The 246,265-nt window shown below is 41.5% G+C and overlaps 6 protein-coding genes across 6 annotated transcripts; 3 read left to right on the top strand and 3 right to left on the bottom strand.

Annotated features, from left to right (window-relative positions):
• The first annotated feature begins 8,568 nt into the window (after nucleotides 1-8,568).
• On the top strand, nucleotides 8,569-48,549 carry oca2 (oculocutaneous albinism II). Its single transcript, XM_070832508.1, has 23 exons — nucleotides 8,569-8,810; nucleotides 11,913-12,008; nucleotides 13,138-13,335; nucleotides 13,677-13,734; nucleotides 14,516-14,588; nucleotides 15,176-15,333; nucleotides 15,434-15,516; nucleotides 16,031-16,184; nucleotides 18,773-18,844; nucleotides 19,614-19,679; nucleotides 20,580-20,636; nucleotides 21,558-21,682; nucleotides 22,551-22,689; nucleotides 27,190-27,322; nucleotides 29,022-29,169; nucleotides 29,673-29,730; nucleotides 29,889-29,997; nucleotides 34,915-35,042; nucleotides 35,703-35,762; nucleotides 36,554-36,658; nucleotides 38,342-38,435; nucleotides 39,203-39,296; nucleotides 48,289-48,549. Exons 1-23 carry the CDS (start codon nucleotides 8,569-8,571, stop codon nucleotides 48,374-48,376), a joined length of 2,538 nt encoding a protein of 845 aa, XP_070688609.1. The 3' UTR covers nucleotides 48,377-48,549.
• Nucleotides 48,550-67,159: 18,610 nt separating this feature from the next.
• Nucleotides 67,160-110,322, bottom strand: LOC139202796 (gamma-aminobutyric acid receptor subunit gamma-3). The gene is made up of 9 exons (XM_070832374.1): nucleotides 110,270-110,322; nucleotides 109,914-110,059; nucleotides 95,013-95,080; nucleotides 81,488-81,708; nucleotides 77,574-77,656; nucleotides 73,526-73,663; nucleotides 71,390-71,542; nucleotides 68,581-68,780; nucleotides 67,160-67,438 (listed from the first exon to the last, which is right to left on the bottom strand). Exons 1-9 carry the CDS (start codon nucleotides 110,320-110,322, stop codon nucleotides 67,160-67,162), a joined length of 1,341 nt encoding a protein of 446 aa, XP_070688475.1.
• An 8,372-nt stretch (nucleotides 110,323-118,694) lies between these two features.
• Nucleotides 118,695-136,924, bottom strand: gabra5 (gamma-aminobutyric acid type A receptor subunit alpha5). Its single transcript, XM_070831733.1, has 9 exons — nucleotides 136,839-136,924; nucleotides 136,483-136,607; nucleotides 134,860-134,927; nucleotides 134,375-134,595; nucleotides 131,340-131,422; nucleotides 124,516-124,659; nucleotides 121,320-121,472; nucleotides 120,839-121,050; nucleotides 118,695-118,985 (listed from the first exon to the last, which is right to left on the bottom strand). The coding sequence occupies exons 1-9, from the start codon at nucleotides 136,919-136,921 to the stop codon at nucleotides 118,695-118,697; spliced, it is 1,380 nt and encodes a 459-aa protein (XP_070687834.1). The 5' UTR covers nucleotides 136,922-136,924.
• Nucleotides 123,348-166,602, top strand: gabrb3 (gamma-aminobutyric acid type A receptor subunit beta3). Its single transcript, XM_070832914.1, has 11 exons — nucleotides 123,348-123,442; nucleotides 139,730-139,777; nucleotides 141,600-141,691; nucleotides 141,775-141,842; nucleotides 153,152-153,372; nucleotides 154,782-154,864; nucleotides 155,485-155,622; nucleotides 157,900-158,052; nucleotides 162,899-163,143; nucleotides 164,512-164,592; nucleotides 166,042-166,602. Exons 1-11 carry the CDS (start codon nucleotides 123,348-123,350, stop codon nucleotides 166,387-166,389), a joined length of 1,572 nt encoding a protein of 523 aa, XP_070689015.1. The 3' UTR covers nucleotides 166,390-166,602.
• Nucleotides 166,603-173,918: 7,316 nt separating this feature from the next.
• Nucleotides 173,919-180,064, bottom strand: LOC139202468 (stonustoxin subunit beta-like). Its single transcript, XM_070831963.1, has 3 exons — nucleotides 179,969-180,064; nucleotides 176,090-177,583; nucleotides 173,919-175,456 (listed from the first exon to the last, which is right to left on the bottom strand). Exons 1-3 carry the CDS (start codon nucleotides 180,057-180,059, stop codon nucleotides 174,903-174,905), a joined length of 2,139 nt encoding a protein of 712 aa, XP_070688064.1. The 5' UTR covers nucleotides 180,060-180,064; the 3' UTR covers nucleotides 173,919-174,902.
• Nucleotides 180,065-203,547: 23,483 nt separating this feature from the next.
• atp10a (ATPase phospholipid transporting 10A) lies at nucleotides 203,548-234,431 on the top strand. Its single transcript, XM_070831558.1, has 21 exons — nucleotides 203,548-204,143; nucleotides 207,048-207,252; nucleotides 208,013-208,098; nucleotides 210,414-210,520; nucleotides 210,608-210,739; nucleotides 210,950-211,080; nucleotides 212,366-212,618; nucleotides 212,756-212,973; nucleotides 213,054-213,248; nucleotides 215,731-216,289; nucleotides 220,832-220,935; nucleotides 221,350-221,476; nucleotides 221,604-221,788; nucleotides 222,376-222,730; nucleotides 226,417-226,493; nucleotides 227,702-227,827; nucleotides 228,012-228,212; nucleotides 229,560-229,640; nucleotides 229,756-229,860; nucleotides 232,400-232,587; nucleotides 232,768-234,431. Exons 1-21 carry the CDS (start codon nucleotides 203,719-203,721, stop codon nucleotides 233,405-233,407), a joined length of 4,500 nt encoding a protein of 1,499 aa, XP_070687659.1. The 5' UTR covers nucleotides 203,548-203,718; the 3' UTR covers nucleotides 233,408-234,431.
• Nucleotides 234,432-246,265: the final 11,834 nt, after the last annotated feature.

Here is a 246,265-nt window from a genome sequence, read left to right as displayed (position 1 = left end):
CGTGTTTAAACCTGTAGCTCTGTGGGATTAAAGAAATCTGCAGTGCTCAAGCATCATGAGAGGCTGTGCCTCCTTCACGTGCTGGGAAAAAAGGTGATGTATGAGATCTTAAGACCCCCACTCATGGCGGCGGAGGGCTTCACTACGCATTCCTCGTAGTGTCTCTGGCTGTAGTAAGCCCTCCTCACGTGTATGAGTGTGTGATGTCTACGTCCACTTCTCCTTCCTGTAAATTCATGTGTAGTTCAAAGGCATGAGGGAAAAAAAACCCTCACTGTATTACGATGGCTTGATTTGGCTTAAAAATCATTAGCATTCTTTATCGACTTAGTACTCTTTTTCAGTAACAATCACAAAGTACATTATGCTGGTGGGAGTCAGGTGCTTTTCAATACAGGGTGGGGGGAATGAACGGTTTCTTTCATCTATGGTTATGTAAATGTATGTGTTACATACAGTAGTCAGCCACCACCATGCAATGCACCCTTAGAATGGACACATAAGGATTCATTGGAATTCCTACTATGATCATAAGACAAAAACTTGGTAATATTCAGGGCCCTTCCTTGATTGCAGAGTTAAGATTAAATGAGTGACTGATAGAAAGGTGGGATCAACATGCAAACAAGCTCCTCCACTGGACTCAGACTGGGGGTGTTACCATCACATGGTCAGTGTCTGAGCGCCCTTCAGTCACCAGGATGTTGCACGATGAAGCTGTTCTTTAAGAAAGTGGAGCATGAGGATGATCCTATGGCATTGTCAGGCAGGTAAAAAAAGCAACAAAACTGGTGCGGCAGGTGAGAGATATCGTTGTTGTTCCTGGTCAAAACCTGGCACCTACATTACCCACAATGCAACCTGACCAATTACATTGGCTGTACATATTCAGGTGTGTTACGCTAAATTGCGGCTGATGTGGCCTCAGCGGTCTGGTGAGCTCACTTCTTTCTAACTCCACAACCCCAGATGTTTTTCATTCTCAAAGCTGTAGTCTTTCATCAAGTAATGATGCAGAGAGAAGTAGAAGGAAAAGGAAAAAGGTACAATTCATAAAATCAAGAAAACAGTAAATAATGAACACTTGCTCTGTGTCTCTGTGGAAGTGTGTAGAAGTTGTTAGTGTGTGTGTGTATGAGATAATGTTATATATATATATATATATATATATATATATACATATACTCGATGTGTTAGTTTATCATAATTTCAAATTGTCAATAGGCCACTGCATTCAGAACATATCAGGGTGAAGGATGCTGCTCAGCTTGGGATGGTTTAGACAGACGGAGAGAGAGAGAGAGAGAGACAGACAGAGAGACAGACAGAGAGGGCAGCTCTCACATGCTGCAGCAGCATGTGACTGTATGAGGGAGGTGGACAGAAGAACGTGATGGTCCTGTGTCTGCAACAAGATTTTCCTTGTCTTTGTATTCATACAGGTCCTGTTTTATCTGCACAGCACATCAGATTGTAGCTCCTGACTGTGGCTGAGACACTTCTATTTTACAGAGTTAAGTAGGGCTGTGGCTGGTGTACAGTACGCAGATCTACTGTCAGGAGCCCTGGACTCTTTCTGACCACTGAAATTATAAATGTTGTGACTTGTGGCTCAGTATTTCCCTTATTTATAGACTGAAGCTCGGTTTTAGGAGTCCCGTGATTCAGTCTAAATGTTGGACTTGGACTGAGTGGATCAGTCATGAGTGCAGTATAACTTACACGATCAAAGTATGCATGATTGTGGCCAGACTAACAAGGACCAGTGAACCATGTGTAACTGGTATTAATTCCTGGAAAGGCAGAGTGACTGAATGGTGGGATGGGGAACGAGACAGCAGGAGCCAAAGCTGAGGATATTTAAGAAGGTATTTGGATCAGGAGGATTTGGGGGGTGTTTACACTCATATACAACGTCTAAAGCCCCCAAATCATATACATTTCTCTGGAACTAAACTGACCACAATCCCATCAGCCTCAGCTTTAGTTATTGTTTAGTGCTAACAAGTGCCCTAAAGGGGTTCAGTGACCTAAACAGGCAACTACTGCCTTAAATACAGAAGAACCACGGAGCTCCTTCCACCCCTAAAGAGTCAGAGGACCTTGGGAGCAAGACCTTATGCCCTGGGTCTATTAAAAAAAAACCATGCACCTAAAAGCCTACAGCAAAGCTCAAAGCACTGACCCCAGGTCACTGTTGAAAGGATAAGCAGTTCAGTTGGTCTTGGAAAGATTCAGTGGGATCAGACTATATCATGCAAATTCCATCACGTCCCCCCAAAAACCACAGAACAGCTTCCCCTCTGAGGAAACCTCAGTAATCCCCCACATACGTGGAAACATAGAAACATGAGACAGGAATCCTTCTCACAAATGGAGGATATGTGCCAAGCTGGAGCTGCTACCGAAGGACTGATGATCCAGATTATCTTTATTTTCATGCCGATCTGGAGGGTTGTACTGGGTTGCTGTATGTGAACACGGGGGGATTAAAGTGTAGTTGACATGAAGAGGCATGAAGGGTTTCCCAAGTGATGCAAAGTGCAGCACTGTAGTCTCTGATGGACGGCAGCAGAACAAAGGTGGGAGTCACAACCAAATATAGCAGTTCCTCTTCTTTTTCCTCTGTTTTTCTGACGGAAGATCAGCAGCATAAGCCCACGAGAGCTCCAGAGGTTCCTTAATTGGACTTGATCGTCATCATCTGCTCTCCTCTGAGCCCTCAGGGCCGTTTTGGCTTTTGATTAAAGATGGCTTCCCTCATGCAGTGGCTCGGGCTGAATGTGCGCTCCACACCTCGCTTGGCTGTGAGCCATTTGTACCAGAGCCCTAATGAAGTGGCAGCGGTGGCGTAGGTCTGGCCCATTGTTGCTCTCAAAACGGTTGGTTAGCTGTCTGCTGAGCCAGAGAGCTCAGCGGCTTGGTGGCACATGATCCTGCTCGTCTGCAGTCCGCTGAGACGGGTGAACGCAGCCCAGGGCCCCGACGCTCTGTGGAGTGGGGGCAACATCTGATTCTCACCCATCTGATGAGAAGTGTGCTGATGAATGGATATGAAACAGCCGAGGCTCACTGTTGATTCTTGACCTTAGAGACACCATTTAGCACAGTAGATCTTCTCGAGCTTTCCATCACTTCACATGGTCTTCAGCATGAAAGATGAAATTTGCCCAGTTGTCATGGGAGTTGTGGATGTTTGCACGTCACATCTCCGAATTATTCTCCAGACCTGTCATCATTTTCTTGTAATGATAAGAAATCCAATATATCTGAGAGGCATGTGTTATTATCTCTTAGTCTATCCTTTTCACCCGTGGAATAAATCGGTGTTGAACCTACATAACTGCCTCGCAAACCTGCTTATGATCCACTCTGTCACTGTGAGATCGTATTCTATCACGGTCCTTTTCATTCCCAATAAAATGTCCCTGTTTCCATTATTGCCAGTGAATGATATTAGACAGCGTACACATTGACGTGGGCCATCATCTTCCATCTTAACACACCTCCATCATTGGGCTACAGTAACATATAACAAATGGAAAATCACCACTTAAGAAAATGTGAAATATGCCTTTAAAACGTGAGTTTTGTTTCTTTAGAGATCCATGATTGTATTTTATTTTACTAGTGGATGGATTGCCATGAAATTCAGATTTCTCCCCATACAAAGGAAATGCAGATTTCATCTTCCTTGTAGGGGAAAAAGTTAATTTCCATGAAGCCGGAACACAATAGTTATAATAACATCCCAGTAATTAATCACTCCAAATATGAAGTCTGTGTTGTTTACAAAATAGCTCTGTTTGTTCTATTCATGTTAATTTAATGATTTTCTAATGCACAACAAAATAAACGGCTGGTACAAAAGCAATACATAATCCACATAGAAGACGTCTATTTGTCTCCATTCCAGATCAGAAATGTACTTTACCCTCCTCCATATCTCGAATTGTGGAATTGTTCTCCCCTAAAATCAGTGTCACATTGGCCACAAGAAAAAAAAAAGCCTCAGTGCAATTTTCCTTTCTGGAGGAAACCATTGATCTAATGTTACTGAAGTGGTCTGAACAATGAATGGATTTCCTGGAAACACGTCAAATCTGTGGTGTGTTTGAGGAACAAAGTGCCTGAACATGCCACGTTTTGAATGGTTATGAATGGCAGTGTGGTAATATCCTGGTGGGAATTGGTTAATATGACGGCTCCTTTGACCCTGCCCCCTAAAAACACCTTCAGGGAGCATTCCAGGGAGGTTTGCTGCTTTCTGGGATGTGGGGCTGTGACTACGGCTGTGGATCACCGTCAGGCTTCACATGCATTTTCTACTTACCCGTGAAGGCTAATAAATGTACCTCAGGATGATGTTAATATGTCAGCCTGCGTCACATGACTTTGTTGGTATGAGTGTAACAGCATTCCTCCAGGACTCCCAGAGTCCATGGTGACACCAGTTACCATCGCTCAGAGCCCCTGGCTCACTCTCCTCCCTTGTTGTACATGTGATTGCTCTGTTCTCTCTACTATGTCTTACGACAGCCCACAAGACCAGTGTGCCGTCTCCCCCGAGGCCATCTTCTCTGCATCGCTTTCATCTTTTGGTTTCATAGGCAACAGAGAGTTGAGACCAGGTGACGCCATCCGCTCAATGAGAAACATTGTCTCCCCTGATTTCTGGGAATGGAGGAGGCAGATGCTGGAATTCCACAGGCTGTAATCACTCTGCTCTGCTGCAAAGAGCATTTTATGAAGGGAGAGTTAATGGAAATATATTTTAGTCCCTGATTTTGTTCAGTTCACTGGAAAGATCATTTTCATTGGGGGAAGGTTTTAGTGGTGGGAGTTTCTAATTACTTAGGCCCTGTTAGTCTGGTTCACTGGCTTCTACTCACGGATGGCAGGATGTTAAAATCCTAATCTGCTCAGTTGTGTTGGGTCAAAGGGAAACGTATCAAAAGATTAAATTAAAGATACACTCCCTGATCATGTTATAGCGCCGCCCCCAAATCCACACATAAAACAATTGCATTTACCTGCGATTAAAAAGTGATTTTTTCCCGGGGGATGTACGACCAAACAAGAAAGAAAAAGATACATTTTTGAATCACTTAGTACATTTGTGGCCTTAAATCTGTTGTTTCCTGATTATTTTGTATCATCAAAACATTTTTGGTGCTGATGCATCATGTTGATGGTTGGATTTGGAAAGTGTCATGCTTACACTCTCATGCTTTTTCGCCTCAAGGGGTATGAACTTGAACATTAGCTTTGCGTGCTGATCACAGAGAGGGTCATTTAAGAGCTGTTTGACCTGTTTCCGTTCAACGCGTACATCATCGGAACAGGCAGATTATTTTCTCGAGAACTGCTCATCCAAATCAACTTTTAACTTAACCTTTCATCTAACAGCTAACAGCTAACTATTTGGGACCAGGCTATTTCTGGGAGCAAGATTATTCTTAACAAAAGTTTAATCACCGATGCTTGAAATGTTTGAGTTTGCTACAGTGAAACGTCTCCGCTCTCCCTTTTCTTCATTTGTCATTGAAAGCACCTTAGAGGGCGACGGAGAGCAAGCTGTACCCAGCATGCAATTGGGGTCTCTCGCTGCACTACTCATTGTGTACTTCTGTCTACTAATGAATCTCAAGAGCTGGCACTCAACACTGCACTGCAATGCACCCGCCAAGTGGGACATCAATCAGATGAATAGTGTCGAGAAAATCAAAGGACAGACAGGCAGACAGGCAGGCAGGCAGGCAGACAGGCAGGCAGGCAGACAGGCAGGCAGACAGTCAGAGACTCCATCTACTTAAGTTAGAAGATACAAGTGACTTCTACCACCAGAGACCCTTTTTTGGACAGTGCACCTAATTTGTCAGTGAGGATATAAGAATATTAAGTTTCCCTCTGATCCTCTGACCTTTTCTTTACTGAGTCTGGCTTAACCTTCTCTCCCACTCGCCTGCCCCACAGACGCACTCACAATGACCCCACCCTGAACCTGCATTTGCACAAGGATTGCAAACAATTTCATCATAATTTAGGCACAAACAAATAAACCAGGAGCTCAAACAAAGATTCGGATTTGCACGACTTGTGGAATGACATTTAGACAATGTAATAGAGCCGTGACAACGAACAAAATGGCCATGCTTTTTGTATAAGCATGATGTGGATCATATTACATGCATGATATAGGAGGAGATAATAGTGATACATTAATTATGATTCATTCAGAGATAGTAGTGATTAAAAGAGTTATAAATTCATTGAGAACATTCTTTTCTGAAAATGCAGCGCAGGGGTTTAAGTCTTCCTCGCAGCCTGTCTCTGACCTGTCTGACCTTTCTACACCTTAAATCTGTGGAGTTGACTCACGCTGTTCTGGTGAGTTAGGCTCAGTGGTTTCTGTCAGACCGCTCTTCCACGCAGAAAAATCGCAGAAAAATGCTCCTCATTTATTATCATTATTCATTAAGTCGTAACCTTTGAGCGTTAATTAATTTTTGATTTAATTAAATTCTCTTAAAATTCAAATCACATTCTTTCTTTTTTTTAAATGTGAAATTTCACTGCAATTCAGGACAAAAATTGAATTTATTTAGTACAACAAACTGTTGTTGAACACTTTATTTTCACCACTGCTGGTGGGGGGTGGCTAAGCGGTGTGGGAAGTTAAGTTGTAAAAAGGGGAGAGAGTGATTGAATGGGAGAGTTTTCTGCTATTACTGGAGAGAAAATTGTGCCACTCCCCCCCTCCCCACCACCATCTCCTTCTTCTCCTCCTCTTCCTCTTCCTCCTCCTCCTCCTCCTCCCTTCCAGACGTTCGCCGCTCAGCAAAATCTCCCTCCACTGCTGGGGGAGCACAGGAGAGGAGAAGAAACACCTCGGCCTCTCTTGTTGACAACCACGTCACTGCGCTCAAAAACAACAGAAAAGAAAAAGCTAACAACAGAGACACAGTCCCAGCAGCAGCACACACCAGCATTTCTACAGGACCGCCAGCCTGAAGTATTTGTGAATATTCTGCTGGATGTCTCACATCCCAAACTTTCACCACTATCACCACTACTGTAATTATCATCATTATCATCATCCGTGTCTTCCTCATCCTTATCATCATCATCATCATCATCATCATCATCATCATCTAGGACATCCTTAAAGGTGAGTCCGATAACTTTCATTTCTGTCTCCCTCCTTCTGTCGCCGAAATCAAAGTTTGAATTTGCTTCAGCTCCTTTGTGTTCCGTGAGTGGTGGATTTACACCACTGTGTTACACAAGTGGGCTTTGTTTTGGGGGGTTTAAGCATTATGTCCAGTCCCACAAAAGCTCTAAAAATCCCCTTTATTCTAATGTAAACGGATGTGTGGAGAATGGAAGAAACACGGCAGTTTGCATTATGTTATGTGTTTGATACCTGATTAGAATACAGAACAAATGCTCACATATAATCCTTCTGTTACAGTCTTGTGCATTGTGGTTGCAGTGATTAACCTCCTCTAAGTGCGCCCCTGTCTTACTCCTAATACACTTGTTGAAAGATATTTATCTGAAATGTTTAATTGCTGTGAATGAGGGTGGAAAAATTAAGAAAGCAGTTTGTCTTCGCACAGCCCACAGACGGGGCGTCATATAAAGAGGATCATTCTTCTCTCTGATGAGGCATGTCACAGGCATTGGACAAGGATATTATGTGAGGCGTAACAAATCCCCTGGATGGTGCATGTGGATTGGAGAATTAATGGTGTCTCATTGAATCACTTAAATGGGTTATAATTTATGTGGAATCAATGGTGCAACTTTTAACTTTAAAGCTGCCATAATCAATATTTCCATATTAAAAATGGATCAAGTCAATGTGCGTAATTTGAATGGTTCGTAGTAGTATTTCTTTTTTACTGTATTCCCGCAAATTGTTAGAAGGATCAGTTTAACTCTTTAGTGCCTCCTGACAGGATTGTCGTCTTATTCCCTAGAGAGCTATTATGGGCCAGGGCTGAAATGTCACACGTGAGTTCCTGTTGCTTTCATGTGAGCAATAATCCCATCGAATTCATGCTGCCTTTGTGTTGGTGAGCACCACACGTCTGCTGTAGCTGACCTTATCCACTGACCCCATGCTCTATGGGCCTCAATCAGCTGTTACAGTGCACGATGGCTTCCCCCAGTGTTATTGTGGCATGAAAAGGGTTGCACTGACATTACTTTACATGCACATACAGCGTATATACTGCAGCAGACAGTTTAATGTGAACAGTTTATAGCCTCTTAGCTTTATTGAGCTCTTGTTTTGGTTTTCCAGCCTGAAGATCTAGTATTTGTGGAGAGCAAAAACAGAGCTAATAGAGGGTGAATATTGGACTTAGATTTGTTGCTCAGCATCTGCTGGGTGTGTCAATAAACCACTGTTTGCTAACAGCTTAGCCATATCAACTGAAAAGGTGATAATATGTTAGTGTTATGGTTTTTACTGCTGCCACCGTGTGGCCAAAAAAACCACTTATTGCATTGCATTTTCTTCCCTTTATTTCTTTCCTTCTGCCCTCCAGCACTCTCACCATGTATTTGGAGAACAAAAGCAACCTGGAGATTGAGATGTCTCAGACGTCAGCCCAAGGCCATCAGGGCAGGAGCGGCCTGAGGTCACCAGAGGCCGTCGCCGGGAACTTTGGGGAGCTGCGTCTGCTGCAGGGCATCTCAGAGAGGAGAGACACCCAGAAGCTGCAGCAGTCTGCAGGCCTGCCCTCGGGACAGTGTGTCATCCACACCGAGGGCTTTGTCCCCGTCCGGCAGGAAGATGGGTATGATGACTGAAAGTGTCTTTGCCCTGTCATGGTGGTTCATTGACAAGATATCTCATTAACTGGTGTTTTATTGATTGCTTACATGCATTATTGGAGGGGAAGCTTTAACTGGTTGAGCCCTTTGAGTCAAAAGACTAAATGAGTGGCAGAAAGAAGAGAAAGAAATGTGGCTACGAACTAAATAAACAACTGTTTTAAAGCTTGGGCACAAATGGACATTTTTATGTTTAAAAAAGTTTAATAATTCTTCAGATAGCTGGAGCCCTAGGAGTCCTATGTGAATAACTGGTTAACAGTCTGAGCTACACTTCACGTTTTTCTTGTGATCTAGTTTAGAAAGAGATTAGCACTGATTCTCTCTTCTCTCTGGGCTTTCTGGAGTACAGACAAAACAACAGTTGAAAGAACTTGAGCACACGTGCAGAATCACATTACACACGCCCTGTCGGTTAAATCTTCCAGGAGACGTATGCACATACGTGGAAAATGCTGCTATTTTCTCACAAAGTATGACCATCCAGACTTAAGTGTGTGTGGCTGTGGGTGTGTATCTCAGTCACCCAGGGGGGCGCTAATCTCAAGCCCGTGGCTGTGACGTTATTGGGATTAAACTGGAGAATTTTTTGCTTCATGAACTTGCACATGACAAAGAGTGTACTACAGCTGATACTCGTGTAAGCCCTGTGGGAGGTCAGATTAGCTGCTTTATATACGATTTTTTGCAGTGATGGTGATGGTAACTTTTTATTATCTAGAGTGACAATAAGTCTTGACTTCCTGTAGATGAAACATGACACTTTGACACACAGACATATAAAAAATGATTAAATGAAATAAAAAAGGTAGATGAGGTTGCAGGGCACACACATTATGTAAGACAAGAAAGAAAAGAGCAACTACAAAAAATGGTACAACTAGAAAACTGAAAAAAAAAAAACCTGGTTATAAAGTGAACAGATGATGGTTAATTTACCAGACAGGGAGCTCACGTTTCCTCTAAGAGCAGAACCTGTTCACCTGCTGCATGCACTTTACAATAATAACAGCTTGAGCATGATTGTATCTGACACACTGACACAAGCTCATAACTCAATTGAAACAATACTTCAGTGGTGATAGCTGTCAGGCTGTCTGGCACAAAATAATAAAATGATAAATATGGAATGTAGTGGTATAGACGGCTAGGGACAATTTAGTGGACTTAACTTAAAAGCATGATTTATATTTTTATGATTTGGTTGTTAAGGCCTTTTTTAAAAAAAAAAAAAAAAAAAAATTAGAAAATGACATATTGCAACTTTAAAGCTGCTATAATCAATATTTCGATTTCAACAATGGATTATGTGACGTAATGTGTGTAATGTGTAGTTCCCCTCAGACCTACAGAGCATTTGAGCATCTTTAAGCATATCATTTCGCTCTCGTCAGCATGATTTGTGGAAAACCTCTTTCTGACAAACCCAATGCACACTTCCTGTCCAACACCAAACGCCGAACAGACAAAGTTAGCCACTAGTCGGTGAAGCATTTAGTTAGTTAGTTAGTTAGTTAGGAGTTAGTGGAGACCAAAACAGAGCTGAAAGGAGAGTGAATAATGGACTCACATCCATCAAGTGAATGATAATGTTGTTCCTTATCAGTTTATAAGGCGATAGATAATATGTCAGTGTTTACTGCTTGTTGCAATGTTGACAGTGTTTACAGCCCCACCCCTATTTCTGCCCCCAAAGTGGCCAAAAATTCAGTTAAGTCAGGTAAAGTCACTTGGCTAATCAATGCAGTGTTACCACAGATAGGTAACCAAAGATAAAATATTTCTGCAGGACATAAGATAGCAAATTGGTGTATAAATACACTGAATAATAAATCAACAGGAATGAAGAATAACTCCTGCAAAATATGACCTAGTTTGCTTTGGTTAGTATTACTCATATTGACAGGCTCTTGTTGGTGTCCTAAAAAGGCTGCTGGATAACTGCCTCTAATTTCAGTCTCTGTCTGTGTTCTGTCTGGGCTCAATATCCTTTAACGACTCCTCTGCAAAGAGCGATGTACAATCTCCCCACCAAGTCACATCTAGGGGACAGGATCAGAGTCATGTCAGGGAGAGAAGAGGGGAAAAACATTTGTAGACATGTAGTAAATCTCTTTATAGTTGTATAAGAGCATAAAAGAGGATTAATGCGGCAGACTTCCCTAACGTAATCTACTCCTTTATCCAACACCCTTGCCACATTCGTAGATTCAAAGCACCCGACTGTCTGGAGTGTGTTTGGCAACGCCTGCCAGACTTGTTAGACAATAACAACAGCACAAATAAGGCATTATGTATTACTGAATTACCCCCCAAATACAACAGAAAGTTATTTTAAAAACTATTGCAGAACTAAACTCCTAGCACCATTTCCTAACACATGAATTAACCCACAGTAGTTTTGAAAAAAAAAAAATACAGAGTAGGCTACAAAACAAAAATGCTTGCTGCAGTCTTAATGAAGTGGTCGACTCGAGTGCTCGACTCCTTTGCCGGGCAGAGGGTAAAAACCCTTCAAGATTATAAGATTAGCCGAGGGGGACCTTTCATTTTCAAAGATTTCCATCTAACAGTTTTGGCTCAGTGTGTTGGTCCTCCATTACATAACCATTCTCATGACGTCTCTACTGGGTATTTGCTGAGCTGACTGTGAGCTTGATGAAATAGTGGATTGGTGTGAAAAAAATGACCATTTGTGTGGCAGAAAAATGCAGGAGCAGCTTTAAATCTGCATGTGTGTATGTGTGAGTGGGTTTTGCCTTGAAAGACAGCTATAGTGTGTGTGTGGATGTGATTGTTGGTTGAGACCCAGCTGTGATGCTCCCGAAGGTGACAGCCTGCAGGAGCCTCAGGGATGCAGTACAGCAGCAGGGTGACAAAAGACACTTTTAATGATCCCTTCAGGCGTTGACTCACCAGCTGCTCACCCACCTACCTCTCACCCGTGCATGACAAAGTGTCTGAGACCCAGTGACTGACAGCTGAGTGCACCTCTATTGGGGTCAAAGGTCACAGAACCTTTTTTTATTTGAACTCATTGTAATCTGTTGCTTTTTTTTTTCCAGGCACAATTTCAGCGTGGTTAATATTCTCAGAGGAAAAACAAATTCAGCCAATATTACAGAGAGGTCGCCTCTGCTGAGATTCTCTCAAGATGAAAGGTGAGCAATTCTTCACGGTTCAGATTACACATCAAGTAGGGAACCCCAAAGTGTCCAATAATAAAGACGTAGTGAGATTAAATATGAAAGCAAATGTGCAAAATATGTAAATGAGCAAACGGATTGTGTAATAATTAAGTAAATGATCAAAAATTAACTCGATATAAGGAAATACATCTTGTTATTATTTTCATATTAACAAAATAGTTTATTTTTATTTAATTCTTTCAAAATTCCCTGTTTTTTTTAATCATATTTTCTATATTTTTATTCACAATGTCACTTTTCATCACACTGGTGTCCTCACCGCGCCCTCAGCTCTCAGCAGACAACATGTCCGCAGCCCCAACTAATCAGCTGCTAACAAACTTCACTTCTGTTATCTAGAGCAACACTGTTGTTGTAATGTTAGTATTATAATGAACTCAACCAACCAGAGTCTGACAGCAGTGCACAGACAAACTAACTGTTGTTGAATCTCGACAAGGCTGAGTTACCTAGCCACACTAGCTAAATGCTACTGAGCTAACTGAGCTAACACTGCATCATCTTCATCATCATCACTTGGGCTCTAACTCCAATAAAACATATTTTATGTGAAAATAAGCAAGGAGACATAATCTTAAATGTATCTGGCACATTTACATATTTTACACAGTTCATTAATGTGATCATTGATTTCATAGTGCATCTCTGAATCATGTAATTCTCTTGGAGCTCTATAATCGGTATTTCTGATGCTTATTGAAGCAGATTTACAGGTTATCTCTGCCCCTTGAGTGGAATATCAGAAAAAAAAAATCAGAACAAACAAAATCAAAATTAGATTATGTATTTTTGCTTTTAATACTTCATGTCAGGCAGAATTAGGATTGCATGCTGGCAGTGTCATTTAATGAAATGTCTGTACAGCCCTTCTTACATTGATTCAGTTGACAGCAGTGTACAATACATGTAATGAATTGTGATTATAGGATGCCGGTCTTTCACAGAAATGTTTTTATTGCTCAGTATTAGAAACATTTTTCAATTTAGGAGCTTACATCCACAGCTAGTGTCCTTAATACCAATGTGGTGGTTATTTCTGGCACTGAAGATGTAACGGTCAATGCCGGTGATTCTTTTCCAGTATAACCTACATGACCCTCCATGACCCCAGCTTTGTTGGGGGGGAAGAGCCCTGGGACAACAGCTCCTTGGACCTGGAGAGGAGATACCGGCTGGGCAGCGAGGTCAACGGTCTGTCCCTGTCCCGCTCCAGCTCCTCGGAGAAGCACGACCCCCTGGACAACCTCAACCTCAACTTCAAACTCACCAGCAGCATGAGGTGAGACGGCGTTCATGATGCCAACTGTGACTGGACTGGAACATTTTATATACTGATGGTTACCCACCTTTTTTCCTTTCAATCATATGTCTTTTTCCTAACAGTGTTTCATTTGATTAATTCTTAGTGACCTGAAGGTAAAGCTATACACAGAAGACTAGAGAAAAGCACAAAAGTAGATATTTTGTGGAGAGGAATTTAGTTTTTTATTATTTACTAAACTAGTAAGTTGTCGTCATTTGTGGACACCATATTCATCTTCATCTTGTGACCCCTTTCGGGGGGGTACACTGTCATACTAAACACTGTTACATTTCACTCTGCCTTCCTTGTCTTTTCAGATGCTGCTTCAAAAGCTCCAAAGTTGCCGCCATGTTTACCGTTGTTGTTCTGTGCAGTGTAAGTGGATGTGCCCCTCTGTAATATCTGATGCTACTCCTACAATAAGACAAGGGAATCAAATTGGAAACAAGCAACCTAAGAATTCACTTTGCTTTGTGTGTAAAAACATCTCCAAATAAATGTTTTATTCTCTTATTTTCTAATTACTTATGTATTCCTATACATTTCCACATTTGGAGAAATACGCCTACTTCCTCTCTTCCAAAGAGTGAGATGAGAAGATTGGTATCACTCTCATGTCTGTGTGTAAATCGTGGAGCTGGATGTAGCTTAGTTTAGTTTAGCTGAGTGTAGCTTAGCACAGAGATTGAGGAAACAGCTAGCCTGGCTCTGTCCAAAGTTCACAAATACCCCTAAATCTCACAAATGAGAAATAAAAAAAACAAAACACTAATTTGTAGTTTTTAGTTTTTTGGGATTTAGATGCTGGAACTATTTCTTGGTGAGCAATAGTTGATTCATCTGCCCACTTCAGACTTCAGAAATGCTGGTGGGCATCATTTTAAATCTGAAAGATAGCCGAGCAAACTATTTAGGTGAATGATATGAATTCTCTCATTTTAAGAATAAGTGTAGATCCCAGTGCTCTTACAGCACTGAATTTAGACAAAATGACACACCACACAATAAACTGTGTTTACTGAATCTATATTGAAGCACACAGCGGATTTCCCATATTTTCTTTTTTCTCAGCACCTCAATATCTCTTATAGGAACTGTGTGGACTGAGTGAATAATATGTATATATATATAATGTGTGTGTGTATTCTGGTTTCAGCTCTTCTTCAGCATGTATCCAGATCGAGACAACCCCTGGAGGATGTTGGCAGTCTCCTCAACAGAAAGTTTCTGTATCCTTTCCTTCTTGCACTGCTGATGTTATTTTATGCTCTGAAATCAGAAACCAAAAAGTGGTCCGCCGAAGGTCCAGTAGCCCTTTAATCAACGTAGAAAGGGGTGGAACATGAAGCTTTTGTCTTTTACTTAGAATATGAGGGCAGGCAGAGACACGGGAGAATGAAAAAAAAAAGGTTTTTAAAAAATGTGTTCAATCCACAAGGGTCTTCTTTGGGCTTTAATCAGAGTGAATGCTGCAGGAGGAGATAAGAGGGAGGTAAGAGGGACTGGTAGCAGCTCTGACAGGTGAATAAATGGGTCGTACTGCTGCCTTTCAATGTGTACCTAAATCTATTACTCATATTCAAGGAAGGAGGGTCCTATTATCTTTATTATACTATGAAAAAGACTGAAAAGGAGCATTGCACAGATTTCTTATTGTTATGGAGCATTTAATGGGTTCCAACATGTCATTTCCAAAAGAAGACAAAAACTGTGTAATGATATGATCTTCATTCTATTCAAACCAAAATATTAGAACAATATTAGAACAATATTATAACATATCCAAATTTTTCACTTGACGTTCCGCGCCCCCCAGCAATGAACCTGACAGATTTTCGAGACAACGCTTTGCTGAAGCTCCAGGTGGGGGGGCCTTTCACAGGAGGGATGATCGACCTCACCAACCAGGAGTACATCCTGATCCAGGTGGAGCAGACCGAGCAGCCGGGACAGCGGAGGAGGAGGGCCCAGCAGGTGCAGACGTCTGTGTGATACATTTTGCCTCTTTGCTGTATCATCTGTGAAGTGCTGATCAGCGAAAAGTGAACTCATTTATCTTCTGCTGGTTCTACAGGTCATTCACAACTGGACCATTCCTGTACACGGGGAACGAAGTGACCAGATACTGTTAACGAAAACGTTTGAAATGCTCAGCAGGTACTCAGAATATCATATGGGACTGTGTTAATTTGAACAGGCTGACAGCCTCCACTCTTAGCTTCTCTCCCCGTTCACTGAACATTTTTAATAACATGGTTCTGTGATTAAATGCCTTGTAATAGGTGCATTTATGTCACATCATTCATTTCATGTTCCTTTATTTTTGAGTATGTGGTGTTATTTTCTTGGACAGCCTTATATAATGTTGTGAGGTGTTCATGCCATTTTGTCTCTGCTGCTAGACAACATTACACACATTAACCCTCCAGAGTCTTGGGGTAAAATGGCCGTTTTTCACTACTTTTCATTTTACCTTTGTGTTTCCCATTAAAACTGTTTAGCTTGCTTTCTTTGTGTTTGTGTCTTTGACGCCGACGGGCGGTCCGAGACTCTGAAGAGTTAAATGACAGATTTCACAGACAACATTTTCTAGATTAGGCATTGATGATGTTCAATGAAAGAAAGGCATGCACATCATTCTTGCTGCTGTGCTGTTTCCTTTCCCACACAGTGACCCCATCGTCATCACCATTCAGGCCTTCCTGCAGGATAACGAGGTGGTGCCGTTATCCATGACGCACCAGTCGCTCTACGTCAGTGTGGAGACACAGGTGGCCATAGCTGGAATCATCCTCGCAGGGGTCTATGTTCTCATCATCTTTGAGGTAAATGGCCTGTGATTCTCACGCTCCTCTACGCTGAATGAGTTCATTTCCAATACTTTATCTGCTGCCTTGTCGGAAATGTGCAACATGACAGGAGCAGAGGAAGCTCTGATTTGACCTGTATCTAATATATTGAACAGTATTAAAGGTGCTGCACGCTCAAGGTACATCCACACAGGTTTTCATTTTGGCTGATTGCTTCCTGACACTAAACAAAAGAGAAAATGCCTGGGAAACTAAATCCTTTTCTGATGTATATCTGATATATCCAACTTGGGGTTCAAAAGGCCACTCCAGTGATTTAGCATTGCACTTCCAAGAAGTTGGGGGAGTTTTGAGAGACAAATGAATCAAAGAATGATCAAAATCAATGCAGCAGAAGATGAGATATCCTGAATTTTATACTGCCTTCACACACACAGATACAAAGTAGTAGGCAAGATTCTACATTTCCCATAATGCAACTTGATAGCATCTTTTCCCCCTGCCTATTGAATGTCCACTCCTTTCAAATGCCACAATTCAAGGCAGTTAAATCTAAATTTGAATAAGTGCTACGTTGTCAATGCACAGATTCTTTTAACCCTAATAGGACCAAACTTGTAATCATACGACCACCTTGTGTTGTTTAATGATGTCAATGCTTATATGTCAAAAACACAGGATTTTTTCCCATCTCTTTTTTTCTCTGCCACAAACATTCATTGCTCTTGCATAAATTTTATCCTACAAATCACAAATTAGAAACGCGCATGCTAACATGTTTGCTACAGTTACTACGCTGAATATGGTGCAAAGCACATTCACATACCTGTATCAAATATGTGACGTCATGGACCAAATTTGCACATCTGCAAACCAGTATGGATACAATACAAGCGTCACAGGTGGTCAGTTGTTTTGCTCCAATAATTACCTCATACTAATCAGCCACATTAGTAGATGTGCACGACCTTTAGAGTGTCACACTAATTCAAAATACTAAACAGTAATAATTAGTAGATGTATCATGCTTTCCATTGAATTAAGTCATTATCATTTAATGTAAAGTTTTCTACTTGACAGGTTTCTAAGTAAAATTCATCGTATTTAAATGCTCACTAGCTTCTCACTTTCCACGCGCCTGTTCAGATTTGAGCTCTCTGATTTTCATTTCGTTCATTTCCAGTCAGTGTTTGGCTTTAATTAGACAGTCTAATCTCCGTGAGCGCGACATGGTGTGAACTCACTAAGCAATGCTGTGAAGCGAAAGTCAACGGCGGACTGTGGGAGATGGCAGCACAGTTACGCTCAACGCGTTCTCACATGTGTCGCCTCCGTTACTGACAGGCCCGTTTGCAGAGGCTGTAATTGAAAGTGCGAGGGCTTGTCTCTAAAGTAGGAGTGTACAGTGCGTGGAGATTCAGACATAAGCAAGATGTCATCTGACTTCAGCTCTGTTGGGTCTCCATTTGTGAAGGAGATTTGTTTTTCTCCATTAAACCTGAGTTCAGTGATTGAGTTCAGACAAAGGGATCTCTTGGTGCGTTGGTAATTGGACACCAATTTTCTTATTTTTAATGGCCACTTCAGTGAGATGTCCTCACAGAGTTTTAAAGTCAAGAATCACAGCACAGTTTTCTGTCAGTCACTCTGGACAGAGGCTGAGGAAGAAAAAGAGGAACCCTTTGTTCCCATTTATCCATTATCCAAACAGATTCAAACAAGGAGAAGTCTCTGGAAGTCTGTAGACTCTGAGTTATTATTCACGTTGAGTGACAGGTCCCAGGTCAGTATGCATCGAAGACGCTGACTGTTCTCCTCAAACATAGTTCTTTTACAACGGACAGGAATACATCTTTTTTTCCCCTCAGATCAACTCAACAATAAAACTGTCTCACATAATGCAAATGAACTGATAATTTTTTAATTAACTAGACTTCCATTTGGGTCAAGACAAAGGCCACAGATCTCAGTTTCTTCATTAGAAATGGCCTCTGCATTTCCCAATATACATACAGCACTGTGACCTACTTTCCTGCAATTTATTGCGATGGCATGCAGAGCACCTCTGATGTCTGATAACACACGCATGCTTATCACAAGCCTCAGTTTGTAATAATGGGCTGCATCATACATGAGAGTAATGATGGAGCTGGTGAACGAGAGAGTTTGTCTGTAATATCTCCTTGAAAGTTCTGCATTTCTCGATATTTTACACAGATGGAAATGACTCAACAAGATTTTTTTGACTCATCTTTTCCCGTTGCTGCCTCAGTACATCAGGCATCTTTCTGAGAATAATTGGTGTTGTTTCTTTTGAGAATCTCTCTTAAATGACAGTACGGTGTCCAGTATCATCAGGCTTATTTAATAACGGACACAAAACAGTAAAAACTCTACTACCATGAGAAAGATATAAGGTAATAATGCAACATAAAATTGCCGTAAAAAGTCACTCCACTCACACGACCTAATCAAAGGTAATTAGGACATTGACTTGACACAGTCATAAATGGAGAATATTTGAGAGTTAAAGAGTTGAGCACATGTTCAAAATGATGACCTGTTTAAATGAAGTGTTTCTGGTGAATCTTTTGAATTTTCAGATCGTGCACCGTACTCTGGCTGCTATGCTGGGGTCTTTGGCGGCGTTAGCTGCTCTGGCTATCATTGGTGATGTAAGTCTCTTTTACCCCTCGGTTTTAGTGAACTGTGCAAACAACTACAAAGTGATGCAGTTTTTTGTTTCTGATACATATTTTCCAATAGTGAAAGATACCAGAGCTGGTCTATAGCCTAGTTCCTCCTGGCACAGTTTCCAAATAGAGGAATTCAAAATGGCTGCCATGTCAGAGAGGCCAGTTAGATTATACCTTTTTTATTACTAGAGGAATTTAGTATTTATGTTTGGTGAGGTGTTTATCATGTTCCTGGGTTTGCATACTCATCAAAAGCTTCTGTTTCCCTATAATCAATGAAGTTCATAGTTATTGTTATTTCAACAGTTGCAACAAAATACTACTAATGAGGTGCAGGAACATTTGTCAGATTCAAGAGTTCAAAAGTCAGTAAAACTTGGAGGTTTGTTTTCCAACACAGGTGTAATTAATAACATTGACTATAGCTTCCAGTTTCAGGGTATTGGGCCTGTGTGGCTCTATGGGACACCTGAGGGGAACGGAGCCATCATTAGTTATGAGTATGCTATGAGCTCCACCTGTGCTTGGGGCAGGGGGAGGTTTTACCAGCGCCCAGACACAGTCACAACAAATACATTTATTAAACTCAGCAAGAAGTGTACTGAAAATAACGGTTTGCCTGATGTCAACCAAGGATTAATGTATCTGACACTAATTTGCTTTTGCTTGTCTTCACAGATCTGATAATTCTTACGTAATATTAATAAATCCCTGTCAAATCTAATTATTTTCTTTATCTCTCCCACAGCGGCCCAGTCTGGTGACTGTGGTAGAGTGGATCGACTATGAGACGCTGGCTCTTCTGTTTGGCATGGTTAGACGATTTTACAAAGAAACATTTATTTAGTATTCCTGGACAGTTTTACATCATCATCTGACACCTTTCAATTGTTTTCCCAACTACTCAGAGTGAAATCTGAAAACTGACAGTACACATAAAATCTTGTCACCGTGGAAACAAACACGTCCTGCCAAGTGTGGTATAAAACTGAAGAGCATTATATGAATTTTATTTTAAACCATTCTTTTCAGGCACATTAAGATTTAATAGCAAATCACATCTATAACAGAATATTCGACTCACATTAAAGAAAATTCTGCTCGATCAGTGCTATCTAAATTTCATACTAGTGCATGACCACAGATGGTAGCTTCCTTTGGACGACTTCCACTGTCAACAGCTGCCACTAAAATTTTCATCTGATTCTGCGAAATACAGCAGAGGGGGTTTCTGAAAATATTCCAAACCTTAAGGCAATGCATTTCAAAGATACCCTGTATTTATATGTGCTACAGCACACTTTAATCAAAGTCTAAATGTTGATGTATGATACAAACTCTGGTTTGTATCGTTCATAAACGGTTTGGAAAAACTGTTCTTTAGGACTATTTGAGGCCTTTGGAGTCATTTTGCTGAGAATATGATAATAAAGTATCAGTGCAAAGGAAGAAGAAGAAGAAGAAGAAGAAGAAGAAGCAGCCATACTTTTTTAGTCCTGCTAGAGGAAATTCAATTTTTTCACTCTGTTGTTATTATTATACATGCATACATGGTCCTGAACTTTGAGCGCAAAGGAAACATCTTCCTAAGTGACCACCATCTCTTGTGTGGGAACCATCTTGTTGTCTGTGGTGACTATTTTTGAAATATCAATGTGACATGATCCTGTTACGTAATGGAAAATGGTTGTTGTGTGTGTCCTGTTTCTTCCAGATGGTCCTGGTGGCCATTTTTTCAGAGACTGGCTTCTTCGATTATTGTGCTGTGAAGGTGAGTTGGCTGTGCGATGATAATCAGTACTAACACAGAAAATAACAAAGCTTATCTTCACGTCCTGACTCTACAGCACTCAGCACCATAATATGCTGACAAGAATGACATTTTTGTTTTGTGGGAAAATTCAGAAAAGTAGGTCAGTGCAGTCTGTTGAAATTAATATTTCTTATTTAGAGAAGAAGATTTTTTTACTGCCGCTGCTGCTTTCGGTATGACCTGAGAAAAATCATCTTTAAACGGTTTCTTTCCTAATGTGTAGTGTGTTCTAATGTGTTCATACAGTATGCTGCTGAACTGTAGATCTACAGGTATCTTAATAATGATAAAGAAGGAATACATCGAATCAGTCTTTTCAATAGGAGATAAGACCTCCATCCTCTCTGATCAAGGTCAAGGTTTCCCACCATCAGAAAAGCAGCAGTTTTAATCCTGAATATTCTCTGTAGAGGGTGAAGGAGGGCAGATGCCTTTGTCCTTCAGGTACAGCAGCACTCATACCTGCAGAACAGAGGGATCATGCAGGCTCATGAATTTTAAGTGTGAGCCGGACAAGGGCGGGCACTCAAAATTAAAATACCTTCCCTGAGAACAGCTTAGCATCTCTGACACGTACAATTACATGCAAAAGGTGGCCATCCTGAACCACTGCCATGGGCTTAAATCTGCTATATTAGCATTAAACTGAATCTGTGTCTAATGCTGTATAGTACGTGCCTACATTTGAAATCTGAGTACACTACCCCTCTGGCCTCGTCTCGTCTCTACTCTGGCTCATTTATAATCTTTCACTATGACATTCTTGATGTGTTGAACATCTCAGATGTGTCAGAACACTCATACTGGGAATGAATGGAGACCTATTAGGTTGCTAAGTGCATTTATGCTGCCTCATTGTCATATTACTTCTCTCTGCAGGCGTACCAATTATCCAGAGGAAGAGTTTGGCCAATGATCATCATCCTCTGTCTCATTGCCGCCATTCTCTCTGCTTTTCTGGACAATGTGACCACTATGATGCTTTTCACCCCCGTCACCATAAGGTACCTGTACATATATATACTATATATCTATATCTGCATCTATATCAATAATTAGCCTGCATGTTTTTGGACCCCACACTAATGTGGCGTATTACAGAAACAGATAAAATGGTCTTCCACCATGCCATGATGTGATCAGCTCCACCACCTTGCTGAGTAGTTTATCTATCTAGCACTGGACAACCAGGTGCTGTGTTGTTATTAAAGGTATTAGAAAATCAGCACTCCGGGTTTGTGAATTTTCTCTCTTGAAGGAACATTTGATATTTTGGAAAATACACCCACTTTCACACATAGTGATTTCTCATCAAATACAGGAAATTGTAATGTTTATTTATTCAACATGAGTATTCATATATAACAATGTCAAGCCACTTTTCTTTGAAGTTTTAACTTAAAGTTCTTGTATCTAATCAGTTATTAGTATCCAGTGACCCTACGGTATTTTACGGTAATAGTCACATCAGTTGATAGATCTCAACCTCCTTTCCCAGGCAAACACACATTATAGTCCTAAAAACAGAACTACTACACAGAAGCTGCAATTTACTGTAATGCAGTGTCCTACAAATCAGCTGTGTGTGTGCCGCCTATTTCTGCCTCCCTCACTGTTTGTTTCTCTACTTTCTGCCCAATGAAAGGACAGAATACAGATGATATTTGACTCGACTAAAATTAGACACATGATAACAGACCCGGACAAAACTGTGCTGTCTAATTTGTTTCTAGGATATCCTGTACAGCCACAATGTTAAAGGACCAATGCTTTTTATCTTCCAATATCCCTTTTTTATTCCTGTTTATTTCTCCCACCCGTCGCAATCTAATCAGGGCTAAAGGGCTTTTCTGTCTCTATCTGATTTTGCAGGTTGTGTGAGGTGCTTAATCTAGACCCCAGACATGTCCTGATTGCAGAAGTAATCTTCACCAACATTGGAGGGGCTGCCACAGCTGTCGGAGATCCACCCAATGTGATTATAGTATCAAATCAGGACCTGCGCAAAGAAGTAGGCACTTTCACAGCTCCCTGCCTAAACTTGCTCTGATATACTGTAACAGATCCGTGTACTGACACATGAACCAGACGCTCAGCAAAGCAAACGTAATGCTCTCCATGACTTGTGTGTAACAGAGAATAATAAGATGAAGGGGAAATTGCTGTTTGAGCTGTACAGATGGTACAGTACTGACAGGTGAATAACAAAGTGGCGAACGCGTCACCTGAAATGGATTCTAGCCCTTTGTTTATCTTTTTTGTGTTGATAATCAATTGCTCTGGAGGGCGAGAGTTTTTGAATTGAAGAAGCAATATTAGTTAGATTCATGGGCTTTGTAGCTTTGTGCCTTTGTTGTCTTTGGTTTCTGAAAGCGTAATTAAGTCACTACTGTCACTGCCACAAATTATTGTTTTTACACTGATTCATTGCTCTCGAGCCAGTGAAGGATTTTGTGACAGAAAAAATAATCAAATGCATAATAAAGCCACCGCCATAGACTGGAAACCTGAAGTTTGACCCTGTATACATATGTAGATGTATATGCATATGTATATAGCATTATACAGAGAAACACCTGCCTCTACAACACAGTTCAGTTCAGAAACACCACAACCACATCCTCCGAAATGATCTTACCGTCGGATCTACACCTCTCTAGCTTTACAGCTTTAACAAAAACTAAACAGTGTAACCATCACAGAGAGAGAATCTATTGCAGGTCTGTTGAATTAGATTGCATTGGTTTTAGCTAGATGTACCTCATAAACACATGAACAGTTTTGGGCGGCACCTTTTACTTCTCAGTCTATAAAAAGTGCAGCTAGCTAATCTCATCATATGACAAGGTGTTTGGGTAGTTATGAAAGGAGCTTCACTGCAGTGGCAGTAATACATGCACACCGAGAAAAAGGCCTGACAGTTACTGCTCCAAACAGATAGGTAGGGACTCCATTAAGCAGTATTTCAATATTAACAGTACATCACGTTATTTCCCTGTTATGTGAAAGGGATTCTGATGCTGCCAGTCCAACACAACACCCAACTCTGCATCTTCTCACAGCTTTTTTTATGCCGCCCTTAGCTCACTGATTTGGCTTGTTAGTGTGGATTTACATTCGACAGGTGGTAATGAAGAGAACTCCATGTTACTATATCTCCACTACATGTATAAGTAGGCAGTTGTATGACAACATGTTAGTCCTAACTTGGCAGTCAGAGCTAAGAGCTCAGCAGGTGCTTCAAATACGACACCTCAGGCTGTTTACTTTGTTCACATCTGCTGTTTATCTAAAATGGACTTGGAGCAGTTCAAATATCACTGTTGTCTGAGAAAATCTCTTCAAGGGCTAAGATGTTTTTTGGGGGGGGAAAGAAGTTATACATTCAGTGGTGACATTAACAGGATGGTACTTGCGTTAGATTACTCTCTCAATAGGTTATGTTTTTTAAATACTCAGTCTCCTTTGTTGGGGTTATTTTCCTCGGATTAAAACACCAGTGAAGATAAGTGCCATAACATTGGGTACCCAATACATGTATTGATAATAATAAAAAACAAAGTTTTATACAAGACACTCAAACATCTTTTACTCAACAAGTTAAACAAAAAAATGATCCTGGAAAACTAAATGTGTGATGCACTTACCTTATGATGAGAGTTTACTGGCAGTGTTGCTGCAGACAGTTTTTCTACAGCCTTCATATTTCTCATTTCAGCTCTGATATTCATGACCTAATACAACCACATTCATAGTGTACATGCAGACAATACAAGTATTTTATGGATGTGCGCTGTGGGTACATTTAATCATCTGTGTTTGCTGGCTTGTACATGTGTTATCTCTGTTCAGCACAATCTCTCTGTGTATTTATACAATCGTGAGTCATGACCCTTATTTATGTTGATGGTGATGAATGGAGATGTAGTGGCAGTGAAACCAATTTATATTTTTGCTGCTGCCATCATAAATCACGGGAATTAAAAATGTCATAACAGTGGAGGAAGAAACTGTAACACCTGCCCAGTGTTACATACAGTCGCTGTAGCTGTCGTCCTATAGGGAATAATCTAGTTCTTCAGGCTGCAGTTCGCTGTAAGTGGCATGCTGGGCCACGTTAGAAACCCTTTCTATGGGATTAGTGTCTGATTGAACTTGAGACTTGAGATAGTGTCAGTCCTGATGCAATAATGTGTGAAACCATGTAACTGAATGCTCGGCTCTGTTCCTGTGGCGGGGAACGTACATCACACCTGATTGAGACCTTCCTGACAATCTTTGTGTCACCAGGCCAGGGGTGATATAAATGTGTTATATATATATTGTGTGTGTCTATATTGATTGTGAAAGGTCTGCTTGACAGTGTCATAGGAACTGCAAAAAGTGATCAACATGTAATCATATTGATTGAAAAAATTGATTAAAAGTTAGGTCCTAACCTATAAAAATACACAATCAAGTCACATTGCTGTGGCACATCATACCTGCATTTAAATATTTGATATCATTCATGATATTTTGGAGGCAAGTTTCATCTGCTGTACTGATTGTGGCCAAAGTGATGTCAGTAAACAACAGTGAGAACATTTTAATCAGAGCAGCCTGTCGCTGTCTGAAAAGGGCAATGACTTGTAGACTTCCTCTCATATCCTCCACTCCTCTTATACTCAGAGGGACATAATGCTACATCACTAGAAGACATGACATTTTCCTAGCTGCTTGATGTGGCAGCTGTTAACTGTGCGTGACATTTTAGCCTTTGTGGATGCAGCAGTATGTGGTCTCCTGCGGTGTACAGTAGCTCCTACCATGCCAGGCTCCCGCGGCCCGCTGTCCAGTTTGTCTTGGCTCGATTTCCCAGGTGACAGAGCAGCAAGGACACAGCGGCAGCGCGCTCATTCAGTCATGTCTGGCCTCCGATAAGGACAGATTGTCTGTGCATGCATGGTTTGCTCGCCTGTTTGTTTGCATGCTTGCTTGTTTGTGTCGCGGGGGTTTTTCGGGAGGAATCCAGAGATAGAGAGAATGGCACAGCTGTGAAGTGTGTGTTTTAGGTGATTCTGCCCCTCATCCTTGTATTGGATTTGTTACAGAGAAAGGTGGCGTGGCACATACAGATTCTCTGCCTCCTTTTGGTATTTTATTGAGGGACACTGAGGACTCCCCTTTGCCAAATGTGTCTTCTCCAACCTGTCAGAAGAGTCATTGATACTGGCTGAGAAATATGGACACACCAGGGTCACAGAATGTGGCTGCAAACAGCGATACATCACAGCAGCAAACACACAGATAAAACTTAGGCTCTTTAGTGGCCTGCTGCTAAACTATTTCAGTGACTGAGATACTTGAGGATACCGTTAGAATTGTTTTACTTTTTAATTTTGGTCTCTGGTTTCTAGTAAGAGCTTTCATTTACACCACGCTCACACGAGCAGCTATCCTCAGCCCATGAGGCTGCCCTGAGGGTCACAGCAGACTTAGAGAACAGGTCTCTTTGGAGGCAGCAATAAAGGAGTAGTCAGTGTTGCACAGTATGAGTGAGGCAATGAGGTGACATAGTGATGAAATTAGACTGTGGGACATGAAGGGGACCTTCGCATCTAACCCACTGCACAAAGTGTTCATCCTCAAACTTGATCTGATACTTGATATCTGATATTTCAGATCTTTCAGGTCAAGTGTGAGATCGTTTTTTATTTCCCTCATGTGCAGACTGATGCTGCTACATGGTTCATCGACCAATCCTCCCTCCCTTTTTTTATCTTAGACTTTTGTTGCAACTTGAAATTGCAAATCCTGTAGAGGTCACTATTAACCAGTTTTATCACTGAATATCTGTGGTTTTATTCTTCACACTTGTGGAAGTGGAAGGTACAGAGGCAGTATAAATCACAGTATATGTCTGAGGCTCTATCATTTAGAGATGGTGTGCTATATACGATATATGATGTCGTACAAGGACACATTTCCACGGATGTATCTAATAATCTGGTGCTCTTTGTGAAATATTTGCTCCAGTTTTGAGGACAACCTCAGATGTCTGCTGCTGTTTCTCAGTCATGCAGCAAGTGGGCTGTGCTCCATGTCAGACTACAGCTTTGTGGACATGAAAAAAACACATAAAGATCCAGTTATTGCAGCTCTTTAGTGAGCAATAATTATTTGCTTTTTTGTGTCATTTCCTCAGGCTGCTCTCAAATGTAAACTTTTCTCGCTCACAATGCCAATTAATGTAATTCCACTGTGTACATCTCAACTCCTCTAATTTGTGCCAAATGTACAGAACTGAAATTAATTGAATGACTGAGATTTTCTTTGTCCCAGACGATGAGCTGTACAGCAACAATGTGTTTCCTGCTGTACAGATCTTCACTGTATACACTTGTCCCTCTTTTTCTCATCAAAACTGGTGTCTAGACACTAACGCTTTTTTATATCCAACTAACATCTTGGAGTGCTCTATTTCTTAAAAGAAGTGCTGTCTAACACTTCATTACTCTTTGTCTTGCAGGGGATTGATTTTGCCAGTTTCACAGGCTACATGTTCCTGGGAATATGCCTCGTTCTTTTCACCTCATTCCCCTTCCTACGGATGCTCTACTGGAACAAAAAACTCTACAACAAAGAGTCCATTGAAATAGTTGGTAAGTTAAGATATTTTTTCAAATTCACGTGGCCTTTGTGAAGACAACATGAGGATCTATTATATCATGCCGCTAAAATGTAAATTGTAGGATTGCTGAGGATGTGGCGCAATCTAAAATCAATTTTGATTCTCATTATGGTGTGTATTAACCCCCTGACGACATCTGAGCACATACCACCCCTACATTACAGCCACTCACCTTCTCAGTGGATGCAGTGACCTCCTCCTGTAGAAACCTAATTAACTGTGCATTAAGGCCTCAGCCCTCTAACTCTCACATGTCATATAAGGTGCTCTATGAATTTGAAGACGTTCTCCCCTCCGTCTCAGGTGATTCACACAGTATTGCATTCACATTGTTCCCATCAGATGATTCTGTCATCTCTAATAAAACATGTATGGATTATGGTGTGCTAGTTAATAAAAGAGAAGATCCTCCTGTGGTCATGATGTAAAGGATAAGATATTCAGGTTACTGCGACTCATGGTGAACTTCAACATCATTTACTGGGGTGCACTTTCAACCATTGCCTCTTTTAGCAGCTCGGCTCCCTCATGTGGTGTCTGGTACACGGCTCACTCAGTGTCCCAGACACCACATGATCATGTCAGAAAACCCTTTTACTCTGATGTAGAGCTGTTGGCTTTGACTAGATGGCAGAAAACTTAATTTGTCCAGAAAGCAGCACAGGCAGACGGTTTTGTTGCACTGCACTGCTCTGCAGTTCTTTTATATATCTCCTTAATTATCCATTAACAAAAGAGGAAATTACTTGACCATCCCTCGAGACTTTACACTGTGCAGAGGTAGCGTTAGATCATTTGATAAGAATAAAAACCAGAGTGTGTTTAGTTTGGATAGTAAGCGTGTCCTAGGATCCCTTTGCTGCTACTGTAGATCTATGAATACGAGACCCTGGGGGTGCAGATAATGGGCAAAATTATAAAACAGGGATATTTGTGTGAAATTGTTAGCAATTATTCCAGAAACACAGCCACCCCTCATGAGTATTTCCCAACAATATCACAGGGCCATTAAAATAGAAACCACCAAGCTCCCCAGTCGCCACATCACTTCTGAATGAGGAAGGCCGACTGTTAGAAACTGTATTGTCACACTGAGCCTCAGGCAGATTGAAGGAAGTTGCTGCCGATCTCTGCGGCGACCGTTCAATGCAGGTCCTGACAGCCCATCTGTAAATCCCACCCTGTGGAGTTTCCGCTTCTCCCGCCAATCTGGCGTACCTAGAAGAACATGCAGCTAAATCAGCTCAAAAGCCCCTGCTATGACTGGTAATTGTGCAGATTCGCTTACAGGAATGTTTTTTTCCTGCGCCGGTCAGATCCTATTATGGTCACCTAGCAACCTTCCTGAAAAAAGAATGGCACCTACTGATATCTACACAGGCGTTCAGCTCCCTCAGGCTGAATCTCTGCTTCGACAGTGGCTGTTCCTGAGTTGGACAGTGTGCCCATTGCCTGCATTAGTCCCTCTATGGGGGCTCACAGCGTATTGACCAAAACATCCTCATATCCTCTCAGTCAGCCTCAGCTGTAGGAGCTTTTAACATTCAAATCCGCCACTATAGACACGCTGCGACTAAGCTTCACCTCTGTAATGACTGTGTGACAACATGTGTTTAACATGCACTCAACAGGTGGCTTTCTCTCCTGCTCTGTTTGTCCTGTTCCTTCAGAACTCAAGCATGAGATCCTGGTCTGGAGGCAGACGGCTCAGCGCATCAACCCCGCCAGCAGAGAGGAGACAGCTGTGAAATGCCTCCTGATGCAAAAAGTCCTTAATCTGGAAAGTCTGCTCCGCAAGATGATGAAAACCTTCCAGAGGTTAAAACAAAGCACCCAAAACAGCAAATATATGTCATTGTTAAAGATGCTTTAACCACCCCTCAAAGACATGTTTTCCGTAGTCCTACACACAATACATGTAATGTGTGTTCATTAAATGCCCACATTTAGTTGAGTTTATTTCAGATTCTTTCATTGTTTAAGACACAATATTGCACGGAGCATTTTTGGCATTGAGGAAGGAAGAACATAAGGAGGTCCAAGAATAGTTTCTTTTTTTGTCCCCTTGTCCAAGATGTTTTCCACAAAGGCATAGCGACATGCATATAATTTAACACCACTGGGAAATACAGAAGTACCACAATCAACAAAGACCTAAAAACAACACAACATTCAATATGTATTTATAAGCAGCTATTAGAGGCATGCTTTAAAACTCTTAGGAGAGTGATTGTCTATAATTCTAATTGTGTTTTTTTTTGTTCATCAGCACTCAGAAAAATGATTTTAATTTGAGATAATAATGTTTCTGTGTCTGACAGACAAATTTCTCAGGAGGATAAGAACTGGGAGCAAAACATTCAAGAATTGCAAAAGAAGGTAAGCTTTCATACTTCACCTGAGAGGGATTGTTCACCCACCGTGACTGTCGTGCATTGATGCTATCTCAAAAATGAAGTTGGCCTAGTCTGTGAAACTTCACTTGAGACAAATGGCATCACTTGTATGATAAAGGTAGAAGTTTTTCTCCTCCACAGCACAGAATAACTGACAAGGTTCTCTTGGTGAAGTGTGTGTCCGTCCTTGGCGTGGTGATCTTCATGTTCTTTGTCAACTCCTTCGTTCCCAGCATTCATCTGGATCTCGGTAAGCGCAGCACCATCTCATTATTGCACTGTTTTTACAGGCCACACTGGGTGGTTATAGCTTCTGTCATGTAATTATGAAACACAGCTTCCTCTGTTCCTGCATTTGCTAGTCAGCCCAAATAATGGGCTGACTAGCAACTGCAACCAACAAATTACATGGATACTGAGCTGCATTTAGACCCGTCACATTACTACTATCTATTCATGCTCCCAAACCTGTGTTGATGAATAACGTTCCAGTAAAAAATATATGCTTTGATATAATTATGTGAGCGTGAGTACTGAGTTACACACAAAGAAGGGCATGTAGCCCATAGCCCACTCTCTTCTTTGTGTGATTAACAATACAGAACTCAGGATTGCAAAATCACCAGGAAGAATCAGCAACAATCTGTACAACCATCAGACAGTAGATTCATAGTCTATGACACTCAGGTCCTAAGAAAGCCCTTAACACTGGTGTCCAGATGAGAATACAAATTCATGATAACAATGGAACAAATGATCATGTGCTCAGATGATAATCCCACAGAAAAATAATATATCAACTGCCTCTGCAGTTCCTACGAAGCTCTTTAGAGTGTTTGAGCTTATTGTTTTGGCTCTCTGGTAACTTTACTTTGGAATGGATCGATCAATTGGCTTAATTATTAGTGTCAATTTTTTTCAATGGAAAAGCTTTAAAAAACCCACTGTAGTGACTAACTGGTGAGATTAGTGGCTAAAGAGTTTAATATTAATCTCAGATGTTGGTAGAGAACAAAAGCAGAGCTAAAAGAGGTGTCAATAGTGGACTTGGCCTGAAATATGACTCCAAATGAATGATAATCTCATGCTGTAACTGCTGGATGTGTAAAGAAGGTGCTGCTTGCTAACAAGTGCTAATATCAATTCAAATGGGATTATATATCAATGTTGTGTTCACAACTTGTTTCCACCACCCAGAACTGACCCAGAAATCAGTTGCTGCAGGTTTAGAGGGATCAGTGTTTTTAACTCAAAGTCTTATTGCAGAATATTCCATGTAAAAGAAACCGAGCCTTGGATAGTGTTAATAAGCACTCAATAGAAACTCAACCATGGCTCTATAATGGCTTTTCTAAATCTAAATGGTGCATCAGAATCAAACAAACGTTTCAAAGGAGATTGTTGTGAGCTGCAGCAGCATGTTGTGTCAGCACGAGAGTATCCCTGACAGGTTAGCAGGTTATGAGAGGACACCTGTATGAACATGACGGGATGCCAGCAGTCAGCTGACAGCTTATCAGCTGATGTAAACATGACGTGTGGGTGCGGTTGAGGGTTATATCGTGCCTGTCTGACACTTCTGACTGTGACGTCTCTGATGTGTGCTCCGTAGATGACCTCAACAGCATCTCATTAATGCCAACACTATCCCTAAATGAAGATGGCTGTCTTCATACACACCCTGTCATCTCTACCCTCGCTGCTGAGGCCACTCAGTCATCAAACATGCTCAGTTAATTACAGGCGCTGCTCGGGTTACCTCTCTGTGACATTTATTAAATGGGAATGACCCCACAGCGGCGTGTTTTCTGTCCCTGTGGAGGGACAGGCGCCTGTCCAAACACAGCTCTCATTAATGCATGCAGGTCACACTCAGGGTTGACGACTGCAGCAGCACCCAGTCTGTTCATTCGCATGTGTTTCAAAAAGCCTCATTAAAATTTTATTAACTCCACACGCTAAGATTTAATTTCAGTGTGATTATTGCCTGGTCATTTGATCCCTCTAATGTGAGTTACAAATGAGGTTTGGATTAGACTTTATTGATCCCTATTCAGAAATGAGTGAAAAGCAGCTGTCAAAACCATTGAAAAATTATTCATTTTTAGGAATTCTTCCTTTGGTTGAATTCCAACATTTAAATTGCTTTGAATCTTCAGTCAAATCTTTGGCAAGCCTAAAGGACACCGCTTCTTATCTAACCATATGCTTATGAGCGTACAAGATGCTCGAGCCAGAGCACAAATCTCTTTATCTTTTGGCTTTGGCCTCGTGTTCATTTACTTTGTTTTGTATATCTTATGGAAAACTGTGATCGGACATTTTTCACTGCACATTTCCTGTCTCAGACACTGCTGTCTTGCATAATGATAGATGAGTCTATCACAAACTGCTCAGACTTGCCTAAAAGCTCTTTTTAATTGGGGGGCTCTTTAGGTTTGTTATCTGCTGCTTGCTGCTGGCCCTGCTCAGGATGCATCCTCAGGAAATATCAATGCAGTGAGCCAATCAAAAGTGTCGTATTTCTCTTTATATTTGTCGTTTGAAGAGCGTTGCAGTGGTAATTAGATTACTTCTTCTGTGTTATCTTCTATCTGTGTCACAGTGAAGTTTGAAATGAGTTTTTAGTTTTGGACAAAAGGATATATGGACTTTTTTATTACTATTCGCTGGGAGAGCTAAAAATCAATATATTCGCTGGCTGACACACACATCAGAGGAAAGTAAATTTAAATGAAAAATTTAATTTATTTGTGTTACGTTGACATTGCCTTTCATTATCACACTAAACCTCACTGCCATAACTCTAACTGAACTGACTGTAATGGGTGTATTAGCTAAGACCTGGAGAGAAAACATGACATTTTATCCACAAAGACCTTCAACAAACATCACCTACATAAGACAGAAATGTCACTTTTCCTCTAATGAAGATCAACTGTTGGTGGGGAGAGAGTAGCAGTAGAAGTGGAGTTTTCTAACCCATCTGACCTCCTCTTTGTTGCAGCACTTCTACTTGTTTGAGTTCTCCTCTAAACTTGGCTGACAAATGTTATCAGACTCTTTTCAGTACAACCTGACATGTCGGCTTACAGAGTTCCCTCAGAAAACAGAAAAACATGGATGAATTGTAATTATACCTTCTCAGTTTCTATCAATAAGCAGAACTATTTCAGCTTCTATAGATTTGTTAACATAGAATCATCCTTTTATTGACGCTCAGTTCGATTATTAACGTACTGTATGCGAAGGAGAGATTTGGAGGCTCCACACTAACGCTGTGGTGATGATACCAATGAAATTGTACACAGGCGTTTTTCTCAGACAGATTCAAAGCTGGACTCATCAATTCTTTCCCGATTTGTTTATCTTTAAATTCATAATTTTTTGTTTTCCAGCTCAGTGTTTCGGTTTTACAGTGTTTCGTTTTATTGTTCCTCTTTAAGAGGCTCTAGTGGGCTCAGTTTCAAAGCCAGAGTAATGATTTGGGTGTCAGATGAAACTAGACGACCTGGAGCATCCAATGGCACCATATCACCCTACCAAGGGGGCTAAATACTGTTCCAAATTCAGGCCAAATCTTGGCGATTGAAAAACTGGCATAGCCATTTTCAAATGGGTCTGTTGACCTCCGTATAGTGTAAAAACAGTAAGTGTAGGTCTACAGTGTGAGAGCACTCATTAATTGGTGTGTTAATGTGTAGTGGAGGCCACAATAAGCAGAAATACAAGTGTACTTGTTGTACTTTCTGTTTCTGTTCTAACACATTCCCGTCCCACTCACTTGCTCAAAAACGAAAACATGGAAATAGTTTAAATAACTTCTGGAGTTATAACAGATATTTATACATAGCATCTTTATATATATTAATATTTTGTCTTTATGTGAATTTGATTTGAATGATTTTTGTTTTTTTACTCGATTTCAATTCCTTTATCAATTATTGTAGTTTATTGACTTATCAAACCTTTTAGCTGAGGTTGTACAGATTTTGAACACCAGTGTAGGCACAGGCAGACCATTTAAATTATAGAGTTCAAAGGGTCAACAAAACAAACCCCATATTAAAACATCAGCATTGATTACTCGTCTATTTCCACCTCATCAGCTGCTCTTTACATGCCTAGTTGTCCTTCTCACTGGTCATTTCCAGCAATCTTTGGCCTACATTTACTCAAACAATGTGCCTGTATCATTAATTAGAGATAAAAGTCAGTTCTGGAGAGCCAAATTGCCTTTTAAAAACCCAAATTTCCAACCCAGCTCTTGCTGAACTGTGGCCAAGACCACCAGGAACCCCTCAGTTGGCTCTCAACATGTAAACATCTGCACAAATCTTGAGTGTCTCTTTCTGTCTTAATCTTTCCAATCTTTCTTCTGTCACTCTCCTCTTTGTGTCCTTCTGTTGCTCTTCTTTCTTCACTAATTCCCCGTCAGTAGTGAAAGTATTTCCCCAAAGGCTTTGGCCAAAGCAATTACTTGTGCTCACCTGTTTAATCAAATTTTCTCCAAGTGGATGCACACTCTTCCCTCTTTCCAAAACATTCCATAATTGTAAGATTCAACTGGTGCCAACTTTTGTCTCCTAGACCAGAATATGTTGAAATGATATTTTTGTGATAATGAACGCTTCATCGGACCCACAAAGGGTCGGACCCACAAAGACAGACCCAATGCTCTATTAACTGTCTCCAAAAAGTACCACTTTATGGTACAGTCTGTTAATTGAACTCCCTTTAGCAGATTGAGTTGTCATAAATTAATTTTGTGGTATTTTCATTGTTCACACATACATTTGTTTTAGATATTTGTCGATCATTGACAGCAAAGCTAACAGAAAATGGAAATGAAGACAATGTAAAGTAGCATCTGCAACATTTAATAAAGGTTTTTTTGAGATTGTGATTAAAGATAAATCCAGTTGAACAGAGAGCAGATGGAACTCCATTTTGCTTAATTAAATAACTTTTTAATCAATCAAAAAGTCTCCTAAGCATCCCCACGTGTCGGGTGCGATCTGTCCTCTTGTTATAAATCTGTGTAAATCTGCCACATTGAGCTCAGTGTCTTTGGGATAAGTCCATGAAAGAATTTTCTTATGTATGAGAGAGTATTTCCTCGCTATAAAGGGAGAAGTCAGGTGATGTTTCTTGTTCTCTCTCTCAGGTTGGATCGCTATCCTGGGTGCACTGTGGCTTTTGGTTCTGGCCGACATCCAGGATTTCGAGATCATCTTGCACCGGGTGGAGTGGGCCACATTACTGTTCTTTGCTGGCCTCTTCGTTCTGATGGAGGTATTTAATGTACAGACAATATTAAGTGTTTTTAAGAGATTTTGGACTTTTGGAAACTGCGGGACAACTAATGCTGGACAACAACTTTTGCTTCTCTCTTTGCTGCATGAGATAATTACTACAAATAAGAAGTGAGCCAGAACTTGGATGAAAGTGGGTTTAGCTGGGCTCAATTGTGATCAGCATATACCAAAGAAAAACAGGATCAGTGCTTACAGTAGATCTATTGACAATACACTTGGCAGTGACAGCAATTCAGTCAGTCAATGAGCTTACCATCTGAAAAGTAATTATCTATTTCTTTACCCATGAGCCTCCCAGTGGAAAAACTGTGGAAAACAAAATGTCAGCACAATACCTCCTTTTTGTTTACCTCCGCTGAGGCTTTGATAGAGACATGGGTCCTGGCCAAACTATGTGTTAATGCATTTAACTTTGAATATTGTCAGAAAATAGTCCCATAAGAAATGGCCACCAGTATGTAAATATTTTTTGCTCTCTGTGTCAATAATGATAACAAGAATAGATTTCTCTCTGTCTACTTAATGGATGCTTAATAAAAACCAAATTGCTTTTCTTCTCTTGGTTTAATCCCACCTATAACTAATACTCCTCAGATTTTTTTTGCCCCATATTAATCTTCTCCTCTTCATTTTTCAGGCTTTAGCCCAGCTGCAGCTTATCGACTATATTGGAGAACAGACAGCACTGCTTATAAAAGTGAGTTTTCCCTCTGATTCTCAACCTCAACAATCATCTCTCAGGGCTCCATGCAACTGGCATAATTGATAAGTGGGCACAGGTGACCTGATATTTCATTTCATGCATATTGATCCCACAGCTCTGCACAGCTCTGAATTCAATTATTTTGTTTACATCTGATTCCTGTCAGGGTCTCAGGTAATTTTCACCCATATTCTAGCCTGTGTGCATCATGCAAGCGAGGTGTCTCTTTGCACAGAATTGCACCAGTAATAGGTACGTCAGCTTGTGTTTAGACTGTGGGCCTCTAAAAGTCTAATAATCACACATGACAGGTGGTGTGCTGTTCACGGTTTCTGACCTCCTCAGCCTCCCCAAACAATGGACAGCATGCTGAGTACAACTGCTTGGCCTTTCTCTCTCGATGCAAGCAGAGGACGGGCTAAAGGAGAAGATATTGCCTCCTTTAACCTTGCAGCACATACCTAAGAGACTAGACTACCACAAGGGTTCAAACAACATCATGCTTGTCACTTGTGGAGAATTGGCCCTCGCTGTGTGTGTGTGTGTGTGTGTGTGTACGGCAGAGCTCTGGGATGAAACTCAAACACACCACCACCACCACCACCTGTGGTCGTGTCAGACAGCTTCCTCCCATCCTCTGCTGCCTGATGAGAGGTTCACTGTCAAAGAATGAACATAATTGGTGTGTTTGATTTAAATCAGTGACGGGCCGTATGGGGGTTGTGCGCATCTGAGTGGCAATGAAAGTAGCAGTTATCTGTCGCTCTTATTATCTCCACTCTCAGGCCGTGCCAGAGGACCAGCGCCTGGCTATAGCCATTATCTTGGTGATGTGGGTCTCGGCCTTGGCCTCTTCTCTCATTGACAACATTCCCTTCACTGCTACCATGGTAAGAGGCTTCAGACTCCACTATATGCTTGTGAAATCACACACATGCTCAATTTCAGCAGGTCTTACATGAAGTACAAAAGAGCAAATCCCCCAAAGGAATTTATGCCCAGATCATTGAAATAAATCATTGCATCCTCTAATAGCCATTATTTCCATATCTGACATGTAGGATCACTGTTCAACAAGTCTTAGATAACATGCTCATTCATTTTTACTCAAAGTTAGTTTGTGAGTGTACTGATACATACAAAATGATGAACAACTGTCATCTTAAGATATGTGAGGACACAGAAAGATCCTCTCAGACACTCATGAATTATGCAGCTACTTTCTGTTACAACCATCAGAACAACTGCCACCTCACCACTTTTGTTGTCAGCTGCCTGTTTTGCTGAAAATTAATAGATTGTACAGAGATCAATGTTTCAGAGAGGCGGCAGTGTGCTCAATTAAAATGACAGTAAGAAAAGGAAAAGATGTTATCCCACTGACAGAATGAGATGTCACTTGCTGGAATTAAACAGGGAAATCTTTCACTAGTCCATCAGTGTATCCAGGAGTTTTAAAGTGTTTTTTTTCTCAGACTTTTTTTTGTTGCATGTTTTCAGGCCCCTGCAAGTGTCCTACCTTTACATTTTCAGTTCAGCACGCAGCTGATAAGAAAGCATGTCATGATTGTCACAATGGGCTGAAGCTGAGAAAACATTCAGGCCAGAAAAATGAATTTAAATGTAATTTTCAAAGGAATAGTTCAATCGCTGTCTTGTTTATTTTTTTCTAGGTAACTCGCTTTCTTGCTCAGTGTGAGATGAGAAGATTGACACCACTTTCATGTCTTTAAAGAAAATATGAAGCTACATCTAGCAGCACTTAGCTTAGATAAGCAAGACTAGAAATAGGGAGACACAGCTCTGTCCAAAGGTAAAAATGTCCACCTACCAGCATGTCTAAAGCTCACTGATCAACATGTCATATCTGTGCTATCTATTCTATGTTATATATGTGTGATGAATCCATAAATGAATCAAAGTGGATTTTGTTACCTGTGGACAGAGCCAGGCTAAGTTAGCCATTCCCAGTCTCTATACTAAGCTACGTTATCTGGCAGCTGGAGGTAGCATCTACTGTAATCATCAGCAAGAGTGTGAATGCGTATGTTTCTCAAAATGTCTGTTAACCACAAAAATACTGTACGACAGTCAACCAAATGCAAATCATTTTGTCGTTAGGATTCAGTATTTAATAATTTTTTCCTAGTTCCTGTTTTCCCAACCAGGGGAAGGCGTTTTGATGATATAAGGCTCTATGCAGTGTATGCATGCTCCGTTAGTATGGTTTGTAAAAGTGAAATGTACACCAGTATTCAGTCATGCAACATCTGGCTACACCAGCAGGAGCCAATGGAAATATTCTCAACTAAACTGCACATGAAAGCTTTAATGTTCCATTTATAGTGTCATATTCAGAGGAGACGCAGGAAGTTTGGTACATTTCTCAAAAAATGACCAAGCAACCTTCAGGTTATTCTAAAACAGTTGGGGCATGCACTGTTCTGTTCTGCTGCCATGGTGGAGCTGATCTGGCTCATCACCTACTGTATGTTGCATGTATGTGGGGGTCAGACACTAAAAGCAGTTTATATTCTCAATCATTTTCTGTCATTTTATCTCTGTACTCACAGATTCCAGTTCTCATCAACCTAAGTCAGGATGCAGATGTGAACCTGCCAGTTAAACCTCTCATCTTTGCCTTGGCCATGGGAGCCTGTCTTGGAGGTAAGCCTCTATATTCATCCTCTTCATGTAATAAAGTATAAACTAGAGTAAAAAAAAAGGTTTGTTTCAGGGCTAAAAACACACCTTGCTTACAGTCACCAGGGACTTTATAGTTAATCCTGGTTTGAGCGGTGTAGATCTTTATTGATGACCTTTGCCAGAAGGAGACATCAGGCACTCTAGGTGACAACCACACTTTGTATGGCTCGGTCACTCCCCAGGAGGGTCAGGGTGTGCTTTTTGTGAAAGCAGCCCAAGGCCCTCAAAGTTTGCCTTATTCAGGCTCTACCACACCCCAGCGGCCGGCCCTTGATCACAGTGTGGCTCTGTTTGGGTGGGAAGGACACAAAGAGAGAGAGAGTTAGAGAGCTGTCATAGGGTTTCAGTTTAATCAACTGCACTGTGACAGGTCCATATCGATTGGCAGGATGATGGTGCTGCCGCCCAGCTCCATCCCCACACTGACACCTTTTGAGATGTGAGCACTATTGAACGGCAGGATGGATACGCACCCTGACTGTCAAAATGTTGCCCACAGATTAGAAAACAGTAAAACTTTCTAATAGATTAACGCTTAAAATACGGAGAGAAAGCTGAAAGATAATGATTGTAAATATAATTATTAGTATAGCAGTGCATAAACAGTGAATACTTGTCCTTTGTAATTGTGCTGCATAACTGTATTTTATGTTAGATTGAATTCAGACCTGAATAATATATAGATAAAAAGGTTAGATTGACAGTTTTCCTAAATGTTGTTTGTTTAGGAAATGGCACATTGATAGGAGCATCAGCCAATGTTGTGTGCGCTGGAATTGCTGAACAACATGGCTACGGCTTTTCCTTCATGGAGTTCTTCAGGTAAGCCCTCTGTCCATTAACACCACTAAACATAACATATCAAGCAATCAGAAAAGTCATTGACACCATGTCTTAAAATCTTCCTCGCAGCGTTGCTTTATTTTTAGTTTGGGGCAATGTCAGACTTGTGCATCTCTGTGAATCCTCTACCATAGGCTTTACTGCCTAAAGGGGTAGTTACATGTTAATGTCGATCATATGCTACCACAGGAGATGCCAGCAATCTGTACTGAATTGCTTGAGAACATTTAGAAGCCAAAAGTCTCACAATTCGCAATCCTGAATTGCAAATGGCTGAGTTTCCCTGGAGTCCTGTATCATGTGGCAGAAGCTGCTCTCCTCTTTGAGGGGGAATTCTGCATACTAGAACATGTGGTGGATCTCTCTACCAAACCGAGCTTGGGTTATATACAGCAGGTGTATCCTTCTGTCAGTAAAATAACTCCAGGAAACAACTTGGCAGACGTGACTTAATGTCGTCAGATCTGGGCCATGATTTCAGTTTGTGTCCTCTGCAGTGATGTTGTGAGCGCGCTAAGAACAGTGGAGGGTGGAGAAATGTGCTTAGTCGCCTGCAGGACACTGGCTCCCTGAATAGCACAAACAATCAAACATGTGTGTGACTGATTGAATTGATACCGAGTGAGAACTCAACAATGTCATTATATCTCAGAATGGCACGTAGGCTGCCTCTCATGTTGCCACCTGGTCACTAATAATTTCCAGCCTGGTGACGTAACAGCCAGACATACTCTGCTGTTTCCGTGTTGGAGCAGTGAAAGTGGTCAGAAGGACGGATGAATATGAGTCTGATTAGGCTTAATATGCAGCCGCTTTGAAACAGCATGTCATTTGAATGGAACTACAAAGTGTACTGTATGTACTGATGAAAAGAGGTTGAGCGGGAACATTCCTCGTGGGATTTTGTTCTCTAACAGATTATATTTGAATTGGTGACTTGCATGTCTGCAGGTGGGATTCACATGAAATGCTGCTCTGTGCACAGACGTTCTTTCACAGCAGTAAACACTGTCTGTGTAGACTTTTGTCACCAATGACCATCAAAGAATGATGAACAATGAACAATCATTTGTCTGCAATTCTGCTCTCCTTTACATATTTCTGTTTTTTGTGAGTTACCGCACTAGCAGTGTGGCTCTAGGGACGACAGTGTCGGTTGCTTGGTCCACCACTTTTGTCCAGACTGAATAATTTCAGCACCTATCGGATGGATTGCCATGAAATTCGTAATGAATGATAGTAACTTTGATGACCCCTTCATTCTTCATCTAGCACCATCATCAAGTCAATATCTTTATTTGTCAAATACTTTGGTTTATGACCAAATACTTGCAAAACCAGTGACATTCCCATCAGCCTTAGCTGTACTTAGTCGCATGTTAGCATGCTGGCATTAGCATTTAGCTACCTGAGATAAGCACGTTTAAAATCTGCTGCACTGTTTTATCTGATACATAGGGATGGAAGATGAAGTCACGAAGTTATGAAGTCGCTTTACTGAAGCTCTGCAAGGCACCACAACACAAGTCTTTATTTATTCTTTTACATAAAAGTTATACCAAATGTCCTAATTCAACCTCTGTTGAGCTGACAACAACCTATAGTCCTTCTCCTTCAGGGTAAATGCACACTTAAATGTCTGCTCTTCAAGATATGCTTCAAGTTCAGCAGCAGAAGACATTTTCCCTTGCACTCCATTACTTTCCTGACATGTGCTTTAACAACAAGTGTCGAAACAGCTCAACATCTGATCCGATTGGGCAGAACTTTATGCAGAAAATCAGATGAACTGTGGCTGGGATCATTTAAATGTGTAGTCCTAGAAAATACCTTGCTGTGACAGACTTCAATATCCCCCTTTGTCTTGCTCCCACATAACTGGTGAATGTAATCATCAGCAGTTGGAAATTATGAACTAGTTGATCAGCAGAAAACTGTTCTAATAATTAATGATTAAGATAAAGATAATAATTAATTGATTATGAATATAACTGTTTGATGCAAACCAACTTGATTTTAGTTGTGTGATTTCAACTGACCAGAGGATGATACAGTCTCCGTGTATCTTACACAGATGGAACCGTCCATCAGTCAATCAGTAGCCAATAAAAGACGCATAAGTGTATCTTCAGTGCTCTGCATTGTATACAACACATGACATGACTTAATTTTTTTTGTGGCTGGCTGCTCAGAATTTTCCTCTGGCTCCGTTAGGATTTTGTCCATCTGTCTCGGTGTCCTAAGGCATGAGGAGCAGAGCACAGCTAGTGAGATTGTGACTCGTGTTGCTGAGAGCAAAGAATAACAACTGGTGAAGACACAAAATTGCACAATTGTCAGTATCTTGTTTCCTTGTTGCTCTGTTTCAAAGTTCCAGTAAAAATGGAAAATGTCGTGACAGTGATAGTACTGCATGTTGACACATTTGTTATTGCTGAGGACTGGTGACTGAGGATTGTCCGTCTGCATGGGATTTCATTGAAATTGATACGAACAGTTGCAGCCTGTCAGCTCCACTTCTCACACACTGTAGCTATGTTTACAATTATTGGATAGAAGCATTGCTCTCGGCTGAGGCAGTGCCTGTAATTGGCTGTCTGTGGCAAGGGTCACAGCTGTTCAGAGAGACAGGTAAGGGGGAGAGAAGTGTGTCTGTGACTCCAGGCAGCTGGGACTGACTGGTGCTGTATCAGGTGGTTAAATTCCGGGTCCAGATGAGCCCACGGGGACATGGATGCCTTTTTGACGGAGCATCAGAGAGGAAACTGAGTGGCTCTGAACAGCTCAGCAGTTAGTTGGTATGTTGCTTCCTTCATGCAACCAGAGCCTGACCGTCTGCCTCCCCGCAAACCATTAACCTGGGAAGAAGCACCTACTTTATATGGAACGCATGGTACATAGTCTGTTAGTGCTCAGTGTGAAAAGTAGGTGCTGTTACAGTTTAGTACCTTGGTAGGCAATGTTGCATCAGTTGCATAATAATAATAGAGGCATAGAGAATGAAATAGAATATAAAGAAACTTAAATACAACAAAATAAGATAAAAAACTGTGAAATAAAACCCATACAGCATATTGGCTTCTGATCAAAACCCACACTCTCAAATCATTTTTTTGAGATTTATTTTTGAGATTTTTTTGTAGAGTTCCTGGTCTAACATTCTTTGTGGATTGACAACCAGTTACAGTAAACCAGCAGACTTCAAACGTAGCGACAATAAGCAACGGGAGTTGGGTTGGTAGGAAATGAACATTAGTCAGTTTCTTCACAATTTCTGCTGCTGCCTTGTCAGATTCATACACCATCTGCAAAAGAGGCCCCCTGCACTAGAGACTGCAGGTGTGCCAACTTCATTTCCAAGAAATTTAACATGCATTGTAATCAGAGGGAAAAGATTGCATAACGACAGAAAAAAAACCCTTTTGGAGGTACGGAGAATAATTTCTGTGCCACCGTACAGCCCACACACTGCACACTGAGCAATTTGCAAGTCATAATGCTCACTGAATAGCACCGGTCAAACAGTGTCACAGGGAGCAGTGTTGTCCTGTGTCAACCATACAGCCTCCACAGTCAGACAGGTCGCAGTGTTTATCTAAAGAAAGTCTTTGAGATTGCATCGGGACTTTCAAAGAGCTCCCATCATATGCAATTAAATCAAACTGTGAGCTCACAAGGTACGCTGGGGATTTTTAGACAAGGTGAACATTGTGCCTCTCTTTGCTGTATTTTGGCAACTTTTTCATCTGTCATCTGTCATCTGTCCTCTCACGCTGTGCCCGTGATGGGGAAATAGGTATTGCTCAGCAGAAAGAGACACACTTGTCTAGAGGTGACCTCAGCTTGTCTGATTATGATAACAGTTTGAAGATTCCTCTCTCCATCCATCTTAAGTGGACATTCATTCCACAAGAGATAAAAATCACAATGGTCTCATGTTAATGTGCTATTTAAGGGCCGTGACCTTGTGAAACCATATTTCCCACTTTCCCATATGTACTCTATCTATACAAGTATATATTCCAGTAGTAGAAACAAGGAGCCTAGGCTCAGCAGCACAGTATGGAGTGAACTGATCACACCGCTGAGCTCTACTGACCCTCAGTCTACACTGCTGGATGCTACATTAGCATTAGCATTAGCATTAGCCCACTCTGTGTTGAGTGTTTTACAGCATAGAGTCTTAACAACAACAGCAGTTGCAGGCTTTGTTTAAAAAAAAAAGTCTGATTTATGACGAGCACGTCCGCTGTGTAGCTGTTGGAGTTTATGCTAACATTAGCATTTTTGGCCTGTTCCATTGGAGATAGGTTTGCACTTCAGGCAAAACCTAAAAAGTAAAAAGATATTTGGAAAAATTAAGCATAAACCTAACCAGGGATATTTTAGAATGACACCAGAGTCTGATGTTTCATTTTTCCACTTTTTTTATTTTTAGATTTATATTCCACTTTTATAAAATTGGCCTTTCAATCCTCTTGGCTTTTACTTTGACTTTGTTGCACTTCACCTCTGCTTCACCACCGCTGTCTGTCCACCGGTCTACTGTCTCTCTGCGAAATGATAACAAGAATTTCCAAAACTGGACTGTTTATTTTGGCTTGAAGACAAAAATAAAAACCACATGATTTCTGTTTTTCGCTTCAGCCGAAAAGGAATAATGATGAAAGGCATTGCTGAGAATGAAAAACATATTATTGTTGGTCAGTTTTGTTTTTTTTTTCATTTTGGATTTGAATTTATTATTATATTATACAATAATTATACAATGACACCCAGACCCTTAGAGATAGATAGGGATAGATTTAGAAAGATTGAAGCTGTTAGCCTTAGTCTTTTCGCACGATATTATGTATACAGTCATCAGTTGCATGTTTAAGGCTCCTTTTACAGGGTTCTTTAAAACGAGCCAGTCGGACACTGTGTTCTCTAACACCTCATCATGCTATCATTAGCTTGATTAACTAACTAGCTGCAGCTGATAAAATCCCTCAGTGACAGCTGTGACAAATTCTTCAGACCTTTTCAAATGATCACTAACCACTGCAAAACCCCATGTGAACATTCAGAAAGATTTTATTTCAGTGATAACTAGTACAAGTACAAAAGGAGGTTTCAGGCTGTGGGAAGGAGTGTGGGGGTGGGCATCAGGGAGGGAGAAGGGGGCCGTTTGCGAAGGGCTTTGAGAGTGAAGAGGAGGAGGTTTAAATCGAATCCATTGTGGTACAGCGAGTCACTGGAGGTGTTTTAGGAGCAGGGCTGAGTGTTCAAATGAAAGGCTTCTGTTGAAGATCACTCAGAGATTACGAGCGCGAGATGAGGGAGGTAGAGTGGCGGAGGGTTTAGTGGATGTGTAGAGCTGGACGTCATTGGTGCAGTGAGGGCCATGACGACGAATGAGACTGCCGAGGGGGGAGTGTGTAGAGAAACAGGGAAATATGGGACAGAGATTCAAATTAATCAGCAACATCACTGTTAATCTTAATTGCATTTGAACTGTTTATTACTCTTGCTACTTATTAATGGTCCATTACTGTCAATTGTTGCTGCCATTTTTTCTTACACATTTCAATATGTCCTTAGAGGAGGTTTTGTTGAGACAAACCTCTGAAATCACAGGAAGTGAATCAGCTTATTAGAGATGTATTTTAAAAGGCAGCACATGGTGAAGCTTTGTTTAGTGGGCCGACATGTCTGCAGATCCATATGATTTTTGTTGAACATTTTTCTCAGAGAAACTCTCATGAGTTTTCCTCATTATTCTCCCCCTATTAAACCTTTGATGTGGAATAAAAATGATAATTGCCCTGACCTTTGTAACTCAGCTCAGCTGGCCACTCACAAAGTTTGACTCAATTTAAATGGACCACCTCGCCGTGTTGAAATCATTATATAATGATTATATAATGCATATTAATGGAATCTGCCTAATTGTAATTATCCAAATGAAGAACTAGTTGTAGCAATAAAGAGGAAATACGCTAGAATGGCAAAACACAGAATTTTCAGATCAGCACACACACATTCAACATTTACCCTTTAATTTAAGGTCCTCTGGACTTGTTGCCTGCTTTTCTCTCCCTCTTCAGAAGATTCAATAGATGGGACATACTGAGAGGTCAACTTAAAATGGGGCTTTGAAATGGCTCCTGGTTCAAAGATCCTCACATAAAAGAGAGAAGGAGAACAGATACATAAGGCCAATAGCTGCTAACTCATGAAACATGAAATGCACACGAATAACTTTTCAGATAAATTCAATCCTTACTGACTTTTGATATAGACCATTTTCTCTATCATTTATTCAATGAGAATTTGCACATCATTTTGTGTCTGTGGAAAAGCACTTACTAAACCCTTTGTTATTGTTTTCCATTTATGGTGCTGATGTTTATTTAATAAATTAATCTCCAGCATATTTTGATGCAACAAAACAAAAGATAACAGTGATTATTAGTTAACAAAGGCACTGTATTAAATGCTTAAAGTCACTTTTTCCTCAGAGATATGAAGTCGTCCAAACATTTAATTTTACTCAGCTGTTAAAAACATCTTAAATAAGCAGCTCATGTAATACAGCTTTAATTGGCCACATGGGGGCACTTTAATCAATGGGGTGCTCTATTATTTTTGACAATTGTATAAAGATTTTTTACTTCCTGTTTTGTTTATAGACCAGAGTGAGTTAGATTCTAGTCCACACCTCTGGTGGCGGTGCATTATATATTGGATATAACCTCCTCCTAAACCAGACCTAAAGCAACCATGCAGATACATATTTTACAATCTCAGCTTCACTTAAGTTTACATATTTCCATAACAGGCAAGTTCATTTGGAAAAAGTAGGCCCACATGACTCAGTGCTCATCAAATACTGAACATCAGCTGAAACAGAACAGTCATCTCAGGCCAAACAAGCAGCCCATTACCCTTCACTTATCATGCTTCATCATCATCAGAACTGGCCGTGCATTAGAAATAACTCTCCGATATCACTTTGCCATTAATCTCAATAGGAGGAGCGGCCCGGTGGATGTGAACCAGGTATTGCAGCTGCAGGTTTGCGGTTATTTTCCTGACTTCTTTTGTCATTGACTCAGCCTCACGTCTCACGCTGCACCGTTGCACTAGTAAGCAACATCTGCTCTAAATTATATTTTAATGTTCTCTTAATTTTTCAGCAGCGGTTCTATAGTTTTAATTACTTCTGTGCTGTTAAGACAGAGATAAATTGCTGAAAAAATACATGTAAGTTTATTTTCTGTTTTTGCCCTCCAAAACTGATCCGTGTCAGAGACTGGGGGCGAACAGATCTCTGGCCCTCGGAGCAGCCATGTGCTTATATAGGACATGGTAGACATCCAAATGACAAACCATCTGCAGATCTGCAGTCATCTAAGGGCAGATTTTAAATCTATGATACTATTTAAAGGAATGAATGACCTTTTGATTTAATACGGTTTTACATCATCACTGCTACTTTCATGGCAGTGATCATTGCTGTTGCCTCGTGAAGATGATCAAATTTCCTTACCTCAAACTTTAGTCTGTCACAGGTGGCCAAACTTTGGACTAGTCAGTTGTTTGTGTGCACTCAAAGGCTTTTTAGATTCCTTTGTCAAGCATGATGTGATTTTATTTGGCAAATAATATGCAGGCTCGCTTTAACAATCTCTCCGGGCCTGTCTTGGAGCAGCAGATTGTGAACAGGAAGATAAAGCCTCACCTGCAGGCAAAGGCGTCCTTGAGCAAGACACTGAATTTGTACGAGCTCCATCGGGGCCGTGCAGCTCTGACCTCCCTGTGCAGTGGGCTGAGTGAAAAGAGGGATACCCCACCGGGCGTAAAGTGTCACACATCAGAATGAGAAACAGTACAATACAGAAAAACAGTTTGATAGTAGAAGAAAAAGAGGGAAAATATAACAGCAAAGACAAAAAATTAAATAATGAGGCAGTGGGTCTCTTCAAGATGCAGCATATAAAGACCCATGTTCTCTAAAATGACCATTTATTTCCCACTCACTGTAATCACTCTCTGTAATCATTGTAATCTCTTGTTGCTGGACCTCACACTCGAAAACCAGAGTCTGAAAAAGGCAACCTGTGTATAAATGTCAGGTCAGCTTCATGCAGATGGCTAATTGAATGCTGCTCCACTTGTTTATTCTGGAGTATGATTGACAGGTTGTCCATTGAAAGAAATGACAGAGAACAACAGGAAATATTCACATATATTACAGTGTATCCTACTGTTTTGCGTGGACTATTTGGGCTCCTAAATGATATTAACCTCTTACATGGAGGGGGGCAAAATATCTGTGGAGGAAATCTGCAACATCAGGTGACAATATGAAGCACCCACCACCTAATCAAGCATTTATTCATGAACAAGCTGCTTCAGGCAGTGAGCTCCATGTGTCCGATGAAGAGAAATGTATCTAAATGTGTCTGCAATTATCATTTTTGGACTTTTGGATACTCTGGCGGTGTTAAGACTTGTTAGGCTCAGTCATGCTCCCTATAGCTGTGTTGTAATCATATGAGTCTGTGAAAGTGAGTCTGAGCTGCTGCCTCACAGAACGAGCGAGAATGAACAAGAGACTTAAGCTGCATAACCGCGGCTGCACCGGCGGTGGGTGGGGGAGGGCCACATTTGTTTTGGTCAGAGATGCTGAAATATCATACAGAGAACCTTTAAGCTCAAAGTCCAGCCGAGGCTGTTGGGAGTTTGGTTATATTTAGTGAAGTTTGACCTGTGGTGGTAATTGATGAAAACTCTGGAGACCATCAAGGTCCTAATGATTCATCCTCTGGGGACCATGAACCTCTGTATGACTCCAGACCACATAATCTTATCACCAGCCATGCCTCTGTATTCATCTTTATATATTTTATGAGGACCTGCATTATATTACATGTGTCTTTGAGTAACAATTAAATGTTACTTCATGTCTTCTCTCTTCTCACAGGTTAGGATTCCCCATGATGATCATGACGTGTATGATCGGCATGTGCTACCTGCTGGCCACCCACATCGGACTAGGATGGAACATGTGATGCACAACTGCCAAAGAGACTGAGTGTGCATGTGAGCACTCCTTCAAGCGTTCAGCTCACTGTGATGTGACAAGTAACCTGAGTGACTGATCAGATTACAGGCACTGTGAGAAGCACAGCAGCCATATTTTGGAAAATGTCTTTGACTAAAGTGCAGACCAGCAGGGACCAGAATCACAGGAGCTCTGACCAAAATGATGTATGATGCATTAGTTCTTGGTGACTGGTCCACTGTCACCCTTGTTGAGTTTTACCAACTTTGTCAAAAACTTGAACTTTTTTGTCCTCAGCAAAGAGTCAATCCAAGGGAAGGAAATGTGTCTTTACTGGAAAAACCGGTCCCACTCCATAATGCCGTACATGGTGCTACTGCCTCAATGGGTGTAACTGGTGTGTGTGATTCCAGCTATGGCCTTTGACGTCAGGCTTCTATGTGGTCTGTTTACAAAAAGCAACAACTAACTTTTCTAAACACGTATCACACTAATTTTAGAGACATTTAGGACACTGATCAAGTTGTTTCAGGCCAACATTTCACCCACGGTTTACCAAACTTATGTTGATATTCTAAAGGAACCACGATACCCAGTGAAAGGGATTTTATAACGGTCTGTGAATTAACCTGAATAAAAAATAATACAGCATCAGTTAAATTGGAGATGATTAACTAACACAGATGTAGACTGTTATCTAAACGTTTCATACTATCTATTGTACTGTGTATACAATGATCTCATGTAAACTCAATGATTTAGTTCAGTTAACAATTTTTAATGTAGAAAATCACTTAAATGCTCCTAATATGGAATCTTCTCACCTTATCCAGCTAAAATTATCACCAGTATTTATTGTACAGCCCGACAACCATTTATGTTCAGTGGTTGCAACTTTCAGGTCACCCAGACAGAGATCATCATAAACAATAAAGGTTGTGATGTTTCTGGTTTTCATCTGGCTGAGTTTGGATTTATTGTTCTTTACAATCATTTGGTGCCAGTTTCCAATAAGGTACTTTCTTAAGGTCTTTATTAACCGTTTATAAGTTCTAACCAATATCTTTAATACTGGTTTATAGATCATTTACTAATTCTTAATAGATGCATTTTAAGTTGTTATCATGAACAACATTTGGATTGTGAGGTTGGTAAAGAACGTCTCTGGCTGCTGAGTTGTTAAATGATAAGTCCACATTTTTAAAGTCTAAATCATGTACTGTATAGAAGAAGTGGACGTAGCTTTTGGTCCATCCTGAGGAGCTTTAAACCTACATTCTCTCTACTGAAGAGTTTCAGCTCGTTGTTTAGTTGTCCAACCCCAAACTTCACTGATTTGGTTCTCACTCACCGCTCTCGTAGTGTTGTTTAACCTGATCAGCACCAAACGGCAGACAGATAGCTGGTGACAAACTGGTGAACACATTGGAGCATTTAGCAGTTTCAGGGCCAAATATTTCAAGAGAGTCAAAATGTATTCAACCAAGTTCAACCAAAGCCAATGTGAGTATTATGGGAGACTCGCAAAAAGGTGACCGTATCCTTATAATATTCATCTAATTAATAAAGACATCAATGAATAGTCAATCAATAAAATGACTTTCTAATAAGCCATCAAGTCTGTGGTTTCTCACTGTCTTATAAGACATCAGCAAAAGTGAATAAGTTATAAATGTAATAGTAATTTCTATTGGTTTTCTTTCTTTGATCATAAATAAGATTTACATTTACATTTTTGTCCAAAGCCTTGTAAAATAAGATACAATCCAAGTCACAGTGGATTAAGGAGAAACCCGTGAGAATCAGTGCCTCAACACTGTTCCACGTTCCACCTGACAGAAGGAACAAGAGGACTGCAGGTGTAAGAAGGAATGTATTTAGTACGTGTCTGGCTCTTTATCTGGGGAAGAGCTAGAGGCAGATCTAAAGAGAGAGAGAGAGACGGAGAGAAAGAGTGCATTAGGTGATTTAGTACTCTTGGAAGGTCTTCTAGCGAAGACAGAAATTAAGTTTGCCGACCAAATCAATTGTGTGTTCTTCATCCTTCTGACACATGCAACATTTTTTGTAGACTTTGTTGAAGATTCTAATGTGATGAATGGCTGGGACGACCAGGAGTTCAGTGGTAAGGTTGAGATCTGCCCTGAGAGCAACAGGACAGGACCAGAGATGGTAACCACCAATGTCTGGAATATCATATCATTCAAAACGGTGTGCTTGAAAACAGGGTTTTGTATCTGTAACCTTAACTTTGTTGAACTTTTACGATTTGCTTTCTGTCTGCTCACTCTGTTTTGCAAATCTGCGCGTTCAGTCTGCGGTCACAGAATATTTTTTTTGGAGATCACGCCTTTTCTCCGTTGTGGCTAGCCTCTTTGCTCTATGCCACTCTTTCTGTTTCTGAAATGATGTCATCCATATCAGACCCGACACTTAAAAATGATCAGCCTCACATGTGACTGAATGGAAGACAACAGAAAATGACAGACTCTCTCTGACTTTTATTGCATCCATAATAAAGGTTAATAGGGCAAATAACAGATCATGAAAAGAAACATCTTTCTAGTAAATGTATTGTTTGTGGTCCTTTTGTTGTTCAGACCATTATTTACACTTTTTAAACAATGTTAGATAGACTGGGGTACCAACATTTTACATAGCCATTTTTTGGCAGGGTCTAATTTTGGCTTCTACCCCTTGTGATAAGAGCAAAAATCTGCTGTTATCTTGCCTGCACTTTGCTGACAGTATCATAATTGGTCTGTCCACCTACACTTTCCCACTCGAGCTTTGGGAGATCTCAACATCTCAAAAAAGTTGAAAATCAGTGAATGTAAAGTAGAGGACACAGAGGTCAGTGGGTGCTCAACACAAATGAATTCTAACAGTGCATGCTCTCATGGATGGTACAGTACCTACAGCAACACAGTGGATCCCTCCTTTCTTCTACTTCACAGTGTTTCCTCTGAAGTTACACTGTTGTTCTCCTGACTCGTCCACAGCTCTGCTCTTACTGTGTTTATTGGCAGCGACCGAGAGCAGAGCTGACTTTCATGTTCCTTTTAATGAGTCAGGCTCCAGGCCAGCCCAAGCCCAACCACAAGGATCGATGTATGTAGCTCCTGTAGGACTGCTGTTTCACATTAGAAGTCCCCAGGGATCACGACAGCTTGGAGTTGGGAACAGCCCTGTTTGTTACAGTCATTGGGAATCTGTTTGTGTTGTCCACTTTGTCACCATTACAGAGCCGTGCTCTGGATCGCAGCGTTAATTAGCAGCTAATTAATTAAAAACACTTCCACCCTCAGAGAGCCCTACATGGTTATACATCATTGATGTGTTTAATGTGTTCCAGGAGTTAGAGTAATTTATGGCTCCAGGCTCAAACTCTACTTTTTGTTCTTCTGCACTAAATGAGCTGCAACTCAGATACCTTATGTTATGAAACTCCCAAATTTGGTGTAAAGTTTTGAAATCTTTCTCACTACGCAGACAATTTAAATTACACTTCACATTTTGATGTAAATTGTGGATACTTTTTAGATAACTTTTCCATCACCCAAGACTGTTTGGCCAGACAGCACATTGGTCATTAACAGAAAAGACATTTGATGCATGATCCAACTCTGACGAATTGTGTTCTTAAGGGGCCACAAAGTGTGTCAGGCCACGAAATAATAAACTGTAAAGTAGATTCAGCAAGTAATGGAAAATATCTAATACTTCATACTTAATCTTTGACCCTAACCCTAACCCTTCCCAGACAGTCCAATTTTCATTGTAAATGCATCTCAGGGATTTGGACTGTGGCATCCACTGTTCCTCATTTTACTTGGGCAACTTCTGCTCACTATATTACCCAGAGTTCAGTCCATATAACGGTCCATTTTGATCACGAAACAAAAATCTGGACATGCCAGGGAAGATGGAGTCAAACATACCCTGTAATAACAGAGCAGGTACCCAGAAGTTAAAGAATAATTACAGAGCCTGAACTATTACCCCCTTATTCCATAACTTACTTGTCATCATTAATACAGAAGAATTACACCGTAACCCTGGAGTAATTATGCTGTATGTTGCAGGCTGCAATCTAAACCTTTCTGTTTCACCCTCTTGTATGAGGGATTGTTGAACTTTTGCTTTGTACGCTAAGATCATCATTTTCCTTCAGTTCTTATGAACTGAGACCACCATGTGATTTTTACTGTTGATGTTTCAGTTCCTCGAGAATGTTTTTTTTCTGTTAAACTCACACATCACACGGCTGCAGAGGCTTGTTATATTGGCTGTCTCTGTCCTCGAGCCTGTAAGAAAACAAAGCGAGATGGCTCCTGCTGTCCAACAGTTTTTGTCTGGTTTGCTTTGCTCTTTTGCATAACTGCTGACATTTTGTTAGAGCTGGAGATAATCCAGCAGCTCTGTGAGCCACTTATCTGCTGTTTGGCTTGGCCATCCTCGGGGAGAGTTACGAGCATATTTATTGTGGCCACTGACCCAGACGCCTCCTCGAAGACAGCCCACTGAATATTCAGTCTTTGTTACCAGGAATTATAAAAGACTCAAGTCAATGACAATGGACAGGTGTCATGACCACTGGGAACTTTTTGAAAGGATGTGATTTGCATTATTAGTGAGTGTGAGATGAGCTCAGCATTGTTTAACATTCAGACCTGAAAGTAATTACACACTCTGATTTGAATCTGGGATGTCACCATGACATTTACAACGATATAAAAACTGACAGAACTTTTTTGCAATATCAATCAATTAAAAGATAAATCCAGTATTTTTAAACCTGGATCCTATTTTTTAAAACATATTTTAGTTTTCAAAATGACTGGTAGGTACAAAAAGATTTGGCATTGGTCCAGTAGATCGCCTCAGGTGGTAGACAAACAAGCTACAAACAAGCTACAATGACTGCAATGAATGCAATTGTTGTTGTTGCCCCTGACAAACTCAGATTGTTATTCGATGTGTCTGGCAAGACTGCAGAAAGGATGCTTACAGAGACCATAAATATAAGAAATATAAAACCAGAAACATCCATATTATAGCCTCCATTGACAAATATATAATTTTGCCTCACAGAACACAGGACAGGCTAATGTAGGAGCTGTCACTTTGGCGTTTTAACACATTAGCTTGGATCCCAACTAACTCCTTAAAACACTAAAGTGATATGATAGCGCAAAACAAATGAACAAACTGAGGCAGGGGTAGACCAGCAGCTCTGTTTACTGCCTGGAAAATTACTGTATTTGTCAAGGAGTCTGGTTGCTTTGAACCAAGCAAAATAAGGACTGGACAAAATTGAGAGCCTGTCACTGGCAAAAATTAGCACTTTTGATGGACGTGTTTTCACACAGGTGTGTTCGCTCAGAGGAATTACATGACAGCCAAAGTAACCAGTTTGCAGCCCGTTTTTGGCTGCTGGCTGGTGCAACATACTGAACCAATAACAAAACTTTTGTTCCTAGCAGTTATTCCGAACCCAGAGTCTTTAAAACTAAGCTCCAGGTTTAAAAATATCAGAGTTATCCTTCAAGTCATGACAGGAGAAGTGCAAAAAGATGACAGACTTAAAAGAGCACCAGTCAAATAATGGAAAATCTTGAAAAATCTATGATCTATGAAAAACATGACGAAAACATGCTACTGATGTTTATGTCATGTCTAAATTTTAGGAAGATCGCAGTCTCCTCACACACAGATCTGATGTTTTTATCTGCTCCATTTTTCGTCTCTTCAGTGGATGTTTAAGTCCTATGCTTCATGCACATCATGATTTATTCATTAAATGTGTTTCATTTGCACTTTTTTGCATTTTGTTTTTATCAATACACCAACTTGTCCACCTCAGCCAACTGTAAAAACAAACTGTCCTGATGTATTTAAAAGAATAATTAGTATTCCAAAAAGTGCTATGATACATTAAACACAGAACTAAGACCTGATGTTTTTAAAAGTCTGTTTAAATCAGTAAAGTTTGTAAATGTAACATACATTTATAATACATCTAACATTTTGTGGAATGCTATTATGAGCTAATATCACAATCACAGGTGAAGTTCATAACACGAATGCTACACCAGCTCCAGGGCTCTGCTGTTCCTGCTCACTCACTCACTGACTGTGGCACAAGACCTGCTGCCTGCTCTCCATTCGGAGCTTTTCCTGGCCTCCTCTGCCGCAGTGGAACATACAGCCTGCTGGTTAAGGACAAATCAGGAGCCTTGACCCACAGCTCAAAGTGACGACTGTCTGTTGTGTGACAAAGTTCACGCTGAGGTAAACTTGGAGCTATATGGAAGCCACAACTGAGGGGACCTCAAACTGCAGCTGAAGGAGGAGGTCATACCTCCTGAAGTACCTTCTGAAGTACCTGACAGTGACGTGACACAGAAACAACAATAACATTATGCCTAACACTAATGAGTTTGCAGAGTCACATGCTGTCAGTCCAGAAACGTCTCACAGGCAGTCGTTTAGTCAGAATAACGCTGGTGTGGATTTACAGGGTTTGCTTATCTTTTCATGTGACGGGTACTTAAAGTGGTAGACCAGCGACTTGTGTATTCTGCAAGTCAAATTACTGTTTTAGTCAATAGAGTCTGGTGGCTTCGAACCGAACAAAGAGAAAGTGTGAACAGCTTCAGCTCCCCATCGGAAAGCGCTCTCTGATGGCAATGCAAAGCTGTGAGGATATTCTGAATATAGCCTACACTACTCTGTGGCCCTACAGCAGCTCATTGCTTAATGTTGGACTTCTGTCTGCTCCTCCAATCATCTACTGTAGGTAATACACTAACTGTGGATAGGTACCTCAGACATTTCAACATTCACTACATGCAGAAACAAGATGTCAACACAGTCATTATATCACCTTTTATCACCCTCGCTTCCTTACACGTCCACCAGCATTTGGAGTCGTGTTTCTGGCCACCTGACGAATGTAAGTCTAATATTCACTCTCCTTTTAGCTCTGAGGTAAATATCTGGCTCTTCAGCTGCTAAATGCTCCTCTATTTTCACCAGCTAGTTGCCAACAAGGGCTCTGTCTGTTGCATCACCACCACACTGAGTCAGCCAGCACACTCATATGGACGTAAACATCCAAATAATTTCTCATATGTCTTTTGGTACTTGTAATACTCTTAGATTAGATTTGAGAAGCATTAACTAGATGCAATAATGAATAGAAACGATATAGATAATGATGCGAGAACTCATTAAGTAGGTCAGACAAGAGTGTCTGTTTACTGCAGAACATGTAGTATTATGGCTACTCGTGATACTAGGGTTCCTCTGACCATATGAACTAATTCATTACACCTTTTCAATGAGAAGGTATTCGATTTCCTTTAAGAAGTCTCCTCTACCCACGGCTAATGCTCTTATTCATCAAGACGGGATTAAATGTGTTCTACCCTCTGTAATTAAGAACTGGAGTAAGGGGGCTTAAGAGGATTCACTTTAAAGGCTATTTTAAAAAAGCCTGATCCTCCCGTTACAAGACAAAGTAATAATGACCGAAACAAACATTTCCCTCTTTGATCACCGCAAAACATCGAGAACTGACCTCATAGAAGGCCTCTCTTTTTAATTAGTCCGAGTGGAATAATTACACAGTGCATTATTAAATACCATATGGAAGAAGCCTTTTATGTGCAATGTTGTTGTTAGATCAACATTTACAGATTATTGGAGGGTTGTAATTGTTAACAGCTGTGAAAAAAATATTTTTACTTTATTTTACTGTATCGAAAAACAGAAGAAAAACAACTCTGGAGTTGAAACAAAGTATGACTGCACACAGAGTTCTGCAGTGCATGGATAATAGTGAACTTAAAGCTATTCTTAGAAGCCAGAGCTTTCACACATGCATCATGTTGTGCTGAACAAGCTGCACAGTGATTCATGATGATGCTGTAAGCAGGGTTCAACTTAACATAACCCCCACTGGTCCTCTTGGCCAGGGCATCACACATCTTCCCTATTAAAATAATTCTTTTTTTTCCCCATAATTTTGGTGATTTATTGTAGATAATATATTGTTTTCCTTTAGCTATTTATGTGTTATGTGGATATAACAAACACAAATATGCAAAATGTCACATAAGGCCCATATTGGATCAGTGATTAAATGCTGTGTATGAATGCAGGTTTCTCCATATTTTGTGAGTTTATATTATTTGTCATTTTATTTTATTATATTTTGTGTCAGTCTCTTTAAAAAGCCTTTTAGTTAACCAAATCTTAGTTAAGCATTTTACTGAAGATTTGACCTGATGATAGCACTAGATGAAAACAGGGATGACTAAAGTTATTACATTTGATCCTGAGGGTAACATGAATGCACAAGATGTCACGACCATCCATTCGATAGTTTGTGAGACATTTTGCAGAAACTACATATGCCACTCATGGTAGCACTTTTAGAAAAGCCAAGGGATAAAGAGTCAGTAGGATTCTTCCTCTGGGGACCAATGTCACAGCAGTCTACCCTGTAGTTGTCGATGTATTCCAGTCAGGACCAAAGTGGTGGACTGACACCCAGCTGATAGACGTTGCCATCCATCTGCCGACTGTAAAACCAAAGCCATGAACTGAAAGACTCTAAAAAAGCTCAGCAAAACTGAAAGGAATTCAGGTGATAATCTCTGTGGGTTAATCACTGCCTTTCCTAAAACATTAGCACTGTGGCATTTTGTCTGTGTTTCTTTAGTTACTCACGTCTTTACATTCCTGGCAGACTGCTCTGAAAGGAAACAAGATGATGACTTTCACAATGACAGTCCCACGCTGTGTAGCTTTCCCATTGTGCTTGGAGGATTTAATCCCGCAGGTTGCTGTGAGAAGGCATTCAGTCTCCCTGACAAAGCCTATAGAGATTGTAAGTTTGTTCCAAAACACTTTCAAATGCAGATTGCAGATTGATGGTGTGCAACAAGCTCATCTCTAAATGTGGTTTAATGTGGCTGAATTACATTACAAGTTTTATTGATTATTTCCCAATAGAGAAAAGTGAGAGTCATTTGTTTGATGGTGCAGAAGTGAATACTAGATTAGTGATCCATTGATAGGATTGTTTTCTATTACTTGATAAGACAGTGTAATTGGAACACTGCGTTCATCCTCATAGTAAGAATATAACTTGATGCTAAACATCAATGGACTAATCAATAGCTGTAATTGACCAGCATCAAATTCAAACTTCCTTGGTTGAACAGCACAGCTCGTGGGCTTTGGCAGGTGATAGAGAACCTCTCAGTGAGCTATTTTACATGGAACTTACATGGAATTTGTTGTTCCTGGAATAAAACCTCTAGAACCACTGCCATGGCCTTTGAAGAGTCAAGCTTTGGATCATTTTCCTCCTCATTTATCAAAAGTGATTTAATGACACAACAGTTTGACATTTGACTAGTAAACTTGTTTGCTGTCTCATTCAGAATCAAATGAAAAGGTTGACTGAACATTTATCATTATGTCTACCCTGTACACTGTAGTCTAGGTCCATCTAAAATAATATTTTCTGCCTTTATTTATTGCATATGTAATGTGGTTAGACATAAAAATGTTAAAACTAGGCAGCAGGAGCAGTTACACATTAAGGAATTTTGGACGACTGCTGGGTGCAGTGATTGAGCCCAGCGTGAAGCTGCCTGCAATGGAGGGTCAAGACACTGCAGGTATTCTTTCCATTCAGATGTTAAAAGCAGCTACTTTCACTGATTCAGCTCTGATAGTTTATCCAGACAGGAGGAAGTAATCAGACAGATCACCTGGTGAATCGAGTAGCTGGAGTCCAGATCTACAAGCTGTCTGACCTCACGAGACCTCACACTCCTGATTCAGACCGAACAGCGCTCCGCTCTCCGCCATGTTCAAGTTACTTATGATAAATATCTGTCACAACACAACAGGAGTCATCAGAGCTCTATTATTTTCTTTTCAGCCCGACAGACAAGAGGTTCCAGAGTAAAAGCTGCAGTGTCTCTTCCTGGTTGAACCACAGTTTTGATCACAGCTGATCAAAACCCACTCCCCTTGTTGCACTTCCATCCCTTAATAATAGAGCATTTGCATATCTATGACCAAAATGTATTACACTTTCAAAGGCTTATTGTTTATAGACATGTACGAGATGATTGGAGAAATGGGAAGTAAGACTGCGTAGCATGGACTTAATTGGATTTCTTATCTAGGCATTGTGTGCATGATGAAATAGACTGAGTGTGAGTGTTGAAGTCATGATCCGTGCAGGGTTTAAATTTAAACAACTGCTTCGGCCAAACTTTGTTGTGTCTAGTTATTCCAGCAGTATGATGGAGACACTGATATATCTACAGGTGTGACACCTACAAAAACATCACAGTGAGGTCTGGTTCGTTTACACACACATATACACACCATATATTGAATTATAATTTATTTTTCTCTTTAGCCAAATATTGATATGCTGAGTTGAAAACTATGACTTTTAAGCAACATCTTACTAATCATCATCAGGCATCAATGACAGATGGTTCGCCTAGCTTAGCATAGAGAAAGGTGCAAACAGCTAGCTTAGCTCTGTCCAAAGGTACAACAAAAATGTTACATGTTACATAACATACATTAAGAAAAAGTATGGCAAGAAATATTTCAGCACATAATCCCACATAAAACTGAAACTTGACTAAACAGGCAGATTTAGTTCGTCCACGATCGCCACGGTCATGTCATCCCATTGAGACTGGGGCTTATTACCTTCTCAGGTTTCTCACAAAAACCTGCACTGCTCTGGCCCTCCATGACTGGACCTGGACAGCCCTCATTTAGACCATACATTGAGCTATTGAAAACCTCTTTCTTGTGAAAATAAGTCAGAAATACCTGGAACCTCAGCTAATCTGAAGAGGAGCTATAGACAGTTTGTGTCTGGTTTTACTTAAACTGCTAAAAACATGTAACACAACAAAAGTAGCTAATTTAGGCTAGTTTACTGATGTCACAAGGCTTACAGTATCAGAGTATCAGCACTACGCTTTAGAGTGGCTGGTTGGTGGGTTTTGTTCCCTTTGGAAAGGGCCAGGCTCGCTGTTTCCTGCTGCAAATACACGCATTTCCATAATGGTTAAAGTTTTCCTATAAAACCAATGTCTTCTTGTTAGAGGACTCCTGCAGCATGAAAGGATACTGCTGAGCAGGCAGATTTGTCTCCTGATGATCTGACATCTCAGTGGGACAGAGGGTCGGCCATTTGGCCTCTACACCAGTCCCAGCCTTCTGCTGTTTAGCCTCAGAAAATGGGAGCTCAGCGATTTACTTGCACAACCCCTCATTTGTACACTCAAATTCAGGACACTGAGAAAGAACGGTGTGCTCCAAGCGGCTGGAACCCACAGCCAGTTAGCGCTCTAATAGTACGTGTGAATACCTCTCAACAAATACCATCATGTTCTCTCATTTCTGGGAGCCAGTTTCTCTGAAGTGCTGCCTGGCAACTTCCATACAGAAGCACAGTGCACTTCTCAGTCCAACACGGAGTGATTAGTCTGTCTGTGAGAAACGGTACGAGGCAAGAAAGCGATTATTCCAGCAGCTAACTGTCTACATCCGTCAGGCTTTCCCTCCTCCTCCACACCTGCTCCCAGCTGGCTGCACCCAAGGATACGATGTGCAGTCGCCCTGGTTAACTACACGGCCTCCTCCTCCTCCTCCCTCAGTGCAACAGCTGATGATCGTTTTGAAGGGTTGCTGTGACAGTTACTGGTTACTTTATTATGCTGTGTATTATTCTAGAGCTGAGAAAACCAAAGAGTGTGTTGGGAATGGACACAAAAACCTTTTACTGTAGACAAAGATTGATAATAAGTTTTAATTTGCAGGCTTATGCAATTTAATCAATGTAGAGCACACGAGCAGCGAGCAGTGATGTTTGATTTCATTAAAATTACTAATTGAACATGCTACTAAATACCCAAATATTATGATTCTGTTACTGGTGAAATACTGATGAAATATTATCATAACAAGAGGATAAATGACAAATCCAAAACCAGTAATTGTCAGTGTTTACCTACCAGAGACATTTAAAGGGATGGAATAAACCTAACCTGTTTTTTCCTCACAAAATTGAATATTTGTTGTCTGATGTCTCTCCTGCTGTTGCTGAAGCTCTAGCTCTAGTTTCTACCACAGGAGTTAAGCCGCTGAGGACACCACTAAAGGAGGAAGAACCCTATTAGGCTCCAGATCAGTCAAATCAAAAGTATTAGTTTATGACATGAGAGTTTAGACCAATGTCTGCGCTCCAAACATGAGAAAATAAATGCTTGGCTAACATCCACCCCTTAGATTATGAAAATGATTAATTTTAGAAAATGAAAAACAAAAGAAGAACGACAACAGCTTAACTTTAGTTCTGTTAAGTTAGGAGCTGGAATATGAAATATTTGATGTATCCAGGCCTCCGTTGAGCGTGCTGAGGCTCTGCAGAGTGTGTGACTTACTACTGGACCAATGAGGGGAAACTTTGAAAGTTCCTTTAAAAGCACAAAACGTCGAGGCCAGTTGACAAAGTCCCGTCGCTGCCTGCAACCACAACTTAAGTTACACTTCATGATGTCAGAAAAAAAACCAAGTTACCATGGCAACTGGCAATGGCGATTTGTAGCCCCGAGAAGGCAGGACAACCAACACAGTGCTGGTCTGTGAATGAGATGGATTACTTTTGTTTTAGTTCATCTTGGTCCAACATCACACAGCTACTACTGCATCATCACTCTGCTGCTCACACACACACAGACTTTTAATGAGTTCACAGCCACTAAAGCTAATTCGGTCAGTGTGGATAGATGACGACATGATTGCTGCGCCTTGGCTGCTCTGATCAGCTCATTTGTTGCCGGACTTTCACACCCTTCTGTCATGTGCTGGACCGTCTCAGAGGCAGCTTTGCAGTCTGCAAATGAAGCGGCCCCTGACATGGGAGGCCCCCGCGTCTTCTCCGCTGAACCTCTAACTCTTCAACCTGCCTTAGAGGGGTGTCCTGCCCTGGCACCTCCTCTTTTTTTTCGCCCTCTCTGACCTATCTGTTGCTATCTGAGATCTCCAGTTGAAGCTGCACTAACCAAGATTTTTATATCAACAATGGATCAGATGACTGGGCGTAATGTGAACAGGGTCATTCATAGTGATGAGCCCACAGAGAATTATCACCTTGTGTATCCATCACTAAAGTTATCCTGGAGCATGAACAATCCAATAGTTATTGAGATATATCTAACCAACTCACCAGCTGACTGACCTGTCTAACGATAATAAGTTAAAAAAAACCACCACAGCATTAACACAATGAAAAAATAAAGCAGTTGCAGGTTTAAAGTTTCATCTCACATGAAATAGAAAAAACATGTGTGTGTATGTACCCTTAGTGCCATCCTGCCATGCAGATTGTTTCCAGCTCTGATGAATACTAGCAGCATTTCAGCAGCATTAAAAATTTTTTGATATTGTCAGACCAACACATTTAAGCTTGTGGCCTTCACCAGCGACAACGTTAAAAAACATCAAAAAGAACATTTAGAAGTACTAAAACTTTTTTGCAAGCTGGTGAAGTTATGCCAGAAAGCTATTCTTCTTCTACTGTGAGTAACCGACAGCTTTCACTGTGGACATTCATTTATTTATCTGTGGGAGCAAACCGTTTTCCCATTGACACCCAACTGTGTCACCTCCCTCCTCCTTTAGGAAAAGCTTTATTGGATTTCAGACATGGACAATTGAATTTGAAGACAGACTCACTCAGTAAAGCAAATAAAAAAAAAACGTTTAAATGTATCCTTTCTTACAGGGTGACTGGACTGGTCTGGAGCAAATAACTGGTGGCCATGTTGTCTTTTTGTTGCAGTATGAATGTAGCAGATCCCCAAAAGGTCACATTGAGCTTCCCGCTTTTATAGGAGGCACATTTCCAAATAAAACCATCAAGTCCTCCTGCTGAAATAGCTTCAGTTTAAATGCATGCAAACAAAAGCAATTTGAAGTGCAAAATTGACAGCACTGATGTACATTTCTGAAAAGAAAAAACTTTATTCCATGTTTTCTGGTCCTTGGTAGTAATGCACATTTCAAATAGAAAACGAGCCATTGGCATGAAATTAGCATGGGCATCAGAAATGGATGGTAGATGCTGGAGCCAAAGGAGAAATATCAAAACAACCCCACTCACAGGACACCACGCTGCTGAGGATACAGTCTCAACACTTGCACTTGACTTGTACCATTGAGTAATGAGATATCTATGTCACACTGAAGCCACAAATATGAAAACACAAAGCAAGTGTACAAGAAGTGTACAGTTTTTGTGTATACAGTAAGTTAGATACGAGATAATACATGTCAACAGAAATATGATTCACCACTGTTGAAACACACCGCAGAGAGCACGAGTTTGGCTACAGAGTGAGAGCTCGTGGGAGAAACACACTTTGTGTACAATGGCAGAGACGCTCGTCAACATCCTCCTGAGCACGCACAGCGGCTGTTAGCGAGAGTTCTGCCACAAATAATACAACAATGGGTGAATTGGCAAATGACATCAATCATCTTGGAGCACTTCTAGGCTAATTATTTCTGCTACGCTCATAGTTTCCAATCAAATGACACGTCACAGTACTGCACTGAATACACGGAAACTGAAGCCGTACTCTTTTTTTTTTTTTTTTTTAAATAAAAAAAAACCCAAACACAACAACTTCCTCCAACATGATTCAAATAATCTGAGAATAAACTGAAGCAAAAATGTCTTTGGCTTATTCGTAACAATAATACTTAGTGAATGTGGCTTAAAATCTTTTTTTTGTACTTCAGGCCACCAAAACTGCACTAATACGATGTCCTTTTAAGTGACAAGATTTCCAAATCACAAAAGTACACAACTTTCTTCACTAGGGATTTACAGAGCACATTAGTGACAGACAGATAAGTTTCATGTCTAAATGTCTGCTCCCCACATGCCCCATCTGCATAATCCTGCTGATCCTCGCCACAGATGACACGGCGCCCAGAGCCGCTCCACTGGTTCAGTCTGGAGCCACACACATGCCCACACTGGCCTGGGATCAAATCCCAGCCTGAATCCGTGCCTGTTTTTACCCCCTTTGCCTTCCCAGAGTCTGGAAGGATCATAGCGACAAATTTGAACTGTCCAGTTGGAAAAACATGATGCAAAATAGAAAGCAAATTTGACAGGGAGGCTGGGAATCAGGATTTTCAAACTTCAAATGGCATGTAGGGAGCAGTGGGGAAAATCTGTTGCACGACTTTAAAGGTACATTCCATTAATTTTGTCCGTCATCATGCTAAATGAAACATATTCACAGAGATTCATGAATGTTCTATGTAAACCCCCGAAAGTCAAAAGTAACACCTGCACACCGACTAGAATCTACAGTTTTTATTTGAGCTGGATCTCTGATGTGCTAAAGATTTTTACTTAGTCTCAGAAAGATTCTACAGAAAATGTGATAATAATGAACTTTCAAAGACCATCAGGAACCACATTCACAATAACTCTTGACCTTGAATGTCTGGGTCTTAACTCAAGAAAAGAGTTGCATGAATAAAAAACTCTCTCATGTCTGCTGTGTGTTTTAAACACTATTGACCGATAATACAGAGTGAGACAACAATGAGTTTAGCAGACAGTTTAACACTCAGGGCCCCATTGTAAGTTTCTATTTGCTGAATACAAGCTTACAAAAGGGTGCGTCCTGGCGGCTCAGCTGGAGAAGGTGAACCAGTCTGGGATCTCTGCCGCATGTACCCCCCCCCCTCCTCGCTCAGATGACAGCTGGGGCAAAAATCTTTCCAATAAAAGTATGTGCTCTTTGAACTTTAATTACTGTCTATCCGAACATGGTAATGCAAGAGTTATTTTAAAGAATAGCACCACTCAGAAGACTTTATTGCGTCGCCCTTCAGAAGGGAGTCAGAACACTGTAACGTCTGGGCTCCACGGAGCGAAGAATCAATTAACACAGCAACACAAACACTCATAAGAAATGGGATATTTGTGGCCAATGAAATACCACGTGGGGCAGGTTAAAGTTTGTTATTATTACTATTGTCATTATTATTGTTATTATTATTATTACTATTATTAATGTGATTACTTGTATAAATGGCTACATTGCTAACAAAAAGAGCCAAAGAAAGACAGTCGGAGGAACAACTGTCAGTGCTTTGTTTGTTTGAGGAGACAAAGAGAACAGGTGCACTAACATATGTGGCTTTATCCATTTTCATTCAGCATCTTGTTTGTCTGCAGGCACGGTAGGCGGCACTTTGCACCGGTGCCTGCTGAGTTTACTGCTCTTTTCCTGTTGGAAATAATGACCGTTCAGTTCAGTTTCGCGTCCACTGCACAGCGCCACAATGTGAACGTAGCAACAACCCATCGCTGAACACTCCACAGCTCCCTACAAAAATTACTGAGTATATGAGTGACTATTTTAATGTCGTTCAAACTTGCCTGAAAACATAAATGACTGGGCACATATGTGAATATTTGGCACAAACATAGCAAATATAATAAAAAGAAAACACCTCAAGAAAGGGATATAAAAAGTTCCACTTATGTTTACTGCCCAAGGCAAAGAAGTATTCTCCGCTGAAGCGAGGTCTACACCATGCTGAGGTTATTATCAGAGGTAAATATGGATTTCTGGTGTTCATCTCAGCTCTGGGCGGGCTACACTAAGGCAATTCAACGGTCGCTAATGCCAAATCTAAACACAGGGAAATCAAGTTAAGATACAAACAGTCCATATTAAAACTATAATTCTACCTCCGAACGTATTACAGCTTCTTCAGGGTGATCTTTAATTGTCTGTTGCATGCAAACAAGAATCCACGGCCAAATAGAGATGAGTTGTCCTAATGAGTGGGATTATCATATTTGTGCCTACAGTAATGTACAAATGACACCCATTATATTTAATTTGGCCATCCTGCTCACCAACTGTGTTAGGAGAAGAACTGAAGGGTTGCTGTTAGTTTAATAACACAATTCTTTGCCTATTCACTTCATCAATAAGAGCTCTGGCGAGAAGTGGCTGGTGTGCAACACCAATTTGTTGTGTGAATATGTGTAACAAAAAAACCCCAAAAAAAACACTTGAATTACACGCATGACTGCCTTTGTTCCCTGGGTGTTTCATCTGAGAGAGCCCCCATCTGTGACAATGCAGCTGCCAGACAAATAACACCTTTGTTATGTCTGTCTCTAGAATTATATTTAACCCAAAAATTTGTTATCTTTATAACCTCTAAAACTCCACAGCATAATGCAGATAGATGTAGATAGAAAAATACGAGCCCATACGCAGCTCAGATCAATCAATGATTGATCAATTGGTATTTCTTTTAAAAAATACTTCGACCTTCGAAATTCACTTTTTTTGTTGACAGATGAGAGCGTTGTACCACTCTTCTGTCTGTATGATGACGGGGCTAAAGCCTTATGCTAAGCTAAGCCGGTTAGCTTAGCTTAGCATAAAAAATGGAGACAGAGGGAAAGATCTAGCCTGACTCTGTCCAACGATTAAAAAAAACAAACATCTCAGTAATCGACATATTATATCTTGTTTGTTTAATCTGTACAAAAGCTGAAGTGCTGGTAGGCAAATGTTGTTACCGTTGGACAGTTAGTTAGTAAGTCCCTGTTTTCAGTCTTAATGCTAAGCTAAGCTAGCTGGTTACTGGCTGTAGCTCCATGTTAACTCTTGGCAAGAAACTGAATAAATGTATTTCCCAAAAGATCCCTTAAAGGAGAGGTATTCTTTTTAAATATGTCATTGAACGTGTACATGGGGCTTTCGCTCTGTAGCAGACTGCCTTTTGTACCCACAGCTCTCCAATAATCATTTTATCTTCTAATGAGCCCCTGGATGCAACACCATAATGGGAGCCTGTATGAATACAAGCAGAAATAGAATATGAAGAAAAAATTCAAATTATTGACATCACATCCTGTAACACAATAAAAGTTGCCGATAAAGCACATGGTGTTCTTTCTGTTGTAAGGTTACTTCAAATCACTCTCTTCTCTGGGAAACAATTTGTTTATTATACCATACACGGATACTAATAGTGTTGCAAGCAGGAGGAATGAGTCATGCCTAATGGCTGAAAGTCAGTATGAAGAGATAAAAACCAAATGATTTTCTGTGTGGTTGTTACGACAAATGGCTGTTTTATAAATGTAACTCAAAGCTCTGAATGAGAACAGCCATAATCAGTCAAAGCCAGACTCAGACTCTTTATTTTTTTTTTATAAATCATTATTCCCTGATTATTGTAGCAGATAGTATCTACCCCTCCAGAGGAAGGCACTATGAACGGTTTGAATGTCCTTGGATTTCATCAACTGGGTTTGACTGATGGCTGGATAATAACGTGCCGGTACATTTCCTACAACTCAAGTCAGCCTCCTGATGGAGAAGCTTAGGGTAGCATTGCAGAGCACATTGCCCTCTTTGTCTTCACATCGTCATTAGCACACAGTCCATCCTGTCCTCCCTCTGTGTACAGCATATTGAAGGGAATCAGTATTGTGTCGTATTCTCATACCTGAAGTCACAGAGGCAGAAAGCTCTGCTGGGCACAGGCCTGCACACGCACACTGTTTTTATCTCCAGGTAGCTGCTTCAGGTACCACAGGAAAGAGTTTATTTGGTGTTACTTCTCTATTCATCCATCCTTCTTTTGTGACCCAACAGGCTCCCGCAATGTGCTAAAGGTAGAGGTAGCCTACCCAGTAGACGATGTTGAACAGCAAGAAGGAGGTGGGGAAAAAGACGCGCGAGTATGCGTCCAGTTCAAGTAAATCGATGTGGACGCGTCCTTTTCTCCACGCGCCTCCTTTACACTCCTCGAAGCAGCAGAAGAAGCTCTGGCAGTCTTTCCCATCCAGACACTCGTAGACACAAGTGTCCTCAAAGTCCTGCCAGTACATGGAGTTGTTCAAAGCGATGATGGTGTGTGGGGGTCTCACATCCAGGACTGAATAGTTCTGAGAAGAGGAAGGAGACGGAGTCGGATTTCGCTCACTCATCACATTAGTAGTAAAGTGTTGTTTTTTTTACCTAGTACAGACTAGTTGTTTCACAGGGTTTTTTGGCTGAACTTGGATCAGTTTTCTGATTTACAATCATGTATTGTCAGAGAACATCCATGTGTTTGTAGCCAGGGTCTCTCCTGCCTCTGGCTTATTTAGTCTAGTGATTGATTTTTAGCCTGTCACCTGTCACAATAGTGTCACACCTATTAATATTACACTTCCTTCCTGCATGTTCAATATCACCCATTTACTCTTATTAAATCTTCCATGATGGACAGATTGAAGCCCCAGCGGACTTATGCAGTTAAGAGATCACCTTCATTCCACACTGACGCCCCATGTTTATAGATAAAAGTTATTCTAGTGTGTTTAACAGACTTGTTTAATACAATATTACAGATTTACACACACAGGCTTTTAAAATTAATGTTCAAAGCTCAGCATATATTATTACCCACAACAGAGCCATGACCTTTAGTCCCTAGTCTGGGTCCAGCTGGATGTTTGATGTGTCAGCAACATATAAATCCTGCACTGGACTCACCTGATACAAATGGGACACCAACTCTGAAACACTGTTCTATTATGTAGTTTGATGGAGATGTAGGCGAATTCTAATTTTAGAAACATTAGAAATAAGCTCATTTGGAGGACAAAGCTCACACTAGTATCCATATCCACTTATATATTGTGTCTGTCTAACATTATGGAGTAGAGCTTTGGTTTTCTGCAGAGAACAAAAGGTGACTGTCTGTCTGCAGTCTCTTCCCTCAGTTGTTGACAGGCTAGAAAAGGCCCGTCTGTCTTGGAAGCCTGTTCAGACTGATGCGGTGTCCCTTAAAATAGTAACAGTCTTATCAGAAGAGCTTATAAAGGGCAGCGTCACATCATCTCAGCCCTGAAAGGTTTTCTCACTTCTCACACAAAACGGTTCTATAAGAGAAAAGCTACTTTTGTAAAGAGAGGGATCGCCTCAATCTACATTTTATCATTTCTATCACTTATGAGCTCCCTATTAGGTGATTTTCAGGTATATTACTGCCAGAATATTTATTACATCTGTATATTAAAAAACTGATTAAAGGCCAACTCACCGATCTTTTAGGCTCCATGCAGCTGGGTCTTCGAGCGCTGTATGAATAGTAATTTAACGTTGCATACTCCATCAGAGCAGCAAAAACAAACAGGAAGCAGACAGTGACGAAAAGGTCCATGGCAGTGACGTAAGACACTCTGGGTAGTGACGTCCTGGCCACACTACTGAGGGTCGTCATAGTCAGCACTGTGGTTATACCTGAAGGGAACGAGAAAGGACAAAGTCCTCTTTGGCACTGCTCACAGGTGATGATGGAAATCAACAAGGTTTGTGTTGGTTCAATCGTAGTCAATAGTGTATGAAGTCGATACTGAAATGTGTTTCAGGTCATATTTGTTCTATTTCTTCCACCTGATTTTCATTTTCATCCTCCAGAGACCCACAAGAAAAAAGGTTTTAATATTTAGACTCTGGTTCTTTTTTACATTACCTAACTAATTGGGATATAAGAATAATATCAATGTTATTCATGTATTTATTTTTTTCCAATATGTCCCTAGTTTTGGTGCCTGAACCTTACCAAACAAAAATATAATGAAAAATAATTAAGCCTAAAAATAAACTTGGACTCAAAGCTCAGCTAGTTGGGTGAAAGTCCTGTGTTTGTCCCATTCCTCCACCTCATCCTCAGCCCTGTTTGGACTGTGGTGCTCTGTACACGACCTTACTAGTGTAAACAGTCAGATAGCTCTGGCTCTTTACACGCAGGTAAACAGAACAGAAAGAGAGACACTCCATCATGTTTACACTCAGGAATTATATGAACATTTCAGTTTAAATTTGTCTTGGACTGGTTTCTGAAAAGACGACAGACTACATAAAAACCTTGTTGACTTTAATGAATTTGAAGCTCTGAGACCAGTTATACTGCACTGTTAAGGTTTTTTGAACGACCCCTCCCACCTGCCTAATATTTTGTGCCCAGAACAGAATCTAGAGAGTCCCATCACAGTGAGCTCTTTGCTCTCTCTTGTGTCCAAGTCCAAGTGTCTGTACTTCTTCACAGCGTCATACTGCACACCAGGTTTAAAGTTTGCCTGGTAACTGCAATGGACGACATTGAGGGAATTTTTTTTTGTTAAATCTTGTTTTTAATTGTTTTTCAGTGGGGAATGGGAGTCAGAAGCTTGCACAAAATGCATCATGGTAAATGTAGGCATGGCTGGCATGCACTGAGGTTATTGCACCAGTGGACTATGTTTACCACCATCACTGACCGGATATCCACATCAAAAGTGGCACTGTACATTTTCTCCTTACTCTGCCAAACCTTTTATCCCAATCTATAGTTTTTAAGCCCATCTTTATCTTAACTGGTCCCACTTTGCTGCTGGGCTAGAGACCGACAGTTTAATTTGGACTAACAGCAGATGGTGTTGATGTCGCTCAGATTGACAGACTTTCAGATTGACAGAGATTAAAATCTCTATTCCTCAAGCATCTCTGTATGATTCCATTCTTTCCTCTCTCTCCCATCTCCTCCTGCATGAGCATTATAGAGATGCCTATAAGAAAAAAAAAAACATCTGTGACTGTTTCACTCAGGTTCCCATGGTAACAAGCAAGCCCCATCTATTTCAGGCGGACATCTCGCACTTTTCCTTTAGCCTCTGCTTGCCACAGTGATTACACTTACCTTCCTTCTGCTAATGCTGTGGCACAGATTTTGCTCTAGACGACAGAATGAACAGCAGGTTTGAAGAGAGGAAAACTCTCAGAGGCATTAATCTTTACTGACAGCTCCAGGTGGAGGGAACTGTGAGGTCCGGTGTATAATGTGTCAAACATAAATGGTTCAAGGGGCCCTACCAATGTGATTGCTTGCCTAAAAAATGAAACAGTAAGAAAGGTTTGATAACTTGCTACTGAGCTGAGTTAGAACTGTTAATACCTGTAATTAAGGCTCAAAGCTGAGCTGAAATGTTTGCTGGCATTGGCTGACTCACCTCAGTCCCTTTCTCCACCTAAAGGGTTTTATCTTTACTCCCACACTAGTTGGCCTGCCCCTCTACCTCTACAATCAGCCCACATCTAAGACCCATTCATTATCTTCTTTCTTTCTCCTCATACATGTGGAACTGATTCATTTGCTTTACAGCAAAGATGTCCGACTAACAGCACTCCTTCATTTTCTACCTTTGTTCAGTTGTGAACGTACACACACACACACACACACACACACACACACACACACACACACACACACACACGGCAAAATACATTATATGCTTCCATTAAAGCTGAGTGACACAGTCAAACACACACAGCCAAAAACATGATTTCTAACAACATTAGCAAAGATGGTCAGTAGATTGCATTAGCACTGTTCTCGATTGGCCCACTTACATGCATACTTCCTGATATTTCTGTAATGTCAGTCTAAAAGTTAAAAATTGCTGTACTTAGCACTTTTCAGCTCAGCTGGGAAACACAACCTCACTCAAACATGTGAATAATGGATAAAACGCAAACAGAGAAAAATAGAGAACTAAAATGAATTAAATCAATTACCTTCACCAAAATGTTCCACAGGACTGCACAACAACAAACAGAGCGCATGTACAAAAGAGGGAAAAAGCAAAACAAAACAGAAAAAGCAGATGGATTTACTCAAGTGAAGTGACAAACAAATATGCTTGCAGTATAGATAACAGCACATAAAGACGGAGCATATTCAAAGCAAAACATCATTAAAGTGTGCAAATGGAAACCTCTAAAGTAGGACCTTGAGATGATGTCTGCAGCTGTATTTCCAATTATCTCTACAGCTGAAGTTTACAGCAATTCACAGCAGTGCTCCTCAGTACCTAACGCCGTTCTGGCTGGCGTGGCGTCTTTTTTGATCCAGAAGGACACCCAGGAGAGGACCACAGTGAGGATGCAGGGGATGTATGTCTGGATGGTGAAGTAGCCCATTCTCCTACTCAGGTCAAAGTACACCGTCATCACCACGTAGTCACCTGTGTGTGAAAAAAACAACACAAGCTGATGTGAAACTTTACACACACGCCTCCAGTCACTCTGGGCACTGGCACAGAAATTAACAATGATAGAAAAAAATGAGCTAAATAACCCAAATAAATTAAAGGTGACATCTTTGTCCTGCATGTAATATGAAGATGGTTATTAACAAACTAATAGTCATTGATTTATGTGTGAAATGACTCTATAACTAACACCATGGTCCTCACATCTGCTTTGGATAACATATACATTATTACACTACTGTATCATTATACAGAGATTTTAAAGTGCAGTACTGCATATTGTTTAGTCTGCTATTGAGAATGTTGCTGTAAAGGTTAATATTCCTGAGAAATCCTCTATGCAAATGATGTATAACATTTCTAAAAGTATAAGAGCTGAGTCAGCTCTATGCAGATCACGTACAGCTTCCTCCTAAAGTGGTCTCCTATACAGTAAGTGATTTCTCTCTTTAGCGGATAGCATCATTATTAACTGGTAGGAAAACCGATTTGCATTATGAACCCCAGTGATATTAGTTGTGGTAGGCAGTGACCTGAATATCAGTCTGCAGAGAAGCCGTCTTACACATTGACAGTTATGTTTTTGATGCAGAATCCATATGTGACCAGTTTCACACCCCAAAGAGGCGTCAATGGAGCATGTTAAAGTTACACTCATCGAGATTGTTTTCATTCAAACAAACCTAATTTTTAAGTCAGCATTTCTTCAACACTTGTCATCCAATGTATTTACTTTCTGCAACTATCTCTCTATTTGCATAGTTGTCATTGTTAGTGGTGGAGCCCGCCATTCTGGCACCTCTCTCCGTGTGAGGCATTCACAGGAAACGATGCAGCGTGTAATCCAGCTTTACTGTTTGCGTTACAGTGTCTCATTGATATCAGTCTCACTTTTACACTTCACTGTGTCACAATCTGCTCCTCATCCCTCCCTTCACCGTCACTCTCTCACTCAAGGAGAGAGGAGGCTTCTCCACAAGCTCATAGCGAGGAAAGACACGTCAAATTTTCCCCCGCATCTGCTTCACATCCTCACTGGGGGGAGCTAAGATGCAAAGAAGAGATGCGGGTGAGGGAAGCGAGGAGACAGGGCAGCATAATGAGACGCACCAGTGATCATGATTGCAATTATTATTGGCTTTTTTTTTACAGAGACAACATAAGTTTGTTTGGCTGCACTGTAAAGAGACGTATCAGTCAAGTAGCTGCTCAGTCACCCAGGAGTGAAATTTTATGGGTTGTATTTTCGACTAAAATTATGTCAGGTGTGAAATATGCCAACTTTTTGTTCCAGTAGAGGAAGACAGTGATCAGCAGCTCTCTCAGATGGAGCGTGAGGATGTGGTCTTTAGTAACAAGGACAGCTTGCTCAGTCGGGAACCTGTGAGACAGGCTGCAAGAAAAGTTGTGCAAAGTACATTTAAGTGGTTTTAAAAAAAGATTCACTGCAGTGGATGGCAACGACAGATGGAGAAGGGGAAAGATAGACGGGTGCTTTTCTGACTTGTACTTTCTATTTTTTGCAAGCTCAGTGTAAACAAGGGGATGACATTACATAAGCATTGATGGGACAGGCAGTGGTCTATCTATTGGATTTATCTATTTGTTGAGTTGTTGGTCTGAACAAAAAGGCCATTTTCTGTTTACTGAATTAAGTTTTGACAAGAATTATGGATTATGCAGGGAAACTCTTCTTGCCATATTCATTGTTTTTGGATTGAGTTTTGGATTAAATTGTCTTTGCCAATATATATTCTGATGTTTCTTCTCATCAAACCACTTTGGCAGGACTTTGATTTCAAAATGTAGAAAACAAATAAAAATCTAGACACAACATGCTGCACAATAAATGCATTAATGATGATGAAGTGAGTGTCCTATGAGCACTGATACTACACAGCAACACATCTGCAAATGTTAGTGATGAGGAAGGAAAGGGGAACACACAGACTCTACCTGCTGTGGTCTTTATTATGTCTGTAGTGTTTCTCAGGCCCATAAAATCAAACTGGTAGAGACGCCAGGACTTCTGGTCAGCCGCCTCCACAGAGTTCTTCCTCCACTTGTAAATCATCTCATCTCGTGGGTATCCATCTGCAATTACACAGAGCATGTGTGTGTGTGACCCTTGGAGCTACATGGCGCATCCTAATGATGGATATCCTGTGCAGAAAGACCTAGGGCCACCCAGAGCTACATTTGTCTTGTGCTGGAGGCCGGCTAATGAAAAGACAGACAGAGGCAGAAGGAAAGTAGATTGAATGAAAGCTTTGGTTCAATAATGTACTGAATCCATCTTGATGTTTGGTCTGACCTTCACATGATGCGCACGCAGCCTGGGAGTGCTTTTACAATCGATCATGTGAGGTTAATGATGGGTTAATGATTCCATTCCTGCTTTGGTGTCGCGCTAGCCTGAATCTTTCCCGTCTTAAACAGACACATAATCATTTTAAGTAGAAAAGCTAACAAAATTATGATCTTGCCTGATAGCAATTTGATGTAATAGGCTTTCAATTAACAAAAACATTAACTGTGAGGGAAGATGTTGCCCAAACTACTAATTGTTTTCAAACATGCGTGATGAATGAATTCCATTAACATTTGCCACAGTTCTCTCATTTGAAATTAATGAAGTCATTAAAGATTCAGCAATGGCCACTAAAATTCGAAACGTTCAGAAAATAACAGCTTACTTGAAAACAGCTCTTTATCCAAGTAAACTTTTATGAATGGCAACACTGGATTTGGCAATATTCTGCGTGACATTTGCATAAAACATTAACAGTGGGCTGAAAGCACAATTCATGACGCATTTATAAATTAACAACGTTCATAAGACTTCACACACATCAGCCTAACAGGAAAACATTGTCATCTATGAATGGTTTTTCAATTAACTTCAAAATAATGTACAGTACTCAATATGGAAACGTTCAATTTGAAACTGGATCAATATCTGCCATCATTAGTCACACCTTTTTAATGGAGGACTGAACCCTTGCATAATATTAAACATCCATCTATCTGTGTAGTGTAGTACTGTATGTTACTCCTCTTCCTCCTGCTTCATCAGTTAGCAGCTCTCCACATGTCTGACTGTGTTCCTGTACTTCTACTTAAGTAAGTATTTTACTTATTTATTCTATTTTAAATTATATTATATTACTTTATTCTTTTACTCCACAACTTTTCACAGGAAAATATTGCTGCAATATTACTACAGATTTAACATACAAACATGATCTTATAAACCATGATACACTGTTGCAGATTAAACTAACCACAGTCATCAGAGCCCAAACGATATGCTGATTAATCATTGTGGTACTACTTTGATAACTGAGTTTCAGCCATTTCAGTCATTTTAAATGGAAACATGAAAAACATCTCATGGTTTCTGATTTACAGCTTTTGCTTATCTTAAATGACACTAAACTGAATCACTTTGGGGTTTTGGAGAAATTGAGTATTCCACTATGTTGAAAAAGGGTCTCCTTTATACTCAAATGCAACATCTTTTTTGCTTTTGTTGCATAATGGCAAGCTGCTCCAAACACTTTGAGAGCTAAACTCTAAATTGATTTCCCATTTATTCTCTCTCTGAACTCTGGTGTAAAATAACACGTTTGCAGATCTGTAAATCTGATTCTTCTTAGTGGACACAGGCAACAGTATTTGTAATTTGTTTTGTTTCTGTGTTGTAGCTACAGGTGCTGCACTGCAATCATCTGGATGTTTGACCAGAGTCTCACTGTGGCAATTTTAGCAGAAAAATCCAATAAAGGGATTTATCACGATCACACAATAGAACTATTCATTTACAAATGCAGGAAATTGGACAGCACTCAGTAATAACCTGGAAATGAAACAGTCTAATCATCCCAAATCATGTGATACTGTGAGTCAGCAACCTTCCTGAGATTTGCAACGTCCCTCTTCAAAAACTGTACTGCAATGGACATCAATGACTTTAACAAGTATTAAGTTAAATAAGCCCTACATTCTTCACAAGACATGAAGGTATTATGACGATAAGTACAGCTTATGTACACTTATTTCAGATGAGTCTCTGTGGTGATTAATGTAAAGACTTTTAGTTAATATTTTCAAAGAAATCACTACTGCAAAGCTGGTGTGTCTGTAATAAAAACACCAGTACAAAAATATGCTCATGTCTCAAAAGAGTAGCAAATGGGTACAACTGACCTTTAGTAAAGTCCTTAAAAGACTAAAAGCGCAGTGCAGTGTTTTGTATCTAATGTAAAACTATATTAATTGCTCATTCTTTTTGCAACTTCAGCACAGCAACAACTTGAAAAGGTATTATTGCATACTTCTAAGCAAAGAGCTGTCCAACAGGTACAGAGCAACATCAGCATTCATTTGATTTCGTCTTTGTGACCCCTTGGAGAATGTACATCTAATAGTCATTCTGCTTTTGGTCTCCATCACTTCCTGAAGGAAAAGCTTCTTACAAATTTTTTTTAAAAATCTTACGTGCTTCATTCTGTTGACCTGCTGCTATGTCTGTCTGCCATTTGTTGCTGCACAAGAAGCATTCAGTCTGTTTCTCAGAGCATTTTCGCTGCCTGCTGCAGCTGGAAATAATGTCGGCAGTGAGAGTGGACCAAAACAATGAGATGCTGAGAGGTGTTAAAATGTGGCTAAGAACGACCCTTTTAACATTACACATACAGCAGTGGTTTGATCCAGTGTTATAATATACACATTATAGCAGCTTCTAATCATGCTAATTACCTACTGAGTCCACAGCCTGCCCCTTATGTCTGTCCATTCAACTATACTTCTTATCTGCATTGTACTCAGTTGATTATTCCTAACCCCCGGAGGCATGATGGCTTTAAAGATAAGCAAATCTGACTTAATCAGAAAACTGAGACGTTGCCATGGAAACCAGTGTAATGTCTGATGATGTCCTTAGGTAAGGAAATGGGTTTTATGGGAGACACAGCATTGGTCTGCAGGTTTTGGACTCTAATCTGCGAGGTCTAATCTCATTAAATTTGTGTGCGATCTTGATAATAGATCTGTGAGATCCACGGCAGGAAACACTTTGACCATACAGCTTGCTTCATTTTCAACACACTGCTCCAGCTGAGGATCATCAGAGCATCACCAGGGTTACTGGATGTCCAGTTAGATGGGCTGCAACCCTTTACATGTCTCATCCAAACCTCAGACACTCAGAATAAATTCTACAGTCTGAATTTCACACTGCACATCCGGTGCTGTATATTATACAGTATTTATGAAACTGTGTTTTAAGGGAACTTGTTATACAATATTAAGCACTTGCATACTCCTTTCTTTATAATGGTGGCGCTAGATGCTACTAGTGATGCCGGTTAGTACTTCAGTGCACTTAACTGTATTTATACTTCATGTTACCGTACTTATCTTTCACTTAGTTCTGCAGGCACCTTTGTGTGAGTTTCCACTAAGTCAGCTTATTCGAATGTTGCCATAGTTACCTGCAAACCAGCCTGAATGTGAGAAGTGAAACAGCTTTCCAATGACGGCTTGCAAATGAATACATGTTGGTGTGTAGGTCTGAACACATGCACACTTTTGGAAAGACGTCGCCCTCCACGTCTACTTTTTCAGTGACACACTTTTAAAATCATATTTGCTTGTAAGTTGTATCTTCAAAATGATCCTGCATTTTATCTGCCTATTTTTCACACACAGGCAGCTCCCAAGCATCTGTGCCCTGGTGTGTCGACAGTGATGGACATGAGCATCAGCTCATGTTCAGTGAGTACTTTTTGTGTGGAAGGAAGTAAAACCAACATAGTCACCTGGAACAAGCCAGATTAAAATGTGTTTTTTTGTTGCATAAGATACTCCAAAATTAACATTCTAATTTTTCATACTGGGTACTTTTTGTATACAATTGTGACCATTATAAATAGGTGCAACAGACGGACAAACAGAATGACTGGCCCTATTGAGAACACTACACTGAGCGAAGTGTACTCACAGCTGGAGAAGATGAGCGGACAGGAGTGTTCGTCCATCGGAAAGTTGTGCAGCTGCAGCTGACATTCTGCGTTTATTGTCAGTCTGAAAAGAAAATCACACAATACATCTCTTTTTGTTTAGACTGTCAAAGTATCTCTACAAGCATCCTGTTGTATATATTATTAAAAATGAGACAACAATGCGGGCATATTGTTGTGCACATTCACTTCGATGAAAAACTACCTCTCAGCCTTGAGTGGACCAGCAGTTTTTAAGGACCATAATCAGTTTGTGTGAGACAACAGAGTGGAGATTGTGAGAGATCTGTAAATCATCAAGCAACAGTAGTGTCCTGCAGCGGCACAGGCTGAGGAAGAATCTGCCCTTTGCAGCTTGTTTTTCTGTAAACGGCTGCTTTGATTCCCCTCAAGGCCGTTTATAGTCAACAAATGTTAAAGACACTTTCACCTGTAAGAAAAAAAACATTTCATTACACACTTTTAAAGCTCTAGTCTAAAGCAGAAAAATGTCAGTCCGACCATTCACCCCGTTTGCTTCTGCATCATAGCTGAGACGATTGGTCCACTAATCGATTAGCTGATCGACAGAAACTTAAAGGGACCCTGTGGAGTTTTTTTTTTACCACTAGTAGAGCAATGAAGCAATGCTGTGATGAATGGGTCCATGTTTTGTTTGTATATTGTACATGCATACACACACACACACACACACGCACACACACACACACACACACATAGACACACACGCACGCACACACAATCCTGCCTGTTGTTTTCACTCTTTTACTGATCAACAAGCGGCACCAAGAAAAGTGAATCCATTTAATTACATTCATTTTTCATTTTCTGCTTTCAGCTTCTCCGGTGTGAGGATCTGCTGCTTTTCTCCTGTGGCCTTCTACTGTATAGACCAAACGATTGATTGAACAAACAGGATGCCCTACAGAGACTGCATTGGCCTGTAGAAGTACCTAGTGCTATAAACTGAATGAACTTTATGTTGCTCACATGTTATCTCTAATACTAAATTACAGTATCTATGGGACCAAAATGGAAAAATTATAGGTGGACTTCTCTGACTTTTATTAACCAAGAAACTACAGTATCGACAGGCCTTTGACAGTCTTCAGTGGCCTGTAACTCACAAAACTAATAACACACACAGACATATCTTGATACATATCCTGATTTTTCCCACCATTCTGCCACCATCATGTGTACTTCCACAATGATGATGCATCAAAAAAACCATCGCACTCCTCTTAGAAAACAGCCCAGTGTACTCGTCATGTGTGGATCCTTGCCTTATCTGCCTGTGATGTAGCTAAATGTCAGCTGTCCCTTAAGACCAGACAAACCTGAGGATGTAATCATGCAGCCGATATGTTTTTAACCCCCAATTATAAACCTGTTACAGAGAGCAAGAAACATTCCTCATCTCAGTGGGAAAAGAGGTTACAGAGAGCGTTAAGGGGACTGACTAAGAAAAGACGGCATGAAAGAAAGCATATGAAAAGCCAGATAAAGTTCGAAATGAGGAGAAACGTAAATTTGAATGTAATGTTAAAGAGTGGACACATAAGATGGGAAAAAGGAGAGAAGAGAGGAGGAAAAAATCTTTAATGTAATTCTGGTATGATCTTTAAACCTCATTAAAGCATGGAATTGGGACAATACAATGCATGTGGGAGAGGCATGGATATCACAAAATGTCATCTCTGTTTACTGCAGCCAAGCCAATGCACAATTAATACCCAATGACATTTCATTGTCTTTCTCTCATGCCATCAACGGATATTACTCCTCAAAGTTTTCAAGCTCCTGAATAGTCGATATCAATAGAGCAGCACGAGGGAGGACCTAGCTGGCCGATGTTTGTGGCTTGACTTGCTCATAGAATTGGGGTAACTGGCATCAATTGAAAACAAAGAAGTTTTATGGTGCTCTACAAATACAGTAACATCTTTAAACGTTATCAATTAAAAAGCCAGACATGTCTCACAACAAAAGGACAGTGCCAAAAAAAAAAGCTTGAGGACAGTCTAGAGATGCTTATTACTGAAGGAGCAGTTTATATTAATGTCGAGTGCTCCCATTACAAAGAGTGCTTTGGGGCACGAGGGCGGCTGCCGTGGTAAATTGGTCTTAAAGCTCAAGCAGGCAATTTGCACTTACAATCGGTAATGACAGGAGCTAATTGCTTTTGCGCTGCTCTTTTTGGGGGAATGTTTGCATCACAAATTATTGTCCTTAAATGCCTCAGTGAATGAAACTGCTACAAGTCTGATACAGTGGAAACTGATTGATAAACCTCAGCAATTCCCAAGGAGATTTTAAAATGTTCACACAGCACGGTGAATGTGTAAAATGTTGATACGGATTTCTAACAAAAGGCTACATAATAGCCCATAAACCAGATATATAATATATTAACTGCAAGGAAATGTTCTTAAAAGGAAGTCCCAAGTTTCTCCAAAGTATATTAGCGTGTTGCTGCGTCTCACTTCCATACTTTAAACTTTTTTCACATTTCACAAACTAAACATTTAGTCAAGAAAATAATTGGCAATTTTTTAACAATAATGTTAGTTGCAGCTCTGTTAATAGACAGAGATCTTTCCCAAAGTTTTCATACATTTCTAATCTGAGAAGTCCCGGGGGTTGTGTTGTCATTGCATAGTTCCAGAGCTGTGAGCACGCTCTCACTTCACATTTCTGTGCATTGCTTTGCGAGACAATAGCTTCCACGAAAAACTCACACAAAGCTTGAGCCAATTTAGTATGCACACTGACATCTTAAAGCGTTCCTAATTATGCCTTCATACTACAAACCCAGTTAGACGATGACACAGTACACAAACAGAGAGAAACAGAACCGAGAGTTTGCAGCCATGCTAGCAGCTCGGCGAGGCTGTGTGTGGTTACAGAGCGGCCTTGAGCTAAATGTTAAGTTTTACTCACAGCTCACAGTGACAATGCTAACATGCTAATGTTTAGCAAGTATAATGTTCATCGTGTTAGCAATCTCATTTTAGCATGCTAACATTTGCTAATTTGCAAAGTACAGCTGAGAATGATGGAAACGCTGGGTGTTTACCAGAGGAATTCAAAATCTGACCTGATGATGGTGTTAGATGAAAAGTTAAGGAATCACCAAAGTGAGTACAATTCATCATGAGGAGATTGTGAATTTCTGAACCAAATTTCACTCGAAACTACAAATATGAACCTCATGGTGGCGCTAGATGAATAATCATGGATTCACCAATGATTGTATTCCTCCTGGGGATCATGAATGTCTGTATTTATTATTATCTATTATTACTAAAACTGAATGGCGATCCAGTAGTTGAGATGTTTCAGTCTGGACCAAAGTGATGGACCAACCTACCGAGCAGCATCGCCAAAGAGCCACTGCTGCTAGTGTGGCTAAAATGTTAGAGCCCCTGCATTAAATCCAATGAGGTGCCTGCGTGAAACCAAAACAGTATGAGGTATATTCATGCCTTACTAACTTCTCACAGTTTGATTTGGAATATTCAAGAAGTTAACCAGGTTATTCTCCCTGAATAATGGAGCTGTCCTCTCCATCTATAAAATAAACTTCCAAACCTGGAGTCCTGCAGTAATGCGTGACTTCTCCAGCATATGCAATTTGATCTTAGTCATGCAAACAGCCAGATAACAGCATTCTCTCACCCATTGTTTTAGGTTATGTATGATAATTTGGTTATAGCCGTAGTGCATTCATTAATGATTAATGTAATTAGAATATTTCACTTAAAAATTGCTAGGGTATGTAGAACATACATTCTGCATTTCTTCACTGACGCAGTGAAGTCCTCCCCTCTAAAAAGTTTGCTTTCGTTTTACTTTACCAGAAGCAGCTGAAGAAAATCTTTTCTGTGCTTACCTTAAAGTGTAAAGTATTTTCCCATCGTTCCATATCCTGAGCAGCTGGTTGGGCATTGTAATCCAGTGGGAATCTGCATTCTTGGAGTTTCTGAAGATGGTATCTGGTAGCCAAATAAGTCCAACCATATTGCTGTTCAAAGTCAGTTTTTTCATTGTGCTGTTGTATCTGAGACGGCTGTCTGTCCACGTCTGAGCAAAGATGATGTCAATCTGGTATTCCTGAAACAAGAAAACCAAAAGACACATAAGTGGAAATGTAGTGCTGTGTCATTTGAGGCCATTTCATTTCAAAAACACCCCTCATGCTCCTCTGTGTCCTTTGCTCAAGAATAACAAGGAGGATCTTCACCTGCTACTCAGCAGTATTGATTCTTTGTAAATGACAGGATTATGGCTTTCAGCAACACATCTCTGTATGCCATCTATTATTCATCACCTTCACCAGCGGGAGCATTTATCACCTTACTTGTTTGCTGTCCGTATGTCGAGACCTCACCTGGCACCATTGATCAGTGATTTGCTTAACTCCCCATTGTGCTGACAGCCAACTCTCCCAGGCTGCAATGCATCCACCTGCTGATTTAAACTTCTGTCAACACGTCTACAGCAACTCAATTAGTTGATATTTGTCACTTTGTACATTTTAAGTGACGTATGGGAAAATATGTCACAGTAGTTTATGCATGTGCCAAGCTGGAGAGTATGAAGTCAGATCGCTGATGGATCTGTTTGACCAGAGCACATCAGTAAATCAGTTATACAACTCTATTTCTTCGTCAGTTCTAAATGTCATACAAAACCTCATGGCTGTGCTTGAGGAAAATATTGATCAAAGTCAATAGCATACGTCATCTTGGAACCATGAATGTCTGCACAAGATTTGGTATCAATCCATCAAGTATATATAGATAAGTGAAAACTTGGACTTCTTAGTGGTGCTGCAGGAAAAGTCAGGGCTTGATCCTCTAGAGACCATGAATGTGTGTACAAATATCACGTCCATCCATCCAATAAATATTTCAGTCTGCACCTAAGTGGTGGACCTTGCCATTCCTAGAGCCTTGACCCTAGCATGGATTAAAAGATTTTACACAACTACACTGATATAAAGCAGCCTTGTTTTTATGTAGTCGATGGCTTTGAGTCCCTCCACAGAGGCTAACAGCGTACACGTCGCTCACTAAAACGTCCTGCTGCTCTGCAGAAACCTTTGGCTTCTTTATCCAGGCTGCTCTTGCTTAGAAATCTGAGGGCAATCCATCCAACTGACTGACCTGCTTTTTCTCACTCTAACAGGGGTTATGTGGTTGAATGCTCAGTGCAGTGGATTCAGGAGAGGCAAGACAAGTAAACACAGCAGATAAATGTGTGTTTGGAAACCTAAAGGGTTTTATAGGCCTCTCTTCTGATGATCGCAGCAGTGACTCTGCATTTGGGTCCCTTCCTCCTTTGCCCAGGATTGAATTGGATTGAAGGCACCTATCTACAAACTGTGATCAGTTAACAGGCTTAGAGGGACCAGAACCAGGATAACAAATGGTCAAAAGCAAGACAACACTGGTGCCTCATGACAGACAGTTTTATAGGTGCATCAGCATGACTGGGCCACCGCATCAGGAGAACGACTTCATATTTATTGTACAGAGCATCGATCCTCTCTAGGTAAGAGAGCAGATAAGCATCTTTTGAATGCACTGAAAAATTGAATTTAGCATATGTTAGATCTTTGCCTTGCAGAGATAATAAGATAATAGTTTCAAGATCACATTTAGCCTCTTGTTAGAAATGCATGATGTCTATATCAGACTGCTGACAGTATCTGATTCATACAGGTATCAAAATAAAAGTCAAAGTCAAACTATGCTGCTGTTGCAGAGTTGAACAAGCTTTGGTTTCAACTGATGAATGCTATGAGTGAGGTTACTGTAAATATCTGCGTCTTTCTCAAGATTTGAAACCAAATACAAGCTATTATTCTTCCTTGTAAATTCTTTATATGGCAAAAGGGTTAGTACCTTTAAGTGCGAGTATCATCAGTAAGAAGCCAGTTTATGTTTGTCGCACACATTCCCCAGGCGTAAATACGCATGACTCAACATACATTGAGGCATCTCCCAGGTGTAGCAGACACAGGATTTGACTCATCCAATCAAATTAAGGGTGAATAGACACCAGCAGACTCATACGTTGCCATATGCCCAACTGAATTAGTTGGGCATATACACACACAACAGTTCACCACCCTGTAATACATCTGCAACTCTTTAGTTTCTTTTAAAAAGTATCAGGGTTGTGATTAAAAGCCCCACGTTGCTGCTGCCTCACATTAACTGGAAACTAGATGTAATTTAATGAGGTATAAGGTGATAGGTGTATAAGGTGATATGTAGTTATAGCTACTTACTGGACGACTATAGGTGGCAATGGAAATAGTGAAATGAATAATGAAATAAATAACAGTGTGCCCTCCTACGGCAGCCCACAGATTTTCATACTGCTGCAACCTCCTGAAATGCATTTGACCTTTTACCCGGTCTCTGCACCAGTTTGAATAGCCCACCAATTAGAATGAAGTCTATAATCAGGAGAACCACTGGGTGCTCATGACCTTTAATTGTATGGAGCTCAGGGGATTTGAAATAAGTGAACATTATCCAGGATTTAATGACCGGTGTAGGGAAAGTGCTGCAAATCAAACAAATTGAGCTAATATGAGCTGAAGTTATCACATCTGGAAACAGTGAGTTGCAGATGGAGGGTGAGAGGTAAATCTCTAATAACACACAAACTTCCTTCTTTGTAATCTCTTCTATAATTTCACATTAGAAGGTAATTTTAACTGCGCTCAAAGAATATCGATCCCACTTTCCCTCCCCGCTGCTTGCAGCTGCTGTCAGCCACTACAGCACGCATCACTGTGAAGAAAATGGGTCTTTCACCTCGACTGCCACAGAGGAGCTGCTGTATTAAGGCTGCTGATACAGGTATAGAGGTATATACTCGTGGTGAAATCAGAGATACTGCTGTACAGTAGGAATAGACCCCAATAGATCCCCTGATACACACAGACCTGCCAGATGCATGAAGAATCAGCTGCATTAAAGTTAAAGTGGACCTTGTTTCAGTGGCAGAAGACTGAAGCGTTCACTATTCACACTTTGTATTATTTGTGTATTGTTGGCAGCATCACGGTGATGAAGACATGCGTGTTGCTGCCCTGTTCCTGAGGCTTCGGGCAGCTGCTGCACAGCTGGGCTGAAACTTTCAGTCATGTTGGCCACGCCCCAATCAATGATGTCACAACAGGTGTTTGTCATCCACTGTCAACGCCAAACTCTCTTCTCCTCCCCGTGTGATTCAGCTCAGCTTTACTTTTAAGATAAAATACTGTGTGGAAAGTGGAATATTTAATTCCACCATTCATCAGCCTGTCCTCTCATAAAGGTGTTAAGTTGGGTCACACTGAGCAGTTTTACTCTTATAATGGAATATTTCCGGATCACTTTTTAAATCATGTGGACAAATGGGAATATGACTCGTTATTATAATATATACAATCTGCACATGGCTTAATGTCGGCTCTGATACGTGGGGAATTATTCTGCCATCGTTTACCGGGTGTTTAAAATGACCAGAATACAAATCAGGCAGCGGCCGGGCAGACTAATAGTGCAGGATGGAATAAACAGCTGGAATGTGAAGCAGCCTGGAAGAAGCCTCCTGCCATGATGGCACGGCCGCTCTGTGCAGTGGTGCAGCTTTTCATTTCTGTGGAAAGAGAGCGGAGGCATATGCCAGCGGCCTTCCTGTCCCCTTACACTAATTTGTAATTATTTTTTGATACATTTACGGATGAACCAAGGTCCATCACACTGTGTCTGAGCTGGGCACGATACAGCTAATCAACACATTCTATATACAGAGTGTAGACAAACTAGCCCTGCATGGAAATATGTGTGTATTCAATAATAAAGTAACTAAGAAACACACATCAGATTTTCATACTTTTTGTTGGGCTGATGAACAGGACATAAGTGAAAAACATGCTGAACAGAAAGTACCTTTTTAACTCTGTGTTCATGTTTTCTTTTCAGCAGATTTAATAGCTTCACTCTCTATATCTGCCATTACAGTGAACTCTGGTTTAACACTGGGCAATCTTCTCCTTCCACAGTCGAAAATGACCCATTTTCAGACATGAAATAGTCAGAAACATTCACATTTGAACATCATGGTCGAATAAATATTTTCCTGACAAAAACGTAGACGAAAGATAAAGTTTAACAGTTCATTTCTGAAAGTCCAGCACTGATCACTGCACCACATGCTGTAAACTAGGGCAAAGCATACGGCTCAAGCTCCGCAGTGCGAAGTTGGCACTTTGTGATTATGCAGCAAAAGACATACAGTACAGTCTGTATCTGCCCTGTGCTTTGAGACATGTTGTCATATTCCATTGTTGGCTTGAAGTCTCTTCTTGTGTCCTCATTAGAGGCAGCTAAAGGTCGCTTGGATGGAGGAGACAAACTTTCATCATCCACCTGGTGTGACCTGCTGCTCTGAGTTCATGTCAAGTGTGCGGATACAGCATGTCAGGGCTGGAAACCCCAATAACTCACAGGTCCTTTGTGATAGAAGGTGACAGATTTTCTTCACTTCCATTTCAAAGTGAGGACACAACTTGTTCAGATCTTTTCATTTTGTAAAACACTAAATGGGTCCCTTCCCTTTTAAACGAGAGAGAAGAAGCCATATCTCTGAGAGTTTCCCCTCAGTTTAATTGCATGCAGGTCAGGCTAACTGGAAACTCTAAATTGCCCATAGGGTGTACCCCACCTTCCACCCAGTGCATGCTGGGAAGGGCTCAAGCCCCCCCCTTGACCCTGCAGAGAATACGACGGTATAGAAAATGAATCGATGGATAGATGGAGTCTGTTAACATGCTTCACTGCCCTTGAGGGAGCTTAATGCAACACATGGTACATTTGGTATTGTTGTGTATTATTTATCATTATCAACCCCCAACAGAAGTGTCCAACATAGCATGTCCTCTTCCTCGCTCTTCTGCTCTGCATATTCTTCAGTCAACCACACAGCCACAGAGGCTCAGGATCACTTTTTCTTTGTTAGTTTTACTGGAGCTTTCATGATTCTGGCCTTCATGAAGCGATCATTGCGGAGAGCAAAGAATGATGTTTTGTGCAATCATCAGGAGTCATACACACACACACACACACACACACACACACACACGTACACGTATGCGTACTAAGCTGGAACATTTTACTGCTGTAAAATAAACTTGTTGGCGCTCTCTGGTAGACCAACTACATAAAGGAGACACTGTTTCTAAATTACTTCAACCATATATTTTTGTACTGCAATATCTAGTTCATCAGCTGTCATACACACCAATGCGGGTGTATTTTGGGTGTAATACGGGTTTAATATGGGTAAACTGAAATCTTTGAGCATGAAATATTAAAATAAGAAAAGGACACATATCCATATATACTCAGTATTGTTGCCCTACCTCCAACTGTTTAATAACTGTCTGTCTGTCTGTCTGCTCAGGGCTGCTGTCACATGTTACCATGAAAGTGAAAGAAAACACTGGTAAAACAGGTAAAAGCAAGATATGTTTGTAAGTTCATTACATGCTGATTGAACCCCACCATCAGCATATTAATATTCCACTGAGATCTATTCTGTTTGTGGCGTTACCAAGGGCCTCGTTATATGCTCCTCATGCTGATGACTTCATTACCCAAATTTAGCAGTAAGAAAAATGAAAAAATGGGATGCATCACTCAGCCTTGTTATGCATCCAAGCCATCCTGTAACTAAGTTAAACCAGCTGACCCGCCTATTAAAAAAATAAACTTTTCGAGGCAATTTTCTGTCCCAGCAGGTATGAGCCAAACAATTACACTAAGCTGCAAATTTCAGGGACATTACAAATTAATATTGTGCTGGGAGTTAAAAAAAAACAAAACACAGCAACAAGGATGTTGCAGTAGTTGCTTGCTAACGCAGTGAGAAATGAACTGGCATGAATGCTGTATTTCTCTGGGTATCTGATGTGTGAGTAGGCAGCTCTCTCCACAGGGTGAGAACAGCATCAGGGACCCCACTGGCACCAGCTTTCCTTCTGGCAGGAATTCCTGGAAGGCACCAGGTTGCCTTGGACACTGCCTGACCCACAAGTATAAAAATAGCTTCTTTCTAATTACAAAGAGGCTGTCTGCTCCTTCTTAATATATTGTTTATTGCTTACTAAAACATAGCTCAGCTTATTGTTTTCTCAGAATGGGTCATTCACGGTGTGCGTCATCGTCACTGTGCCTAATGAGGAGAAAATTAAGGAAGAATAGACGGGTTTCCCATTCATAAACAATGCAGGAGGCGTGTGCAGCAGGGGGTAGAAAACATTTTGCGACAATGTCATGGTAGCTTAATTATGGACATTTTCAGAATTTAGAAAAGACACAACTTGCTGTAAACCGGTGAAAATACTCAAAATACTGTTTCAAGGCATTTTTGCAACCTGTGGAACCACATTTCTGCCAATGAGCAAAAAAAGGCCATTATGAAAAACTTTCTCGAAGTAATGATTCAGTACCTCAAAATGATAACTAATTATAATTAGAAACTCTAAACTTGTAGCTTTTCAGCACATAGATAATTTTGTTAACTAACATTTTGGCAATAAGTAAATAACTTTGACATGCTTTTACTTCATGAGTAAATTGTAACAACAACGTAAATGAACAACAAAAATGACAGTGAAACCTCTGTTCATTAAGCCCTGATGAGTAAAGACTTGTCGCCCAGGTTACCAAGAAAATGGAGGAGAAGCTCGCTCTGGCCGCGTCCGTCCATCTGGAGCTTAATGATGTGAAAAAAACCTTAACGACAGACACAGAAAAGCTGAATGTTGCTGGTGAGTGTTGTGCTTTCATCACCCTGCACCATAGATGTATAACTGTACTGGAGGCAGGGCTCCGTTCATTCATAATAAAAGTTGCCCAGTGGGGGCATGAAGCCAAAAAAGTTTGACTTCCCGGGTATAAACGCTACCGAATCTTTCACATCACTGGGCCCACAGAGCAGGGTGTAGTGACGACTCTGGCCTGTCGAGACGGTTATCCCTCCGCTAATTTGAATTGGGATGAAACGATTTAATCGTGTGGCTCCTCTAAACTGAAACTCTAAAAATGTATCTGCCGACTTACAGACTTCTCTTTCACAAGTCAGTGGAAGAAAGACCCAATGGCATCACATGACAGACGCCATTGTTATAATTACAGCACAATTACAGTGGTCTAAATATAAGCGGTGACCTGTAGTCATAGAATCAGATCCTACGTGCAGCATTTTTCTCTTCTCACCACACAAATGCTTCATCTCACCGTCCTGCCGGCACTTTTCTGCCTGACAAAAACACTTCATGGACACAGTCCCACACCGTACAAACCCTCCATAGAGCACCAGCAGGCTGTGACCTCTCCTATCATTCATTGCGGGGCGCAGTGACAGAGGAGCCCTGTTACTTAACTACTATAACATCAGCGGCATCAGCAATGTCGGATGAGATTGTTTTGCACAACCAAACATGCAGGAGCCATGACGGAGTGTGGTGTTGTAGATATATGCAGAAAACACTCAACACTCAAAAGAACCACTTAATAAATACAGAAAGAAATTAGTGAATTAACTCGATAAACTATTCAAACATCACTGATTATGTAATCTTATCTCCCCAGTCTTCATTCCATACATCCACTGCTGAGGTTAGGTTTTCTCCAAATACTAAATCTTTGTTTGATATGGAATATATTTGAATGGAAATCATGAATATCAGTTTTTCCAATGCCTTACAGACCTCTCTGTGTTTTTTAATGGATCACCAGCCATTCATAAGACAGAGAGAGAAAACTTGTATAGTGGCACAAATCTTCTGAACGAGTCTTAAAAGGTAATAAAGATGCATTTTGATGAACTTTTGGCGCCTCAATTATTTCTTACATGCAGTGCGGACTTGTCCTTAAACAAGTCGTTGAACGCTCTTGTTCTGTCCTCCTTTTTGTAGCACTGGGAACATGACTGTATAGGACACATAGTAAATTCAATAAACAGCCAACTAAAAGCGGTTTTCTGTGTTTGTTTTGTTTGCCATCGATCAGCATTTCCCAGATGGCAACATTCAAGTGTTACCACATGTTGCATTCATTGTGATGTTCTAACATTTATGTTATAATTGACTAATATTCTGTTGGTTCAGACTAAATTTCGATTTTTGATGTGAGCTCAGTGTTCACTTCTAGGATATTTGTCCAGAAAGACTCTTAGAAATCTATCTCTGAATTTAGAAATGGCTGTGTGTGTGAGGAGTAACTTAGCAACTGTAAAAAGTAGAGTACTTCCTAGGATTACTTTGCTTCTTCGTCAGTTTCCTTGAGGATATTTGACCAGTTAGCCTAAAGTTTTTTCTTATTAATCTAACTTTTGGCAGATCATTCAAATAAGTAATTGTAATTACAGGACGATAGCATCTTTAATTCCACTGATGTCTAAGTAACAACTAGACAAAATATTCCAAGAACAGACTTCAACACAAGACCATGCCGGAGAGCAAAGGAAAGCCGAAACCATCTGCACCCACAGCAGTCAGACCCACAGACCCAGAGCTGCGTGTCGTGCCGTAGTGTTGTACATAGAACAAGAGCCGGCACTTCGGTTGACAGAGGCGCCATTCTCCCTATTACATGACCATCAACACTATCAAAATTACATGTGCCATCAAATTGATTTTGAATCTGTTATTTTGAGGTAAAATAGCTGCATAATGTTTTAACTAACTACTGCTTTATTTGAGCTATACTTTGATCACAACAGTGAATCGGTCAGTTGGTTGAATACATTTCAAATAAACCTGCAGTGTCAAGTGTGCAAGACCCTCTTATCTTATTTTATCAATTATTAGACAATGTTGACAAGATTTATGGGTCAGGAGATTGGACATCTGCATCAGATGTCTTTTGCCTCAGTTTGGGCCGTTCATTAGGATGGCTCATAAACTGTAACAAGACCGACAACATGGCAGCTTCTCAAAAGTGAAACCACAGCGTCTTGATTGCCCCCTGATGGCTGGCTGCAGCATAGGTCATAAAGCCTACCCCCTCCATGCTGGAAATCAAACTACATGACAAATAATTTGCACCCAAAGATGGTAGTTCTTTCACACTCATCCTTCAAATGCTCCTTTGTCTGATCAGTTTGGTTTAAATTAGTGATTTGATGCAATAAAAAGGGGTTTGAAACATCATGGTTGACAGCTAACTAACCTGTGACTGCGTCGGGCTACTGTACGACCCTGATCATTACTGTGCAGCGTCACCAGCACAAGATGGCAGCACCCGTATCCAGGATGTTGTGTCTGCGTCGTCTATCTTTATTTACAGTCTATGGGCTCCTGGACGCCTCCCTGTGAAGATATTCTTGCTATGTCCAGTCCCATCCGTCATGAAAGGGCTCAGTAAGTGGTGCAAAATGGATGGACGAAAAGATGAATTAATAGGGTGATAGCTCACTTGCTGTTTTAGCCATGCAGGCATCAAGTGATGTTACCTTTTTGTTAAAGTACAGTTCAAAAGTCAGTGATTTACTATGAAAGAAAAGCTCTGTGGGTTCCAGCCTGAACCTTTCAACCACTGTACGTAGGCAGTGTCACATGTTTGTCAAAAGACCTGGTACAATACTTAAGTGGGCTATTGCGCATTAATGGGTCCATTTCTTTTGAAATGTCTCCACAGGTGGGCGGAAGAGTTTTCTCTTTGATTGAACTTTTGAGCTGAAAATTTCTTCTGAGTTTATAAAGCGGAGGGAATTAATCACCGTCTGTCTCTCGGAGAAGTCATGACACCCTGAATTATACGCTGCATTGCAATTAGAAACAATACAAGTATGCCAACTGACACTGCATATGAATTCCTCTCTGACAATGGGGCTTAAAATGAGCTTGTCACATTGAGGGGGTGTGCTTAAATGCTTGCTGTAGTAGCATCGAACGTGCACTAAGAATGCAGCAATTCCAATTAAACCAAATAATTGGCCCTCATGTATGTATGCTGCATATTCCAGGAATGCCAATACAAAGCACAGGACTCTGCTTCACACATGGACACAATGTTCCATATAAAACTAGTGCATTAATATTGACAGGCATGCCATGTACTCTCTAGATATTCTGTCCCACCATTAGAGAAAGTGTTTGGCTCAACATGTCAGATTTCTGTAACATTAAAACATGCAAACAAAAGCAAACAATGGTCACTCATTGCTCACACAGGTTTGTGTGAGTGCAGCTCATTCCTTTGTCAGACCATGTTCGGCTCTCAGCTGGTGTTCTCGAGTTCAGGTGAAAGGCACTGATGTCTGCTCAAAAAGTAGTTACATTTTATGCTTTGGGAATGAAGTTACTAAAGGGTCTGAATATCTGTCATGTGAGAGACACCCAGTCACTCAGCTAAGAGCCCCCACACTCCCATGGTGCACATAGGTGTCTTCACTTAATTTGGCTGATTAGACCTTGTCACTGCATGTGGGAGTGTGGGCGTGTAATGACAGTGATGTCGTAAATGTTAGAGTGAGACAATTTACACCTGCATGTTACACCCAACGTAAACCCAAGACGAGATTTTATCATCCAGAATAACTGAAAACACCTGCATGGTTTAGCTAATGTTAGCATGCTAGCATTAGGCTAAGGCCTCCCTTTTGCTGTCAGTCTTAATGACATGAGGTGAAGCAATCAATCACATGACATTAATTTGACCATGGCTCAGATTTGGGATTTAATGAAGTATAATTCAATAGACAGGACTGGATGAATGTGTTTATCTGATGATGTGTGCTTGTAGATCTGTGTAATTGTTAGTGTGATGGATGGAAGATGTATGGCGATGCTGCCCTCCCTCTCTCCCTCCCCCTCATTTTGAGATATATGTTTCTGACCATGATCCTTGTTTGCTAAAGAAATGCTAAGCTAACATCCATCTCTTTACTTAAGACACACACACACAAGCCAATGGTATTGATCTTCCCTATTGATCTAACACACACCATGACAACAAACGAGCTTATTTCAGAAAAACTGGAACTGTTCCTTTAAGCCTTTCGTTTATGAACAACAAGTAATATTCTGAGAGGATTTTGTGCGCGAGGTAAAGAGAAGAGAGAAGCAGTGCAGGGGACAGCAGGAGACAAGAAAGGCGAGTGTGTGGATCCTGCAGAGTCCACAGGGACTGACAAGCACATCCTCTGCAACAAATGAGCTTCATACAGCTTGCACCTGTATCCATGGAAGAGAAGAGCATCATTTCATCAATTTCAATTACATATGCTTATAGTGGAAACACTGCGTATGCGAACAAGACAATCTCTAAAAAATGACATAATTATAACACAAACATTGATCCACTAGCAATTTACTTGCAGATTAATTTTCTCGTTTAATCTCTAAAAAGCATGTTTAGGTAAAGACAAAAGCTTTACAGAGCACTACACACTTTAAAAGGCCACGATTAAAAAAACATCCGGGATTTTAGTCAACAAAAATATCTAATTTAGCTGAAGAACAGGTAGACAAGAGGAGAAGAGTATTTTCCCATGTCACAGCTGAGATGTCCAACAGTGTGGCACTGAGTTTGGGATTCAGTACATTTTGATCAGCGTATTCCTACTTGTACAGATAATACCGACATGAGCCACATTTGTAGTCAAGGCCGTTTGTCCTAAAACACAGATCTCATAACAAAATACAGTGTGAGCAGAGGTGAGAAGACGTCTTATCTGTCTGTCTTTCAACTTGACTTTATATCTGTTTCCCCTCTTAATCCTAAGTCTCCTCTCTCTGTCCGTCTGACCGTCGATAATCTCTGTATCTTTTTCAAAAACCTGTAACTCCCCCTCCCTCGACCATTCTTCACACACACTCAGCTCTGAGTATCTGAAAATCTCCTGCCTTTCACCCATCTCTTACAAACTTCCATGCTTTCCTTCCATTTCTATATCCATCCTGGACCTGCTCATCCCTCTCTGACGTGCCCTCTCCCCTCCCTCTCCTCCCCCGTTAAAGCCTCTCTTGCTTCAGTCACATAAACTCTTGTTAGCTGTGAGAGTATAAAGTCCCACCTCGGAGACACAACCTTTGGCAGCACTTGATACGCGAGGATAATATCTCTCGATCTTAAATTCATGTATCTTTAGGTCACAGTGTACGACAATCCGAATATCAATTGTACAGAGACTCAGATTTGTCACGTCAGTTACAACTGAACCAAAGTTGCACTGAGTTGCACTGCACTGTCTAAAAAGTGGTTCAGCACCAAGCTGTTGTAGCGGTTATCTGATACCTGATTAGTCTGACCATTGACTGAACTGTTTGGAACTCTGAGAACTTTTTCTTGCTCCATAAATAGTCCATAAATATGATTCCTCTGTGTGTTTGTGTTGGTGTATAAAGTTGTTAACAAGCTTCGGGTTCATTTCCAGGACCCTCTGCACTGCACTGGGCTGCACCAGCCATGCGAAAGTTCAAATGTGAACGCAATTTCTAACTTAGATTGGAGCGATAGCTCCAACGTAGGCACAAGTTACAATTAAATCTTACACGCAGCCCTTAGGAAGCGGAAAAGTCCAGTGCAAAATAACAGTTGGCCTGGAGCATCATTTTGAAAGGTGGGATCACTTGGAGGATGAGGAGCAGCGAATGTTCGAATGAGTGGATTGTTCAGAGACAATTGGGCAAGAAGGACAACATGGTAATAAACACAGAATTAAGGTCATCGTCATTTTCTGTGACAGTAATTTGGTTAGTGTGGACCTAAGCAGAGCTAACAGAGAGTGAATATTGGAGTTACAATGAATGATAATGTTACTCTGTAAATAATAACTCTGTATAAATAAGCAACTGATTTGGACTTAAAAGCTGATTATGTCTCAATGTTGTATTTACAACTTGTCTCTGATGCCCCTAAGTAACCAAAAAAATCAGTTACTGCAGGTTTAAGTAGATAAAATGTTGAAGGCCTGTTTGGAGACAAATAACACTTAACGTTGGTATAATGCACAGAGCACTTTGCACAAAACAGTGCACATTGATCAGCACTGTCATGTAATTGACAAATTTTTACAAGTGCTTACTGATGAACAACATAATTATCGACTGTGCTGAAAACAGACTTACTGCCTGCACAACAAAGACCTTATCACAGTTCACCAAAATGAAAGTGCTGTGCTAAGTTCTGTCTCAGCTGCATACTGGTCCACCTGGTTGCTCCTCTTCTCTCTATCATCTATCATCATACCAAGCTACAGAACGGGCAACGCACATTTCAAGGTCAGACAAAAAATACCAATGACACATTTCAGTTCAGCATGTGAACACATGCAGATGTAGAGCTGTGTGTGTGTGGGCTACAAAGTGTTAATAAAATAGGTATTGAAGGAGTCTGACTCACCATATTTATTGATGACACTGGTCCGATGCTGTTCACAAATATGTCGACATCTATAACAGTTGGTTTAACTGTGGAAAAAAACAAATAATTATTGATCAAGACTTTCATTTAGGCACCACAACTGCCTCTTTTGTAAATCACAGGGAGGCAAAGTAAAGTTGGATCAATGAGACTTTGTTGTTCCGAATCCTTTGAAGAGCTGCTGTGTGAGGCAGTCCTCGGGGAGCTGTGGTTGCTAATAATGATCACACATTAGTCTTCATCACATTACCTGCTGTCATGAAACACCTCTACAAGCGTGGCAGCAATTATGCGTGTGTGCATTCACATATGATCTAAGCAACAGGTCAGACTGCAACATAACGCGACACGCTGTTGGACGCTGCTGCCAATTCCAAGTAAAATATCAGAGGAAGTAAAGAGGACGACCGAGAGGAGGCGTTATGTTCTTCCCCAAACTCTGTTTTCCGCCTAACATGGAGGTAAAGGATAATTCCACACATTAAAGAGGCCAAACCTCATGAGCAGCACAACATGTAACACAGGTGTGACTCACAGTGGCAGAATCAGCAGAGCTAGAGAGGAGCTAAAAATGATCAGCAGTGGTGGGTAACTTTACTTCAGAAGCTGCTGATAGTAGCTCCACATAAAAGTTCCTTCACCACAGACTTGTTAAGATCCTTTTGTATTGACATACTGTAGTTTACTGAGGGATTTGGGGAACTGGCCTCAGTCTGGTCTGTTCTTGTCTTGATGCTGTTTTGTTTGTGTCAAACTGTGATGAAAGTGTCTGAGTGAAAATGTTCTTATGGTAACTCTAAACTCATTATATGTTTGTGTTACAGAAATCGGTGGGTCATCTGTCTAAGAAAAGATAACAAAAGATGGCTTGAGTTGCAAAAGTTATTGAGGTGCTTTATTTACCAAAAACAGCGAGGAAAACAGAAAGTTGGACGTCCACAGCAAAACAAAAAAAACAAACAAACCTGTCAACTGTCTGGTGTACATCCGCCTTCACACTGACTCCTCGTGAGCTTTGGTGGCCAGAGGCTTATAAATGTTAAGCCCCTCCCCCTGGACCAACCAACCGCTGATCAATCAATTATCTTCCCTTTAAACAATCAGCTTCACTGCCAGTTCTTACATGAATCAAAAATATCACACAAATATCCCTACTTATAGGCATCACCACTTCCCAGTCAAAGGCCTTAAATAAACCCCAACGCTTTGACACACAACTTCAACAGCTAGGTAACATCACCTATATCCCGGTTAGAGATGGTACCTTCCGCCATCAGCACACCTGCACAGGACCTCTGTAGCCTCTATATAAGCCAGCACTATATATCAGCTCTGTTTCACACCCTGAAACATGTGCCGTCCACAATCTGTGACAGAGTCTTCGTCACAGTTTGTATTAAATACATGTTTATATTATATCCTATGCGTCCTACCGTTAGCTAGGATGTGACTAACTGTATGAATAACGGATGGATATTTATATTTTTATAAAGTGTTGTGATAATCGCAAAATGTTAAGTTAAAGCTGCATTATTTGTTTTGTCATAAGCCTTAAACACCATGTTGGCAAACAGTTGCTTATTTATAAATCCAGCAGACACAGAGCAACATTAGCAACATTCATTTAAAGTCGCGTTTCTGACCACACGGTAAATGGAAGTCCAATATTCACTCTCCTTTTAGCTCCACTAGATTCACTAGCTTACATTGGATGCTAACTTTTTTCTATCTGTCTGTCTGGCATTTGGTGTTGATGAGACTGGCAGAGTAAAGCTGCATGTCACAAAACCAAAACAGTGGTCTGAAAGATGCTTAAAACGGTGTGTAGAGCTGAGGGTTATGCTATTAGCATCACACAGTTGAATTGTGGGTAATGAAGGCGCCAGTTGGCATGAGAGAATAGAAAAGTCTTATGGCTATATGTGATAAAAAAAAAAAAAAAAAAGACAGAGATCAGGTTACCAAGGTAACAACTGACAACAGAAATTTCATTCAAGGTGAATCATTTCACTCTCACAAGTTTTACAATATCACTGCTACACCCCCCCAACCATTATTGAGAGCAGTCAGTGGAACTGAGTCACATAATTACACACATGCAGCATTTAGCCAGTAATTGCCTCCACAGGAAGGTCCAGGTAGGCTGAGGAGGAAGGTCTGCCACACACACACTGTAGCACCACATCAGCAAACACAGACACACTCCTCACTGTAAGAGTGCATGTCGTCTTCCTCCCTACCTTCTACAATGTAACTCTTCGCTCCGGTCGTGCTGGAACACCCCTGGCTTCCCCCAACTTTTCTGCTTTCAATGATTTCATGCTCAGCGTAAAAGTGTCATTTAAAGCTTGAACTTTTAAAGCAGCTAAGTGACAGCTGTGACATACTGCTGCCATGAGCGCTCACATTTACACAGCAAAGAGATCCTCCATCATTTTACATTACCTGTCTTTGAAGTCTTTGTGTCTCGGCCAATTAAGTCCACAGCGAGAATTTTTCCACCTGCCAGTCTCCGTTCTCATCGTTCAGTTCACGTGCTAACAGATGGCACACTAGAGAACACTTCTGGAGAGTCCCTGCTGAGGCAGCTTTTCAGAAGCACTACACCCATAACCGCACAACACCTGGTGAGCAAACTGCACACATCCACCGTGTCAACCTCTTAAAATAAGATAAAATAAAATAAGATAAGTAAATAGCTGAATAAATATCTGAATGTAATATTTGACGAAACCATTCCACTTTTATGATCACGCTTTTCTTCTCATTTGTACATTTGTGTAAATCATGGTATAATCAGCCCTCGTTTCAGGCCATATAACCACCAGATGAGACAGGGCCGCAAACACTTCAAACACACTCCTACCAGGGTGCCAGCAGCTTATTGTGTGTATGGTGTCAGGCAATAATGTAAGCTCCTGCAACAGGATGTATTTTGACACGGTGAGCAGCCACTAAGGCAAGAAAATAATAGGAGACAATCAAACCTGCTGGTTGGCCCTCAAAACAATGCTGCTCTGTCTCTCACTCCCCTTCTCTCTCCTGATCCTCTTTGCCAAAGACTACTCATGCACACACATTTCATCTGATTAGAGGAGAACTTCAGTATTTTTAAAGCTGGGCCCTATCTTGACGTATTTTGGGTTTGAACTGACTAGTAGGTGCAAAAGGTTTTGGAAGTGGTCCAGTAGATCTCGCTGCCTCAGCCGGCAACAATGTACGGGTTACAATGGTTGTAATGCAATCCTTTGGGGCAATCTCAAGTCCAATAAAAGTTTGAATAAAAGCTTGTTTTTGCCATTTGACAGGCTCTAATTTTTATTCCAAGTGTCCGACTGCATTAAGGAAAGGCTCCCTATAGAGATAGACCTGTAAGATATATATTAAACAGCCGTTATGTCGCTCTCTTCAAATCCACCAGTCTCCATTGACAAAAACAGTAATTTTACCGCACACAATATTTGCTAGACAAGTTGCTGTGACTTTGGTGTTTTAACACATGAATTCAGATCCAAATGAACTCTTTGAACACCAAGGTCACACAACAATGTAAAGAAACTGACCTGCAGCAACTGCCGTAGTCCGTTCTCTGCTGCTGGCTGATGGGATTTACTGGACCCATTCCAAAACTTTTTGTACCTACCAGTCATTTGGAGCCAAAATATGTCAAAACTAGTGTGTAAAACGACTACTATGTAAAAACTCCTTCATCCTTTATCTTTTAATCCGGATCAATAATGACCACAGGTTTCTCAAAAGGTTTCATCAGCTCACTCCCCAAAAGTGGACCCATAAGCTCTCTGCTAATAATAACATCATACAATAGCAGAGCTTCACAGCACTCATGTAAAAAAGCAAAGCAAAGAAATAAGATCCAATATTTTGTGATCCCAGTGGACAGATAAACTGACTCATTACACTGTTTCCAAAAAAGAACATAAACAGCGCCGGAAGAGGTTCGGTCTAATTAGAAGTCTGATCAACAGTACAGTACATACTTCCTTCTATAAAGATGCACTGCTGTGAAGCCCTGTCTCCTATGAATTAGGAACTAATGTGCATTAGTAAATTATGTTCAGCAGGAAGTCAGTGTCAGTGTAGGAAATGGGTGCACAAGGATGTTATTGAAATACATAATGAGTACCTTCATGCACACAGTACATTTGAATTGATTCTCTTCTTTTTCATCTTGTGTCTCTTTAGATTTGTACCTAAGTTATAAATGGCTCATTTAGAAATCTATGACATCATGTCCATCTATATAGTTCAAAAAATCCCAGCAGGAGCATCGACAACATCAACCTCTCCATCAAATCTACAGATTGCTGCTGACGCCACTGAGGAAACTTCAAGACTATTACATCTATAAACTATAATAACAATAATTCTACACCTAGAAGCTGTCATTATTTACTCAGTAACATTGTGCTGAGAAGAAACCTGATTGGACGTCAGTTGCCTTCGCTAATTCAGTCCCATCATCAAATGTCCAATCATAGCTTAGCAACCGTAACTAGGCACAGCAGCTGTCAAGCTGTCAAGTGACGCACATCAGGCTGTATAAGCATCAAAACAGGGCTACATTGCAACAAATCACCATTTTTCATTTCCCCTTTAAAACAGTGTTTTCCCTTACATTTTTCTTGTCATACTGTACTATAAAAGGACACCTTGTAATAAAACAACACTGCTGCTTTTATTTTCCATGACATCTCTATGTTCATTAACATGACATCTTTAGCTTCAAACTTTTCATGTGTATTTAAAACCCCTTTAATGCTTTAACTAACTTAGTCTACAGCCATCTGTGCAGCTGGAATGAGCCACAGTGGTGCTTTGAGCCAATGCCAACATGGTAATGATCACCAGGTACATAGTCCAAATGTTTACCAGGTGCAACTTCTGAGTTTAGTGTGTTAGCATGCTGACATTTGCAAATGAGCACATGTTAGCACATTGTTAGTTGTTAGTTTTGCAGCTTCGGGTCATAAACGGAAGTATTTGACAAATGACAAAAGTTAATTGTTTGTTCACGTTAACGCATTTTTTAGTTGTTGAGATACTTCAGTCTGGATCAAAATGGCAGACACTATCAGTATAGCATGGCTACAGACTTGCTAAAGACTCAGAGCCAGAGACAGCGCCATCTACCAACTAACAGATTCATGCTATTTATCTGGCTGATCAAATCTGTCCAGAGTTAGATCCGTTTGCTTTTCTCTACCTCTGTGTGCAATCAGGAAAGCATCTTTAAAAAATTAATCCAGCGATAAAGCTGCCCTCTGTTATTATTATTAACTGCGTTAGTAACTGTGTGATATTCTACAAATGATATGGCTGCACTACACCTCCCTAACTCTCTCATGTTGTTGTGCCAAAGGGACGTAGCGCTGCTTGTGTGTGTCTTTGCTACAACAAGAATAGACCATACAGTGTGGGCTAAAAACAGTGGTTCAGTTGTTAATTATGTCCATTCAAAATGGGCACCTTTGGCATTGAAGCTGCATTACATTACTTTCTTCATTATACAGTGCTAATTGTGTTGCAGGGTATAATTCTGCACCTGCCTACAGAGCCACTTAGCAGCAGTTAGGCTGTGACTAGTCATTCAGTAAATGGGGACAGCTCATTAACTTAAGGAAAATAGATAACATGAACCAGAAAATAATTAGTAGCTGTGTGTGGGTTATTTATTAGTGCAGCCATCAGTAAAAACTCTTGGAATGATCATCTGCTACATACATAGCGCTTCTCAGGATGCTATCTCCTCAGATACCAATGTTACAGAGGTGTATTGTCTGAAGATGGGCAGTTTTAAACAAGAGGAAGACCAGAGAATGGCAGAGAATGGCGTATCTCAGAGGGAGGGGACAGTGTGCTCTGCAATGGGAAGCAAATACTTGGAAACATTTATACAATCATTCAGTGATGGGGAGAGGGAACCATAACCTCTTGTGAGATTTATTTGTCGTTAATGTGAGCAGAGGGAGATGAACAGGTCCACGGAGACATTAGCTAATCTCTGTGCAGTTTGCACCGGAGCCTGGCCCCGTCTGATGAATGGATGCACAATAGCTGTTAGTGAGAAGCGGAGACAAACCGCGGCCTCGTCTCTCTTTGTTTGACATGCTGACAGTGTTATTTATGGCAAGCAAGAACATGTGAGCACTGCTGGATGTATGTCTTTTTATGTTCATTGAAAATTAGAAATGATCGTGAGGACACACGAGCCAGAGTTTGAGCAAAAAAGAGCAAATGAAGAAAAGTGAAGACAAATTAATTAATTAATAAAAACATAGACACCGACAGACATATAACAGAACAAAGTATTGAAAGTTTTCAACACTTGGCAACTTGGCATGTTGTGGAGTTTGAATCCTGTTGTCCCACCTCTTTGTCTTTTCCTGCCTTTGTCCATGTGAAAAAGCAGCATTAGAGCAGATTCATCGTCTGTCCTTACTGGGGGTAACGCTCCCTGTTTACTGAAATATTTAATTTAATGCGTTGATTAGACTTCCACTTCTGTGAAGCATCAAACTGATCAATTCTTTTGACCTCTGTTGGCCTGCCTGTTATCCTGAGTGGGTTTGGATCTTCCCACCACATCCTCTCCTCAATGGCTCCTCAGTCAGAAGGATAATCCATCTTTGATTTTCAATAATTCCTCATCACCAGTCACAAAAAGGGTGCAGGGCAGGGAAGAGGCATTTTAGCCATGTTTGGTCAGTACCGGAAAAAAAGAGGATTAACTCTCCGTGTATGTTAAATAGTGCTGGCAACTTGGTTTAAATCAGTACCACAACATTTTCTTGCAGATTAAAATAATATATATATAATATGGGAAATTTAGAAAATGACAATAAAATAATAAACTTGAGGTTCAATACGACTCAACACTTCACACACACACCCAAACTTTTTTTTTAATTACAATTTTTTTACAATTAATTACAAGAAATCACTAACAAAATCTGATTGTATCATCATAACACAGAGGCACTGAAAGCTGATAAGTAATAATACATTTTGAAAGAACACATAGGAATGACTTCACTTATGTGCCTAAAGTATGGAAGTCCATTTCTGCCAGTAGAAAAATTAAATAAGGAACAAATTAGGCAAAAATAGATACAAAGATAAATATGCTTGATTGATTGTCACAATTCTGACATCCTAAATCAGTATTATGATCTATTAAATCAGGACTATGAGATCAAGAGATTTTTTTTACTTATTTCATAATTTTGATTGAATGTAATTTTGACTTTGTTCCTCACAATTTTGACTTACTAACTTTAAAGTTTGACTTGATGACTCAAACCTTATTACTGTATCTCATCACTTTGAATCACCATAAGTATATTTACTTTTACCACGCATAACTTTTCATTGGTCGCTTTTCTTTACTAGGCTGAAATGGGCTTCCATACCGATGGATTGAGGATAAAATGCATCATTATATTATGTTATAGGTATATTTCCCTTAAGCACATCACTGAGTATTTTCTCAAACTAGGACTTGTTTCTTGTCTGTCCCCATCTCAGGAGTAACTGGTCTCCATTGCTGCACATTTTTGTCTTCTCATTAATCACATAAGCTAGCAGGAACTCCCGATGACATAACTACATATGGGAGAGTTGCAGCCTATTCTTGGTTGGCGTCTATGTACTCTGAGCTGCAGCATAATGACTTACGGCATAAAGTCTTCAACTTCTCCTCTCACTGTCCAGGCTCATTACTAGAAGAAATGCCAAGGGCTCTGAAATATTCAAAAAGCAGAACAGATCACCTCCCTCCGGCTAACTGTACCACAGCCGATCATCTGTCACCCAGTCAGCAGCGAGACACCAAAGCTAGTTTAAAGAGGGCTCTTTAATGAATGTGAGGGAAAATGGCTGCACTGTAGCTGCAACAAGACTGGAGTTAAATCTCAGAGTTTTGTCATCTGTATCTTCTTGCAAGTACAAATGGAGTAACTCTCTCATAAAAAAAACAGACACAATGGCAGTGTGTGTGGCACTGTCACTACTGTTTTTGTCCTTCTATCAGAATCCTTTGGGCCTGCCAATAAAGTTTCTCTACGCAATCTTTAAATTTCAGTGTGAGACACAAGTGATGCTGATCTATATTGACTTATCTAATCATGATGAAAATATGCTCAGTAGACCTAGAAGTCATCAGCCTCCTGTTAGCGGAGCTGTGCTACAGTAGACAGTCCCAGACGACAGGTAACAGTGATACAGTCGAGGGCTTTGAAACTTTGAAACTGCATTTGCTACGGTGATAATTCCACTGTGCAGGACTAAAGTCAGCTTTATGATGGATAATCAGCCCAGGCAGAAATGGAATGGGCCTATTTTGATAGAGATGGAGTTATGAGTATAAATGAAGAGTGCTTTATAATGGCACATACACATGATTGATTGAGTAAACATGAATCATTTAGTTTATGTGAATGTTTTTTCACATAAGTTTGCAAATAGTATTTTTTTTTAATAACAATAATAACTACCTTTTTTTCTGTAGCTTTCCACTTCATCTCGTGATCTAATCAAATAGAATGGAAATCCTTTATGTAGTTAACCAAATAAACAAACTTGTGCATGAGTTAATCCCCAGTCGTCACACACGTCATTTAATTGTGACTGACTGAGCTTCAACATTTCCAGAACAAAATCGGATTCAGGTTTTCTTTTTTCCTCGACATTATAAAGCTCTGATTCATTACTGTGAACTAAGCGTACGATGTGTAAGCGACATCTGTCTAGCGCTGTCATCTGCTGAGCTGGGTCTGACAGATCCTGAAAGCATCTTTTGTAACTAACTTAGCAACTAGGTGATGGTCTGAACAAAAGCCTCATTCATTTTTTTCTGTGTGAAAGGTGGCATTTGAAACAGCAGCTTTGAAATCCTATTATATTACTGTGATGGTGTCAGCTTTTAACTGCTTTTGTCCTCACATTAACCATAATGGACAAAAGAAACACAGCACTGTTAATTATAGGTCCAAAAGAGAGCTACACACAGCTACACAGTACTCATAGAAAAGGAGCATCACTGAGATCACTTTCCTAAGTTTTTAAGTTTGATATTCATAGAGGATTTTTATGAGATCAAACCCTGTTTCTTTCCCTAATGGTAGTTTTATTGGTAGTGGCGGAGTCCGCCATTCCCATACCAGATTTAAATGACCTACCTTCAAAATATTTATAGGAAATGTTACTGTAATTTCAGCTGACTGACATCAGCCTCACTGTTAAAGCTCCTAATGCTGTATCAGAGCTGTATTAAGTTACTAGTGCCAGCTGCTAGTTCACACTACAAGCATTCAACCAGTGAAACATGAGGTAGCTTTCGTTAAGAAACACTTACGGGAAATTAATTGCATTTGTGTCGGAGGTTAGCCGTGGCCATCGTTGCTCATCAAAAATGCATCCAGAAAACATTGTTATTTTCTGTATTTTTGATTTTTGAAAGGGCGTAATGGGAGAGCAGCCACAGTGAGCTGCAGGTGACACGCTGCACACTTCCTACTAATTAAGACTGCCTGAAGTAAGAACCACAACAAATTCTGTCAGTGTGAAATGTCAGTCCAGTGCTGCTGCAAACATTTGTGAGGAACACGTGTGCAGGAATACACTGTTAACTTAACCATGACCCACTTTGTGCTCTGCCTATTAGTGACCCTCCATGAACTGGAGTAGAGCTGAGATTTAAAAATTCTAATACTGAAGCCAACATTAGGGAGATTTTGAGTTGAGAGAAATCACATTACTGTGGGTTTAAAGTCGGTGTAACTTGTTTCTGAACAGTGATCACAAATAACACTTGCAGCATAATGCTACAATCTAGTGCAACAGCAAAACAAGTAGAAAAGATTCATTAAGTCAATAACTTCATAGCAATATCCGTCTAAATCTTGCTGACATTCTATGCCACCATAAGCTAGTGGTCTTACCAAACCAATTGTTTATTGAACTGAAAGACATGTTACTTATTCATTAAACATTAGACTGGACACGACACCACTGGGAAGACTCACATATTCAGTTCAGTGTTGGCTGTCTCTCAACATCAGCAGTATCACTTTACATTCAAGCCATGTGGTGGAAATACCCCTTGTTGTTTAACCATGGACCATTACAAGCTTTAAAAAGTCGCATTCATTAATGCTCAGGAGGACAAGGTCGAATGACTTCAGCACGCCATCTGCCACCAGAGAGCCAGCATCACAACTAATGACTTTCTAATTTACTTATCTGTGGTTTGCGGTCAGGGGAATTGAAAAAAAAAAAAAAAAGCTGATTGCCAACATCCTATTTATCACTGCTTCTTTGAAATTATCGCTAAAATTTCATTTAGTCAGCTTAAGCTGGGCAACCAGGGAGGAAATCAGATGAATGACACACAATCAAATAATAAATTACTGTGTGAGTGAATGTGTGAAAATGAGAGGATCTGGTAGTCCCTAAAGTAACTTCATGAAAAGGTCACTGTGTTTTTTACTCAGACACTGTGCTGCTACAGCAGCTACACTGCCACATGCATAACATCCATTACATGTATCATTCCCATTCAAGTGCAGCTGCAAACACATTATCCCATTTCTGTTATTGATTTTGATAACTAAGTTAGAACTGGACAGCTGAAACACAGGTTTGATCTTTTTGGCATGATCACAAATCCAATGGACTGAGTCCCTGCCATTTTCATACTGTATATGCTGTACACAGGTGTGGTCAAACGTTTACATACACCTGTAAAGAACATGATTAAACCTACAACTCTTTTTCTGTGATGGAGTGATTGGAGAACGTACTCCTTCCATTCACAAAGTTTGGCTCTTTCAGGGTGTTGTTATTCTCACCCAAAGTCAGCTGGGACTAGCTCCAGTTCCCCCCACGACCCTGACGGATAAGCGGTATGGATGGATGGATGGATGGATGGATGGATGGATGATGATGTCATGGATCTTCTGAAAATGTGACCTAATATGCTGCAACTTGCAACTCTGCTCAATGTGGAGATGTAGAAAGTTGGGTCATTAAAATATAACCACAGCTGTACATGTGTTAGAGACCAGCTGGTGAAGATAGCAGAGCACTTCGCAGCTAAGGGGCCAGACATTTTCCCTCAGGAGTTGGTGGAGACCAAAAAATAAAAGGAGAGTTAATTATGGACATTTATCAGGTGTCCAGAAACACAATTAAGTGATAATGTCGCTCCACATCTGCTGGATGTGAGAAAAAACCTTCGTTTGCTAACATGTTCATCACATTAACTTAAAAGGTGATGATTTGTTGTTTCTGATTATGTTTCTGTTTCCCCCTACTGGCCCAAAAGAATCTGGTATTGCAGGTTTAAAGAGCTCAGAGGAAGCATCTTTACTTATATCTGCTGAAGATGACCATGTGATATGGCTGAAAGCTCCTAACCTGTATTACCCATTCATTTTCAATGACAAACCCACGGCGAACATAATGAAGAATAAAGTCCAGCAGATTAAAAGACAAATTTCAATGACATGAATGGTTTATTGCAGCTGAACGGTCTGTGATTCTGAAAGATGTTTGTTATTTTAGGTCACAGAGGCCATCAGTTTATGTTTCCCTCACAGAGTCATTTTCTTTTTATCATGTGAAGAGGCTGCCACCTAATTTATGAACATAAACCCTTGGGTGGTACACCGTCCGTATATCACTAGATGCTGTTGGAAAATCTTTAACTGATTACAATGACGCATGTTTGTATGTGCCAGACGAGACAGAGGGGTCAGAGCACTGAGAGAGGTAAATAACAGCACCTGAAAGTGGCCTCGGGGTGAACGAAGTACAAAACACCCCCAGATGGATTACATAAGAGAGGAGAGTGAGAGGTTAGGCTTATTTAGTGGAGTCTGAGCGACACATGGGGAAAGTGGCACTTAGGATGTGTGAGAGGGATCAAATCTTTCAGGACAAGAGTGTTTGGCACCGCTCGGTGTCTGAGGGCGTCGGTGTCGTCCCCTCAGTGACATCCTGTAAACCAGTAATATTTGACTTTTCTGTGCCCCGTCTGTCAGGCTGAAACAACAGAGCTTACCTGGCCTGGTATCCATAGTAACAGGTGTAGTTTATGCTAGAGACTGTCAACTAAAACTACAACCTGATGCTGAGGGTTGCACCTGCTTTCCTGTCTGGCTCCTGAGACTATTTATGCAACTCTGATAACTGTTTCAGACTGTGACTGATGTTTAATATTGTTAACAATGAATCAGTACTGCTGTCCAACTCGGTGTCTTGGTATTTTTGAAAACATTTTAAGCATGCACATTAAGTAGTTAGTAATTAATTGCCATCCTGGGCCCCAAACCCTCAGGGACACAGGAAGGAAGTCCACAGTTAGCACAGTTTAAACTAAAATAGGAATAGCCTTCAGGGAACAGTCAGCTATTAGAAAGGCATGTGTTGTCTTTCTTGCTGAGAGTAACATGATATTGATACCATCCTCATGTCTGTACACTAGCTACAGCGCCAGTAGATGATTAGCATAGCTTAGCATAAAAACTAGCGGGGGACAGCTAGCTTAGCCTCTGTCCTAAGCTCGACTAATAGCACTCCTTCTGACTACAAGTTATATCTTGTTTTTTCAGTCCATAGACACACATCAAGTTGTGGTTTTGTTTAGTGGGGGGGTCACGTGCGGCTGGGTGCACTGACTTAACGGAGCTTTATAGTCACCAGGTGGTTGCCTGGCAACCAATTGGAAGTGACCAGTTCACATAGCGGCTACACCGTGTAACTATGACAACAGCGTCTGTTCCATCCCCATTCAAGCGGAGGGCTAAATGGAAGCTAGCCAGCTTAGCACACTCCTCCTCGTCCTCTTTGGGTTTGTGATAAAGAAGGTTTGGGTACTTTTACACCTGCGACAGTTGAACTTTGTTGACTTCATGCGCCACTGAACAACTTTCATATGTTTGGGGCTCCACCTCCAACGCTGTATCCAGGTCTCTTTATACCTCCATTACTGGTCCCCACAGAACTAGTAACATGAAAATCCCTGGGTGCTGAAGTCGGCCATGTGCTCCCTACATGATGGATACTTAACAGTGAAAAGATTAGGCAAATTTGACTTGTGTCATCATGTCTGCTTCATTCGTACTGAGGCCAGTACACCGGCACAACTTCATGATAAGATGAGCGGTGAGTTTTCTAACACTAATGACACAATTAACAGGGTATGTTGGCCAGATGCCACTTCATCAGTAACAGACACTAAACAATTTCTAAATCTAACAAGACATAATGAAGATCGTGACAACAAACGCCAAAGACAGACTAACTCCAAAATCAGCAAAGAAGAAGCGTGGTCACGAGTTGGAGCTGGTCAGAAGCAGCATCCTCTCTCTTGGACTCTGTGGTTCAACAGGGCGCTGAAATCCAAAGTGTGAGCTGGACGTCTCCCCTCTGTGACCTGTTGGTGTGTGTGCTGGAATAATTCACGCTCTGCTCTGGGTGAAAACCTGCGGTATGCAACCAATTTCTGCCTCTACCTCAGAAGGAACAAAGCACGGAAATATTTCACATGAGGACCGTCTCTTTTAAGAATCCGTTATGACTCATAAACCATATGGCAGGGCAGGAGCATCAGAGAGGCAACAGAAGCTGAGTGTGTTTAAAGGAAGCGAGCGTGAACACTTGCAACATGACCAACAGCAAACATATTCACTGATCCTCTCATACCGTACATGACATGAGAAGACCGGCGCGAGAGCCCGTCTCCCTCCTGCATTCAAAGTTTCAACCTCCAAATGTGATTTATATTCATGAGGACGTGCGGATGAGATGAGCTTTATCTCGACCTTTGTTGCTGTAGGTCAGCAGGTAACAAACCAAAGATATGACGCTGCAGTGACTCACAACCTTACTCAAGATGTTTTATCTACCTGCCACCACTTTTTACTTTTTTTAAATTTTATTTTGTTACATTTTATTTGCTATTCTCTCTCACAGTGAGAGAATAGTTAGAGTCTCACTATCAGCCACTTAGGTAAAGTGCTGATTGTTGATATATTCATGTGCCATTTCAGACATTTTCCCGTTTTTTGCGTTCCTCAAATATGATGCTGACATGGCTGATAGAGACCCCGACTATCACAGCACATCCTCAAGGATCTTACTAAAGAGCATGTCAGACCGCATGAGGAGTTGACTGGAGGGAACCCACCCCCCAAAACTGTCCACCCAGTGCACTGAAGCAGTAGGGGAGTGTGTGGGGGTGTTAGGTGCCACAGGAGAGAAGCACAGGGAGTCAAATGAAAAGGACGTCAGCGACCATGAGATAAACACCCGAGTAGCACAATAAAACAGTTTGCCTGAAAAGTGACTTGTTCTTACTCCTTTGTTATTGAGATGTGTTAAAAACGGCAAATTCCTAAGCAAGTTCTGTATTGAAATTCAACAAAATAAAATACCTGTCTTGTGCAACATTCTGAAGAAAGCACATATTTAACATGAAGAAAGAACCCACTGACTTTGGTGATGCTGGCTCAGATGACACATGCATCTAAGGGTTAAGGGTGTCCAAACTGAGTGAGCGGCCATAGAGGCACATAACAAAAGACACAGTGATGTCACCTGATCAGCTCGCTTGCAAACTGGACAGAGCAGCTGTGATGCTGTCTGACCTCCACAATGTTATCACCATACTCATGTGACTGCTGCTATAAGACATCTTAATGCATTATGAAGGTTTACAGCAACAGTCACTGAACATTGCAGGGATTTTGCATCCATTCTGTTGCTCTTGGTCTGGTCAGAGCCAATTAAAAAGCTGATTCACATCTGTGGATTTACAGACAGCAGCGAGGAGACAAATGAGACAAAGGGGTCATTTACCTCCGATGTCCGGTCGTAGTTTCTTATCATATTCTTTCAGTAAATTGTTGAGTATTTCCGTGGCGTCGGTTTCCTGTGATTTGGGAGCCAGCATCTGGTTCACAGTGACATCCTCATAGTCCTCCTCGTACTCCAGTGAGAGACAGCTGCACAGGTGGAAGGAGAGAAGGTGGTTGGTGCATGATCTCAGGTGTCACTGAGAGTCCTTCAGATAAACTTAGGCACAGAGTAAAGTTTCCCTTCAGTGACAAAACATTTGGAGAGCTTAAGTTTCTTTTATCCAGATACCCCCTGAACACCATACATGCTTTTCAGCTCCTTCCAGCTGCGAGAAGCAAAGAAGCACAGACACTCACCTGGTGTGGAGGACGGACAGAATTAAGAGACGAGCCAGGAATTGGGATGCCATGGCTCTCGCGGGGGTGACAACAAGTAGACTCTGTGTCAGCGCGCGCGGCGGCGGCGGCAGCGGCGGCGGCGTCTGGACGCGGCGGTCAGGGCTGCTCGGAGGGCGAAGAAGGAGAGGAGCTCCTCATAGTTTGTAATCCTGCACAAATGTCAGGCATTGTGGGGATCGGGCGTTTGGAGCGTCCCCTCCTCACGGGCGTCTTCCCCCGGAGCAGCAGCTTGTTGACAGGCTGCGGGCTGCGGACACTGCTGGGCTTACGCAGGTGCGCACACTCTGAGCGCGTCCTCGGAGAGCCCCTCAGTCAGCCAAAACTCCGCTCCGGTAAGTCTGCGTCACTCCACTTTCTGTAGGGCTACTTTGAGGGTGTCTTCTGAACCTCTAGACCAGCATCCAAATACTCTCTGCTGAGCTTTTACACCCTTTTTCTTCCTGTCTAATTATTTGGGATGTCAAATAAGATGAGATGGAAAATAAACATGCATTTGTGACTGGACTGGAACACTATTCAGTATTCTATTTATTTTTATACAAGTAGACAAGGCATTAACTTTAAAGTATGTAAATCTGTGCCAGTAATGTTATTTACATTCCATTTACCTGAAGTCAGGTAAAAATGCATTTTTGGTAAAAAGGCTTTTTTCCCCTTCTTCTTCATGTCTAAAATGTTATTACTATTCTATTTTTGTCATTGATTCATTTATATATTTTTGTGCCGCACCTGTTGTTTGAGAATGTGGCCTGTTTGGACCTATTGTTAGTTGCCATATATTGATTTCAAAGCTGCATATCAAAGTTCTGCATGTTATAGCTGCCAAATTGTACTAATTGGCACGCAGTCTAAAGCAGGCTGAAGCCACCTTTGCAGCAGTGCTGGTGATGGTGACTGAGGGCCCTTGTTGTGCCGTCTTTGTATTGTCTATCTCCTGCACCTACAGTAGCAGCGATGTGCACAGTGGTGGATTAAATACTTAAAGGGAACTCCGGTGATTTAGTGTTGCATTTTAATAAAGTTCACAGACTCACAAGGGACATTAAAAAAAAAAAAACCTCTATGCAGCAGTGGCTTTGCTATCCTGACTTTTAGATATCAGTATGGGTCAAGCTGCAGAAACTGACCCATAATGCACTTGGATAGCACCTTCCTCCTGAATGTCCACTTCTTTCAAAACCCCACACCCTCAGTATTGTACTGTAGCTCAGGCTCTCCTTTAGGTCTGATTCTAAGGCCAAACCAATGGTACCCTGATGACGTAACTATGACATCATCAGGGTTATTTTTCCATAAGCTTTTAAAAGCTGTCTCCATAGCCGCTAAGCTGAACTTCATGAGTTCCCTTTTAGATAGAAGGTGCACCTTGTGTCTTTAGAGAGAGAAGTAAAGGCTGTGAGGTCTGGTGAAAAAGACATGAAATAACACAACACATGAAAAGGAAACAACAATTTTTCCCTCTGTCGGCCTCTCGTGTTTTTGTCTGACACACACAGAAGGTTCTTGAAAGGTAGAAATAGCCCCTCAATGACAGTAGGTAGGTAGCACAGGATCTCATAAACATAGTTTCATTTGATGGCACCAAATAACGTGAAAGACAATCAGCAGATTCTGTCACGGAGACACTTGCATGTTCAGTGTGTTGTCTAGCAGACAGTGTGGCGATCCTCCGGCATCGATCCTGTCTGCTGCTGCTGCTGCCTGCTGTCATCCTCTGCTGGTTAAAGGGGGAAATGCAGACGCTGGAGAGTTAAACGGTGCAGAGGGAGGGAGGCAGAGCGGCACGAGGAGCTCATATCAACATGATAAGAACATGCATCACCTGCCACCTTACTGTTCGTGTTAGCTAGGGGGTCCTCAGCTGAAGTGATTAAGGGCACATCTATGTTTTTATTACCTGCTATAAGTGAACTCTGAGCAGTTTATATTCCTGACAAGCTTCATTTTAATAGTTTGAGTGTTTCCTTTTAAATTACCAATAATAATCTTTAATAATTTACTTTAATAATAATAATAATAATAAATGCTGTGTTACATACAAAGTGCAGAGACCACATCAGAATACAGACACCTGTATACAGATCACTGAATCAAATAAAAGTAAAATGATCCAGGGTCAGTCACAGGTATCATTTTGCATTGTGTCAGTGTTGGACAGACTGCTTGACCTCGTTGTCAAAAGTCGTTCTTACTCATTTCAAATGCTTGTTTCAGCATAAATACCACATTTATGGGTTGTGCGACACTAAAGAAATCCATCATAAAGTCAGTCAACCACCTTTAAAGGCACGCTGACATTTGTCGTCATGCATCTTTTAAAACATATATATATAATACATTTATAACAAATATATAAAGCGACAACTAATAGTTTGAACTTTCTACACGTTTTCTGACCTTTCAGAGGGCTTCTTCATGACCTACATGCATCAGCTAACGGATAACAGGTCTGCACAGCGCACGTCTCATCAATCATTTACCATGACACTTTTTAAAGTTGTTGCTGTCTCTGCGTACAAGACAACATTGTGTGAGCGTTCAGGCAAACAGCAAATTAAAATGCACATTATTGTAACAACCCTGCACAGAGTGCGTAGACAGGGGAGGGAACGGAGTTTCGTGTTGATTAGATTAAAGGTCACAGATAATGTCAGAATTTGCAAAATGACCCAGAATGTAAAATACTGGTGTAAAAAAGTAAGTTTTCTTTAAAGGCATTTTCAGTCAAAACTGTTTTAGGTTTCGTACATTAAAAACAAGATGTGTGGATGATATTTGAAACCAAGATAGAAGACTGAATGACTTGCTTTAACTTTGACTGCGTTAAAGTCTGTTTTTATAGCCTTGTTTTTATGTAATGTTCCCACTTGTTTCTGACCTCCCTTTTTATGATGCTTGCTGTTATTTAGCATTTTTATATTTCTTTCCTGGTGTATTACCTTGCTGGCAAGCTTGTGTTTTCATCCTGTGTCTGGTGCCTTAAAAAGGCCACATTGATTCAAAAAGGCTTTTATCACATGCAACATTATGATTCACATCTGTATTGGTACAATATTGTGTATGCTTTCCTTGCTAATGGCACGAGTAGGGACATCTGATTTACTGCTGGAGTGCTCCTAAAATCACTACAGTGATATAATCTGTGTGTTGTATTAGGCTCATAGAAAAGTAAGGTCAGAACTATGATACAACTTCACACGTTACAGTCCCCTGTGTCTCTTCTCACTTGGATCTAACAGCAGAGAGTGCTCGCTCAGCGATCCAGAAATCAAATCACACCAGTGAGCCACATGCTGGAGCTGCAGATATTTTGTATGCTGATAAAGTAGCTGCAGTATGCGTCTGAACATAAGGTACATTGAGTGTCCTCTCATCCCTGCTGACTAAGCAGTTTTGCAGACATGTCATAGATAGTGCCTATAATGAATAGTGCCTTATATTAGAATTGCCTATACTGTACATGCACCACAAGTTTTTTGCTTTCCCAGTTCTTCTGTTGGCCCCCGAGCCACAGCCTCTATGCACCTGACTGATACCTGTTAGTGGTGTATTTGCTCCACTAACATCTGTCTTGTCTGTACACAGAGAAAGACCACAAAAAAGGAATTGCTTTCTTGCCGAGAGTTGGCTGAGAATAGCCCTGCAACACGTATAGCCCACTATAAACCAGATTAAACGACAAAGGGTCAGTGTTAGTTGTTGTTTATTGAGCTTTAGAGGTGCTTGTAAGCAGATTTTGTTAACTTTTGTCAGAGGCAGGCTAGCTGTTTCCCTCTTTTTCCAATCTTTGTGCTAAGCTAAGCTAACTCCCTGCTTCTTATTCACTGTACAGACCATAAGCCTGTTTCCCTAAATGTCAAACTGTTACTTGAAATGTCTTCACAGCATGACACTGATAACACAACCTGTCTTTAGCTTCCTTATGTCCAGACCTAAACCTTCCCATTCTGTTAAAAAGGATGTTGGATTGAGGTAAAATAAACTTCCACTCTTTAAAACCAACTGCTTTAAGACCAACCTGTTGAAGCTTAAACAGGGGCTGCACAATATTTCATCTGAATAATTGTATTATTGTAATCACATAAATACTGAACACATTGTGGCTTCACAGACGAGCATAAAATCAGTTTTATAATGAAAAGCAATATTTAGAATATCTTGTATTTAACATTGTACGTGCATCTATTTTTGTCTTTTGGTTTAGTATTTTAAGCATCAACCTCCTGAAAAAATAACAAAAGCTGCCTCATTTTGTGCGTTACATGTAAAATGTGTGTATAAGGGTCAGCATGCAAGAGCACAATCTGATGGTGGTGTATGATTTGCTAGTGCCTGGGTGGTACATGAAAGAGGACGGCCCCTTTCACCAGCATGTACTGTAGCTTTGCCTCTCAAGCTATATACTATGATTGATGTCATTTGGTGCCATCAGTGACAGCTTAATTTGGTGTAGAGTATGGGCCTACTGAATGGAAAAAGCAACTTAAATGGAGCTAAATCCTTGGCAAACAGATGTGAGCCAGATGTTAGAGACCCCCAAGATGGATTTACCAGTAGACCAACTGAAGAGACTGCATGATCTGGATGTGCATGTGTATAATCAAAGGAGAAACAGCACGTGCAGGCCGTTGTTCCATTAAGCAAGATTAAGGCAGCATTTTATCACGTCGACTGCATAAATGCATGTAAATATGTCCTGTAGCTTCATACTCATCTGTCCGTGTATTTATGTACATCATACATTTCATGCCACCACCGATATAATATTCTCATGTTTAATAAGTACTTTTTGACCAAAACAGCAGACTGATGTTGTCAGTGAAGCTTTATTTGGAATCAGGTATGCGGAGCAATTAAGATTATTACAAAAAAAGGTTTCAATCAGACCTTTACATTGGTTACCTGCACAGGTCTTTTCCAAAAAAGAAATAAATAATAATAATTGAAAAAAATAAATAAATTAATAAATACATTGAACGTGGTAAGAGAGTACTGTGCTTCCAAAGAGAGAAGGGCGAAGCTACAATTAGTCAGTGTTGCCAAATATAGAAAAGGACTATTGTCAAAAAGATCAGATCTGGATAAAAAGACATCAACGAATGAAGGTCATATGATGACATATTACCATAAACAGAAATCATTATTTATATGAGCGTTATTTATTGCTTCAGTTATTTGCATTTAAAGAACTACGTGTACCTAAAATTGTTTTAAATGTAATAATACAATACAACTGGTGTGCTCCATAACCTTATTACATAGTGGCAGGCCACACAGAAGGCATAAAGTCACACGAGTAGATCACATTCATATTTTAACCCTTTACCCAAACAGACAACAGGCTCAGATTCTAAGTGTTCGTTTCTGGGAGAACTGTGGACAATGAAAAACTCTGCTGAGGTGAGTGGAGTGCATGCAGCCATCGCTGTCAGTATCGTGTAAAATGACTGACTTAAGGTGACTTTAAAAGAGTGTTAACTTGGAGTTATTCCATTGAATATATTTACCTACTTACCTCTCTAATGTCTAAAACTAGACCCAGGGGATTGTTAGCTTAGCTTAGCATAAAGACTGGAAACAGAGGGAAACAGCTAGCCTAACCTTCTAGCACCTCTAAAGCTCTCTGATAAACAGCTAGCACAAACCAATAGCTTGTCACAGGACATCTGCTTCTAATGTAAATATCAAATACATGTTCGTCTGGTCCTTCTATAAATTAGATACATTTATGAATTAAGATATCCACACATAATCTGCATCTGCAGAATACTGACGACACCTCTGCATATTTTCCATGAAAACTAAACAGCACATCATCTTAAACGAATGTTGTCTATCAAATTACAAGTAAAAAAAACATGCTGCTAAAGTTAGTAGATTCTCATTCCTGATCATCGCTGACAATAAATTAAAAAGCTTTAAAAAGTTTGGCCAATGTTCTAACTAATATGCAACAAATCTTTAGCCGAGCTGCTGCGTGGATTTCTTTACTTTGGACAGAGCCAGGTTAGCTGTTTCCAGTTTTTATGCTAAGCTAAGCTAACTGTTGTCTGGGTGTAGCTTAATGTTTAGTGTACTGATATGACAGTGGTATCAATCTTCTCATTTAGGTCGACAAAGTAGCAAATGAGTGTTATTTCCCAAAAAGTATTGCTTTAATGTCATTAAAGTCTCTGTGCCAAGCTAACCGGTTGCTGGCGGTAGCTTCATAACTACTGTGGAGACCTGAGAATGGCATTAATCTTCTGAATAAGCAAATTTCCCAAATGTCATACTAGTCCTTTAAGGTAATGGTCATTATGACCTAAGAACGATAAAGGTCCAAATGCAATAGCCTGGTCACTGTGACCTTCTGTCTCTTTGATCAGCCTGATGACCTGCTAAATTCAAGCCGCTTAACTACAGCAGTTAATCTAAATTATAACAAAAAAGTGATCCTGCTGAAAGCATCCAAATGTTTATCAAGAATATTAGCAAGTTATCATCAAAGCTTATAGAAACAACAAACTGATCTAAAAGACAAAATGTTTCTAAAAAAGCGTTTTACATTTTGTCGAAATTGCTAAAGCTCAAGCTATTCTGCTCATTTCTCAATATCCAGTCAATGGAGCACTAGACTAGAGTTACACTGTGTTGCTGTATATGCATAACATAGAAGCTAACCTTACTGGCATAGTGGTGCTTTTCTAAAAGCAGGGCATATATACATGTTTCTTTAACTACGTACATACATACAGGATTCTTAACGTGGTGACCTGGAAACAGAAGCTGCCACTATCACTTTAGCTTGAAATCTGTCCCAATTGTTTTTATGGAAAACTGGCCGTTCAAAATTGAGTGAAAAGTTGCAAAAAATGAACAAAAAGAGATGTGGCTTCTGAAAAAGTAACTGCAGGAGATTTCAGTGCATTCATAATGAGTTATCACACTCTGAAGGCAACACATTTAGCATGGCTATTCATCTGCTTATAATAAGGAAGCAAAGTCCCATGTGCCTGGGCCCAGCCTCACACACCTGGACCTCCAGCCCATTTGTACAAAGTACGAGTTACAAAGGTAAAAGCCGCTTTTGAATAATAACACAGTACAAATGTTGTTTTGCATAGCATTTGGCCTTGCTGAACCATCATCTACTGTAGACTCAAGGAGAAAATATAAATGCCAAATGCTAAAATGTTAAAATATCAGACTATGACGGAAATCAATGAGTGACCAGAGTTCTAAAATGAGCTAAATGTGTCTTTAAGGAAAAGTCATGTATCGTACATAGGGGTGTCACGATTTAGATTTTAAATCAAAGATAAGCTTTCTATTTCGATCAACAAAATCAAAAGCAGGATTGGAGATTCTCCCATTATTATTATTTTCTCTCCATCCCCACCTGCCTACATCACGCGTGTCAGAAGAAAAATAAAACAACACTTAAACAACGACACAGCATAGCTTACAGCTAGCCTCAGTTGCACTTTTGGAGAGTCAGACACGACGAAGAAGCAACAGTAACAACAGAAATGGAAAATCTCCCTTTGCTCCAATAATGACTGATGGCTTCCACCGGTCACTCAGGGACATAGAACTGTTAGCTTGCCAACCCCTGGCACCTATCCAAAAAGTCTGTTGTTTGTTGTTTTTATCCTCCATCAACTTAATCTATCATTCAGTAAATCCACAAGCAGCAAACCGCCTGGCTCACATGCCGTCCATCCGGCTGAGCTTGTTTATTAGTCACCAGAGGCATATAAGAGACAAATATTGTCTCAAACTGCTGTATTTGTGGGCTACTCCTCATAGCTACTATATATGTGTACATATCTTCCTGTATATATTAACAGGTGTTGATAAAAACTTGTAAGGGTGGTTATACCCGATAACATGTAGGCTAGGTTTTCAAAGAAGGATTTGGAAATGTAAACGACAGTTTTCAGAGCATAGAACCAACAATGTGTTGCTTATCTGAATTCCTGATTCGTTTGGTCTCTCTCTCACTTAAAGAGTTTGGTCTAGACCTGCTCTTTATGGAAAGCATCTTGAGATAACACTTGTAATGAATGAACGATTGATTGAAAACTCAATAGTCCATCAACATGTCAGTGCTGGAATAAATGTTCAAATAGAAAATTGGATCGAATCATTACCTTAAGACCAAGAGTCAAAGGGAATTGGAGTTTGGGAGAATCATGACACCCCTACTCATACATGTACAAACTCAAGGCAAACATGGCAACATTTTCCTGAAGCGTCAGACATGCAATGTTATCCAATGACCCAAACAAAAACACATCTATCATACAAGGACTAAGTGCTTGGCATTGGTTTTGATTGCGTTCCAGTTATGAAATCCTGAAGTGGCTGTCAGGAGGGTGAATGATCCTGATCACAGAGCTTACACAGCTCCTTTGATCACTGGTTCCCTATTGAGATACGTGGCCCAGTACACCAGGTTGAAAGTCCCAAACAGCACCGGGAACACTATCCTGGACATCTTGTCAATCTTGCTCACGCTGTTGTAAGTCTTTTTAGGGTCAGGGGCCTTGGTTTCAGAGGGTTTGAGCTGAACAGCTGTGCTATTTGAAATGGTAGAGATAGATGCGTCCTTCGTAAGGTTGGTTGTATAATTCACACCGGCTGAGCAGGTGTTGTTTGGCTTTTTAGAAAGAGCCAAAGGGTCCTTCTTCTGTGGGGAGAAAGAAAGGCATTGATTGAGCGTACACGCAATTCTGACCAAAAGAGGTGCTGCACATTCACCGAACATGCTAAAAAAGGTAGTTAATAACTGAGGGACACACACAATCACAAACTGAACAATAAAAAGATGAACAGTGAGGGTTGGAAGTGGGGATCGATGTCCTTGGGCAATAATGACCTGGCACTGTGCCACCACACTGGCGGACTATACTGCGAAATTTAATGATCCACCGTTTCTGAACTTCTATATCTTGCCTAATTAATCTGTAACTTCATTATCACGTGTGACTCCTCCTCCTCCCATTTCACATTACCACTTTTACAGAAGTAACAGAGAAAAGAAGAGAGCATTAAATAAAGTGGAGAAGAAAAGGAATAAAAGGGAAAATCTCAAAGTGCTATTGACATAGCCTGAACTCACAGTATGGTTAAAAGCTGCTGTGACGTTAGCTGGTAATGTTCCAACCAAGAAAACAGCTCTGCCTGTAATATCAGCTCTTTTCTATGACAGTTCTTCCCCTGTTAAAGCTGCACTGATCAATTTCAACTGATCAATGACTATGTTTAATGTGAAAGGGGTTGCTTGTAGTGACACGCTCACTGAGAATGATCAACTCTGTAGCTCCCTTGGTTCTACAAAGCGGTTCAGGATCTTTCTGGTCTTTGTTTTGATTTTATGGCGAGCAACGTTAAGTTGACTGTTGTGGCTCACTCTCACTGCTCTAATCAACCTGGTTTGCAGTCAGCTGTTTTCAGCAAAATGCTTTGATACACCCACTGTACACCTGCCCAGCACCAAACTGACAGTCAACAGTGTAGCAGTCAGTTAGCAGCCAGCAACTTGCTTTCTGCACTTTCTGTATAATCACTGTGGGGACTCTCCATTGGTTACAGTCATCCTCGATCCTCTGATGCTAACCTTAACTATAATACCAAGTCTTGAGGCTTTACTCTCCAACAGTGATGTGAATACATGGCAGAAAAGTGTAAATAATCTGGAGACACATTTTAACGCACTATACTATTCACATTAAATGCGACGCAATTTTGCAAGTAAATTATTATGGTTCTAAAAAAAAATTCGCTCCATGAAAAAGAGAGAATGAGAGTCAGAGAGCTGTATTCTAGGTTATTTACTCTGTGTGCATCCCTGAATCATCCAGTTAAGCATTTTCCCACAGCCTTGAATGTGCTTAAAAACAGCAAAGCGCATCATATTTCTAAATACAGAGAGGAAAGACTGATAGGTTGTCCTCACAGACAGACTAGCGGTCACTTGCACAGCTGGAGCGCAACAAAAGAATTACAGACTCAGGCAGCCATAGTACTTTACCATAACTTATATAACTTTCTAATATCTTTACCTCTAGACTTTATAGCCACATCAAAGCAATGTACTGTATGTTCCTTACAGTCTGCCAGTATATTAACAACTGCTGCTAAAACCCTTTGTCATTAGCTTTGTGCTAACTTCTGTTATGTAATGTTACAACGACAAAAACGGAGGAGGCAAAGACGTTTTCCATCCACTGTTGCAGGTGGATCTATACACACCGTCACTGAAGCTCATTTGTTATTTCTCTCTACACATTGTCTTTGATCTCACTGTATTGTACATTGTCAGATTTTTTCAGACCAAGCTCAGCAACCTTGATCTGACAAAATAAAAGCCACATGTTGCTGAATGGAATTCTGCTGCTGATGTCAAGACTCGCATAGACTGGATAAAGATTCGAAAAATAGTATTCATGTGTAAATTAAGTGCCAAGAATAGCTTGTGAGCTGCCAGGTTTGGGTCTCCACAATATGTTATCAGGACACACATACACAAACAGAACATACCTTGGGCTGTTGGGCCTCCATTGCCTTTTTTCCATCCCAGGCCCAGCTCCTCTTGGTGAAGTAGTTCACTGTGGCAAACTCAATGAGGGCGGAGAAGACAAAGGCATAGCACACTGCGATGAACCAGTCCATAGCAGTAGCATAAGCCACTTTAGGCAGCGAGTTTCGAGCACTGATGCTGAGAGTGGTCATAGTGAGCACAGTGGTCACACCTGGTGGTGGAGAAAACTGGGTCACTTTTCCTAACCAGACTTACTATTCTGTTTTTATTCCAACAGATTAAGTCGTAGTAAACGGAGGGCACATTTCAGAGCATTAAGGACAAATCATGTAGCAGCAACACCAGGCTATGCATGTACCATTTAATTCAACCTACATTTCAGTCTTTATACATATTCATTCTGTACTGACAAAATTAACACTTCAGATTGAATTGTGTGATCTCCAAAATTACATTACTGTCTGTGTGTTCCAAACTCACCAAAGACGGTCCGTGCAGGCACAGACTCCCGGTTGAGCCAAAAGGAAACCTGTGACAGGATTACAGTCATGAAGCAAGGCATGTAGGTCTGGATGACGAAGTAGCCGATCTTCCTCTTCAGGTAAAAGTGAGCCATCATCACGGTGTATTGACCTGTAGGAAACAGCAGGACAAAGGAGGAGGAAACGCTCAAAGACATTTCAGGTCTGCGATAATGGAATCCCTGTTCTGAAGAGTGAAGACCCGTCCCGACAAGACTGACTGGCGACACAACAAATGGACCACAAGTTACTAAGAGACTACACCAACATCCATTATTCGCATTAATTACCACAAACATAGGGTTGTTCACATTGTTGTGCTGTGTTGTCCTCTGAACTGGCTTGTCTACTGGGCATTTTGTAATAAAAACTGTAAATAACTAAGCACTGTTTATTTTGAGTCAAAAACATTCATGCATTAAATATTCACTGTAGCCCCACGTGTATAATAATTCGCAGCTTCAAATAGTCCCCAGCAGATGCACTATTTACGCCTGTTTGAGTTTGCTAAAAACTAGAGGGTCCAGCTGTTAATGAAATGACACAGACAGGTAAGATGAGAGACATGGACCAACGCACTTTTGGTTTAGGTCTTTTCGTGGGATTTATTGACAATAACAAATACTGATAACAAAAAAATAGAATATCCTTTTAAGTGAAATCTACTGGAATAAAAATGAGCTGTTACCATCTACTAATACTACAAAATAGATCATTTACATCCATTTTTCTGCAATTGAGAAGAGTTACATCCTTTTCTTTACAATTAGACAAGGACATTACTATATGTATTTGTTGGTATAAAACAATTTGAACTCATTAAATTAAATAATGTATCTGGAATGAAACGACAGAAGAAAACAAAGGTCTTAGACAAATATAAATGATTTTCAGATTTTTGAACTGCCAATGTGGAAACTTTCTATTCTCTGTTGACAAGAGTATTTGTTTTACCCATAGGATCACTGTAGATCTATTTACAATTTACAAAACCACGAGTGATGCCACATGTGTCATTCTGTCTCATTTTAGGCTGAAACTGCTGCTGGTGGTAGAAGTTGATGGTGATGGAGACAGAGCTGACGGAGCTCCCTACAGTCTTCCCTGTGATGACCACGGTGACACTGATGAAGGTATCCTATTTGTGTTCTTTCATGATCATTTCTTTTATCTCTGACCTGTTTAGGAGGAGAGGGTTTCCTCTCTCTGAGACCCTATTAGGAGTTTGTTTGTGCTTGCTGTCAGTACAAATCAGTCAGTGGGTGTTGTGTAGTCTGTGGCTGTAAACTTTTCCAGACAGACTATTCTAAATAAAAATGTGAACTAAATTATTGAAAAACAAGTTTGTGGGGAAATCATCATATCCTGTTAATCATCTGAAGATTGCATTTGAAGGATTTTTTTTTCTCAAAAATCCTGTCGAGCCATGGAGTCTGATAAACTATAGAAAATCCACAGATGACTGCTGCTTTCTCCTGGCAAAATCGGATTTTTCTGTCTCACTAATCCCTTGTCACAATCTGCATCCTGTATATCTCTCTCGCTCTTCCTCTGTCTCCCTCTCTCTCTCTCTCTCTCTCTCTCTCTCTTTCTATGTGTGTGAGTGTGACAGTGTGTGTATGTGTGTGTGTGTGTGCAGCAGACAGTCCATCCCATTCTGTCAGGCCTGGCCGCTCTTGATTGGGGACATACATCCTTGCCTGCCTGAGCTCGAACACTAAAACAGACCTGGATCAGCAGTGATTACAAGCAGGTGCACAGATGACTGAGGCAGAGGGGGGTTGAGAGGGACTGGAGGAAAGTTTGGGTGCTCTGTGCGATGCGGCGACAAGCATCATGTCCTTAATGAAAAGGGCACCTGTGTTGCCTTCGCTCCGAGGACTACTAGCCGGCAGCCCTGCTCTGTGGTGGCACGACTGGGCAAAGCCCACTCTGATCTGAGCGCCTGCTGGGCCTGGAAGTGGATGGAAATCTCCAAGGTGTGAAAATGCGGTTGTGGTGGATTTTACTGTTTGGTTTTTGGAGTGTCTGTGGGGAACTGCCATTCATAGCGGAGAACAACGCAGCTATGTTGGTCAACTGGTAAGTACAGATCAGAACCATCTGTTGATCTTCGCCGCTTTCTGTTTTGATCCGAAAGCACTGATATGTGTAAATGTAATGAAATTGCAAGGTTTACTGATCATCTGTTCAATTCCCCTGTTTAAATTTTCCTATATCATCCTCGGCTTAACCTATGAGGTCAAAGGTCACCTCAACCCAGTGTGAGCCCCTTGCTGAGCTATTCTTGGCTTGTTAAAGAGGGTTTGTACCTCAGATTAGCAATGCTAATTAAGGCCATGCTGGCTCTGTGTGTGTGTGAACGGTGCGGGAGGGGATGGAGTCACACACACAGACAAACATAGCACTTGTGTGTTAATCAGAACTTGTTGAACGTTCCGAGTCTTCACCAGCAGCACTGCTGGAGTTTCTTGTGCTGCTGAAAAATCACCGTGACATACTTAACTTTAAATGTTTCCGTCTCGTGCATCGTCCAGTGTAAGCAGCGTCTGTGCGCAGCAGATACAGGATACGTTACAGCTATATGAACGCCCCCCCGTGTAATAAACTCACTTGCAACAAGCAGCCGAAATGTATTATCATACTTCTTTACATAACAGAATTAAGCAGATGCCGCTCGCCCCCCCACCAGTCCCCCCCCCCACCCCCACGTGTCTCCGCCACAGCAGCCAATCCCTGAGCTGTGACGTCACTCGGTAAAAGCACAACTGATGGGCCTGCATACGGATTAACCCTACAGATCCAATGGCTCAGACCACGGATAAGTGATTTTTTTTGCCCCCCCCCTTCTCTTCTCTGGCTGCCCCAGAGACAGCTGGCTATGTGTGGGAGGCATTCTCAAATCCTTGTGATTCATTCATTGTCTCTATCCAGCTTGATTTGAAAAAAAAAATTCTTCTCACAGCATCTTTGGATGACACACACTGTAATAACACAGAGCTGTATAATAGGGTGGAAGCAGGGGCTTAACACCCCTGCTCCTGTCTGAAGCTACTGTATGACTCCACGGTGTTGGACGGGAGGAAATCACAGAGCGAGAACAGAGGGGTGAAGCCCTGAACTCTGGCTGAGGTGTAGGTGTTCATTCGCCGTACCTCTGCTGGTGTAGATGTCCTCTGTTCCTGCCGTCTGACCAATCAGGTGATACTGATTGAGCCGGGAACCTTCCTCCGCCACCACCACCGACTTGGCCGCTCCCTGCGTCCACGTGTAGACCACCTCTGAGACGGGATACGCATCTGTGAGGATGAGACAGAAAGATGTGCAGACTTGACTTTTGGATCTGTTGCAATCTGAATATTCTTGAAAAGCAGTTACAAACTGTAACTTTTCAAGTAACTTTTCAACTTTGTTTCAGTTCTAAACTCAACAATTTGATGGTCAGTATAATATAATATAATATAATATAATATATCTTCTGTAGGTTTGAGTAAATCAGGGATATTATTTGACTGTAGAGACTCACACTTGACCTACAGGATGCATATCTTTGGCAAATGCTCTAAAAACAAGTTCAGTTGCTGTTACTATGGAGCTCTCGACAGGACCCCACTGCTCAGAAGCTCAGGATCAACTAAGAGGACATAGAATATTTACGGCCAATGCAAATATGAATTACATTCTTCGTCAAGGTTTCTAAATTGCAGGCCAATGCATGTCTTACTGATCTGTTCCATAAGACCCAGATCCAGTGTGAATCAGATATGGGATGTGGGCAGTAAAAGTTAAGGTGGGAAGGTTGGTGGTTCAAATCCCCGGCCCTCCTGTCTACATGTACAGGATACAGCTCCTGATGTTGATCGGGCAGATTCACTTTGGCTAAAGCTTTCTGCCAGTGGAATACAGACAGACAGACAGTGGATCAAACTGAAAAAGGGTCATTCCCCATTATGTTTAGTAAATTATTTCCATGTTCCTCTGAGCTTTTGTTGTAACTTCCTCTCAAGCAAAAATGAGTTTGATAAATGACAAGTTGAGTGAATACAATTATGTAAGAGTCATTTTTAGGAACAGGTACTGTGAACTTTGACATCATAAAAGTCCTAACATGGACTCACCGTTAAGCAGATAAACTCACATAGTTTAGGTTATTTGCCTTCCTGTAGTGCTTCCAAATCTAACAAGCCACTAACATGGCGTTATATTCCTCTGGGCTCGTCAAACCGAGAAAATCTAAACCGGAAACGGTCTCTCTGAGCATGCTCAGTGAACACATGGAGCTGATACAGAGATCGAATACGTACTTTAGTCCCAGAGGTGTTTCTATGGCTCAGTGGTATCACAACCCTATATAGGATAATTACACATATATAGGCGTATGTATGTATAATTGGGCGTGTATAGGTTTGTGTATAAGCTCCTATTTATGTTGCCATAGTAGCAGGATTCACTTTTAGATGTTCAGAAACACGAGTGAATCCCTGTGAAGTCTTTTCCTGTTGGTGTTCAAAGTTGTCATAAGTTAAGAAATGTGGCGTGGCTGGGATACAACACTTGACCTTTCACCCACTTTGCTTCATTACACTGAGATTAACTTGGTGTCACAGTTAAGAGCTTGTGTTTGGAACTGATGTAATCAGTTTGAGCGTATCACAATACACAGATGTTACTAATGGCACAATGTTATGTGTGAATGTTGGCACAGTTTGAGAGATTTCCTTGAATGATTCTGGGCTCGCTCACGTGGGGGGAGGTTGACCTTTTAGCTGCGGAATTAGTATTTGAGTGGTTTGTTTTTACTGTTTTGTGTGCGTGTGTGTGTGGGTGTGTGTGTGCGTGAAGCACAGCTGATAGTACGCCTGAGATTCTGTGTGCCTCTTTTCATATGCTGGTGCATTTCAAACACACTCGGTCCTTCATTCATACAAGTTCATTCTGAAAACAAGCAAGCCCTGCAAAATGCAAAACCTCTCTCTCATACTGTACTGTAGTACAAACCGCACACATACTGTAGATGCACTAAATCTGTGCCTGTGTGTGTGTGTGTGTGTGTGCCTGTGTGTCTCTGTCTCTCTCAATCGTACTGCAGTGCAGTGTCCAATCTAACAGTGTTGCACTAATCCAGCAACTGTGGTGTTAGAAGACTTCACAGCAATTTAGATTGACCTCAGTCAACCAGTCTGTGGATTATCATCTCAAAGACACTCTGCATTGTCTCAAACAAGCCTTTGTAGAACTGCGTTACATGAGCAGCTTAATGTCTTTCTGCAGTATCTTTCTCACTTTGTCACTTACTTGTTGCTTTTCTTACTTTTTACTTTATTCAAAATATATATAAAATATATGTCACTGACAGCTAACCTCCCTCTGCGCCGATTATTTTGTCTACACTTGAACAGTCCAGAGAGCTTTGTCTGCAGATACACTTTGCACATGAGAAGATAAAAGATCCATTACGTAATGGCTTAGCCTTTCATTGCTTTAAAATATAAACATATTAAAAAGGACTTTAAGCCAGTGTAATCAAGAGTCTGAGGGTTCCATAGTGTGGTTGGATGTGTTGCTGCTGCATTCTGATGCAGCTGTAAAACAGACTTTTGTGCTTTTTATATTAATTTAAAATAGTCAGTATGAAATTGAGATAAAGGAACCAGGTGCTTCATTCATAAAAACAATAAATCATTGCAGTGACCTTATGTTAGATAGCTGAGATAGTTGACATATTGTTGATTAGGACTCTCTCTAGTTGCCATAAAACATGTGACTGTCTGTCATACTGTACAAGGAATATCATCATCATCATCGTCATGCTCATCGTCGTCATTCGCTGACGTCAGATTTATCACTGAGTTGAGAAGGACACCCAACATTTATAATATTCCTTTTACAGATTGCTTCTGGTTGCCTGGCAACCTCACAATGACAAGACTTTCATATTTAACATACGGACCTGAGAGTGGCGGCGATGTTCTTGTGTAACTCTCGGCAAGAAAAGAAAAATAAAATAAATGTACATCAAATCAAATGTAGGAAACTAAATTCGACTGCAGGTGCAGATGGAGTCAAAGCAAGTATCATGGCTTTCTACATCTGAGGAATGTTTAGTTTATGAGAGCAGCGGAACAACAGACAGACAGCTGGTGGAGATGCTAAACAAAGCTTTGGGTCCATGTGTGGCAGCACTGTCAGCTGGAGCGGTTACACACCAGTAGTTAGCTTTCTAATTTCATGAAAACATTTAAAGGATAGATTCACCATTTTTAAGTCTGTCTTACAACAGTCACAGGCCCATATGGACAAAGAAACGGGTTTTCTTGCTGCTCCTGTTGCCATTAAAAGATCCAACTGAAGAGATGGAGAACGAATTTCACAGCCCTCATTCCATGCAAACATGAATTCACTCGGAAGAGATCAGTCAGCATGAAGAGGAGGAGTTATTACAGCAAGCAAAACCTGCTTCCATGATCACATGTGCACCTGACTATTGTTTAAGAATGACTTGATAATGATTGTAGTGCAGTATCCTCCAAGACTGATGCATCATTTCTAATAAAAATGTAAATGTGTCGCACACACACACTCAAGCACACAAGTCACACACACGTGTCACATCCCTGATATGTTACACATATTTGTGCTCACTGCATAATACAATGAATGTATGAGACCCACTAAAGTACGAGGTAGCTGCATTGAGTTTGTGCACTGAGAAATTAAATCAATGTGAAGCACTAGTGACACGTAACATAATGTTTTTATGTTTTTACAATCACTATCGAGTTCTACAGTAGTTCTTTTAACCACTCCTTCAGTATGACCCACTCCTCTGCTGTCCATTCAGATGCACCAAGAAAAAAATAGTCACATTCAAAATATGCCAGCATACAGTCTCTGTCTCAGACCTCACACACAGCATCACTGCGTCCGCACCCACCTACGGCTTCTAAAAGTATCAAACATCTAGTTCTTCCTTAATCTTCCTATGATGTTTAGTCACTGACATTTAGGGACAGTCCCATGTTTGAAATCCATCCTGGTCCTCTGATACAAAGAAGTGTACTGTCATATGTGACAGGCATGTTTGTAATGTTCAGGACATAGAAGAGCGTAGTTAGCGTACTGACTGTTATGAATCATCATGAAGAGGAATTAAAGGTACTTTATACACTATAACAGTGAAGATGTGCCAAGTAAATGTGGTTTTTATAGAGAAAGATGGAGACATCCAATGTGTCAAAATGGCTTTTTGTTTTAGTGGCACTCTGGTTTACAAGCCAAACAGAAAGTGGGCACTTGTGAACTTGCAGACTCGGCTTTTTTCCAGGTCCCTGCCTTATTTCAGGTCTTTCTCCTGCTGTGCGCCCTCTCTGTAATTTCCTCCACCCCTCCACTGCACTTCTCAGTGAACAGTTAAAACTTCTTTTCCTCCAGCTGCTGGACACGCTGATGTATGTTTTACATTCCCGCCCATGCTTTCTGTCCATCATTAACTGCAAGGAGACATATGGGCTAACAAATGCATGGGAATACAGCATCATAAACAGTGGTTTCACTGCAGGATTCGCACGGGACACATTTGAACGAGCACCAGGATGTAATCTAAAAGAGGAAACAGGCTGTTTATTTTACAGGTACTCCTCCTCTATTCATGTGTGACATGCAAGAGACTATTTCAGCAATAAACGAGGATGCCACAACAACAGAGCGACAAAATAAGAATTTTGTTATGATATGAAATGAATATAATTAAAGCGAGAGCAGCCGCAGAAAGGCTCAGGCTCAAGTACAACAAATACAAAATAATATAATAAATAATTTATTTGTGATTCTGCTTAAATATCAAAGTGTGTGTTCAGTAAGCGGTACAAAGTCAGTTTTAATTTTAAGACAACAAGCCAAACAAATAATAGTTTAGCAGCTCACTCCTCCTCTCTCTCTCTCTCCTCTCACAGTGCGCTGTTGTTTAGTTCACCTGTATTGTCAGTGGGTTTAATTTAATAGTTTAACATTTTCTGTCTATTGGGGATGTTAGCTTAGCTTAGCATAAAACTGGAAGTGTGACCATTACTCACACATAGCTACATTCCTGTATGTGTCTGGCTTCCCATAAGTAACATCAGTTCAGTGTATTTACATCGTTCAGACGTAACCTGTGCATCATACACTTCCTTTAAATTGTGCCAAAGATACAACTGTAATCCGTCACAGACTGTTCTGATCTGCAGTAAAGGAATCATGAGGCAGAGAACGCGACTGGTCCACGAGAGGTGATTAACACAACGGCAAAGGACAGGTCTGCTCTGAAAGCCTTGAGCTGATGGGCGAGTGCCGTCCATTAGGTCAAAGGATTATCTGGGGTTAATGGAGTCACAGAAACAGGATATACAGAGCTGCACCACGCTAACTTTTACAGCTTAGAACCTCGCTTGGCTGAACTGTGACATTAGCTTTTAAAAGTCATCCAGTGGTCAACCAAGTACTTCTTGATCTTAAGTTAGAAACTTGTAGTTGTTGTTAGATACCGTTCACTGTGTCATCCCTGTTGTTAGCGGCAACACTGCACAGCTCATAAAAGCTCTAAGTCAAATAAAGCACACACGTGTGTGAATACACAATACTGTCAGGATCCAATGTTGAGAAATATGAACCTAAAATTCCATCATATCTATGCGGCTGTATGGCTTATTACTAATCACATGTTTAGTTTTTAATTATAGTGTCTGATGGTTTTTGACTATGTGATTAAAGCATAAAGAAAATGTGAATTAATGCCAGTTTCCATCACAGAGTCTGTCTCCATCACAATTTGCCGGTCAGTTCACTCAAAGCATTTACATTTTTGGTATTTCATTTTTTCCCCCATGTACAAAATGAAAATGCACATAAAAGCAGGTGGATGGAGTGTGTTTTCTTTCCTCTTCTATTAATTGTATGTGTATTTGTTGAGCTGGCGGTAAGTTACTGCATACAATTAGCCTTACAGGAATAAATAAGGTTATATTGAATTGAAGTGAATTGAAGTATCTCGGTCAGCCAGTAAGCTCAGTCACACTGGACACCAGGTAAAGACGTCTGTATTTAAACTCTTTATAATTAATTGAGGCCAGATTTTGGGCTCCCACGATCAGATAGTTTGGTGCCAAGTGCACAGGCCAAAGTAGTGTCCACTAGTTGCCCTGATTATCCCCATGACCGGTCACCGCAGGGGGCTGAAGTGACCAAAGCAGTGGGTGTGGGAGGGGCTAAATGTCATCACACCGGGCTTGCAGCATTCTGGAGCTCTGCCTTCATGTTCAGGCCAGCGTCGAGGCTGGCAATAACCCTTCATACGTCAGTGGCAGGGAAGACCTCAGATGCTAATCTGAACACAGCTTGCGTGACTGGAGCACCCCAGATATTTTTGTACCACTGGAGCTGTCTGAGGCTGCCTAACTAGCTTAGAAGTCATGAGGACGGCTGAACACAAGCCACAAGTGTGGTTTAGCTGCATATGTGTAAGGTGTAGGATTGAATTTTTAAAGGTAACCTTGGTGGTAAATGACGATTTGGTGTGTGTGTGTGTGTGTGTGTTTCAAATATTTCCCATTAAATGGAGCTGAAGCAGTGAAGGATGCAGGAGGGCAGACCTGACATGTTGATTAATGGCTTAATCAGGAGCAGTGTGTCAGTGTCTACATGGCTATCTCCTGCACCGCCACAACAATAGCTTTGCACCTGAGGGACACTGGCTGTCAGACACACCCAAGTACATCGATCCCCACATCCCCTGCATGGATAAAGACACTGAACCTGATGCCTAATGTCAAAACTACGTGCTACTGCGACCACGTGTATTTTAAGAAAAGTTTAGCAACACTTTCAGAGCTAATGTGTCACCGGTGCTTTGGCTGCTGACATGAAATATTCACACTGTACCTTTTCCTGCATTATTTAACGCTGTTACTCACTGTGTGCATTTATTATGGGCGCGTTTACTCACAGCTTCCAAATTTAAGGGGACAAGCATGGGCGTCCATTGGGAAATCCTCCAGCTGCATGGGGCATTCCGCTGATATAGTCAGTCTGAAAGAGGAAGTCATGCATCCAAAGTCAGATTGACTGTGTGAGAAACTTCGTCATCGCCATCATCAGCAGCATTTTCACAAAAGAGCCATTTATTATAAATAATGGGTTTCATTTGAGTTGTGCTTGATTTTGTAAACAGCCATTTAACCAATGAAAATCATGGTCTGTCTTCATCAGTGCTTCTCTGATAGTTAACAGCAGAGTAAAATGTAATTTTCCCAGCACAGGGCAATGAGCTACTGAGCCACCAGAGGGACCCACAATGATGCCTGTCTAGGAAGAATGATGCAACCTAGTGTGCAAAAATGAGCTCGAGAGTTATTTGAGGAAGCATTGTGGAGAAAGGCTGCCTCCTGTCTGCAGAATCACAATGAAGCACAAAAAAAAGCTTTATTGGAAACCAAACAAATGAGGTCATCTAGTGTGTTTGATGTACAGGCAGTAGCTGTCCGCACAGTGGGCCACACAGCCTTATCTAATGCTGCCCTCTGCTGGACAGACTGCTCATCGTCAGCGCTGCTGTCATCACCATGGAAATCAGAGCCTATTCACACTCACATGCTCACTGATGCCATCTCCTCTACAATATCAGGCCACACTCTATATTTCAGAGACAAATGTGACGCTTGTTCCTCCACAACATTTGTTTTGCAACTATAGTGTAGAGTGACTTTGTAGATTAGGCTTTAACATACAAATCATACAATCTTCTCATAAAACACAATGCATTGCTGTAGATTAATGGTTCACTCAAAATAAACTCAAGCTGTGCAGCCAAATATTAACTTTTAATCAAATTCTAGCTGGGCTCCCAAAGTTTCCCCAGATACCAAACGCGTGGACCGATATTAACTATGGCACTGCCGGTCGGTGTCAAAGACGACCTGTGAACATCTACCACCACTCTTATTACACCTATTATACTAATACAGTGCAGAAATAAGATTTACTTTGGCTGTCTCAGCTGTTTGAGTAAAAATATGCTCCACATCAACATGCAGGAGCGTCCCGATGTAAACAGTGGAACAGAGAACACAAAAACAATGATAACAGAAATACGGATGAGTGTGGAATTCATTGTATTGTACTGAGCAAGGTGTTTTATAGAGCACAATATTATGCTGGATAATTATTGGCCAACCTTTCCCTTCAGGAGCATAGTGCATGTCTCAGTAATTAATCAACTTATTGATCAGCGGACAAAACATTAATTGCCAACTATTATAATACATTTTCATTTTTTTTCAAGCTAAAGTGCCAAAGATGATCTGGTTCCTGCCACTAAGTCGTGGGGATTTGCTGCTTTTGCTGAATGTCCAAGAGAAATTATGGGAAATTGTGTCAAACATTTTTCACTTTTTCCTGACAATTTATGGACAAAAACATCCATTGAGGAAAATAACAGCCAGATTAATTTCTAATGAAAATAACCATCAGTTGCAGCCCAAGAAAGCATCTTTATTTCAATAAAAACAAACATGACTGTATTTATCTGCTTCTGTCCAGATGTCAGTAATTTTGTTGTGAGAGTAAAATGTTTTACTCAGTAAAGTCAGTGTTTATTTGAGATAAATTACTACCATAAAGTGCGTTATTATCAAAGTGCAGAACTACAAGGAGATATCCAGGTCATGCAGGTTGGTCTAGCTTCGCATAGCTCTGACATTTTTCTGAGCATGACTAATATCCTCAGAGGGACTTCACAGTAAATGGGCAGCACTGAATGGCTTTAATTAGTCAAGCCACATATATGAGGTAGCAGCCCCTTAATAAATCATAGTGACCAATAAGAACAGCGCAGACTGGTGCATGAATTACCAGCTGAAACAAAAGAAGCTAAACTGCCGCTATTGTTACTATTTCACATCTTATGTTTCAGATAAATAGGAAATCAGTGTGTATTTATGTCGTCTCTGAAATACACTGTACTGTAAGACCGCCTGGATCGAAACTCTGCCCTTCCTCCGAGAGACATTTTCATGGTACACTAGCTGGGGCACTGCACGCTGCTTGTTCTGTACTGTGGGAGAGTAATGCATGCATAAAATGTTTCTCTAATAACCTTGTTCCCAGAGCACAAAGACATTAATGGGCCATCGTAAAGCCATTTCTAATGGCTCTCAGTGTTGGCAAATGTGCTGTAGATTTGTAGCAATTTTAAAGTCACTGGATCAATAGTCATTTTTGACATGCACCCACGTCCATTTCCTCCGACGTCCACTGTTGTTATTTGATTTGGAGGATTCATTGTAGTAATAAGATGATGGCACTGAAGTGGGTGTAAATGAGTTGTTTCTGTCTAGGATATAATATCTCTTTCTACAGTGAAATACCCATAAACCACTCTGAGCACTAATAATGAATGGATTAGTCGGCTTTGACGAGAAGAAAAAATACTTGTCAACTCTCGAGTGACTTTTAGGAAACAGAATACGCAAACAAGATGGATGGCAGCTCGTATGGTTACACATTACTTGGCCACAATATATGAAACGGGAACTGTGATTGAGTGTTAGAGCAGTAACAAGCAGAACAGGCCATGGCGTTAATCTGTCAAAGGAAGGAGGATGACAGTGTGAAGAGGAGGAGGGGTGAAACACCCAATTCCCTGTGTCAGAGCGCCGGGTCAAAGCAAACATTTCGAGTTCCTCTGACCGTACAGTATAAGGACAACATGATGACGCATCGATGCACCACTGAGACATGTAGCATAAGTGTGTGGGCTGTGTTAGAGCAGCCCGGGTCTTAAAAACCATTACCAAAGAAGTATTAGATGCTGATGGATGTTTTAGTCATCTCTCCACTCCTAATTGGATTATGCAACGTTTCTGAACCCCCCTCGTCAGCTCACATGATTCAGTGTTTTAGCTGTGAGACTGATTGGAAGAGAAATGGTTTATCCTGCTGTGATCCAAAGAGGGATTAAAGATCAGCCGTGGAAGAGCTCACCTCATGGTGTAGAGCAGAGTCCCGTCATCCTTCAGCCGCAGCAGCTTGTTAGGAGTGGTCATGTTGTGCGCGATGGATTTCTTCCCATTGAGGAAGAAGGTGTCCGGAGTCCAGATGTTACTGGCCAAGAGATTATTCAAGGGAAGCATCTCCATTGGGCCCTTAAAGCAGAGTCTTTCATCTTTCCAGCTTTGACGGAAGAACACGTCGATGGTGTATTCCTGCGCAACAAAAAATCATGGAATTAATACGTGTTGCAATCAAAACACATTGATGAGTTAGTTCAATAAACACTGTACGATGTATATGGGGCAAAGTCATATGTCATACAAGGTAAAGGACTACAGCCGTTTGCACACACGGTATAAGTGTCTTGTCTCATTAGGAATATACTCAGCTCATACTGTATATACACAGTATGCCACAACAGTGCAAGTGTAATATTTCCAATGACCTCAAATCTTCTGAAAATGTGACTTTCTCACCATCTCTGTGTCAGAGACCGGACCGAAGCTTGTGACAAAGATGTTGGTTTTGATCTCCGTCACCTTTTCTGTGAAAGTAGACAGAGTACTGTGAGCCTTTACAATACATTTGCATTTTGATCAGTGCATCCGTAATCATTTAGATATTAGATATAATAGATTAGATATCTATTCTAAATATGAATGCGTAATGCATGTTTTTGCTTTTACTAGTGGGTTTTACTTGGAGGTAAAAGGAGCTGAGCATCACTGCTTGATTTAACTCTGAAGTCTAGTGCATTTAGCACATCTCAACCTCCATACTGAGAGTTAAATACTTTATTATTATACAACACACACTTGAAACTGGAGAAAGCAAATCACCACTCAGCACTGTGAAAAAGGAGAAGAAGCACTCTGGCAGTTCAGATTGTACTACAGCGTGTGGACAATTAAATGAGACTGATTGCAGGTTCTATTAAACACATACGAGGATTGGTGTCCACTCCAACTGTGCAATTATAGAGTCAGAATGAGCACTTATTTTGACTGAGGTAAAGTTGGACAAAAATCAATATTCTGCTTAGTATCAGTGTGTATTACAGAAGTGAAGTTGAAAAAGTTCTGACTTTGGCGACTCCTAGTGGTCATATCAAAAAAAGACACTGTTCCTTCCATTCCTTATGGTTTTTGAGAAAATCAGCATAAAACAAATGGTTTTCCTTCATCAGAGATTCTCTTGAACTTTCAAAAAGAGAACAATAATACTCAAAGTATGAAGCACATAATGGAACATAATGGACGGCTAATTTCTCTTTAACTTAACGTTGCATTCACTGGCACAATCCAGATGCATGCAGCACGTCCTTAACAGCCTCGACACCCTGAAGCTGTCGGAGCCACTCTGTGCCCTCAGGACAGTCACTGCAGGGCCGATGGCACACAGACAGAGTGAACTTTAATAGGACCAAACAGAGGTCATGATACACAATGACTGACTTAATGATATTTATCTGTAATGATCCAAACACTGCACTGGTTCTGATCCTAAAATCACAGAGGAGCAGCAGAGAATCATTCTCTCCACTTATTTTATCGACCGCATTCGGCGTCTTGTCCTTTCTCCTCCGTGATGAGAACTTTGAAGTCGTTGCCTACTTCGGCCTGCATCCACTGAGAACAATGGAGCTGCTGTTTGATGGCAGGAATAGCGGCTTTGTCAAGGTCACACCAGCACGCCGTGTGCTTCAGCGTGTGTTCACATGGCCATTAAATCATACTTAAGAGGAGCAGTAAACAGCTGATAGTGTCTCTTTGTCAAAGACTTCATGAATGCAGGCACATTTTCCTTGTCCAGAGCAAGCAGGAGACAAATGTTGCAGTGCAGAGCAGAGCGTTGTTCTCTGTGTGGACCGAAGGGCTGTAATCTCTCATGCAGAGCTACTGACGCAGAGGCTGAACAACACATTTTTCTTTCATCCGAAGCCGAAAGTGCACAGTTTTCTGTATTAGTTGTCATTGGAAGAGAGAGGCCCCCCAAGACATTTTCATAATGGCATAATCAGTTCTCACCCAGCCTGTGTGTGGCTGCTTTAATTACAGAGATGGCAGAGGTGTTGAGGTTTGTAAATCCAGTGGGCCTACCTCCCAGTCCGGGGCGGAGCCTGTTGTCATAACCATCCAGCAGTCCGTCCAGGATACGTGTGAAGATGGTGATGTTGTCATTTAATTCGGCCTCTTTGGGAGTTCCAGTTACATCCTGGGAGAGGCTAGATATGAGAGCAGTTTTATAAATAAAGAGTTTGGAGAGAAACCATTTACAAAAACTCATAAAATCAGAGGTGACTTAACGTAAAGTGAGATAATTGACTTTCCTTTCAAAAAAGTATTCATTCATTCAAATGAATCGTTCATGCAAACGTTGCAGAAGCAGTTTAAATTCACTGTGTCTTCATGTGTCTTTGTGTTGTCCTGCAAAGTTACAGGGGTCAGTTCCTTACCTCAGACGGCAGGTGACGCTCACAAGCAAGACACAGACCCACAGACGTCTCATGGCAAAGCTGTAGCACATTCCATCGCCCATTCCTGAAACGAGACGTCCTCACTAGTTTAAAACTACTATGTTTTTCACCAGCACTGCTGACTGGTTGTTTTTTTATTTCCATTAAAGCCGTAATAATGAATTAAACGTTGGAATGACTTATTGCACAGCCTCCCCCGTTCTAGTAGTTTCACTGTGGAAACTAAATAATAAATGTCAAATAATTCTCCCATAGTGGAAAGGCTGAGTGTTCTGATGCGATCAGCTTTTTTTTTGCAGCCATTAACGGGCAGCTGGTAATAACTGACCCTCACTGGCTGCATTTGGGTGTAAAATGATCAGTAAATATTTATCAGGTGCACAAATGTTTTCACTACAACATCACAGAAGCCAACCCACAGCAATGTGCTGACAGTATCACAAAACCTGATGCAGCAATCTCCATGCACCCAGATGTGCACATAGTTGTGCTCTGCCTGCCTACACACCACAGGACAATACAGCTCAACACCTGCAGGTGCTACAGATGTTGGGGAAAACAGCTGATAATGCAAAGTTCCTAGTGATGTTTAGACTTGAAGACAGTGTGTCCTGTCTTTGTTGGACCCTCCCCTGCCCCCCCACCTCACTGCTAGAGCCTCCATTCAATCTCACTAATTAGTGCTCTCTCTAAGTTGATTGACTTCTGGCAGGACACACGAGCTGAGCTCCATCCTCCCTGGATGTGCAGTAGAAGCTAAAGGTACGAAACGCCTCTGCCTGTTTACATCTACACCCTGTCAAAGATTCTCCTCAAGATCAACTATAATCTCGCAATCCTTCCCGCAGCGCAGCCGAACTCTTCCCCCCTCAGTGCTGCTGTGGCTGCACGCACCCTGCACCGCATCCCCTTCCTGCACGACTCAAGATCCCCGTAACCCGCCTCATTTCCCTTCAGTAGGAGGGAAAGTGTGGACAGCCCTCTTCTAAGTCTACGGTCTCCGCGTGCAGCAGGACACCTCGGGCTCTCACACACACACACACACACACACACGCCACCGTAGCCTATTCTCCTCCAGAGCCCGCACGTCCCACTACATCTCCCGCTGCACGCCGGCCTGTAACAGCGCTGTGCTGCAGCTGCCAAAGCTTACCACACAAGACGATGCGCAGTCAAACTTCCAGATACCTCACACGCAGATTGCACTGTTTACTATTTGGCATCAATTCTGCAGAGCGTCGCCTCCATCCGCGCACAAGAATTGCAGATTGGAGAGAGAGACGGTGGGAAGAACAAAAAAAAAAGAGTAATTTCACTGTCAGCGAGGTTTATTTCGCCCCAGAGCGACTAAAAGGTTGGCAGCGACGAGAGGAAGGCTTCCCAACACTTGTGCTGACTGACCATCCTTTAGTTTGGTCTCCGAGGAGCCGCGAGCTGCACAGCAAGCTTTGCACACACACACACACACAAAAAAATCCAATAGTGTATCCAAAGGCACAAAGTAGCAATGCAAACAGACTTTGGTGCGAGTGAAACGGAGGAGCGAGCAGTGCGGCCAGAGAGACAGGAGGGTGTTTGGCCAGTGAGAGGAGGAGAGAGATGCTGTGGAGAGATGGGGAGGCAGACAGGGGAGGGAGCTGAGAGAGGGGAGAGAGAGAGAGGGAGAGAGGGAGAGGGAAGGAAAAGTATCTGTGGTAACAATGACAACCATAAGAGGGATCTCCATAAATCTATTAAAAGCTTTAATTATCTTCTTCTGATGCTTCATCAGCAAACTCCAGCACCACCAAATTTCACCGTCCGCATTCTCTGGGGATCAGGAACAGCACTCAGTAAAGGAATGTCACTGCGATCAACCTTTGGGCTCCTCCTTTGGGTTTTAATAGTCTTTTGATGAAAGGCACTTCTTTCTTTACTAACCATTATAATACTGTAATAATACTGTATAAACTCAATCCAAAACGTGCAGTGGGGAGGTGGTCAGGTGGTTAAAGTGGGCATCCACAGATCCTACCTGACTGGTGTAGTTACAGTAAATGTGTCTGTTATGCTCCGATCATTTGCCGCAGTGAGCTCCTGCTGCGCTTGTTACATGTGGAACTCTCACATGACATAACTGTGTTATGTTAATGTCATTTCAGAAAAGACTTCTAACAATATGATAAAACCTTTAAATAAAGATCTACGAACATGTCCGCTTGTAGTTAAGACATGGTGTGGTGCATTTACAGCCTCATCTTAACTTACACAGCGCTGATCCCAATGAGTCCCATGCAGTGAGGGTTATAAGCAGAACGCAGCTATGGGATCCTAATCAGCAGATGTTCTGATCTTGATGATCTGTGCATCCCTAGTCATGAATCAACAGTATCGGTTTCCTCTCTGTAAAACGACTTCATATTAAACTCCATCCATTTCTTTCAGTTTTGATAGTGCAGCCTACTGTAGTCCTGACTTAAGTGGGACACAAACCTGAAAAAACAGAGTCCTGATTTTTTTGGTAAATGGTCCAGATTGCAGGAGGAGACAATATGTCACACACGTCTGCCAGCGGCACAAATAGACCTCTACAGTGGGCCATAGTTCATCATTCTGCATTCATCTCCACCAGGATTATGGCCAGCTCACCTCCACCCGAGTCATTTCCACAGCAGGATTTCTGTTACATTTTAAAAGATAAGAACAAGTGCAAAGAGTTGTTTGTGAGCATGCAGCACCTCCATGAATCTGGGCTCAAGGTGAAAACCTGCTGGTGCTACAGTGTGGATCCAGAGACAGATCTCAAGCTGGGACAGGGAAAATGTCGGAGTCAGGCAACGTCAGCACTGTATTGACACGGAGACTAATTACTCTTTCCTCTGTATTTACAGGAATGCCGTAGATGGGAACAAAAAGCTGTACGCCATCTATGATACCAGGTAAGAATCATTCCCTAAAGAAGTTATGTAAAAAGGAGAAGAGTGTTAAATGTGAAACGTGGCAAAGGCACAGTGTCTGCATCTTGAATAAATGAAAGGAGAGAGATGTTGAGAGGAGTCCAGTTCAAGCACACTCTCATTCCCTGCAGTGATATTGAACTCCCTCCACCAGAGCCAGCACAGTAGAAAACAGACAAAAAGAGCTCAGGGAGAAAGTACACAGATAGAGAAAGTACACAGATAGAGAAAGTACACAGATAGAGAAAGTACACAGATAGCACTCTCATTAAATCTTAACAGGAAAAACTTAAGATGAGCGGCACAGAAGTATTTCACAGCAGATCCACACATTTTTCCACACTTCTGCTGCCAAGAATTGATTGTGAACTCGCAGGGTTAGATTTAAGTAACTCCACAGACAATAGGTGACTTTTGTCTGTGGCTCCGAATTGGTTTCATACATGTATCCTTAAAAAAATCTCTTCGGCCAGTTGCTTAGCTTTACCATTTCTCAAATCTCTGAAATCATGTGAACAGTAATCAGACGATTCATGGATATCTGGACACAGCACACGTGGACCAGACCGAGGAGAATATGTGTGGAGTGGATTTAAACAGAGCTGTAGAGGTTTTATAAAGCAGTGGCTTTAAGTAGCCTCATGTCATAATTACGAGCTAATGGGCGGCTAAGTGTGTGGTCACCAAGTAGAGGGCTGAAGTGTGCACAGGCTCAGTAGTGTCCTGTAGTGACATGTAGCTAGTGTTGGCTAATGTTAGCACCATATGCTAATGGTCATTACAGACCACATAACTCAGAGGCAGCAAAACACCTGAACACCTGCATTCAGGGGCTGTTTTATTGCTACTGAATTTAACTTTCCATTTGGAAGAGAAGGAGTATGTTATTTATCTCCTTCATGCATTGTGTTGAATGTTGGTTTTGAGACAACCAGAGAGGCTCATGGGTAGAGAGGACACACCTGGGCAGCTCGTGACCCCTCCAGCGTGTCAGTAGTAGAGGAAGATGACAACATGTCGGTGTCTCCTTACGGCTCATACACAGTACACCTACCTGTACCTGTGCCCAGCCCTCAGCACGCCTCCCCTCGTCCTGACAGACCCGGGCGCCCGTTAACCCGGGACAGGCCTGTCTGCACGCTGTCACGTGGGCTTCATGATGAGCAGGGCAGCCTCGCGCGCACTGACACGCGGAGTCAAACTCAGAGTGAGCCTCAGTGTGGACATGACACCCTCTGTGGCGGATTACTCTGAATATTAAACACTGTGATTCACCGACCTGTGGATTTGTGTCCCTGTGCGTGGCCACAAGTGCGACAGCCGGTTATTTGACAAACACTGTAGCGGAGAGCCGAGCCGTGCTAACCGGAGGATGGAGACACGGAGCCGGCTGGGAGAGGCTCGGCGGCTCCGCTGCCGCACCGCAGGGAGCCATAAACACATCTGACACCCGAGCAGACGCGCCTCTGCCCCGTGAAGCATGTTAGCGCGGGCTGCGACGGAGGCAGACTCAGTGTGGGAGAAGTCTCACCTGGTGTAGCGGAGCTCGGCGGGAGCGTCAGGGACCGTGGCTCCTTCACTCAGTCATTTGTTGAAGGCTGGACAGCACCCAGACACCCAGACACCACCACCACGGGATGTGGGCACCCCGGAGGACAGGGCTCCCTCAGGTGCTCTCAGTGCCGCTGGTCGTGGCGGTGATGTGCTGCGCCCAGAGGTGAGTGTCCGGGGGTGACAGCCGGACACGAGCGACTGTGTCCGTCCTCTAAAAGAGTTTCCATCTTTCTCCTCTTCTTTGTTTCAGCGTCAACGAACCGGGAAACATGTCCTACGTGAAGGAGACGGTGGACAAACTGCTGAAGGGATATGATATCCGTCTACGGCCAGACTTTGGAGGTGCGTCCGCCGAGCTGTACCTGCCTGCTTCAGGGTGCTGACTCAGTGTGGCGCCTACTTAACTTTATTCTCTGTATTTTAAGGTCGACCGGTCGCTGTTGGCATGAGTATAGACGTGGCGAGTATAGACATGGTGTCAGAAGTCAATATGGTAAGTTGTAAACCAATCTTCAGTCATTTTTATTAGTAATTTATAGGTTTGTGCGATGAATGACACGTGTTGTCTTATACTGAGGGATCTACTTTCATGTGGGTCACCCTGTAGAAAATGTTGTAACTAATTGTTTTATCAATGATTAACTAATCATTAAGGCTACTAATGCTTTTTATTTAAGTTATCATTAAGACGTTTTGGGTTGCCAGGTTGGAATAAATACCTTTGGCTAGAGTTTACTCAATTGAGTAAAAATGCATTTATAAATGATGGTTATCCGTGTTTTAAATCACAATCCATCCAGTCTGCAGTTGTTAATGAATGCCTTTTGCTCTGCAAACTAACTTGGCAGCCCTGAAGTCGCTCTCATTAATACCTTAGAAGTCATGACTAAATAAGTTATTAGCCATAAATAAAACCCTTAGTTACAGCTTATTACCCTTTATAAATTCTTCCCTGCGAGAAAGAAGTGCCAAAAATGGAAAGCAGTAGCCAGAATGAATTATCACACTCTGGCAACCCAAAACTTGTTCATGTTAATAGATTATAACTGATCTGAAAAGCATTAGTCAATGAAGTATTAATCACTAACAAAACCACTAACTGCTTATAAACACTTTATTAAAGGTGATTGATTAGAAAGTGGCATCGCAACCAGAACAAAAATCACAACATACAATAATAACTGCTGCTCCAGTCTCACAGAGGCTCTCTCGTGTTGTTGAGACTGGTTTGATCATGTGCTGGATCAGATTGTGGCTAGCTGTATGGTTTTACATCCTGGTTCACTGGCTGTGTGGCTGTGATGCCCTAATGGTCCTGTTTGAGGATGAGGTCAATAATTTTTTTTTGCCACGTCGTCTCCTGTCAAATATAAAAAAAAAACAGCCAGACCTTCAGAAGTGTGTGTCAGTGTGTGTGTGTGTGTGTGTGCACATGTGTTGTGGCTGGCACACTATGGGCTCCTCAGTTTAATGCCTGTATGCCATCTATCATTGGTCTGAAGTGCTGACAGAGCTTGATGCCCGATCACATGCTACCAGGAGGAAATAGCCCCTGACAGTCTGTCCTGACAAGTATGTGTGATGAAATGTACCCGTGGTGCATTTTAATGCATCTCTACACAGCAGCAGAGATCCTGAACGCTCCACTGACAACTGAGATCTACAGTATATTTTGTAAATGAGTTAGATGGCTGAATAGATTTAGTTTGTCATGTTAAACCCTGTGGTCATATTAAGAAAATCTGGATCAAGGTTATTTTATTGTTATAAATAATAGGATCCATTTTTTGCGTTACCAGAGTTCTTCCATGTATACAAAGTTATCATCTTCTGTACAATGAATTCATTTATATTTAATGACAAAATATGAATTTTGAAAATGAAATGAAATCACAGCAGAGGTTTTCAAACTGTGAGGCGTGCCTCCTAAGGGGAGATGTGAAGGAGAGGCTGCATCAAATTGCAAATACACTATAATATAATCTGCTTAGAAATCACACAAAAAAGAATCTTCTTTTAACTCAGGAACTTGTTTGATAATCATTGTGTTCTTTGGAAAGTAGTCCAGTAATATCTGTGTGCACATGCTTGGGTGAACTGCAAACAGATGCTGCTAATTGCCAATTCTGCATATTTTCAGTGGTATCAATTAGGCAATAGATCGAAGCTGTTGGATTGGGGGGTGAAGTTCTCTGCGCGTTGTCTGTGGGGGAGGGGGGGGCTACAGTTTTAGACTTTGAAAACTCCTTGAATACAGTAATTGGCTTTACTAATAGGAGTGTCCTTATGTCCTCTTCACTGGTCTACTACTATACGTGAATAATACACCAACCGAATAATCCACACAACTCTTACTGTGGACATAAGTACAAAAATTGACTTCTTAACTCTGACTGTTTTGACGTAAGCCTTTGATTGCAAGTGAAGCAGAAGAGACGTGCACATATTTTCTCTCAGTAGCTTTGAAAATCTATAATCAGTTAACTAAGTCTCAGCACTTAATGGACCAGACCTAATGCCCGTGGCAGAGACCACGCCTGCTTTTAACTTGAGAGTTGCTGCCTGCGTAGCCGGACTGTATGGAAGCTTTTGGTCTCCTCATATCAGACTATCTTTGTTAATGGTTCTAGGCATGCAGATGGGACAGAGGAAATACTTCTCCTCCATCGCTGGAGGAATTGGACACTTCTAGGAAATAAACCGTCCCAGTGGCATCGGAGCGCGTGCTAAAAATGATTCAGTCGCGATGCAAACGATGGACTGTCATCCTGTCCACGAGGCAGCACAGAGAGAGATTCTTCTTTGATTTGCCAGATCTCCAAAAATATCACACACAAGGAGCAGCAGGATCACTGACCACTGGTCAGGCTGCTTGAACATAACAACTCTGCTGTGACTTAGGAAGCAAAGTGACCTCACATCAGCACCACTTCCATTTATTTATTTATTTGAATGCCCCGGGGCTATAGATCACTTTTATCAGGGTGTTCTGAGCAGCCAGTGCCACCAAACACTGGTAGTTTATCTGTGGTCCTGAACAACATTACATTGCTGCTCTCTGTTCCAGCGTCCCCTCCAGAGGGCTTTGACATTTGCAGCTTCTTCTCACTTTTTGCTCGCCAGAGCGTCTCAAGGCCTCCAGCGAACTAGTGTGTTTATGGAGGATCCCCCTCATCGAAATATAGTATTGTAAAAAAAATTGATCATTGATTACCACTCTTATTGTACTTAATATATATTGTTGTCTTATTAGATATATGGATATGTTATTTTGCAAGGTTGCTGAAATTACTACAGGATTTCCATATATTGATTATATTTAGGCAGGCTGCTGAAGTTAGTTTGAATCCACCCAAAAAGGCCTTATAGTATCCTCCAAAACAATATGTGTCACACACCTTAGAATAACAACTGCTTATTTTAGCTGACTAAAATGGCCATAAACATAATATAATATAGCTCTAAACTGTTTGATTCAAAAACAACAAAACACATTCATGGGACTCCTGAAATTGACATGCTGTCACCTAAAGCGCATTAACTATTGCCTGAATAGATAATAATCAATATAAACAACACATCTACTGTGTATGTGGTGCTAATAAGAAACGGTGAGAGGCACATAAATGGAAGTAGGACAAAGACACAGTTTAACATTTACTATGAAGTTGTAAAAATCAAGGTAAGCAGTATGTCTGTGTTTCTCACATTGGTTTGAATATATGCGGATGATGGCCTCATTCCGTCTGGTGTACTGTACCTGTAGCAGCTCGAGCTTCAGTCACTGAAACTGTTGTTTTTCTTCCTTCTTACACTGGTAAAGCATTGATTCTTGGGTATATTGCAGTATTTGTCTTTAAACAGTTCTAACCTTGTTTCTACAGTCCTGTGAGAAGTTCTCTGAACTATGTAATAAACCTGTGTTAAAAGTATAGCCTCACAAAGCCAGGCTACATCTCACTATATTTTATATCTTAAGCTCAGTTTTCACAAGATTCAAGTCTGAGAATCTATCGATCCCCGTATATACTGTACATTCCCAACCTATCACTGATGTACAGATGATGTGTAGACGATGTAATGACTCTAAACCATTCAAAATGTTTGAAACGTGTGAATGAACTACAATTCTGCGACTGTACGGAACATTTTTATGATGTTTACAGGTTGTCCATCCATCCATCCGTCTGTCCATCCTATTATCGATATCTCAAGAACACCTTGAGGAAATTTCTTCAAATTTGGCACAGACATCCATTTGGCCTCAAGGATGAACTGATTAGACTTTGTGGTCACACATCAAGATGATTTTGACCTCACAAAACACCTTTTGGGCCATAACTCAAGGATTCATACGCAAATTGTGTCAAAATTTCAACTTCTCTGTGATATCATAATCTTCTGCATAAACACATCTCTGGCAGTTATTCAGCGCCATAACAGAACAGGACACTGTGACCATTTTCACATTTGGTCAGATACTGAATTGGTGACATAATCTTTGGTCTGGATAGACATGGGCATAAACTGCACCTTGACTGGTTGGCGTACAAACTAGTAATCCTAGTTTTGTCTTAAAACTATTCAGAAACCTAACGTGATGAATATTTGGTGGTACAAATGTGACATTTCCAGAATGGCTGCCACGTCACTCTAGTTTGAAATGTGAAGCAAACACTAATGACAGCCAGGTGAGCGGCATGTCCAGCGTCCAGTCAGATCATTGACGGCTTCATATTGATGTCTGGGAGAAGATGAGAACTGTCAGTCATCTGTTGTACAGCTTGATTGAAAAGACATCTGTCTTGGGCAAAAGCTGAGACCCACAATACCACACGGAGAGAAGCCACAATGAGAATAAACAAAGCTAAACTAAACGCAGTGTACTCTTCAGGTGAAACTAGTTACATCTTTTTGTGGCTTTGTTTACGTGTGTGTGTGTGTGTGTGTGTGTGTGTGTGTGTGTGTGTGTGTGTGTTATTTGCAGTTATATTTGCAGTTGTTGCAGTAAATCAATGTTGTTGGGACTCAGTTTAGAGTCAGGCTTTAAGAGAAGTGGGAAACGGGCAGATTAGATCTGCAATGCAGTGCGTGGCTTGTCTCTTTTCATACACTTCAACAAGGTCCCATTAGTAATTTGACTCTCTTTCTTCACATGTAGTCCAGAGGAGCAGGATAGTTGTGTCTGTCTGAACTTATCTGCACGCCAGTCCCACTTGATTATTGAGTGATGATCAATGTTTCTTGGTTAGTAGTCATTACATTGGACCCTCTCTTATTTTGAATTATTCCCTCTCTTATTTTGAAACGTGACATCATGTCTTACACAACACAGTAAACAACCAAATCATGATGTCAAGACGTGTCTTTAGTGTGTGTGCGGTTTGGCTCAGGGCTAGACCAAACCAGTAATGTTAACGTTTAAATAATGTTAAAGACTGGTGGTTGTGGGCTTTGCTGCAGTGTCTGATTCCCTAACACAGGCAGGTTGTAAAGTGGTGAAAAGAGGAGCAGATAGGAGAAAACTTGGCTCAAGATCAAGTTCATCTCCCTGACTTTTAGAAATAGCTGGATGCTTTTCAATGTGATGCACGGCTCTGTTCCACATACCTCACTCTGAACCAGACTATTCTTTACTTAGTTCAAGTTTTCTCCCGTTGGGAATTATGTGACTTTAGCAAAAGTAGTTTTAGAGCAAAACCCAAGATGTTTTTTGAGAGGTTGGTTTGACAATTTTCAAACCTGTAAATTAACCGGTCTGTTGCTGTGGCTTTTACTTGGCCATTAGAAGTAAACATAATGAGAACTTATCAAACCTTTGAATGCAATTTTTCAATAGAACTAATAAGTAGTAGTTGGGGTTGGGCGATCCGATATGTTAAAATTTCTCAACTGGCCAACGTCAACTCAATACCTGGAGACTGCTGATATATTTGTGCAGGTGTGTGTGTGTGTGTGTGTGTGTGTGTGTGTGTCTGTGGCACATGCAAGCAAATGTTTTGTTATGAAAGCCAATATATTCGTCCAGTCGCCCACCCCTGGTAGCAGTTTGACATTTTCGGAGTTAGGAGGTAAGATTGATAGATATAACTTGTTGATGAGGTTTACAGGTGCTGGTAGGCAGGTTTTGTTACAGAGCCAGACTAGTTCCCTCTGCTGCTCGCTGTAACGTATCTAAGAAACAGATATGAGTTGGGCTATTGGTTACCAATCTTTTTACCCAGATCATAGTGAGAAAGCAAATTAGCAGATTTTCCAAAATGTCAAATTAATGAGAGGAAACTAAGTGAAAATGTTGATTATAGACCAGCCTATACTGGATTTTTGAGGCAGATACCGATACTCACATTTGGGAGTTTACACAATAGATTGGCCATTAGTAATTTTTCAAAACATAAACACATACACAAGCAATGTTGATACAGATCTCTCAGAATAAATTAGTATTTTCTATTGTGTATGTTTGTGTGTGTTTGAAAACACATTGTTTTGCATATTGTATTTATATGACTCTGCTATTATTAGAACAGATCACTGCAAACCTCATCTGCCATCACATACAGTAAGCAGACATCATTTCTATTTCTACTCATTGTAAATATCTAAAATGCAGGATTTAGAGCTGTTCCCACTGGTAAATCAATGTGAAAGACTTTGATGACTGCTCAGTCATAGTCTTTGTACAGACCAAAGCAGAACTTGCTCCCTCAGAGAAGTGGAGAGTGTAAAAAGTGTTGGCGGCGTGCTTTCAAACAGCCCAAGTCACACAAGGTATTGGCCCATTATAGCTTGTGTGGGCGAGCTGCAGATCTTGTTGTCTAGGAAATGAGATTATTAATATATTTCTGACTTTACTCGCTCCACTCCTTTATTTTTAGCTTGGAAATTAAGATTGCTCCGTGTCTTTCTCCATTCTGTTGTTATTTTTAAAACTCCAAGTCAACCAGATATGATACATAAGTGCTCTCAAGGTGCAAAATGCAGCGTTTGTTTTTTTTTTTTTTAGCCATCGCTTCCTCAGTTGCGCCCCGCCAGAGTCTCTATACTTTTTAAAGAGACACCTGTCCAGGCACATAAAGTACCTTAAGCTGTAAAGCAGATCCTCCCAGCAGTGTTGTTACACATTTATTCAGTAGCCACAGTATGAGTCAGCTGGAAGACGAATCCATCATGTGCTAAAACACCCATCCATTTTGACACTTTAACATTACCCACCTTCTGCCTGGAGGGAGCACCTTTAAAAAACTCACACTACAGATGTTTTCCCAGATTTATATTGAAGGGCTTAGTTAATAAGTCAGCCACACAGCACATCATATAGCCTCAGGCTCCAGCTACTCACAAGGTAAGGAGAACACAGCTAGAAATGCTAGTGTAGTCCTCTATATAAAACATGCTGAGTTTTCTACTGTGCTGGAACAATAGTGGGATATGACCCTACAGGAATATAAACCCTCTGTGCAGCAGAATCATTTTACTCGTCACTTTAACAGGGTCCTTAAAATAAAAATGGACCTTAAAGTGCTCATATTGAGTTGATACACCTGATTCAGTGAATAATTGTGGCTGAAGAACTTTTGATTAATGGAGTCTGTTACCTCTGAGTGGGCACAATGTTAGGAAATGCTATTAGTGCCTGATCTTTGCACATTGGCCTCATGATAACTCTGAATGCCTCATGTACTCCGTAAGTAAAACAGCAGAACAAAAGACGCACATTGTCTGGTCTCCTACGCTTTGCTGGGATCTTCAAAAACATTCTTTAAAGAAGCTTGAATCTTTTTTTTCATATTAACATTGGATGAAATGTCGATGCGTGATGTGAGAGGGGTTGCATCTGCGTCGCCTCCAGCCACAGGAGGTAGCTGTAGCAAGAAAAAAAAGTTCTAAGAACCCACTAAACGCTACATGCCCACAGCCAAATAGCAGACAGACAGTTATTCACTAGCTGGTGAACATAGTGCAGCATTTAGCAACGAAAGAGCCAGATATTTCCCTCAGGAGTTGGTGGAGGCCAAAACAGAGCTGAAAGGAGAGGGAATATTGGACTTCATAATGTAGGTAGATGATAATGTAGGCCTGTGTCTGCTGGACAACTAAAGAAGCAAATCTTTACCCATATTTCACTAAAACAACTTTAAACAGATAATTTACGCAGCTAATCAGTTAATTGTAGAAGTAATAGTAGTAGATGAGAGGTCACTAAATGATTTAATCAAAGCAGTGGATTCAAAAAACACTGTACTTATTCCAGTTTCATGATTTTCCTTCAAATTCACAAATCCCCTTTAGCCAGGTTGAAAACTGAGGCTTAAGAGTTGAGTAAGTGTTTGTGAGTTAAATCTTATCTTGGCTTTAGTTACTCAACATGTTTACTTCAACGATGTATCAGTGGGACACATTATGATGATGTACCATGGCTATAGGCTTTAATTAATCCCTTCATGCTTAATTATGATAGATGATGACATTGTTGTAAGGTGCTTTGTTTCTAACCTGACATGCAGCCTATAATATTACAAGATGCATATTGTATATAGGTCATGTCTTATTTTTCAATTATCAATTCTATACTGTAAGACTGCTGTCAAATATTAGAATATAATGTATAGGATAAGCGGTATAAATAATGGATGGGGAAATGTAGTATATACAGTGTATGCATGATATATAATGAATACAAGTGAATTGTTTTCTTTCAGAAGCACTGGTGGTTACGTAGAGAATAACTTCTGACTGAAAACCTGTCAATGATCCAACAGATAAAAGGTTTTCTCCTGAGCCCCCATCCCTCCACGCCACAAAAATAGCTCACCTGAGACTTTGCTCCCATAAGATAATAATACTTAGTAGCTTGTTATAAGGTGGTGGCAGGAATGAAATCACGCAATGAAAGGCTTTGTACAGTGTTGTGTGGGAGGATGCAGAGACTGAAATTATTAAACGCATGGTTTGTAAAACATACATAGTACACTTTTGAATTCCACCGGGAACACTTAGCTGTCTTATGGAGAGATGAAAAGCCCCCCTCTCGCACGGGGCAAGCATCACTGAGTGCTATTCCTGGATTCCCAGCAGATATCTTGGTGTTAAGTTGACACAGACGATGTTTGACTGGCACACAGTAACCATGTCTGAGTATGAGACTGTGCACTCTCGAAGATGACACGACAATCTCATCCTCCCACTGGGCCTCATTTACTCACTGGTGCTGAGAACAAACCTCTTTCTGTCTCATGTGGTCTCCATATCTGACAACAAACAACATCACCCTTTAGGGTGCCTAAACTCAAACCAGAGTAAGGAGCATCTGCATGTATTTTTAAAGTTGTGTGATTATTTAACATTTAGTGATCCTCCAAGGGATGGTCTGTGAAAGCTTTTGGCTATCAGATATGGCTGTTAGTAATGTAATTGCCACATGATGGAATATCACACTGAAACTCTCTAGACGGTCTGCACTGAAGGTTCATTTTCAATAGTGCTGAGACAGAATTCAATATTGTCATTAATGACTTCAGTGGAAATGCCTGTATGAACATATTGTGTTAGCGATAGCGCATTAGTTCATGCAGTGCACCTCAGTCCCGTTTGCATTAGCTGATTCACCAGCATTAGCCCATTCATCAGCTGCGTGGCTACCACCTGACAAGTACTGACCAATCGTGTTCATGCAGGTGTGCAGTGCGGCAATTATAACCTGACACTTCTCACACTGACCCAGCTGAATTTCTTATAACACTGCTACCACAGCTTCATCCATCACATAAGTACAGAGCTGGATATTTTACTGTTAAAAACCCTAAATTTGTCAGTGCTTTCTGCTGTGCAAAGTATGTACTGGAAGCGGGGGGGCTGGAGCTAACCCCAGCTGACGCTGGGTGAGAGGCGGGATACACCCGGGTCCCCACCTAAGGCAGCCTTACAGAAAGCCTAACAAGTCTGATGAGCTAGATATGCTAAAAACAGTGGGCTGTTAGCAAATAACATACTCCAGCACCCAGAGGATGTGTCTCCCTGCACACAAACTGAAAACCCTCTGTGGGAAATACGCTGAGGCAGGGAACAGAGCCCTGTGGGACCCTGGAGGTCACACCGGGAGCAGGAGGGCGTACAGTACAGTGTGTGCAGTGAGAGTGATGTGGTACAGCTTTTCTTCTGAGACCCTGAGGCAATGTTTGATGACTGCTAAGGTTGGATCTGAAGATCTGTAACAGACTAAAATAGTTGTGGTCCAGACGTTGAGTGAGAGGGTTGGTCTCTCTAGTATGAGAGCTGTTGCGTAAAGCTGATTCACCCAGCCCACACCTCTGCTGTGTGTGGGAGAGCGCGTAATGAGGGCATCTTCTGTTCACAGGGGGTGAAAAGGAATTGGGAGGACGAAGCCATCTCAAAAAATAAAACAGCCAAGCCTAAAGCTAGGGAATTTCTGGAAACATCCTGTATTACATTGATTAGTACAGAACCTACACATACTCTGACAACTTGAAAAAATGTTTGTGGCTTCTTTTTAGATGCAGATTTAGGAGAAATGTAGTCAGGAGTATCATTAACTTCATTTTACTTTCATTTCTTTAACCAGCAACACACTCTATATACCAAAAAGGACATTAAATTGTACAGTAACCGGAGGCAACTTTTTAACCCCCCTAAATGAATAACTGTACATAAACACTGAATTATTCACAGGAATCAATATTGTATTACCATGTCAGTCAAATCACATTGTGTAACTCATGCTACACTGTCAGCCACGCATGATGCAGCTGCCCCTTCACACCAGTGTGTGTTGTGTATACAGTAATGAGATAATCAACAAAAATAATGCAGTTCTTTATTTTGTCAAAAAGAGGTCAGCAGTTTCCAAGGCGAGGAACCACTTAAACCAACTCGTCGTAATAATTAGTTCCCTGTGAAAAAAAGAAATGTGAGTATTGATTTCTCTGTCCAAAGGAAATCTAGGCATTTCTGAACACTATATTATGAATATGTTATTGCACCAGAGGATTGAAATGTAGGCTTTTTCAGCACGAGCCAAGTTTTTGTTTATTTCCTGAGATCTGCTTATTTATTTAAGAGAACATTAGTCAGCAGAACAAAGCCAAGTGAGCTAGTAAAGAGCTCCATTAAAGGCCGGGAAAAGCTTTTGTGTTTTGATGGATCCACTTGTGGACCTCGCTGCGAATGAACGCCTAATAAATTATTGAAATAGCCTCGTGTCATTGCATGTGTAGCTGATAATGATCTATCTATCTATCTATCTATCTATCTATCTATCTATCTATCTATCTATCTATCTATCTATCTATCTATCTATCACACATACACACATCCATACATGTACTTGCAGCATAGTTTTAGCATGCTGGTAGTCAGTGGTCAGTCTCTAAGCTGAAGCCCAGTGCTGGTGCTGTGCCTGCAGTATTGGAAATCTATAGTGTGAGGACTGGTGCCAGTTTTGTGCACAGAACAGCTGAAAGGGGTTTCTCAGTGAGACAGGTCTTGAAATATGGTCACCGAGGGCAGACTGATGAGAATCACAGTTGTTTGACAATTCTATAAATATCGCCTTTGTTACAAACAGATCCATCCAGAGCTCTGGGCTGCAAACATTCAGCGTTTAAATTGATAACCTTGTAAGAAAGTCTGGCTTCAGTTTGGGCAGTGCTGTCTGAGAAAACTGCAAACAGCTGAAACAAAATGACTTTAATTATATTTTATCTGCCATAAAGAATCATTGTATTTCTCTGCCTCATATTTATTGTTGTGTATAACTACATTATGCTGTTTTACACCCCACAGGACTACACGCTGACTATGTACTTCCAGCAGTATTGGAGAGATAAGAGACTGGCCTATGCAGGGATCCCTCTTAACCTGACACTGGACAACAGAGTAGCAGACCAGCTCTGGGTCCCAGACACCTACTTCCTCAATGACAAGAAGTCCTTTGTTCACGGTGTCACTGTTAAGAACCGTATGATTCGACTACACCCGGACGGCACGGTTCTCTACGGCCTCAGGTGAGCACTGCTGTCAACATAAACTCTCAAATGTATTGCACTGTTAATGCAAAGATGCAGCCCAAAGTGCTTTACAAAACAGGATTTAAAAACTATGTTTGGCCACAAACAAAAATGAAAAGAAACACTATAATAAAATAGGATATGAATATCAAGGACTCAAATATAGGTTGGATTGCCCCAAATTGAAAGCCAGATGAAAATATCTCTCTAACAGTACCAAAGGAGCCTCACCAAACATTCACTTTAGGAAACATTAGGGACTTCTATATGAAAGATATAACAAATTACAAATCTTGCAGCCTCCCCTGTAAAGATGTGCTTTTAATATGAAAAAAAACAAAACACCAGGAAATGTGTTTTTCTTTTTTTTTTGTTGGGAGCTTAACATCGATCAAGAGTGCAGCAAAGAAGAATGGACTAGAACTAATTAGAGAGCAACATTATATCTGTTGCAGAGGAAAGTGTGAGAGCAGCAGAGTGGTGGGTATGACACGACTCTGTTGTTCTGCTGAATAAGTGCTGGGAAATGGACATTATGCCGAATTTATCACATAATCTGTTGTTGCGAATTTACAGTACATGCTTGATACAATCTCCATTCATTCCCATTCCAGCAGGGCATAAAGCAAGAAAATATGTAGCAACTACTCAAAGACACATTTAAGCGTTGATAGCAGCTAATGGTTAACATTCATGTGTCTGATAAAAGCCTGATATGATACGCTTTACTAACAATTACACATACTGAATATGCATCTATTAGCCAGGCAGGACGTCTGATTGGATCAGTCTTGGCTTTGCTCTGTCTTCACACCCCCCCAGTTGGGAGCAGTAAAGATTACATACTGTAATGCATCTTGGAGAAACTGATCTAATTGTATATTTTCAGCATCTCATACCACCTCCTCATAACACCTCCTGTGGTGGTTTCAACGACTGGCTAGCAGTCCACCGCTGATGCTTATTGGCAGCATTTAGTCTTCATCACATTGCTATACAATCTGCTCAAGGCGCATGGAGTGCCTAAATGTATTATTTGATTTGTTGAAGCCATTTAAGATGCAATTCTCACAACTTAATGTTAATACAGCCAGTCACATAGCTCGTCCCATATGTTTGTTTGGACTGTGGCTCATGATTGGATTCTTAGCGCTGCAGCTCTGAGCAGCCGGGATGTGCCGCTAGCAGTAATCCACGGGGAATAATGAATATCACTGCACTGCCAAGATGTTTGTGTCTTACTGTAATAATTTGCTCTGTTGAAATTAGTTTTACATTTTATTATACCATCTCTAGGATATTTCTCTTGTACCTTCCGCAATGTGTCTTCGTCACTGGCCCACACCGTTTAAAAAAGGGATCACCCAAGTAACATAAACCTGTCCTTTGGTTTTCTTTTGATTCAGAATCACGACAACAGCGGCCTGCATGATGGATCTGAGGAGATACCCGCTGGACGAACAGAACTGCACTCTGGAAATTGAAAGTTGTAAGTTTAAGCCCCACATTTTGTGCTTGGTAAAGAAATACAGGGGACAGCTCTACTTTTTCATCCCCTAAAAATATGAGCAGCACCGTGATTCTCATAAAAAAAAGTTCTCACACTCCTCATCTCGTGGAGACAGAAACTGCTGAATTGCCTTCGATTTATTAAGCTGTCGTATCTCATTGAGATTGCTTGCTTCGCCCTCTCTGGGTAGAGCTACTGTGTCTGTCCGGAAATGTTTTACCAGACAGTGATTTCCGTAGTAGAGCACATCAGTGATTAGTCCAGCTTCATCAGTCTTGATGACATATTTGGCTATATGTGCTGCCATAAAACAGTTATGGATCCCATGCATGTGCTAGGAGTGTGTCTGCCTGCAGTGACACACGTCCCCACGAAGATTTACATCTCATGCAATCAGCACTTACAGCCAGCCGAGTCTCAGTGATTCATAGGACTTACTGTAAATCAACTGTAGCTATTAGGCCCCCAGATTTCACTTAAGTAAATAAAAATACATTATTAATTTTAGCCCTCCAACAAAATGAGGCGGCTACACTTTTCATTGCTCTTCCACTCACAAGAATCGCGCCTCGCCTTGTTTCCCGCTTCCCTGTTTGCAGACGGTTACACAACAGACGATATAGAGTTTTACTGGAAAGGAGGAGACAGCGCCGTGACCGGGGTGACACGCATCGAGCTCCCTCAGTTCTCCATAGTCGACTACAAACTGGTTTCCAGGAACGTGGTCTTTTCCACAGGTGAGTTCACAACAGTGCCTCACACATGCTTTCTTATTGTCTACTTCCCTCGCTTTTGTTAAAAACAACTCAGCTCCCCCTGCGCCAGAGTTCATGTTCAATTCCATGCCCTTAAAGCAGCTGGAAACTTAAGATCTTAAGTATTTCTCCATCTCCACATTAAATATTCATGACTAAATAAGCAACATCAAAGTTAAAAACATCTTTGGCTATTATTTGTTTGAAGTTTAACACTTAGAAACTCGGCTTATCTGCATCCTCAGGACTGTGTGGGTGTAGTTTTATCAGATTTTGACTGAGGACAACCCAGTAACTGTCAACAGGTTTTAATTCAAAAGTTGTGAGAATTGATTATTGATGCACAAAAGGTTGTGACATCAAAACAAACGCGAAACAAGTGAAACTTTTCTAACTTGGTTAGAACTATGTGTTTTCAGGTGGCCTCCCATTGCCCATCGTAGGATTGCATGGTTCACTTTTCACATGAGGCGCCTCCTGTTCTTTGTTTTCCTGCAAGAGTCCATGTACACATTAGGCTTTCCTAATTACATCTAATTGCATCACACCATGACCTCTCTCACCATAACACCAGATCTGGGAATAATAAGAGAGCCAATTACCCCTCAAGATCTTGAAAAAAGAATGGGGGCCGCACTTGCAGTAATATAATATATTCATGAGGCCGACAGCATGAATTATTCTCTCATAATACAAAAACTCAGAGGCACCAAAACAGTGATTATTCCCACAGCTGAATTAACGACATGCATGATGGATTTTGTCCGAACATTTCTGAGCAGATAATACTGAGAGGGCTATTAGAGCTCATTACAATCCGGGTCACATCTTGATGCACATAAACTCTGAAGGATGTCTACAGATGCTTTTAACATCTTCTCAGCAGTCTGGCACACAGGGAGCAGCACAGGTGTATGTTTAGTCTCTCAGTTTATAGAAGAAAACAATATAGGGCAACAAGGTGGCGGTTTTACGACCACTGAGTTTCAGGTACAATGTTATCCACAGTCTTGTTTAGGTTTAAACGAGTAAGAAACTCACTGTCATTGTGGCAATAGCAACAGTTAAAGCTGTCATAATGTTGATGTTAATCAGTCCTGATTTCTGAGAAGTGTAGTAAAACAGTAAGTATGCATACATGTATTCATACATTCAGTATTATATAAAAATGTTGCCTTTGAATGTCAAACGTCTGTCTTTGTGAAGTTAAAGGAATAGTTTGACATTTCGGGAAATGCACTTTTTGTTTTTGTTGTTGAGAATTAGATGAGAGGATTGATACCACTCATGTCCTTATGAGAAATGTGATACTAGCAGGTGGTTTGCTGAAAGTTAGCTTAAATATTATATATGGACACAGGGCAAACCTGGCTAGCCTGGCTCTGTCCAAGGATAACAGAGTCTGCCCAACAGTACCTCTAAAGCTCACTCATTACCACATTATGTTTAGTCCATAGAACACTATCCTAACAGTTAGTAACACCATCACTAACGTCGGTTGTATTTTACCCGATATAATATACCCGATAAAAAAATACTTCTCATCAAAATATATTAAAGTCAAACAATACATGGCAAATTGAAGTACTCTTCTTTTATTTTCCCCTATACAACGTCTCATAAAACGAAAAAAAGGTATCATGGGGGGACCCTATCAAAAGGCTCTAAAATTAGTGAAAAATTAGGGAATCGTTAACAAAAAATTCCTTAAAAAAGAAAAAAAAAGACACACAATGAAACACAATGAAAATCACGTGACCACAATCGCGTGGGTGAAAATCACCCAACGTTAGTGTTCTAAGGTTAAGTAAAACAAAAACTGTGTGAAAACAAAAGAGCAAAGCTAGCTGTTTCCTCCTGTTTTCAGTCCTTATGCTAAGCTAAGCTAACCGCTAAGCTGGGTGTAGTGTCATGTTTATTGTACAGGGCTGAGAGCGTTATCGATCTTTGCATCTAACTTCTGACAAGACAGCGAATACACTTATTTCCCAAAGTGTCAAACTATTCCTTTAACACCATATATGTGTGTTTGTGTGTGTGTGTGTGTTTTTTTTACACTTTGCTCTGCTTTGCACACAGAAAATCTCAAGGCTAAGTTTCATAAGATGATTTGCAATTTGAACTACGCTCGCTTGTTTCCATGGTGATGAAACCAGTTCATGAGGCCATCGCCATAGGAACAAAAACAAAGTACTAGACATCCCCTCGTTCCTCTTGAATTAAAGAGAGCTTTTTCTTCTTGGCTGCATTTTCCTGCAGGTGCCTACCCTCGACTGTCTCTGAGCTTCAAGCTGAAGCGAAACATCGGATACTTCATCCTGCAGACGTACATGCCCTCCATCCTCATCACCATCCTATCCTGGGTGTCGTTCTGGATAAATTATGACGCCTCGGCTGCCAGAGTTGCATTAGGTATGATGTGCAGTAGATTGACCTCAGCTCTGTAGTTTCACCTTCAGTCAGATGTCTTTTGTGTTTGATAGTTGTGAACAGTGACTGCCTGTTTCCCAAAGCTAGAAACAGACTAAAGACTATAAACTATGATATCTTCAAAGGGGACACTGCAGCTCCACAGAGAAGGAATTGGGGACTGGCATTGCTGTTGGTGGGATTTCTGGGAATCAAGAGAATCAATCAATAATTTGGATCGTTAAAACTTCTAACGTATGACGTGATGTTACCGATTCAGTGTTTCAGTATTATGCAACAGGATGAATTTGCACCAAACCTGCTCAATTTTTTCTGAAACAGGAAGCAGTCTGTGTGTGCTTTCCATAGAAGGAGGGGCCACAGTGTTTAAAAAACTAAGAGCATCTGACATATTCTGTTGAAATGAGCAAAACATAAAAAGCCTTTTTAGCTTTTATTCATCAAAACACAGTGACCTGGATCTTTTAATTAAACGTGCTTTAGTGTTTTTACAGTATTTCACTGTATCAGCGTGTGCTTTTCCTCTCAGATGTTATAAGTGAGGGAACCAGGGGTGCGTGACAAGTACGTACCGTTCCATCAAACAGCTGAAACACCGTTCAGCATCCTCTGAGATATGTCACATAACTTTGTTGAGCTCATGAGATGCCCCTGTAGATTAAGACTGTGATGCTGCTGGTTAAGATTGTTCACGAATTATATCATAAAAACACAGAACCCCCACTGAAAGATTGGTGTGCTATAAGCAGTGTCAACAGCACTTTCTAACTGTTAAAGATGTTGAGACGAGCTTTTCTTCCAAAGAACTGCTCAATCTGCTCCGGCGCCACTTTTCTCTTCAGAATGTCTCTTCCGTCTCTTTCCTAACACTTATGTGGGAACAGACAGATTAAAAAGAGGAGATAGAAGAGAAAGAGATGGGAGTGGGAGGTAATGAGGATGTTCTGAATGGATGGCCACGCAGCAGAAAATGTGACTGTTGTCATGTGAGATAGGTTTGTGATTGATGGCCTCTCTTCCTGCTCAGAGACGCTGTACAGTAGATGGAGTGTTTGTTGGGAGATCATGTCAGGTTCATATAATTTACTGTACCGTGACCTGAGAGGATGATAGGTTGGATGTTGTTGGCCAGCGGAGGACATAAGTAGTCAGGGGATCTGACCTTTCCAATTCAGTTTGATTTATGCTGCTGAAACTGACTGGAGGTGATCCTATCCAGTGTTAGTGTTAGAGCCTCAGGGGTCCGTAGCAAACTGAGGTTTAACTTTATTATCACATTGTTTGACCTAAGATTTGGAAAAAGTTCATCACGCACTTTTTAAGCTTCAGGGCACTACAGCGTGTTAAAGCTGCACCAGAGTTTGTTTTTTTTTTATGACCAATAATCAAATCAAATCAGATCAAATGACTGTGTGTAATGTGAAAGTCTGCAGTCCCCTTTAACTCTGTGGAGTTAAGGTTACGCTACGTGTCCAGCACTAAAGAGCTGACAGACAGGTGACTAGCAGGTGAACACAGGAGCATTAAGCAGTTAAAAACCTAGATATTACTACTGACTCGGTGGAGACCAAAGCAAAGCAAAAAGAGACTAAATATTGGACTTAAATTCATCGCATGATCAGAGACACCACACCAAATCAAAGCTAATGTTGCTTTCTGTTCTTAGACTAGACAATACCATACTAGTCGAAACTGGGCCGGACTACTATACTATACTATACTATACTATACCAGACTATGCTAAATGTGTACTTCGAGTGTAAGTGTCTGTGCTCATGTAAGCTCAGCTCAGTGCCATACCGGAAGTCATACATTTTGACTTTATTGAATAAGGAATAACTATTTCTGGAAAAACATTTACATTATTCAAATGAAGACAAAAGAATCATAGTTTTGATGTGTTAGATGCTGCTCTTCTGTGGTGTAATAGGAGACTGAACTGGATCTAAGACTCACACTGTCCACTGGCCTCTGGGACTGAGGCTGGGTTCACCACTGGAAAACACCCCTCCATCTCTGAGTGCATTGATCTCTGCTAGGATGTTTGCCTTAATGGAAATCCTCATTCAGCATATATGGACAGAAGGAACTGAGTGAGTGAGAAAGAGCACGTCATTGCTCCATTCATTAAATCTTAGCTGTGTGATCACAAAGATGAGTTTGGTACATTCTGAGGGGCACGTTTAGCAGCTACATTTAGAAGCACCTCTGCAGGGCCAGACCTGTTCGGGGATGCGTGACGGCTCGGCTGCCGTAACACCTCCATATTGAGAAGACGGCTGTCTGAGACACCGTGAGATCGATACAGTGAGAAAGCATCTACACTTAACCGTACCATCCAAATTCAATCACCTTCTATGTGATGAGGTTTCCATTGTCTCCGCCATTATGGTGGTCTGAGTATCCTGAGGAAAACTACATTTGCAGGGATACCTATCAGGCCTTCTATATGAGAAGTGGAAAATGACGTTTGAAGCGTTAAGAGCTCGTACTGTGTGTTAACTTGGAATCTGGCTGTAGCTGCATGTTGTATAGATTGAGTGTGTCAGGATAGTTTGCAAAGCAACAGTGGCAAATTTTTCACCAAAATTCTTCTTCTCTTTGAAACAGTGCGGCCTCGATAGGAGAAAGAGGAAGACTCTGCAGCACTGCACTGAAATATTTGGGGGATTTGTTGAGTAACCCTCTGAGCTCGGAGAGACTGTAGATTCTCGCTCTTCCCTTTGTTCTGCTGAAATCGATGCTACAAACCCACAGTGCTCTTGACACCCCCACACATACAGTACCGTACAGCGCAACAATTTTGGTTTAATTATGTAAGCCTGAGTCGACAGAAATAGACACACCGTCCAGCTTGGTGAGCCATCCAGGAGACGCAAAAACAGCACAGACACATTTATTGTTGATGGTGCACATTACTGGGAGAATTACTACGCCGCTGTCTTGTATGCTACATGAGCTGTAAACCATGTAGTGGAGCATTTTCTGCTCATCTAAGCTAAGTCAATTCAAACTCAACAGATAGAGGAGTCTTCATCTGAACATTTTTTATTGTTATTTAAACATATTTATATGGCGTTGGGGTTACTAATTAATAGATCACAAATAAAGTGGATGCATGATAAAACAAATTTTAGAGGAAGTGATTAGTCCACCACCCTGGACCATGTGGACACAGTTAAAGTTTATTTAAGTCATCGCTTGTTTCCTGTGAGAAATGTTTCTGGTTTTGCCTGGTGCACGTTGGCAGCTCGATGATCTGTGCTTGCTATATCTATGAAGTCAAGGAGCCATCTTTGTATATTTACGGAATGAGGAGTTTCCCGTTAGTGGCTTTGCAGCTGTAAGGTCAGCTGTCCGGAGTCGACTCGGCTTAACGCAGAGTTCCAAGATGGAGCTGTCGTTAAGTAATAGGACTTCTTGCAAGTAAGAAACTGTTTTGGAAAACACGCTTGATAGCATCTCTGGAACCCTCTTCCAAAATTCTGCCATCCTCGGCTACCCCCACAACAAATGAAAAAATGTGCCCAATACATTTTTAGAGCATAGGTGCAGTTCAGTGATGGTGGTTTCATTTATGCACTGCTATATTCTGTGTGTGAAATAAAATGAATAACTTTGGGGCTTCTGGAAGATAATTACATGTTCTGCCAGATTAGTTTTCCAATTTTGGTTGAAACTATTTAAGGAGAGGTCCGCCCTCCACAGTCTGTCAATAGATGGAGGCTTACAGGAGGCCTTCTGTAATTTGGAATTTCTATCATTGAGACCAGTCTGCTTCGCTGTGTAGAAAACGAGAGATGTGCTTGGTAGATGGAAATGTCTCTGGATGTCTTGAAATCCTCGGAGACCCTCAGGGTCATAAATGTCACCACGAGTGTGCACCCCTTTACTGCTACAGTTCGGAGGCGAGATTGGTTGGCTTCCCAGTTGAAGGTTATAATCCTGAAAAATGGGAAAGTGAAGACAAAATCTTGCAGTGCTTTTCATCAAGACGCCAGGTGGAGATTACTTCAGCACCGAGCCAAGTTTCTGTTTTGACTGAGCGAAATGGTGGATCAGACCGTGGGTTCACCATGTGACTTAGACTTCTTTTATTGATCTCCCATAGGGGGAAATTTACATGTTACAGCAGCAACAATAGACAAGAAAGAGTAACAATAGACAAGACCCCACCTGTTTAGACTGTGACAGAAAAGTACTGTGCTCTAATGAGTTAATAACATTTTTATGGGTACACATTCATTTTATCCCCCGTAATACTTTGGGATGACATCACGCAGGTAAAAAATCTACCATCACTTTTGAAGGCCCTGGAAAAGTCTGAGAAATATCAAATCTTGATGGTTGAAATACAAAGAGTCAGTAATAGAAATAATTGACCATATTTGCAGGTCCAGGTGTCAACAGCTTTACAGATGTTTCTTTTATAATGGTGGTGGTCTATGGTGAACTGGGGCACCTTCATCGTGTCCATCTCTCTTTCTACAACCATGATTAACAGCAACAGCCATGTACAGTATTTGTTGACCTCAAAAAGCACCTATAACCTTTTGTGTGACTAAGTTTGTGCACAAAGGGGAAACTGAAAAGGAATAAAATGTGTGGTAACTTTGTCACGTGACAAAGCATCTTAAACCAGGTTATTTATTCTGATTTATTAGTTATGACTCATCTAACAGGGGTACATTAGTAGCAGGTTAAGGTTCTGGTTCAACAATTCTGGTTTTAGTTAAGTCAGCATCTGTATTCTTTCATGACCACGCACTTCATATTTGAGGTTCTTTGTGTTATTTGTTGATTCTAATGCTTATGTTTTTGCTTCCAGGCATCACCACTGTCCTGACCATGACAACCATCAACACCCATTTAAGAGAGACTCTGCCCAAGATCCCCTATGTCAAAGCCATAGACATGTACCTGATGGGCTGCTTTGTGTTTGTCTTCCTGGCTCTGCTGGAATATGCCTTCGTCAACTACATCTTCTTCGGAAGGGGCCCTCAGATGCAGAAGAAACTGGCTGAGAAGGCACAGAAGGCAAATAATGACCGGGAAAAGTTTGATAGACAGAAGGTGAGAATCAACAATGACTCTCCATGGCCCTAAATATATGTCCATATCCACAGTGTAATTATATGTAATGATAATTCCTTTTATCAAGTAACATCAAGCAGTATAAGCAAATATTACACTGGAAATCATTCAATGTAATTGAAACTTAAAATCTCATTTGTGTGCACGTGATGTAAGAAAAAATGAAAGGCTGGAAACCATGCTGGATATCTTGATACATACTTCCTGACAAGGATTGAGATACAAGGACACCGTTTCCTTTATTATCCGCAAAACATCGAACAGGATCGTGTCCTGGGACCCTCACTGCCCGCTACACACCCACATCTTTCAAACCCCACATCTCAAGTTTGCAACACTGTTAACTCTACAATAAAAAGCCGGAAGCTGAAGTAACCCTGATGACATCATTAGGGTTATCTTCTCTACTTGACAAATCTCCAGCAACAACTGTAAACCAGCTGTTTTCACAGGCGGAGTGGTGCTCATAGGACACTGACCTTTATTTGTAGTTTAATAGTCATTTTTTTATGTTACATTTCCTTGTTAGAAAATGCATCACTGCAGGTAGATGAAGAGAGCGACATAACGGCTGTTTGTGGTTAAACAAAAGTGATCTTACAGGTCTGTCTCTGCAGGGAGCTTTTCCATAATGTTGCCAGACATTTCAAACAGCAATCTGAGCAAAAACAAGCACTGTTAGTGATGTACAGGGAGTTACCTCATAGGATCACACTGCAGCCATTGCAGCCCATTTAGACCCTCCCAGTCATTTCCAACCAAAAATATATCTTAACGGGCCCAGGTTTAAAATACCAAAGTTATCCTTTAATATTTAGGCTTAACCTATATGTGGAATAAATGAGAAAAATATACGTGAAAATTCTTTGCATCTGCAGTTTCTGCCGGACGGTGTTTTACTGCTATTAATTCAGTTCAATGACGAATGCATTTTCATCTGAAAAGAGGCAGCAGGTTTACTTAGAATCAGGTTTCTGAAAGTCTGTCATTGCTCTTCAAGATTAGGGGAGGGCACCAAGTATTTCACATAGATTTGTATTTAAAACAACGGCAGGATTATGCATTAGAGTGCAGCAGTGGATTGTAATCGGATTATAACATCAACTGTAATGATGCATTTTTAAACATTGGAAAGATAATGAAAGTCACTCTTTGTTTTTTATTTATCTGCACATTGGTAGAAATGAAATCTCACTTTGATTATGTGAAATTGAAACACGGGGCTTGTGCAGTCGAACAGTCGAGCGACTCCAGTCGTCCTCCTGCCTGTGAAGCTCTGTGAACACCTCAGCTACCACCTGACCGCAGCTCAGACAAAAGGTTTCTGTTTGTGTTTCTCCCGGCTAGTCCATTCTGGAAGGAGGCAATTGCAAGTCTTCATCTGTAAAACTGTCCAATCAGGTACAAGGGCGTCGTCACTCACGCCGGGTGAGTGTCTGTCACTGCCTGTTGTGTCACATCTGTGAAACCTCTGCTGAAACTTTGCAACTGCAGGGCAAAGTTTGGCCTCCTCATTTAACAAAGGGAACATCACAGCATCTCAACCAGCCATTTCTCCCATAATCACCATCACATATTAATATATTCCTCTGTACACTCCCTCTTCCTCTGTGGTGTTTTACCTCGTCTTTATGTGTTTGTGGCCCTAATATCATGCACAACAAATACGAACAAACCACAAGGATTTTAATCTTTTTGTCTTTATTAAATCATATAACACACGCTGGTCTGACAGAGGGAATCCATATGCGGGCAACAAACTATGAAGTATACACCGCTACATTTAGCATTCTATTATAATAAATGCACAGGGCTAAGATATTTATCATAGTCGGAAGGTCACAAGACCAAAACATATGCAAAAAACTACCTCTTTTATAACACTGGTATAGAAAATAGTTTCATCACTCAGCTCCTCTCTGGGGTTTAATACCATACAGCATCTTATTAGTTTATTTGTATCCTATTTTTTAAGAATGAAAACCAACTTTGGAAGAAAATGGCTGTTTAAGAGATTAAAGGTAATCAGAAAATACCCCATTAAATGAGAGGGACGAAGGTCGTATTTCTGTCGCAGTTGTCTAAATGGTTACAAAAGTTCCATCTTTAAATGAGTAAGATACAACTTTCATCCCCTTGGCATGCGGGAACTTAAATACATCACACATCGCTAATAGTGAAGCACTGGCTTGGTTTCATGAGGGTCATGAAGGAGAGAGTATTTAAGTGGAACCTTTCCCAAACCTGAGCACTGATAAGAATCATTGGATAAGTGGACAGTTTAGTGGATTCAAGTCAGAAATAAGGCATTTTGTTCTTGATCTGTGAGGTGAGGGTTTTACCTGGTTTAGGAAGCTGTTTAAAAACCACGTAGTAACCACAAGTAGCGACACCTTAGCAATAATCAGATGAAGGAATTTCAAGCAAGTTTTGAGGTCTGAGGTGGACCTCAAAATGTCATGGAATAAGACCAGCGTGTCATTAGTTTGCACTGACAGAGTAAGAAAATAAATTTTCACCTTGTCACCTCCTCTCATGTCTTATAAGCACACTGTTATATTACTGTGTACGTACTGGGCCTCTATTTTTGCCACATGGGTCCGGATGATTTATATGTTTTTGTGTGGGAAGCTATAGCTGTCATGACATGAGTATTAGAGCCATCCAGTCCAACCTTGGGCTGATTTGTGAGAAGTGATCTAACTTTGGGACAGGAAACCTGTTTTGAAGGCTGCTCTCTGTTTCCCAGGCTGTAATCTGTCAGCCTGCTGGAAGACGCCGGCCCTGGGGCCTGACGCATGCCGCACATGTGTCATCAGTCTCTGGCGCTCCAGCTCACAGCCCATTTTTAACACCGCTCCTGTCTGTTGTGCCCAGGTCGACTCCCAGGGGAACATTTTGCTGACAACCTTGGAGATCCACAATGAGGTGGGAGGGAATGAGATCACAACCACAGTGAGCGAGACCCACAACTCCTCCTCCATGGTGTTCGACAACTCGGGGATCCAGTACAGGAAGCCGAGCGCGCCGCCCGAGTCGGGACGCCTCAGCGTGGACAGGAACGCACATTTCAAGAAAACCCGACTGCGGAGACGATCTTCGCAGCTCAAAATCAAAATCCCAGACCTCACCGATGTAAATGCCATCGACAGATTGTCACGGATAATATTCCCCTTCACCTTCTCCCTCTTCAACCTAATCTACTGGCTTTACTACGTCAATTAATGCACTCATGTTTGTTAAACCCATTTTTGTCTCGCTCTTGTTTTTGAATGAGAGAGCACGTCTCTATGTAAGGAACATAATCTGCTAAAATCCTTATGAACGTTTTTTTAATCATAGCGAGTGAAGACTGATGACAGTGTGCATCTGTGCAAGGAATTCACTACAGAGAATGCATTTTACAAAGACTTTCATGTGCTGTGACGTACTCTCTGCTTTGACCCCTGTGAAGAGCTGGGACTTTGGATGTACTCATGGGTTAAAGACACAGGCTCTGCGGTGTTTACAGGGCGCTGCGTTAGGCCAGTTATTACCACTGAACTCTTACTTTCAGTATAAAATGTGTTCAATGTGGCATTGTAATGCAAATTATTGCTAATGACAAGACAGCTGACAAAGATTCATGGTATTATTACATCATTACGGCATTTTCGTTAATCTGCACATGGACAAATATAAATATGATCACATAAACACAAGCCAAACTTATGACTTATGAGGAAATGATTTGCAATGAAACAGACTTAAAGAAATAGTTCAGTCTTTTGGGAAATGCACTTATTCTCTCTCTTGCCAAGAGTTACACAAGACAATTGATACCTCTCATGTATGTACGCTAAATACGGAGCTGCCAGTTAGCTTAGCTTAGCATAAAGCGTGGAAATGGGGAGCTAGCTGCACCTCTAAAGCTCACTAATTAACACGTTAGTCGCACTTGTTTAATATATTTATTACTTGTTTTTTTCAACTAAATATTTTTGACCGGACACTGAATTCCACAACTGGTCATTTTTACATTCTTCATATGGAAACAACCGTGATTTCACATGTTGATGAGTGAGCTTTAGATCTTTATGCTCAGCTAACTGGCAGCTGGCTCAGGCTTCCTTTTTTACCGTACAGTGATGAGGGTGGAATCGTTTGTCTCCTCTCTCTTGTGACAAGACATTGAAGGTATCTCCCAAACTATTTATTTAATGTTTCATTCATTTGCTTCTGCTTTTCAGTATAAAACAAATGTCACATACCCACCAACAAATGAGCAGTTTATGTTTGGAAGAAGGTTCCCAGGCTTTTATAGTAGACACATACAATATCTGATCAGTTTACAGTATTTCACTCTTTGTCATTGTGCTTTCAGGACTGTTGTGGCACTATTTTGTTGATTTTGTGAAACACGTATTCAGTACAGCATAATTCACATGGCCTTTTTTCTTTCAGACTGCGTGTTGTATTGGGGACTGAGTGAAAACGTCTCGTGTCAGATTTCAATCAACCTTCGCATTCTTACGAAATTCAATGTACATATTGTAATTCTGCACATTTTCTTTCAGCTCATATTAATTACACGGCTTTGTTGTCAACAGTGTTTTGCGCAGTGATTTCTGGCCTGGCTGTTTTGTTTTGTTAGTCTTTACACAACATTATAATTTCCTATTTGTGTTGTAAATATAAAACACAGTATCACTCCCTGTTATTTCCGTTCTTTCCCAAAGAAGTAAGGGGATCGTGTGGAATACTATACGGGAAGAAGTAACTGGGGGATGTGTAGTATCTCCAAAACAGCAACCTTTGGCATACACAGCTCACAACGCACCATCTGCACTGCTCGACTGAGCGGCTCGCAGTGCGTAGGAGTGACACCACCTGCCAGAAGTCCACTCGGCTCCACGACAGCCGTGTGCAGCCGCCTGGCAGAGCCCAGCACCCCGTGACAAATCAAACTAAAACACATCACTAATAACCAGGCCGGGCTTTCCTTTTTTACTGCGCTTAAATTTCCTGGTTTTCCCTTTTAAATTCTTATTCAGTATGTTTGGTAATAAGCTGCTTTTACTTTACTGTACATGCACATTTACATCCTGCTGTCCCTCGTAGTCAGAATAGTGTGGCTTCATGGGCGACTCATTCCTTCAACCCCATTTATTTAGCACCCATAAACAGCAGATAAACTCTTCATACAGTTTATATACTAGATTATAATGGAATTCCAAGCAGATATAGGACACTTGTAAGGATCTATTAACACAAATACAACTTCTAACATAAAGCATCTGTAACGGGGATGAAAACAGATGATTTTATACCACAGTACTTCTTTATTGACATTTAAACAAGTATTAAACAAGTCAGGACAACAAAAATGACCTTATGTGCTAAACACTGCTTAACACGCTGAAGGACATTTATTAATCGATTTTGCCTATAAATGCTAAAGAAGGAGTTAGATATAAATGTTTACCGGTTTGGGATGGAATCAAATGCACTCGAAAGAAACACAGTCTGTTAATGATAATGAATATGGTGTTCAGTGGTGTTCAGTGAGCAAAAGAATGCAAGACCTCAGCTGTTTCTAGCAGCTGTGTCTAACTGAGCAAACCTCTGAGTGAGCAGGACTGAAACTACCGTCAGAAGATTACAAATTAAAATGCATCAAATCTTGTTTCTCAAAAATCTATTGTAGATATAATCATGTATTTAGGAAGCTAACACCTATTGAAAACAGCCTTCATCTGACCACATTCATGTGGACAGCGGCACACAAACCAATACTGAGTCTGCAGCCGCACTCGAGGATTCTTTGAGTTACTCTGTGCTGACGTCAGAATGCTAACATGCTAATGATCTGCAGGTAAAATGTTTACCATGTTTACCATCTTAGTTAAGTATGTTAATATATGTAAAGTATCATTAAACATACAGCTGGGTCTGCAGGTGGATCACAGAAGTCACCTGGATTCATCCTCAGGGGATCATGAGTGTTTGCATTGAACTGTGTCCCAATCCGTCCAATATTTCTTAGGACATCTGACTTAAAACCAAAAGCATAAAACACAAAAGTCAGATCACCAAAGTCAGTGATATTCATTTTCTGGGTGTCATGAATGTCTGCGCAAACTTTCAAAGCAATCCATCCAGCGGTTTTTAGATATTTCAGCCTCAGCCTCTATCATCTGACAAGCATTTAGCCTCGGCCTACAGCCTTTGATTATAGCCGACGACCCAACGTTACTAGCATCGCCAAAAATCCACACGATTTGGCTATTACAACTCAAATATACTTAAAAACTCCAAAATATACTCAGAAATAAAGCTTTCCTGTATTATGTGTATCTACTGTCACAGTATAATGAAGTCACAGCCTCAATGACACCTTCAGCAGCAGTGGATACCATAAGGCAGCCAGAGGAGGCACTTTTCTTGTGGGATCCCTTCAGCAGATACAAGACTGAAGCTCCCATAACGGAGACATGATCCCTGTGTTACTGTGTGTATATCAGCACCAGCGAGGTCGTGGCACAGCGGCTCTCATATGAACAACACTGGTAATTTTCATAAGCCGCGAGACAACTGTAAGCATGCCCTTACTCATTCATTAGTCATCTGCATTCTTCATTTATTCTCTCCGTCCTCTCTCTGCCGTGTTATATTTCAGCAAACGTTAGTCATTCTAATCTCATTCCGGTCACTACGCCCGCTTGCCCCCCCCTCTCCCTCCCCAGCTTGTGTGAATATTGTGATCTGTATAGTGTGGGATGGATGGATCGGAGAATTCAGCTGCTTGATATGCTGGGGCTGCAATAATTCAATTTGGGAATTACATCTGATTTATAGTCGCGCACTTCAGATAAATGAAAAGCAGGCGCATGTTTCGCAGGGTGCTGTGCCTTATGACTGTGTGACACACAAGCGGCAGACTTTAGGACTGAAATTTCTCTCACTCGCTCTCTTACATTACCATGAAATCTGGATTCTGCTACCTCCGGTCCTCTGCACTCTGATTAAATGGCTTTGTTCTGGTGACAGATGAGATTAATCAGCCCACGGGAGCCCTTCCTGGATGTAATGACTAATAACGATTGAATGAAACAGGGATATTGTACATGTAGCAGTCGCCTGTCTCTCTTAATACCACAATACATGTCAGTCATATCTGAGATATTAGTGTGCTTCACAGTTTGGGGAAGGCCTGTTCAACATAATGTCCGTATAGAATAGACCTGAGCCCAACCCCGTCCGATACATTTGGGGAGAACTTAAATGCAGACTGTGGGCCAGGCCTGATCACCCAACATCAGAGGAACCAAATCCCTGCAGCCTGGTTCCACGTGGAAAGTCTGAAGCCAGAGCAGTGGGGGCACCATGGCTGCCATGGGGACGCCAACTTGATGCACATGGTTTGAGAATGACACAGAAAACCCACTGGGCATGTCTGCGTCGCGCTCCAGTTTTGTTCCATCCTAAGCGTGACTTGGAATCCCAATGAAGCATTTCAGACTTTTTCAGTGTTTTGACTGTCTGGTTAATTGATTTGCTCTGATTTTTTTTGATCTGGTTGTTGTTCCATGATTTTCGTGCTTCTAACATGAGCAAACAGGCCACATTTCTTATTCTGTGTGGCTTAAATGGATTCTGTATGTATTTACAATTTGGTTGTGCTTTAGCTACAGACGGTGGGTTAAAGTGAAAGTGAAAGTGTTTTTCCACATCCAAGATGAAGCTCTTGTCGTCTTGTCGAGTTAAAAAGCTGACTGGTTAACGTCTGGCTCAGTGCCACAGATTATAACATAATATTGATGAAAGACGCTCCCCCACAGTGGAACACACCTTGGAAAAATGGTGTGTTTTCATTTCACATCTCGTTCAGAGAACGCCTTTAATTTATTTATGGTTTAGTTTCCTTTAATAACTTAATGGACAGGTTCACATTTTTTTGGTTGAATACTTCTCCTGCCAATTTCTCCAGTGTTACAGACCCTGCCTTGAAAACACCTCGGTTTAATAACTGCTTTACAGTACATACAGCACGGTCATGTGAGCATTACTTTAAGATCGACTTTAAAAACCTGTCCAGCACCAACAGTGGTCACTCGTTCATTTTTAAAGTGTGTTGTGCATCATTAACAAAGGACTGCACACTGCCAAACAAACCTCTAGAGCTTTTGGTTCAAACTGTGATTTAAAGCACAAAGCAAGCCACGAGAAATGTCAGCCAATTACTGCACGGTGACAGTGAAACTGCGATAAAGTTGCCACATCAAAACAGGCGCGTGGTTCAGCAATGACAACTTCTGGAGGAAGTGTGATAAAATCCCAGAGGACGCTGGACTGTAAACCCACCTCGGAAAACACAGCTTTGAGGATTTGACGGTATAATTAGGGTTTTTTCCGGGGAGAATGTCAGATGGGTGGGTGAGAGAGTGTCACTCGGTAATTGGCATGTAAATCAGGGATCAGATGGCTTGTAGAAAGTGACTGAAATGAAGGTGTACAGTGAGGTACTTCAACCACGAGATAACAACATAAAACTGTAGATTAAGGAATAAACAAAATTATTGCTTGAGTAAAAAAAGCAATATTTCTGTTTGTTTCTCACCTTCATGTCTTCAGATGCTCTCCTAATGAACCTCGGGGCATGTGTGCACAATAAAAGCAATAAAGGGAGGACTTGATTGGGCTTCTGTGGGAAACTACAAGAAGAAGATAATTGGGCCGAGGTGATAAGACATTTCTGGGTATAATGAGACAGACGGTTTGAATATCTGTACATCGGCACAGGACAATTAATCTAAATGAGTGATATTAAAACTGGAGGCGGGAGCGACAACAGCAGCTGCCTTGTGAGTAACCACCCCACCCACCCACGCCGAGAGCAGGTGGACCAATAACCAGGAGGCGAGGCTGCACAGCACAAAGTGGATCTCCAAATTTATCAGCACCAAGGTGCATGACACTGGTGTCGCCAGCAGGACGATTCTGATGCACGTCGGAGCATTTTAAAGATTAAAGCCTGTGGAACATACAACTTGTTAAGTAAACCAACAGCTCTAAAGCACTCACATGTGACATGTAACGCTCACCAAGGGCAAGGTTAGAAAGCCTGGCCTTGCTTCAAATCTTTTCCCAGTGGACTCTCAGGGTATTGCAACGAAAAATCCCTGTGGCCTCAAAAAGCATTTTCTCCATAGACCACCACTGAAAAATAAACGTCTGCAAAATTGAATAGGCGCTACCCTCTGGTATCCAGTCCTATTAATACATCCATTACCAAAAAATAACAAATCCATCTAAAATTTCCTCATGACTTTTCTATTTCACAGCAGAGAGGCCGTACATTAAAGATTTAATGAAACCCTCTTATGTCCTTTTGATTGATTTATGCTAATTGCCAATGCAGATGTGCAGCCCAGCCCTCCTGTTACCAGAAACGCCACTGGGCTGACAGAGGAATAAACTATTGAGACAAATGTGTGGCAGGTTCACAGTATCACTGCCATGCTGGTTATAACTTGCCACCTAAACTCATCACTTTTATTTGCACACCTCAGCTGGCTGTTAGCAGTGCGGCGCTGCTCACCAGCTGGGCTGCCTTGTGTCCAGATGGTCCTGCTGCATTCACACCCAGATACATAGCCCATCGTTATAGATGCACAGAGCGCTAAATCGGTTTGAATTAAATTTTATTCTAATAAATGTTTCATATAATCGTTGATATAGTGCTAAACATTTTACTTTAGTGCTATTGGCCCCTTTGTAGTGGCTGGGTAAAGAAAAAACATCAGTTTCTCTACAAAAACGTCCATGAACTGAAACAATTTGTAACCCTCACTTCTCTCTCACTTTGCTCTACAGGCTGGACATCTGTGTGTATGAATATTTTAACACTGCAGAGATGACATATCTTCTGCGGTCAAATACATTGTAGAATTAACCCGTGAACTAATTACATGAAAACTGCACTGATGCTTCTCTAATCACACTTCATTTCCCTCAGTGAATCTCTTCCGCATGCTTAGAATAAGAGGAAACATCTTTGCACAGCGCTCACTTCATGTTACATGTGTGTTTTCAGTGACTGATATAGCAGAAAGTTAGATCCAATAATTACAAGACCGGAGGTTAATGGATTTTTAAAAAGTAATAAAGATCAGCACACAGAAATACTGGAATAATTAACTTATCTTAGTTACTGGTTAATTAGTTAGCATTCTTAAGTCTGAAATTCCAGTTATAGCCAATAAAAATTTTGAATGGAGTTCCCCATGGGCTAACTCTAGGTCTTCTTCTGTTTGTTTCTCTGCATTCTTGCAGTACATCAAATGTCTGTTATGTTTTTATTATTTTTTTATACCTCATTATCTTTTGTCATTTATTCTTTTATCTGCTTTACTGGCTTTTATCTACTTTACTGTCCTTCATGTATTTTATTGTCTTTCATCATCACACCAGGAAAAAAACCTCTCATCGTTGTGAAAAATAAAAGCTGAAGTGAAATGACTCAGAAATAAATTGTTTGTGAGCACAAAAACAAAATAGCAGTGGTTTTCAAGAGCCCCGCAGTATCCAACATGGAGCAGAAAAGGGCTGGGTCAGCAGTCGGTGCGCTCCAGAAAATGTATCATTAGTTCAAGGTCAGTAACCAGCACAGGAACTGGATTATGATTTCAGATGTTTTTAATGAAGTTCACACACAATTTAGTGATGAGGAACTGTAATCATTCACTGTAGAACTGAAATGTATTCATAATAGATTGGTTTTCTTGTAAAATGATCACATTATTTTGCACCATTGTTCACTTTCATGTAGAAGAAAGAGGAGATAATATTCATGGAATATTCACAATCTCTCCAATCCACTGCTGCTGTGAAGTATTTTCACTTTTTTCCTTTACAATTGATAAGGTGTCTTAGAGTGGAACCTTTTTTGACTTACCAGTGCACCGTCAGCAGTCTACGATGAGCACGTCTCAGATTTCCAATGCATCCACTCCCTCCCGTCTCTGTTCCACTTTTAAGGATAGTCATTATTGCACTAATGCCCAGGTTGTTGACTCTGTCTTGCTTCGACATTTATGTGTGTATGTATGTGTGTGATCAGATTTTAGCAGGAGGCAAAATGAATGTGATTAGTCAAGTGTTTCTTAATAACAGGCAGTTGCAAACAATTGCAAACAAACATGAGTTCAATTATTCACTTTACAGTAGAGCTGCTCCAACCACAGTGAAAAAATAAATGTCTTGCTAATATCCAGCCTACGTAGAATGAGACAGACACACTGAATTTTATTTTACAAGCGCATGTATTGATCCAAGTAGTATGTAGAGAGCATTCTGTATGCAACACCTGTAACACTGTATAACTCTTTAACAGCTTGACAGCTCCACAGCAGGGGGGTGTAATAACAAAGATAACATAGCAAGTAATGCAAGCAGGTACGCAAGCACCCAACACAACTGTGACACAAAGACACAGGGATTAACAAATGGTTAAAGGGTGAGAGGGTTTTATTGTGTCACAGCGTACTATTGATAATGACGATAATGTGTTCAAAGACACACCCACATGCTAGAAAATGGTTTGGAATTGTTTCGACATAAGAGCATCGCTGCTCTCTGCAGACTAGTGCCCCACCACATCCAGCTAGTGCCCTTTTGATGTTTTTCTCCCCTGCCCCTCAGACAGAATGAGTCTGCCACTCAGTTAAATAAAGTGGCACCAAGAGTTACCAGGCTGTTTACAGGCACAGGAAAACAAAGTTCGATTCACGCCAAATCAAGAAGGCTGGGTAGACAGGCTCGGTGAACCTGGTGTGGAAGGTGTGGAGGTGGCTCAGTGTGTTGGCTGAGACTTTATAATAAGACAGAGTTCCACCACACCAGTCCAGATACACTCCAAGTCGGTTGCAACCAGTAGAGGGAACAGGGAAAAATCGTTTTTCATTACTGTGCTCTGAGTAGAGTGTAGCTGCTGGTGGAGACCACCTGTGGCCGAAACACCAGGACATGTCATTACAGCCAAGCGAACACTCAGCGCCGTCTCCTTTCCTATAAATCCCCTTGTAACTAACACCCACAGCAACATCTTCACTGTGGCCAACACTCCACTCCACCTCCCAGTAACACCGCCCTGTCAGCCCCTCCCTGCACAAAACCTGAGGAAAATGTTCAAATCTCTGTGGGTGATTAGGATACGATTGCCACACTGTTTGATAGGTCACTTTCTTGTTTCCCTCAGAGAGAATGAGGTGGCCGTATGCCGTCTCTGGGTCCAGGGTGGGAGCACAGGCATCTGATGGAGAATCCAAAACACAGGTTACTTGTTATCATAATTACTGTTAAAGGATAACACTGGTGTAAACCAGGGCCCTATTTTAAAATTTTTTCAAAATGACTGGTAGTTACAAAACGATCATGGCTGTAATGAAATCCTTTAGGGCCAGTCAAAGTACATCCACTAAAAGTGCTTGTTTTTGCCACTGACAGGCTCAGATTGTGTCCGACAACATCATAGAAAGGATATCTACAGAGAAAGACCTGTAAGATCCTTTTACTTTAACTAGAATCTGCCGTTATATTACTCAGCTGAAAGCCAACAGACTCTATTGAGGCCCCGATGTGACCTGCATGCGCAGTAGAAGCACGCGAAGTGCGAAGTGTCTCCAGGGGCTCCCACCTGCGCATAATTGTGACGAATGTCGACCAAGAGTGACGTCAAGGTCGCATTGAATTGATTGAAAGACCAGATTTGATGAAAAAATCTGATCTGGGTCACATAAGTGGGAAAAAATCCGATTCAGGCCACTTGGGCTTGCAGTGTGAACGTAGTCTTAGTGGACAGTGACAGTGGACAGTGGAAATATGTAAAAATAGGGCCCAGGTTTAAAGATACGGAAAGTGGAAATAAGCTTGAAAAATTACTTACACCAAATTATAGCACTTCTGTCTTGAATAGTCTCCACAGGAGGAAGGTTGGCGGAGGAGGAGGGCTTTGAAAAATTTTCAGTGATCAGAATGCCCTCCTTGTAATGGTAGATGCTTGCGCCTTTGTATTTCTCATTTGCTACAGCTGCTTGAAAGAACCTGAAATTCTGGCTGTTCTTCAAGGCTTTGGTGAGTTCGTGGAAATCTTTTGCTTTTTCTCTCATGCTGGTTACTGCTTCATTTGAGAAGTACCAGTGGTTTTGCCTACTTGGCGCCACACCCACAGTACCTTGTAGTTTAAGCGGATCCACGTAGTTGGCCAGTTCCTTGAGATAGGGTTCAGCAGTTTCCAGTGAGGTGAAAACAAAGCATAGAGCATGCTCTACACCCGGGGCAAGAACCTCTCTGTCCAACTCTGACTGGCTTGGGATGACCTTTGTTCCCTCCATCATATCCACACAGGACTTGATTATGTTGATTTCTTTCTCTTTATCCTCAATCCACTGGATTAGGTTGTCATGACGAAAAGGCGACTTGTTCTGGTCTTCAAAGATTTTTCCTAATTCGCTCTCATCTTCATCACCGCCCCTGATGAGGGGAAGTTTCTTTGCAATGTCTTTTTGGAGTACGGATGTGTAATAGACAGCAAGTTTCTTGAAAGTGCTCAACTTTTCATGAATCTTTGGAAAGAGTTTCGCTACCTTGTCTTCCAGAAAATCATTACATCTTCTTTCCAGTTGATGCAAGTCTTCAAGAGTGTCCTGAATGTTTCTTACTAGCCCAGCACTGATCTCAATCATCGGGGGAGGAGTTTTGGAATGAAAATACTTCAACGGCAGCAGCCAGACCTTCAGCGGAACAGCGTTCTCCTTCTTTTCTCCAAGTAGCTTGGGAAGTTCAACATAAGTCTTCACTGCCTTTTCAAATGTCGATGGGTTACTTTCAAGAAGGAAATCCCCGTAGAACTTGCAGGTAAATGTGTCTGTCATCGCTTTTTCCTCGTCAGAAAGCTTGATATCAACTTTCCCTTCAATATCAAAGTCAGGAATCTTCTTTATCACAGCTTCCAAGCTACCCTGGATGCTCTGGATGTTGGTAGACTCTAACTTCTCACTGTCAAATACAAAGAAAGCATTTGCCCCATAAAGGATGCCCATGACTACATGTGTTGCCAAACCTGTCTCTGTAACATCCATTTGCTGTGTATCCATGGTTTCAAGATGAGTCAGTGACAACTGTTTGAAAGCAGTGGTGGCTTTGTACTGAAGTGTCACTCTACTCTGATGGATGAATTTCTTCTTGTCATTCAGATACTTGGCAGATCCCTCAACTTCAACCAGTCCGCTCAGGAAACTGGCCTTCAGAGAAGCATCAACACCCAGCAGAAAGCACTTGTCTTGAATGGAATCCGATGCAATGATTTCAAATCCACTACTCTGCTTAGAGCTCTCAACTGTGCGCTTCTCTAGAGTTGTTGCATCCCACAATGTGACACCTACAGGTAACAGAAAATATTGGACATTTTTTAAAAGTGGGAATAACCTTTTCTTAATATAAAGTCACAGATAGAGCTAAAACGGCAATGGCTGGGGGAGCACAACACACTGCAACATGCAAATAAACCTGATCATGAATTTGACAAATCATACTGTATGTGGCAAACAGGACAATACAAGTAAATGTGTCTCAAAACTAACGTCTGTAGTAGTAATTAATAACAAGCTAATACTAGCTGTCCAGCCAGTACTGTATCTCCAGTAATGCTGAATGAATGTTATTGCATTGGTAAGACTAAAATAAAGATTGTTAGGTCAGTTTCCAACTAAAGCTGAAATGATGAGGGACATAATTCATGCAAGGCATCATGGGATAGGGAATAAGGTAGATACTCCTAAAATATTGGTGTATGTATGTATGTGTATATGTAGGCTGTGTTCAAAACTGCTTACTACACACTACCGACAAAAGCAGCAAAGTATGTTCTCCATACTAAATGCTGATTTTTGTAGTAGCATGCAGCATGAAAATGTTCATAGGCTTATTTTGTAGAATGCTGCCAGGCTTAACCAGTTTTCGGTTTTGAAAAGCGGCTTGTTCAGACCTCTTTCCTCTGGCCCCTCTCGTGGAGGTATTATCGCCCCCCAGTGGTTGGAGGATACCTCACAAAATAACCATGTATTTACATGATTAATATATCAATATTTATGAGTAACTTTTCAGTCATTATAAACTACAGGTGATGGGTATGAGCTCTGAAACTCCACAAACTTCCATTGTCACTCCAGTTATGCAAAACCTATCTATCGACCTATCTATACCTTAAAAATATACAATTTCCAGTGTAGCTGCAGGTGATAGCTGTTATTGCAATACACATATAATCAGTGACCAGCTGCCATGTCCTGAAAAGAAATCCTGATAGAGGGGTTACATGGCTCCAAGCAGCATGCTAACACTATATTTTTGTGTGTGTGCGAAATGAGTCATCTGTGTTTCTTGACCCTGTATCAGCCAGCTTGTTTTAGGGGCAGAGAGCCAAAGCAGCTGAACTTTCAACTACTGGCTGGAGCTCAGGCTAGACTTACCAGGCTAACGTAAGCTAACCATAACTTATAGTCTATAACGTAACGTTAGCTAGATTAGCTATCAGAGCACAGTGCTGTTGCTAGCTAGCATACTGTTAGAGCAGGACTGAAAAGTAAAATACCTCAGTGGTAATTTGCCAACCTGAGGACTCAATAAGGTAAAACAGGTGTCTGGATAGGACACCTTTGACCAGTGAGTGGAGTTACTGACGGATCGTATTGCACCAGCCAGATGCTGGAAAATTAAGGGGATCAAATGAATCTTTTCCGTGTGTCTTGCACTTTCTAGGTCAAGCGGAGTGGATGTATATTTGCCTGAGATGGTGTCTTCTGGTCATTTATGAGATAATTTCATTCTGATGTTTTTCGATTAATGTTGTTTTGTACCATTATTTTTCCATTAAAGTCTATGGCAAGTGTTTTTTGTTTTCCACCAGAAAGGGGCGGGGACATGTTGGAGTACCTGGATGTGCCAAAGCAATCTATTGAGTATTATAATATTAGTATATAATAATAATAATACTTTAATAATAATAATATTAACGAAAATGACAAAGGAAACAATATGGCCTTGTAATTATGTACATAAGTTCAGTACAGACACAGGCTGTATGCAGTAAACAGCAAGCTAATGTTAGCTAACTCGCTAACCTCTGTTGGACACAGTGTTGCCAGGTGTACGATAATTATCATATTTGTACGATAATTTTGCCCTCTGTACGATGTACGATCAATAATCCAAAAAAAGGCCAAAAGTACGATAATTTGACAGTTTTCGTGAACGTTTGGTTCCAATCAGCCTTGCTCAAATCTGCCATACAGTTTTTGTGAACTCTGAAGGCATCTCTTATCATGTGACATTTCCAACCAATCATAATTGGTTTAGCGTGAGATACGAGCACCTGGATACAAGTGACTGCTGTGTTGCCGTGAGTGATCCATTCCGTACTGAAGTCACACAGCAGTGGATGAGGACGCTTTTAAACACATATAGAACGACTATATTTGACTGCGCAACAGTAAGCTTGTTATTTTGGTTATGACGGGTGTACGATAATTTACCCCAAAATACGATCATTTCAAGTCTGTGGTACGATAATTCTACATTTCCCACCTGGCAACACTGGTTGGACATTACAATAGTAAGCTGATTGGCTCGCGGCCAAGAAAGCAGCGTGATGAAAATTGGATCAAACTTTTAAAACTTTTAAAAGATAAACTAAATAGCATTCGGACGATAAGATGCTTTCATTCCACATTTATTTCAGTGTAATGAAATTGAACTAAAGATTTACCTGGTATCAGTTTATGTTCCAAAGCATGATAAAGCATCCCTAAGATGAAAGGTCGACCCAGGGCAGGCATCTCCATGACATCTGAAGACATTTCTCCAACCTGGTTGGGAAACATAATATGTCAAGCCAAACCCACACACAAGTCAGCGTACTTTCACAAAGAAAAAGCTGGTTTGAGTGTCTTTCTTGTTAGGCATCCTAAATAAAACTCCACCACGTGGTTGAAGTCAGTTTGTGTTATAACAATTAAAATTGGGAAAATATTGTCATCAGTTCAAGAAAACAAATGTTGACTATTTGTATGTCATGTCGAGCGACCTATACTGAGCAGAACTCTGAATAATATTAAGATATAGCAGTATTGGTATAACTTCAAACTCTCCATCACTTTTTCAGCTGTTGAAAACAATAGAGGTGCTATGTGCATTACAACTCAAGTCAAGCATAGCCTCACCCTGTGGCATAAACCTATTGCTGGAAACTCACCATACAGTTGCACTCCAAATTATTCAACCCACATTGCAAACTTTCATCTGAAATAGCTCAACATAATAGATGCAGAATTGTAAACTACAACAAAATATGCAGAGCATCTAAAATATTACTGCTACTACACTATCTGAAACAAACGATCAACATCAAGACTGGTGTTGTGGATCAATTGTGGAAATAACTTGAGGTTAAAGTACTTTGGTCAAAGCTATGTCTCTTATGTTAGAGATCATAAATGTTACTTTACCTTAATGTCCTGAATGTGTCTCCTGAAAACCTCGTCTGAAATGTGTTGAAACTGAAAGCAAAAGTGCCTTCTACAATACTGCACAGTCACTGCAAGAGCATGTGCACACTTTGGCCACATATGGAAGACCAGATGGCTCAAAATGATGTCAATAAAATACATAAATACATAAGTGATTAAATACATGAAGAAGATATTAAAGTGGAAGTAGGCGACTTTTCGACTTTCCACTCATAGCAATTTGCGCAAGACAACGGGACAACCATCTTCAAAAATTAATCTGTCAGCTAATCACCTCCTTGATCATGACAGAATATAATCAGAATAATAATAATGAGAATTGTTGTTGTTATCATTATTATATTTATTTGAATATTTCCTTTTATGCAAATAAACAAAGTGCTTTACAAAAAATAAATTACAAAGAAATTGCCAGAAACAAACAAATAACAAGAGTTCAGGAATGTGTTGAAATTCAAATAAAAACAAATTTGAAAAATAAGAAAAGTGATTCTGACTTTGATGCCTTTGATCCATAACATTCTAGAACATGGCATGTACTGTATAAAACTTGGTAAGACTTCAAGCTCCCAGCAGTCAGACACAGATAGTAGAAGACACTATTGCGAACACACCAGAGCGTCCAGGAACGATTTTCCGATGAATACAAGTGAAAGAAAAACAGGAGTTGCTGCCCTCACAAGGCAAACTCCCAAGCAATCACAGGTAACTGTGGCCCGTGAGAAGCCACAGGTAGCTGTGACTCCCCAACAGTCTCGGGTAGCTGTGGCTCCCAAGAAATCTCAGGCAGCTGTCGCTCCCAAGCAATCACAGGTAGCTATGGCCCCCAATGAATCACAGGTAACTGTGGCCCGTGAGAAGCCACAGGTAGCTGTGACTCCCAAACAGTCTCGGGTAGCTGTGGCTCCCAAGAAATCTCGGGTAGCTGTGGCCCCCAATGAGTCACAGGTAACTGTGGCCCGTGAGAAGCCACAGGTAGCTGTGACTCCCAAACAGTCTCAGGTAGCTGTGGCTCCCAAGAAATCTCGGGAAGCTGTGGCTCCCAAGAAATCTCGGGCAGCTGTCACTCCCAAGCAATCACGGGTAGCTGTGGCCCCCAAGGAATCACAGGTAACTGTAGCCCGTGAGAAGCCACAGGTAGCTGTGACTCCCAAACAGTCTCGGGTAGCTGTGGCTCCCAAGAAATCTCGGGCAGCTGTCGCTCCCAAGCAATCACGGGTAGCTGTGGCCCCCAAGGAATCACAGGTAACTGTGGCCCGTGAGAAGCCACAGGTAGCTGTGGCTCCCAAACAGTCTCGGGTAGCTGTGGCTCCCAAGAAATCTCGGGCAGCTGTCGCTCCCAAGAAATCTCGGGTAGCTATCGCTCCCAAGCAATCACAGGTAGCTGTGGTCCCTAAAAAACCACAGGGAGCTGTAGTGGAGAGGAAACCACCAGTAAACCCTTGGCTGAAATCTATTGACTCCAACCTCCAGAAGGAGAATGAGAACGTCTACTGCCCAGAGCTCAATGTGGCTGAGTACCCCGAGCTCCAGAGAGAGCATCCAGTGTTCCGTCAGTCGGAAAAGTACAAAACTCGCCCTGTCAGGGCACCAGAGGAACCACAGGTAGCTGTGACCTCTGAGGAACCACAGGCTGACATGGCACCAGAACAACCACTGGTAGCTGTGACCCCTGAGGAACCACAGGCTGACACAGCACCAGAAGTGGCTGTGACTCCTGAGGAACCACAGGTAGCAGTGCCCCCAGAGGCACCAAAGGTAGCTGTGGCCCTCAAAGAACCACATGTTTTCAGGTTGGAGACAAGTGAGAGAAAAAGTAAAAAAGGCAGGAACAGGCGTTTAATACAGTTCCCTCAAAGAGGCGGTCTGTGGAACACAAAAGTTGCTACACTCAATGAGCAGACTCTGAAAGAGCCACAGGTAGCTGTTGCCCCCAAGGAACCACAGGCTGACATGGCACCAGAAGAACTACCGGTAGGTGTGTCCCCTGAAGAACCACAGGCTGACATGGCACCAGAACAACCACTGCTAGCTGTGTCCCCTGAGGAACCACAGGCTGACATGGCACCAGAAGAACTACCGGCAGCTGTGTCCCCTGAGGAACCACAGGCTGACATGGCACCAGAACAACCACTGGTAGCTGTGTCCCCTGAGGAACCACAGGCTGACATGGCACCAGAAGAACTACCGGCAGCTGTGACCCTTGAGGAACCACAGGCTGACATTGCACCAGAACAACCACCGGTAGCTGTGTCCCCTGAAGAACCACAGGCTGACATGGCACCAGAACAACCACTGGTAGCTGTGTCCCCTGAGGAACCACAGCCTGACATGGCACCAGAAGAACTACCGGCAGCTGTGACCCCTGAGGAACCACAGACTGACATGGCACCAGAACAACCACTGGTAGCTGTGTCCCCTGAGGAACCACAGGCTGACATGGCACCAGAAGAACTACCGGCAGCTGTGACCCTTGAGGAACCACAGGCTGACATTGCACCAGAACAACCACTGGTAGCTGTGTCCCCTGACGAACCACAGGCTGACATGGCACCAGAACAACCACTGGTAGCTGTGTCCCCTGAGGAACCACAGGCTGACATGGCACCAGAAGAACTACCAGCAGCTGTGACCCCTGAGGAACCACAGACTGACATGGCACCAGAACAACCACTGGTAGCTGTGTCCCATGAGGAACCACAGGCTGACATGGTACCAGAAGAACTACCGTCAGCTGTGTCCCCTGAAGAACCACAGGCTGACATGGCACCAGAACAACCACTGGTATCTGTGTCCCCTGAGGAACCACAGGCTGACATGGCACAAGAAGAACTACCGGCAGATGTGTCCCCTGAGGAACCACAGGCTGACATGGCACAAGACGAACTACCGGCAGATGTGTCCCCTGACGAACCACAGGTTGACTTGGAAATGGATGAACTACCGGCACCTGTGACCCCTGAGGAACCACAGGCTGACTTGAAAACGGATGAACTACTGGCACCTGTGATCCCTGAGGAACCACAGGCTGACATGGCACCAGAACAACCACTGGTAGCTGAGTCCCCTGAGGAACCACAGGCTGACGTGGTACCAGAAGAATTACCAGCAGCTGTGACCCCTGAGGAACCACAGGTTGACTTGAAAATGGATGAACTACCGGCACCTGTGACCCCTGAGGAACCACAGGGTGACTTGAAAACGGATGAACTACCGGCACCTGTGACCCCTGAGGAACCACAGGCTGACATTGCACCAGAACAACCACTGGTAGCTGTGTCCCCTGAGGAACCACAGGCTGACATGGCACCAGAACAACCACTGGCAGCTGTGACCCCTGAGGAACCACAGGCTGGTTCAGCGATGGCACAGCCTGACACAACACCAACACAGGTTCCAATAGCCAAGGTCAGTGGTCCAGTGGAGACTTTGTTTGCCCAGACAGGAGTGAAGATGACAGAAGTCACTACACTCTGGTTCATGGGAGACAAAGATGACCAGATCACCGGACTTGAAAGTGAGCAGATGGCGCTGCTGACTGAGGTGAAGCATCTACAAGAAATGCTCCAAACTCAGACAGTTTTGGATACTGACGCACCTTTAAAGGATGAGACCACAATCAAGATCCTCAAGCTGGACATACTCGAAAGGGAGAGCACTGAAAGAGAGGCTCTCCGCAAAGTTAGAAAGCTGGAGGGACTCCTTGAGGAAGAAACGGATCGTCAAAAGGAGTTGGAGACGTCCCTGGCCCATCAGAGGGAAGAAAACTCCAGACTGCTAGCTGCCCTGGCTCAGGCGGAGGACAACATCAAGAAGGAGAGACTCCAGTGGGAAGAGGAGAAATCCCGTCTCCTGGAAAGTATAGAAGAACATGTAATGGCTCTCCAGCACAATACCACCGGCCACATCTTGACGGACAGAATTCTTGGCCTCGAACAGCAGATGGCCAAGATCAACAAAAAGCCTAAAAAAGGCTCTCTGTGGAAGAGATTCTTCCGCCTCTTCAAATGAACTGGAGGGACCTCACCGCCCTGCTAAGACCTCCTTGCCCACCCCTCTCCTACTACACCCCAATCCCACTCCCAACACCTCCTACGCCCCCAACCACTAGTCAACATTAATGACACTAATTATTCCCAGTGACAGCCCCAAACATGACTGGGAAAAGGCCTGGTGGTACAATGCACTCTATCACCTCACAGACTTTCTGTGTGGAGTGTGCATGGTCTCACCGGGATTAAACGGGTTTCCTCCGGGTGCTCCGGTTTCTCCCACCTAATTCGACACCAAAACTACAATAAAAGAAAATTAAAACAAAAGAAAAACTGTATTTGAATGGTTTTCATATGCTTTCCCATAAGAGTTCTAGGTTTCACTACACTGATAATCTTTTTCATTACGTTGAGTTTAAGTGTTATCTCAACACGTTACACTTAAACATGCATCCATTTTACTGAAATATAAGGTGTCAGAGTTAACAGTGATGTTATTTTGGTACAACTGAAATCCCAGTTTCACTTTTCCAATCAAAACTCGGCAGGACAGAATTCAAATCTTGTTTTTAATTTCAATTAATTAAAAGTAACGAGCAAAAAACATGGTGGCTGTGTCAGCCTCGATATAATAGGACCTACAGGAGACTCTCCAGTGGGAAAAGTCTCCTGCAATGTAAAAACAATGTATAAAAGAGAACAGACCCTCCAGCAGGGAACCACCAGAGATCAGTTGATGGACAGATGGCCTGAGAAGATTCCTCCATCTCATCTTTTGAACCGGGGGGGGGCAGTTTATGGCATTTTCTCTGAATATATTAAATATAACAATCATGCCTTTTACTTGAAAGCAGCTGCAGTCACAACAGTTATCTATTGTTAAGGTTTGGTTCCAACTCTGGACTAATGCAAGATGAAAAGCAATGGAGTGACACGGGCTACTGATTAAATGTTGAATTTAAAATGTTGATCAGCAGGGCATACTGGGAAATATGGATGTACATCTCTCAGTAAATAACAACCATCAAGTAAAGCACTTTGTGCTGCATTTATCAGAGGTGCTATACAAATAAAGTTCATTATTATTAATAGTATTAAGCCAATCCAAAGTATAAATAGTATTTTACATTTGAAAGTGTAAAACGAAATCTGGGGGAGCCAGTCTGATGGTCCTGATACAGCTGATAAAACGAATCATAGTACATATAACTTACAGGTGCTGAGCTTAAGTTTGTCAGTAGAGAAGATGCTGGATCATCAGTCAGAAGAACAGACTCAGTTGATCCACATCCAGCCTCAGCCTCCATTTTATTTTCCTTTTTTCTGACATAAAGCTGCAGCCATAGCACATGGGCTTAGGTTTACATTGTATAGACAAATATTGTATAATATTATGACGACTGGACTAATTACCAGCCAGCAGAACCAAAGCTCAGTGATATATTTTATTATTTTCAGCCCCTTCAGTAGGCTGACGGTCCCGCCCACTGAAAACCTGAATCCGACTCGCTATTGTGTTTTGCCGGCTAAGAAGATGTCAACTGTAGCATGCTAGCTGTTCAATTATGCAAAAACCAGCACAAGATGTCCTCTCACCGTCTGAGGAAGTGAAGACCAGAGGATTTACTTTGTTTTGGATAGAAATGTGACGGGAATGTCCTCACAACCACTAGAAAACTGTGTGTGTTTTACATCTTTCTAATAAGAACTGGTAATGGTACAAGCTGCAGGACGGATCGATACCGGCTGTCTGTGACCCGACTTCAGACTTGGAAGCTGCAAGATTTGCTGTTTCTTGTTGTTATAACCCTGTTCTGCTGTGAATTATGTAAATGTGTGCGCCAGACACGAAAGTAATGATGTAGCTACGTGTAAATAAGAAACGGTTAAACTGCAGGGGGTGACAACGTTTTGTAACTCTAATTAACACCCAGCAGCTAACCTGCTCATCCCGAGGCTATCCACGGATCCACTTAGCGTCAGACATACTACTACTAGTGACGGTGTAACTGCAGTCTCACATACTGGCTGTTTGTCAATCAACCTCAAACTTGGAAGATGTAAGTTTTGTGCTGTCATGCTGTTTATTTTGTAGATTGGCTTGTCGAACCTGATCATATCAGACTTGATACGTTTGATTCGACCCGATCTTTGTGTTAGCTAAAGGGCTGTAGTGTTCTTTTGTGTAGTGTTCTCTTTCAGACGGTGGCGTTACCAAGCCTAGCCTACCAACATCCCAGCCACAGCTACTAATACAGTACTTACTCTAGCAAATGATGCGCATGTGCTCCAAGCAAAAAAAGCAAAGTCTGACTTCAGTGAATCAGTGTTGTGAAGACTTGAAACAATGCTGTAAAAATATGAATGAACAACACACTACTGTACCGTAGCGGGCCTGGCATAGTTCAAGGGTGTGATCTAGGTTGTCTATTGGGCTAATTTGTCACTGATGTCCATGAAACCTCTGAGTCAAGATAGCTGCCATCCTGATATCAACCTGTGACCTTAGCTGTGGTCGGATATGCCACGGGAAGGCCTTCTACTTCTTGTGGTGTCGAAGAACAAGCACAGCTCAACGCATCACAGATCAAAGATTTATTGGCCTGTATGTAAACAGTTCCTCGACACTAGTTAACAAGATGATTTTAAGCCCCTGCAACCACCCTGCAAGTGTCAACACCGCAAAAGGCAGGAGACTAAGCAAAGTTGTCCCTGCACAACTCTCACCCTTGACCCTGCATGTAATGAAGCATACTGCAGATCATTGTAATATCTCTAAATAGCATTAGCTCTAAGATGCTCCACTGCCTTGGCATACTTCATCTGAGCTGGCAAGACGCCCAGAAACCCTTTAAATTAATGAGATAACTGTACATATGCTGTGTTCACCTGATTTCTGTGCTTGCACAGATACAACAAGCGCAGACTTCTCCTGCAGTACCACTTGGCATCAGGATTCACTTTGCAGAAATTTAAAAAGAGAATTTTCATGTCAGTAATCAGGTTGAGGCTCACTTGTACAACATGAAAGATAGATAAATAGGAAGATAACTTTTTCTTTTTAGCTGTGTATTCAATCATTTTTAATGAAATGAAGGTAGTTCAGAGCTGCTATAATCAATATTTTGCATCAACAGTGGATCAAATGTGTCAAACCCTCTGGAACCCACTGGAGGTATCACCCAGCATCCCCTCAGTTCAAATACATTTTATCATCTTTCAGCTCATTGTTTTGGTTTTCGGGCCCGTAATGCCGTTTGGCTCACTCTCACAGACTCTTATCACCTTTGTTTCCTGTCACAGAATGCAGGTATTTTTTGTGATAAAGCTCTAAAAATTCACTGTACACTGCGGAGGAGATGGTGGAGACCAAAACAGAGCTGCTAGGAAAGACAATACTGGACCTGAAATAGGGTTGTGTTTATCATGTTCACCTTAACAGTCAATTTGAACGTACCCTTCTTGTGGTATTCAGTTGCGATGTGTGTGATGTATTTTCCGAAATGGCAGACACCATGGAGGTTAGTTATTCAGTGGATGTTAAGTTAATATATTGGAATTTTAGTCGTTTAGAGTTTATCGCAGTAATTTTATGTCTGAGGTAAATGTTTCCAACAGCCACACATTTCCTGCATCAATGTTATCTAACCTGCTCACGAACCAGCTAAATTGTTGGCATCTAGGTTTCTATAATGGGGAATCTTTAAGCATTTGTGTTGCCTAGCAGCTAGCAAAGCTGTTGTCATGACTTAATCACGTTGTCCCCCATATCGTCCCCCCTTCCCATGTCATGGCCACGAGCTCACTAGTTCACTCTTCAAGGCAGAATGAACCCAAATGAACGCTAATTTTATGCATGGATGTGAAAGTGAGCAACTGTTTGCTGACAAGTGTGATTAACTCAAAGGAAAGGGGTGACTGTTTGGGAAATGTGGTTACTTGCTTTATTTCACAGAGTAGGATGAGAAGATTGTCACTTGTTTGCATGTATGAAGCTACCATCTTTTTTAAGTTTCCACAGCCCAGCGTGGCTAAAAACAATCAATCAATACATGTTTAAGGAGCTTTCACACACACACATAGATATATACTATATATATATATATATATATATATATATATATATATATAGTGATTCCAAATCTGCATGCCTTTTTGAGACAACGCAATGTCTATGCACAACATTTTCATGTCAAATACTGTAGAGCTGGGCTTTGCAAAGTAGAAAAACCTGTTTGTGCATTTTTTTTTCTTGTGAATTACTGTGTAGTTTTACCTGCTTGTCCCTTTAAAAATCATGACCAATTCTCCCTCCACAATTCTCTCCCAACAGGGAGAATTATGCTGTGGTTGAACTGCTCATGACCTGTACACATATGCAACCTATGACAAGTAGACATAGCTTCCTTTTATGTCACAAGCCGAAAAAGTTGGCAAATACTGCTGTAGAGGCATCCCAAGTCAAGACTCCAATGCACTTAAACAAGCACAGTACTTAAACAAGTGCCGGTCCAGCTGGATGTGAAAACACAAATCCTTTCAATGAATTATAACTTGCTTATGACAACTTGGTGCAAACAGAGAGGTCTACGACTGGTAGAGCTTTTCCTTTTCTCCTTCCCTCTCCTCTGAGACGTCTCCAAGTCAAACCCAGACTTTACAGAGGTTACTGTAACAGCAGCACAGTGCTCCCTCTGAGCGGCACAAACAGCCGAGCCAAGAGTTTGATGTTCGAGGTGTGAGGGAACTTTGCCTCAGGAGTCTTTTGTGGGGAAATAGAGATACTCATGGTTGCTGTTTCAACATTTTTTGCTATCACTTGCTCTTCACATGAAGGATTTGCAATACAAAGCTGCATCTCCCACAGGCAAAAGCCCAGCCTCCATGTCCCCCAGTAGAAGAGGATATCACTGCTGTCTGAATGATCGCCTCCATGAATCTGCCACTGGCATCTCTCTCCAGGAATGCTGAGTATATTGTTAATTTTTAAGCCATTGGAATCTTCTGGTTTTCTCTGGTACTCCGGCTTCAAAGACATGCAGGTTAATTGGTGACTCTAAATTGCCCGTAGGTGTGACCGTGAGTGTGAATGGTTGCCTGTCTCTATATGTCAGCCCTATGATTGACTGGCGACCAGTACAGGGTGTGACCCACCTCTCGCCCAAAGTCAGCTGGGATTGGCTCCAGCCCCCCCCCCTGCAACCCTCATGGATAAGCGTTATAGATAATGGATGGATGGATGGAATCATCAGGAATCTTTTGGGAGCTTGTTCAACATGTTTCAGTTCTTTGAACCTCACATTTGCAACTGGATCTCCTGCACATTAGCTCTGCTCCTGTTATGCATTGAGAAATAAGGATTACTAGATACCCTGAGGGTCAGGGCTCTCTTCAGTGCAACACTTTGTCCTTAATATGTTCAGTCAGCCATTCTTTGGCTTGTGCAGGCTCTCCACATTACATGACACAACACAGCACAGACGACACACTACATTAAGTGACCCACAGTTCGTTTTCCTGCGATGTGTGTCAAAAAGTAAAATATGGTCTTTTCCTTTACCCCCTGACAGACGTGAGGCAAGAAAAGAGCAGAGGGAGTGTGGAAGAGGAAAATGAATGCAGGATATGTTAATGTTTACGAGTTTATACCAATAAATAAATGTGAAATGAGTTTTATTATAATTCTAAAGCATTATGTGGGACTCAGTATGCATACTTCTATACATTATTCTGGAAGAAATGCTTGTTTTTTTGTACTAGCTGTTCAGAGATATGTAGATATTCAAGAAACCAATCTACACTTTTTGTTTTTTTTTACAATAAATTGAAGTTGGTTGTTTCTATCATATGCTAAATGTCATAATAGTGAGGAAAGATCAAACTCCTCCTCCAAATGTTTGTCCATATACATGTCATACATGTTCAGTTCCTGTTACAAGAGTTAGAAAAGACACAATATAAAGCCTCATGCTTTGGTTACTTCTGGTAAACCAGATCAGTATCCTGTTATTATTTTAGAGTTTGCTTTTAGCCTCTAGCCTTCTACCCCAGAGGCTTCCTACAGTCTGTGACGCATTTTTTTTTTTTAAATGCTGGGAGATAGTTTTGAAGAATTTGAGGGAGTGGTTACCCTTTACAATAATTATATTGTATTTAGGAGAGCAAGTATATAAGAGTGTGTGTAAGATTTTAGAGTGTGTCTGAGATAGTGTAGTGCTGCATGTGCTAAATTACAATGCTGTGCGTGGCTGCAGTGATTTATGGCCCCTACAGCCTCTCATAGATGGTCGCCATGACCAGAAGCATGGATTTTCCACTCATTACACTGACATTCAGAATGGAAAGCTTTCATCGTCTGCATGACAAATAGTGAGATTCTGCAATTTTATGTTAGATGAACCAAAATGACATAAGAGTGTCATTAAGTCAGAGTAGCATTAAGGCCAATAAGACTGATGATCAGGAAGATAAAGTAATCATCCAGTCTTCCTTTAGTCTGCAGAGGCCCCCCTCATGATATAACACTGAACACCATAGAGAGTATTTAACACAATATGGGTTTTAAAGTTCCTAAAGTTTTTCACTCTTCTGCTTCTCATCAACAGTTAGCTGCTTAAAGCAAAGACATTCATTTCACTTCAACTTATGATCACTCGCTGCTTTTTGAATTTTAATTGTTAATCCCATTATACAGCCAGCAGGTGAATGTCGCACACCCCATTATCAGATCAATTGTTGACTGATGATGGACGCTGTTGGTGGCAATTTGTCACTTCAGTGTAGGTGATGTGGATGCAAATACATTCCTGTAGTGACCTGGAAAGTCACTACACTGTCAAATGCGTCCCTGTTATCCCGTCCCAGAGGGTCTGCAGAGCAGGAATTTCAAAATATTTGTTAATGACTTGTGTGCCATCAGACTTGCTTGGGTCTATGGGTTCAATACCTGCCCAGAACAAACTGCTGTTAATTTGGAATTAAATATTGATTCATGTCATTCAACAGTATCCTGGGAATCAACACTGTTCCTGTTATTAGAGTAACATTTCCCATGGATTCAGGCAGATGGACAACACCTAAAAAAAAACTAAACACAAAACAAAACCTGTGACGATATGTTGCTATGATAATGTTGCATTGTTTACAAGGAATGGAATTAAATAAATTATTTAGTGTCTATAATTTTATTTAATTATCCTAGCAATGCATATAGCTAAAATTATTAGATTCTTGTTGTCCAGCATGTGGATGTGAATCATTAGTTAATAATATAAATGTCTTGATTTGGTCATTATACAAAAAGCAATCAGTAGTTAATAAATTGCAACTGTGACCAGCCCCCCTGACCCTGTCTTTCTCTTGTTCAAACTTTCTTTCTGTAAGCAGTACAAATAATCATTACCTCAGGACTGTGAATATCTCATTGAAATAATTAGAAGAAGGCTCATTTTAGAAAAATCACAATTAAGGGTGATCATCATCTGCTTGACAGGACGTGTCTCGGCTTTAATTTTCCCATCTGACAGGCATATATCCACCACTCAATCATTGATTAAAGGGTCATATCGTGGCTGTGGACTCCAGTGTCTTGTAATTAAAAAGTGCCTTACCCCCGGCACAATCCGCCTTTGTTTATGCAAAATCTCTTTCTGTGTGATTTCCCTGAGCCCCAGCAGCTGCACATTTCTGCAGATTTAGCAAAAATGTCTCCATTTTGTAGGAAAATTCACCAAATCAATTATTGAGTTAATTACTTTGATTTATTTGGGCCTCTGCACATTGAACTTCTGAATGCATTATACAGTCAAGAGGCAGTCAGCAAATCCTTTGATAACCACATCATGCACATGCAGCAGAGAGTGACTGCTGTTTTTCGAGTGCTATGGATCATCACTAATAACAAAACAGGAGCACTATGAATAATTAACCAGTTTAAGACTAAGATGCTACGATCATGTCTGCAGCCCTGTGAGGGTGTATTAGGGCACAGTGATGCTTCGAGCTAAGTGCTAGCATGTGAGCATGCTCGCAATAACAACATGCTGTTACTATGCTGATGGGAATGTCGTTAGTTCTGCATGTATTCAGTCAGAACACAGTGTTGGACCAATCGAAATTCAGAAGTATCACAAATGTTACAAATGCAATTCATGCTGATGGGAAAATAAATGTTTATACCAACATTCATGTCAAGCCATCCAATAATTGTGGAGACATTTCACTCAAAATCATAAATATAAACTTTATGGTGGTGGTAGAGGGAAAATGATGGTGGTGATACCCTGATTTTTCATTAGGATTCATCCTCTGGGAACTGTGAATATGTGTATGATATGTTGTGGAGATCCTCCAGCAGATATTTCACATGATGAATGAAAGTACATCCGACAAATCACCAAAAAATGCAAAAATGAATGCAAAAAAATGTGAAACTTTTAGTAACTTGAAAAACAGTCCTGCTTCTCCTCTATTCGGTATAATAGTCATTTTTATCTTAACAAATTGTTACTGCAGTTCCTAGCTCTACTCCCTGTTTGTGTCATGTCAGCCCACATTCTCCGAGGTGCAGAATTTAAAATTAGGATGCTCGGTTGCAGCTAAGGGAGATACTAATTTTAAACTCATCTACATCAAAATGGCAACATGTCTCTTTAATTAAGCAGACCAGTATCCACAATGTGAACTCTCAAGAGAAATGTTTGTACAATGAGCTTTCTCATTAAACACCAATCAGACCCTGCATTCTTGGCACACAGCCTTTCACTTAATGCTGCTGCACATTGCATGCTACTACAGCCTAAACACCCAGAAGAACCAAGAAGACGTCTCTGACTTTATTAAAGTTAATGTCATGTTGTTAATCAGCCTTTTTCCGCCTGCAGGGGTGCTGGTGGAAGTCTCCGTGATGATTTAAACAATAATTTCCAAACAAGCTTCACCTGTCTCCCAGAGCAATTTGGGGACATTGTTGGAGTTGGCGTTTGTGATATCGGAACCCCGAGAAGGTGTGGGGGGATACCAAAGGTGCAGAGTTGTCTGGTTGAATGCAATAGTATGAGGTTCTCCATAGACTGGATTCCTCTTTTATGGCTTTTTTCAGATATTAAAAGGTCACAAAAACTTGCTTGTCCTCTCAACATGTGTTGAGGATTTGGAAAAGGGCAGTGTCATGTTCTGTGTCTGGAAGTATGAAGTACCAGCTACTGTGGTACTGTGAGCCTTTCTGTTGTCATATACCCCCAGTATGATCTGGCATCATACCATCATACCAGCTTGTTCAAGTCGGACATCAGCATCCTTCTTTAAGCCTTGACTTTGAAGTGCATGCAACTATGCATTAGTGTTAAATGAGCGGACTCATTAACCAATTTGATAGCATGGTTATCTTTTACTGCACCTCCTGGTAGGTGAAGTGGCTGCACAGAGTGGCTAAATAAATTTCACTACGAAACAGAGGTTGTATTACAGAGTGACCAGGATCAGACAGACCTCAGAGTCATGTTTTGATTGTGAGGGCCTAGTTGATGCGCCCAGGTCACCTAAATTTGCTTTCAAGCCACCCAAGTGCTGATTGTTTGTATTTATATCAGCCGCCAAACCCATCACTAAAGAGAATGTATCTAACTGTATGCTAACTTTGGTCAGCCCTGCACCAAAAGCCATTGGAGGAAATTCCTAGAATAAGCACGAAAGGAAAGGCTGCAGTGTTGTGAAATCTCAGATTCCATGGGGTTGTATGAGGTACTTACATACTCCTGTGGACAGGGACAGCACAATAACACATTTTAACTAATTAAGGCCCACCTAAAAATGGGTTTAAGTGTACATTATATTTTTTTTTAAATGTCACTGTTTTTTATTGCCGTCACACAGCCCTTTCCAATGGGTAACTAAAGTCATTCTCTCTTTCTTGTCATTTGCTTCAAAGACACCAAACTCCATTGACAAATATAGTAATTTTACCTCTCAGAACACAGGAGCTTCTGGTCTACCGCTGTCTCATTTAGTTACTTTCTCCACAGCAGTACGCTTCTTAGCATCCGTTCAGGGACTCCTGCTCCTCCAAACTGGGGGCGTGCCAAACGCAATCTACTGTAAGTGATACACTAATTACAGAAAAGTACTTCTTACAAATACAAACCCCTTGGGAATCCAGTCTAAAACCATATACCAATTGCTAATGCTTGTTTTACGAGTTAGGGCTGTCTACAGTGTTTTATTGTCTCAAATAGGTATCTATTCCTCCTCTCATTGTTTCCACTGTTTTCTCTTGGACAGCTTTGCAAGTTTCTAAGTTTGTATGAATAATTGCAGAAGTGAAACCATTTTGATAGTCACTGACTTTTGTTTTTCTCATTGTTGGCACATTGTGACTTCCTCAAAGTATCCATTCATTTTGAAACCCTGAATGAGGAAGTAAGAAAGAGGCTGTGCAGTACCACACAGAACAAGTCAAACAAAACTACTCAAGTACAGTACTTGAGTACAAGTTTACCTGCATTTTATAACCACTGGATGCTTTCAGAGGGAAACATTCTTCCTGTTATTCTTTTACATTTATTTCGACAGCTGTAGCTACCTTTCGTTTTAACATTATGTAAATAAAGTCTGTACGGTATATAAGATACAATGCAAAAAAAAGCCCCATCTGGTTTCAGACTCCTTGTCACGATTCAAATGCCAAAATTTGCCTGCATTTCTATGTTGGCAATCTGGAAATAATCCAATATTGAAATTGCATTAAAAAAAAATACAAATGTATAAAGTGGATTATTTTCTAGAATTAATCATTTCATCTATAAAACACCAGAGAAGAATGAGCTCAAGGACATAACCCAAAGACTACTAATGAAAGAAATGCAGAAAATGAAAATGACCCCTAGGCTGGGAACCACTAGACTAAACACTGGGGGCTATTTCCACCATCATGTAGCTGATCATACTTGTGTTCTTTACTTCAAGCAGGATTTTGAATGCAGGATTTTACTTGTAATGGAGTATTGTTACTTTGTGGTGGTACTGGTAAAGGATACGAGTACTTAAACAGGTTAGTTTCTGAGATATTTATCTATTTATTATTTTGTCTGGTGTAAAGTAACTATTAAAGAACATTTACTCAAGTACCATGCTCAAGTACAATTTTGAGGTTCTTGTATTTGACTTGTCACAAATACATCTACTCCGGTACATTTCAGAGGGAAATGTTGTACGTTTTACTCCACTACGTTTATTTGATAAATTGAGTTTCTCATTACTTTACAGATTTCAATTATTAATACAAAATATTATCAACAAAGTTGCTGACTTTCTCATTGTTGGCACATTGTGACTTTCTCAAAGCATCCATTCATTTTGAAACCCTGAAGGAGGAAGTAGCTTAGGTCACTTTGCAGTACACTGCACTAGTTACCTCGAGGACTGTTCACAAAGAGAAATGTGTCAGATGGAGCTGATATCCTGATATTCAGACCAAAGAGAAGGAAAAAGGACAAGCCGCTCACATGAACTAGATTGTGTAGTTGACCTAGTTCAAGATGTCTAAACAGGGTCTAAACATATAGGCTGTCTCTGCCTGTTGATGTTGTGATAGCATGCTCCACATTTGATACCAATGTTTGTATATTTCTAATGTCAGGACCACCTCTCTTGTGGACATATTTGCAGTAAAATGTCATTCAAAGTTCAGTTAAGACCAAGCCAAATGTGGTCATAGGTCGTGGTCCACTTCCTTGTTGCTTTCACCTCAGCAGTCAAGTGAAATCAGCCCGGAGGATCTCTGTTTGTATGTATAATAACCTTGAAGCAGTCTGAATGTTTTTTTTTCTCTAACCCTGATGTCTCCCACTATCCTAATCCCCAGGCAATGAATGAATGCTGGAGGAGGAGGAGGAGGAGGAGGAGGAGGAGGAGGAGGAGGAGGAGGAGGAAGTAACGCCTATGAGCAGTCAAGGTCTTGCTAATAACAGCATGCCACTGACATATTATGTACAGTAGTTAGTGATGATGAGTGACTGCCTTTGGGCTGTTATCCTACAACCCTTCATTATTGGTATGGTGGGAGAGGTGGGGGGGGGGTGACCTCAGCTATTGGTTGACTGGTGGTTTCAGTTGTGATGTCTTTGTCTACAATATGGACATTTCCTAAGGTCCAGTGGTGAAATTCAGAGGGGCCGGTACAGTCCCAGACCAGTTATCTTACTGACTAAAATTTGAATGATCTGTCCCAATGAGGGCAGCACAGTGTTGCTGTGGTGAGCAAGGTTCAAATCCAGGTTTCTTTCTGTGTGGAGTTTGCATGTTCTCCCAGTGCTTGTATGGGTTTCCTCCTGGTACTCGGTCTTCCTCCCACAGTCCAGACATGCAGGTTAGTTTAGTTGGTGACTCTAAATTGCCTGTAGGTGTCAGTGTGAATGGTTGTGTGTTTCTATGTGTTGGCCCTGTGACTGGCTGGCGACCAGTCCAGGGTGTACTCTACCTCTTGCCCAAAGTCAGGTGGGGTTGGATCCAGCCCCCCCCTGTGGCCCTGAAGGATAAGCGGTGTAGATAATGGATGGATGGATGTCCAAATGAATGCTCTTAGAAGAGGTGACATTGTCCTCCTGTCCCAGATTTAATCAGTACCCAAATTAGAGTTTTTCCTCTGATGTCTGAAAAATGTTCAAAATGTTTGCCCTGTCATTTTTTACCACCTTAAAGGCAGAATGACATTTTGGACTGACATTTGTGGTCCCCAGAGGATGACTCCTACTGACTCTGATGATTACCTGACTTTGCCTCTAGGCAGCGAAACGTATCAAACTTCACTTATCTTGTGAAATATCTCAACATTTCCTGGATGGATTGGCTGAGCATTTGGTACAGATATCCATATGTCCCAGACAATCAATCTTACTGACGCTGGTGACTTTTCCTCCGACGCCAACATCAGGTCAGTATCATAATTTGTCCAGTACTTTGATTTAGGACCAAGTACCGTCTAAACTAATGACATTGCGATCAGCTTCAGGTCCTCATTAGTGCTAATTGGCACTAATTATCACTGAGATTGCGAACATGGTCAGCACTGATCCTGATTAATGATGTTAGCAATGTCATTGTAAGCATGTTAGCATGCTGATGTTGGCCTTTAGCTCAAAGCACCACTGTTCCAAAGTGAAGGCTATCAGAGCTGCCAGCATGACTGTAGATGGGTGTTGTATATGTATTTTTAACTTGTATTTCTCCTTTGTGCTCGTTCAGTTCTTGATTCTGTGGACATCCTTTTAGTTTCACGCCTTCCTTGGACTGGCTTGCCCTGGTTTGTAAAACTAACCTGTCCTGGTTAGTATAGATGCCTTTCAGGTGGCTGTCATATCGTATCCTGAGGAAGGCACTTTGATGAAATATGTATTAGACAACTATATCTCTTCAACATCTCCACTGAACGGCTAATCACAGAAAGAACAATTCAGAGTGCATTTCTAGTTTGGTGTTGGACAAAATTGTAAAAGTCCTGTACATAATGTATCAGCCAGCATGCATTCAAACATTGAGTTCACATTGCATCATACAGCACATTATTGCATCATATTAGTCAACTACAATTCTTGGACACTACAGAAGTTAAACATGTGATCCGTCTGCTGTTTGTTGCAGCAGAAAGTGTATTTTTCCTGCATTATGGATGCCATCTCCAGTAACTGATTACCTTTGTTACAACGGCCTCAAGCCACTGTACATCATTCCAACGGATTGATCTGCAACTTCAACAGAATCAGCAGCTTTCCTCCCGGCTCACCTGGAAATCAGCAGGCTGGGTGGTGGATTAATTATGAAAACAAGGTGATCTACGGTCAGTGAGATGGATTTTTCCAGAGAGAGACCTGTTCTGTTCTGTAGCCTCTTCAGGGCACCAAAACATTCCTACTCATCAGATGCAAACAGGGACAGTAGACAGAGAGAGAATAAAAAGTTGACATGTTGCTATCGTACAACAAGTTGGAGCTCTCTGTCATTCCATTTACATTTATGGCTTTCTCCTGGTTTCTTAACCTCCTACAGATCAGTACGGAGAAACTGAGGTGCCAAGCATCGCGCTGTCTCCAGGCAACAGGAGTGTGCTATTCTCAGTGTGGACATTGTCAGATTTCATGGGCTCTGCAGTCAAACAATTCATGTTCAAAACCTCTTGATTTGCCAAGGTCAAATGTTCCATTAGTGAGGAAATGTGGCTTAGTGTGATCTGAACACTGAGGTTTGATTTAACGTAACCTGGGAGTCAACAACACAAGTAAGGAACTACTATAATGTGTCTGTCATATATAACACCAACAGTACTCTCATTTATAATGTGCCTTTCTCTGCACCCACACACACACACACACACACACAAACATACACGTGTGTGTGCACAGACACATGCTGTATTCTGTGCTGGGTGCGCACTGACTGGAGTATCATGCCCTCTTCTGGCAGGTCGCTTGCTGTCTGTGAGAGAGGACGAACTGCAGCTGCAACTCTGTTTGCCTCCATCTGCTCAGTGTGTCTCATGCAAACGTCCGCTCTCACATCGTCTACACATTGTTGTGCTTTTTAGTCTGCGAGGGAGCTTTATTGTCGTATATATCTGACCTCCCACCTGAGGGTAACCTCAAAAGAAAGAGGCTGTGCAGTACCACACAGAACAAGTCAAACAAAACTACTCAAGTACAGTACTTGAGTACAAGTTTACCTGCATTTTATAACCACTGGATGCTTTCAGAGGGAAACATTCTTCCTGTTATTCTTTTACATTTATTTCGACAGCTGTAGCTACCTTTCGTTTTAACATTATGTAAATAAAGTCTGTACGGTATATAAGATACAATGCAAAAAAAAGCCCCATCTGGTTTCAGACTCCTTGTCACGATTCAAATGCCAAAATTTGCCTGCATTTCTATGTTGGCAATCTGGAAATAATCCAATATTGAAATTGCATCCAAAAAAAATACAAATGTATAAAGTGGATTATTTTCTATAATTAATCATTTCATCTATAAAACACCAGAGAAGAATGAGCTCAAGGACATTACCCAAAGACTACTAATGAAAGAAATGCAGAAAATGAAAGTGTGTAACTGTCATTTGGCATTTTTGCTTGAAAATGATTCACTGCCGCTCTACAACTGTATGTATCAGAACTTTGTTTTTTCTTCTTTCTTTTCCCATTAATCCTCTCACGACCCCTCAGATTTATCTTGTGACCCTTTGGAGGGGCCCGACCCCTAGGCTGGGAACCACTAGACTAAACACTGGGGGCTATTTCCACCATCATGTAGCTGATCATACTTGTGTTCTTTACTTCAAGCAGGATTTTGAATGCAGGATTTTACTCGTAATGGAGTGTTGTTACTTTGTGGTGGTACTGGTAAAGGATACGAGTACTTAAACAGGTTAGTTTCCGAGATATTTATCTATTTATATTTTGTCTGCCTAAATGTTATCAGATTTAAACTTACTGGGTCTTAAAATAATGGAATCAGCTAATAAAATATCCAGCATGTATTTGTTCATACCAGTGGTGTAAAGTAACTAGTAAAGAACATTTACTCAAGTACCATGCTCAAGTACAATTTTGAGGTTCTTGTATTTTACTTGTCACAAATACATCTACTCCGGTACTCAGTTTCTCATTACTTTACAGATTTCAGTTATTAATACAAAATATTATCAACAAATAGGATATAATATATTATTACAAACATTAAAATCATATGTGTATTAATCTATCAAATTAAAGATTCTAATCCAGTAATATGCAATACATTATCCTTTTACTTTTGGCATTTTAAGTAGACATAAACCCTGTGTATTTAGAAAGAACAACAGGCAACATCTTCCTCAACTTAACATCAAATGTGCAACATTAAGAGGAAAAAAGGAAAGAAGGAAAAAAGCTGTACAGCCAAGTGCAGAAAAATTGCATAGAAGAACACAAATGAGTTCCAGGGGTGTATTTTACTTATTAACTCTTACAGTCTGTACACTACGCTCTGTTACTGCCATAGAAAACACATGAACAACTTAAGACCTCACATGATTAACATGAGAGGCCTCAAAATATACATCTTGGATAGGAATCTACAAATGAATGTACAGCCTGCGTTTTCCCGCCCAGCTTTGCCTCCCGACATCTCCTCATAAAATGTCAAAGGAAAGAATTGAGCGTACATCCATGATATCCAGTAATATAACAGACTGTCCTGTGAGCTTCTCTTCAAGGGCAGCATATCAGTTCATCCCGGGAGGTCCAGCCCGGGTGATGTCATTTTTATGCTACACTGAAGGACACCAGGATGAAATCGACGTGAACACAGATGGAGATTGAACTGGTATTAAAACGGGAGTGAAAAGTGTCAGCCTATCAACGCTTCATCTCATGTCGTCATGGAGACACTAAAAGAGTTTTGAATATTCATTACAAAAAAGCCATGTGTTGTGGATACCAACACTTTGTGTAAAAGTGCTTACATTTGTTGAATGTTTTGCCTCCACACTCACAGTCGGACAAAGAAATTATCCAATATTTTGTGGTATTTGTCATAGCTTTTGAGAGAATTATGGGGAATCAGTGCCAGCCGGCTCTGTGGCTGTGAGGATAGTGAAGTAGTGGGCGGGACATGTTAATATGAACACCACAAAATGAAAAGGATCAACACCACATAAAAAATGGAAGGCTATTCGGCTACATGATGTGCAGGGGAAAGAAAGAAAAAAATCTTGATGGAGAAACCAGAATTGAAATATAATTACTATATATTTGTTTGAGCACTTTTTGTCACAGTTTTAACACCAGATAATCATAGTGTCACGTGCCTACATCTGATGTTTTGTGATGTTTGACCCTCAGAAAAATGCTGGAGACTCAAAACCTTGTTTGTCAAAAAGGAACAAAAGTATGGGATAGTTTTCAGTTGAGAAGCACAGCCTGATTTAGTTTTGTTCCCATTGTTTTCTCAGTGCAATAGCTTTTTGGCTTTTTAAGGCCACAGTCGGCCTGTTGTCTCAGATCCACCTCACTCCGCTCATTCATCATGGGGAAATTGAATTGTTCTTCATGCCAAGATGCCACTGTGTACAATCAGCCATTAGTTTTTAGCTCAACAGCTGGATGCTCCCGTAGCAAATTGCTGTAGACTGCCCTGGGATAGGCCTTTGATTTATCTCCTGGGGAACCTGCTGGCTAAGTGGCCAGTCAGTCTCTAGAGGTACTAATATATCAGAGAAGAGGTTTGAGTCTCATGCTCATCCAGAGTATTACAGGGTCCACCTGTACCTTTGGAATGTCTTTCCGTAACATGCTAGTGCTAGTGTGTCAAGACTTTGAACCATTTTTTTCTGGACTGAATAGACCATTATCTCAGATCGGTGCCTGTTCAAGTCCACGCAAGGAACTTTAAGGCACGAAGTGTACGATTTTCTGACTTTGGTTACTTCTAGTGGTAGAATCTAAATAGACACAGCAAGGTGTAATATTACATTATCAAAATTATATAATATTTAATTAAATAAAAAATACTGCATTGTGGCAAACTTTAATATCCTAAAACACTTTAGAATTACAGACGCACAAAGACTTTGACAGCAACCTATTCAACCTTCATGGGTTGATGATGTAAATAATTAGATTTAATATAATTTGCAAAATAATGTGAAAAGCTGTGTGAAATGTTACACTAGTCGATAACAGTGTGTTAAAAAGACAGCAGGATAATGGTTATGCTGCACAAACCTCTGGGAGCCTTTGTGACTTAAAGCTGCACTCTTCCATGTTTGGCCACTAGGGGGCAACGTCAAAATGACACACAGCCATCAGGCACCACAGGGTTAGCTTTAACGGTCATGGCTAACATGTTATCAAACCACCGGCTACGTTCACATCTAGCTGACAACAGTCATTTGGCGTTGTGTCTCTGACAACACGAAGCCAGTAAGTCCAATATTCACTGTCGTTTTGGGTGTTTTTGTCTCTAGTAACTGTTTAGAAAGACATTAGCACGCTAACAGGCTTGCTAACACCTAGCTAACGTGAAATGTTTTGACTTTCTCTTCTATTGGTGTGATGTGCCAATGGGTTATTTCCAGGTTTTACTGATCGACTCTGAACACAGAATCAGTAAAAATGTTGAATTTTGTAAACTGTAAATGTTTAGCTCTCAGTGAGCCAACGTGAAGCTAGTGAGCTAGCAAAGAAAATGATGTTACTAATGTAGCTAAGCGCTAGCCATGTATAAAACATTACCAAGCACCAGCTTTGTATACATATAACTATAGTCCTGGCTTTTAGTGTCTGGATATAAGTCATTCACAGCTTTATGCCTTCTTGGTACTATTGAAATTTTACATTTCTATCACAGCCAGGAAGCAGTAAGAGAAAATGAATGTGTTGTAGAGGTATAACTCGTTTGTCGACCTCATTAAACTGTTTTACTAGTACCAAGCTGTGCACAGCTATCACTGTGTGGGTATGAGGCTGCTTCCTGTGAGCCCGTGTGAGCTCCACTAATACCGCGTGGCACTTGGAGACACAGACAGCCCAGGTTGGCCGAGGAGGGGCCTGCGGCTCACATTTCCACAGCACAGCGCTGACGAGCGTCCTGAGTGTGCGCAGCCTGCGCGCCTCCGCTGCTCTGCACGCAGCGCAGCAGCCCTCCGCCGCCGGCTGAGGCCCATCCACATGATTTATAAATCATGCGCCGAGCTGTGGGAAGTCCAAGTTATGCCTCCCTACTATCTCAGCATCCTTCCCAGCAGTGGGGGGAAAAAAAGAGAAGCCAAACAAGCAGAAAGTTTTCCTCCGAGTCGCGAAAAGAGGAGTCGACATGGATGAAAAGGAGCCGTTTGTGTGAGCAAGCGGAAAGACTGGCGAAAAGTTTGTCCGCACGGTAAAAGAATGATAACATAGCTCGCACTTTGGTGTTGTTTAGTGTGAGAGGACACGAAGACTTCAGCTGTGGGAAAGTTTGAAGCAGGGGCTGGCTATGGCGCGGGAGAGCGAAGAGCCGGGGATGGCCAAGGCTTCAAAAGTCAAAAGGCAAAGAAAGAAGAAAACCAAGGAGAACAAAACCAGGGCTGTCCACGCAAACATACTGTATGATCACGCCAAAGGCGAGGAAAACCCGAACCGACACTATGCAAACAACAAGATTAAGACGACCAAGTACACTGTGCTGTCTTTCCTGCCAAAGAACCTTTTTGAACAGTTTCATAGGTTTGCCAATGTTTACTTTGTTTTCATCGCTCTGCTGAATTTTGTCCCAGTTGTCAATGCGTTTCAGCCTGAACTTGCCCTGGCTCCTGTAGTTTTCATTTTGTCTGTCACTGCCATCAAAGACTTATGGGAGGACTACAGGAGACACAGGTCGGATAAAGAAATCAATCACATGGATTGTCTGGTGTACAGCAGGTAAGTTGGGCCTAAATACCACAGGCACACACACACACACACACACACACAGCACAGCCTGCCCCCCCCCTGCATCTTTCACACATTCACATCAGCTGATGAAGGCAGATTGTTCCAGACTGAAAAAAACAAAAAAAAAACAATCACATTTTCTGCACTTTCTTGCCAGACCATGCAAACTGGCTTTCAAGCTAGAACCCAGCTGTCAGCCCCTCGGTCAGATATTCATCATCTGTGGGTCCAGGATGGGAGAGAACATTTCAGGCCTCAGAGTTAAACTAGCACATGAGGATTATATATCACATGTGGAATCCAAAAGTCCAGAAAACCTCCTGTTTGCTGCCCACCCATCTGTCAGAGAGGTGTGAAGCTGTTGTTCTAACAACAATAACACAGATGTGGCCTGAGTGCTGCCATTGTTCATTATGAGGCAGTATGTTACCTGACAACCTGTTGCTTTCTCTACTACGAACTGTTTTCCCCGAGTGTGTGTGCGCAGAGTGTATTTTGCTAATGAAAAGCAGCACTGTGGGCCATGTACAGAGCATAATTCATGGTACTCAAAAGGCTCAGTGTTTAGTGGCTCCACAGTTTTAGTAAAGTCTTGACCCAAGTTGCTCTGTCAAGGTTGGACATAATTGAATTTGCTTCTGCTGTGGCTGTATTGTGCAAAAACAGTCCCTCTCTCGACCTGGCAACCGCTGACTTGTCCAACCCTACATGGCAGCGTTGGTTCATCTTTCTCAGGGGTTAATTGCACAGTCGCTTAAACTATCTGTCACTTCTGCCTTTTGGAGAACTTCTCGCTGCAGGTGATCCATACCTACATGGTTCAACCAAGGAATCTCATCCTCACACTTATCACACAGCGAAGCAGAAGGAGCTGGTATTTATGAAATTGGAAATTCTTATTCCTGTCAAAAATTCTAATATTTCCAAAGTCAGACTGGTGCTGTAAAAGTTCCTTCCCTTTTATCATGACTGATTTGCATCCTAGGTTTCCTCCTGAATGTGGATTTTGGAGGAGCTATGAAGACATAGACATTCCCATCAAATCAGGCATTTGCACTAATAAGTGCAGCTAACTGGAATGTAAATAGTTTGCTTTTAATCTGCTGTACAGAGTGCTAATAAGATCCACTAGTGCCGTCCACAAACGGTCAGGACTCCAGGTCACTGAACGTCCAGTTTGGCCACAGCAGTGAATCTGAGCTGATATGTTCTTCCTTATCGAGATGATTAATTAATGATGTGTGTGGGCTGTCCCTCCACTGCTCTGTTTACTGTAGTTATTCTGTGGTCACGCACTAAGAACGGAAGATAGATTTCACATTTAAGTAGCGTTGAAGGTCAGACTTTTGACTGCCAGTGGACTGCAGAAATAATGAATTTTCATCAGACAGTCCGTCCTCGTTTCACTTTGCTTCGTTTGCCCCTGAGAAGATTTCTAGTGGGATTTAATGTAAATTTAGAATAAAAGATGACAAAATAATAAAGCCTATTATAGTCTTTGGAGAATCCTAACACAAAAGGTACAGGGCTGCTGTGTATTTCCGCTATTCCTCTGTCATTAAATAGTCAGCAGTAAGAGGAGCGCTGAAGGGGCGTTCCCAACACACATAGCATTCATAGTTACACTATCTTGGTATGTTACGGTTACAGTGGGCTCTGAACATTTAATAAGGTATGAAGGCAAAGACAACTTAAACCACATGCTCATGTTTGCTAACCTTTAAGGTGTTTTAGTTCTATGTGACTATTGGTGGTGACCTGCAGTATATATCTGTGTCATGTAAAAAGTGCTCTTTTTTTGGTGTTTTACATGAAAACTTGATAATCAAAAGATTTGTCTGTTTTAGAGCTGCACTGCAAATAATCATTCCCAATATCAATTACAGCATCAGTTGCTCTTACGGGGTTTTGTATCAATGCTTCACACCTTGCATTGACAACCTTTTTCTGCAGTCTGGTTGAGGTATTTAAGAACTGTGGCAAGTCTACTCTTTGTCCTCAGTTTGTTGATCCATTTTCAAGTAATGGAAAAATAAGGAAAAGAGGAAATGTACCACATAAGTTTTTAGTTTGCCGTCGTCCTTTTGGTCTGCTCGCCATCTGTTTGTCCAGGAATATAAAGTGTGTGCAAAAATTGTGATTCTTTTTTTTTTTAGGCTCGTACCACATGCACTTCAGTGGCAAAATTCACGGGAAGGAATGTTTTTATATACTCGGATGTGAGTCATTAATGCCAGGAGGTTGTTATATTATGAATAGATAATCAAGTGTTTTTTTCTTTGTCGTCTTCATTATTGTTTATAGCTCGGAGCTCTGTAACCTCACATTGTTCAGAAATAAATCTTGGTCACCAGTAGTGAAGTCGTACCCATCTATGAGTGTTTGCACATTAGTGGTTGAGAGTTCTGCTGAAGAACAGTGACATGATGTAGAGTTACACCACAGGCTCGTTTGTGGTACAGAGAATCAGTCTGTTGACAGGGACCAAAAATAAAAAATGCTGGTGAGATGTTAAGTCATCGAAGTGGGATCAGTCCTCCTTAGTTGTGGAATCACGTCAGTTTAACCCTCTGAAAAGGGCTCGTCCCAAATCTGTCATCCAATACCGATGTGGTGTTATGGTCCTGCATGTTGGGCATTTGTTGTATTTTGATTGACATATTGAGAGGAATCTCTCTGGCTAGGTGGAGTGTGGGAGTTGGACTACACCAGCTTTAGCATCAACCAACAGGCCGTCCTCTTTTGCACGCAACATATTTTCCATCCCGTACAGATTTATGGAAGCCGAGCTGATGTTTCTGTTTTTAGAGCCACCAGTTATTGTAAACAAGGGCTGCACGTCTTCCACCCCCCAGCTTACACCAGCCGTTTGCCCTCTCATTGTTCTGGCAGAGTGGAGAGACGCTACGTGGAGAAGTACTGGAAAGAGGTGCGGGTGGGAGACTTCATCAGGCTGCGATGTAATGAGATCCTCCCCGCCGACGTCCTGCTGCTGAGCTCCAGTGACCCCGACCGCCTGTGCCACATCGAGACCGCCACACTGGACGGAGAGACCAACCTCAAGCAGAGGCAGGTCGTCCGCAGCTTCTTTGACCTGGTGAGGCGGATACTTTGCCGCATACTTTGTGTGTTCGTCTTGTCCTAGTTGATCACACAGGTTGGGTCCTTGTTAGATGCTTGTTTTTGAAGCAAACATTCAGCGTTCCCAAACCGTTGAACATTAACTGTGCTTCCAGCAGCTTCATCATGATACTGAGCTCACTCAGACACTTTCTACCCAGCATGTGAATTTAGAAAACTACTAGTGTGTTAAATGGTCAGAAACTAGCAGCTAGCACCAGAAATTAGCACTCAAGTAGTTTTCATTTACCCAAAGTAAAGACGCTAAAACATCACCGCCTGTGTACTTTTTATTTTGAAAGGTACATTTTTAAAGTTGAGTGTGTATGTCCTAGTTACTAATACCAGTCACTGCCCTTAAACAAACCTAGATGGTTTTTCTACTTCAGGTGACAGTCATTCATTCAGAGTAGTAGAACAGTAATGCTGGTAATTGCTGGTAATCCAGTTTATCATTTGAAAAAGTCAAAGTCGAGTGAATAATGAAATCGACTAATAATCCAACCGTCATGAGCGTTATAATGGGAAAGGTGTTGACTCAACTGTAAGATCATTTTGGAGGCTGCAGCTGTTTGGGGATTTTTAAGTGTGCTGTGATACATTAAGAAGTGTTTCTAATAATCTGGCCACCCCATTTTCTTAATGAGGACACACTAAAACAATCCAAACACCTCTTAGCCTCCATCCATCCACGTTCAGATGCCTGAATACTCATTTGTTTTTATGTCTTCCTGCAGGATTGTGATTTCGACCCTTTAAAGTACAACAGCATCATTGAATGTGAGAAGCCCAACAATGACCTGAACAGATTCCGAGGCTACATGTGAGTACTGTGTTGTTCAGTCAGCTCTGTGCCGTATGTGGTCGATGGCTGTCCACCATGTGGCCGCTTTAAAAACAATTGTTCTGACCTCAAAATGCTCGACTTTCCTATTTTTTGACTCACAGTAAAGGTTTTTAACTTTCATTTTCATTTCACTTAATGCAGCGACATTTTGAGCAACTCCAAAATGGAAATAATGTGACAGTGCGGTTTGTTGACAAGCCAGGAGTTTCCAACTTATAATTATGACTCAAACAGTTTTTCCAAGTCAAGATTACGATTTGCCGTCTTGGGATGTGGTTGCTGGGTTTTGCCCGTTTTGACCATGCGCATTTGAAGATGTGTGTTCTCCCTGATGACCAGAATAAACCGAACCACCAGCCGCTCTCACTGAAGCCGGCGCTCTTCGAGAGCTGTACGAGAGCCAGACAGATCGAGTGTTAAGCAACAACCGCTTGGCCCCCACTCTCATCTGGTTTCCTGTGCTGCACCTTACTTCCTGTGTGTCTGTGTTTGCAGTGGAAATGCCAGAAGCTGCGAGATGCGACGGAGATGAGACTCTGTTATTCAGCCAGTCCTGTTGTAGCATTTTGTCCCACTCATTCTTTAATCACATTTAAACTAATTGCTATTTAGCATGTGGATATTGTAACAGGATTATAGTTCAGCATTTTTTAGTAGTTCATTTATTTTTGTTTCATTTTTGTTTTCAATTCAGTTAAATTTCAGTTTGTTTCCAGAGTGCGTTTGCTCATTTCAGTTTAAGTTTTTATTCTTTAAAACTTAGTTTTAATTAATATCAGTATTTTTTTACATGGGGGTATTTGGCATGGGCAGATTTTAAAGGTCAAGATACTATATATCCAGTATATAACTTGCAATAGCTGTGCACTCTGTTTAATGTACACGTGGTTTCCATGATGCTTTTTCTTTTTCTCTGTATATAGCTTATATATTTTTGCTCTAGAGGCTTTGGTAGACATATCTTTGACAGAGCCAGGCTAGCTTTCCCCCCTGTTTCCAGTCTCATTTCCCAAAATGTTGAACTATTTCTTTTGCACTTTTGTGGTCATGTTTATGAGTGGGATGCAGCATGTTTTCTCTTGTGAGTTGTGAGTTTTCAGAGACCTGGACCGATGCCAGGAGTGTCTGCTGGGTCTTTTCATTGCGTCTCCTCACTGAGACATGTTGGATAAGTTTGTGTGAGGCAGGAGATGAGAAACGTACAGTAAAGCCACCCAGGCGACCAGCAGTCACATGATTATGACATTTATTCTTTGCTCAGAAGGAGACCAGATGCTGCAGGTATTCTGTTGCCAGGCTACAGTGAAGCACAGGGCACAGCGGTGGAGTTGAGGCGGAGGGGGTGTGGAGGGCAGCAGTCGTCACAGCAGTGGTTTATTACATTACAGCCAATGGCACAGATGAGTCTAATGTCACTAACTCTCTGGGAGAGAAAGCACTTGTGTCTCGGAGCGATATCAATTTCTTGAACAGTGTGAGCTAAGAAGTAAGACGAGCTGTTTGTGAAGTACGGCCGCTCACAGCTCAGGGACACTGTTATTAATCTATAACGGTGGTGACGTGTCAGTCGACTTGCCGTCAGAGACCAAAGGATGAACATTCCTGTTAGTAAACATGCTGACAGTTGAAAAAGGCTACAGCAGAGATGATTAAGCGCTGCTTCCAGCTGAAGGTTGTGGGACTGTTTAACTAACACACTTGTAATCTTTGATTTAGTAATGGGATTAAGGCTGACATTAAAAGCTTAGCTCTCCCCCACAACACATTTGCACCTCATTAATACAGCTCAACATACATCTCACTTTTAGTTAAAAAGGCTTTTCTAAGAGGGGTTTTAAACTCCCTCGGTGGGCCGGCTAAGAGCTGAATCCAGCTTTTGTGCTGCATGACATTGATGCTCTAGGTGAGCCTGACCAGCTTTAAACTTAAAGAGTCTGAAGTGAGATCTGAGGGTCAGCGACGAAGCAGTGAATTACCTGATTGTTTCTAAGCCCAAGGGGTTTCTGTGCAGTACTAGCACGGTCAGTGCTTCTGTATCGGAGGGACTTTGTGCTGAGATAAGGGCTCCTGGAGAGGGAAGACCATGATGCTTTAGAGCGTGATCGATTGAGGTGCTCAGCAGAATAAACTGGTGTTGTCTTGGGGGGCTCTGGTATAGAGAGGTACTCCATTTCTCTTGTGGCTTCATATATTTCACCTCTGAGTGTTAAGAGGTGACCACGATCATTTTCCTTTTGTATGATAACATTTTGGACCAGCCCCTAATTTTCATGCATCTTCTAACCTGACAGAATCCATCGAAGTGGCAGAAGAGATGCACTTTACAAAGAGAACCTGCTGCTGAGAGGCTGCACCATCCGCAACACAGAAGAGGCTGTGGGAATAGTCATTTACGCAGGTTAGCCCCCAAAGTGGCGTGTTTTCAGCCGTCACACTGTGCTTTGCCTCTGACAAGCTGCTGCTAACACGCCGTGTGTCTTCGCAGGTCACGAGACCAAAGCCATGCTAAACAACAACGGCCCGCGCTACAAGCGCAGTAAACTAGAGAGACAGATGAATGTAGACGTGTTCTGGTGTGTCATCATCCTGCTGGTCATGTGCCTGTTTGCTGCTGTTGGTGCGTAGTAGTTTAGAGTGAACAGTTGTTTTGGAAAAAACCTTGTAGTTTCTGTTAAGAAATATCAATTTAAAGCCTTTAATTTCTTTAGCTTTGCTGTGAAGAAGTAAAGAAAATCTCCTTTTGGACTGGGTTTACTCTGCTTTTTTTTTTTTCTATCTCCTCCTTTCAGTGTTTATATGAGTTGACCTTGTGGTGTTGCTGTTCCAGGTCATGGGCTGTGGATGTTTCAGTACGGAGATAAGAGACCTGTGTTTGACGTTCTTAGTCCAGAGGGGACAGACTTATCACCCATCATGTCCGCCATTTATCTCTTCCTTACCATGATCATCGTCTTTCAGGTACGAAACAGAGAGAAGCTTAAAGAAACAAAGGCACAGATAAAGATGTAAAGGAGACACACGGTATCGATACGTTTGAAATGTTTTATCCCACTGTACACAAGCACTGCTGTTCATCAGAACATTGGCAGTAGTTATTTCAGCCCTCCTCCGGCTGTGTGACCTCTAGATCTTTATCTTCACACTCAATCTGGAAAACCAGTGAGGAGGTACTTGCTTCATGCTGCAGAATAATCTTTATAATACAAGATCAAAATAGGAAAAAGGCTGCATGACAGCTATTGATTTGTCCCCGTTTTATTTATTTATATATTGATTTACACTTTTTTTTTTTTTTAAGTAGGAAGCAAAAATGTCAGTGAAAATGTCACCCTGTCCCGTGTCAGATGTTGCAGCCAGTTCCTCTGATATCAGGTGGTTTTTGAAATAAATCAGAAGTCAGTGAAGATAGCGGTTTGGTTACACTGTACAAACACTAACTGTTTGAGCTCTGAGACCTACCACTGCTGCCAGACATTGCTTGGTACTCTTTGAAATAAACACATGACTCTGTTGGCGTCCAGGCGCAGGCAGAGTGAGCAGGCTGAGCTGCCATCCCCAAAGCTATGACTAATTTCTCCGGAACTACTTTCCAGAAACGTTGCCTGGAAATGTCTGACTGTGGATTACACCAGCATTTCTTACATATACCCAGGACATTTGTATATCATTTCTTAAGTTATTAAGATTTCGATCTAATGAAAAGGTTTTAGAGATAATCCTTAAAATAGAGATTCCCAACCTTTTTTGGTAGATATAACCTTACAAGCTTGTCAAAGAAACTTAAGAACCCCTTCATTAACACGCCATTCATTTCATCCATTTGTCCATGACTTTCAATTCTCCATTTAAACTACTTAGCAATTTGTTTTAGCTAACAATTTCAACCATTTATCCATGACCTGTAGCTGAATATTTTAATGATTTATCCATTACTTTTAGCTTTCTATTTTAACTGTGTAGCCATGACTTGTCTGTTTCACTTAATTCCCCCTTTCTCACTTTTTTTCTTCACAACAGGTGTTGCTATTGACTTGATAAGTGTATTATTTCTTTTTTCAATTGTAATTTCTTTTTTCTTTTTTTTTTAATTAGTTGTGTTAGTCTTTCCAAGCAACTCCAGAAGTGCTCCCTGGGGTACAGGTACCCCCTAAAATGTATATAGTGTGAATGCCTCACAAAGTAGGCCGGAGAAACTGATAACCAGCTCTACCTCTGTCCTAAGAGAAACTCTGTCCTCTCCTAGGTGCTGATACCCATCTCCCTCTTTGTGTCGATTGAGATTGTCAAGATCTGCCAAGTGTACTTCATCCATCAGGACATGGATCTGTACGACGAGGAGACAGACTCTCACCTACAGTGCAGAGCTCTTAATATCACTGAGGATCTTGGCCAGATGCAATACATCTTCTCTGACAAGACGGGCACGCTGACAGAGAACAAGATGGTGTTTCGCCGCTGCACTGTGGCAGGGGTGGAGTACTCCCATGATGCCAATGGTAAGATTAGCCAGCAAACACACACACACACACACACACACACACACTCTCACACTCCCTTACGAAAACAGTTTGCAGCCATTGCCTTTTAAAGTCACGCTTAATGATGTCTCTGCATGCGTGTGTGTGTTATCCAGCTAAAAGACTTGCCATGTACCAGGAGGTGGATTCTGAGGAAGAGGAGTGTACGTCTCACGGTGGCACCCTGCCCAGGCGCGACAGTGTGACCAGCCACCAGAGCGCCCGGGTGGTGCTGCGCTCCCAGAGCACAAAGTCCCACCGCAGGACGGGCAGCAGGGCGGAGGCCAAGCGCGCCAGCATTCTGTCCAAGCACACGGCCTTCAGCAGCCCCATGGTCAGTGCGCCTCACATTCACACCGTCCTCTTACCCGGTGCTGTGTGCTCTCCTCTGATAAACCCTCCTCTGTCCTGCAGGAGAAAGATATCACCCCCGACCCTCAGCTCCTAGACAAAGTCAATGAATGCAGCAGTCAGATGGACTTCATGCGCTTCCACAGCCAGCCCATGTCCCAGCTGCCCTCTGACCTCGCCGACATCATTGATTTCTTCATCGCTCTCACCATCTGCAACACGGTGGTGGTGTCCTCCCCCAACCAGCCCAGACACAAGGTAACACCCACCCCCCGCCCCAACAAAATCCATCTAGTCAAATCCTCTTCAGGTCAGTAAGAGATTACCTTTCAGCACTCAGAAATGAATGAGGTGGTGGTCAGATAGGCTGTCAGTTTTTTTTTTTTATTGAATTTGGTGCAGCTATATTTGGAGCTTGTATGTTCACAGTTCCTGGTTGTTGTTGTTGTTGTTGTAGTTGTGTCTGCACGACTGGTGAAGAAGCTAAAGTCATAATGATGATACAGGGCTGACAGGTTTTGTCCAGTGACTGGGCCCTGGAGCGAATCGAATGCAACTTACAAAAATGAAATAATTTGTCTCATGAAAATACCTGTGACAGTCCTCTGTTTAAAAAAAAAAAAAATAAAAAAATACTGATAACAATAATAATAATTGTCTTCCTGGTCCCTGGCTGATATGACAGATCCACAGCCACTGATGTGGGCTCACTAGAAGACATTGCTTTGTTATAAATGGTCACACACCAAAAGGGTTGAGAACCACCCCCTCCCCCTTTGTGCTTTTTGAGGATTCCTACAGATGCACTCTGTCTCAATGCACCATCAAAGCCACAGTAATAACTTTAATAAATGTTTCAAGTCAGTTTGGTTTTCATGGCTCGATTCTAATCTCTGCAGCACTTTTTTTTTTTTTTTATGTCAGCATGCGCTTTAGATTGGCTTTAAAACAAGAATAACATCTTGAATACTGGGAGGTTTTATAAAGAGCATCAATAGAGCTTCCAACAGGGGCCAGTTCTACTAATGTCCTTCCAAAGCACTAACATGAGGGCCTCTCTAATGTTGCACATTTTTTTGTTTTTCTGTTTTTGAACAACATGGGAGTAGTTTCCATCTTTTGACAAAAAGAATTGAATCTGCTGCCTGTTCTTTTGGCTACTTTCCCTGAAAAACACAGTCTCAAAGGCACAGGAACCTTCCTAAAAACACGTAAAGTCTCCCTTTTAAAAGCAGCTTTCACTGTTTTTTGCTGCCTGTATCTTTGATGTGCTCAGTCCAGCTGCCGTTGTGTATCCGTGTTTTGTTTTGTTTTTTTGTATGTGGCTGGGTGTGGTTGTCCTGTTCAGAGGTGATATCCTCTCTTCCTCTCCTCTCCTCACACACACTGTGTGCACCAGCTCGCTGTCCTGCCACTCAGAGGCACAAACCTGTTCAGATTAAGCTTTACAAAGTGACACATTATTTATGTTCTCTGTGTTTTTGTTTGGAGGTTATCTGATAAGATAGAAGGAAATGTAAATCTGGGCAGAAACGTTGGCTTCGATACAGTCTTCTCTTTTTATTATTTTTTTCCTCTTTTTTTTTTGTTGTTTGTGCTTTTTTTGTCCTTTGGGCAAATGTAATTGTTCACATTTTATTATGATGCCCTTGTGGCTAACCCGGCACCTGAATGATTTATATCTATATGTGTGAGAACTCCTGCTGCCACCAGTCCTCAAAGTGAGTCACTTTCTCGGCTATTGTATTGCTCCACCTTGGGATAAAGGATTGGCTAAAGGATAACAGCCAGGAGGTGCATTTTCATCAGTACTGAAGTCATCTATGCTCCCACAGCTGGGCCCGACTTCTCAAAGGCCATTTTAAGGCTAAAATGGTTATAAAATCGACTTTATGAGTTTTCTTAAGTGTGTTAAGATAATGTTTGAAGAAGTGTTTTGACTGAGGCAGCTTAACATAAGATTGGTCACAGGTTAATGAGTAGCCTCCACGGTGGGAGAAACCAGCAATGAGCATCTGCCAACCTACTTGTCATGTGAGGCTGCCACAGTCCAGACAGCAGTAATCACAGTGATGACTGCAGTGCTTTGACAGAGAAAAGGTTGATGCCACAGGATGTTTTTCTTTGTATTTATTTGTGACAGTGAGTAAAGGTTGTTCTGTTTAGTTTCTATATCATCTCTTTTCATGTTGTTGTTTTTTATTCTGGGGAGTGAATGCAGTTTACTGTGGGCTGAATTCAGAACTGAACTCAAGAATGACTTCTATTATCAATATGACAACATTCACAGTTATAATGATAGATAATAGGTCATTTTCATACAGTATCCTCTGACAGGTGTGTACAGAAAGAACGAAGAGAGCCAGAGAGAAGCCCTACCTACTATCTCACCTGGACACAGTTGGCTAATCACATAATGTGTGTGAATGTCGGATCATCGGTTTCAGAATGTGACAGAGATAGTCGAGCACAGTCCCTCCTGATCTGATTTTGGAAAGGTGTAAGAGGGAGGGGGCTTTAAATACTCTTCAGCCATCTGACAAGCAGTTCTGATGAAGTGTACTGCTGCCGTAATGTCTGCCACGAGCAGCAGTTAAAAGGCTTAAAGCTTACTTTCTTAAACTGACTTCCTCCCAGCAACATGAATTAGAAAAGGTTGAGCATAAAGCTGTGCAACAATGATGTTTGTAGTTGCATATAACTTCTAGTACTCACTGCTGCAGTTCTGCTTGTCCTCCAGGTCCGGGTGAGGTTTGAGCTGAAGTCCCCAGTGAAGACCATCGAGGACTTCATTAAACGCTTCACCCCCAGCCGACTGACCTCGGGCTCCAACAGCAGCAGCTCCTCCAGCCTCATCACCAACCGCTCCTCCAACAAGGGATGCTCCAGCATGCTGTCCTCCCCGTCCGCAGAGAGCACACTCACCAAACTGGACGAGGAGCAGCCTCCCAGGGGCCTGGAGCACGCCTTCAGCCCTGTCCCGCCCAGCTATGACGGGAAGGCCTGGAGCCTGGAGGAGGGCGAGCTGCGCTATGAGGCCGAGTCGCCTGATGAGGCTGCGCTGGTCTACGCTGCCAGGGCCTACAAGTGCTCCCTTGTTGGACGCCTCCCCGACCAGGTTACTGTTGAGCTGCCCCACCTGGGGAAGCTCAGCTTTGAACTGCTGCATACACTGGGCTTTGACTCCACCAGGAAACGCATGTCTGTAGTGGTTAGACACCCTCTGACGGATCAGATCACCGTCTACACTAAAGGAGCAGACTCTGTCATCATGGACCTCATCAAACCCCCCGACACAGGTAGGAAACACTCACTTATACGGTCACTTTGGCCACTTTCACAGTGTCAGGAATGTCTTGTGATTGTGAATTAAGTGGGGGTCCAGTCTTGATAAATGGTGTCACTGCTGTCAACATGCTCTCATGCGTTTTGTAGCGGCGTGCTGCCGGACAGCACCGGCAGCACGCCGCAGTAAACAGATCTGCTGTCTTCTCCAGCAGAACTATTGCTTGGTGGCTGTGAACCTACCATCGGCTACAAATCATTCAATGTAATTTTCACACAGCACACGAGTTTACTGAACATGTCAGCAAATTGAAAATATCTTCTCTTCACTGCGGTCAATCCCAAATGATGGACTGTTTCAATTGTAGCTGCTTCAGGTTTTGTGAAAATGATTACTGTGTGCATTGTGTCTGTGGACTAACATGCCTGCACAGGGAGGAGCTTTTTGTCTTTGTAGAGCACCCAAGGTCTCACCCCTCCTTCAAACCTTCATATTTTCCACTGATGTAAACCTATAAGGTAACATGTTATGTAAGAACTAGTATTTTTAGAGCTGCAACACTCACTGCCAATCTTTATTGGTACCTTTAAAAAAAAAAAAAAAAAACACTTCCTTGTGTATTTTTCCTCTGTGATCTTAAAACCTTGTTCCATACTCTTCATGTTCTTTAACGTCCTAATGGCGAAGGTGTACCTGGTTGTTAGTATTCCAGGCACACAAAGAGCTACACAGGCACTTTTCACTAATGCTTTGTACACAGTCACCAGACATCTGTCCAGGGGTGCTTAGCAAGAACTGTTTAAGCCCACAGACTGAAGGCTTGATACAACATACAGCTTGTACTGCTGCAAATAATGATTTCAATATTCATTATTCATTCATTCATTATTCATTGTTTGTACAGTGACATATAAATTGTTGGTGATACATTTTCTGTTGATCTGCTAATAATTTTAGTAGACTTAGGTGCTTTTGAAGTCTATTCTGGTTGTGTTTTTTTTTTTTTTTTCTTTTTTAATGGAAAGCTGCAGTGTAGAGTTGCAGTGGTCTAAACTGATGCTCCATGGCCTCACAGTAAAGGGCCAGTTTAGTTTTTGTCACTAGGAGTACAACTCAGCCTGTAAAGCAGTTTTATAATATTTTCTGGGGTTCTGTGAGGGAGCTTTGGGCTTGATCCTGAGTTACGAACTAGACACATGGTGTTAAAACAACCAGACTGAAACCTATTAAGAAGGAGGGTCTCACTGTCCCAGTAGTGATTTGTGATTGTGCATGTGTGATGCATGTGATTTTAGTATGAATTTAAGAGCGAAACTATTAAATCTATCTCCTGATGATGAATTGAGGGAAATGATCTCTAAGTCTGCATATCTGAATAGTCATTAAAACAGATTTGTTGTTTTCAACTCAAGCATTCAGCATTTTCCCAATTAAAAGTGAGTGCCTGAAGTTCGACCTTGATGATGCAGGATGACAGTCGTCAGCGAGTTACCTGTCAGTCCATTTCAAAATCCATCTCATCAAACTCCACTCCGTCAATCATTGGTTCTTTGTATTAAGTCAGTATAAACATCAGCCAGACCAGAAGTAAAAGGCAGCACTACATCACTTTTTTCCTTGGTCTGGACTAAATGAAGTGAACTACAGGTGTGAAAACACGGGGCAGGATGGGTCTAACATAAAGTGCTATTGAGTTGCATTGTGGGAAGTGTAGTCTCATTTGTTTCACCTATACAAAGGACAAGAGGTCTCTCGCCTGCATTAATTCTGACCACTCCTCTCCTACACCCTCTAGTTTTATCGAAGTCATAAATGTTAAGTCACTGCAGTATGTCTTTTTCTTTACGCACTGGGCATGAGTTGGTAAGATCTGGATTTCTTTTCAGGATGTCATATTGGGCGCAAAGGCCCCATAAACTGGATATATGTGTGTTCCACATATTTATATTTAGATGTGCTGAATCTACATGAGCAGCAAAAACGTGTTGACTGCCTCTCAGTAAAAGCATGCTGTCATATCGTGTGGGTAATCCATTGATTTCACATGCCTGGTTAGTGCCTCCCTCCTGTTCATTAGAGGCAGGCAGTTCATCTGAACAAGGCAGCTCCGCTTCATGGGAAAATGCTTTCACACTAAATTCTCAACTTCTTAACTGCAACACATTGATGGAGGACAGCGCTCCTATCTTGTTTTGGCATGTTTTCTAGCTGTTGTGCAGTCCTATTCTTTTGGAGGGATTCTGAATTACAATCTGATTTATTGTATTGATTTTCCATTATGAGGACCATGTCGGTCCCTTTGCATTTAGGCGCGACGCTGTCTGATTGTTCATCATTTTTAATGCCTTCTATAAAGCAACGGTTGAGCTGGCACAGTGTGCCGTTTTCAGAAGTTTTACACTTACTTAAAATTCACTGAGCGGTGTTGCTCACTAGAGGAGAGAGACTTCATCGGGACAGTTGTCACACACACCCCCGCCCCTCCTCCACTATGTGTCTCAGTTCAGCAACTTTAATGACCGACAGGGTGTGTCTTCCCACAGACAACTTGCTACTTTGTTTTACCATTGGGTAACACCAGCCAATAAGAGTTCAGAATGAGTTGGGCCTCCTCATAACACAGACCTCCATAATGGCTCCATTCAGGCAACAAGGGAGTTGTTCAGTGTCACTCTAATAACAGTGCACATGGAGGTGCTGGAGGTAGCGTGTTGAACCTTGGCGCTTTGAAGCTGGAGTGTGTGTCATTGCGTAACTCCAGCCGGTCTGTCTCATTCCTGCTGCAGGGTCCAGTTTAATACAAAATTCCACCTTGAAACAGAATTTACATTTTAATATCTGATTTGCCATTTTCACTTCAGTTTGACCTTCAGGAGTTTTCATATGATGTTGTTTATTATTATTATTACTAAAGCTGCTGTGATAAATATCTTTATAACAACAGTGGATCACGTGACTATATGTAATGTGAAAAGGGTTGGTCATTCTGCTCAACTGTGTGTTTTAGCGTCTTTCTGCTCTTTGTTTTAATTCTCCAGCCTACAATTGTGCTGTTTGGGTCCACTGTCACCGCTGTCATTTTCAGCTGCACCAGATGGCTATTTTTGTCCCCCCCAAAAAAGCCATAAAAACACACTGTACACTACTGTCCAGAACAAAATGGCAGACAGACTAAAGTAAGCAATTAGCTGGTGAACATAGCGGGATGTGCAGTCACTGAAGAGCCAGAGGAGTGTGTGTGGGGAACACAACAGAACTGAAGAGCTCAGTGAATGTTGGACATATTCATCAGGTGGCCAGAGACACGATTTCAAATGAATGATATTGATAATGTTCATAATCTGCTGGATGTGGCAATGGGCAACTGTTTTCTAACACGTGAGCCATATCAATTTAAAAGGTGGTAATGTATCAGTGCTGTGCTTACAGATTGTTTCTGCTGCCCTCAAGTGGCCAAAAAATTTATTATTGCAGGTTTAAAGGCGCCCTGTGGACTGTTCCTGAAAACAAACAACCTCTGTCTACATTGAGTGTTACTCACTAAGTCACATTGTGTGAGTCCTTGAGGTCTAACAAACGTGCTGAATGCATTTCCTTCCTCATAAAACATTTGCAAAGCTGGAAAGTGTACCATATCGCCCATGTGTACCCATGGGGAGCCGCACATAAAAACATTGATCTTTAGCATTTATAGTGTTCAAAAACTGCCCAGGGAACATTTCACATACAGGACACAAACCTTATATTAGGTGGATTTTCCCATTTTCAGTAGTAGGAAAAATAAACATTGTGTGAAGTTCCACCTGCATCTGTTAGGCCGTCTGGTCCTGGCAGCTTATTTGTTAAAAGGCAAAACTCCTGCTGTCCTTGGAAATCCTTTTTTTCCACAACGTAAGAGAAAAGAGAGTTTCTGTCACAAACAGAAGTGAAACTTCTGTGAGTCTGCCTTAGTTTTAGATAAAAACATATTTAGAATTCATGGGGAAGAAAATGCCCTTTTTGCATTTGACTTCTTCAGATTATTGACAGTTGAGTGTTAATTTGTTCTTTTCAGTAAAAATAATTTTGCGTGACGGTGCATGTGTAGCGCTGCCTGCCAAGCTGTTGTGTTATTAGTGAGATTACAAGGCTGGCGATCAGAGTGCTGGCTGGTGCGTCTGTGTCAGGAGCCCAATCTGTTTGTGCACCGTCCCCCTGCCAGAAAGACGGCCAAGATGCTGCGCCACAGAGACACTTAAATAAGACCCTATCACAGAACATGATACTTCAAAACACTTAAAAAAGCAACTTGTAAGACTCATTAACATCATTTAGATAGTTGATTGAAATAGAGCCCAGACGCAGCTTGATGAGTAATACAAATGCATGGTGAAATCTACTGAGGTGCAGTGGTTACATGGTTAATTTAGGTGTGAAGACAGATGGCTTTCATGTGCCTCTTGGAAGAAGCCTTTAGAAATCTGGAACCAAAATGCTGAACCACTTATGCTAATTCCCTAAAAACCATGATATTTAATCTTCAATCGTCTGTCCTTTTTTTACTATTTTTCTTCAGGGAGCTCCAAAGGGAAACGCCAGAAAAAGATTGTCAACCGGACCCAAAACTACTTGAACCTGTACGCTGCAGATGGCCTTCGCACGCTGTGCATTGCAAAAAAGGTAACAGGGATCCATAAACGTCTTAAGAAGTGCTGAACAAATGCCCCCTCTTGCAGTGAACTGCTGCAGACGTTGGAGAGGATGTGTCTCAGCAGCGTTTTGGCAGGTTGTGCTTGTAGCCGATCACATGGACTGGCCCTTCCAAAGTGACATTCTTCGTGACTCAGCTGCAATCTGTGCCGCTTTCCCAGGCTGTTAATTTATGCTCTCGCGAGCCGGCCTCATTATATCCCCGCTTGTGCAAAGCCCGTCACCAAAGACATGTGATAAAGTACCTTCTCAAGGTCTCATGTTCCCCTATGGATCCTCTGCTGCCATGTAGGCAAAGGAGGGAAAGCTGCCTCACTGTAAAATTTTCCCAGTACTGGAACTGATAATGTTAAATTATGGTGTGTGTGTGTGATCCTGTGTCAGATTCTGAGCAAGGAGCAGTATGCCTGCTGGCTGCAGCATCACCTGGAGGCTGAGACGGCCATCCAGGGAAGAGAGGAGCTGCTCTTTGAGTCGGCCCTACGACTGGAGACAAACCTCCAGCTTCTGGGTAATTGTTTGACAACACATTTGTACCTGAACACTCATTTTAATCAGTATACAATTTTATTCTCTTCTTCTTCACTCTTCTGCGGATGTTGGAGGATGTGTCATCATCATGCTTCTCCCCCCCACAGGAGCGACGGGCATCGAGGACCGGCTGCAGGACGGGGTCCCTGAAACCATAGCCTCTCTGCGGAAGGCCGGCCTGCAGATATGGGTGCTGACGGGCGACAAACAGGAGACGGCCGTCAACATTGCGTACGCCTGCAAGCTGCTGGACCCTGAGGAGGAGATTCTGACGCTGAATGCTGATTCTCAGGTGTAGTGAGAGTTCACTGGTAAAGCCAGACTTGCTTCACTGACAAGAAAACAGATTTGCATGACAGCTTCAGATTTTTAGCCATGCTAGCACTGCAGCTCTAGCAATGTCAATGTCTGTTGGCCCACCACTTTGGTCCAGACTGAAATATCTCACAACATGAAATTTTTTACACATATCCGTAGTGCCCAGAGGATGAGTCCTAATAACTCTGGTGATCCCTTCACTTTTCCTCCACATTATGTTGTCTAGCACTTTGGCTTATGACTAAACGCCTTTTCATGCTAAGCTAAGTTAACTGGCTGCTAGCTGTAGTTTCATATTTACAGTATAGACATAAAGGTGGAATCGGTCCTCTCATCTAAAGATCGATACCACGCTACTCATATATTACCATTGTCCTTTTCCTCAGTGAACACAAAAACTTTATTGAAAAAATGAGGGCGGACAGTCCTTTAAGGACCAAAAGTGTTTACTTTTGTGCTGTTGAAGCATCTGTCTGCCAGATGTGGAGCCGGTCAGGCAGTTTTGATATTAAATAACTTGTTCCTGACCTTCAGCCCACTCTGTGCCTGTCTCTGAACCAGGAGGCGTGTGCGTTGCTGCTGGAGGAGAGTTTACACTACATCCAGGCCAAATTCCTCTGCTGCTCCACGGACCAAGCCACCAAGGCCTTCCACAGTAACTTTCCACCCTTTGAGATCTATCCCTCTTCCTCTCCGTCCTCTTCCTCCCACGCCGCTCCCTTCACGGTGCACCGGCTGGGCCTGGTGATCGACGGGCGGACCCTGGCCTACGCGCTGGAGAAGAGCTTGGAGGACAAGTTTCTGGCTGTGGCGCGAAGCTGCCGGTCAGTGCTGTGCTGCCGCTCCACGCCGCTGCAGAAGAGCATGGTGGTCAAACTGGTGCGGAACAAGCTGAAGGTCATGACTCTGGCCATAGGTACGTAAACCTTCAAGATCTATAAGACACTCATTCATATTCACGTACTGCCACTTTTAAATTTGAGCTGTTGATCCAGATGCTTCAGATATGACCAGTGCTCACGGCCCACCTCGAGATCCCAGTCAGAGCTGTGCTCATCATACACGTGTTCTGTTCTCTTTCCATTAGCGAACAGATAACCTGTTCCATATCCATTCCATATCAATAGATGCATTCAACAATAAGCTGTAATCTTGAGCCTTTAGGCCATCACCTTGTTGGAAGATCCCGTAGCGTCCAGACAAATCAAAACATGCCTGAGCCCCCCGGCACTCACAGTTGCTGACAGGGGAAATGCCAACTTTAAAAACGATCAAAAGACTCTCCTACTTCACCCTGGCTCACTTAAAGTTTGTCATTTCTCAAGGGATTCAAGTAATGAAACTTATTTACTAAAAACCCTAATTAAATAGAAAACCTGTGTTGGAAGCGACATGTTTAACAGAGCAGAGTTCTGCTGTTATTATGGGTGATATAGAATCCAGCATTCTGGACCTTGACCCTCACAAGGAACTAAAAGTCAGGAAATCATGGCTTCTGCTGCTTGAGTTTTGACCCTAACCCTTTTTTAAATCCGTCTCCTGTGAGAATCCCAACATGTGGGAAGTGCAAAACTAAATACTCAACTACCGTATTAAAGCAAGTTCTATACTGGGATTTGACTTGCAGATTTCAGGCTCGTAACCTCTTTGGAAACTGACTGTAGAGGTCCTGTAAGACCTAAAGCTACATAACTTCCAAACCACACTGAATCTCACACTGGTATTTATCCAATGAGTTCAAACAAAAGGCATCTTTTTTTTTAATGCACACACATTTCAAAGCATTGCTCACACGCTGAAGTCAGTAACCAGTAATTTGAAAATCTTTTTATTCATTTTTTTATATAAACTTTTATTTAGGTTCACTGAAGTTGGCTTAATGGTCCCACAGTTACTTTCAAACCTACGCTGTACAGTACGACCACAGCTCGAGCAGCCCCACTGGAGCAGTCTGGGGTTAAATGCATTGTTCAAGGCCTCCGTTGTGGTGGTAATGAAAGAACAGTGCTGCTCTTTCTCGTGTCCCACCCAGGTTCATCCTGCCGGTCCGACGCCCTGGTCACAAGACACTTTATGTACTCACTGGTCTGGCACCGTGTCCAGATTAAGATTAAGAATCGGAGCAGCTGATCATTTTAGTGTCAGAAGTAAAAATATTTGTCCATGTTAAATTAACCATTCATTATCCAATGAGCTGCCACTGTACAGGGTGCCACTCTCTAATAACCCTGCAGCAGTTGTTACTCATAAACAGAAAACAAATTCCCCAAATTCTTCCAGCATTATGAAGATTTGATATCTTCTCCTGTTCACTAATTGATGACAAATATTCCTACGCCATGGGGACATCTGCATGGATATCAGTGTGGCTAACTGACCATAACGCAGACGTAGTGAAGCTCCTGGACGCTCTTCTTACTTTGGTGTCAATATGAGTTGACTTTGAACTTTTAGACAGAAGTGCACACTCATCACGCACACCCTCTGCACCCTTGCTGTGACCACTAGGTCCAAACCATGTTATTTTAAGGCACCTTAGTAATTAAACACAGTGGCTTAATGAAGCTGTAGCATAATGGAGGTGACATGAAGATGTCAGTTTGACTTATGACTGTCTTTTCCCTGTTTTCCGTTTATTTGTTCCTGCTGTTCTCGGGAGGATGCCATTTTTGCCAGCCAAGCGCTTTTCTGTCATTGCCATGTTAGCAGTAATGTGGAGGAAACACTGCAGCTCCTCTCGCTCTCTTATTTTACATCTCTGTGGGGACGGCAGATGATGCTGGAGCCCTAATATCTATCACTGCCCTAATCTTCTCATTACAACACAGCGTTTTCAGACCACATCTGTTTTACACCGCTAACAAGAATGGAGCCTCGACCTACTGTGGTCTATATGTAAATTCTGTTTTACATTTCACTGTGCAATTTATTTATTTCGATTGCAGCAATGGAAATAACTTACAGTAGGCAAGGAAAAGATGAATGGTTTGTTAGAACCAGGCAAAGATGTTCGTGCACATCAACAGTGGTGAAATAATCAGTCAATTAACAGAAAATTTATCATAACAACTAGTTAATTTCTGATGTCATTTATCGAATAAAATACTAACCATGGCTCCACACTATCACACGTGAGCGCTTACTGCTTTTCTCTTTTTTATATAAATGTAAATTAAATATCTTTGGCATTAGACTGTAAGACTGTAATTTAATCATTTAAAGACATCACCTTGGTCTCTTGGAAATTGCGCTGGGCACTTTCCACCATTTTCTGACCTTTATACACTAATCCAGTGTTTCCCAGTCCTGGGGGGTCCTGGGTCCCACTGTCCTGCGTGTTGTAGATGTTTCTCTCCTCCAACACACCTGATTGAAGCAAATGTCTTGTTATCCGGCCTCTGCAGAGCTCAATGAGGAGCTGATGATTTTCAGTCAATACGGAATTGTGAATGAATAGATGAGATGCTATAAAATAAGCAGTCACATGAATAGAAATATCTAAATAAACCAGTTCATTTTGAAATAATTTGATTATTGATTATAACTCAATTCATTATGAAAACCAAAATCCATATGAAAGGTTATACATTTATATTTGATTACGTTTTCAGTTACATTTTACTTCAAATTACCTTTAAAAAAATGTTTTTTTATTGTTATAACTGCTTTTTTGTACAATCACAGCCTTTTAGTGCTGCTGCCAAATTCAGCATGTTAGTTCCTGTTAGCTCGAGCAACGACAATGCCAAAGTAATTCGAAAGTAACCAACTGCAGACTGCTGGAAATAAACACAATACAATACTTCAGTAACTAACACAGCTGCACGTTCTACCTAGCTAGCTAACTAGAGGCCACATTTCCAGTATTATTATGTCACTCTGAGAGCCTTAAAGGCATTTTTTCCATTGGATAGGAATATGTGCAATTAAGGATTTAAAGACTTTTCTGCAGATAACTTTTAGTAGAGGGCATTGGGGATATTGTACTGTCACTAACTGACTGTCATCCCCTGCTGCAGCACTGCTGTTTGGATAGATTCAGCCACACTGGAACAGTATTTGCCAGCTAACACAAACTGGTAACCTCTCTTTGAGCGCTCATTACCAACCACCCACCTCTCATATTTAGCCGGCGCTGACGCTCCAGTCGTGTTTACTATTGTGACAACAAAAACCCTCTCTGCCCACCAACACTTCATCTCCCACTCCACCACCTGTGGTGTTAAAAAAAAAAAAAAAAACCTCTCTGTGGCCCTGAAAGTGGAGCAAAAACAAAACCGCTACTCATCAACTGCAATCCAGGCCCGGCTCTGCCCAACCAGAGGGACAGCTGAGCCGGTGAAGGGCACCAGGCGAACAATAAACACACACACACACACACACACACATGCAGAGCTAATACTAATACAGTTGAATACATCTCTGTGAAGCATCAATGTTCCTCCCACATACACGACAACACATCTAGATTCTCTTTGCTTCCAGGCTGCTGGCAGACCAATGTCCTGCCATTCTCCTGATTACATTTTAAGTATTAATGTACTCAGTTTCCTGTTCTGAGGGACTATTTTCTGTCTTTCTCACTACCTACATTAATCTCAGGTGATGGGGCCAATGATGTCAGCATGATCCAGGTAGCAGACGTGGGCGTGGGCATCTCGGGACAGGAGGGCATGCAGGTAAGGAGAAGCCTGGGCGGGACCATACAGGAATTGGAGGGACGGATGAAGAGAGAAATGGATGAGCTGTTGGGTGATTTGAAGGGGATCGTAAAAAGGAAAAAGAAAAAAGGCAGTATGAGAGATCCTGAGGGGTGAGAGAGGAGCGAGGGGGAGCTATGGGATGGAAGATAAGGGAATAAGGGAAGACACATTCTTGAGCATAGTTAATGGGTTTTCATTAGTCTTAAGTGCATGTTCTAACCACATCCATACACATCCTCTAAATAGGATTGCCTGTGTGCTGCTGAGTCAGGAAGCTCGTCCAGTGTCCTCCAGTGAAGCAGTGCACTTTATGGGCGCTTTAGTCTCCACTCCATCCACACCAGCTTCTCTCCCGCCTCTAAGGTCATGGCCAATGCCACAGTCGAGGCAGTCGGCATCGGCGCGGTTTAAAACAGGTGCACTGACCCTCCCCCCTGCTCATTTCACTCAAGCACCCTGTTCCAGAAAGGTGATCTTGCATAGCAATGATGGAGACTCCCAATTAACTTCCAAGGGAGGCTTCGGAGGGACACTGCTGTGTAGCACATCTGTTAAAGTCTCTGTATCCCATCCTCAACTGGGCCACCAGATTAATCATTGTTAATCAAACTCGTTCTTAATGAGACAGCGGTCACTCCTCGGGATTCCACAGCGCGCTGACACTCACATTTCTTTGCTCAGGCCGCCACGCACTGCATTATGATTAACACACCTTTCTTTTAGCGCACTCCCCATGTAGTCATTACGAGGACGTTATTAGAGCGCAGCGGAGACTAAATTGCAGCGCAACCAGGCATCTACTGTTATTCTTCTTGTTGACAAATACTGTTGACGGCTGAGCCGTGTCATAAAGGGTTGTAGGTGCCGTTTAAAATGTAAGTTATAAACCGGGTTTGACCACAGGGAGGGTTTTGTTTTCGATGTTGATCGATGGGGCTGACAGCTTGCTGCTGTAGCGATGAATCCCAAAAGGTGGGGAGCTCGTTTCAGGATTATTGCTTTGGAAAGATTAAAGCCACTAAAGATTCATTAAGGAGAGGCAGGCAAGTGTAGCAGGGCCAGCCATTTTCTACAGTTTTTCTTCCAATAGCAGTGCAAGTCACGTGTGTGTGCTGATGGTCTGAGGGAGAGAGAAAGTGCAGGGTGGAGGAGACTGAATGTTGGGTCCTTCTGGTGTTTTGCAGGCGGTGATGGCGAGCGACTTTGCTCTCCCACGTTTCCGGTATCTCCAGAAACTCCTGCTGGTCCACGGACACTGGTGCTACTCCCGACTGGCTAACATGATTCTCTATTTCTTCTACAAGAATGCTGTAAGACACGTTTGTCTCTGTATATACTCATCACACAGCATCTGTGCAGATGCTGAAATGAACACAGCTAATATGTGATTCAGATCAGTCAACAAATAAGGAAGCTATTTCCACAAAATGGTGTGTTTTCTTGTTCTTCTGTCCTGCCTCCTCGTGTGAATTGGTCACCTTTATCTTCCCACAGATGTTTGTAGCGCTCATCTTCTGGTATCAGTTCTACTGTGGATTCTCAGGTTCAGCCATGATTGACCAGTGGTATCTTATCTTCTTCAACCTGATGTTCTCTGCATTCCCACAACTCATCACTGGCACTCTGGACAAAGACGTGTCAGTGGAGACCCTCCAACAACTACCTCAGCTCTACATAAACGGCCAGAACTCAGAGGTTCGGTCTGCTTCTCTATTTGTCCCTTTTTCTTTCGGTGCTAAAAGATCTGTTTCCTAAAGAAGCCAGAGGGCAAAAAGAAAAGAAGTGCTCTTCCTCAACTAAGTATCTTTCCTTTATGGAATCTAAATACTGACATCCAAACTGTCTACCTACTGATTTTCATTACACTACATCATATTAGCATCATATTACAGAAAATCATGTGTATTTGATGTGTATAAATAGATATTATTATCATCATAGCTTTTTCTCATCGTCTTTTTTTTTATTGTGCCCATAATTAGTTGATAGTCTCACAATTTTGGAAATGTTACGATACAATGTAACATTTCAGTTTTACACGTAGTGTTTACATTTCAAATATGAACACCCAGACATATAAACCAACTACATACTTTTTACAAAATCTGATTGATTAGAAACATTATTTTAGCTTATTTTTTCCAGTATTTTGAGAAATTGGTGCATTCATGACCGTCTGGGGGTTAGTTGTAATAACTTAACTCTTAATGTAGCACTATCACAAGGTCAAAAATGTAGATTGTCTGATACTTAATGACCAAATACCTGCAAAAAAAACAGCCTCAGCTGTACTTTGTGTGAAGTGCTGATTAGCGAATGTTAGCGTGCTAACGCATAAGACCATGGTAAACATCAGCATGTTGGCATTGTCATTTGAAGCATGTTACTGGTCAGCTGGTTCAGTAGATCCCCTCAGCCGGCAGCCACGAAACGGGCTGCAGATGCTGTAATGTAATTTTTCAGGACTACTGCATTTGATCAAAGTTCGTCGACTTAAAGTCCTCGTTTTTAACACTGACATTATGCAAAGGATTCCCACAGAGATCGACCTAAAAGATCCTTTTTGTTTAACCAGAAACAGCTGTGATATCCCTCTCCACTGGTAAACAGAGTAATTTTACCCCACAAAACACACAAGTTGCTGATCTCCCACTGCCTCCATCATTTAGTTTGTTTGTGTTATTGTGTGACTTTGGTGTTATAAAGGGTTTGTTGGCTCCATTGTACTATTTTTGTAACACGCAATACCAGAAACTAACCGACCACAAATGTTTCATGTTAAATGAAATGACTCTGTATCAATGAACTTTTAAATTCAGTTGTTCATTTTGTAAGATTATTGTTTATGATTACAATAATGTACAATTTGTAGCTTTGTCAATGATTTCACCTTATTAGTAGTGATTACTATAAACAGCTCAGCTTTAACTCAATGATTTATGACAATATATCTGTATTGTACTGCACCTTGGTATGATCTTCACCTCTGCTCGGTCCCATTGATGAGGGTCATGAGTGCACATCTCTGATTTTATCTTGCAGGAATATAAGCCATACATGTTCTGGATGAACATGATTGATGCCTTCTACCAAAGTCTGGTCTGCTTCTTCATTCCTTACTTTGTGAGTCTGGTTTTCATTTCCGTCAGCTCCTCTTCAGTCAGTAATTCCTCCTCACTCTTACTCATCATTTCCACTCTTTTTTGTCCCGGTCTCCTCCCGTTCTTCTTCCCTCCAGGCCTACGCTGACTCTGACGTGGATCTGTTTACATGGGGAACTCCCATCACCACCCTTGCTTTATTCACCATTCTGGTGCACTTGGGCATTGAGACCAAAACCTGGGTAAGGACCCTCATTTTTCACTAACTGATGGCAATACTGGAAGATTTCTTCACTTAACAATGCCCCCCTCTCTCAGTGCAGCTTTTTCTGAAAGCAGCATCTTGGCCTTGTGAGAGCACTTGTGTGAAGGCTGACAGGCATGTGGATATTTAACTCCAGCTGATTGGATTGAACCAGAAAGCTCTGCAGCCTCTGAGCCTATATATCAGCTTGACAGCATGCCTACCTCAGTCCAGGCCCTCTGCAAACTCCTCCACCACATTTCCCGCTCACCACCACTTCACATTGCCACAGAGCTCCCAAATCCCTGTTTATGTTTTTTTCCTCCCACATTCCCTCCCCGCCTTGGTTTTATTCTTAGGTATCTACGTGTAGTTCTCATAAATGGCCCGGCAGTCTTGGTCGTGAGCCATTTTAAATTTATGACCCCACATTGAATCAGAGTCTTTTCCATTATACTGAGGCTGTAAATTTAGCCTGACAAGTTTTGTACATGAAAAATGTCCTTTTCACTAACTACCTTACTGGACATGATAGCCCCTCGTGCAGAGAGGTATTCATGGTGAGCAGCATCGACCGAAGGTAAACATTTCCAAATGCTCAGCTGGCAGGCACTTCATTCTCTGGCTGCTTGGGAACATAATGCATGCATGATTGGTAAACGGCTGTGAAAGTCAATTAAAGGTATTTGAGGTGACAGCAGGCAGCGCTCTTTCTCTTCCCCCATACAGTAGCTGTGAGGCTGTAATTAATTATGTGCTTCTGTGTGTGTTGTGCCCGTGTGTGTCAGGAGAAACAATACTCCAGTGAACCATTGTATATAATCCACTCTGTCAGATGTCTATCAGCCAGTCAGCTCAAGAGCGGCCCGGGGTGACACAAGTGCAGTTTTTGCTCCAGCTGCCTAAACTCATTAAACAAAAGAAGAACACATATCTCCATATGATATATTGTGTGTGCAGACTTGCCATATTAATAACATTCATCAATTCCATACACCTGCTTAATGCAAACTCCTGCTCGCATATAAGCTGGACTTTAATTTGTTTTCTCCCACATGGTAAGGAACGTGAGTGGTCAGACAATTAGACAGGTTTTAAACAAGCAAGGGTAACTGGAAAACTATATTTTGGCACATCTGATGTGCCATTCAAACCCCCAGTTCATATACTTGTTTGAAATTAAATGCAAACATTACAAGTGCACCTATCAATATTTTTATGTTAACAAACAATCCAATGGCTGTGTAAGATGAAGTTGTAGCTTCAGGGAACTATCACTCGACTCTACAGATCCTCAGCTCTCTGGAGCATTTTAGCATCTTTCTGCTCATTGTTTTGATTTTAAAGCCTGCAACCTTACCTCTATGGTTCACTCTTACTGCAGCATAGTATTGTTTTCAGATGCATCAGGCAGCTGTTTTCAGAAAAAAGGCTCTAATTCCACCTAGGTGGGAAACATAGTGGGGTATTTAGTAGCTAAAGAGTCAGATATTTCCATCAGGAGTTAGTGGAGACTAAACACAGAGCTAAGAGACAGAAGATTGGATTTATATTCATTAGGTGAAGGAAGGAATAAACTCCAAAGAAATGCTAATGTCAGTATGTGTAATTACACAACTGTTTGCTATATCAACTTTTTAAAGCAATAGTATGTAATGTTCACAGCCTGTTCTGCTGAAAAAACAAATAATGCAACTTTAAATTGATTATAATTATCTGTCTGTTGTACTATAAACATTCTGTTTCAAATTTGACCCACGGTAGTCTTTGCTGTCATGAGTAAACATGTTGGAGGTTTCTGACATTTGGCTGCACTCGCTTGGACTTTCCACATCTTTAAATACGTGTTTTAGGCCGAACAGGGGTTTGTTTACAAGCTGTGCGATGAACCGACTGCTCCTGTTCCCGATCTGTCGGACTTTGCCACATCCTCAGATTACAACAATGCTTCAGTGCATCTTTTCAGTATCATATCTTAGAGTTTGGCCGATACAGAAAAGTCAGGGCTAGATCACTAAAAACCTGTGAGACTCCGTGTTCGTCAGCGTCAGTGGTCACTTTCACAGTCCTGGCATGATATCAGAACACTTTACTGCCAAGTTTGACGAGCTAATGCCACAACTGTGACTTTGGGATTTTAAAGTTTACAGTTTGTCAGTGAGGATGTTGGTCAACATAAATCATCCAATGTCATCCCTTTATGAATGATTAATAGTCCTCATGGGGTACCGTATGTATGTACAGTAGGTGGACTAACTTGCTGTAACTAGTCTGGTAACGTGATGAAATTATTCAGGTCAAATGAATGCTGTATTTTTGTAGTGCTTTGGACTGGTTAACACATCATCACTGTCAGGTCTGTGGATGGTTTAATGGCTGATAGTAGCTGTTAGTTGGAGCTCAAATTTTAAGTGTACAATATTATATTTTGTCATCAGTGATGTTCACTCACTTAATTACTGACTATCTGAAAAATCAGTTTGGCTGTGATTATTTAAAAAAAACTAAATCAGGTATTTTGTCTCCCTCCCCTGTAGACCTGGATGAACTGGCTGTCTATTGGCTTCAGCATCGCCTTGTTCTTCACAGTGGCTCTGTGTTACAATGCCTCCTGTCCCACCTGCTACACCCCCTCCAACCCCTACTGGACCATGCAGAGGCTGCTGCAGGACCCCCTCTTCTACCTGCTCTGTGTCGTCACGCCTGTAGCAGCACTGCTGCCCAGGTACCCTGTGTTTGATTTGTGTTTGACTGAAAACACCAGCCTGCTTCTCAAATATGTTTGTCCCGTGCCATGAATTGTATCAGTACCAGATGCCTTTCATGTTTGCCCCAGGAGCCTGGCATTCATCTCTGGAATAGTGCAGAAGCATGTCCTGATGTCTGGCTCTGTTTTACTTTCCAGATATTTCTACAGGGCGTGTCAAGGCACGCTGTTTCCCAGCCCAGTTCAAGTTGGAAGACAGTTAGATAAACTCCCCGCTGAAACCCGCAGGAACATCCTCAGCCTCAGCAGGGTCAAGGTGGGGTCACCGCTCAGCCCCAAGCCTCCCTTCCTGTCCCTCGCTAAGCCCTCCAGTAAGGGTTGCAATAAAAAAGACCAGAGGAGCTTCCCCAGCTCCAAAACATCACAGGGGCCTGTTTTCCAAACCGATGAAGAGGACCGGAGAAGCTCACAGGGGCCCACAGACAGTGTGAAGGACCTCTCAGATATTTACACACTAGTCCCTACAGAAATAGACACTCTTCCTTACACCAAAGACACCTCCCTGCTCTCGGGGGAGCCGCAGCCTCCTTCCACCAAAGACGCGGAGTGTCTCGATAAGACTTTAGAGCCGTCAGACCTGAGTGTGTCCAGCTGGATCACCTCCACGCCTGTGCTCGCGCAGACAGACAGCATCCAGCTGAACCTGCCCCCCGACGGAGGCTCCCAGTGTGTCAAATACACGAGGAACTCGGAGGAAACACTTAAGTCTGACCACATCGTTCATCCAGCACGGAGGACAGAGCAGGTGGCAGAACAGTCGCTGCACACCACCTTGTGATGTCTTACAGTCTTAAGTATGTCACTCAAACTTCAATTTGCACGATAGTTTTTTTTTAAAATCTAATTTTATTGTATTTTTCAAGGAGATTCTTTTATAAAACGTACAAAAAGGTACTTTATATTTTGGATGTCTAAAGATATTTTTGAGGTTTGGGAGATGGAAGAACTGGAATATCTCCCCTTCGTCTTTATTTTTTGTTCCTGGGAAATTTTTATATCACAAAGCAGCATCTCAGTACTTGATCAGGTTTTAATGTAAGGAGGAGCAGAGTAGAGACATTCCACGGCTGGCCTATTTGGGAGTTTGTTTCCTCTCTGTGAAATAATGCTCTGTTCATTCCTTCAGCTTTGCCTGTAAATGCATTAAGACCTGGATCAGATGCCGCTGTGGCCTTGAATCAGTGTTGATGTTCCTGAGAAGCAAAGTTTTATGTTTTAAGTCCCCGCACAAAGATGTTTCAGTGCAGAATCTCAAAGTGTTTTATCTTAACATAAATCAGCAAATAGTGGCATTGGCTCAGTGCACGTCAGTGTCATTGCTGGAATTGCAAAGAGAAAACAAATTGCTATATTTTAAGACTGAAAAGCGTGTTTATAGCTGCTCTGTCATACAGTACATTCCACTGAATAATTAGGATGAGTTGCTATAATCATGCATTATGACAATTCACCAAGAATTATTGTATTTCAGTCTTTTTACAGCAAGAATCTACCAGAAATGATGCTGTTTGAGTGCCGGTGTGAGTGTTTGTGTGTGTGTGCACACGTGTCTGTGTGTGTGTGTGTGTGTGTGTGTGTGTGTGTGTGTCCATGGACTCATTGGATCTGTTTTAACAGTGCCAGCCAGTTTCACAAGAATAGGTTGACATTTTGGGAAATACTTGCTACCAGCCTGTTTACTGAAAGTTACATAAGAAGACTGACCCCACTCTCATCACTGTCCATTAAATATGAAGCCAGAGCCATGAGACAGTTAGCATAGCTTAGCATAAAGACTACAAATCCATCTTCCAGCACCTCTAAAGCCCACTAATTTATCTGCTACGTCTTGTTTGTTTAGTTTGTACAAAAGCTGGAGCCTTGTCGTCACTGTAGGGTTGCTTAGCAACCAGTGGCTACTCCAGGAAATCACTGTTCCAGGCCAAGAAGTAATTTGGCTTAAAACTCCTCTAATATCACAATGTGTTTTTTTTTACATTTCAGTTTGTTTTACGAATTAAACAAATGAAATATATTGTATTAATTTGTGAGCTTTACAATTTCTGGTGAGCGGATGTTGTTACCTTTGAACAGAGGAGCCAGACTAGCTGTCTAGCTAAGCTACCATCGTCTAGCTTTAGCTTTCTTAGCTTTCTTACAAACATGAGGGTGGTATTAAACAATGAGCCTGGAGCCAGAAGAGGGTTAGCTTAGCTTAGCATAAAGACTGGAAAACATGGGATTCAGCTGGTCTGGTTAGCAGCTAGCTTTGTTCACAGCTAACAAAATCCGCCTACCAGTGGGACCAATCTGAAGCTCACTAATACACATTTTTCATCTTGTTTGTTTAATCCTGAAAACCGGAGACTTGTTGTGACTGTGAGGTTGCCAGGCAACCAGTGGCGTTTTGTATGTCAGATAAAATGGACAAGATAAAACTTGTTTATTTGTGAGGTTGAGGGGTGCTACGAGGTAATTTTTTTTATTTTTTGATTTACTGACAGAGTCAGGCTAGTTAATTCAGACTTGCTAAGCCAAGGTAAACATCTCCTACCTGTAGCTTTACATTAAGTAAACCGAACTGAGAGTGGATTAATAATTTTCTCATCTATCAGATGAATAAGCATTTTTCCCAAAATGTCGAGCGACTCCTTTAAGCACTGTACAGTAGGTTAACAACAAGCTACCATCACATTTCATAAACAAGTTTACTTGAAAGTCCTTTTAACAGTGTATGTCGTGTGCTGAGTTTATCTCAACCCAGTCGAATGTCTCGTTCTGCTGGTGCTCAGCTGTAAACCAAAAGCTCGAAGGTGAAAGAAGGCCCTTCCCACATGTAAAAGATGCGGCTTTAAGATTTAAATTTGCACTTTGAAAGCATCATTTTAGAATCCATGGAGTATTGTTGGTGCTGGTGGCAGATACAGTATGAAAAGCATGAGAAATGTTCCCATTCAGGCTTTAGAAAGGATTCATGATGTACTTGTCATAATGCACAGTCTAGTAAACGTATGGGGAAATTGGAAAGATGCTACAGCATTTAAGCATTTAAAGCAGCAGCACCTTTGATATTTTATTATTATTTGTTGTATCTTTTGTCACATTGTAGTACATTTTGTACAAAGTGTATCATTTACCAAAGATCATTTATATTTCTGTATTTTCTAAGCAATAGTATGTGCCTCAACACTGGATAAGAAATTACAAATCTAAGAGTTTGCTCACGATGCTGAAGCTGTATTTGTTTAAAGGTGATGGTCCATCTCGTGTTGGTGTAGATGATATTTATGGGTCTACATGCTATGTGGTTTCTTTCCTCCTGTCTGTTTTTGCACATGAGGCCTTTTTCTGGCATGTTGTTCGCGTTCTGACTCCGCAGCCTGTCCGCTTTGTTTTATCGGTTCTGTCTGTTCTGTGCTTTTGGCATCGCACTTCGTGTGCCAGGATGGAGCTCGAGCGTATTCAATGCTGAATTCCAGCATACCCGCTTTCATAAATTCCTCACAGGAGCGTTCACTCTCTCTGCACGCGGCCTTGGACATATCTGAGCTCCATTTGTTGGTTTTTCCATTAGCGTTTTGGTTACAAGGTAGGCCTAATGTAGGTTTCACAGTGCAGATGTAACTCTCATATGGGGAAATTATCTGATGTTAAATCACTGAGTTCAGTATTATTCAGGGTATTAATCTAGATATTTAATAGAACCAAAATCACAGTCCTTGGTCTAGCCTTTCTAAAGAAACTGCTTGTAGAGCTGAAAACACTAAAGACCTGCAGCCCACAACAGCAGCAACTTGGAAACTCTATATCGTAAGTTTTGTTCAGATACACAAGTTTTTCTTATCAGTTGTTTGTCCTTCAAGTATTTGGAAGTAACTTGCACCGTGGCTACTGGTGAACAAAATAAAAATGCTAATAATAAAGTATTTATCCCTTGCTACCTGTTTCAGAAAAATGTACTCTTTCCTTAATAAAATGTCTCAGTCTCCATGTTTATATTGTCTTTGCATTAGACCTGTGTCCTTTAACACTTCAGAGCTTTTGGGGTCAGGAGTGAAAATAAATAAGATTTTTAAAAGCCTGGCACACTACAAAGCTCACAGCACAGCCTGTCTGGTGTTATTGCAGTAAAGCTGCAGATGCTGAGGTTGGCTTGATCAGTGTGCCTGTCTAGCTGAGCTCAGGGGTTTATTCACAGCTCCCTGGGGGTGTAAGGTATAAACTAGTTCAACAAGTTGCTCCATACAAACTAGGCTACAACATATTAACGGTCTCAGGGGGCTGTCGTACTGAAATAATAACTTAATACACTATTGGGAATTTATTTGCAATTGTTTGTGTCCTAATTCTGGATTCATGTGTTTATCTGTTACAGATAATCACTGATTTTATTATTTACTCCTCCTCTGCTGTCAAAATGTGTTCTGGCCTGTAGTAGATCTGATATAACCACTAGCCTCTGGTAGCTAACATCAGCTAATGGTGCTGATGGTTTAAAACAGATGCAGTGTAACTGAGATGAATGAGCAGGTTCACCGACTTTCTGCCATTTGTTTTGGCCACAACATCTTAAGCTGTAAAGGCACATTCAGCGTCCTACCAACCTGTAATTGGCCACAGAGGTCGCTGTCCAGCAGCAATAACATAGTGTCCCTACAAACATAAGAACATAAATGTGCGCACGTGTGTGCATTATTGACTATAATGGGCTTTCCCAGTGGAAAAGAAGGGAAAGACACCTTCAAATGAGTTTCAAAGTCAGCGTTGCAGCCCAGTGGGTAGATCATGGCAGTAAGGGTGCCAGGGTTCGGTGGCTTATTCCCACAGGATCCATCACACGCTAAAAATGTAACTTATCATGATGCAGAAAGGCGGTTAGATAAAAGCAAACACCAATCTGCAAATGCACACAGACGAACCCACTGAGAGACTTGACATGACCCTTCACCCACCATAGTCCTTTTGTTTTCAGAAGAAGCTCCAGTTTCTGAAGGAGCGAGTGGTCTCAGTGATCTACTGTATATCTGCATGAATCCAGCTCTCAGTCTCTCTGTTCTCATCTGCCCACACATCTGTACAATGGTGTGACATGAGAGGCCTTCAGAAGATGGATGATCTTTGGCCTGGTGTTGCAGCGGTTTGTCTTTGCCTGGTGTGTGTAACATCTGCGATGCCCGATGCAGGGAGGGGGGACATTATTAATGTTTCTTCTAAAGCACAGTGAGGCAAAAGGGACAGAGAAGGCTCTGCTGATGCTGCCTTTAGTGAGCTGCTGCAACGGGACGGCCAAATTACTGACCGCCGCTGCACTTTGCAAGAGCAGGTTCCTCGTCTGAACACAGAGATAATGATGACTCCTCTACCCTCGCGGTGCTGCGCTCTCCATCTCTTTCAAAGCCCGAGTGTAAACCAGGCGGATTGATCAGCCGTTTTTCCTGTATGCTGTGTGTGTAAGCGTGGAACTTTTGTGCAGTTGTGCAAAGCCTGAGTCTCTGCACAACAATATATTTTGTGACTTATCTGCTCTCAGTGGCATTAGATAAGCAGTGCGCACAATAAAATGGATTTGTTTTTCACACGTGTCACATACTGTGTCATGAAAATTCATGCAAGCGATTGATAATATAATTAAACAGACTCCTCTTTCATTTTCTTTAATGACTTTTTTTGATTACCTGCAGTCAGCACACCGACAGGAGACTAATTCTACAGAAGCTAATGGAGTTTGACTTGCATTTTATCATAAAGGAGCTTCATCAATTCTGGTCATTAAAACCGCCTTGACCTCCCTTCGTGACCTCCAGTTTTAACAAGCTTAAATCAGGACATTTTCAATTTCCTAAGCTGCCTCGTAAATAATCGGATCCAATGACGCTGTCAGAGAGCTGGATTATGGGAATTGCTTATGCTTTAAAAGGCCTTGCAGCCTCTCCTCTCCACTCTCCAGTTTAAAGTTTTGCTGAGAGGACTTGAGGATTTGTTCATTTACACCAGTGGAGATATGCACCGCATCACTTTAGATTCCACATAACAAATGAGGGCCTTCTGTGAGCCAGGGCCATCTGTCTTCCAGTTGGTGGAGGCATTGTAAGGCTCCATTCTGCACATAGGAGTGTCTTAGCCACAGCATTATTGCTCTTTTTCAGTCGAACCTCCCACTGACACAGGAATCCATCCAACAGAAGCAGCAGGGACACACACTGGACACATGACGTGAAGATAGACAAACACCCACGGGTGTTTTATAGTCTCCACTTCACCTGCAGGAGGAAACAGGAGCACTAAGAGAAAAACTAGACTAGAATATTAATCATTATTGTTATATTTATAATTTAAGCAGTGACTTGACTGGAAATGAATGTTTCAGTGTCCTTTGGGTTCATCATCTGGGGACCATGGATATCTGTACACTATTTTACAGCAATCCACCCCGTAGCTGTTGAGATATTTCACTAAATACTAGAAGTGTCATGGTGGCGCTAGCGGAAAATTCAGGATCCCTGGCTGGGAAAGTCAACAGGATTTATCCTCTGGGCACCGTGAATGTCTGCATGAAATTTCATGGCAAGCCAACAGCTGTTGAAATATTTGGGTCTGGATCATTGACTGTCATTGTCCTCAGTATAACCACACAGCTGGAACAGCAACATTTAAACTCAACATAGAGAAAGAGCAGCAAGAGGACCTTCAAGCTGTGAGAGCAGTGTGAGAGATAAACATGTAAGCAAATTCAGTGTTTTTGCCTCATAAACACTTCAGTCGACTGCTCGCCCGCTTGCTGTGATGGCAGCGTCCACATTGTGCTGAAGTGCTGAAAGACAGATTATGAGCCAGAGGTAGGAGCGCTGATCGGAGACGTTCATGTATCCTGATCACAGGAGACATGAGCTCTGTCTTGATTGCCTCAGTGACCCCTGTGTCTGTCCGCTGTATGGCACACCTCCAGGAATCACTTAACAACCGTGATGCAATAATCCCACACTCCCCGCTCTACAGCCTTGTCCTACATACAACCTTCAGTGTCCTCTCCTGAACTCAGGACCACCCTGCAGCCACATTCCTAAATTGCCAACACTACAACTGAGGTTAATTGATATGTTCCCAGAAAAGAGACGTGCCACGATGATGCCAGTTTTAGGCACTCTTACTCCATATCAAATGGCTGAGAGGGAAATGATATAGCTGTAGATTATCACACGTACAGTGGAAATCAATGGCCAGCTAATGTTCAGTGTAGGAGCTTTACCTTAATCAGTGGCTGCAAAGGGCCTAATTTCCTCTGTTTGAAACATTAAATTTAACAGAGGGGTTGCTTGGAATTGATGAAACAAGTTCCTGTGTGCGCCGGAGTGTAAAGCTCAGGCTATAGAGCAGATTAATGGAGCTGCAGCTGTGATTGAATGAATAAGAGCATCAGTGTAGACGTCTCTTAAGCTGTTTCTCTTCAAAGTAAGACAAAATAAATGGGCAAAGAGGATCATAATCAAGAGACTATTTCTATTATCTATCAAGATTGTAGGTATCGTGTGATTCAGTATTTTGACTTTATTTCACGCCATAACATTTCACATCAAACATTATGTCACTTTTCAAATAAAATAAGGGGATTTCTGTTCAAATAATTAGATGCTTAGTGCCATTTTTTGGCATCTGTGGGAAGAGTCAGGAAATTCAAAGGGGGATGACATGTATTATCCAAAAACATGTAGAGCTGTTGCAACGTAAATTTAATAGGTCTGAAGATGATTAAGAAAGTATATAAAGAGACAGAAAGGTGAAAGTAGGACTCAGTATTCATACCCACAGTCACAAAGAAATGTCCTTCATTCGTGGCCATTTGGTGACAGCAGAAACAAACTGTGAACACACCACTGCCATATTATCAGCCTTCAGGCTGATATGGCAAACTTGACAGTAAAAAAATGCTTATTTACCGATCCAGCAGTCACAAGCAGCTCTATCATTCATTTGGAGTCATGTTTCTGTCCACCTGATGAATGTAAGTCCAATATTCACTCTCTTTTAGCTCTGTTTTTGGTCTCCACCATCTCCTGAGGGAAATATGTGAGTCTTTAGCTGCTAAAAGCTCCATTTTCTTCACCTGCTAGTCTCTAACTGTGACTGTCTGCTGTTTGGTGCTGATCACATTGTGTACAGTCGCTGTATAAAGCAGCATAAAATAGAAATACATAAGTAACTTACAACTACCTCAGAATTGTACTTCCACCATACTGGTGCACAAAACTATGCTTATTTTTTCAGGCTTCTCTTTAATCTCTGCCTGACGCTTGGTGTGCTTGCAGTGACCCCTAGTGTTCATGCAGATCACTGCAGACCTGTAGTACAGTAGTGTGAATATACTGTACACGCTCAGAGAGAGAGGATGGTGATCACTGCTCTGCATCACGTCCTTTTATCTGACATGCCATATTTGTTTGGACACTCCCTCATACAATCACAGAGCTAATTTTAGGACACGTCAAATTAATAATAGATATGAGAGACAGCCTGATAGCTTTCAGGAACATTAATGACCTATGAATGCACCATATTATATCATATGTTTCCTTTATTGTGCAGCCCTCTCATTGTGTGGTGTGACACAAAGGACTGATGGGTACACAAACCAAATGTCACACTAAGTGTAAAACTATCAGGCTGGAACGCCAACAGAATAACAAACATCTCCTCAGCACGGTGACAGCAATGCACATGGATTAGATGATGCATAATTTACAAGTCCCTATTGCAGAGTGAGATGGCAGGGGTCTGACTGCCTGCTATTTATGCCGGGTTTGATGTATGCTTTATGAATATGATTTGGAAATTGTGCTGCGTCTTGGCCTCCATCAACAGCTGAATGATTCTCAAACACGTCGACTTCGATCACGCACGTGTGTATCTTTGCAGAAGTGGAGAATTTAGTTATCATACTGAATTAGACAAGAAATAAACAGCAGGTTTATACCTTTAGGATTTACTGTACTTATTATTTAGCCAACAGTAGGTCTACGACAGAATGGCCTGCTTTTTCCACATACTTTTTTTTACTTCACTGCATTTCATAATACTCCACTACATTTATTTGTCAGCTAAATTTGCAGATGAAGATTTTATTCACACTTCATATTAATATGATCATACCCACTGAAATGTGATGCATTGCCATAGATTAAACCAACAGTGCATAATGTAGATATAATTAGCTCCATACTGACTAATGCAAAGTAAAGATGTCTACAGTCACAGCATGCATTAGTGTTAACAACCCAGTAACATGATACATATGAAGACGTGACACTCACAGGACACACGTTTCTGCAGAATGAGTACTTTAGATATTCATAGCATGTTTCTCATACTTCTGTACTCTTAGCTGAGCACAATATTGAATTAAGACTTTCTTGTTTTTACATTTCTTTATTTATGTGAAGGACCTGAATACAGTAGCACCACTGCAGTAGCACCAGAATTTCCCCCCCGGGATCAATAAAGTATTTCTATCTATCTATCTACACAGGCATGTTAGTGAATAAAGCAAGTGTCTAAATAAATATCATAGCATCATCAATAGCAGATATCAAAGAACTTCCATATATATTTCTATTGTTTTACCAGGAATACCTCTGAATATATGAATATATCTGTACATGTGTTTATGGACCTGTTTCCTCTTTTATAGACACATTGTCTCTAATCCATCCAAGTAATTATTAGGGCCCGAGCACCAAGCGGTGCGAGGACCCTATTGAAACTGCGTGGGGGAAAAATGTGCAAGGAAGGAAACGGGCCAGTACCCAAGAACCAAGAGGTGTACGGACCTCATAGGCCTCGAGCAGGTAGGCCTCGAAAAAATACGTCAAATGAAAAAAACCAGGAGACCAGGGGGCTGAAAACATAGTTGAAATGCAAGGAATTCTTCTTCTTCTTCATTTTTAGGCAAATGAATTGCATTTTTGGGGGCCTAAACATGCACAAAAAGTCATGAAAGTTTGCAGAAAATTCAGCCGTGGTGAAAAATTACGTATTTCATAGGTTTCGCAAATGGGTGTGACAAAATGGCTCTGTAGCGCCACCTAAACTCAGCCCCGGAACTGCGTTTTATGTACATGTACGACATTCGGAGGGTTCATATATCTCTTCAAGGTGAACACAAAAAGTCTCTTGGAGCAATGATCTAAACCCAACAGGAAGTTGGCCATATTGGATTTTTCACGCATTTTGGGCGATTTACAGGGGACTTAAATGAACGAACTAGTCCGAGGGGGTTCCAGCGATCGACTTCAAACTTGGTCAGCTGGTAGAGAAGGCATCAATGATGAAAAGTTATTAAAAGTCTCTACAGAATCTTAACAGTTTGGGCGTGGCGTGTCAAAGTTCAGTGTCTCACCATGACTCGCCATGAAACAGGAAGTTGTTAATAACTTGACCGTACATGATCCAATCAGCACCAAACTTCACATGTCTGATGAGAGTCCCGCCCTGAACAAGTCTACATGTCAATATTCATTCACAGTCACAGCGCCACCTGGTGGTGACAGGAAATGCTATGTTTTACATTATGATGGCTCAAGACCAGCCAGTTGATCAGATCCACTTCAAATTTGATCAGGGTAGCCTCAAGATGTTGATGTTGGTCTGGAGCGAACACTGTGAGTCTCCGTCAAAAGCTGTTGCCGTGACGACCAGGCGATTTCGATAATACATTTTCCTTCGCCATGAGCATTAAAAATGCTATAACTCCACTGTACAAGGTCCTATCTTCACCAAATTTATACAGTTTGATGACTGTCCGGCTCTGCTATAACTTCAGCGTACATTATCCAATCTCTTTCAAACTTGTCACGCTTAATAAGAGTCCCAACCTGAAGACATCTAGATGCCAATTAGTGACCACAGTCATTGCGCCACCTGGTGGCAACAGGAAGTAACACATCTATGGCAATGATCATTTGATTTGCAACATTTTCACAGTGTAGTCAACACTTCATATACTGGAATATAGGACGTGATTAGTGGCTCTTCTCTGGCGCCACATGGGAACAGGAAGTGACGTGTAACTCCTTCACGCGCTGTCCGACATACATGAACATTTTGAGCCGCATGGAAGGGTCAGAGTCCGGCACAGGACGGAGTCTCCTTAACACGTAGATGTAATCTGAGGTCTCTATCTGGTGAAATGAGCGCAAGAGAAGTGTTTCTCTCTCCCTCCTCTGTCATTTTAACATGGCAGTCAATGAGGCGTTCGGTCGGTGCTCCCGTCGCTCCGAGGCTCGTGGGACATGCTGCGTGCATTTCTGTTTGTTGTGAGTCACATGACTGCGTGTCCAAAGACTTAAGCTACATTTTGAGTGATAAACTGTGACTGTGGGTGAAACGGTTCGGCCAAACCAGTGAGTTAAAGACAAAAGTTTCATGTGATTTTTCCGCTCCTCCACACTCTAGCGATGACGTCACCCACTCTAGTGTGGCCACATACACACTCATGTAAAATGAACGTTTTAAAGCTTCAATGGAGTTTCTAGCTAAAAGCATGAAGGAGCTGTGAGGGCTAGAAGTCGGGTGAAGAAATGGGAATGTTGAAAATTTTTCACATTCATTTCTATGAGGAAATAAATAAATCGGACATTTTTAAAGTTTCGGATATGAAAAGTCATAGCAGAGCCACTTCCAGAGCTCTCAGAAACTCCTAAAGGACTCCTGCAACCATTGACATATACACAAGATATCTTGAGATATTTCTATGTGATGAACAATACTGGAAAAACTATTTTTCAAACAAAAACAAGTTTGTAAGTAACCAGAATGTTGGCTGAGGGTGTCACTGATGACCTCAGAGGCTTCCAGAATGTTGAGACGATATAAATAGAGACGGAACCTAAACTGAGCCGAGGGAGATAGACAGAGAGAGATACACGTTCACCACACATCCGAGACACACCACCGTTCGAAGAACACTTCAACAACCATTGAAAACCCGTTACAACTGCGATTGGTTCCATTAAGAAGATCAATGAAAGCCAACAGCAGTCCAGTCGAGGCAATGCTGCCTGCGGGTCTCACCTGGGGAGAGATCATGGAGTTGGAGGACGAAAAACAGGAGTTACTAGCTACACTACCTGTTGATGGCAGCAGCGCTGTCGAAAATATGGATTGGGAGTCCAATGAGGTCTCTCCTGCTCCGATGGATGCAAGAGAGCCTCATGAAAACACCCTGAGGGAGCAGCCTAACCTCAAATCAACGGGGATGGCCAGCCACCTCAAAACCACCGGGGTGGCGGCCGACCTCAAAACCACCGGGGTGGCCAGTCATCTCAGTACTACTGGGATTCCCAGTCATCTCGAAACCACCGGGGTGGCCAGTCATCTCAATACTACTGGGATTCCCAGTCATCTCAAAACCACCAGGGTGGCCAGCCACCTCAAAGCCACCAGGGTGGCCAGCAACCTCAAAACCACAAGGGTGGCCAGTCATCTCAAAACCACCAGGGTGGCCAGTCATCTCAGAACCACCAGGGTGGCCAGTCATCTCCATACTACTGGGGGAGGAATCCACCTCTGCACCAGCGTCTGCAGAAAGCCCTAACCGACCTTCACTATGAAAGAGGTTTGAGACGTAGGGAGCAGCAAACTTCTTACAATGAGAAGTACATGCGTGAAGAAGCAGAGTGGAAACTGAAGCAGCAGCAGAGCTTGAGGTTAGATCTAGACAAGGAGGTGGTGAGGCTCAAACAGGAAATCAAGAGTCTCTCCTCCACAGCCCTCGCAGCCGAGCCCCTGGACGGGTCAAACAACAAGAAAGACGACCTGATCAAAGATCTCACAGATCAAGTCCAAGCTGAAAGGCAGAGAGCTGACCTCTTGAAAAAAGAACTGGAGGAACTCAGGCTTGAGTTTAATGAGAGTCACCAAAGTCCTGAGCCTGGAAGAAAGGCTGAAAGGCGAAAGAGACTCTCTGTTGGTCTTCAAACTAAAGACGCATGAACTGCAGAAACAAGTTGATACCTACAAAAACCCAATGATGCTCCAGGTGTGTGAGCAGATTGGAAAAAACCCCATTTCAAAGGTAAACAACTTGATCACAACTGACCTCCATGCACCACAGAACACTTCTGTCGCAGAGGAGGTTGCCCTTCCGGAGGAGTCCCAGGTCGCTCCACTGGAGGAGGCCCAAGTCACCAAAGAGGTCGCCCCAAAGGAGGAGGCCCAAGTTACCAAGGAGGTCGCCCCACTGGAGGAGGCCCAAGTCACCGAAGAGGTTGCTCCACTTGAGGAGGCCCAAGTCACCGAGGAGGTCGCCCCACTTGAGGAGGCCCAAGTCACCGAAGAGGTCGCCCCAAAGGAGGAGGCCCAAGTCACCGAAGAGGTCGCCCCACTGGAGGAGACCCAAGTCACAGAAGAGGTCGCCCCAAAGGAGGAGGCCCAAGTCACCGAAGAGGTCGCCCCAAAGGAGGAGGCCCATGTCAACAAGGAGGTTTTCCCACTTGAAGAGGCCCAGGTCCCTGATGAGGTCGCCTCACGGGGGGAGGGCCAAGTCACTGACGAGGTCGCCCCACTGGGGGAGGGCCAAGTCACTGATGAGGTCGCCCCACTGGGGGAGGCCCAAGTCACCGGCCAGCCGTCTTTGTGGAGGCACTTGAAGAAAGCTCTAACACCG

The sequence above is a fragment of the Pempheris klunzingeri genome, chromosome 6, assembly GCF_042242105.1.
Source record: "Pempheris klunzingeri isolate RE-2024b chromosome 6, fPemKlu1.hap1, whole genome shotgun sequence".
NCBI classification, from domain to species: domain Eukaryota; kingdom Metazoa; phylum Chordata; class Actinopteri; order Acropomatiformes; family Pempheridae; genus Pempheris; species Pempheris klunzingeri.
The sequence above is the reverse complement of the archived record's forward strand: the minus strand, read 5'-3'. Positions and strand labels throughout refer to the sequence as shown.

What these genes read in the sequence shown, in the direction of transcription:
- oca2 (XM_070832508.1), top strand. Translation starts at nt 8,569, where the DNA reads ATGTATTTGGAGAACAAAAGCAACCTGGAGATTGAGATGTCTCAGACG. An exon ending in CCGTTGTTGTTCTGTGCAGT is followed by an intron (nt 13,735 to 14,515) that starts GTAAGTGGATGT and finishes TTCTGGTTTCAG; the next exon opens with CTCTTCTTCAGCATGTATCC. An exon ending in AGAGTCCATTGAAATAGTTG is followed by an intron (nt 27,323 to 29,021) that starts GTAAGTTAAGAT and finishes CTGTTCCTTCAG; the next exon opens with AACTCAAGCATGAGATCCTG.
- LOC139202796 (XM_070832374.1), bottom strand. Translation starts at nt 110,322, where the DNA reads ATGGCATCCCAATTCCTGGCTCGTCTCTTAATTCTGTCCGTCCTCCAC. An exon ending in ACTACGACCGGACATCGGAG is followed by an intron (nt 95,081 to 109,913) that starts GTAAATGACCCC and finishes TTTTTTCCACAG; the next exon opens with TTAAACCAACTGTTATAGAT. An exon ending in CAGTGTCATCAATAAATATG is followed by an intron (nt 81,709 to 95,012) that starts GTGAGTCAGACT and finishes TTCTTGTTTCAG; the next exon opens with GAATACCAGATTGACATCAT.
- gabrb3 (XM_070832914.1), top strand. Translation starts at nt 123,348, where the DNA reads ATGCGGTTGTGGTGGATTTTACTGTTTGGTTTTTGGAGTGTCTGTGGG. An exon ending in TCTACGGCCAGACTTTGGAG is followed by an intron (nt 141,692 to 141,774) that starts GTGCGTCCGCCG and finishes CTGTATTTTAAG; the next exon opens with GTCGACCGGTCGCTGTTGGC. An exon ending in GGCTGCCAGAGTTGCATTAG is followed by an intron (nt 158,053 to 162,898) that starts GTATGATGTGCA and finishes TTTTGCTTCCAG; the next exon opens with GCATCACCACTGTCCTGACC.
- gabra5 (XM_070831733.1), bottom strand. Translation starts at nt 136,921, where the DNA reads ATGGGCGATGGAATGTGCTACAGCTTTGCCATGAGACGTCTGTGGGTC. An exon ending in AGCGTCACCTGCCGTCTGAG is followed by an intron (nt 136,608 to 136,838) that starts GTAAGGAACTGA and finishes TCTCATATCTAG; the next exon opens with CCTCTCCCAGGATGTAACTG. An exon ending in GGACATCTACACCAGCAGAG is followed by an intron (nt 121,473 to 124,515) that starts GTACGGCGAATG and finishes TGTTTCCTACAG; the next exon opens with GTCAATACACCGTGATGATG.
- LOC139202468 (XM_070831963.1), bottom strand. Translation starts at nt 180,059, where the DNA reads ATGTCTTCAGATGTCATGGAGATGCCTGCCCTGGGTCGACCTTTCATC. An exon ending in GGAACATAAACTGATACCAG is followed by an intron (nt 177,584 to 179,968) that starts GTAAATCTTTAG and finishes TGTTACCTGTAG; the next exon opens with GTGTCACATTGTGGGATGCA. An exon ending in CAGAAGTGCTATAATTTGGT is followed by an intron (nt 175,457 to 176,089) that starts GTAAGTAATTTT and finishes ATTCTCCATCAG; the next exon opens with ATGCCTGTGCTCCCACCCTG.
- atp10a (XM_070831558.1), top strand. Translation starts at nt 203,719, where the DNA reads ATGGCGCGGGAGAGCGAAGAGCCGGGGATGGCCAAGGCTTCAAAAGTC. An exon ending in GTGCCTGTTTGCTGCTGTTG is followed by an intron (nt 210,740 to 210,949) that starts GTGCGTAGTAGT and finishes TTGCTGTTCCAG; the next exon opens with GTCATGGGCTGTGGATGTTT. An exon ending in CGCTGTGCATTGCAAAAAAG is followed by an intron (nt 220,936 to 221,349) that starts GTAACAGGGATC and finishes ATCCTGTGTCAG; the next exon opens with ATTCTGAGCAAGGAGCAGTA.